Source organism: Pelophylax lessonae, assembly GCF_965119305.1.
Source record: "Pelophylax lessonae genome assembly, chromosome: 3".
NCBI classification, from domain to species: Eukaryota; Metazoa; Chordata; class Amphibia; order Anura; family Ranidae; genus Pelophylax; species Pelophylax lessonae.
Window position 1 is genome coordinate 515,632,800 of NC_138770.1, and position 244,048 is coordinate 515,876,847.

General features: G+C 43.7%; 2 protein-coding genes across 2 annotated transcripts; both read left to right on the forward strand.

Moving 5' to 3' along the window:
• Positions 1-52,220: 52,220 nt before the first annotated feature.
• LOC309550609 (uncharacterized protein) lies at positions 52,221-218,651 on the forward strand (the record flags this gene model as incomplete). The annotated part of the gene is made up of 3 exons (XM_082250952.1): positions 52,221-52,400; positions 210,873-210,986; positions 217,794-218,651. 3 exons carry the CDS (start codon positions 52,221-52,223, stop codon positions 218,649-218,651), a joined length of 1,152 nt encoding a protein of 383 aa, XP_082107078.1.
• Positions 218,652-219,848: 1,197 nt separating this feature from the next.
• Positions 219,849-221,763, forward strand: LOC309550610 (uncharacterized protein; the record flags this gene model as incomplete). Its single annotated transcript, XM_082250953.1, has 2 exons — positions 219,849-220,212; positions 221,171-221,763. 2 exons carry the CDS (start codon positions 219,849-219,851, stop codon positions 221,761-221,763), a joined length of 957 nt encoding a protein of 318 aa, XP_082107079.1.
• Between the last annotated feature and the right edge of the window lie 22,285 nt (positions 221,764-244,048).

Genomic DNA, 244,048 nt, shown 5'->3' on the forward strand with positions numbered 1-244,048 from the left:
CCACAGAATTCTGCCTCTACCATAAAAGAGCTAGTTGGTTAGATTGCCCCCCCCCCCCCCGCCCCAGACCAAAAGTTCCCAGTCCTTCCCTGCTTATCCAGTATCCCCTCTCAAATCCTACACTTACCTGTCTCCACTTGTCATAGATCTTAACTGTGTATACAGTCACAAAACTGCAGGAGGGGAGGAAAAAGAATCCAAAATAGTGTGATTCCGTTTTAAGAACACGTGTAACACAGATTGACTGAGCGCGATTGCTGGTTGTGACCAGCCCATCATCTGGTGAGTCCATCTAGGAGGAAGACTAATGGTGTGACCCCCACGAGTGAACACTGAAGACACCTTTATATGTGACTTGCACTTTTCTTGCACTTGCACTTTCTTCACTTGGGACCTGATTAGTGATCATGGACTGCTTACATTTTTAATAAACATTTTTTCATCATCTTATTTTATCAAATCATCATTTTTTCTTATTCATCGCCCATATTTCACTTATAGCGTCATTTTTATAGTTTTTGCATTTTTTATAAAAATAATTTTTTTGAATTATTATATGGAATAATATCACACAGAGAATTCCCAGCATTTGCACTTTATTCACATTTTTTGGATCGCATTTTATATGAGCATTGTTTTTTTTTTGCACAATATACATATTTTTTTAAAAAATTGAATAATTTCCCAGCACGCTGGATATTTTTCACTAATTGTACTTTATTATAATTTTTGGATTGCATAATCATTTTTAGCACTACATCTTTACCATAGAGGTTTTGTCAACACTTCTCAGGGAAGTGAATGATTTATTTGTGTGTGCACTTTATATAGATTTCCCAGGAAGCCGATCATCTTTTTTCCCTTATTTATATACAATTGGTTAACATCGTTTTATAGCCTTGCTTCATATAGTTGGAGTCTTTATAATTTTTTACATAATTTTTTGTTTCTTATAAGATTTGAATTTCCACATTATTTTTCTTTGAAGATATATGGGCAGTTCGAATTGATATCAACTAGGGAATTCCTAGTATTGCGCTGATCATTTATCTACTCAATCAAGCACAGTGATACTATGATCATTAAACCAGGTATTGGTACTTTTGGCAGGTGCCAAGCCATGCTGGAAAATTAAATCAGCATCTCCATAAAGCTGGTCAGCAGAGGGAAGCATGAAGTGCTCTAGAACAGTGGTCCTCAACTCCGGTCCTCAGGGCCCACTAACAGGCCAGATTTTAAGTATTACCTTGGGGACATGCAGACTAAAGTACTGCAATCACGGAGCAGCAAATTATATCACCTGGGATGTATTTCAGTTATCTTGCAAACCTGGCCTGTTAGTGGGCCCTGAGGACCAGGGTTGAGGACCACTGCTCTAGAACAGTGGTCCTCAACTCCGGTCCTCAGGGCCCACTAACAGGCTAGATTTTAAGTATTACCTTGGGGAGATGCAGACTAGAGTACTGCAATCATTGAGCAGCAAATTATATCACCTGGGATGTATTTCAGTTATCTTGCAAACCTGGCCTGTTAGTGGGCCCTGAGGACCAGGGTTAAGGACCACTGCTCTAGAATGTCCTAGTAGAGGGCTGCGCTGACTTTGGACTTGATTAAAACACAGTAGCACCAGCAGATGACATGGCTCCCCAAATCATCACTAACTGTCGAAACTTCACACTGGACCTGCAACTTGACATCTGTGCCTCTCCACTCTTCTTGACTCTGTGACCTTGATTTCCATATGAAATGCAACATTTTCCACAGTCCAAGATGATTTGGGGAGCCAAATACCTGGTTTAATGGTTTAATGATCATGGTATCATGATCATGGACAAACACCACTTAGGACATTTCTATCCCAACATTGCGGGTCACGTAAAAAGCAAATATGAGAGGCATCCTTCTACAACTACATGCTTCTGTCAAGAGCCAGGGGACGCAACAAATTGAGGTGGTCTAAGCCTTTATCAAACCTAAAAAGGAACAAAACAAACAAAATCTCTCCCCTAACATATCCTCCTCCCTACTTATGGACAGAAACAAACTCCGCTCTCTTCTAATGGATCAATTTGATCTCAATCTGAAGAAATAGAAAGGGACCTACTACACTCTAGGGGACAAAGCAGGTTCTCTCTTAGCAAAATCAGCTAAACAGCAACGTCTCTAAAACCCCTGCGATTAACCCCTTAGATATTTCCAATGCTTTAAGCGACTTCTATCAATCTCTATACAATCTCAAAGATGATAAGTCCACTCCTCAACCATCCCCATCAGTAATGCAAATCTTATTAGAGTCAGTGAATCTCCCTACATTATCTATTCCCCAGATTCTATCCCTATCCAAACCCGTTTCCCCACTTGAAATTGAACAAGCTATTAAAACTCGTCCCGCTAACAAATCTCCTGGAGGAGATGGCTACACTAATGATTATTACAAAAATTTGCCTCTATCATTTCTCCACCTTTGTCCGACCTCTTCAATTATGCTGCGTGCTCTGGCTCCCTACCTAAAGAGATGTTACAATCTATCATAACAACAATACCTAAACCAGGCAAGGATCCCCAAGAGGTGCAAAACGATAGGCCTATATCTCTAACATGGATGTGAAACTGTATGCCAAAGTGATAGCTTGTATATTACTTACCCTTCTTCCCTCATTCATACAGCCCGACCAGGTGGGATTTATACTGGGCTGGCAATCCCCAGATGCCACTAGAAGACTACTCTCACTAATTCATTACCTGGAATCCCAGAAAAGTTTGACTAAGTACATTGGGGGTTCTTGCAGTTCTGCAAAAATTTGGTATTACAGAATGCCCTAATGTCGCTTTATTCATCTCCCTTAGCCAAAGTGTTAACAGATAGAGTATTATACAAACCATTTGACATCACCAATGGCACTAGACTGGGGTGTCCCCTATCTTCCATTATATTTTCACTCCTCATAGAAGCCCTAGCCGCCAGAATTAGAGAGAAGCCCCTAATCTCAGGCATCCCCTATCATGGGACTGAACATAAGATCAATCTCTTTGCGGGCGATATAATATTGATGATCACTAATCTTTTCCAATCCCTCCACTCAATCCACTCTATCCTAAACCAATATGCTAAAGTCTCTTACTATAGGCTTATTGAGACTAAATCCTCGATTTTTAACCTGCATACACCTCCAAAAACGCAAACCACTCCAGCCAAAACCTTCCCATTCACTTGGGCTACACACTTCATTCCCTACCTAGGCATTAACCTAACCCCCTCTTCTGCCCAACTTTTTGATTAGAACCATAAACCACTTCTACAATCCTTGCCTAAAGATTTATTATCAATCTGTTTCTTTGGCATGTCAAAATTAGGTCAAATCGCTGTATGTGTGAACCACCCCTCTCTTGTATCTGTTTAATAATTCAATAAAAAAAAAAATATATATATATATACTGTATATACAGTGCCTTGCGAAAGTATTCGGCCCCCTTGAACTTTGCGACCTTTTGCCACATTTCAGGCTTCAAACATAAAGATATAAAACTGTAATTTTTTGTGAAGAATCAACAACAAGTGGGACACAATCATGAAGTGGAACGAAATTTATTGGATATTTCAAACTTTTTTAACAAATAAAGAAATTATAAGAATAATATAAGTATAAAATAAGAAAAATTGGGCGTGCAAAATTATTCAGCCCCCTTAAGTTAATACTTTGTAGCGCCACCATTTGCTGTGATTACAGCTGTAAGTCGCTTGGGGCATGTCTCTATCAGTTTTGCACATCGAGAGACTGAAATTTTTGTCCATTCCTCCTTGCAAAACAGCTCGAGCGCAGTGAGGTTGGATGGAGAGTGTTTGTGAACAGCAGTTTTCAGTTCTTTCCACAGATTCTCGATTGGATTCAGGTCTGGACTTTGACTTGGCCATTCTAACACCTGGATATGTTTATTTGTGAACCATAACATTGTAGATTTTGCTTTATGTTTTGGATCATTGTCTTGTTGGAAGACAAATCTCCGTCCCAGTCTCAGGTCTGTTGCAGACTCCATCAGGTTTTCTTCCAGAATGGTCCTGTATTTGGCTCCATCCATCTTCCCATCAATTTTAACCATCTTCCCTGTCCCTGCTGAAGAAAAGCAGGCCCAAACAGGTCCACCACCATGTTTGACAGTGGGGATGGTGTGTTCAGGGTGATGAGCTGTGTTGCTTTTACGCCAAACATAACGTTTTGCATTGTTGCCAAAAAGTTCAATTTTGGTTTCATCTGACCAGAGCACCTTCTTCCACATGTTTGGTGTGTCTCCCAGGTGGCTTGTGGCAAACTTTAAACAACACTTTTTATGGATATCTTTAAGAAATGGATTTCTTCTTGCCACTCTTCCATAAAGGCCAGATTTGTGCAGTATACAACTGATTGTTGTCCTATGGACAGAGTCTCCCACCTCAGCTGTAGATCTCTGCAGTTCATCCAGAGTGATCATGGGCCTCTTGGCTGCATCTCTGATCAGTCTTCTCCTTGTATGAGCTGAAAGTTTAGAGGGACGGCCAGGTCTTCGTAGATTTGCAGTGGTCTGATACTCCTTCCATTTCAATATTATCGCTTGCACAGTGCTCCTTGGGATGTTTAAAGCTTGGGAAATCTTTTTGTATCCAAATCTGGCTTTAAACTTCTCCACAACAGTATCTCAGACCTGCCTGGTGTGTTCCTTGTTCTCTCTGCGCTTTAAACGGACCTCTGAGACTATCACAGTGCAGGTGCATTTATACGGAGACTTGATTACACACAGGTGGATTCTATTTATTATCATTAGTCATTTAGGTCAACATTGGATCATTCAGAGATCCTCACTGAACTTCTGGAGAGAGTTTGCTGCACTGAAAGTAAAGGGGCTGAATAATTTTGCACGCCCAATTTTTCAGTTTTTTATTTGTTAACAAAGTTTGAAATAGCCAATAAATTTCGTTCCACTTCATGATTGTGTCCCACTTGTTGTTGATTCTTCACAAAAAATTACAGTTTTATATCTTTATGTTTGAAGCCTGAAATGCTGCAAAAGGTCGCAAAGTTCAAGGGGGCCGAATACTTTTGCAAGGCACTGTATATATATATATATATATATATATATATATATATATACATACAGTATATATATATATATGTATACTGTGTGGCTTGCTGGCAGGGGGCAACACATTTTCCTCAAGAATTTGACAGTAGTTTGCCCTTTCCATTTTTGGCTTCACTGTGCTTCTAGACATTGATAAAGCCTTTGACTTTTTTTGTATCTATCTCCTGACTTGTGTCTGTCCACAACATTTATCATGGAGATCCCAGTGACAGTTGATTATTTGCTTCAGTTGCACTATCAGGGACTGAAATGCTCCAGGAAAGCTCTTTCATGCTGAGCTAATCAAAAATGACCACAGCTGATCACAGTCAAAAGTAAAATGGCTTTTTGTGCCATTGAGAAGGTGATTGGCTACACCTGATTGAGTTTAAAAGTCAATTTTAGGAGTGGGGGTGATCGTTTTTCCAACTCAGTGATTCTGTTTTTTTATTTTTTTTTCTGCCATGTTGGTGTTAAATCTTTCACTTGGATGTTATAAAGTCACACTGAGTAAAAATAAAATGTGCCTGTCTTCATCTCAGGCAAAGCAACAAAATGTGATTATTTTAAGGGGGGGTGACTTTTTTTTACACACTGTATATATATATATATATATATGTATATACATACTATATTACCAAAGGATTTGGGACGCCTGTCTTTACACTCACATGAACTAAGAAGCCAAGACCAACCCCTGAAAAACAACCCCACACCATAATCTCCTCTCCACCAAATGATTTGGACAAAGCAAGGTCCATAAAGACATGGATGAGCAAGTCCTGACCTCAACCCAATAAAACACTTTTGGGATAAATTAGAGTGGAGACTGCGAGCCAGGTCTTCTTGTCCACCATCAGCAAGTGTGTTGGAGCTGGAGAAAGTACAGAGAAGGGCAACTAAACTAATTAGGGGATTGGAGGACCTTGATTATGAAGAGCGTCTGCAATAGCTTGATTTATTCTCCCTGGAGAAGAGACGCCTGAGGGGGGACATGATAGCAATTTTTAAATATCTCAATGGGGATCTCAGCTTAGAAAAAAAGCTGTTTAGTCGAAGGGATTGCATGAGGACTTGGGGGCATACAATGCGATTAGAGGAGAAGCGTTTTAACCTCAGGCAACGTGGGGGGTTCTTTACTGTTAGGGCTACAAGATTGTGGAATTCTCTACCACAAGCGGTGGTTTCTGCGGGTAGTATGGTGGCTTTCAAAAGACTATTGGACGTGCATCTCAAGGATCAGAACATTCAGGGGTATGTGAGATGATTACAGCCACACACACCTACACAGGTTGAACTGGATGGACTATTGTCTTTATTCAACCTCACCTACTATGTAACTATGTAACTATATCAATGCCTGACCTCACAAATGTGCTTCTGGAAGAATTGTCAAACATTCCTATAGACACACTCCTAAACCTTGTGGACAGCCTTCCCAGAAGAGTTAAAGCTGTTATAGCTGCAAAGGGTGGGCCAACTCAATATTAACTACATCCCATCCGCGCTACAGCCTATATACGGCTGCAGCGCGGACTCGAATTTTCGGGAGGCCGTTTTTAAACGGCCTCCCAGAAGCAGGCTCCCCGCGCGCTCCCGCGAGCGCGCATCGGGGAGAATCTGTGTCGGCCGTGTCCCTTGGACACGGCCGATCACAGATCGTGGTGAATGGCCAATCACAGCGCCCATTCACCACGTGATCGGACCATCCAATGAGAGATGATCTCATATGTAAACATATGAGATCATCTCTCATCGCCGGCGCTCCTTCCTCACACGGAGCCTGCAGTGTGAGGAAGGAGGGGGAGCCTCACAGCGCTGGGGACACAGAGACATGTAATCAGGGCACCGATCACCAGTGCCCTGATTACTGCAAGGTAAAAAAACATACACACATTGCCCCCAACAGTGCCCACAGTGCCCGCCATCAGTGTCCCCCATCAGTGCCCACAATCAGTGCCCATAGTGCTGCCAGTCAGTGCCCATCAGTGCCTGCTCATCTAGGCACTGATGAGCACTGACTGGCAGCACTATGGGCACTGAGTGTGGGCACTGATGGTGCTGCCCACCAGTGCTTATCAGTGCTCATCAGTGCCACCCGTCAGTGTCCATCAGTGCCATCCGCCAGTGCCCATCAGTGCCGCATCTCAGTGCCCATCAGTGACACCCGTCAGTGGCGCCTCTCAGTGCCCAGCATTGCCGCCTCTCAGTGCCCAGCGTGCCACCTCTCAGTGCCACCTCTCAGTGCCCAGCAGTACCGCCTATCAGTGCTCATCAGTGCCGCCTATCAGTGCCGCCTATCAGTACTCATCAGTGCGGCATATTAGTACCTCCTCATCAGTGCCCATAAGTGCCACCTCATCAGTGCCCATAAGTGCCACCTCATCAGTGCCCATCAGTGCCACCTCATCAGTGCCCATCAGTGCCCAGTGCCGCCTCATCAGCGCACATCAGTGAAGGAGAAAAATTTATTTTCAAAATTTACTCGCAGAAAATAAGAAAAACTTTTTTTTTTTTTCAAAATTTTTTGTCTTTATTCTTTTTTTTTGTAAAAAATAAAAAACCCAGAGATGATTAAATACCACCAAAAGAAAGCTCTATTTGTGTGAAAAAAATGATAAAAATGTCATATGGGTACAGTGTAGCATGACCGCGCAATTGTCAGTCAAAGTGTGACAGCGCTGAAAGCTGAAAATTGGCCTGGATGGGAAGGGTGTTTAAGTGCACAGAAGGCAAGTGGTTAAACCCTACAGACTAATGCCTCGTACACACGGTCAGATAATCGTACGAAAAAACTCGCTTTCGACCTGGTTGCACGATAATCTGATCGTTAGTACACAGCTTTCGACAGCCGATCACAACAGTTCGTCCAACAAAATCCGAAGGGACAAACAGGAAAACTTCTGTCGTACGATAGCCCCGCGAACGACAATCGTGTAATTAGTACACTATGCGTCCGCTAAAAATCGTTCGACAAACACCGCGCATGATCGGAAATAGCGAAATAACTATAAGCTTCCAAGACGTGGCTACGCATTCTGGTTGCTTTCACACAATCGTACGGCAGAAATCATATGGTTAGTACACATGGTTGCATTCGACATTTTGTAGCATGCTACTTTACTCGAACGATATGTCGTACGATTATCTGACCGTGTGTACGAGGCATTAGACTGGGAAACCATTAAAGTTCATGTGCGTGTAAAGGCAGGTGTCCCAATACTTTTGGTAATATAATGAATATAAACAACATTGTTTAAAAGTTAAAATTCAGAACAACTAACTGACATATAAAACATACAGTATAGTTAAATGCATACAAAATACATAACCCCTTAACAGGAGGTGAAGTTCCCTCTGAAAAGTCAAGACCTTGGTCTTAAATCAAATCTAAACCTTAAAACAAACAATGAATATATTGAAGCTTACCAGTTCTTAGATGTGGTGGCTACACATTTTCAGCAAGTACAGAGAATACCTATTGATCTTGCTAGAAATGTAGTGGATTTCCCCTGGAGGGGCTGAGGGAAATAAATTGGGCCCCTCTTACCTGTTCAGAGGTTGCCAGCCCTGATTCCAGTCCCAGAAGCACGCTGACAAACTCGGCTCAGTCTAGGGGTGTCTTTCGAAGATTTATTTCAGATGTTAAACAAATGCAGGGAGAATGATTTAGGGTTGCAGGATTCTCAAGGCACAAAATCTTGGAGGATTGGGGAAAACAGTATTTTAAGCAGCAAAAACATAGGACAAACACGATTTATATCATCCAATTAGGGTTTAGATCTACGATATATTGTCAAAACTATTAGGACGCCTGCCTTCACAGGCACATGAACATTAATGGCATCCCAGACAATAATGAGTTGGCCCACCCTTTACAGCTATAACAGCTTCAACTCACACACACAAGGAAAGGTCTATAAAGACATAGATGAACGATTTTGGGGTGGAGGAACTTGTCTGGCTTTTACAGAGTCCTGACCTCAACATGATAGAACCCCTTTGGGGTGAATTATAGCAGAGACTGCTAGCCAGGCCTTCTCATCCACCATAAATGCCTGACCTCACAAATGTGCTTTTGGTCAAACATTCCCATAGACACACTCCTAAACCTTGTGGACAGCCTTCCCAGAAGTGTCGAAGCTGTTATAGCTGCAAAGGGTCAACTGAATATTGAACCTCAATGTTGAACAAAGTGGCTGCTGCAAAAATACATAGGTTTTGTTTGTATATCTCTTGAAGTTTGGCTGTTATTAACTATTTCATTGCACCCTGTACACAATACTGAATTAGTGGTTGGTTTGTACATTTTGTTTTTTAGGCTGTTCATTGTGTTGCAAACATGCCAAACAGTTGCCTTATGACCAGATAAGTAAAGACAGCTTATTACATAGGGAAGACTTTTGTCTCCAGCTACAGGATGTTTTTTGTTAGCCTGATATGGCAATTATTTTTTATTTTTTTTTTTTAGACAGATAAACCCTTTTTTTTTTTTTTTTGAATTGTTACTGGTAATATAGAGAATCCTCATTGCGTGATTATCTACAACTACAAGAGCTTGAAATGTGCAGGGTTGGAATTTATCTAGAACTTTGATCTGTGTTTGTTGTTATGCCTTTTAATCTTAATCATTTAGGCTTAATTATATATCAGTGTTTTTAATTCTATGTGCAACATTCAGAAGCATAATTAAAAGCCACAGGGCCCTGGATCAAAATGTATGGGGCCCCCTGATATCTATGCAAGTTTTTTGACTATGCACTTTAAACATGGAGTGCTAATTAAAAGGGCAACATTTTTGTATTTTTATTCTTTGTAGACTTTTGACATGAGTGCAGTCAATATCAGAACAAAAAAATAATTATTGAAGGAAAGATAAATCCTGTTTTACTTCATACAGAACGTAAATAGTGATTTCACAGATTATAAATACTATGGGCAATCCTGGCCCCTTGACCTTGTGGGCATAGAAGCAGCTGCCCCATATTCCTGTCCTGTAGTTAAACCCTGTGACCCCTCATTTCTAGTTCTATATCAGGTTGTTAAGTTCAGTATTTTTTTTTTTTTAATATGTGTTTTAGTTGAGGCTGCATAAAAAGTTTTATGTATAAATGTCTGACTGTTATCTTCTTTATAGATGTACATGGTTACATAGTTAGTGAGGTTGAAAAAAGACATCAGTCCATCCAGTTCAACCTATGATGTGTGTGTGTGTGTTTGCTTTTAACCGTACATTGTATGTTGTGGTCTTTAAGGTGTCCATCTAATAGTTTTTTGAAACTATCAATGCTCCCTGCTGATACGACTGCTTGTGGAAGAGAATTCCACATCCTTACCGCTCTTACAGTGAAGAACCCCTTACGCACTTTAAGGTTAAACCGCCTTTCCTCAAGTTTTAGTGAGTGGCCACGTGTCTTATTGTATCTCCTTACTCTGAATAGTTTGTTCCTTATGCTCGGGTCGCCAGTACAGTATTTGTACATTGATATCATATCCCCCCTCAATCTTCTCTTCTCCAGAGAGAATAGGTTCAATGCCTGTAGTCTTTCCTCATAGCTGATGTCCTCCATTCCCCTAATTATTTTTGTTGCCCTTCTCTGGACTTTCTCCAATTCCAGCACATCCTTCCTGAGGACCGGTGCCCAGAACTGGACAGCATACTCCAGATGTGGCAGGACCAGAGTCTTGTAGAGTGGGAGAATAATCTCTTTATTTCTGGAGTGAATCCCCTTTTTTATACATCCCAGTATTCTGTTGGCTTTGCTTGCGGCGGCTTGGCATTGCATGCCACTGCCAAGCCTGTTGTCTACCAGTACCCCCAAGTCCTTTTCCATCCTAGACTCACCCAGAGGTTCCCCCCCTAGTGAGTAGCTTGCTTTCTGGTTTCTGGCCCCCAAGTGCATTACTTTACATTTTTCAACATTAAATCTCATCTGCCATATAGTTGCTCATCCCGTTATTTTGTTCAGGTCCGCTTGCAAGGTTTCCACATCCTGCATAGAAGATATTGGCAAGCCTAATTTAGTATCATCTGCAAATACTGAGATTGTACTCGATATCCCCTCCTCTAGATCATTTATGAATAAATTAAACAGGATTGGTCCCAGGACAGAACCCTGGGGGACCCCACTTTCCACACCCGCCCAATCCGAGTACTCCCCATTAATCACCACCCTCTGTACTCTCCCCTGGAGCCAGTTCTCTATCCAGGTACTCACCTTATGGTCCATACCTACCTTCCTTAGTTTGTACAGTAAGCGTTTGTGGGGAACGGTGTCAAAGGCCTTTGCAAAGTCCAGATACACCACATCCACAGGCTTACCTTTATCTAGGTGGCAGCTCACTTCATTGTAGAAGGTTAATAGATTGGTTTGGCACGAACGATTTTTCATGAATCCATGCTGATTACTACTTATAATACCGTTTTCATTACTAAAGTCTTGTATGTGGTCCCTTATCATCCCCTCCAAAATTTTGCAGACTACTGATGTTAGGCTGACCGGCCTATAGTTACCCGGGATATATCTCGGCCCCTTTTTAAATATTGGTACCACGTTGGCTTTTTTCCAATCAGCTGGCACCATACCCGTCTGTAAACTATCCTTAAAGATCAAGAATAATGGTCTGGCAATCACCTGGCTGAGCTCATAAGGCAAGAACCCTCGGGTGCAAGCCATCCGGTCCCGGGGATTTATTTATGTTAAGTTTCTCTAGTTTAGCTCTAAGTCTATCCTCTGTTAGCCATGGCGGCACTTCCTGAGGTGTATTATTTAGTTCGGCCTTACAAGCAAGGTTCGTGTAGCCCCCCGATTCCTTTGTGAAGACTGAAGAAAATAAATTATTTAACACTTCCGCCTTTTCTCTGTCCTCTGTGGCCATTTTTCCTTTATCATCTTTTATGGGGCCAATGTGCTCTGGCCTCGCTTTCCTACTGTTTATATACTTAAAGAACTTCTTGGGGTTCTTTTTACTCTCCTCCGCTATATGTCTCTCGTGTTCTATTTTAGCCGCCCTGATTTCGTCTTTACATTTCTAATTACACTCTTTGTAGTGCTTAAATGCTGCCAATGACCCCTCAGTCTTGTATTTTTTGAAGGCCTTTTCTTTAGCTCTAATATACATTTTTATGTTGGAGTTTAGCCACCCAGGGTTTAGTTTTGCTCTTTTAAATTTATTTCCCTGTGGAATGCACTGGCCCACCTCCTTGTTAAGTATGCTCTTGAAGCACTCCCATTTTTCCTCCGTGTTCTTTGTTCCCAGGGTTCTATCCCATTTGATATTTTCTAGCAGCGAGCGCAGTTTAGGGAAATTGGCTCTTTTGAAATTAGGTGTCCTTATATTACCCTTGTGTTTCCTATTACTGTAATTAATACTGAAACCAATTGACCTATGGTCACTGTTCCCTAAGTTGTCCCGTATTTCTATATCCGTGAGCAGGTCTGTATTGTTGGTAATCAGTAGGTCAAGTACCGCATTGTTTCTTGTCGGTGCATTCACCATCTGACCCATGAAATTGTCCTGCAAAACATTTAGGAACTGCCGAGCCTTGGCTGAGTGCGCAGTTCCTTCTGCCCAGTCTATATCCGGATAATTAAAGTCCCCCATTATAATGACATTTCCCATCCTTGCTGCCAATCCTATCTGTAACATGAGGACCGCCTCACCCTCCTCCCTCTGGTTGGGGGGCCTATAGCATACGCCCAATATTACCTTCCCCACCGTGCCTTCCCTTTGAAGCTCTACCCATAGGGATTCTGCCTCGTCCATAGCTCCATTATTAATATCATCCCTCATATTTACCTGTATACTGTTCTTAATATACAGACATACCCCACCCCCTTTTTTACCCTCTCTATCCCTGCGATAAAGGGAATACCCCTGAATGATCGCCATCCAGTCATGAGAGCTGTCAAACCAAGTCTCAGTTATCCCCACAAAATCTAAGTCCTCCTCAAACATCAGCAGCTCCAGCTCTCCCATATTGTTGGCCAGGCTTCTGGCATTGGTATACAAGCCTCGTGATTTTGATCGGTTACATTTATCCTCATTTGATGTTTTTAGGCTGCTCTCTTGATTTTTCCCCGTACCCACCCTGGGTTTAGGAGCTCCGAACACCCTACCGCTAATGCCCCCATTTCTGCCCTCTGAAACTTGCTTTCCACTGGCTAATTCTACATCTGTACTGTACGGCTGCACCCACCCCATTTAGGTGCAATCCGTCCCTACCAAAGAGCCGGTGACCGACTGAGAAGACGGCCCAGTTCTCCAGGAACCCGAAACCCTCCTTACTACACCAGCTCCTCAGCCACTCGTTAACTTCCCTAATCTCCCGCTGCCTCTCTGGTGTGGCTCGAGGTACAGGTAGTATTTCTGAAAATTCTACCTTGGAGGTCCTAGTCCTCAACTTAGCGCCTAAGTCCCTGAAATCGTTTAGGACTCTCCATCTTCCTCTGCCTATGTCATTGGTACCCACGTGTACCATGACAGCTGGGTCTTCCCCAGCCCCACCCAATAATCTGTTCACCCGATCCGCGATGTGCCGAACCCGAGCGCCCGGCAAACAACAGACTGTTCGGCACACACGGTCTTTGTCACAGATTACACTATCTGTCCTTCTAATAATTGAGTCCCCTACCACCAGCACCTGTCTTTCCTTTCCCTTTCTCCCGGCCTCACTGGAGGAGTTCTTCCCCTGGCAGCTAGGGGCGTCACTCTGCTCCAGCAATGCTGGTCCCTGACTGGTTTCCCCAACATCACACAACGGGGCGTATCTATTGGGGTGCTCCAGCCCAGGATCAGCCTCCTTGCCTTGTCCCCTTCTACCCCTCCTAACTGTCACCCCTCTACTCTGCTCTGATGCCTGCACCTCCAATACTCCGCCCACCTCTGTGCAGACCCCTGTCTGCACCTGACTGGTACGATCTTGGCTCTCCTCCGGTATGGACATTCGTCTCAGTGTTGCCAGCTGCTTCCTTAGATTCAGGACCTGAGCTTCCAGGGAAGCAACGTGCTTACATTTTGCGCATTTGTATTCGCCCTCGATCACATGTCTGAGGAACGCATACATATCACAAGATGTACACCGAGTCGCATCTCCACACCCGCCGGGCATTGTACCTACTAATCTAATCTAATGGGGATTCAACGATTCAAGTCTATCCTATGTGGCTATTTCCTGGCTTCCTAATGCTACCTTCTCACCCTCTGGTATTCCGCTCCACTCACTTGACACTCAGTTGCACAACACTCACAATTTTACAGCCCGGTCAGTCGCACAACACTCACAGCCGCACAGCCCGGTCAGTCGCACAACACTCACAATCTCACAGCCCGGTCAGTCGCACAACACTCCCAGCCGCACAGCCCGGTCAGTCGCGCAACACTCCCAGCCGCACAGCCCGGTCAGTCGCACAACACTCCCAGCCGCACAGCCCGGTCAGTCGCACAACACTCCCAGCCGCACAGCCCGGTCAGTCGCACAACACTCACAGCCGCACAGCCCGGTCAGTCGCACAACACTCACAGCCGCACAGCCTGGTCAGACGCACAACACTCAGTCGCACAGCCCGGTCAGATGCACAGCACTCAGTTGCACAGCCCGGTCAGACGCACAGCACTCAGTCGCACAGCCCGGTCAGACGCACAACACTAAGTCGCACAGCCCGGTCAGACGCACAACACTCAGCTGCACAGCCCGGTCAGACGCACAACACTCAGTCGCACAGCCCGGTCAGACGCACAACACTCAGTCGCACAGCCCGGTCAGACGCACAAGACTCAGTCGCACAGCCTGGTCAGACGCACAACACTACGTCGCACAGCCCGGTCAGACGCACAACACTACGTCGCACAGCCCAGTCAGACGCACAACACTACGTCGCACAGCCCGGTCAGACGCACAACACTACGTCGCACAGCCCGGTCAGACGCACAACACTACGTCGCACAGTCCGGTCAGACGCACAACACTACGTCGCACAGCCCGGTCAGACGCACAACACTCAGTCGCACAGCCCGGTCAGACGCACAACACTCAGTCGCACAGCCCGGTCAGACGCACAACACTCAGTCGCACAGCCCGGTCAGACGCACAACACTGAGTCGCACAGCCCGGTCAGACGCACAACACTGAGTCGCACAGCCCTGTCAGACGCACAACACTGAGTCGCACAGCCCGGTCAGACGCACAACACTGAGTCGCACAGCCCGGTCAGACGCACAACACTCAGTCGCACAGCCCGGTCAGACGCACACACTGAGTCGCACAGCCCGGTCAGACGCACAACACTGAGTCGCACAGCCCGGTCAGACGCACCCACTCACAGTACACTCAGGTAGCACTAGGTACTCACAGATACTCAGGTACTACACTACCCCCTCAGTCACTGTTCAATCTAAGTCACCAGTCTTACTTACCTAGTGTGTGTCCCTTTAAGCCTGTCACTAGCAGTTCCTGACGGTGAGTCAGTCAGTCTCCTCTCAGCACCCCGCCTCCCTCGGTCAATCCCTGTCAGCTAGTCTCCTCTGCTCCTCTCTGTGGGGAGGGGGGGGGGGTTCCTGCACGCCGCCCGCAACAGGGGGGGGTCTTAGCACCGGACGCCGCCGCCGCACAAGGGAGGGGGGGGTATCGGTCCGCTCGCCGCCCGCTTCCTTACAGGGGGGGGTTCTAGCCCGGACGCCGCCGCCGCCGCTCTTGTGAGGGGTGGGGGGTACTCAGTCCTTTAGTCCCTCTTAGTCCTCCTCTGCCGCTGCTGCCGCCACTCAGATGATCCTCCCCTTCAGTCACCGGACCCCTTGGTTCCCCGAGATCTCCCACACCGGCTCCCCCGCAGCACCTTCTCCTCCTCCTCTCTCTGCACGCACGCACACACACAGTCCTGCTTCCGGTTTCAGCAATCTCCTTCCTGCTGGCGCTCTCTCTCCTTCAGCTGAGCCGGGACTACAATATATATATAAATATATACACTAAGGTTTACCGTTATTATAGATGTTGCCAGAGTGCCCCTTTAAGGCTGTTTCCAATGGAGGATCGGCTTCTACTGGAAATGGAGACTAGATTATGGGAGATGTAGTCTAGGACTGAAGGCAGACTGTTGTTGGAATTGCCGGAGGAACTATACTCCCAGGGAGCCACGGGAGAGTGAATGATCATGGGAGAGTGGATATATCTATCTGCCTCACAGAGCACGCTCTCTCTTGATTCCGGAAATCAGCGAGGGGAGGTGAGCCTGAGAGGTGTGTCAAGACATTGTTGGTGACGGAGGCACAATGCGTGCGGCCTAGAGAGAGAGCCCATCCTCAGCAGTGCGGATGCTGGTAATCACACAGCAGTGATAGATCCAGTGGAGCTGAGTAGATAGCTGGTGAAGCTGAACTGACTGACTGGGACAGCTGAGTACCAATCACTCCCAGTGATGCAGGAGCGTGGGAGAGCACATCGCCCGGGTTACAGGATAATCACAAGTGGGCATTATCAGACGGAAGAGTGCCTGGTGAAATCCTAATCGCAAGTATAAATCTTCATCTATGACACACTGACTGCAGATAGGATCATACATACACTATTACCTTGGGATTACAAATATCACGCTGAATAGTGATAAGAGCTCCAACTGCTGGCAAAGACTTAGCAAGGCCTTGCTAGGAGAGGGATTTCAGCACCTGCTGTCTTAAAGGGGACCGGTTATAATAATATTGTACTATTAATAGTGAGGATTTAGATATTATATATGATGATTCTGAAACAGGGGGCCCCTGCGTTATTACTAAAATGAGGACAGAAGAATAGGGAACGGCGTAAAAAACAGATGTGGGATAGCTGCAGCTAAGTTTCAGCCTTTCTCAAATAACTGAATGATATGGTAAATAGTAAAATAATGAAGCCGCGCTTATCCTTAGTAGATAAAAAACAGATAGTGCAAGTACAGTCACTCCTAAACTGTAAACAAAGTGAAATCAAGTCTAAAGTGCTGGTAGTGCAACACAGTGCAAAAATGAGACTGCGCATAGACAAGAAGATCCAATCGAAGTGACTTCTGTGCTGTGAACAAAGTAGTATTAAGGTGCTCAGAGTGCAACTAAGGTGCATAGAAGATAAACTGAGGCTTGGGTCTCAGTTAAGACGATGCCAGTGATGGCAGAGATATAAAGTATATATATAATAATAAATGAAAGATATTAAAGCATATTTAGGTGTACCATAAGGTGATACAATGTGCAAGGTTCCCGTGTGGCAGCTGGATCAAATCAAGTAAGTAAGCAATAGCTAGAACTATAAAGAAATCTAGTCATAAAAAGTCCATAAATCAAGTGAATTATAAAAAACAACAAAAAATCTTCATAAGGTGGGGTGATGTGCACTCAAGTGATGAGGTCAGATGGGTGATTATAACACCAGGTAGTGGACGGTGAAAATAGCCAGCAAATAGTTCTTCTGGGTGTGCTACAATCTTACCTTACTGCTGTGATCATCCCAGGCAGGAGGGGAGGGTGGATGTGTCAGTAGTATCCTTGTAGCTGCCACAGGTCAGCTGGAAATCAGGATTCTGTGTACTCTTTCAGTCTTCCAGGAGGATGGGGAACACCACAGTTCCTATACACTCGTGAGTAAGGGTGGATAAACAGAGAACTCCTTCTGGTGTAGTATTTTTGACACTTTATTCGATTCTCCTGAAGAAGTCACGTGACAATGACGATACACGTAGAGACGTTAGGCTGAATCAGGAAGTGTATCATCGCGGACCGCTCGGGACTCACAGCCCCACTGCTTGCCATGGAAAACTGTACTGTAAGTTACTATATATTTTTTTCTAATAAAGTGTCAATAATACTACACCAGAAGGAGTTTTCCGTTTATCCACCCTTTATGACTAGATTCCTTTATAGTTCTAGCTATTGCTTACTTATTTGATTTGATCCAGCTGCCACGTGGGAACCTTGCACATTGTATCACCTTATGTTACACGTAAATATGCTTTAATATCTTTCATTTATTATTATATATATATATATACACTTTATATCTCTCCCATCACTGGCATCGTCTTAACTGAGACCGAAGCCTCAGTTTATCTTCTATGCACCTTAGTTGCACTCTAAGCACCTTAATACTACTTTGTTCACAGCACAGAAGTCACTTCGATTGGATCTTCTTGTCTATGCGCAGTTTCATTTTTGCACTGTGTTGCACTACCAGCACTTTAGACTATCACTTTGTTTACAGTTTAGGAGTAACATATTTATTGACTATACTTGCACTATCTGTTTTTTTATCTACTAAGGATAAGCGCAGCTTCATTATTTGACTATTTAATATATATGATGCCTATATATGATGCCATACATTGACAGTTAAAGCTGATGCTATAGTAGAGTTGCTATATCCATGTGATTCCTTATCCTTTCTTTTGCTATATATTCCCATCCCTGGTGTCAGTCCATTGAGCCTTCTTGTGTTAAGTGGGGTTCAGCTGACTGATACTGCTACACTTCATTATTCTTAAGTCATATTTTGTTATTGTTAAGTTATACTAATTAATCTTTCAAGTAAAATAACTAAATGGTATTCCAATTGTGTCAGTGTGTTCTTGAAGATTATATCTGAAATGACGGAACCTAAAGTGTCCAGTGGGTTGGATGATTCTCAGGGTCAGGTGAGTGCAGAGGCACATCCGTTAACCAGCAGCCCCCAGGAGGGCAGTGCTACATAAAAAAGCCCCAATGTCAGGCAAAACTCCTCTGCTATAGGTTGCAAGCTTTAGAGAAGGACCAATGCTTTCTGAATAAGACTGAATCCCCTCACTGAGCAAAGCTAGAGCTCTGTAATCAGCAGGGAACATTACCTTTGCTGTCAACCTAGCTCTAGCTGTTAGCAGGAGGCGATGACCTAATATAGTAGAGCTGCCCCCCTATTTTTTTTTTCTTTTATTAACTAGCACCAACAGTTTATGCAGCGCTTTACATTCCGGTCAGTTCCTGCCCTCAAGGAGCTTACAATCTAAGGTCCCTATTTCAGATGCATACATACATGCACACACATACAAGATCCAATTTAGACAAGAGACATTTAGCCTACCAGCATGTAGTAGCCAGTTTATTGCTACCACTTGTATGAAGTAATTGTCTTATAAAGTGTTTATAATGGTTTGTCTTACCAGAAACACGTGCATCGGGTTGGCATCTGATTCTGGAAAGTTGAAATCACCAATAGCAAGGACTGTTTCTTTTGCTGCTTTATTTTACTTTGCAGCAGTATCTGTTTTTTTTTTTTTTTCAATGTAAGTTAATTTGGCAAACCCCAATAGGTATAAATACAGATACAGTATCTTCATTCACAGCTGATCTACAGAAAGCCTTTACAATAAAAAAAAACAATTTTGCAATTGCAATTGGACAGGGCCTTAATTGAAACAATTGGGGCCCATACAGGTTACTATACAGAGCCCACACCCTCTGATTGTCCAACAACTTTTCTTTCTGTCTTCCTTCTTTATTTGTAGAGTACTTTGTAGGAAATTCATTATTTTGTTCAGCGAACCATTCAAACCCTTCAAGTGAACCTATGCCCTGACCATGCCATGACCAAGCAATAAAAGCACTTTAAAGCAAGCCCTTATTTACTTCCGTAGCTTGAGGCATTGTAGAGAAATCCATCTTCAATTTTCACAATAGAGGCACTGAAACCACAGCTTGGTTCCCTTAGGATCCTTTCACACGGTCTTTCCGCCCGGTGGACTCCATTTTCCTTAGCTGAGCAGGCGGATGACAGCTCCGTCTCCGCTTACTTTGCAGAGACGGAGCTGTCAGATCCCTGCTCTCCTCTATGAGAGATTGGATGAAAAAGGACCACCTGTCCATTTTCATCTGATCCTATCCGATCTGATTCTCCAGACAGATTGAAAATACCACATCGGATTGGATAGCAGCGGGTGTCAGCGGATACGTCACTGCTGACATCCCATGCTCCATAGGGATGCATGGAGCATCCGATCAGGTCCTCCTGGAAAACTGACAGGCGGACCTGATGGGAAAGCCCGTGTGAAAGGGGGCCTTACTTTCTTTAGAGAGAAAAAATTTTTGCAACCTGACAGCCCTCTAATATAAACAAACAGAAGGTGCTGTAAGCTGTTAGAACTAATTAAAACCTAGCTTTAAAGTCTTTGCTGTAATATTTGAGGCCCTCTAAATTTACTTTACAGTACAAGCAGCTAGGGTCAGGAATGGTGTGTTTGTATAGCTCCTTTTTACTGCTTGTCAAGAATTTATAAATACTTTAATGTCCATTGTCTGGGCACAGGTGCATGTTAATGCTTGATAGCCTGCTAGATTTTTCTCTTTGAGGTAGAATTTACAATTATTAGGGCCATCCATCATCTAAAATGGCAGGAATCAAGCATGCAGCTAGTTAATTACAGACACACCTGTGATTATTGTGAAACATCGGATTAATATAGTGTGCTTGAGTGGATGAAAGGAAATCCTTTAAGGAAAATATGACCCTAAAAATAATGCTTGCTTAATAGAATTTGAAAATTGTGTCAATCTTCTGACATAATTTTGTTTGAGGGGAAAAAGGTGCTTAAATTGATGGCTCTGTTAAGACAATATATGTGATTTCTAGACCAAACCATTGCCCGAGGTGCTCCTGCAATGTGGATGACTTGATTATGTCTACTTGGTAATATCAAAATGCACAGAAGTAGCAAATTGAATTTAATACCTGTATGTTAAAATTAAAACATGGAGTATATCCAGGAAGATACTTGAAAGTTTGGTAAAAAGACCACATAGAAGAGGTTTTTTTGTAGAAATTAACCACTTTACGAGTGCTCACTGTGCCTCTACTGCAGCACAGTGGCTCATTATCGTCCAGCGACGTAGTACTACGTCGCTGGACTCCTCCCCTTGTGGGCAGCACTCGCGCGCCACCAGAGGCTCACTCCCGCTGTATTCATTCACAGCGGGAGTCGGGCCAGGGGAGGAGCAGCGGCGTCGCACGACCGCGCAATTGTCATTTAAAGTCGCACAGTGCCGAATCGCAAAAAGTGGCCTGGACGTAAGACAGCAAAATCCTCCGGTGGTAAAGTGGTTAATATTATAAGAAAGATGGTTGAATTCACAAAAGGCAGAAGCTTCAAACAAATTGGCTTTCTTTTTATGAGGAAGCAAGCAGAAATATAGACAAAGGAGTGGCTGTGGATATATTGTAGTATGCCTGGACTTTACAAATGTGTTTTGACACAGTTCTCCACACATGGTTAATGCATAAGGTAAAATCTATAAGCTTAGAAAATCCCATTTGTAAATGGATAGAAAACAGGCTAAAAAAAACATATTCAGAGAGTAATGATAAATGATTCATACTCTGAATGGTCAAAGGTTGTTAGTGGTGTACCCCAAGGTTCAGTGTTGAGACCCTTACTTTTTAACCCTGTTTATAAATGGGATAGAGACTGGGATTAAAAGTACCATTTCAGTGTTTGTAGATGACATTAAGCTATGCAGTGGTCTAACGTCCTTATAGGAGGTCTCCAATTTTTAAGCCTACCACAATGCACTACTTAGTTAGGCAACTATGTGGCAAATGAGGGTTCATGTTGATAAATGTTAAATTATGCAGTTGGGGCAAAAAACATGCATGGATCATACATTCCAGGAGGAGAACAACTGGGAGAATTAATGGTTGTGAAGAATCTAGGTTCTGGTAGGCTTAGTAATAAAGGGGAACTGGAGAAAGTGCAGAAGAAAGGCAACCAAACTGATGGCATGGAGGAGCTCAGCTTTGAGGAAAGATTAGCTGAACTGAATTTATTCTCTCTTATGAAGCAATTAATAAGTGGTCCATATAATGAAGTTGGTGTTAAATTCTTTACTTTCAGGTCATCACAACGGACAAGGGAGCCCTCTTTATGTCTGGAGGAAAAGAGATGTAACCTTCATATATGGAAAGGCTTGACGCCCAGACAAAGCTATGCATTATCTATGCGAAACATGTTGACGTCATTAGCACACAGAGACTGATGGGCGGAGACCGGCAACAGCACGAGGAAGCACAAGCACAGGCGGACCCATAGGCAGCGGCGCACTGTCTCCTCCGCTTTTGCATCCCATCCCAGGATCCCAGTGATCCCACGGACACCACAGAGAACCCCACCCGGACCCCCAGAACCCCAGGAATTAACGCACTCAAAGAAGAGACTCAAGAAGGCTCAGGAAGGACCGACAGCAGCGGAGCAGCAGCGTAGAGCGGTGACTCATCCATCCCCTCGCTTCAGAGAGAGACGAACTACACAGAAGTAACAGGAATCAGGCGGGTTGTGCACCCAGGACTAAGGTACTGTCAATTGACCCCCTTACACAAGGGCTTACCTATTACCCCTACAGGATTAAATAAGCACACCCCCCATCCTCTTCATTACCTCATTATACTTACTGGAGTATCCTGCTCTACCTTGCTCTGCCAGCAACATCTCCCATACTCCCCCCCCCCCTTTTGTTTTTCTCCACATTTCACACCTGGAGCCTGGCCCCATCCCAGGAACTCCTGTCAGAAAACGGCCCTCGATTGGCCAACCTGTGGGACACCTACATCCCCTGGGGCACTACACTGTTTCCTGGACAATCAATGTAACCCTGCCAGATCCCTGGCACCTTTAACCCACAAATACCGGCCCAAGTTTGGCCAACCTGTGGGACACTCACACACACCTCCCCTGTGATACTACACTGCTCTTTGGAAATCCAGTGTATCTTTGCCAACCTCTGGCTCTTCCAGCCTGTGCATGCCATAGTCCCGTCATTGACACTGGTTATCTATGTTCCCTCCTCATACCAATTATCCACACGGTTTATTCTAGGCACCAAGCCTGAAGGATCTCTCTACCAGTGCCATCCCCCCCAACAGACGTCCGATTGATTCATTGCAATCTATATGTAACTTAGGTTGGCCATACATGATACAATTTTCTTACAATTTTCTGTACATTTTTCTTGAAATTTACCTTCAAGTATGTGGTACGTAGGCCTGCCCAATTGGATACAAGTGAAAGTGTTGTTTAGCTTTGATCTCACATTATGTGGTTTGTGGTAGATCTAACCGAAAATTGTACAACAAAAGTTGAACATGTTTGGCCAGCCTTAAGCATCTTATTGTACTGTACTGTTTGATTCATTGCAATCTATATGTAAACTTATACATCTCACACTGTATCGTATTGTTAATCACATGACTCGATCATTTTTACCACCTCTCACTACATTGGTTACACCACAAGTGTTATTCTATATGCACCCTTATTTGCACTATCCACACCTCTGTACTCCTCTGTTTGAACCATAGTCTAAAACTGTGTATTATTTACACCAATAAAACACATTCTATTTGACCAACTCGTGACCCTGTTCATTATCCATCCTCAAAAGGCTCTCTTTTTGTCTACTGGTCCCTTCCAGTATAGCTTTTTTTCTGCCCACCATACTTGCGGTGTCACCAGGGATATCACACCCAACTATTTCAGCTAGACCATTTCCCCACTTTTTTTGTATGACTTCATATATGGAAAGGCTTCTTTGCATTAAGAGCTGTGAAAATGTGGTATAGACTCCCTCAAAAATGTGTCTGGCCAGCTCAATAGACTATTTAAAAAAAAAACAAAAAAAAAAAACTACTGTACATGCACTCCTAAATACACAAAATATAACTGGATATGAACATTTTAGGTTATAACACCAGAAGTTGTTGATCCAGGGAATATCAGATTACCTTTGGGAGATCAAGAAATTATTTTTTCCCCTACTGGAGCAAATTCAAATATGTTTTATAGGGTTTTTTGCCTTCCTCTGGATCACCTGTGGGTATTGGTTTGTGTATATGGAAGTTTTCTATTTACTACCTGACTAACTATGTAACTATGTAAAGCCTTGTGTTGATTATGAAGAGTGAAGCAATGCTCTTTAATGCTCCTATGACATTTATGGTGTGTTTATTACGTATTTTCATTGTGTGTCTGAAGCACTGAAAACACTTCAAGAATACATGATAAATGCCCATAGAAGCATTGCTTTTCTAGGGGGGAGTGCTTAAGTGATGTAGAGCAGTGTTTCCCAACCTGTGTGCCGTGGCACACAGGTGTGCCGTGAGGAGTCCCCAGGTGTGCCGCGACAAAATGACCCAAATGTGCATTAATCCTAAAGAAATGTTTTCCTTGCAGTAATATTAGCAGACAAACCGTTCTACATTCCGATTGTGGCAGAAGGGATGGCTAAATTCTGTTCCGCTGCCACTTGCGATCCGGAAGCTGCGCCGGCCTCCCGACAGCGTCTATGCCAACCGATGACGTCATCGGTTGATATGCGAGGATCGGCAAGTGCTTGCTGGGAGGTGAGAGCCACGGTCCCGGAAGCTGCTGCTGGCGCGCTTTTCAAGACAAGTTCCAGCAGAGAAGAAGAACAGGAGTGGCTTCAGTGGCTCTGTGAGTTAATTAATAATTATAACATCAGAATATTATAATGTATGGACTGTCACTATCTTAACTTTACCTGTTCTTGCTTTCACCATTTCACCAAGTAATATAAATATACATGGGTTTTAAATGCTGTATTATTGTTCATAGAAACTGCATTTTTTTTTTATGTTGTATTCCGCTTGCACATGTGCTTCTGTTTGCAACAACATTAAAAAAGAAGTGGAGTTTCCATTAACAATAATACAACATTTAAAAACCCCATATCTTATCTATGTATATTTATTTTACATAAAGAGTAAAAAATTGGTAATTACATTTAAAAGAAAAAAAAAAAGCAATCATCTGTTTTATTGTTAATGGAAACTGCGCGTCTTTTTTTTATGTTGTATTCCGCTTGCACATCTGCTTCAGTTTGGCCGCAGCGCAGGTGTACTGCAGAATACCCGCTGTTTTCATGTGCGTTACCTGTGGCTTCTCATAAACTTTTACTATGTCCTACATTTTTGGTGCATTTTCTGAAAGCACACCAAAAATGAGGGACATAATAGAAGTAGCAAGCCACAGGAAACGCACATGAAAACTGCAGGTATCCTGCACTGCGGCCAAACAGAAGCAGATGTGCAAGCGGAATACAACATTAAAAAAGAAGTGCAGTTTCCATTAACAATAATACAGCATTTAAAACCCCCATATCTTATCTATGTATATTTATTTTACATAAAAAAGAGTAAAAAGTTGGTGATTACATTTAAAAGCAAAAAAAAAAAAGCAATCATTTGTATTATTGTTAATGGAAACTGCATGTCTTTTTTTTATGTTGTATTCTGCTTGCACATCTGCTTCTGTTTGGCCGCAGCGCAGGTCAAGCGCAGAATACCCGCTGTTTTCATGTGCGTTACCTGTGGCTTCTCATAAATATAATTTTATCGACATTTATGGTTGGTGTGCCTCGGGATTCTGCCAGATTGTAAAGGGTGCCTTGGTTGAAAAAAGGTTGAAAAACACTGATGTAGAGGAATTTTGTTAGGTTGTGGTGTGAGAGCAGACATTTTTGTGAATTCTATGCAAGATGAATTTGTATACTTTGATCTCTTTGATACTTGGCTTGGTCCAACTCAGCTTTGCCAAAACAATAAGCTTTGCCCCTGGCAATAATACTCAATGCTTCTGCTCCTGCCTGGCACTGCCAGTATTGCTGGTTTGATGCTTTTACCTGCACCCCAAAGCAAATGGTGTTACCACACAGCTGCTCTGTACAAAAAGGAAGTGACTGGAGCTGTTTTGTCCTAGTTCTATATTATTTCCCAGTGCATTCTGGGATACCGGAGCCTCCACTGTCTCTCCTCCAATGCCCAGCTAACACTTCATAAATGCTTCCCTAACACACCATAAATGCTCTAAGTGTTGTTAAGGTGCATTATATATATTCAGTTTGTTGCAGGCTGGCTGGTTTGACATGCATCGCCCTTCCATGTGCTCCTTGCTGCTAGGGCCAGTTATAGGTTGGGGCAGGTGCTGTTTGTTTGTACTGTTGGGTATTTGGCCAGGGGGAGCACTAGACACCTTTGCTGCCATTGTGCTATGTTCTGGGTGTCCAGTGCGCCCCTGTGCCTTTAAGGAGGAGTGGGCTTCCTCCAGGCATACCTGCCCTCAATCTATCTATTACTATATATGTTCTCCTACTATGGAGGCTCTCAAAATTTAGAGAGTTAGAACTGCAGATAATACTGGGGTGCCTTGTCTTGGCCTCTGCAGCTTACACATGTTACATAGTTACATTGTTACATAGTTAGTCAGGTTGAAAAAAGACACAAGACCATCTGGCTCAACCAATAAAAAACAATAAAGAAAACCCAACCACACAATCCCATATACACAATCCTATACCCACATGTATTTGCAAATGTGTGCAAACTACACTCCTGTTTTGAACACAAACTGTTGAACAGGTAATTCGGTTGGTTGCAGGCTGACTGGCAAGTTGCGCTGGGAATTTTCTTTGGTTTTGTTTTTGAAGCCCGCTGTCAGCTGTCACAGAGCTGATCCAGGCTGGGGCAAAAATACTACAATAAATTCAGGATCCTTCCAAAACCCTAGAACACCACCTGGCTCAGTCTCTCAGTGTTCCTGGCCCCCACAGCCCAGCACTCCAGTGAGCGTTTGGGGGTTAGAGCAGACATCAATGTCTGACAGTCACCAGCTCTCTGCGCACGGAGCTCAGAGAACCTCAGCAGTCTTTGATCGCTCGGTTCTCAGTATTGGAGCTGGCGGGGGACAGATGCAGCATCAGAACAATGCTGCGTCCACCTAGGTATGTACTGTATGTTTTTGAAAAGAGAAAAAAAAACTGAATTTCTCTTTTCCATCAAGGCATGGTGTAATAAACATTGCTTTAACTTCTTCAATACAGGGCACTTTCACCCCTGTTTATAATGTGCACTGTTAGACAGGACAACTTCATTTGTTGCAGGCTGGCTGGTAAGTTGAGCTGGGAAATTTTCTTTGTTTTTGTTTGACATGCATGTGCTCCTTGCTATTATGGCAAGTTATAGGTTGGGGCAGTTGCTGTTGTCTGTGCATTATATACAGTAGCACCCTATATATAAGGTTATTTAGCATTACCACTGAAATTAATGGAAGCAGTTGATAAGTTTCAATGTCTCATTAAAGCAACATGCTGCCTAATTTTTGAGATGACTTGACACAACACAATGCTACCACTACTGTGAGAACAGCACTGTGTGGTAACATTGTAATATTGATTGCAGGCGTTGATGGGTGGTTGTGAGGCATTAGAAATGCTGAATAAATGCCACGTAAACACATGGTATTGACGCAACTGTGAATGAGCCTTAAGAGGCTCCAATCATATCTGGAAATTGCTACACGGTTGCCAGTAGTTGTCACTGCTATTCAATAAAAGCAACATAAACAATAGTAAATGTTGTTGGTATTGTTACAATATGTACTGTATATTATTAGGCATGATCATTGTGACACTTTGCATCTATGTATTTTTTTATTTTTGATGTTTGTGAGGCTGATAAAAGTAAAGTGTCCAACACTGAGCGGGAGGGTGACTTATTTATTGCTCTCTGAAGGAAATCTATGTTCATTTACCTTCCCAGACTTTTATTTTTAAAGCAGAACTCCACCCAAAAGGGGAAGTTCTCCTTTAAGGACTCGTCCCCTGCTCCTCTTGCACAATTGGCACTTTTGAGGAGGGAGGAGTGGGGCAGGTACCCGATTTTGACAGGTACCTGCTTCCCATTTTCTCAGCAATGAAAGTTCTCCTTACTCCCTCCCTCCCTCCCCTTGCAGTCTTTTGGGACTGCATCCACCATTCACAATGCGCAGCGAGACTCACGCATGTGCAGTGAGCACCTGGCTGTGAAGCCGCGAGCTATCACAGCTGGGTGCCCATAGTTAAGATGCCGGCACCATGGAGGGAGGACAGAGGATGAAGATGGCTGGGCTGAGTACACCGCTGAACTGTGGGACAGGTGAGTGGCTGTTTTAAAAGTCAGCAGGTACACTTTTTGTAGCTGCTGACTTTTTTTTTTCGACAGGGGGCTGGAACTCCTCTTTAAGTAATTAGAGAGTAAAGAAAAAACCTGCAAATATTTATTAACTGTATAGTTATCGCTGCTTTCGTCTGTTGGGTAAAAAAAAAAAAAAATAAGAAAATCTCTTACCTCCCAACCAATTGGCTTATAACAGAATGTCTGATTGTAAGTGACTTAACAGGAGGACATTACAATGCATTACTTGTAGCAGATTAATATAACATCAAATAATCTGTGATCTTCCCAGGGTGCTTCTTGTTTAATGAAATACCAAATAGCCTATTGCAAGGCATTCATTATGTCTTCTGATTCTTTATCTAATCTACACATGAGAAAATACATTTTCTGAAAAAAAATTCTGCGCCTTATTATGCCTTTCTTTATTATTTATATCTAGGTAAGCTTTTCTCAACCTTTTCAACACAGAGGAACCCTTGAAATAAATTTCTGGTCTCGGGAACCTTTGCTAAAAATGAAAAATCTACAACTCATGATACATTAGTGTGACAGTCAGTGGGAAGAATGCTCCTTACTCTTGTCATCATTGGGAAGAATTACCCTCTTAAAGACAGCTAAAAGGAACAATGGTGTCATTGGAAACTTATCTGAGAGGCAGAAATTGCCCATTTCTCAAGGAACCCCTAGAAACCTCAAGAGGAACCCTAGGGCTCCACGAAACCCTGGTTGAGAAACCCTGATTTAGGTAGACAATGACAAGACTCTCTAAAGAAACCCTGCCACAAATTAACACCTATATAAAGTCCAATAAAAGCACCAAACAGTCTGAGAGTCCTAAAAATGTTTAATATTAATATTGGTTTACAAATAACAACACAGAGGGACACTCTATTTTTGTTGAAAATGGCCTCACCAGAGCCATTATGACTTGTCGCAATCTGAAAGTTCTTTTAATAATTGGAATCCAGAATCCAGTGTATGATGAAAAAGGTGTGGAGGTTACTGTCAGTGGAAACTACACGTCAAAATCAGCATAACATACAGAAATATATTCTGCTAAATGTGTTTCACTGATATTTAAAACCTGAGATCTTGCATATGCTTTAACCACTTTACAACCGGAGGATTTTGCTGTCTTCCGTCCAGGCCACTTTTTGCGATTCGGCGCTGTGCGACTTCAACTGACAATTGCGCGGTCGTGCGACGCCGTACCCAAACGAAATTTACGTCCTTTTTCTCCCACAAACAGAGCTTTCTTTTGGTGGTATTTGATCACCTGTGCGATTTTTACTTTTTGCGCTATAAACAAAAAAAGAGCGTTTATTTTGAAAAAATAACAATATTTTTCACATTTTTTTATATGAAATTCCCCCCAAAAAAGATGTAAAAACCAATTTTTTTAAAAGTTTTTGGCCAATTTGTTTTATGCTACATATGTTTGGTAAAAAAAATCGCAATAAGCGTATTTTGATTGGTTTGCGCAAAAGTTATTGCGTTTACTAACAAAGGGAAAGATTTCTGTCATTTTTGGTGTTTTTTTTTTAACGCGTAATGGCGGCGATCTGCGATTTTTTTTGCGGGACTGCGACATTGCGGCGGACAGACCGGACCCCTGACTGACATTTTTGACACTTTTGGGGGTACCAGTGACATTACTGCAGTAATCAGTGCTATACATATGCACTGTTACTGTAAAAATGACACTGGCAGGGAAGGGGTTAATTTTATTGGAGAGGGAGGGGTTAATGTATGCCTGGTGCTTACTGACGTGTAGGGGGGGAGGTGACTATGTGATTCATGGACAGATCGGATGTCCAGCTATGCTGAACAGTCCGATCTGTCACTCCCTGTCACTATGGAGATCCGCCCGCTGTGTTTACACACAGCGGGCGGATCTCCAGACTCGATCCCCGACGATCGGGTAAGAGCAGCGGCGATCGCCGCTGCTCCTCCCCTGGCCCGACTCCCGCTGTGAATGAAAACAGCGGGAGCGAGCCTCCGGCGGCGCGCAAGCGCCGCCCAGAAGGGGAGGAGTCCAGTCACGTTAATACTACGTGACTGGACGGGAACGAGCCACTCTGCCGCAGTACTATTACCGTGAGCGGTAGTAGAGTGGTTAATACGCAATCAAGCTAAAAAAAAAGGTAAAGTTTTTTGTTTTTTTTTCAAATGGTTCATTTTCTTTCTATCCTCTACCCATGTTTTTATACTTTCTTTATAGGATTCATTTTATTTTTTGTTCAAATATTGTAAAAACTGTAGTCTTATAATATAATAATATAATATAATTCCATGTCAGGTAGAAGTGTCTACTGTTACAGAGTACCTATACTAAACGTTTACATTGAGCGTGTTTAGCGTGTTGAGATGTGACCGTTTTGAATCTATACACAATTCAAAATACAGTACAACACTGTAAGGTTCACCTTACATGAAACACGTGTGATTAGTTACTTGTAGAAAGATCTAATAAAAGACTTAAAAAAAAAGTTTTGGTAATGGTAATAATTATAGCAATAAACATTTTTTTTTTTTAATTATTTGAAGGTAAAGCAATAAGTCAGTAAATGAAAATACGGAGTAGTTTGAAAATAACAAAATTAATGTTTCATTTTCTCATATATTAATAGTATTGTCAAAAAAAGAAAAAATATTCTAAAATAATTTAACGGTTAAGCAACAGGTGGGTCTATGAAAAGAAGGAGCAATCCACACAAATAAGGTTTGAAAATAACAAAATGAAAGTTTCATTTTCTTATACATTAATAGTACTGTCAAAAAAAAAAACAAAAAAATATTCTAAAATAATTTAACGGTTAAGCAACAGGTGGGTCTATGAAAAGAAGGAGCAATCCACACAAATAAGGTTTGAAAATAACAAAATGAAAGTTTCATTTTCTTATACATTAATAGTACTGTCAAAAAAAAACAAAAAAATATTCTAAAATAATTTAACGGTTAAGCAACAGGTGGGTCTATGAAAATAAGGAGTAATCCACACAAGTGTGGTTTGAAAATAACAAAATGAAAGTTTCATTTTCTTGTACAGTATGTATTTTACAAAATGCAGGAATTGATGGAAACCTCTAGAGGAGATTTATCTTAAACTAGAACTTCTCAGCTGCATTTTTATTTAAGGATTCAAAGTGAGAGCACCAGGTTGAGGCAATTTAAAAATAGCTCACACAGGAGCTAACTTATCTGGATTTAAAAATTCCTATTTCAGACTGTCAAAAACATCGAGAGCTCAGACTTTTATCATCAGCTTGGAGGAACTCTTAAATTTACGCAATCACCTACATGCTACTGAACCTGACTTCCACAACAGCAGTGAATTATAACTAAGGTGACCTTCAAAAAGGATCTGTATAGTATTCCAGCAACTGGCAGGGAAATATGCTGAGTAAACAGCAGAAGAGTATTGCTCAGTAGAAAATGAAGAAGACAAGGAGCAGACACTATGAATCATGGAATAGTGAATGGACAGCAAGATTCTTTTGAAGGTCAAATTATGTTTCTTACTACTGTGTACTTCCTTTACCTTGGCTGCCATGTTTCCAGTTTTACTGCACCACTTAATATTGATCTAGATGACATACCGTATAATGTTACATTGCACTACGGACTGCACCGGCAGTATATAAATGCACTGTGTGCCACACTGTGTAATGGTAAAACTATATTAGAGTGAATCTTCTGGTGGAAAAAGCATAAAGAGCACAATTTCAGACTTTTCTATTTAAAAAGTGCTTAATACGATGTTCTAGACCATAATGTAATGTGAACATAAAAAGCCTTTTAGTACTGAGCTTCTTCCGCATTGTGGGTATAGCGATGTATTGTGTAGAAATTAGTGAAGTGTTTTTTGTAAATTTGAAAGGTTGCTTTTTTTCCTAATTTAATTATTGATTTGTTCGTTTGTGAATTTTGGGGAAACTCAATTTATGCTCACTAAGTTGCTGAACTGAAATTTGCTTGGAAAAAAAAAAAAAAAAAAAAGATCAGTTCTCCCCTCATATTTAGAGTGTTTTTATTTATTTATTGATTTATTTATTTTTTATTTTATTTGTATTTTTTTTTTGGGGGGGGGGGTGATAGGTAGTGTATTTTGTTTTATTTAGATTTATTGGTATTGGTATCTGATACCTTTTTTGTGTGCATCTAGTTGTTACTTGCATACTGCTGCTTTAAATGTTCTATTAAACTTTTTTTTTTTTTTTTGAAAAAATTTAAAATAGTGAGGCAATTTTATTGGCACAAGAACAGATCCAGAATGTTATAAAGGAGCTTCTGTAACCACCATGAGCCATTTAAAGCTAACTGCATGCCTAAAACATTCAAACCACCTTAAAGCCTGATTCTGGACTCACCCTATCTACCCCATACTTTACCCCCAAGTCACTAGTGTGATGGCATCAGTGCTTCTTTCTTTGCATAATTGTATGTACTGTATATGCATGAAAGAAGGCAGCCATGGTGTGGAAGGAGAAAGAAGGTTTTGTTTGTGGGGGGGGGGGGTTGTTTTTGTTAGTTGATAGGATGGGGGGGGGGAGTTTTGCTGGGCAGGGTGGAGGGAAGATGAGATATTTGGTGGGGAGGGATAGGAAATGATAGTGAGATGTATTTATTGTTTGTTGTCCATCTGCTTATGACCAGCATTGCCATTTATTACCCGCATATTTTAATGATTGCTTGTTAGTTGCCTGCATATTGTCCAAATTGCTTGTTTGTGGCCCACAGATTGTCATGATTGCCTATTTGTTGCCCACATACTGTCACATTACCTGTTTTCTGCCTGCTTTTGGTAATGATTGCCAATTTGATGACTGCGTAGTATTTTTTTGACAGTTTGTTACCTGTGTACTGTATACAATTGCCCATTTGTGGCCCGTATTTTGTTAGTATTGACATTTTTTGTCTCGGATTATCACTATATTGTCAAAATTATTGGGACGCCTGCCTTTACGCACACATGAACTTTAATGGTTCCCAGTCTTAGTCCGTAGGGTTCAATATTGAGTTGACCCACCCTTTGCAGCTATGACAGCTTTACACTCTTCTGGGAAGGATGTTCACAAGGGTGTGTCTACGGGAATGTTTGACCATTTTTCCAGAAGCTTATTTGTGAGGTTAGGCACTGATGTTGGAGAGGAGGCCTGGCTTGCAGTCTGTGCTCAAATTCATCCTAAAGGTGTTTTTTCAGGTTAAAGGTTAGGACTCTGTGCAGGCCAGTCAATTTCCTCCACCCCAAAGTCGCTCATCCATGTCTTTATGGGCCTTGCTTTGTGCATTGGTGCGCAGTCATGTTGGAACAGGAAGGGGCCATCCCCAATCTGTTCCCAAAAAGTTGGGAGCATGAAATTGTCCAAAATGTCTTGGTATGCTGACGCCTTAAGAGTTCCCTTCACTGGAACTAAGGGGCCAAGGCCAACTCCTGAAAAACATCCCCAACCATAATCCCCCCTCACCAAATTATTTGGACCAGTGCACAAAGCAAGGCCTATAAAGACATGGATGAGCGAGTTTGGGGTGGAGAAACTTTATTGGCCTGACCTAAACACCTTTTTGTTGAATTAGAGTGGAAACTGCGAACCAGTCCTTTTCGTCCACCATCAGTGCCTGACCTCACAAATGCGTTTCTGGAAGAATGGTCAAACATTGCCATAGACACACTCCTATACATTGTGGACAGCCTTCCCAGAAGAGTTGAAGCTGTATAGCTGCAAAGGGTGGGCCAACTATGGAACCCTGCTGACTAGGATTCTGATAAAGTTAATGTGCGTGTAAAGGCAGGTGTCCCAATACTTTTGACAATATAGTGTATATCCTAATCAGAGAAAAAAAATGTTGTCTTTTTCCTGTATTTTTTTGTTTCCTGCCAATACTATTACCTAATTTCATGCATATTACTAGAAATATTTTTGACATATAGAGGAGTGTGATGTGTGTGTTATTGTATTAGAAATAAAAGTAAATCCTCCCTGGGTATCTGATCCTAAGGACTCCCTAGAAATACACTACAAAGCTGTCAAAGTTTAAAAAAAAAGGATTATAGGTTCACTCTGCTCAAAGTCTGACCTTCATTAAAGAGACAGTAAAAAGCCTTCTATGATTGCAGTCATATTATATCCTATTAGTTAATTACTATAATTTTGAGTCACAGGGAGTGCACTGGATGGCTCATTCACAATTTACAGTACATGTTTTGACCTTTCCAATTTACCAGTGTAGCCAGGTTCTGGGCTACAGAAATATGGCGATGGAGATATTGCCCTTTATTCTTCTCTCCCTCTACTGAGATACTGATGTTATGCTGCACCATCCTCCTCCTCCTCCGGCCCCCAGAGGAGCTGAATCCAAACAAGCCCAAAGACTTCTATACAGAGTGCTGAGAATGCTGGAAGTGGTAGTTTGTGATGGCAGACATATAATGGCTACACTATAATGGTTACACTACTGATCCCAATACGCACTGTGCAGTAGGAGTGGAGAGAGGATGTTTATTAAACTGCCTGGGAAAGTTCTTCCTCTTAGCCCTGAGAGATTTAGAGGGAGAGCACCTCTGTCTGGATATTTACCTGCTAGCTGGAGTCCATCTGTCCCTGAGACTGGGAGTGAGGACACCAGCCACATTGCAGCACCTGCACCGCTGCAGCAGGTAGACTGGAGCATCCACTCACCCTTTGGTTCCCACCGCTGATCAAGCTTTTAGGGAGGGATCAAGGGGGCCCCCTTCCACAGCCAGAGGTCACCGCAGCACAGCAGACTGGTGACAGGGCTATTTGCCAATTGCTGATACTGCTAGCAGGGTCTAAGCCACTGAGAGCAGGACACCATTTTTTTTTTTTTTTTTTTTTAAAGCCCATGGTGTGTGAAACACACTCAAAAGACTTAACACCCGGTGCATAAAAAAGTGCACACACGCAAACGTGAGACACACAAAAAGTGCACAAGGCGTACACATGGCCCTCCTCCGAAGAGGAAGGGCCCTGACCCTGATCCCCGGGGCGCGAAGCTCCTGACAGGGACTGAGGTACTCACTTAGGTCCACCCAGCCGAAACCGGGCAGACCCCATTCTTCAGGGGGACTGCCAAAACAGCCCACCCCAAGTACTAGGTGGGGCTCCCCCGAAGGGAGACCCCATGGGAGAGGGCGAACTAAGCCAGAAGGCCATATCCACCCCCTCCCAAGACTTTCAGGGCAGGCCCGAGGACCTACGCCGTACTAATCGTGCAAGTGATCAACCAAAAGGGACAAACGTGACACACGACAAAGAAAAACAGAGTGGGGAAAAGGGAAGTGGAGAAGTGCTGGGTAGTGCCAAAGTGCAAGACCTTGGCAAGCCCCCCGGCCAGGAATAAAAAATTCCTCTGGTGCTGGCCAAAAGGCCCACCCCAAGAGGCAGGTGCTGAAAAAGTGTGATGGTGCAGTGACCAAGGTGCCACAAAAACTCAGGTGAGCTGCCCCTCACCAGTGAAATTGAGGCACCCCTGGGCTGCCACCCCAGGGGCACGTACACCACGGGCTTTTTCGGTCTCAGCCCCTGGCCAGACCCAGTGTAGCCCTTGCCTACCAGGAGGCTTGGAACGTGAACAGCATTAGGGAGAGCTTACCTTCAACTGGGGACTCCACCCAAAGGCCCAGTTCAACCCAGGAGGAAGAAGCCCCCCCCGCCGCCATCCCTATTCCTTACCAATTACATCCAGGAGCAGTACTAACCGGTATGTAACTGAAACCGGCTTTGCCGCTCCCTTCAAACTGATAGGGGCGGACCCATTCAAATCAAGAAGGCAATGGAACCATCCGGCTTTCTCTGGTGTGGCTTACTTCCCGGTCCTCCGGTAGTTCCAGAGCGCCCCGGTTCATTTCGGCCCCCACCGATACTAACCATCAGGTTCCATACCAACTGATAAGAACAGATACTACACTTGATCTTAGCCAAAAGGCCGAGAAGCGGGACACCAAGTGTACACAATCCATGCCACACTTATACTGCACTCTATACTGCAATTATTCCAAACCTAGACTGCACCTATACCAACCTTATACCACATTATACTGAAACTTTACTGCATCTGAATAACATCTTCCCCTGTGCTGAAACTATACTGTACCTGTACTGTACCTATACTGAATGCAGTTTAACTGTCACAAACTTAAAGATGCTCTTTAAGGGCCCCAAGGATAGCCAGCAGAAGAACATCTCAAAGGACTGCCTTTTACCATTTTCTGCAAGGCCCCTTTTTCCTTAAACCCCTCAGCTACTATCCTCCTTTTCTTTTGGACAGTGCATACCCAGTCGATCTAGGACTAGCATTGCTGCCATAAATGTGCACTGGCAGTAAAGTTCCAGCACTCGGTAGATTAAACTTTACTACTGCTCACTGCCGCACTTGAGGTGGCCTTGCTACTGTTTATGCTAATCTATCTTCCAGATGTCATCTTATGCCTATCCCTACTGTTAATAATGTTGTATGCTAAATTGTGTTATTACCATTGGTAATCCATGTTATGCTTGCCTAGTTACCAACCATATTGGGAGTCAATATATTATGTTTGCCTTGCTACCTGGTTTGGTGCCTGTTTTCCTTGATACAGCACTACTATTGGGTACTAAGTATTACTTTCAGTGATTTTCTGTGATAGTGTATGTTTGTATGCTTAACTTGAGAAGGTCAAGGCAAAAAAACAAGAGCCGATCCTTCTACAAGGGCAGTGCTACACTAGGTTGGCTCTGCTTATCATTGGATTGCAGCAGAATTGCATAGGTCTTTCCAGTGGTTGTTAATATCATCATGGCTTTGTACTTACCTTGAAAATTGTTTGCATTTGAAGTACAGTGATCAAATAACACTGCTTAGTCAGGATGTGATTAAACGTGATCCTTAGCTAATATGGTACAGGGCATTATACCTATTGCATGCAGTAGCCTGTTATTGTTCTGATTAGGTTTCATGCATCTAAATTTACTAAAAGTTGTTCTAATATCTAAATGTTTTTTGCTTTAATACCTTCTCTGCATTAAGGTAAAAACAAAACACCCCACTACTTGTACAGATGTGCTAGGAGCAAAATATTGTAATCTATTTTAAACTATCACAATATAGTTTACTGAGCTCAGAACTGTAAAAGATGGATGTTGATTGATTGCTTTGGGCCCTGCAGCTAGCACTGTGCCCCATTAACTTTTTTTTTTTTTAATATGCCCTACACTATTGTCCTAGAGGATATGTCTTTTTGACTCTCAAGAGCGCTTTCCATCCTGATGAAACAAAATCCATGTAAATACACAATTAATCTTCCCCTTTTTAAAGGTTAAAATTACTCCAACTTAGTATTCATCATTCATACCTTTAGAAGTTCTCTTGCATATTCTTGCTCCTAGAAGGAAGGAACCTGTCACAGTATCACTCTTCTCTGCATACAACTGAAGAGCAAGAATTATAAATCCTTACTGTGATCAATTAATATGATTCAAATGTGTAAAGGCAGTAGTCATTATAGTCGACATTGATTGACAAGTAGAATTTAGCTTAACCTGTTGCCCTCTGTTTAAAATGACTGTCAGTATTGAGATTTTGTCCCATGACCAGTGGCGTCGGCAGGGGGGGGCTGACAGGGGCTATAGCCCCGAGTGTCCCTTTGAAAAGCCCCGAGTCTCCTCTTCAAGTTAGAAAACTGTTAGCCCCGAGCCTCCTCCACCCCCTCACCTGGCTGGCTGGCTGACTGCCGCTGTGTACTCCTTCGCTGCCTTCGGCCGTTCTTCCTTCCTTTTCGCCTGCAAGCCGCGGAGCCGCTGACACACTGGTTGCTAGCCTGCCGCTTAGCATCTAGCAACCAGTGACGTCAGTACAGGAGCGTCAGGTCACGTGACAGCAGCAGCAGAGCGCGCGGCGGCTCCGAGAATTCCGCCTCCGCGCCATGAACTGACTCCACTCACCGGCCACCTCCCTCTTCTGGCACTGGTGCCGTTTCCAGTCAGAGAGGGAGAAGAGAGGACATTTGGTGACCACCAGCCAGGACCAGGTAGGCGGCAGGGCGGGCAGGCGAAAGCTTGCCAGAAGCCGGCGATCGTTGGGGAAGAGAAGAGGATTCTTTTGTGAGGGACCAGGTGATGGCTTAGCGTAGAAATTATAGTAGGAGACCCAGTAACATACATGTGCATTAATTTACCACTGTTGGAACTTGGCAGGACTTTCTTTAATGGCTGGTGTGTGTGTCACTGGGACAGGAAGATGGGAGAAATCTCTGTAAAGGACGCACGGGGAGCAAAGAAAGCTTGCCAAAGGTTCTATGCTTCTTTACTTGAGTAGAAAAAAAATGTTACTAGTAGTACTTAACAGCTGAGCTCATACAGAACTGGGCCTTGTTGAAATATATATATTGAATATTTCAACAAGGCCCAGTTCTGTATGAGCTCAGCTGTTAAGTACTACTAGTAACATTTTTTTTCTACTCAAGTAAAGAAGCATAGAACCTTTGGCAAGCTTTCTTTGCTCCCCGTGCGTCCTTTACAGAGATTTCTCCCATCTTCCTGTCCCAGTGACACACACACCAGCCATTAAAGAAAGTCCTGCCAAGTTCCAACCAAAATACTGTCAGCAATACAAACCTAAAATTAAAAGAAAATGTTTGGCTGCTGAAATTCCACAGTGCCGGTTCACACTTGTGCGACGCGGGAAGGCTGCGAATATGCAGCGTGTTCCCGCATCGCATTCGTACATCTGGCAGTTCACACTGCCATATGCGATATGCAGGGGGTGTCAATTAAAAGTTAACGACACCCCCAGTTGCGATCGCATATCGCAGTGCGTTCTGGAAGTTCGCACAGAATCGGATCGCACAAGTGTGAACCACTGTGCGATCCGATTCTGAGGCGGCTCAAAAAATGCCTCATGTGCAAGTTTGCTGTGGATGCGCTGCGAATTCAGCCATACAAAGTGTATGGCTGAACTCGCATCCGCACAGGAGATCGCATGTAATGAAGGAGCAGTGCGCTCCGAATTACATGCGATGAGCGCATCCGCAGAAGTGTGAACCGGCACTTAATATTGCCTATATATATATATTATTTATATTTTCCATCTCCTGTCTGTACCCTATCTTCTACTTGACTACAAATACCTTCTGGCAGCGCACAGGCCTCTCTTTTCTGCTTTTATACTTGCATGTTAGGTCCCTTTCACACGGTCCGCATTCCGTTGTGGACCGTGCTCTGCTCAGCGGGGATCGATCCGCCGATCCCCGCTGAGCCGGCGGATGACAGCTCCGTCTCGGCACTGTGTGCGGAGAGGGAGGTGTCAGAGCCCCGCTGCTCTCTATGGGGAATCGGATGACAGCGGACCACCTGTCCGCTCTCATCCGATCCCCAGGACGGATGGAAAATAGGGTTTCCATCCGTCTGGATTTCACGGACAGGATCGGATGCGGATGGCAGCTGGTGTCAGCGGACATGTCTCCACTGACATCCGCTGCTCCATAGGGCTGAATGGGGCATCCGATCAGATCCACCTAAAAAACTGACAGCAATACCCACCAACATTACCCAGCAGCAGTAACCGCCAGCACTACCCACCAGCAGTAATCACCAGCAGTACCCGCCAGCACTACCTGCCAGCAGTAACCCCCAGCACTACCCACCAGCGGTAATCACCAGCAGTAACCGCCAGCACTACCCACCAGCTTTACCCACCAGCTTTACCCATCAGCGGTAACCACCAGCATTACCTGCTAGCATTACCCGCCAGCACTAACTACCAGCACTACCCACCAGCTTTACCCACCAGCAGTAACCACCAGCACTACCTGCCAGCAGTAACCGCCAGCACTATCCACCAGCGGTAACCACCAGCATTACCTGCTAGCATTACCTGCCAGCACTAACTACCAGCACTACCCACCAGCTTTACCCACCAGCAGTAACCACCAGCACTACCTGCCAGCACTATCCACCAGCGGTAACCACCAGCAGTACCCGCCAGCATTACCCGCCAGCACTAACGGCCAGCACTACCCACCAGCATTACTCACCAGCAGTACCCACCAGCAGTAACCGCCAGGACTACCTGCCAGCAGTAACCCCCAGCACTACCCACCAGCGGTAACCACCAGCAGTACCCGCCAGCACTCCATGTCTGACCCTCTCTTCTCCTCCTCTCTCCTCTTCTCCTCTCCATGTCTGACCATCTCCTCTCTTCTCTTCTCCTCTCCATGTCTGACCCTCTCCTCTCTTCTTCTCTCCATGTCTGACCCTCTCCTCTCTTCTCCTCTACTCTCCATGTCTGACCCTCTCCTCCATTTCTGACCCTCTCCTCTCCATGTCTGACCCTCTCTTCTCCTCCTCTCTCCTCTTCTCCTCTCCATGTCTGACCCACTCCTCCATGTCTGACCCTCTCCTCTCCATGTCTGACCCTCTTTCTCCTCCTCTCCTCTCCATGTCTGATCCTCTCCTCTCCATGTCTGACCCTCTTTCTCCTCCTCTCCTCTCCATGTCTGACCCTCTCCTCTCCATGGCTGACCCTCTCCTCTCTTCTCCTCTCCTCTCCATGTCTGACCCTCTCCTCCATGTCTGACCCTCTCCTCTTCATGTCTGACCCTCTCCTCTTCATGTCTGACCCTCTCCTCTTCATGTCTGACCCTCTCCTCTTCATGTCTGACCCTCTCCTCTCCATGTCTGACCCTCTCCTCTCCATGTCTGACCCTCTCCTCTCCATGTCTGACCCTCTCCTCTCCATGTCTGACCCTCTCTTCTCCTCTCCATGTCTGACCCTCTCATCTCCTCTCCATGTCTGACCCTCTCATGTCCTCTCCATGTCTGACCCTCTCCTCTCCATGTCTGATCCTCTCCTCTCTTCTCCTCTCCTCTCCATGTCTGACCCTCGCCTCTCCATGTCTGAGCCTCTCCTCTCTTCTCCTCTCCATGTCTGACCCTCTCCTCCTCTCCTCTCCATGTCTGACCCTCTCCTCTCTTCTCCTCTCCTCCATGTCTGACCCTCTCCTCTCCATGTCTGACCCTCTCCTCTCCATGTCTGACCCTCTCCTCTCCATGTCTGACCCTCTCCTCTCCAATTCTGACCCTCTCCTCTCCAATTCTGACCCTCTCCTCTCCAATTCTGACCCTCTCCATGTCTGACCCTCTCCTCTCCATGTCTGACCCTCTCCTCTCCATGTCTGACCCTCTCCTCTCCATGTCTGACCCTCTCCTCTCCATGTCTGACCCTCTCCTCTCCTTGTCTGACCCTCTCTTCTCCATGTCTGACCCTCTCCTCTTTTCTCCTCTCCTCCATGTCTGACCCTCTCCCCTCCATGTCTGACCCTCTCCTCTCTTCTCCTCTCCATGTCTGATCCTCTCCTCTCCATGTCTGACCCTCTCCTCTCCATGTCTGATCCTCTCCTCTCCATGTCTGATCCTCTCCTCTCCATGTCTGACACTCTCCTCTCCATGTCTGACCCTCTCCTCTCCAATTCTGACCCTCTCCTCTCCAATTCTGACCCTCTCCTCTCCAATTCTGACCCTCTCCTCTCCATGTCTGACCCTCTCCATGTCTGACCCTCTCCTCTCCATGTCTGACCCTCTCCTCTCCATGTCTGACCCTCTCCTCTCCATGTCTGACCCTCTCCTCTCCTTGTCTGACCCTCTCCTCTCCTTGTCTGACCCTCTCCTCTCCATGTCTGACCCTCTCCTCTCTTCTCCTCTCCTCCATGTCTGACCCTCTCCTCTCCATGTCTGACCTTCTCCTCTCCATGTCTGACCCTCTCCTCTCCATGTCTGACCCTCTCCTCTCCATGTCTGACCCTCTCCTCTCCATGTCTGACCCTCTCCTCTCCATGTCTGACCCTCTCCTCTCCATGTCTGACCCTCTCCTCTCCTTGTCTGACCCTCTCCTCTCCTTGTCTGACCCTCTCCTCTCCATGTCTGACCCTCTCCTCTCCTCTCCATGTCTGACCATCTCCTCTCCATGTCTGACCCTCTCCTCTCCATGTCTGACCCTCTCCTCTCCATGTCTGACCCTCTCCTCTCTTCTCCATGTCTGACCCTCTCCTCTCTTCTCCATGTCTGACCCTCTCCTCTCTTCTCCATGTCTGACCCTCTCCTCTCTTCTCCATGTCTGACCCTTTCCTCTCTTCTCCATGTCTGACCCTCTCCTCTCCATGTCTGACCCTCTCCTCCATGTCTGACCCTCTCCTCCATGTCTGACCCTCTCCTCCATGTCTGACCCTCTCCTCCATGTCTGACCCTCTCCTCCATGTCTGACCCTCTCCTCCATGTCTGACCCTCTCCTCTCTTCTCCTCTCCATGTCTGATCCTCTCCTCTCCATGTCTGATCCTCTTCTCTCCATGTCTGACCCTCTCCTCTACATGTCTGATCCTCTCCTCTCCATGTCTGACCCTCTCCTCTACATGTCTGACCCTCTCCTCTCCTTGTCTGACCCTCTCTTCTCCATGTCTGACCCTCTCCTCTCTTCTCCTCTCCTCCATGTCTGACCCTCTCCTCTCCATGTCTGACCTTCTCCTCTCCATGTCTGACCCTCTCCTCTCCTTGTCTGACCCTCTCCTCTCCTTGTCTGACCCTCTCCTCTCCTTGTCTGACCCTCTCCTCTCCTTGTCTGACCCTCTCCTCTCCTTGTCTGACCATCTCCTCTCCATGTCTGACCCTCTCCTCTCTTCTCCATGTCTGACCCTCTCCTCTCTTCTCCATGTCTGACCCTCTCCTCTCTTCTCCATGTCTGACCCTCTCCTCTCTTCTCCATGTCTGACCCTCTCCTCTCTTCTCCAAGTCTGACCCTCTCCTCCATGTCTGACCCTCTCCTCCATGTCTGACCCTCTCCTCCATGTCTGACCCTCTCCTCTCTTCTCCTCTCCATGTCTGATCCTCTCCTCTCCATGTCTGATCCTCTTCTCTCCATGTCTGACCCTCTCCTCTCCATGTCTGACCCTCTCCTCTACATGTCTGATCCTCTCCTCTCCATGTCTGACCCTCTCCTCTCCATGTCTGACCCTCTCTTCTCCTCTCTTCTCCTCTCCTCCATGTCTGACCCTCTCTTCTCTTCTCTTCTCCTCTCCTCCATGTCTGACCCTCTCTTCTCCTCTCTTCTCCTCAACTCCATGTCTGACCCTCTCTTCTCCTCTCCATGTCTGACCCTCTCTTCTCTCCTCTCTTCTCCTCTCCATGTCTGACCTTCTCCTCTCCATGTCTGACCCTCTCCATCCCACCCCATGTCTGACCCCCTGTACTCCTCTCCATACCACCCCTTGACTGACCCTTGACTGAGGGGGGGCATTGGGTGGAGCTTGGGCGGTACTTTTAAATGTGGGAGGAGCTTGGGCGGGACTTCCTTTAAAATGTGGGAGGGGTTATCAAATTTACCTTCGGGCTGAAGCCCCTGGTCTTTTTCCCACCTAGCAACGCCCCTGCCCATGACCCATGCTGGTCAAGGGTCATTGACTAGGAGAACGGGGTGGGAGGAAAACCTTGGTGACCATAGAGAGTGGTCAAAGTCACTCACCTATTTGTAAAGCCAAACATTTGTCTGATAATACCGCCTTGATGTCTTGCAATCTAGTGAAAGTCCCCCTTTTATAAAACAATTGCTTCTTTTTTTTTTTTCAAGAAAGAGATTTTTCTTCTGAACAAGCATTTTTCTCATCAACAAAAGCACCCACTGACAATGGCTATGCTCAAAGGAGGCAGACAAATATAAAATGTGCATGATTAGGGCTGATGCGTGAAAAGTAGAGAAAAGGAAATGAGAACAAAATTGGAGTCATTACAAATAACAACTAATCACTTAGATTTTACCTTTTTGAAAAATCAAAAAAGAATTCTAATTTGCCATCATGCAGAGTGCTCATTTTCTTTTCCACAGTTTATTATATCAACCTCACTGGCTGTTACCTTTGCAGAACATATAATATAGTATTGATTTATCGTTATTGTAATTATATTGATTTATCGTTACTGTAATTATATATATATATATATATATATATATATATATATATATATATATATATACAGTGTGTGTATATATATATATATATATATATATATATATATATATATCCAGTCAGGTCCATAAATATTGGGACATCAACACAATTTTAATCTTTTTGGCTCTATACACCTCCACAATGGATTTGAAATGAAACTAACAAGATGTGCTTTAACTGCAGACTTTCAGCTTTAATTTTAGGGTATTTATATCCAAATCAGGTGAACGGTATAGGAATTACAATAGTTTGTATATGTGCTTCCCACTTTTTAAGGGACCAAAAGTAATGGGACAGATTAAGAATCATAAATTAAACTTTCACTTTTTAATACTTGGTTGCAAATCCTTTGCAGTCAATTACAGCCTGAAGTCTGAAAGGCATAGACATCACCAGACGCTGGGTTTCATCCCTGGTGATGCTCTGCCAGGCCTCTACTGCAACTGTCTTCAGTACCTGCTTCTTCTTGGGGCATTTTCCCTTCAGTTTTGTCTTCAGCAAGTGAAATGCATGCTCAATCGGATTCAGGTCAGGTGATTGACTTGGCCATTGCATAACATTCCACTTCTTTCCCTTAAAAAACTCTTTGGTTGCTTTCGCAGTATGCTTCGGGTCATTGTCCTTCTGCACTATGAAGCGCCGTCCAATCAGTTCTGAAGTATTTGGCTGAAAATGAGCAGATAATATTGCCCGAAACACTTCAGAATTCATCCTGCTGCTTTTGTCAGCAATCACATCATCAATAAATACAAGAGAACCAGTTCCATTGGCAGCCATACATGCCCACGCCATGATACTACCACCACCATGCTTCACTGATGAGGTGGTAGGCTTTGGATCATGAGCAGTTCCTTTCCTTCTCCATACTCTTCTCAACCCATCACTCTGGTACAAGTTGATCTTGGTCTCATCTGTCCATAGGATGTTGTTCCAGAACTGTGAAGGCTTTTTTAGATGTTGTTTGGCAAACTCTAATCTGGCCTTCCTGTTTTTGAGGCTCACCAATGGTTTACATCTTGTGGTGAACCCTCTGTATTCACTCTGGTGAAGTCTTCTCTTGATTGTTGACTTTGACACACATACACCTACCTCCTGGATAGTGTTCTTGATCTGGCCAACTGTTGTGAAGGGTGTTTTCTTCACCAGGAAAATAATTCTTCAGTCACCCACCACAGTTGTTCTCCATGGTCTTTCGGGTCTTTTGGTGTTGCTAAGCTCACCGGTGCGTTCTTTCTTTTTAAGGATGTTCCAAACTGTTGATTTGGCCACACCTAATGTTTTTGCTATCTCTCTGATGGGTTTGTTTTGTTTTTTTCAGCCTAATGATGGCTTGCTTCACTGATAGTGACAGCTCTTTGGATCTCATATTGAGAGTTGACAGCAACAGATTCCAAATGCAAATAGCACACTTGAAATTAACTCTGGACCTTTATCTTCTCCTTGTAAATGGGATAATGAGGGAATAACACACACCTGGCCATGGAACAGCTTGAGCAGCCAATTGTCCATTACTTATGGCCCCTTAAAAAGTGGGAGGTACATATACAAACTGTTGTAATTCCTACACCTTTCACCTGATTTGGATGTAAACACCCTCAAATTAAAGCTGAAAGTCTGCAGTTAAAGCACATCTTGTTTGTTTCATATCAAATCCATTGTGGTGGTGTATAGAGCCAAAAAGATTTGATTTGTGTTGATGTCCCAATATTTATGGACCTGACTGTATATATATATATATATATATATATATATATATACATATATTGTATATTTCATCCTGATTGCATTCAGGACTTGATAATTAATATTTTTTGCCAGGTAAATATTATATTCTGCACATGAACTCTTCCTGCCCAGCCCTGGCATCCCTTAAATAAGGTCTGTATGACTGGTGGGAGGGAAGGGTTAGCCAAGCTCATGACCACTGTGATTGGCTTTCACAATGGTCACACGATCAAGAGCCTGCTGACTCCCTGTGCTCATGCAGTGAGCGATTTCTCCGCAGGAAGCTCTGCCGTCCATGGACACATATGTGTGACATATCAGCTTAACGCGCACTGTAACGGATCAACCGGCACCCTGACTGGGTACCTCCATTGACGGATGCTCCTAGTGCTTCCCGAGAGCTCCAAGCACTCCACCAGACACCATAACCACCTTAGACCTCACAAACAACTGCAGCTTGGTTGGGGTCTCGCCATCTCCTACCCACCCTGGACCTACGACAAGGCTCCAGGTCCCCGTGGGTAAACCTCTCTTTCCCCAGAGAGTGAAGCAGGAACAAGCTCTTACAAGTGCTTATTGATTATTCAAGGGAGTATGAAGAGCGTAGCAATCCCCTGTAGCATATTCCCCCAAACATGAGGCGAGACTTCATGAAGGGATAAAAACAGACTGTTTATTCAAACACATGCACAAAGAGATATACACTGTGGGACAATCCCCCTCCCCCTTAGCAGCCAATCCACATACACATATACATCCCATAATAAGTTTATCTCAAGGCAGACAGACACAATGGAATACAGGCACTTACCAATAACAAATCCCACTCCATCTCACTGTCTAGCAATGGTCTACAACAGTCTAAGTCTTCATATTTCTATATGAAGATATTGCTGACAAATATTACTGTCCCATCTGAAGCAATTCAAACCATTAATTATCTGTCTTTCACTCCCAGTGACAGTGAACACCGTCACATGCACCCTCTTTGTCATCGCACATATGCGTTACATGGACAGCAAGAGGTTAATATTTTTTCCATTTACTGTCCATAGGTGAAAGGTTCAAGCAGAGTTAGGTTTCTACATGCTGAAAAACCCGAGCTGTTGTGAAATACACTAGAACAGAAGAAAAAATCAGATGAAAGAGTCTGCAGAATGACTCAAGAGTGGGACATACTTCTACTCTCCAAATTACAGGAAAGAGTTGTGTGTAGGATGATATATATATCATGAGGTGTCATGCTGTCCCCCTAATAAATTGTGCAACAAGGAATACTTTTAATACAGTATGCACGCAGAGAAAGGTATATAAAAGTCAAAAAGTTTGTTGTATATACATAAAAAAATATATAAAACACAAACAATAAGCCTAGGTGTGAAACCAGGCCTGTTTAAAAATACAGATAGATATACAGAACAGAGTTCAATCATCTGTGCCGTGACACATTTTACCAAATTCACTAATCGGCATACAATAAGCCAGTAGACAGTGATTCAGAATAAGATGTTCCCGACATGTTTCGAAATGTGTTGTTGATTTCTTCAGGGGAAGTAGCACAGAAATGTCTGTTATTAAAGATATTTTATATAATTAGATCAGCAATGAATTAAAGTATTAAGTGCATAAATAAGTCATCCAACAATTTAAAAATATACCACAGAGTAACTACAAGTGTTACAGTCAAGAATTTTAATTGTCTGCGCATGTGTAAAATGAACCAGGCGTTTAAGAACAAGCAATGCCTGTGTAATCTTGAGGTCTATGGACCTCAAGTTGCATCAAAGTCAGGCCAAAGAAGTGCAGGGACTACTTTGAAGTAGCCGAGACTTTAAGTCTAACAGATATGAATGGTACTCATTGGGAATATAGGGGTACAACTTGTAATGCGACTTTGCAGTCCCAAGTCACCGGACAAGTCGTACAAGTGGGAAAGGGGCCTTACAAAGAAGCTTTCTATACAGGGTACATTCCTTACACACCAAGTGCAAAGCATTCTGGGTTTTTTTTAGAGTGCATGCCCATCGGTAGCCTGTTTATAATTCAGTAAGCCAGGTGGTTCAGTCTCTGCTAGGAGAGTAGAAGTATGCAACAAGGAAAACTTGGTCCCAAGATGGGGTTTAATACAGTATGCATGCAGAGAAAGGTATATAAAAGTCAAAATGTATAAAACACAAACAATAAGGCTAGGTGTGAAACCAGGCCTGTTTAAAAATACAGATAAATATACAGAACAGACAGAGTTCAATCATCTGTGCCATGACACATTTTACCAAATTCACTAATCGGCATACAATAAGCCAGTAGACAGTGATTCGGAATAAGTTGTTCCTGACATGTTTCGAAATGTGTTGTTGAATTCTTCTTCAGGGGAAGTAGCACAGAAATGTCTGTTATTAAAGATATTTGATATAATTAGATCAGCAATGAATTAAAGTATTAAGTGCATAAATAAGTCATCCAACAATGTAAAAATATACCACAGAGTAACTACAAGTAATACAGTCAAGAATTTTAATTGTCTGCGCATGTGTAAAATGAACCAGGTGCTCAAGAAGAACACCTACATGCGTATATGTATACATATAAGTTTTTTTACCCTGAGTATGTCTGTAAACAGTTAGGGCAAGGCCAGCATAGTATCAATCATGGGGTTACAAACAATCCTCACTTGGTATCTTCAATAGGCCTATGTGAAAATCACAGCAAGGTCTATATGATGGTACAGGAGTCCAGAGGAAAGCCTCCCATCCAAAAAGGTATAAGGATAGAATCGTAAGACAAAAGGAGGAGGTGGATCCTCAAAATAGGATGTTTTGTGTAACGCCACAAAGAAGGGGTCTGTAAAGGTCTGAGTCCCCCCAGGGAATCATCTCACAAGGATCATGCAGATGGAACCAATCAGGAGACTGCTAAAAAACATATTAAAGTAGAGAAATGTCAGGTACTGCGAAAACCCCCCATAAATGTATAAATATATCAAAAAGAGGGGGAATGGGGGGGGGGGCTGCATAAAAGGCATATCCCATCCAAAAATTACCTAAATCCCGCAGTTCCATAGAAATTCAGCAAGGAGCAAGATGAGAAATCCTCTTAACCTCAGCAGATCAAATGATAGCCAGGAAGAGGAGGCAAAACTACTCACCTATTTATAATCCTTACTAAATTGGCTCACCTGCATCCACAGGTAATGGGCGGTAGGAGGTGCTGGGTTAACCCTTAATGTTCAACCAAAAAATGGCAGAACGCAGAGGTGCCCAGTGAAATATCCGTCCTGTCCTCTCTCCTAATGGAGGGGGCCCTATAATGCACCCTATCCAAAGGGAGAAAGAACTCCAATGGCCCCTATTGATCCCCCGGCTCGGCGGCGTCCGGCGCCACTGCGCATGAGAAAGTGCGGCGACGTCAGACGCAGACGAGCCGTCGACACACAAGATGCGGTCCCGCCCCATCTCCAACTAGGGTGGAACGCAAACCAGAGGTGACGTGGCCAAACATCACCTCCGGATGGAGGAAGAGTCGGGGACCGCAATGAAAGGCCGAGCCGGGCAGAAGTGCCGGAACGGCCTTTGTGTGCAGGGGGGACAAACCTCAAGTGGGAGAAGAAAGGTCACAAATGGAACCCTAACAAACGCATCATAAACAGGGGAAGACAAATAGAGGCCACAAAATTACCCATGAAACTGAAACAGTTACAATATTCTGAGCCTCATATCAGGTTCTTCGAGGATTTTTCCACCTATTCAAAAAGGGGAAAAGGATCAAATCATAAACGCACCAAGCTCAATACACATGCGCAGACATTACAAAGATTATATTAAGTGGTTCATTCAGATTGATCATTATCAGACATGATATACTCCAATGGATATAACCAATCCATTTCAGCAGACATGTTAGAATATCATGGAAAACATATGAAGAGCATTGTTTAATGAAAAGTAGTCACTACGTGTGTATCATTTATCATAATTAACGGTTGTTAACCGTGACTACATGCATTTCTATATGTGAGAGAAGAAAAGCAATAGGTGAAGGGAGGAGAAAGAGACAGAGAGAGAGAGAGAGGAGCCCAAAAAGGAAAAAGCAAACAACACATATTAAGGTCTAAAGAAGTTCCCATCACCCATGTTTATAATGGATTATGGTGACCAATCACAAAGGTTAGGTGTTTCATATATATTTTAAAGGTCCCTATCAAATCCTCCTGATGAGAAACCCTGGAGGTAGGGTTTGAAATGACATGCCTCATTCAGGCTCAGGGGTGATGTGGCCTCCAGATTTGAAATCCATCGGAGTTCACTCTGAAATTAAAAAACATTTGGAGCAATATAATAAAGAAATCTTATCTAAAAAAGAACATAACATTTTGAGGGACAGACAGGCCTTTCTGGAGGATAGGGCTTATAAATAGCAGCAGGGGTTACAGACACACCGAAATCCACAACATTCTGGACAAGTTAACTACAACAACAAAAAGGTATATTCTTATGCTTCAGATAACTCCTCTGCTTCTTCTAACACCTCTCTCTCTACCTCTAAACAGCCCAGAAGGACACGGCGACCAAAAATACGTCATAAGGGAGTGGAATCCCCAACTAACACCCCTAAAAAAAGGGCCACTGAACCCTCGAAATCCACCCCTTCATCAACAATTGGACCGGGTGAAGTATCCAAATCCGTACAGGATGATGTTTCTCATATACACACTAACGAAACACTCCCTGAAGGATTAACTGCCTTTGAACACCCCCCTAAAATTCCATCTATTTTTTTAGGGAGAAAAATAGGGACCCTACCGCCACTAATGTAGTAGAAACACAAATGCACAAAGTAACATCCTCTTATCTTTATATCATTAATCTCTCTTCACACACCCTTTCAGTAGATGAAGCTGAGGTCCTATCCAAAGGCTTCACCTTCTGTCCCACACACACCCTAAATAAGTTTGACACCATCAAAGATTTACACCTGTATGCAAGGAAACTCTTCCCAAAAAGCACGTTTTCCAAAGATATACATCACGATATTCACACTCTAAGTGAGCAGCAGGCACTTGAAAACCTTACTGCACTCTTGGAGGAAAGTGAACTTACTAATATTACTGACGAGCAGGATTTGGAAGAAAGTGAATCCACTAATATTATTGATGAGCTGGATTTGGAGGTGTTACTTGATTTGGACGCATCACTTTCTCCCCCTCCTCCAGTCACTTCACTTTCTAAGTTTAAAAAACCATCCACGTTAAATCCCTCTCCGAGCTCCAATCAAGCCGTAGCTACCTTTTTGAAATTGGCTTGTAAGGATATTGGAAACTTAAGACTCAATTTAGGCACCAATAGTAATCTCACCTTATCACAAAAAAATGCACTACAATCCCTAGCTGAGAACAATTCACTCACCATTAAGTTGGCAGATAAGGGAGGTAATATCGTTCTTATGGATAATGACCTATATGAGGGAATGTGTTTAAAGTTGCTCCAAAATTCTGAATGGTACAAACGCATTGACCAATCTTTCATTAATACATCTTATTTGGAATTCTATACCTTATTGGATCTGGTCTATTATGGAAATGTGATTTCTAAGCAACTATGGGAATTTGTATGTACTGCATATCCTAAAATGCCTACCTTCTGCGCTTCCGAAGGTGCACAAAAATGTCCAAAACCACCCCGGGAGGCCCATTGTCTCCGGAATGGTTCTATTTTTGAAAATCTTAGTCGAGTCATCGACGAACATTTGAGACCTTTCGTCACATCCCTGCCTTCTTATGTGCGGGACACAGCCTATCTTCTCCAAATGTTAGAGGGTGTCCACGTTACACCCAACACTATACTTACCACTGTGGATGTTGAGGCTTTGTACAGCTTGATTCCCCATGATTTGGGTGTAGCAACCATAAGACATATATTGTCACAAAATCATAGGAAGGAAAAACCCTTTGATGAATTCATTATATCATCATTAGAATATGTACTTCGTCACAACATGTTCTCGTTCGCAGGGTCCCACTACCTCCAGGTACAGGGCGTGGCAATGGGCACGTGTTGTGCCACGGCCTACGATAACCTGTACCTGGGGGAGTGGGAACGCATTTTATTTGGAGAGGAGGGTTTCTCTTTGTACTCGGACCATGTACTTGCATGGTACTGGGACATAGATGATGTCCTGTTATAATGGGATGGCACGGAGACCCTTTTGCACAGTTTTCTACAAACTTTGAACAAAAACATATTTAATCTTAAATTTACCATGGAACATGATGCACATAGCATCATGTTCCCCGCAAACCGACTGCGGGTAATAACATCCTTTACGCCTAAAGCTCCCATCCCAAGGAGTTAATCACTCCCATTCCTTACTCCCAATATCTTAGGGCCAAACATATTTGTACCTCCCCAGAATCTTTTGCATTGGAAATGGATATTCTAAAGAGGAGATTTTTAGAGAGAGGATACAGTAGAAAGTCTCTTAAAAGAGCCTACAACAGAGTTCAAAAACTAGACAGACATGACTTAGTGTTTCCAAAACCAAAACCAAAACCAAAAGAAGATAACACCACTAGGATAATCACCACATTCTCTAAAGAGAACAACAAAGTAAGGTATATCCTTAAAAATACTGGCACCTCTTAACATCGGACCCTAAAATTGGTCCACTGGTGCCAGAGGCACCACCAATCACTTTTAGAAGGACACCATCCTTGAAGGACTGCATCACTTGCAGTGAATTTGCAGGACACACACGGGGAGACCCCTGCAAAATCAGGGGTACCTTCCCATGTGGGTCCTGTGGCTATTGTCAATATATTCATCACAGAAAAAATATCTGTTTACCAAATCGTAATATATTTACAGCAAAGAATTTCGCAAACTGCCAAACCATGGCGGTGGTGTATATGTGGCAATGCGAGTGTGGATGCTATATAGCTAAAACTATGCAGAAACTATGGCAACGGATCTACCGCCATGTGCTCTGCATGAAGCAAAAAAAACTCCCTTTGGGACGCCATGTGGTACTAGTACATGGCGGCCAGCTCCCATGTTTTTCCTTCATGGTTTTGGACCATATCCATCCTAGGTCACGCGGTGGGGACACTAACAAGTCCCTACTTCAGCGTGAACTCTGATGGATTTCAAATCTGGAGGCCACATCACCCCCGGGCCTGAATGAGGCATGTCATTTCAAACCCTTCCTCCAGGGTTTCTCATCGGGAGGATTTGATAGGGACCTTTAAAATATATATGAACCACCTAACCTTTGTGATTGGTCACCATAATCCATTATAAACATGGGTGATGGGAACTTCTTTAAACCTTCATATGTGTTGTTTGCTTTTTCCTTTTGGGCTCCTCTCTCTCTCCTCCCTTCTCCTTTTGCTTTTCTTCTCTCACATATAGAAATGCATGTAGTCACGGTTAACAACCCTTAATTTTGATAAATGATGCACATGTAGTGACTACTTCTCATTAAACCATCCTCATCAGATGTTTTCCATGTTATTCTAACATGTCTGCTGAAGTGGATTGGTTCTGTCCATTGGAGTATATCATTTCAGATAATGATAATGATCAATCTGAATGAACCACTTAATATAATCTTTGTAATGTCTGCGCATGTGTATTGAGCTTGGTGCGTTTATGATTTGATCCTTTTCCCCTTATTGAATAGGTGGAAAAATCCACGAAGACCTTGATATGAGGCTCAGAATCTTGGAACTGTTTCAGTTTCATGGGTAATTTTGTGGCCTCCATTTGTCTTCCCTTGTTTATGATGTGTTTTTTAGGGTTCCGTTTGTGACCTTTCTTCCCCCCCTTGGGGTTTGTCCCCCCCCCCCGGCACACAAAGGCTGTTCCGGCGCTTCTGCCCAGCTCGACCTTTCATTGCGGTCCTCGCCTCTTCCTCCATCCGGAGGTGACGTGTTGCCACGTCACCTCTGGTTTGCGTTCCACCTTGGTTGACCGCGTCTTGTGTGTTGGCGGCTCGCCTGCATCTCATGTTGCTGTGCATGCTCATGCGCAGCTGCGCCGGACGCCGCCGAGCCGGGGGATCAATAGGGGCCATTGGAGTTCTTTCACCCTTTTGATAGGGTACCATATAGGGCCCCCTCCATTAGAATTGGGGACAGGAAGGATATTTCACTGGGCACCTCTGCGTTCTGCCATTTTTTGGTTGAACATTAAGGGTTAACCCAGCACCTCCTACCGCCAATTACCTCTGGATAGAGGTGAGCCAATTTAGTAAGGATTATAAATAGGTGAGTAGTTTTGCCTCCTCTTCCTGGCTACCATTTGATATGCTGAGGTTAAGAGGATTACTCATCTGGCTCCTTGCTGAAATTCTATGGAACTGCGGGATTTAGGTAATTTTTGGATGGGATATGCCTTTTATGCAGGTCCCCCCACACCCCCCCCATTCCCCCTCTTTTTGATATATTTATACATTTATGGGGGGTTTTCGCATTACCTGACATTTCTCTATTTTAATATGTTTTTAGCCTCCCGGGCGGTCTCCCGATTGGTACCATCTGCATGATCCTTGTGGAATGATTCCCTGGGGGAATCAGTCCTTTACAGACCCCTTCTTTGTGGCATTACACAAAACATCCTATTTTGAGGATCCACCCCCTCCTTTTGTCTTACGATACTATCCTTATACCTTTTTGGACGGAAGGCTTCCCTCTGGACTCCTGTACCATCATATAGACCTTGCTGTGATTTTCACATAGGCCTATTGAAGATACCAAGTGAGGATTGTTTGTAACCCCATGATTGATACTATGCTGGCCTTGCCCTAACTGTTTACAGACATACTCAGGGTAAAAAAACTTATATGTATACATATACGCATGTAGGTGTTCTTCTTGAGCACCTGGTTCATTTTACACATGCGCAGACAATTAAAATTCTTGACTGTATTACTTGTAGTTACTCTGTGGTATATTTTTACATTGTTGGATGACTTATTTATGCACTTAATACTTTAATTCATTGCTGATCTAATTATATCAAATATATTTAATAACAGACATTTCTGTGCTACTTCCCCTGAAGAAGAATTCAACAACACATTTCGAAACATGTCAGGAACAACTTATTCCGAATCACTGTCTACTGGCTTATTGTATGCCGATTAGTGAATTTGGTAAAATGTGTCATGGCACAGATGATTGAACTCTGTCTGTTCTGTATATTTATCTGTATTTTTAAACAGGCCTGGTTTCACACCTAGCCTTATTGTTTGTGTTTTATACATTTTGACTTTTATATACCTTTCTCTGCATGCATACTGTATTAAACCCCATCTTGGGACCAAGTTTTCCTTGTTGCATACTTCTACTCTCCTAGCAGAGACTGAACCACCTGGCTTACTGAATTATAAACAGGCTACCGATGGGCATGCACTCTAAAAAAAACCCAGAATGCTTTGCACTTGGTGTGTAAGGAATGTACCCTGTATAGAAAGCTTTTTTGTAAGGCCCCTTTCCCACTTGTACGACTTGTCCGGTGACTTGGGACTGCAAAGTCGCATTACAAGTTGTACCCCTATATTCCCAATGAGTACCATTCATATCTGTTAGACTTAAAGTCTCGGCTACTTCAAAGTAGTCCCTGCACTTCTTTGCCCTGACTTTGATGCAACTTGAGGTCCATAGACCTCAAGATTACACAGGCATTGCTTCAAGTTGCGTCAAAGTTGCGTGGCAAAGTCGCACGACTTTCAGATTTTACAGTGTGAAAAGGGCCTAAAACAAACATTTTATCAAAATAATTTAAAACAACATGTAAACTTTCAAAAATTACCTTTTTTGACCAAAAATGACTTCCCCTCTAAGGAACAATTTGCACTTGAAAAATTATAAAAAAAATACTGCACTATTATTTGCTTAAAGATGAGCAGCTGCAGGCACTACAATTTGAGAGAATATTGTGTAACACTCAAAAAAGAAAAACAAGTGCTGCACTAAAATTATTCAACACGAAATACAAACTGCAAAGTGACTGTGCAGAATACATAAAACTATGGCTGAAACAACTAATCGACTAAATCGATAATTATCGATAATGAAAATTGTTGTCAACGACTTTCATTATCGATTAGTTGCTCCGCCGATTAGTTGGTCTGCGTACAGGACTTTCCTCCCTGCCTGTCAGTGCCGTCCCCTCTGTACAAGTTGCTGTGTGCATACACTCACCGTGTTTCAGAGAGTCGCTCAGCACCCACGTGACCACCCCCTCTCTCCTCTTTTCCTCTCTGCCTTCTTGCTGACGTCAGTGAGGGATTCTTAGCCCTGCAGTCAATTATATTGAGGGAGGAGAGAGGGGAGAGCGAGGAGAGAAGCAGCAGCTGATCACGTGAGTCCCAAGCTGCACTAGACTATACTAGACTATACAGTGTTGTCGGGGGGAACAGTGCCCCATCATTGGTGTTGCCGGGGGGAACAGTGCACCATCATTGGTGTTGCCAGGGGGAACAGTGCCCCATCATTGGTGTTGCCAGGGGGAACAGTGCCCCATCATTGGTGTTGCCAGGGGGAACAGTGACCCATCATTGGTGTTGCCAGGGGGAGCAGTGCCCCATCATTGGGGTTGCCAGGGGGAACAGTGCCCCATCATTGGTGTTGCCAGGAAGAACAGTGCCCCATCATTGGTGTTTTCGGGGGGAACAGTGCCCCATCATTGGTGTTCCCGGGAGGAACAGTGCCCCATCATTGGTGTTGCCGGGGGAAAAAACGTCATATTGAGTTTTTTCATGATTTTATCAGGTTAATTGATTAATCGAAACAATAATCGGCCAACTAATCGATTATGAAAATAATCGTTAGTTGCAGCCCTACATATAACAAATCTCAAAACATAACTGAATACATATATTTACTGAAAAAGTGCTAAGTGCTTATAATGTGCATATATACAATTGTAAAATGTGCAAAAAAGGAAGTCCATAAATATATAGTAGAAGCCACTGGTGTTCAACTTAGTTGTTGGTAAGGGAAACCACATAGGTCCTTTCAAGAGATCACCACAGTGTGCACATCCACCACCCAAGGAAGGGTTAGGTAAGCTTACTGAAATTTATAGCTATACGTACCTAACCCTTCCTTATAGGGTTGGATGTGCACACCACGGGGATCTCTTGAAAGGACTTATGTGGCAGAGAGCACCGAGATCTTTCACCTGGAATCCTTATTAGACAAATACAGATAGAGGGTGATTCCAATTCCTCTACTAAAATCTTGAGAATAATCTGTTTGTCTGTATCACATTACTCTGAGCACAAAAATGGAAAATTGTATACCCACCTTTCCGTAATTTTCTTTACCGCTGCATCTTCATTGCAGCATACAATGGGTTGTGGCTCCACCCCCACAACCTGATAGGACTGGTTAACTATAAATCAAAGACATACCCGGCTCGCAGCATTCTCTGTAACTCTCACCATTTGGGTGGGAATCTTTATGCTGCCATGAAGATGCACTAGGAAAGGAAAATTACGGAAAGTTGAGTATACAGTTTTCTGTTTTCCTGGTGCATTATGGCAGCATACAAACAACTGGGAACTAACTCACCATACAGGAGGGTGCAAGAAAAATGTTGTAATGATCAGTAGCGTAAGTATGCGCCTGCCTTTCCTGAGCTGAGCCGGTTCACCTAATAAAGCGTAATGAAGGTGTTCTGGAGGATCATATTGCTGACTTGCAAATAGCCTCAGGAGACTGCACTGTCCACAGAGCTGATGCTGCCCTGGTTGAATGTGCTCTTACATCTTCCAGAACAGGAAGGTTTTGTGAAAAATAGGCTCTTTTAATTGTCTTAACAATTCTCAAATGTACGAGAGACAGACACCAGAGTCTCTTCAGCCAAAATTGTATAATTTAAATTATCAATCCTGGAAGTTTCACTGGCAGCCTAAGAATTCAAAGGAGAGAATGTCAAAAGGGCTTTAAACGCTACTCCTAGTTCAAGAACATTCAATACTATGCCTCATAGGCTACACATCCCATGATCTTGAGCAGCCTACTCTTTGAAATGCATCCCCCAACCTTTCTGGCTTGGGTCTGACGTGATAATGTTCTATTCGAAAACAACAATTGGTCAATTAGGAAGAACCATATGTGTATCCAAAAATGCCCCCAAGAACCTCATTCTTTGGGCTGGCCAGAAGAAGCCCTTCTTCCAATTAATTAGGTATCAGAATTTTTGTAGATTGTGTAGAAGAGCATCTCAATGCTGGATAAGCAGCTCCTTATTGCTGGCTAGAAGAAAGATGCCTTGCAAGTAGCAGTGTGTTCTCATCTCCCTTGCTATTGCAGACAGTAGGACCTTTGTGAATGTTTTGGGGGTAGACAGACCAAAGGGGAGGCACTGAAACTGGTAGTGGAACTGAAATGCAGGATGAATGGGGACAAGTATGCAGGTGTCTGATAAACCAACACAGAGCATCCAGTCTTTCAGATTACTCAATAATAGAATGGATTAGAAGTTCTCTATCTTTCACGACTCCAACTTTCTGTGCTTGTTGAGTTTTTTCAAATGTATCACTGGGCACAGATTGCCTGATTTTTACTAGCAACAGACATGAACTGAATCCTCATATCCTCTGGGCACTTGGAACCTTCATGATTGCTTGTTTTTTTATTTAATTCGGCTACATACTGGACCAGATTTTTTTGCTTTTCCATTAAATCCGGTAGCCTGGCTGGCTGGAAGTGATCAGAGGGTGGACATCCCTTAAACTTCCACCAATACCACACTGATATAGCTGATATGGCCCACTGATCCTGAATATTTTCCTTCCGTCAGTGTGCAAAGCTTTATCTGGCTCCCACATGCACCCCCTGAATGAGTGCACCCTTAAAAGGACTTACGCTGTTCTCCTAAAACAGGTGTCTTAGATTTTTCAGGCTTTAACAATGAAGAATGAATGCTTCTCCTGTTCCCTTTGTAATCTTTTTCCAGTTCATAGGATTTAGAGCTTCAGGCTCAGGTGAGTTTGAGGCAAACCCAAGCTGTTCACTTTTCATGGGCCTAGCGAACTAATGTAGCAATTCTCCCACCTTCATTGATTGGTCTTAGTATAAAGGGAGCAGTCAGGATCGGTATGTTATATAGTTCAGCGTACATAGTGTATAAAGTGAAGGGCTCGGAAGTATGTAAGGCACAGAGTGCAGGGTTCAAGGGTGCAAAACGTACAGATCAAAGGGTCAGGAGTATGTAAGGTACAGAGTGCAGGGTCAGGGCTGTGCAACACACGTAGCTCAGGGGTCAGGACTGCATTGGATAGAATGCAGAGCTCAGAGTCCACAACATATAGAGCAGAGGGTCCAGGAGGGCATAACACAGAGACTGCATGGCTCAGGAGGGCATAAAACACAGAGCACATGATTCAGGAGTACATAATACACACAGTGTAAGATTTTGAAGTATGTACCACACAGAGCACAAGGGGCCAGGAGTGTGTAACCCAGAGAAAAGGGGGTCAGGACTACATAACACAGAGCAAAGCGGTCAGGAGTGCATAAAGCAAACTGCAGGGGTCAAGGATGCATAAGTCGCGAAGGGCGAAGGGCAGAAGTATGTCATGCACAGAGTGCAAGGATTGCGCTCGATGTAATACAAAAGTGCAGGGGTCAGGACAGTACAAGGATCAGAAGTTTGTGACACAAAGAACAGGGGTCAGAAGTGTTCAGTGATGTAAATCTATTGTCAGTCATGACAGTCAAGTATCCAATGATGTTTTCCCTCTGCAACAATAACTTGGCACCCGACAATGCTTCCCTGCCTCATTTCCATCGCTAAATTACTGATCCCTAGCACTGCAGTAATGTAAACACAAGGTCGGGGGATTCAGTACAACATCATAGATCATTTTAACATTGGATAACATTATAATTTATTATAAAGGGTACTTTTTGATTTCTTTAAATGTCCCCCTCGATCACCCCAACATTTTTTTGGGGGGGCCGATGTGCCTCAACATTAGCCTTAAAACTAAACACAACATTTTCCCCATAGACTTAATGAAGTTTGGCACTAAATTTGAATATTTTTGGAGTTCACTATGGTTTTCTCTGTATTCCTTGCCTGCTTTCAGATACATACTTGAATTGCTCAGGAACATGATCCTGCTTCTGTGTGACTCAACGCAGTTCGACTTTCATCCCATTCATTTAAATAGGCTGAAATCATACTGGATCAAACCAAAAGTAGTGCATACACTACTTTTTAAAATGCACTGCAACTGAATAGCATGGTACTGCAGTACCATGTGATCCAGGACAGGCAAACAAACTAGATTTGCAATCTGCATTTAGTGTGACATTGGGAATACATTGGCACCCAGCGCAGATCGCATACCCAGTGCATTTTGAACACAATATGGGAAATGCGCATGGAATGCAGGTTTCCCGCACCACATTCTGGTGTGAATGAATGTGATGTAAGTATGTGTGTGTATGCATCTGGATGGAGAAAAATTAGTAAACACAGTTTTGACTGCCAAGCAAATATTCACATAGGCCTATAACCAACATAAGAAAAGATAAAACACACTTTATAAATATTGAATTTGTATTTGTTTTAAATAATCCCTAATTTTTCTTTAGTACGTACTTTAAATATATCTTTTTATGTTTAACAAGTTGGAGATTTTGAGATCAAATTTATGTTAACTTTTCCTTCACTCGACTCAATAAAGAAAATAAAGTATTTTGTAAATCATGTTTGATGGATCCAAAAGAGGTTTTTCTTTTCTTACTGAATCAAATGCTTTGCAATTCTACAGCTGTGTCTAATTTTTGTCAAATAAAAGCCACGCTTACTAGTTCCATCAGCAGAATAACAATTACAAATGTAAAAAGGCAATAACAGACTGCTGTTTTTACTACACAGATGTGGCTGCTTCGCTAAAATATGAGCTATAGCTTTAAAGCTAAACTTCAGGCAAACAGCTAAATAATAATAATAAATAGATAGATAGAAATACATATCAGCATTTTTCTTTCTCTGCAGCAAAACTGGCCTCCAGTGTGACATCTACTTCCATCAGGCTAATACCAATCAATATTAAAATACTTACATGGTTTGCATTTAAAAAAATACATGTAAATAGAAATACAAAAATGTGATTCTTATGGATATACGAATATGAAAACTCTGTGCAAAAATGTATTTTACCTTCCGTGGAATGCTTGTGCACAAAAAGTCTGCCCATATACAATTGTAGCACCCTCCTAGGTAGGATCTAGAGAGAGAGAGTATAGTTTTGGATCCTTTCTGCTTATCAGAAGAACTGCCAGGTAAATCTATATTGTTCTCTGCCTACCAGAGAGCAGGATCTGCTAGTGAGGTCTGCTCATTGTGCTCAGGTGCTACTCAGTTTGTCTGAAGTGTTTCACTCTGATCCAATAGGGAAGCATATTGGACAGTGGTAGGAAATCTGACAAATGAGTTCACAGGCATTTAGTACAGCCCTGGTGATTACCAGAGGAAAGGGCCTCGGTGCATGCTGGGATACTGTATAAATCCCAAGAGCACATATGCTCGGTGTCTTTCAGCTGGAGAGCGGAGGGAGGGGTGGCTGCCTCCTCCTCTGTAGAAGTTGTCATGCATCAATGCAGCCTCGGGCGGTGGACCTGAGGGCCTAAAGAGATAGAGAGGAACTGAACCCAGAGGTCCTGTAGAACGGACTGGAAGGGAGAAACTGGAAGGATCTGATTCTGCAAATAGTAAATACAGATCTGTGTCGAGGGGGCTGACCTGAGGGGAGCCATCTCTGCAGCTAGAATCCTGTATCCTGAAGGTAATATGAATGAAGAGTATCCTGAGGGTAATGTAGTTTATCAAGTCCATTGCTGGAGAAAGAGCAAGGAGACCTAACCATTTCCATACATGTGGCAGTATGGTTAAAGCAGTGTGACTGCTTCCACAAGTAACCTGGTGAGGTCAAGTGAGAGTTGTCCTTATCCACTGTAAATAGTTCCAGTTGGAGTATCCAACTATGCCCTTTTCCTATCCAAGTTCCACAATAAATACCAAAAACCAACACCCCTGGACCATTTATTGAATAACCAGCCATTAGAAGAAATTATGAATATTGTGAAATGTACCCTAAATTACTGTGTGCTGGTAATCAGAGGAGGCCCAACAAGTCATCATACAGCAAGCCCTATGGGGACAGTGCTACACAATGTATCACTCCTTCTTTTCTAAATTAATTTAAATCCTTTTTTTCGCACAGGCTCACCAAAATTGGACAACAGAAGATTGGAAAAACATTGCATCTGAGGAGTCTCAATTTTAGCTGCGACATTCAAATGGTAGGGTCACCATTTGTAGTAAACAACATGAAAGCATGGATCCATCCTGCCTTGTATCTACGGTTGAGGCTGGTGGTGGTGTAACAATGAGTTTAATGTACTCCAATGGACTCCACAGTCACCAGATCTCAATCCAATAGAGCACCTCTGGGATGGGAGAACGGGAGATTTGCATCATGGATGTGCAGCCGAGAAATCTGCAACAACTGCGTGATGCTATCATGTCAATATGGACCAAAATCTCTGAGGAATGTTTCCAACACCTTGTTAAATCAATACCATGAAGAATTGGGGCAGTTAAGAAGGCAAAAGGGAGTCCAACTCGGTACTAGCAAGGTGTACTTAATAAGGGGGCCAGTGAGTATATACAGTGCCTTGCGAAAGTATTCGGCCCCCTTGAACTTTGCGACCTTTTGCCACATTTCAGGCTTCCAACATAAAGATATAAAACTGTAATTTTTTGTGAAGAATCAACAACAAGTGGGACACAATCATGAAGTGGAATGAAATTTATTGGATATTTCAAACTTTGCTAACAAATAAAAAACTGAAAAATTGGGCGTGCAAAATTATTCAGCCCCCTTAAGTTAATACTTTGTAGCACCACCTTTTGCTGCAATTACAGCTGTAAGTCGCTTGGGGTATGTCTCTATCAGTTTTGCACATCGAGAGACTGACATTTTTGCCCATTCCTCCTTGCAAAACAGCTCAAGCTCAGTGAGGTTAGATGGAGAGCGTTTGTGAACAGCAGTTTTCGGTTTTTTCCACAGATTCTCGATTGGATTCAGGTCTGGACTTTGACTTGGCCATTCTAACACCTGGATATGTTTATTTGTGAACCATTCCATTGAAGATTTTGCTTTATGTTTTTGATCATTGTCTTGTTGGAAGACAAATCTCCGTCCCAGTCTCAGGTCTTTTGCAGACTCCATCAGGTTTTCTTCCAGAATGGTCCTGTATTTGGCTCCATCCATCTTTCCATCAATTTGAACCATCTTCCCTGTCCCTGCTGAAGAAAAGCACCCTCCTAGGAAAACACTAAGATGTAGCACCCTCCTAGGAAAACACATTTGGTGGCTCTGTTCTGCTTATCAGGAGAGCCAGATCTGTTAGTTTAGCCTGTCCCATGTTTCCAGGTGTGATTTATTGGGTCTAAGGGAGTCTCCCCACTGTATCCAATAAGGGAGCTTGTTGGACAGTGGAGAAAACCTAACCAATAGTGCACCAAAGTTTATGGCTGTCCCAGTAGGTGGGCATTGCTGCAATGCATCCTGGGATTTGTTATAAATCTAGAGGGAGCATGTGACAGGGTGTCTTTTGGCAGGAGCAAAGTCCCAGGAGGAGGTGCATGGCTGTCACTCTTACTGCTGATGTGAGGAAGGTGGTTCAGGCACTCGGCCTATGGAACCAGGTGTGGAGCTGGGCTGCAGAGGATCCAGTGTGCTGACCAGTGGAGCTATTGGGCAGAAAACTTTGGGAAAACCAGTATTGTGAGTACTAAGGGATCTGCTCAAGGGTCTGCCTAGGAAAGGAGACCACTCCAGAGAAGTCACGGGATCAAGGAGCCAGCTCACATAGATTGTTACAGGAAAGGGGGTGCCAAGTAGTTAACCAGTTGTTCAGCAGTACAGTTTACCTCAGTATACAGTTTACCTCAGGAAGCTTTATCAATTCATTCACAGCCAAGGGCAAAGTGAAGCAGTGGCCTAGCCTTGACTAGCTATATTCAGCATTACTCAGCATCATACAGCGTTACTCACCGCTATTCAGCTCTATTCAAGTTGTCCCAGCCTATAGTTCTTTAAGTTGGAGTATCTCACTCACTTCCTTCTCCTATTCAAGTTCCAAATAAAACCTAAAAACTAAAGAAATTGGACTGCTTCTTGTCTGAGGTAAAACACTTGGAAAAATTCCAGACTGATCTGTTGTGGCTAATGGTAACCCAGGGGAACACACACACAGTAGCTCCCATGGGAGTAGTGATATATATATATATATATATATATATAAATATAAATATATATATATATATATATATATATATATATATATATATATATATATACACATACATATATATATACATACACACACTCCAGAATGAATGAGGGCTAGGATAAAGTTGGGGACCACATTTTATACAATGTAGATGGACCTTGCCGAGGCATTGTGGCTTTCACATGTATCTGGTTATCAATCTAAAGCAGAACAGAACTCTCTCAAATCTTCTTTGTCCCTAAGGGTAAAACAAATCTAAATCCCTAAGCACAATTTTGCAACTTTGACATGTGTTAGTAAAACCGTAAAGTTTAAGAAATTTTTCTAAAAAAATAAAGCTCTACTAGAACATATTCTTTTTTGCACACAGAATATAAGCAGCAGTCAGGAGCATGCAACATACAACATATCATAATGCATGAAGTGTGAGAAGTATGTTTGGAATATGCACTGGGCAGACGGATTAATGTAGTGCACCTCCATGTTAGTAACCAGTCTAGTGTCCCTTATATTGGTGTCAGAGGCGAATCGTCGGAAGCGCCCCTATAAAATAAGTGTCATTTGTGTAGTTTCCATTATATTGGTGAGAGTGGGGATCTGCCAACATTATGTTGCTCTTGGTGATTTGCTGGCTCTGCTACAGCCAAATGGTTCCTATGCTATGGATGCTGGGGAAAGTTCTCCAGGTTTTCAAACCCCAGCAAGCACTCTGATGGCGCTGTGCCTTATCTGCATACTTAATGGGTCAGGGAATCAGAAAGCATGAAAATCAGATGATCAGAATTATAGCCAGGTATATATCATTTTCAGAAAGAAATTAGCAAGACTAGTATATGTATTTCTCTAATCACATATTTTCTTGAAAAATACTATAATATGTTATGGAAGTACATGGTAGCTTTAATAGCAGCTGTCAGGAAAAAGATTAACTATTCTGTAAGTCAATATAAGTTATATCTAGGAAATCGGTCATCGATCTATGCTCATCCAAATAAGTCTAAGTAATATCACAATCATTCATTGCACACTGGTAAAGTGCTTATGCCACCAAATATTGCCACAGGAGACAAGAAGAAAAAGCCGTCACAGAAAATTGCTCAGTCACTTAGTATCGCTGGTAAATGGAAATTGCAAAACGACCAGGTACTGATGTTATTCATCCATTAATTTTTTTGAAAGCTTAATGGCCAACATTAATAATGAAATGCATGGCCTAATATAGTTTTATAGTGCAAAACTCTTACAATATGTCTTCTTGCATTTTTTCACAGCCCGTAGAAGTTTCCTTGGTCTTCCTAAGCTCTTAATATCATGTGTGTGTTTTTTTTTTTTTTTTTCAAAGATTGTTCTCTTTGTAGATATACTGTATCTTAAAGTCATATAAAGACAATTTTTAAAAAGAAAATGAAACAAACATATTATACTTACCTGCTCTGTGCAGTGGTTTTGCACAGAGCAGCCCCGATCCTCCTCTTCTCAGGTCCCCCTCCGGCACTCTTGGCCCCTCCCTCCTGCTAAGTGCCCCCAGGGCAAGCAGCTTGCAATGGGGGAACCCAAACAGGCTCGCTCCTGAGCCACTGCTCTGCATGTCCATTCACACAAAGAGCCATGGCTCGGCTCAACCCCTTCTCTCTCCTTATTGGCTAACTGGCTGTGATAGACAGCAGAGGGAGCCATTGGCTCAAGTAAATATTGGGGGGCTGCTGCACACAGAAGGTTTTTTTACCTTCATGCATAAAATACAACCACTTTAACATTGTAAACCATTGTGCATCTATTTGACTGAGAAGAGGAGAATGCCCGAAAGCTTGTCCTGAAAATGTGCAATATTGGTTGGTGCAATATTGGTTACTAAGGATAGTATTAAATTCTTAGAAACCCTGAACACTTTCTAAGATGCTGGCACATTCACCACTATTTGGGCTTAGGCCCATTGTATATTTGTGTCACGCACCCTCGGAGGTTTCCCCTGTGCTCTGCACTCTCAGTTTTTTGGGAGGCCTATACATCTGTGGCAATTTCCGCCTCCTCCCGCCTCCTCCCCCCCTCTTTCTGTCATCATATCGGAGTGCCTGCCTGGCCGGATGGGAGGTTGTGACTGGAGCACATGCAACTCTGCGGTCACTTACGGTCTTGGATTGCATGCGTTCCAGACACTCCATTACTAAATATTCGAATCCATTGCCCATATACCATATTTCCTTCTTACTTGGGGCACTGGAGAGGACCCATTGCTATGTGAACTAAACCCACATAAAGCTGAGTTTGCAATACGGTATTGATGTACACATGACACACATATGCCTTTATATAACTATATATTTTTTTACAAACGTTTTTATACATCTATTAATAATCCTATTGATACTATATAAACTCACAGGGCAGAGTTTTGGTGCACACATGCATTTGGGGTGCAAGAGACATTTCGCTTTTTTTAAGCTGAATTTATCTTTATTTGTCACCATTGGTACATTATTCATATGGTTATTTAGATTTTTTTATATATTTGCCTATTTTTATTTGCATGTATAGTGATCACAGATCAACAGGTATATAGTATGTTGCATATGTCCATTTTTTTTCTGGAGCACCCCTCTAGCTACAAGCATTGGTTCCATTAGTATTATCATTGGGTGTTGCCAGTTGTCCATTAGAGAGGTCATCACCCCCACCCATTGGTGGGAAGAGCCTCTACCACATCATGTGATTTGACTCATTTGTTATATCAAGACTGTCAATGTAACATCTCAGATCTTCCTTCGAAACACGTCAGCCATCTGGAGGTCCTCTGGCTTATTGGGACTAGTCTCGGTGACCAGATTGCTTTGTTCATACTTTGGCTTTTTATATGCTTTTACCATTGAGTTGTTTGTGAGTATATTTCCTTTTATTATAGTAATAGAAATACAACTTAGATAATGCGCAAGGCTGGTGCGCCCTCTCTTCTTTGTTTTGCGGCACATGAGAGGGGCTCTAACTTTTTCCCTACTCTATCCAAAACTAAAAAAAAAAAATATGCTGTGGCTATACATATACTTTAATTCCTTCCACAGGTGCAGATTCTTATAGTAGAATATTTTTGAGTTTTCCTTTTACATGCTTATTTTATGTTTTGTATGGAGATCTCCTATAACATCTGTGATATCATTTGTTTACGACACAATACCAGCACCAAAATTATCATAAAAACAGTACAGCTCACTTCATTTACATAAACACAATATCAAATTGGTTCACAAAATAATGATATCTTTAAACACATATCATTTATTGTACTAGCATACAGACCTTTTGTATTTATTCTTGCTAAATGTTGTCATTTGCTTTTGTGAAATTTCTGGATAATGAGACAAACTGATGTACCAGCTGTACTTACAGACATGCAAATGTTGTTTAGAGCTGATTTCCACTGTGTAATGACAGGCATACTTGAGCAGATCTTTTGTACAGTATAATAAAGAGTGCCATATTTGGCTGTTCTCCAAATGACAACAGAGCTCCAGATATGCTCGTTGGTAGTGTTGAGCGAACACGGACTGTATTATTCGTGTTCGTACCGAATAATTGGATTTTTTGTACCCGAACACGGACACGGACACTTTACTGTATGTTCGGGTAAAAATCCGTGTTCGGTCGTTTTATTTCCGGGTTTTGCATGCTTTGGCGCTCTTTTCATGGCGGGCTTTCAACAGCCAATCAACAATCGTTTAACTGGTGTGCCTTAAGCCATCCCAGCCATGCCTGCAAATGTCTCAGTAGCTGTGATTGGCCGTCTGAAGCATGTGACCAAGTCTTTATAAGTTCGAGGCAGCCGCAGCGGCGTCATTATGCTGCTTAGATTCAGGGACAGAGCACACATCAACGTGCTGGCTGCTGATTAGGGAAAGATAGGCAGGAAAAAACCATTTGTGTCCGGATAGAATTGAGGGACAGGTCGGAGTGTTTAGGCAGGGCGAGTTGTAGGCATTTTAGGGATAGAGTCTGCTGAATTATATAGGGTCAGTGTCTTCTACAAACTACAATCGATATTGCTGTGTGGGGGGTGGGGTCTGCACTCAATCCTGATCTACGATCTCTTCTCAATCCTGTTAGGGACAGAGTCTGCTGAATTTTAGGGAAACTGTGTTCTACAAACTACAATCGATATTGCTGTGTGGTGTGGGATTGGAGATAGGCAGGTGTCAGTGATCCACATCCATTTTTCTGTGTGTGAGCTGCAGTGAACACAATCTTTTTGGGCTGCAGTGAACACAATCTTTTTGGGCTGCAGTGAACACAATCTTTTTGGGCTGCAGTGAACACAATCTTTTTGGGCTGCAGTGAACACAATCTTTTTGGGGTGCAGTGAACAAAATCTTTTTGGGGTGCAGTGAACACAATCTTTGTGGGGTGCAGTGAACAAAATCCTTTGTGGGGTGCAGTGAACACAATCTTTTTGGGGTGCAGTGAACAAAATCCTTTTTGGGGTGCAGTGAACAACATCCTTTTTGGGGTGCAGTGAACACAATCTTTTTGGGGTGCAGTGAACAAAATCCTTTGTGGGGTGCAGTGAACACAATCTTTTTGGGGTGCAGTGAACACAATCTTTTTGGGGTGGAGTGAACAACATCCTTTTTGGGGTGCAGTGAACAAAATCCTTTTTGGGGTGCAGTGAACAAAATCATTTTTGGGGTGCAGTGAACACAATCTTTTTGGGGTGCAGTGAACACAATCTTTGTGGGGTGCAGTGAACACAATCTTTTTGGGGTGGAGTGAACAACATCCTTTTTGGGGTGGAGTGAACAACATCCTTTTTGGGGTGCAGTGAACACAATCTTTTTGGGGTGCAGTGAACACAATCTTTGTGGGGTACAGTGAACAGAATCTTTGTGGGGTGCAGTGAACACAATCTTTGGGGGGTACAGTGAACACAATCTTTGTGAGGTGCAGTGAACACAATCTTTGTGGGGTGCAGTGAACACAATCATTGTGGGGTGCAGTGAACTCAATCTTTGTGGGGTACAGTGAACACAATCTCATACTGAAGGTTTGAGGGTGCTGCCTGTTCCATACTCCCCCTACTCCTCATCTAGCCTTTTAGGGGTACAAACAATAGTAATTGGGGCCTAGTGTGGTTGTGTACGTGTGATATACATACACTTTTTTGGGATCATATTTTCTATTCCGCTATTTAATCAAAAACCTTTGGGGATCAGTTAAATTGGGGGATAGTCTGTGTTGGTACGTGTGAGAGAGATCCACCTTTCCAAGTTGTTGGGGTTCATCTCATACTTCTGAAGGTTTGAGGGTGCTGCCTGTTCCATACTCCCCCTACTCCTAGCCTTTTAGGGGTACAAACAATAGTAATTGGGGCCTAGTGTGGTTGTGTACGTGTGATATACATACACTTTTTTGGGATCATATTTTCTATTCCGCTATTTAATCAAAAACCTTTGGGGATCAGTTAAATTGGGGGATAGTCTGTGTTGGTACGTGTGAGAGAGATCCACCTTTCCAAGTTGTTGAGGTTCATCTCATACTTCTGAAGGTTTGAGGGTGCTGCCTGTTCCATACTCCCCCTACTCCTAGCCTTTTAGGGGTACAAACAATAGTAATTGGGGCCTAGTGTGGTTGTGTACGTGTGATATACATACACTTTTTTGGGATCATATTTTCTATTCCGCTATTTAATCAAAAACCTCTGGGGATCAGTTAAATTGGGGGATAGTCTGTGTTGGTACGTGTGAGAGAGATCCACCTTTCCAAGTTGTTGGGGTTCATCTCATACTTCTGAAGGTTTGAGGGTGCTGCCTGTTCCATACCCCCCCTACTCCTCATCTAGCCTTTTAGGGGTACAAACAATAGTAATTGGGGCCTAGTGTGGTTGTGTACGTGTGATATACATACACTTTTTTTGGATCATATTTTCTATTCCGCTATTTAATCAAAAACCTTTGGGGATCAGTTAAATTGGGGGATAGTCTGTGTCGGTACGTGTGAGAGAGATCCACCTTTCCAAGTTGTTGGGGTTCATCTCATACTTCTGAAGGTTTGAGGGTGCTGCCTGTTCCATACTCCCCCTACTCCTCATCTAGCCTTTTAGGGGTACAAACAATAGTAATTGGGGCCTAGTGTGGTTGTGTACGTGTGATATACATACACTTTTTTTGGATCATATTTTCTATTCCGCTATTTAATCAAAAACCTTTGGGGATCAGTTAAATTGGGGGATAGTCTGTGTTGGTACGTGTGAGAGAGATCCACCTTTCCAAGTTGTTGGGGTTCATCTCATACTTCTGAAGGTTTGAGGGTGCTGCCTGTTCCATACTCCCCCTACTCCTCATCTAGCCTTTTAGGGGTACAAACAATAGTAATTGGGGCCCAGTGTGGTTGTGTACGTGTGATATACATACACTTTTTTGGGATCATATTTTCTATTCCGCTATTTAATCAAAAACCTTTGGGGATCAGTTAAATTGGGGGATAGTCTGTGTCGGTACGTGTGAGAGAGATCCACCTTTCCAAGTTGTTGGGGTTCATCTCATACTTCTGAAGGTTTGAGGGTGCTGCCTGTTCCATACCCCCCCTACTCCTCATCTAGCCTTTTAGGGGTACAAACAATAGTAATTGGGGCCTAGTGTGGTTGTGTACGTGCGAGATACATACACTTTTTTTGATCATATTTCCTACTCCGCTATTCAATAAAAACCTTTGAGGATCAATTGAATTGCGGGATAGTCTGTGTCGGTACGTGTGAGAGAGATCCACCTTTCCAAGTTGTTGGGGTTCATCTCATACTTCTGAAGGTTTGAGGGTGCTGCCTGTTCCATACTCCCCCTACTCCTCATCTAGCCTTTTAGGGGTACAAACAATAGTAATTGGGGCCCAGTGTGGTTGTGTACGTGTGATATACATACACTTTTTTGGGATCATATTTTCTATTCCGCTATTTAATCAAAAACCTTTGGGGATCAGTTAAATTGGGGGATAGTCTGTGTTGGTACGTGTGAGAGAGATCCACCTTTCCAAGTTGTTGAGGTTCATCTCATACTTCTGAAGGTTTGAGGGTGCTGCCTGTTCCATACTCCCCCTACTCCTAGCCTTTTAGGGGTACAAACAATAGTAATTGGGGCCTAGTGTGGTTGTGTACGTGTGATATACATACACTTTTTTGGGATCATATTTTCTATTCCGCTATTTAATCAAAAACCTCTGGGGATCAGTTAAATTGGGGGATAGTCTGTGTTGGTACGTGTGAGAGAGATCCACCTTTCCAAGTTGTTGGGGTTCATCTCATACTTCTGAAGGTTTGAGGGTGCTGCCTGTTCCATACTCCCCCTACTCCTCATCTAGCCTTTTAGGGGTACAAACAATAGTAATTGGGGCCCAGTGTGGTTGTGTACGTGTGATATACATACACTTTTTTGGGATCATATTTTCTATTCCTCTATTTAATCAAAAACCTTTGGGGATCAGTTAAATTGGGGGATAGTCTGTGTTGGTACGTGTGAGAGAGATCCACCTTTCCAAGTTGTTGGGGTTCATCTCATACTTCTGAAGGTTTGAGGGTGCTGCCTGTTCCATACTCCCCCTACTCCTAGCCTTTTAGGGGTACAAACAATAGTAATTGGGGCCTAGTGTGGTTGTGTACGTGTGATATACATACACTTTTTTTGGATCATATTTTCTATTCCGCTATTTAATCAAAAACCTTTGGGGATCAGTTAAATTGGGGGATAGTCTGTGTTGGTACGTGTGAGAGAGATCCACCTTTCCAAGTTGTTGGGGTTCATCTCATACTTCTGAAGGTTTGAGGGTGCTGCCTGTTCCATACTCCCCCTACTCCTAGCCTTTTAGGGGTACAAACAATAGTAATTGGGGCCTAGTGTGGTTGTGTACGTGTGATATACATACACTTTTTTTGGATCATATTTTCTATTCCGCTATTTAATCAAAAACCTTTGGGGATCAGTTAAATTGGGGGATAGTCTGTGTCGGTACGTGTGAGAGAGATCCACCTTTCCAAGTTGTTGGGGTTCATCTCATACTTCTGAAGGTTTGAGGGTGCTGCCTGTTCCATACTCCCCCTACTCCTCATCTAGCCTTTTAGGGGTACAAACAATAGTAATTGGGGCCTAGTGTGGTTGTGTACGTGTGATATACATACACTTTTTTTGGATCATATTTTCTATTCCGCTATTTAATCAAAAACCTTTGGGGATCAGTTAAATTGGGGGATAGTCTGTGTTGGTACGTGTGAGAGAGATCCACCTTTCCAAGTTGTTGGGGTTCATCTCATACTTCTGAAGGTTTGAGGGTGCTGCCTGTTCCATACTCCCCCTACTCCTCATCTAGCCTTTTAGGGGTACAAACAATAGTAATTGGGGCCCAGTGTGGTTGTGTACGTGTGATATACATACACTTTTTTGGGATCATATTTTCTATTCCGCTATTTAATCAAAAACCTTTGGGGATCAGTTAAATTGGGGGATAGTCTGTGTCGGTACGTGTGAGAGAGATCCACCTTTCCAAGTTGTTGGGGTTCATCTCATACTTCTGAAGGTTTGAGGGTGCTGCCTGTTCCATACCCCCCCTACTCCTCATCTAGCCTTTTAGGGGTACAAACAATAGTAATTGGGGCCTAGTGTGGTTGTGTACGTGCGAGATACATACACTTTTTTTGATCATATTTCCTACTCCGCTATTCAATAAAAACCTTTGAGGATCAATTGAATTGCGGGATAGTCTGTGTCGGTACGTGTGAGAGAGATCCACCTTTCCAAGTTGTTGGGGTTCATCTCATACTTCTGAAGGTTTGAGGGTGCTGCCTGTTCCATACTCCCCCTACTCCTCATCTAGCCTTTTAGGGGTACAAACAATAGTAATTGGGGCCCAGTGTGGTTGTGTACGTGTGATATACATACACTTTTTTGGGATCATATTTTCTATTCCGCTATTTAATCAAAAACCTTTGGGGATCAGTTAAATTGGGGGATAGTCTGTGTTGGTACGTGTGAGAGAGATCCACCTTTCCAAGTTGTTGAGGTTCATCTCATACTTCTGAAGGTTTGAGGGTGCTGCCTGTTCCATACTCCCCCTACTCCTAGCCTTTTAGGGGTACAAACAATAGTAATTGGGGCCTAGTGTGGTTGTGTACGTGTGATATACATACACTTTTTTGGGATCATATTTTCTATTCCGCTATTTAATCAAAAACCTCTGGGGATCAGTTAAATTGGGGGATAGTCTGTGTTGGTACGTGTGAGAGAGATCCACCTTTCCAAGTTGTTGGGGTTCATCTCATACTTCTGAAGGTTTGAGGGTGCTGCCTGTTCCATACTCCCCCTACTCCTCATCTAGCCTTTTAGGGGTACAAACAATAGTAATTGGGGCCCAGTGTGGTTGTGTACGTGTGATATACATACACTTTTTTGGGATCATATTTTCTATTCCGCTATTTAATCAAAAACCTTTGGGGATCAGTTAAATTGGGGGATAGTCTGTGTTGGTACGTGTGAGAGAGATCCACCTTTCCAAGTTGTTGGGGTTCATCTCATACTTCTGAAGGTTTGAGGGTGCTGCCTGTTCCATACTCCCCCTACTCCTAGCCTTTTAGGGGTACAAACAATAGTAATTGGGGCCTAGTGTGGTTGTGTACGTGTGATATACATACACTTTTTTTGGATCATATTTTCTATTCCGCTATTTAATCAAAAACCTTTGGGGATCAGTTAAATTGGGGGATAGTCTGTGTTGGTACGTGTGAGAGAGATCCACCTTTCCAAGTTGTTGGGGTTCATCTCATACTTCTGAAGGTTTGAGGGTGCTGCCTGTTCCATACTCCCCCTACTCCTAGCCTTTTAGGGGTACAAACAATAGTAATTGGGGCCTAGTGTGGTTGTGTACGTGTGATATACATACACTTTTTTGGGATCATATTTTCTATTCCGCTATTTAATCAAAAACCTTTGGGGATCAGTTAAATTGGGGGATAGTCTGTGTTGGTACGTGTGAGAGAGATCCACCTTTCCAAGTTGTTGAGGTTCATCTCATACTTCTGAAGGTTTGAGGGTGCTGCCTGTTCCATACTCCCCCTACTCCTAGCCTTTTAGGGGTACAAACAATAGTAATTGGGGCCTAGTGTGGTTGTGTACGTGTGATATACATACACTTTTTTGGGATCATATTTTCTATTCCGCTATTTAATCAAAAACCTCTGGGGATCAGTTAAATTGGGGGATAGTCTGTGTTGGTACGTGTGAGAGAGATCCACCTTTCCAAGTTGTTGGGGTTCATCTCATACTTCTGAAGGTTTGAGGGTGCTGCCTGTTCCATACTCCCCCTACTCCTCATCTAGCCTTTTAGGGGTACAAACAATAGTAATTGGGGCCCAGTGTGGTTGTGTACGTGTGATATACATACACTTTTTTGGGATCATATTTTCTATTCCGCTATTTAATCAAAAACCTTTGGGGATCAGTTAAATTGGGGGATAGTCTGTGTTGGTACGTGTGAGAGAGATCCACCTTTCCAAGTTGTTGGGGTTCATCTCATACTTCTGAAGGTTTGAGGGTGCTGCCTGTTCCATACCCCCCCTACTCCTCATCTAGCCTTTTAGGGGTACAAACAATAGTAATTGGGGCCTAGTGTGGTTGTGTACGTGCGAGATACATACACTTTTTTTGATCATATTTCCTACTCCGCTATTCAATAAAAACCTTTGAGGATCAATTGAATTGCGGGATAGTCTGTGTCGGTACGTGTGAGAGAGATCCACCTTTCCAAGTTGTTGGGGTTCATCTCATACTTCTGAAGGTTTGAGGGTGCTGCCTGTTCCATACTCCCCCTACTCCTCATCTAGCCTTTTAGGGGTACAAACAATAGTAATTGGGGCCCAGTGTGGTTGTGTACGTGTGATATACATACACTTTTTTTGGATCATATTTTCTATTCCGCTATTTAATTTAACTGGGCCTCCATGCGAGACCTGTGTGCCTTGTTGCGCTGTTTTGAGTACTCCACCAACATGGCCAGTGGCAATGACGCCGTTCTCAGCTTAACTATCCCACTTCCATGCCTCCTTGAAAAAACAATTCGGGCGATGATGGAAGAGGATGTGGCACAGGATGAGGAGGAGGAGGAGGATGAAGAGGTAACATTTCCAAGGCTTTCAGGGCAGTCATTCGCAAGGGGCTCCGAGGGTGGGTTCCTGCACACGCAAACGCCAGGGACGCAATTGTCCAGCAGGGGCACAGTTCTGGAGGATGAGGAGGATGAGGAGGAGGAGGAGCTGGAGGAGGAGATGGAACCATGTTCACAGCAGGGTGGCACCCAGGCCAGCTCATGGCCATCACTGGTGCGTGGCTGGGGGGATACAGAGGACACGGACGATACACCTCCCACAGAGGACAGCCTTTCGTTGCCTCTGGGCAGCCTGGCACACATGAGCGATTACATGCTGCAGTGTCTCCACAACGACCGCCGAGTTGCCCACATTCTAACTTGTGCTGATTACTGGGTGGCCACGCTGCTGGATCCCCGTTACAAGGACAACGTACCGTCCTTAATTCACTCACTGGAGCGCGATCGCAAGATGCGCGAGTACAAGCGCACGCTGGTAGACGCCATGCTGCTGGCATTCCCATCTGACAGCGGGGCCACAGTGGAAGCACAAGGCAGAGGAGGAGGAGGAGGAGGTCGCCAACGCAACCAGGGCACCGCCAGCACCTCAGAAGGCAGGGTTAGCATGGCCGAAATGTGGAAAAGCTTTGTCAGCACGCCACAACAAACAGCAGCACCAGCAGCTCAGATGGAACGTCTTAGCAGGAGGCAGCATTTTACCAACATGGTGGAGCAGTATGTGTGCACACGCCTACATGTAGTGAATGACGGGTCTGCCCCCTTCAACTTCTGGGTCTCCAAATTGGGCACATGGCTTGAGCTTGCCCTTTACGCCTTGGAGGTGCTGGCGTGCCCTGCAGCCAGTGTATTATCTGAACGGGTATTTAGCACGGCTGGGGGCGTTATAACAGACAAGCGCAGCCGCCTGTCCAGAGACAATGTGGACAAGCTCACGTTCATTAAAATGAACCAGGCATGGATCCCACGGGACTTTTCCGTACCTTATGCAGAATAGCAATGGATACCGACCTTACCCACCCATTGTTCCATTTTTGCTCTTTCTCACTCTTTTGGGGTGTACCCTCATTTAAAATTTTTGAAAAGAAGCAGTGTTGGCTACCTCGTCCTCCTCCTCAGGGCCAGATTAATGTAGGGGCTATTGGAGCTGCAGCTCCAGGCCCCTACCTTTTATATAGGCCCCGGGTTGGCCATATTCACTGTTACCGCTCTTCTGTCACTTGTAAACACAGAAGTCTGGCTTCTATGCTCGCTTCCCCAGGCAGCACCCTCAGAACCTCCCCACACAGCGTGAAGGCCGGACAAGGAGGGACAGTTGGCGATGCATGGATGTGTTTATGGGCTTCAGAGACAGCATCCCATGTTGAATTAGGCATGCATGGCTGCACCCTTCCTCCTCTGGGTGCATGGCAAGGCACGGCCCTTAAGGCCCTTCAAAATCCTCAGCACCAAGCCCATGATGCTGTTAATCCGGCCCTGGTCCTCCTCCACCGCCGCTTCCACCTACACCGCCCATAGGTGTGCGCAGCCTATTGCATTAAGGTGTGCACCCCAAAGTTGAAATACACATGCATGTGTTTGCCAGCAGGGAGAGTAATGTATCGGGGCCATGTACCTGTAGGCAAGGAGAAATAGAGCAGAGCAGGTCCCAGGGAGATCTTTCCCATCTCCTCACTGGCAATGCTATGTGCCCTAGGTGATTAGGGTGTGCCCAGGCACACCCAGCACACCCTGTGCGCACGCCTATGTCACCGCTAGGCTTGTGACGGTATCAGATTTTCATGCTGCGATTAATTGATTAAGGTTTTGCCACGGTATACGGTATTATCACGGTATTCTATTATTAAATTTAAATTATTAAATTTCCACCTCACTTCAATTTCATTGCTGAATTTAGGGGCTTTGGTTCACTTATGCACATTATTATATAGTCAGTCAGTACAGACTCTGTGAACCAGGCCTAAAATAGGTCATCAAGCAGTGTCTGGCCTAACTGGTGATAACTGGTTCTGGCGCTCGGCTCCGATCCGATGGCCTGGTCATTAAGAGGGCAAATCCTTGTGGTCAAGAAGTGGTTAAACCTGAAGGAGGTGTTGTTTATAAATTACTTTACTATTGCTTTAGGCCTGGTTCACATGTATGCGGGTTGGTGGTTCACATTTGCACAGGCATAGCAGCCCATTGATTTGAATGGGCTGCTATGCCCTCATTTTCCGCAGAAAAAAGGTGCATGCAGCATTTTTTTAAAATTCAGTGGCCTTGAAATCCATCCTGCTTTTGCACCATGCGACTAACCTGCAGTTCCTGCTCTGGCAAGCTTTCTGCATTTTTTGTATACGTGGGCACGGCATTTAAAAATAAACAGTTTGCGTGTGCAGCAACGGCAGGTAAGTCGCATGGTGCAAAAGAAGGATGGATTTCATGGCCACTGCATTTTTTTAAATTCTGCATGCACCTTTTTTCAGCTGAAAACGCAGGCATAGCAGCTCAAGCCCATTCACATCAATGGGCTGCTATGCCTGTGCAAATGTGGGCCCCCAACCCGCATACATGTGAACCAGGCCTAAAGCAATAGTAAAGTCATTAATTGGTTAAACCTGCAGGAGGACCGGTGTTTTTATCTATTAATGACTTTACTATTGCTTTAGGCCTGGTTCACATGTATGCGGGTTGGGGGCCCACATTTGCACAGGCATAGCAGCCCATTGATGTGAATGGGCTTGAGCTGCTATGCCTGCGTTTTCAGCTGAAAAAAGGTGCATGCAGAATTTAAAAAAATGCAGTGGCCATGAAATCCATCCTTCTTTTGCACCATGCGACTTACCTGCCGTTGCTGCACACGCAAACTGTTTATTTTTAAATGCCGTGCCCACGTATACAAAAAATGCAGAAAGCTTGCCAGAGCAGGAACTGCAGGTTAGTCGCATGGTGCAAAAGCAGGATGGATTTCAAGGCCACTGAATTTAAAAAAAATGCTGCATGCACCTTTTTTCTGCGGAAAATGAGGGCATAGCAGCCCGTTCAAATCAATGGGCTGCTATGCCTGTGCAAATGTGGGCCGCCAACCCGCATACATGTGAACCGCCAACCCGCATACATGTGAACCACCAACCCGCATACATGTGAACCAGGCCTAAAGCAATAGTAAAGTCATTAATAGATAAAAACACCGGTCCTCCTGCAGGTTTAACCACTTCTGGATCGCAAGGATTTGCCCCTTTAAAGACCAGGCCATCGGATCAGAGCGCCAGGACCAGTCATCACCAGGTAGGCCAGACACTGCTTGATGGCTATATAATAATGTAATGTGGGCTGCTAGGCGTGTGTGTGTGTATATATATATTTATTAGAGCTGCACGATTCTGGCCAAAATGAGAATCACGATTTTTTAGCTTGGAATAAAGATCACGATTCTCTCACGATTCTCTGTGTAACAAAAAAAAAAAAAATTGGGATAACTTTACTGTTACGTTTTTTTTTTTTTTTTTATTCATTAAAGTCTAATCATTGCGTTTGAAAGACTGCTGCGCAAATACAGTGTGACATAAAATATTACAACAATCGCCATTTTATTCTGTAGGGTCTCTGCTAAAAAAATATATAAAATGTTTGGGGGTTCTAAGTACTTTTCTAGCAAAAAAAAAACTGATTTTAACTTGCAAACAGCAAGTGTCAGAAAAAGATCCAGTCTTTAAGAGGTTAAACTTCCTTTCTCCCTGGCAGAGGGAAGGAAAAGATACAAATGTAATCATTTTTGTTTATAGTTAGGAGACTTAAAGAGGTTGTAAACCGAGAAAAAATTTTTTTCTCTTCTTTACATCCTGAAAGAGAAACACATAATGAGCTAGTATGCATCGCATAGTAGCTCATTATGAAATACTTACCTTAGAACGAGCCCCCGCCGTGCCGTCCGCTTACCTGTATGACGGGCGACATGTATAGTCGCCCGTCTTCCGGGATCGCGGCATCCGGCCATCTGATTGGCCGGAGCCGCGGTGACGTCAGTCCCGCGCACGCGCGCGGGAGCCGACGGTCACGGCACGGGGCTCTGAAGGAACGGCACGATCTGCCGTTCCTTCAGAGCGCATGCGCCAGTGACGTCACTGGCTGCATTAAAGGTAAATATCTCCTAAACGGTGCATGTTTAGGAGATATTTACAGTACCTATAGGTAAGCCTTAATATAGGCTTACCTATAGGTACAACTTCCTGAGGAGGGTTTACTTCCTCTTTAATGCTGAAAGGTGTTAGCTGAGTGAGTGAATGAGTCATCCAGCTCACTGAAATGTATCAATTCACAAGTCAGGCAGACTTGACAGAGAAACTCGGTATTTTAAAAATGCCACAATAACAATACCGTGGCTATGCAATACCGCGATATATCGAATTACCGAAAACCGGCATATGTCTAGTCACCGCCACATCCACCACCACCTCAACCTCCCTCCTACTCCATATGGGCCTCGTCCTTCAGAGATGAAGAAGAACATTGTTTTATTTTTCTGTTTTTTTTTGTTGTTTTAAGTTATTTCCCTATCCACATTTGTTTGCAGAGCACTTGCCATGCTCTTAATTACGTTTTGCTGCCATTTGCAGCACTCTAGCCCTTTCCTTTGGTGTTTTAGAGCCATTTTAGTGCCTTAAAGTTCGGGTCCCCATTGACTTCAATGGGGTTCGGTGTCCGGGAAAAGTTCGGTAAAAGTCCGGGACACGGACCCGGACTTTTTTTTAAAGTTCGGCCGAACCCGTCGAACACGGACATCTAGGTGTTCGCTCAACCCTACTCGTTGGCAAATTCTGCAAATCATTACTAGAAACAGCAATGATATGCAATATATGAAAAAACCTAACAACCACTCAGGTTTCAATTTATTGTTTTCAAATCTGTGGAAGATAAGTTATGAATGATTTATGTTTACTATTTATTTACTCTGATATATATATATATATATATATATATATATATATATATATATATATATATATATATATATATATATATATATATATATATATATATATATACAGTATATATCCGTTACAATCAATGAAGGTCAGAAAACATGTTCACCTCTATAATTCTACTCAGGACAAGCTGGGTAATATCCCATCTTACCTTTTGGAAAAAACCACCCCCAAAATATAAAAGAGCTAGGTCACAAAAGCCATACTGACAATGTGTTTTACTGTCAAAGGCAAAGCATACTGAGTACTACTGACTAAACTGCATTGGAAGAGATTAGTATAGCGCTTGTAGGCCCTGTCAGGTCAGTTCAAGTAGATTTAACCCTAATATTTTTATGCGCTAGGTGCAATAGGAAAATGCAGAATTCAATCCTTCCTGATACAAGGAATTACAATTAATATTTAAGATAAAAAGGTGTGCAAAGTCCTATTATACTATACTCACAAACTCCTATATTACTGTACCCACAACATCTTACTTGTCCCCTGAAGACATCTACTTGTTGACAAAACGAACATTGGGCTGGGTCGGCTTCCAGTGACAACGACGAGGTAATAATTGTTTTCTGTACCTTGTGATTTCTGTGAGTATAATTTAGTGCCGGTTCACACTGCCGCGCCCACTAAAGTCGCGTCGCTTCCAGCGCGACTTTGGCGCGACTTTGCGTTACTTTGGTGCAACTTTGCGTGACTTTGGCGCGACTTCAGCTCGAGGCGACTTTTTATTTGGCCAATCACAATATGATGTTTTGAAAAAAAAAAAAGAAAAAAAAAAAAAGAAAAAGACAGCTGGAAAGACAGTGCGTTAGTTTTCTACTAAAAATTATAAGAAAAATGCTGTTTTTTAGGGGTTCTGGACATGCTACAGAGCTGAAACTTGACAGGTACATTTTTTAGACCCCCCAGACACTAAATACAAAAAATGACATGCCTGCCTAAAAAAATGCCCGATAAATGCCTGCAAGAAAAAAAGCCAGCCGCAGAGAAGCCGTATTACTGAAATTATAAGAAAAATGCTGTTTTTTTAGGGGTTCTGGACATGCTACAGAGCTGAAACTTGACAGGTACATTTTTTAGACCCCCCAGACACTAAATACAAAAAATGACATGCCTGCCTAAAAAAATGCCTGCCTAAAAAAATGCCCGATAAATGCCTGCAAGAAAAAAAGCCAGTCACAGAGAAGCCGTATTACTGAAATTATAAGAAAAATGCTGTTTTTTAGGGGTTCTGGACATGCTACAGAGCTGAAACTCGACAGGTACACTTTTTAGACCCCACAGACACTAAATACAAAAAATTACATGCCTGACTAAAAAAATGCCCGATAAATGCCTGCAAGAAAAACGGCCAGGTTGACAGAAGACATATTCATGTTTTAATAAAAATTATGCTCTTTTCTTGTTCAATACCATTTTTTTGCAAAGTCGGATGACAAGTCGGATCACAAGTCGCTTCAATTGAGATAAGGAGGCGACTTCCATTGAAGTATATGGGACCGGTCGGATCACTGGTCGCCTCAAAGTAGTACCGGTCCCTTTTCTGAAGTCGGAGCGACTTCAGTAGTGGCAATTAAGACGGCACTGATTGAATTACATTGCTTTGGTTATGTCAAGCGACCTGGGGCGACCTGGGGCGACACAAGTCGCCTCGTGAGTCGCCCTAGTGTGAATGGGCACTTATAGATAATAAATGGCAAGGTTTTAGTGATACTACTTTATGGTCTACTATTGTTCTCTGCTTACTATTCCTGAGGAAAAGCTGGGGATTCCTGCACATTTTGGATTAATTGGACGTGTTTTGAAAGTGGCAGTGGAGCCTGGGAGCGATCCTACACAGAGTAGTAACTATTGGGATTGCAGGAGGTCGCAATTGTGACCCAGCCCCATGCCTCAGGGGGCCTGCGGTTCCCTTGTCATATTTGATTCTAATGTACTGTCCTAGCTGAGCTCTCCTAGGCATTGCAATAGCAGTCACACAGAGCCAATTTCAGCTGTAGCCGACAGTAACATGAGCAGATGCAGCTGAAAGATCCATCCTGTGTGATCCCCACTGCACTGCTTAGATGAGGGCTCTAAAATTCCGAACATCTCCCTTCCTACCACCAGTCCCTGGTTGCTAGGACTGTTGGTGTTCAAACAACCAATGACATCACCTGTTTGCCACACCCCCAGCTCCCAAAGAGCACAGCACTTTCTTATTCACCCTTGCTCCACCTCCCAGCTCCCGTGCTTCTACAGCCATGCTGCTTAGGGTAGGAAGGCACACTGATGAAGGGGGGGGCACACTGATTCAAGGGGGGCACACTGCTGCAAGGGGCACAAGGGGGGCACACTGATGTAAAAGGGGGGGCACACTGATGTAAGGAGGTGGGTGGCACACTGATGTGAGAAGGGGGCACACTGATTTAAGTAGGAGGGGAGATCACTGATGTAAGTAGGGGGGAACACTGATGTAAGGAGGGGGCACATTGATGTAAGGGGGCACACTGATCTAAGGAAGAGGGGCACACTGATGTAAGGAAGCACACTGATGTAAGGGGGTGACACTAATTTAAGGAGGGGGCAAACTGATGTAAGGAGGAGGGGGATGCTGATGTATGGCAGGGGACACACTAATGTGAGGGGGGAAACATTCATGTAGGGAGGAGGGCACCGTGATGCCATTTTTTAAGTGTAAGTGCAATTTTTTTGTTCATTAAACCTCTTCTTGGAATTACTGCACCATAAGCGCCTTAATTTTCTGCATCCCGGTGAGGCTTGATTGGTGCGTATAATATACAGTTGCACAATAGAAGACCTGCATTGTGTCATGAGATTTGCCTACTATTGATCATAAGGATTACACCATCCATTCATCCGAGAGGATCGTCCAGTGGAGCTGGGTTTGGAGCACAAAGCCTGGATTTTGGATTACACACATGCGCTTATTTGTGTGTTTAAGGTAAGCGGCCACTACACACTATACAATACTGAGATTGGATCGATAATTTTGTATCTGCACTTCACCAATCATCGATTGTTTGAAAACTGGTTCACGCATATGGGACTTTTGTTTTTAGCACAGCCATTTTGAGCATTTATTTCACCGTGTATCTGCATACTTTATGGACTGATTTGGGTTATTTATTTACAGCAACATTGTTCCACGTTTTCTTGGATATTGAGCATATTGTATTTATTCACAGCACTAGTGTTTTGACACATTATCACTACATTGTGTTGCAGTCTAACACTGATTTATTTTATATTTACACTTGATTTTGAATTAGCGCCGATCTTGTTCACTATACACAAGGACCATATATATGAGACACTGGGGATTAGTAAAACAAAATCAAAAATTTTAACTAAATGTAATCTTTCAAAAATGTATTGATACAAAGGTAAAAAAAAAAAAAAATATTGTAATACAAAAACAGGAACCACCCACCATCACCCAAAAAAAAATCAGTGCTCCAGACGCCATACACACATCAATCATGCATCCCACTCAACCCAATAAATAGATGGGCAGAGCTAGTTGGGAGATACCTCCAAAAATAGCATCAGTTGCAGGACTGGAGTAAAGGGCCAGTGTAACACCAGTCACCTTACAAAATCAATTTACAGTCCAATAACTGTTGCAGAACTACAAGTCCCAAGTACAAACCGATTCCAAAAAAGTTAGGACACTGTACAAATTGTAAATAAAAACAAAATGCAATGATGTGGAAGTTTTAAATTTCAATATGTTATTCAGAATACAACATAGATGACATATCACATGTTTAAACTGAGAAAATGTATCATTTTAAGGGAAAAATAAGTTGATTTTAAATGTTATGACATCAATACATCTCAAAAAAGTTGGGACAAATCCATGTTTACCACTGTGTGGCATCCCCTCTTCATTTTATAACAGTCTGCAAACGTCTGGGGACTGAGGAGACAAGTAGCCCAAGTTTAGGAATAGGAATGTTGTCCCATTCTTGTATAATACAGGCTTCTAGTTGCTCAACTGTCTTAGGTCTTCTTTGTCGCATCTTCCTCTTTATGATGCGCCAAATGTTTTCTATGGGTGAAAGATCTGGACTGCAGGCTGGCCATTTCAGGACCCGTATCCTTCTTCTATGCAGCCATGATGTTGTAATTGATGCAGTATGTGGTCTGGCATTGTCATGTTGGAAAATGCAAGGTCTTCCCTGAAAGAGACGACATCTGGATGGGAGCATATGTTGTTCTAGAACTTGGATATACCTTTCAGCATTGATGGTGTCTTTCCAGATGTGTAAGCTGCCCATGCTACACGCACTCATGCAACCCCATACCATCAGAGATGCAGGCTTCTAAACTGAGCGCTGATTACAACTTGGGTTGTCCTTGTCCCCTTTATTCCGGATGACATGGCGTCCCAGTTTTCCAAAAAGAACTTCAAATTTTGATTCGTCTGACCACAGAACATTTTTCCACTTTGCCACAGTCCATTTTAAATGAGCCTTGGCCCAGAGAAAACGCCTGCGCTTCTGGATCATGTTTAGATATGGCTTCTTTTTTGGCCTATCGAGTTTTAGACGGCAACAGCGAATGGCACGGTGGATTGTATTCACCGACAATGTTTTCTGGAAGTATTCCTGAGCCCATGTTGTGATTTCCATTACAGTAGCACTAGCATTCCTGTATGTGATGCAGTGCCGTCTAAGGGCCTGAAGATCACGGGCATCCAGTATGGTTTTCTGGCCTTGACCCTTACGCACAGAGATTGTTCCAGATTCTCTGCATCTTTGGATGATATTAGGTACTGTAGATGATGATAACTCCAAACTCTTTCAAATTTTTCTCTGAGAAACTCCTTTCTGATATTGCTCCACTATTTTTCACCACAGCATTGGGGGAATTGGGGATCCTCTGCCCATCTTGACTTCTGAGAGACACTGCCACTCTGAGAGGCTCTTTTTTTACCCAATCATGTTGACAATTGACCTAATAAGTTGCAAATTGGTCCTCCAGCTGTTCCTTATATGTACATTTAATTTGTCTGGCCTCTTATTGCTACCTGTCCCAACTTTTTTGGAATGTGTAGCTCTCATGAAATCCAAAATGTGCCAATATATGGCATTACATTTCAAAATGTCTCACTTTCAACATTTGATATGTTATCTATATTATATTGTGAATAAAATATAAGTTTATCAGATTTGTAAATTAGTCCATTACTTTTTTACTCACAATTTGTACAGTGTCACAACTTTTTTGGATTTGGGTTTGTAGATCAATTGCCAATTAGCGGAACTAACATGGGTAGGCTACCAAAACTGTCAATGTGCAATTGAAGCAAAAAATTTGCAATATCAGATGGTATACTGATTCCACTTAAAGTATGATGCAGCAGACACAGACATTGGCACCTAGATGGAATCAGACAGCTGAGCTGTGGAAAGGATGGTGGGAGATAACAGCTCCACAATGTGATGGAATAGGGTGGCTGCTCTCTATTCTTCCATGATGGCTGCCTCTTTGGGTTTGTTACTCATCCTCACTTTCCTCCTCTGCTCTATCTGGTACCCAAGTCACGTCAGTGACCTCATCATCATTATCTCCTCCATCCTCATTACCATTGGAGACAACTTGGCAATAGGCTGCGGCTGGGCGATCATGATTGCCAATTTGTGTACCAGTGATCTCCCCTCTCTGTAGGCTTATGTTCCTACCTTTCTCAACCTCAGAACCAACATCTGAATCAAGTAATGGCTGCGCATCGTCAAGGAGCAAGTGGCTGATGCTGTGTTCAATAACTCAGCTGACTCCTTCATGCCGGATGCCGGGGCTATGGCAGGAATAGCTGTGGACATGGAGGCAGATTTAGCAAGCTGCAGTGGACTGTGCACCAGTCTTTGCTTGGGTGACAGAGAATGAGGATAATTAGTATGGTTTAGTAAGCCAGTCCACCACCTCCTTTGAATGCTGTGGCTGGATAGCACGGGCAACATCACTAAACAGAGGAAATGATGCCCTGCCTGAGGACTGACCACGTCCACCTTATCCTTGTTGACACATATGCTGCTGCCCCCCTCACAGTGCCATGAGAACGTCTGCCTCTCCGTGTTGGCCTCCCAGAAATGATGGGAAGGTGCTTATTAACAAAATGTAATAAAGATGTGGTAATGTATACATGGATGCACTTCAATCAATGGAAAGTGGTGTTTGGTGCACTTTAACTCACTACACAGACACACTCCACCGACACACTACAATATACTGCAGTACAACTGCACTAATGCACAGAAATAAACTGTGTTAAACATATACTAACGCACAGAAATATATTGCGTTAAATGTGCAGTAATGCACAAAAATATACTGCGTTAAACGGCATGTAATGCACTGAAATATACCTCGTTAAACGAGCACTAATGCACTGAAATGTACTGCGGTAAAGGTCACGTAAAGCACTGAAATATACTGCGTCAAACGTGCAATAATGCACAAAAATATACTGTGTTAAACGTGCACTAACACACAGAAATGTACTGTGTTAAACATGCAGTAATGCACTGAAATGTACTGCATTAAATATGCACTAATGTACAGAAATATACTGCATTAAACGTGCACTAACGCACAAAAATATACTGCGTTAAACATGCAGCAACCTACAGAAATATACTGCGTTAAACATGCAGTAACCCACTGAAATATACTGCGTTAAACGTGCACTAATGTACAGAAATATACTGCGTTAAACGTGCAGTAACGCACTGAATTATACTGCATTAAATGTGCACTAACGCACATAAATATACTGCGCTAAATATGCAGTAATGTACTGAAATATACTGCGTTAAATGTGCAGTAATGCACAGAAGTGTACTGCGTTACATGTCACGTAATGTACAGAAATATACTGTATTTAATGTGCACTAATGCACTGAAATATACTGTGGTAAATAGCACATAATGCACTGAAATATACTGCGTTAAATGTGCAATAACACACAGAAATATACTGCATTAAACGTGCAGTAACGTACTAAAATATACTGAATTAAACATGCACTAACCCACAGAAATATACTGCGTTTAACGTGCAGTAATGCACAGAAATATATTGCGTAAAATGTGCACACTGAACACACTGAACTATAATACAGTAAACCTGCCCTGACAAAATAAACTGACACTAAAGTAAAAATGAATGGTCAGGTCACTACACTCACACTAAATGAACTATCACTAGCTTCACACTAAAGTGACACTAAAGTAAAAATGAATGGTCGCACTACACACACACAATGACTGAACTATCACTAGATTCACAATAAAGTGATATGCTACATTGACAATAGAATCAGAATAGCACACTAGAGCACACTAACTCTCTAGTAGCACAGACCAGAGCCCTGTTCTATCTCTCTCCACGCCGATATCACACTACAAAACGCCTCTGATGATGTCAAGTGTATGACGATACGCGTAAGGCGGACCGGGCACACTGATGTGCAGCACACTTCCTTTATACCGCAGTTTATATTTCAGATGCCTTTTTAATCAACTTTCATGTAAGTGCAATACTTTCTCAATAAAGTCGCCTGTTTGTACATATTACACTATTGGCCTGCTTTTATCCTTCTGAGGTGGTGTCATACCTGTTGGAGCTTCAGAGGGGTTTAGGCTTGGGTTTCATCTACACTGTCCAGGGATTCAAGAGTCTAAGGCTGGCCATACACTATACAATTTTCTTGTTCAACTTTGCTTTAGATTTACCAAAACCATGTGATATAGGGTCAAACCTAAACACTTTCAATTTGTATGTAATCAGACAGGCCCTTGCGCTACATAGTTTAAGGTAAATCTAAAGGAAATTGAATAAGAAAATTGTATAGTGTATGGCCAGCCTAAGAGTCATTACTAGCTGGAGGAACTGAGAGGGATCTTTTATGTAAAGTGCTTCCTGATTGTTCTGGGGTTGTTTGACCGCTCTGTAACAGGAGGGTCAGACTCTCGGGTAAGCAGTTTTGGCTGTCACTACTGGGTGATATCATGCTTTTCTACTGCGCACATTGGTGACTGGACGATCTGGATTGGCTTCCTCCCTTTCTTCATCTTTTTGAGGACTTTGGGACATTTGTGTATACCATTTTTCTTTATTTGCATATGTACGTATTTATATGTACCTAGTATTGGCGCTGCTTTCACTTTATCATTGCTTTTTATGGGATTGTAATCTACCTATAGAGCTGGCTGCCTATGTTGCCACAACGTTTTGATTGCTGTGTGTTTATTTTGATTCTAAGCGCAGATATCTCTCCATCTTTTTTTGCTATCACACTACAAATAGCCGCTATTGAAAGAATACTTTTTTAGAGTCGGGTGAAACTAAAAGCAATGAGCCATGATTGGATAGAGTCATCATTACTTTCCCCAACCATGGCTCTGACAGTGCTAGGTGTCCTGATTGGATAAAGCTTTCATTGCTTCAGCCAATCAGTGCTTCCAATGCAATGTGCGGCAGCGCAGTGCATTGTGGTCATTCGGCGGGCTGAACAAAGGGTCGAACGGCCCGATAATTTGGGTATTCGTCGAATGAGCGAACAGCTAATGTTCGGCCCGAACTCATGCTCAGGCTAAACTGTTCTCCAATCCCTAATAGTAATATAGGTGCATGAGAAGTTCATATAAACCCTTACTGAATGTCATGTAGGTAGCAAAATGCTGCTCATCCTATAGAACTGCGCGTGTGACCGGCAGACCCGATGTCCACCGCTCACTCATCGATCGTCGGGGGAGAGGGAGAAAGGCAGGCAGCTTGTGTAAACAAGCTGCCTGTCATTCTCCCCTGTGTAGGAACCATGATCATACGGTTCTACTATGTAGGACCGTTGATCATTGGTCCTACAGCTCTAGCCACAGCCAATCACAGTTAGAATCACGCCCCTAGGGACACACACAGCCCCTCCCTCTCAAATAAAGTTAACCCCTTCACTTCCAGTGTATTTTTATAGTAACAGTGCATATGTATAGCACTGATTACTGTAGAAATGTCACTGGTAACCCCAAAAGTGTCAAAAATGTCAGTCAAGGGTCCGATCTGTCCGCCGCAATGTCGCAGTACCGCAAAAAAAATTGCGGATCGCCGCCATTACGCGTTAAAAAAAAAAACAACAAAAATGACAAAAATCTTTCCCTTTGTTAGTAAACGCGATAACTTTTGCGCAAACCAATCAAAATATGCTTTTTGCGATTTTTTTTTACCAAACATATGTAGCATAAAACAAATTGGCCGAAAATGTTAAAAAATTTTGATTTTTACATTTTTTTTTGGGGAATTTCATATAAAAAAAATTTGAAAAATATTGTTATTTTTGCAAAATTGACGCTCTTTTTTTGTTTATAGCGCAAAAAGTAAAAATCGCACAGGTGATCAAATACCACCAAAAGAAAGCTCTGTGTCACGTACCTGGTCCTGAAGCCGAAATGCCGAGAGGGCTCTCCTTGCGGCTGAGTGCTTGGTGTCCCTGAAGGTGGTAACAGAAAGCACGAAGCCCAAAGTAGCAGGGATTGCCAGCTGTGCCCCAGATGAGGGTTGATGGTAGGAATATATCTCTGCAGGTGAACACCAGAGGAGGTGAGCACTAGGACCCAGGAGTGCTGTGGTAGTTGCAGACTGCACACGGCTGGAAGTAGTTTGTAATGGAGAGTGCAGCTGGCAGGATCAACAGGTAAGTACTGGAAGCAGGTTCTGCAGGCTGGGTACAGCAGGTGGGCACCAAGGCAGATCACAGCAGACAAGGCACAGCCAAAGGCGTAGTCGGGGACAGAAGCAGAGGTCAGTAAGCCAGAGGTCAGCAGATCAGATAGCAGAGTCGTGGTTAGGCAAGCCGGGGTCATACACAGGGCAGATGACAAGAGAAGATCCGTGAACAATCCGAGGTCAGAGCTGGGAGCGAGACAAGAGGAATCCAAGAACAAGCCGGGTTGTCAACAGGTGATCAGAAGCAGCAACAAACACAGGAAGCAGGAAACAGGAAACAGGAAGCTGAAGACCAGTCAGCAATGTTCATGTGCCACAGATATCCTTTTAAAGGCCAGAGGGTGCTGGGATTGGACATCCACTTTGTGGGCCAGCACGCACACGTCTTCGCCCTAGCGGACGTGCGTTTGCAATACGTGCGTGCGTATTCATGCGGCTAGTTCCCTGACAGTGCCCCCCCCTTATGGGCAGCCTCCGGATGCCCAAACGTGACACCTTCTCAGGGTTTCTGTTGAAGAATTCTTGCAGTAACCTGGGGGCATGAATATTTACCTCAGGCTCCCATGAATTTTCTTCAGGTGGATATCCCTTCCACTTAACAAGATACTGAATATGTCTTCCTCGCTTTCTGCAATCCAGTATTGCTTCCACCTCAAATTCAGTTTCCTCGCCAATAGTAATTGGAGGTGGCGGTGGGTTCTCCCTTCCTGGGAAACGATCTGGAACAGCAGGTTTAAGAAGAGACACATGGAAGACTGGGTGAATTTTGTAAGATTGCGGAAGAGAAAGTTTGAAAGCCACAGGATTGATGATTCTTTTAATTCCGAAAGGTCCGATGAACCTTGGTCCCAGCTTACGAGAAGGACAGGGGAGTTTTAGGTTGGCCGTAGACAGCCACACTCTGTCACCAACCTTGAAGGCCGGGTTCTCCCTTCTCTTCTTATCATAATTCCTTTTATAGTCATCCTGGGCCTTTTGTATTGCCTCCTGCAGGGTCTGGTAATTCGTAAAGATGGAGGTTAATCTATCTTGTACTGCGGGCACATCAGTTTCTGGCAGAGAATCTGGAAAAAAGCATGGATGAAAGCCATAGTTAGCCCAGAATGGGGTTTGGTTGGTGGCCGCGTGCACTGAGTTATTGTAGGCAAATTCAGCACAGGGGAGCAGAGATACCCAGTTGTCCTGTGAAAAGGTGGAGAAACACCGAAGATACTGCTCTAAGGTCTGGTTGGTCCTCTCTGTCTGACCATTGCTTTGTGGGTGGTAGGCTGAGGACAAGCAGACATCAATATTTAAAGCTTTGCAAAGGGTTCTCCAGAATTTGGAGGTAAATTGCACACCTCTGTCTGATACAATGCTTTTGGGCAAGCCGTGAAGTCTCACTACTTCTTTAATAAAAGCCTGAGCCGTGTCTGTGGCTGAAGGTGTGCCCACCATAGGCACAAAATGCGACATCTTAGATAATCGATCAATGACTACATAGATGGATGTGAATCCCTCAGCCGGAGGCAAGTCCACTATAAAGTCCATTGACAACATCTTCCAGGGCAAATCAGGAATTGGTAACGGCCTTAGCAGGCCCCAGGCTCTGGTGTTACTTCCCTTATTACGAAGGCACGTAGTACAGGAGCCAACATAATCCTTACAGTCCTGACTCAGGCCTGGCCACCAAAAAGATCGTTGAATGAGCTCAATGGTCTTGTGTACCCCGAAATGACCCGCTAATTGATGGTCATGACATGCCTTCAGGACTAGGGTCCTTGCTTCTTGTGGAACGAAGATCTTGTTATTTTGCCAGAAAAAATTGTCTTGTTTTTTCAAGGAACGAACTTCATACTCTGGACACTGAGTGGAAGCTTGCTGGATGGCTGATTTTAAATCAGGTTGCAACAACAAAAAGTTTTGTGGTGAAAGGATGGTACTGGAGGAGGCTATTTCAGGGGTCTCTGGAAACATTCGTGAAAGTGCATCGGCCTTGCCGTTTTTTGACCCTGGCCTGTAGGTGATATGAAAATTAAATCGGGAGAAGAACAAAGCCCACCGTGCTTGCCGAGGCCTAAGGCGTTTAGCAGTCCTAAGATATTCCAGATTCTTGTGATCTGTAAATATCATCACTGGATGGGCAGCTCCTTCCAAAAGATATCGCCATTCTTCTAAGGCTGTTTTGATAGCCAGTAGCTCCCGATCACCGACATCATAATTCCTTTCTGCTTGACTCAGCTTCCGAGAAAAAAAAGCTACCGGATGGAGCAAGGCTTTAGGCCCCATACGTTGTGACAAGATTGCCCCAGTGGCGACCTCGGAGGCATCAACCTCCAAGACATAAGGCAGAGCAGGGTCTGGGTGCCAAAGTATTGGAGCGGAGGTGAAAAGAGCTTTCAGTTTATTGAAGGCCGCCTGGGCTTCCTGGGACCACTGAAATCGGGAATGTTGACGTGTGAGCTGGGTAATGGGAGCAATAATGGATGAGAACCCTTTAATAAATCTCCTGTAAAAGTTGGCGAACCCCACAAATCTTTGGATTCCTTTTTTATCCACTGGGGCAGGCCATTCCAGGATGGAAGACACCTTTTGGGGGTCCATAGCGATACCATCAGTGGATATGATCAATCCTAGGAACTGGATGGTTTGTCTCTCAAATTCGCATTTCTCTGCCTTGGCGTAGAGTCCATGTTTCCTGAGGGTAGACAAGACTTTCTTTACGTGCACACGATGCAATTCAAGAGATGCAGAGAAAATGAGAATATCATCAAGATAGACTATAAGGAAGTAATCCAGAAATTCTCTAAAGATGTCATTTACAAGGTGTTGGAAAGTGGCTGGGGCATTGCAAAGTCCAAAAGGCATCACAAGGTATTCAAAATGTCCAAAACGGGTTCGGAAGGCCGTTTTCCACTCGTCGCCTTCTCTAATTCGGACTAAATTGTATGCACCTCGTAGATCCAGTTTAGTGAAAACTCGAGCAGCTCGAAATCGTTGAAACAGTTCTGGTATGAGAGGTAGCGGGTAGCGGTTCTTGACCGTAATTTTATTCAATTCCCTGTAATCTACACAAGGTCTGAGTGTATGATCCTTCTTTTGAACAAAGAAGATTCCTGCTCCTGCAGGGGAAGAGGATGGACGGATAAATCCCTTTTCCAGATTCTCGTTTATGTAGAGTCGTAGAGCCTCCAGCTCTATTTCTGATAATGGAAAAATCCGACCAAAAGGAATTTCTGCACCTGGAAGTAGTTCAATAGGACAGTCATAAGAGCGATGAGGTGGCAACACATCAGCTTTCTTCTTATCGAACACATCCAGGAAGTCATGATAGCTAGTAGGCACATACTGACCGATATCTGAGACTGCCTGAACGGTCAGGCAGCTGGGAGAGTCCAATGGTTCAGGAGCGAAACAATGCTGCTGGCAGTAGGCTGAAGGGAACATGATCTCCCCTTTAGACCAGTCAATCTTGGGATTATGGGCCCTCAACCAGGGAAGGCCGAGTATTACCGGAAACAAGGGGGAGTAGAGGACATCGAAACATAGGAACTCTTGATGTCCAGAGTCAGTAATCGTTAGAATTGGTTCAGTCTCTTGGGTAATGGGCCCCGACTTGGGAATGGTGCCGTCTGCCAGGTGAACAGTAAGACTCAGTCTTTTAGGTCTAAGTGGAATCTGTAATTTCTTAGCTAATGTAAGATCCAGAAAACAACTGCAGGCGCCTGAATCAACAATGGCTCGGAATTTGACTTCCCCTTCTGCCACTTGCAGTGAGACAGGCAAGATGATATGAGCGGGGGAGGATCCAGCGACCGAGGCATATGTGGGACGAGAGGACAGGAACTTACTGGGTCTCACAGGGCAGTTTAGAAGGAAATGTCCCGTACCGCCACAGTATAGACAAAGGTTGGCTTGCCGCCGGCGGATCCTCTCTTCAGGGGTCAGGGAAGGCCGCAACAGGCCGAATTGCATGGGTGTAGTGGTGGTTACTGGAGGTTTGTAAGATTGAGTCCGTTCAAAGCGCCGCTCCCGTAATCGGCGGTCAAGCTGTATAGCCAACTGTATAAGGCGTTCAAGGGTAGTGGGAGCTTCCACCCGGGCCAGTTCATCTTTGAGCGCCTCGGACAGACCAAGCCGGAACTGGTACTTGAGTGCGGCTTCATTCCAGTCTGTATCTGCTGACCATTTGCGGAATTCAACCGTATAGTCCTCTACAGGCCGATTCCCTTGCTGGAGTGTGTGCAGGGCCGCTTCGGCCGAAGCCATTCGCTGGGGGTCATCATACAGCTGTGTCATGGCTTCAAAAAAGGCTGAAACTGAGTCTAGGACTGGGTTACTTTGTTCCATAAGATGATGGGCCCAGGATTGAGGTTCTTCTGTCAGCAAGGAGATGATGAAACCGACTTTGACAGTTTCAAGGGAGAAAGTCCGTGGCTGCAGAGCTAGGTATAACTGACAAGCATTTTTAAACGCTCTGAATTTTCTTCGGTCCCCAGAGAAACGTTCGGGTATGGGGACCCTTGGTTCAGGTGGAGGTACCACTACTGTGGGTATGACAGCGGTGCGTTCAAAAACAGCAGAGGCTGGAGCAGAGACCTCATGTGCGGTATTCTGGCAAGCAGAAAAGGACGTAGAGGGTATGCTGTGCAGGCGACCTTCTAGTTGCATATAGCCTTCTTGTAAATTCTGTACGGCTTGTGTGAGGGCTGTAACTTGTTGGCACAAAGCCTCTAGCGGAGACGCACCTCTGTCGGCTTCAGACATTTTATGGCTGACTGGTACTGTCACGTACCTGGTCCTGAAGCCGAAATGCCGAGAGGGCTCTCCTTGCGGCTGAGTGCTTGGTGTCCCTGAAGGTGGTAACAGGAAGCACGAAGCCCAAAGTAGCAGGGATTGCCAGCTGTGCCCCAGATGAGGGTTGATGGTAGGAATATATCTCTGCAGGTGAACACCAGAGGAGGTGAGCACTAGGACCCAGGAGTGCTGTGGTAGTTGCAGACTGCACACGGCTGGAAGTAGTTTGTAATGGAGAGTGCAGCTGGCAGGATCAACAGGTAAGTACTGGAAGCAGGTTCTGCAGGCTGGGTACAGCAGGTGGGCACCAAGGCAGATCACAGCAGACAAGGCACAGCCAAAGGCGTAGTCGGGGACAGAAGCAGAGGTCAGTAAGCCAGAGGTCAGCAGATCAGATAGCAGAGTCGTGGTTAGGCAAGCCGGGGTCATACACAGGGCAGATGACAAGAGAAGATCCGTGAACAATCCGAGGTCAGAGCTGGGAGCGAGACAAGAGGAATCCAAGAACAAGCCGGGTTGTCAACAGGTGATCAGAAGCAGCAACAAACACAGGAAGCAGGAAACAGGAAACAGGAAGCTGAAGACCAGTCAGCAATGTTCATGTGCCACAGATATCCTTTTAAAGGCCAGAGGGTGCTGGGATTGGACATCCACTTTGTGGGCCAGCACGCACACGTCTTCGCCCTAGCGGACGTGCGTTTGCAATACGTACGTGCGTATTCATGCGGCTAGTTCCCTGACACTCTGTTTGTGGGAAAAAAAGGACGTCAAATTAGTTTAGGTACAGCGTCGCACGACCGCGCAATTGTCCGTTAAAGTCACGCAGTGCCGAATCGCAAAATACCCCCTGGTCTTTCAGCAGCCAAATCCTCCGGGGCTTAAGTGTTTAATGGTGACAACAATGGAATATGCCTGAGCAATGTGAAGACTGTGAGAAGACAGAAGTGCCTCCACTGACCAGTGGGAACTCCTGTAAAGCTCCTGTGGTCTCATTAAAAAAAATAGCAGAGTTTATTCCTGCTTCAAAGCAAACCTACCAGTAAATAAAAAATATTACGTGTAAATAAAATGTATTCCTATTCACCTTCCTATTAAGCCTATTCAGCTTTAATTAACGACTTTATCACCTTCTTTCTAAGCTGTGTTTTTTTTCTGCAGATTTTTTGTTTGTTTGTTATTGCCTTTTTTTAACAATTATTATTTTAACATTTTCCTGACATTTTAGGGTCATTATAAAGGGGACAAATTACCCACTTGAGCTCCAGAAGGTTTTACCCCCTTCATGACCATTTTTTGCTATTCGGCACTGTGCTACATTAACTGGCAATTGCATGGTCATGCAACGCTGTGCCCAAACTAAATTTGTAATTTTTTTTTTTTTACACAAACAGAGCTTTCTTTTGGTGGTATGTGATCATTATTGGATATTTTTATTTTTTTTTGCAATATACAAAAAAAAAATAATGATAATTAAAAAAAAAATTTCCTACTTTCTGCTATAAAACATATCCAGTAAAAAAAAAAATAAAAAATGTATTTTCTTAATAAGTTTTGGCCAAAATGTATTCTGCTACAAAAAAAAAAAAAAAGCCCCAATAAGTGTATATTGATTGGTTTGTGTGAAGGTTATAGCTTCTACAATCTATGGTATATATACATTGGAATTTTTATTTATTTATTTATTTTTTATTCTAGTAATGGCTGTGATCAGCAACTTGTAGTGGGACTGTGCACTGACACTTTGTAGGCACTGACTAACTGGTGACATCACCAAAGATACTAATACAGTTATCAGTGCTAATAAAATACACTGTTACTGTACTAATGATACTGGCTGGGAAGTGGTTAACATTTAGAACTAGAGGTTAAATGTTTGCCTAACAATGTTACCTGTGTGCACTTTGTTCTGTTTGTACTAAGCAATGTGCCAATTTTTGCAGGGAGAAAAAAATGGCACATCACTGCTGTCTGTAGAGAGCTCTGTGTTGTTTATCAATACAAGGCTCCCTTCTGTCATTTGCTCAGCTGATTGGCGGGTTCTGGCTATAAATTATTGTCCAGAACCCCCTGATCAACTTACGCTGCAGAGGATGACAGCTCAGATTTGCAGGTGTGTGCGCTCATGCGCGGGCTGACCTGGAAGAAAGTCCCAACTTACAGGTACATTACGGTGCCTGTACGAGCTGCCCTGCTGTAGAATATGTACTGCAGCGGGTCAGCAAGTAGTTACAGAATACAATTTATACTGTGTACACATGGGCACCCGTAGAACTTTTTTCAGGGGGGGGGGCATCATTTTAAGGTCACCCATGCTCCGCCCCTTTTCACCCCCATAGATCCTCTTTAGAGCAGGCCAGGTTCCCCCATAGATTCCCTTTAGAGCTGGCCAGGGTCCCCACAGATCCCCCTTTATAGCAGGCCAGGCCAGGGTCCCCCATAGATCCCCTTTAGAGCAGGGTCCCCATATATCCCCCTTTAGAGCAGGCCAGGCCAGGGTCCCCAATAGATCGCCCTTTAGAGCAGGTTCTCCATAGATTCCCCTCTTAGAGCAGGTCAGGAAATTTCCGGGGGGGGCAGTTGACCCCCTTGCCCCCCCTTGCGGACGCCCATGTGTGTACAAGTTAAAGTAGAAAAAAATATATTTTTTAATTATTTCTTTTTATTTTTTGTTACATCTTTTTGTATTAAAACTATAAAGAAAAATTGTTTAGCAGGAAAAAAATTATAGGTATATTTGTTACTTTGTTAATTTAGTGATACAAATGTGGCACTTGGTCCCTTTCAGATTGGTATTCACTGGTCTAGTCCTTCCGTTCTTTGCCATTATACAAATATTGCTTTCTAGATTTGCCCACTTGCTTGGTATTTTAGAAAATTAGGAGGGAGTGGAGATAGCTAAAGAGGAACTTCACTAGACTTAAAGCAAAACGTTACCCATAACAACTTGATAAACAAAATAATGTTCTTTATCATGGAACAAAAATTCCACATTAATAATTATGCTACCAAAATTAGTGTGTGCTGTAAATTGCCTCCAGCATTGCTCCTGTTTCTTCTTGTTGGAGGGCTGCCATTTTGCTGAAGCCCAGAGCCACTGAACAGCACTAAATCATAAAACGGAACTAAACCCATTGATTTAATGGTTTAAAAAAACAGGTACATTCCTGGAATACCGGGATTACTAACTGTCACATTTGCTGATGTCCTCAACCACCCTGTCAAACCATCAAATGGCTGGTGTCATAACTGATCATATGTGCAGCCCCATGGCAGTTGCAGTTCAAACAGTAGCAGGTTCCTTGGCTGTAAAGGATAGGAATGTTGAATTTCGCTTTAAGACTCTCAGCAGATCAGGCCTCTACAAATTTGGCAGCGCCTAAAAATGGAGAGCAACTGAGCATACACAGAGAAGGGTGGTGAGAACAGTGTAGGCACTTATTTTTAATGTTTTACATATTTATACCTGCAAAGGGTCCCAGCCTGAAGTGATCTAGCAGAACTGAGCTTTCTGACTAAAGTCCCACTTTAAAAGCACAGTGGATCCAGTGTTGTCCTCCTCTACTCTAACACAACTGTTTTTCTACAGATTCCATCCCACACAGCCATCTTCCTCTGGTATGCCATCAGAGAGCCGCCGGCTGTCTCTTGTGTGTTTTTCCAATCAGCCTGTTGAATAAGAGCCGAGGCACATGCGCATCTGTTGCAGATTGTCCGAAAGCCTCCTGGGATGGGTGACAAGGATCTTCCAAGAGGCTGTAGGCAGCTGGGGCTACATCATTCTGCCCGGTACAAGAAAGGTGGAAGTGTCAGCTGTATACAAAAATGGTATTTGTAAAAAAAAATTAGCATTTGGGTTATTTAAGGTAAAATAAAAAAGAAGAGTGAAGGAGTGAAGGTCGGCTTTAAGGACAATAGTTTTTTTGAACTGCCAAAATAGTGTTTTTCAGAGCCATTGTTTTTTACAGTTGGCCTTGTTCTTGGCTAAAACACATACTCAAGGTCCCTGTATAAGGACATTTCTCTTCAATGATTCTCTGCCGCATCGGACATCCTTCTATCCTTCCTCATTGCTCCAGGCAAATTCACTTCCTATAGAAATTAGAATAACACATTTGCATCCAAACTGAGTACATAACATAGAAAATAAATAATAAAAATGCATACTTACATGGTATATAAATTCCTGCCATAACAAAGCTGTCAATGGCTACAAAAGGCATAGAACAGAATGCCTTCTGTAAACTCCCAGCATTCTTAAGCAGGATAGGGTAGCGCAACAAATTATTGTGGTATTATTATTTATTGGGACCTCTATTTCCACAAATGATAAATACTGTATATTCTTTGTGGTACTACTTTGTCAGTGTATACTGTGTACACTGTATATATTGGACACCAAGTCCAACTATATTCTGTTCCCCATCCAAAATCCAGTCTCTTTCTATTCTCCACAATCTGTTCTTCAACTGAAGTGCTGCAGAACAGTGGCTAAATGGTTAGCGCTTCCGCCCAGTAGCACTGGGGTCGTTGCTTCCAATCCCAACCAGGACCTTACCTTCTTGGGTTTGCATGTTCTCCCTGTGCCTACGTGAGTTTCCTCCCACCCTCCAAAGACATGCTGTTAGTTTTTTTGGATTCTGTCTAAACTGGCCTTTGTATATGTATGAATGTGAGTTAGGGACCTTAGATTTTATGATCCTTGAGGGCATAGACTGGTTCAAATGTACAATATGTAAAAGCGCTGCATAAGTTGGCAGTGTTTTATAAGTACCTGCAATAGATAAATACACCTTCTGATTTGTTGCTGCTTGCACCCCAAAAGTAGCAGGATTACCAAAGAACAACTCAGCTTTATGTAATGGGCTATACTTTCAAGCGGGCCTGAATGCTGTGAAATCTTGACTGCTAGCAAGGAAGCAGGAAAAGAGCAATATCACTCTTGTCTAGCTAGTGAGGGAACCACGCCACTAAAAAAAGTTGGTGGACTTTTGGCTATTCTGTTGCTGGTGATTTGTTCCCATAAACAAATTTGCTAATGTAACATGGCCCTTAGGGGTTGATTTACTGCTTGAGGTCATTGTAGCCGTATTAGTGCTCTTGCAACAGAGACAAATGAGTACTGTCCGTGATACTTTTTGATTTGCACTAACATACAATTTTTCAGGACAAGCTTTCGGGGTATGTCCCCTTCTTCAAGATCCAAGCAGTACTGGTTGATTTACTAAAACTGTAGAGTGCAAAATCTGGTGCAGCTCTGCATAGAAACCAATCAGCTTCAATATTTTATTGACAAAGATAAATTACTGATTGGTTACCATGCACAGCTACACCAAATTTTTCACTCGCCAGTTTTATTAAATTAACCCCACAGTGTCTCCTTTCACCCCTCCTTCACTATCTAGTTTTAATGCATTCTCTCTACTCTCCATAGTCCTCTTCTGCTGCATCATTCCCCCTTTCACTATCCAATGATTCTATTTCTGTTTTTGTCCCACGTCAAAATATGTTCCGGCTGCCTTTTCTCTACCCCCTTTTACAATACCATCTCACTGCCCCACTACTCTTTCATCCTGATCTTATTTACTCCTTTCTTTTTATGACAAAATAGGAATCAAAATAAGGAAAAGTAAAAGGTTTTAGAAAAATACTGTATAAATTTCCATAAGGAACTTGACAAAAGGGACTTACTGCTCTAGCAAACCTGTGCTCTACAGGAACATGGTTAAGACGATCTTAGCCACTAGAAAACCTATTCTAACCCTCTTTTCTTTGGTTCTTTTTATACCTGAAAAAAGGAATATTTGTTAGGATAAATGCCAAGCTTATGTGGCCACAACACCAATATTTGACCGGAAAATACAGCCACAAAAAAATCCTAGACACCAGGGAGTATGGGAACAAAAACACCAGATTTCAACAAAAAGAAAAGCAAGAAAACTATATGTATTAGGAGTATATGACTGGACATCCAAAAACTAGTGAGGCTGGGGAATTCTCCTCTCTGCCATTGGAGGCAAAACAGGAGACCAAACAACATGGCATTCAGTTATAGGTGACACCTGTAGATTGATTGGAGATACCTATCACTCAGACTCGAGTATTGTAACTGAACATATTATTCAATTGCATATGTTATTCACCTTTTGTACTTGATACATTATACTTTGCTAAAGTACAACGTATTACTATTTTTGAATTTTATTATAGATGTCTAGTATAATGTGCAAAAAGCTAACACCACCGGACCTCTACGTCAATAGTGACTCCTTTAGCCAGATTTAGCAACTTGGTCCCCACCACAAGACTATATGTTCTGGTCTCTGCTCCGTCAAACACTCCCTAGCAATGATGTACATTAGATGCAAAAAAGGAGAGGTCTCATAGCGCAAAATGTACAAACTCAGGTTTTAATAAAATATCCTCCAATTTACAAACATAGTAAGATTCAAACGGGGTTTTAAAATCATAGGGCGGCCTCAGGACACTTTGGCATGACTATATGTGATGACGTCACAGCCTTAACTCCCCCCAATGTGTTTCCCCGTAACAGGGGATCTCCAATCCCAGAGGATGCCTGTTATGGGGAAACGTGTTAGGCGAAATTAGGGCAGTGATGTTATCACATATGGGCGTGCCGGATTGTCCCACGGCCTCTTTATGGTTTTAACACCTTGCTCTGGTGGTTTGAGCATCAGCTCTTTAACCCTGAGCAATTTTAAAGCGCTATTGATCTCTGTGTCTTGGAGATCAATGTGGTCTGGTAAGAGGCTTTGCTTTTTTGAGGAAACACTTACAAGCACTGGAAGCACATTTTAAGCGTAAGAGCGCCTTGCGCTTGTTAAGAGCACTTGGATGGACTGTATTAAGAACCATTAATTTATTATGATAATTTACTATTGCTCATTTTGCAAATTTGTATGATATATTTCACTGTACTGTATACTGAAGATCCCTCATTTTTGCATTTTTTGCATACTAATATTTTGAATAGGTTTGCAAAATGGCAGGATGTATTTTACTTTTTTGATATTGCTCAGTTTGCCCATATTTGCTTTTTGCACAGTATATTTAATCGTTTTTCATTGTGAGGCTACTGCTTATCTCACACATTATCACTTTAGGTATTGCATAGCAATTCTAATACTCTGAGAGTCATTTACACTATTGGTCAGGCATTGGTTTTGGGAAAGTAAGCTTAAAAAAGGGACAGAGCACTTTTTTTGTTTTTTGCCTTTTCATTTTTTTGGAATCTATTATTTCTAAAGTACAGCAGTCTGGTAATAATTATCGTCTAACGCAAGATTGTCTTTAATATATCTCTTGATTATGCCATAAAACTAACAATCTCTTTTCCTGTTGCCATTTGCTAATAAGCCTTGAACGTATTGTACCCCTCCATTTACTGTACAGGTCCCCTCTTAAAAGGGTTTGGTTTTCAGTGAAATCATTTGTCATCTACCCTATACTTGATTCATAAAATAGAGAATCCAGTATGAGATGCTAAACCACAGTCGGATTTTCAGGAAGGGTTTCTGCATTAAAGCACCTACATTTTACAAGAAGCTGGCCACTAACTATACCTGCAAATAAGTTTGGTGTTATCTCTATTATGACAGCTGGTCACAATGAAACCTCAATGGAGGTAACCCTAAATCCTCATATCCCACAATAACAAAATCAACAGGATCAAATTTACTCCATATGTAGCATATTTCCTACCAAGAGCTAAAAGGATAGATCATAGAAACACTCATATTTGTGACTGTTTAAGAGAGTTTCTTAATATTTTGCAGCTTACCAGTCCTTAGATGTGGTGGTGACATTCATTTTCTTTTTTTCAAGCTTTATTTATTTTACATTCACCTAGTGATCCAGCCAGTTACACATTTCCTATCCTAGGGTGACAACACACACTTACAGGACTATATCTATAGAAGAGCAGTGCTGTCACCCTAGGAGATGGAATGAGCTAAGCTACAGTACAATTTCCCCTCTCCTCTTTTCAGTAATATAGATGAGAGGAGTTCCGTAGTAGACACAGGCCAGCACTGGTTTTCTGGAATGATATTCTGCTGTATTCGGTCGTTTTTTATTTTTCTTATGTTTTTTTAAGTGCATAGAAACTCTGCTCTTTTTGCTTCTTTCTCTAAATATTATTATTATCATAGAGGATTAAAATCAGTATAATAAAATGTTGTTACGCAAATCGTTGTTACGTCATATTTGATACACTGTGAGCATTTAAATGAACTGATACATTTTCACATTTGTTCCTAGTATTCAACAATTACTTTTGATTACTTTACAGCTAAATATGTACCATGAAACATAAAATATATTTTAATAGCTTCAAATTCTTTATGTGCCTTCACAAGATGAAGTAAATGGGATTTTATTGTTGAAGTTTGTAAAGTAAGAACTCACACCATTTTATTTATTTTGTTCCTATTTTTTATATACTCATGATAGACGTTGGTCCTGATAGTCAGCATCATGCTGCTATAACACACACTGCAAATTTTTGCATTTGAAAAAATGGCATTTTAAACATCATTTATCAGCTTTTTAATTCTGCTTGATGTATCAAATGTTTCACACTGAAATGTTTCCCTTGTGCATTAACATGCGATTTACAAAGCTTTTTCGCTCATTGACGGAAGTGGAAACCAGTGGGATGCAACACTGCAGTCTGTGCCCACCAGTCCCTCTCATTGTCATCATGGAGCTGGAATCATCTAAAATGTAGGATAACCTTACCGCTGGATAACCAATTGGAAGGGTCTTCATCACCCTGGCAGTAATGTGGACACAGGAAAAAGAACTCTATTACTCTGCAGTCTAAAAGATAGAATATTTAGATCCCAGTATGTCATTTGACCATGGATTTAGGAAAGTAAAAAGGAGTTTTTAGCTTATTTTTTTTTTTATACTGTTGCAGCAATTAGTTATTGGGAGTAGGGAATAGTGATGTTTTTTGGGATAGCAGGTGGGCCTGGCGGGAGCAGAGCCACTGATTTTTATTTATTTATTACAGATATTTATGTTGTACTGACAGTTTACTCAGCACTTTACATATTGTATACTCACTTCAGTCCCTGCCCTCATAGAGCTTACATTCTAAGGACCCTATCTCACATACATACACATACCAGGGCTAATTTAGACTGGAGCCAAATACCTACTAGCATGTCTTTGGAGTGTGGGAAAATAGAGTACCCGAAGGAAACCAACACAAGTACAGAACATGCAAACTCTAGATCATGGATGTCCAACCTTTTGGCTTCTCTGGGCCACATTGAGTGTAGAGAAATGTTCTCAGAACACATATAAAATATATACTATAGTTAAGGTATATAAGTAATAAAACGCCACCACACCCTTCCTGTGACACCACCCCCCGCAATAATTTAGCACTAGAGGATGATCAAATGTAATGGAATCAGTACACAGAGGTTTACTTCTTCTGAGAGATATTAACTGAACAATCTAACCACCATGACCATTTCAGTCATGGTGGTAGGAGTCAGAAACACTGCACATGCTGGGATATTTACAGTTATGTGCTGGGGGCTATTTGCGCCCCTAGCACATATGACTTAGGCAGCCAGAAAATGTCATGTCCTTATTCATACATGTTTGAACAAGGACATGACATATTATAACAAAACACAACTAGTTATTAAAAAACATATTGCAACAATTTACACACACTAATCCACATACCTTTTCTACTTATTTTGCATACTGCTGGCGGGTACTGCTGGTGCAATTACTGCTGGCGGGTACTGCTGGCAGTTACTGCAGGTGGGTAATGCTGGCGGTTATTGCTGGCGGGTACTGCTGGTGGTTACTGCCGGTGGTTACTGCTGGTGGGTAATACTGGCAGTTACTGCTGGCGATTACTTCTGGCGGTTACTGATGGCGGGTAAAGCTGGTGGGTAATGCTCGCTGGTAGTGTTGGTGGGTACTGCTGGCGGGTAGTGTTGGTGGGTAATACTGGCGGTTACTGCTGGCAGGTACTGCTGGTGGCTACTGCTGGTGTGTACTTCTGGTGCTTACTGCTGGTGGGAAATTCTGGTGGTTACTGCTGGCCGGTAATGCTGGTGGGTAATACTGGTGGTTACTGCTGGCGGGTAATGCTGGTGGGTAATGCTGGCACTGCTGGCAGGTAATGCTGGTCATGCGGGTACTGCTGGTCATGACATTGGGTACTGCTGGAGGAAGCAGCAGCCACAGTAGAGAGCAGATCTGCTGCTTCCTGTATGACTCCTGTAACAGGCGGAGTGCATTTCATATCACTCCACCTGTGACAGAGCTGGAACTATACAGGAAGTAGAGGGCTCTGTCTCTGACTGCAGACATCCTAAGTCTCACGCAGCAGCCGGGAGATTGCAAGACACATGCGGGTGTCTGTGAACCGCCGTCCAAAGGCGGGAGACTGTCTGGAGTTTTGCGGATGGTGGGCTGCATTGCCCGCAGTTCCGGGCCGCGGGTTGGACATGCCTGCTCTAGATAGGGCCATGGTTTTTTTTTTTTTTTTCACCAAATACAAGCAAGTGAAAAGTTTATTGTACACTTGTAACAAGGCAAGGGGTTGCATGCACGCCATTCAACTGACCATGGGGAAACCAGCCTGTATGTTATGTGTGTTGATATCTTGGCAGGGAAAAAAGCTAATTGAAAAATAAAAAAGAACTAGTGCTCCTTCATCACTAATCAAATCAGTACTTTGGAAACAATGCAATACTGTAGGTATTAGGCAATAAAAGACAAACACGGTTCTTCAAAGCTATAACATACAGTATATGTGTCTGTCTACTGTATGTGAGGTTGCAAGGTAGTGTATCTCTATTTGTACAAACATGCGCACACACAAAATATGGTGCCAGATACCCTTTAGGAACATTTGATGTGCATTTTGCAGTGGGATAAGTTATACAGAAATGGCTTGCAAAGAAGTGTATATTTTCATCATAAATAATTCCAGCAGGCAATGAAAGAATCAAACGCCTTTGGAACAAGTCTTCGTCATCTTACAAGAGTTTTGCCAGAAGAAGTCGGGAAAACATCTGTTCTATCCATTTACATTTCAAGCCAAAACACCATCTACAAAGCAATATTCATTGTCAGCCTTTGAGCCAATGAACTGTCCAAAAAGTATATGTAAAAATCTGAGCACACACTTCCAAGTTAGTATAAATCTGCCAAAGTCAGGGCTGCCAAGATGGGCAGTTGTCTGACAGAGAGAAATAAACATTGGGACAGCTTCCCATCATTGATTGTATAGTGGAATTACTATAACTCATGTGATCTACTCTATGGTTCGGCTGACAAATGGATGTGGCATACATGGAGATTGCAGCTATGTAAAAATGTGCCACCCCAGAACAACCAGTCAGAAACCATAGCTTCAACTATTTAGCTACAATAAAGTGAAATGATGGGATGCTTTGGTTTACTTCTTTTTTGTACATTGTTACTCTTTGCATTTCATTGCTGAAAAAATCTTCTAAAGAACCATCGTTGTCATGGTCTGATAGAAGACAAATATTAAGGAATTTAACTAAATTACCTGGAAATTAAGAAAACACTTGTGAGTATTGTCCAAATGTTATGGTTTAAGCTGAACTCCAGGCACAGAAAATTTTTTTTTTTGTTAAATTCTTTTTATTGAGAATTTTTTATTGGTACACACAAAGTAGCAGTACAAAATAACAAAAAAAAGCCAGAATAAATAAAAATGACAACCTTTGCCATTAAAAATGAAACAATATCTGCCATATGGCAAGAATATTCAGTACAAGAGGAAATTGACCCGTGACCAGTTCAGTGCAATCCTTATTCAGAGCAGAACCTTGCCACCCTCCCCAACCCATCTGTGCATAAAGATGATAAATGACTTAGGAAAGGCAACATTTGCTATCATTTTTCGGAGAACACTATACATCAGGTAAGCATCTGGGGACCCCACTAACAACCCAACATCCCAATATATAGAGACACAAGAACAAGTGGGATAAATCATACAATGGTATTTCAAGGAATTAATGAATATGCTTTCTCTAAATCTGAGACAGTAGAAGTGGAAGAGAGGAGAGCCAACCACCCCACATTTTAAAATTTGCTAAATGCCCCTCTATTTCAGTAGGTGGCCTTGTACAAGGGGACGCTTTATTCACCAGTGACTACCAGGCAGCTAATGTAGGTACTGACATTTTCTTCCATGACAAGACAACCTGGCATAGCAGTTTGATAAGGGTTTGTATGGGGGAATGGGAATAGTAGTAACCAAGGTGATACAATTCAGAACCTCCCACCAGTACTGTTGGATATCAGGGCATTCCCAAAATATGCGCATAAAGTTAGCGTGGGGCTATAGAACAGCACCATCAAGAGGAGGACTGAATCCATTAAATCCTGGCTAATCTGGCTGGAGTTAAATAACCCTATGTAGGAATTTATAGTGTATTAGGTAGTCTCTGGCAGATAGTAATCAAGTGAAGGTAACCTCCTAAATATCATCCCACTTATCCCTATCTAATCCTGGAGCAGCAGCGTCCTAAACAGACATGCATGGTCTTAACAGTGTAGAGGTTTCTGGAAATAAGCTATTATAAATTGTAGAGAACACTTTAATCATCATGTTACAGTAGTTCCATGACACTAGATTGCAAAGTAATTGCAAGTATCTAAATCAGGGATCTTCAAACTACGGCCCTCCAGCTGTTGCAGAACTACACGTCTCATGAGGCATTGTAAAACTCTGACATTTACAGACATGGCTAGGCATGATGGGAATTGTAGTTCCTGAACAACTGGAGGGCCATAGTTTGAAGACCCTTGATCTAAATAAATGAGTGTTGAGCAGGTGGTAAAGTGATTACAGTTCAGCAAAGGTCATGAGAGAACCAAGTTCAATTACTTGCTGCAGTGTTTTAATACCAAACTTTGTCCAAACAGGATACGAGTAGAAGTGTACCAAAGTATCAGGCATATGGGCAGGGGGGGGGGGCGGAGGGTGTTTGAGCACCTGCCCCTTTGTCCCTTGATGCCCAAAAGTCCCTTTTGTCAAGGCAGACATCCCTCACGTTTGGGCTGCGACTCCCTGACACCCGCAAGTGCCGCGCGATGTCCCGGCTGCTCAGCTGTCAGCAAATTCCTGAGTCAGAATGGAGCCAATGCTTCCTGTATAGTTTCGCCTCTGTCCTGTCACAGAGGGAGTGATATCAAATGCATTCCACCTGTGAGAGGAGAGATACAGGAAGCATCAGCCATGCATGCTTCCTCCAACACCACTCCTCATACTCTGGCGTTGATGTATCTCAAAGAATCCAGCATTTCCCAACTGCAGTACCAGCCAGCAGTACCAGCCAGCAGTACCCACAAGCAGTACTAGCCAGCAGTACCTGCCAGCAGTGTCAGCCAGCAGTACCAGCCAGCAGTACCTGCCATCAGTACCCACCAACAGTACCAGCCAGCAGTACCCACCAGCAGTATCAGCCAGCAGTACACACCAGCAGTACCCGCCAGCAGTACCCACCAGCAGTACCCACACCTGCAGTACCAGCCAGCAGTACCTGCCATCAGTACCCACCAACAGTACCCACCAGCAGTACCAGCCAGCAGTACCCACCAGCAGTACCAGCCAGCAGTACCTGCCATCAGTACCCACCAGCAGTACCAGCCAGCAGTACCCACCAACAGTACCTACCAGCAGTACCTGCCAGCAGTACCCACCAGCAATACCAGCCAGCAGTGCCCGCCAGCAGTACCCACCAGCAGTACCAGCCAGCAGTACCCACCATCAGTACCTTCTTTATTATTCTGTATAACAGAGAAAAAAAAGTCTTCGGGTTGGCACAACTTAACAACCTGCCGACCCCCCCCCCCCCCACGCAGATTTACTGTGGCAGGATGGCTCGGATGCGCATAATTATGTAGATCTAGATGTGATTAGACACAGCGGGAACCAGACCGCGGGAGGAGCAGGCGCGATCGCCGCCGGCCTCCCCCAATCTCCTATGTAAACAAGGCAGGCGGCTCTCCTGTCAGACAGGCACAGTGAGATTGTGTGTCTCAGGTAAGGTGAAACACCGATCTCTATGTGCCTGTTACAGAGCCTCCCCCCCCCCCCCCACAGTTAGTAAGTACAATTTAGGAGCACACTTAACCACTTGATCACCCCCAGTATTAACCCCTTTCCTGCCAGTGTCATTTATACAGTAACAGTGCATATTATTTAGCACTGACCACTGTATTGGTGTCACTGGTCCCCAAAAAATGTCACTTAGTGTCAGATTTGCTACAATGTCGCAGTCCCGCTAAAAAAATCGCTGATCGCCGCTATTACTAATAAAAACAACAAAAAAATAAAAAAAAATCTATCCTATAGTTTGTAAACGCTATAACTTTTGCGCAAACCAATTAATATACGCTTTTTGGGATTTTTTTACCAAAAATATGTAGCAGAATACAAATTGGCCTAAACTGATAAAAAAAAATTCGATTTTTTAATTTTTTTATTGGGAATGGTTTATAGCAGAATGTAAAAAATATTGTTTTTTTCAAAATTGTCTCTCTTTTTTGTTTATAGAGCAAAATCTAAAAAACGCAGAGGTGATCAAATACCACCAAAAGAAAGCTCTATTTGTGGGAAAAAAGGACATCGGGTACAGCGTCGCATGACCACGCAATTGTTAGTTAAAGCAACGCAGTTCCGAATCGCAAAAAATGGCCTGGTCATTAAAGAGGGTAAAACCTTCCGGGGCTAAAGTGGTTAAGACACAAAATATTTTTTAACTTTTAAACTTAAAATAGTCTTTTTTGTTCTGTTTCTTTTCCAAAGCTGCATCACAGCATTTTTCTGCCCTATCCATACAGAATCATCTGTATTGATACACGTATCAGGAAGGAATGTGTCACGATACATTGCTGTATTGATATTTTGAGCACAGCCCTATTTAAAGCCCTGTTCCATGAGCCCCTTTTATACTTTGAGCACCTGCCCCTCCAAAGGTCTCTGCACAGCCCTGCAAAGTAGGGCTTTTCCATAACGGGATATAGGGGAACAGCGAGAGAGGTATGTTAGGACTTCGCCTATGGACAGTACCCCAAGCCTTAAAGACTGAGCACATGGAGCAGGTTAAGCTATAGGGCGATTTTGGACCCCTGTACAGCAGATGAGTCAGTGCCTCATAAGATCCCAAAACAGCCGCCTCCAAGAACACAGCAGCATCATCCTGTGGGATAGTTAACCAACGAAGAGCGAACACTAGTCACCCACCCGGGAAGTATTTATAAAAACTAGGCAGTTCTCCCTCCTGCCATCGCTGTTGTGAAATTGCTAATTTATTGCAAGGATTCTCACCCTTCCACAGAAAGAAGGACAAGAGTCTGTCTATGGACTTAACCACTTGCTTACTAGGCACATATACCCCCTTCCTGCCCAGGCCAATTTTAAGCTTTTAGCGCTGTCACTATTTGAATGACAATTGCGCGGTCATGCTACACTGTACCCATATGCAATTTTTATGATTTTCTTCACACGAAGAGAGCTTTTCTTTTGGTGGTATTTAACCACATAACGACCGCCCACCGCTAATATACTGCGGCAGGCAGCCGCTGCTGGGCAAAGTGACGTAGGGGTACGTCACTCGCTCAGCCACCTGTGGGGGGCGATTGCATGCCACCAGCGGCACGCTCCCACCCCCCCTCAGTCCCTGGGGAGCTAGCGCGAGTGACTGGCGGCTCCGATGGCCGCCGGTCACTCACGATCTCCTGCTGCAGAGGGAGAAAGACAGACGGCTGATGTAAACACAGTCGTCTGTCATTCTCCCTGATGTACAGTGGGTACGGAAAGTATTCAGACCCCCTTAAATTTTTCACTCTTTGTTATATTGCAGCCATTTGCTAAAATCATTTAGGTTCATTCTTCTTCCTCATGAATGTACACATAGCACCCCATACTGACAGAAAAACACAGAATTGTTGACATTGTTGCAGATTTATTAAAAAAGAAAAACTAAAATATCACATGGTCCTAAGTATTCAGACCCGTTGCTGTGACACTCATATTTAACTCAGGTGCTTTCCATTTCTTCTGATCATCCTTGAGATGGTTCTACACCTTCATTTTAGTCCAGCTGTGTTTGATTATACTGATTGGACTTGATTAGGAAAGCCACACACCTGTCTATATAAGACCTTCCAGATCACAATGCATGTCAGAGCAAATGAGAATCATGAGGTAAAAGGAACTGCCTGAAGAGCTCAGAGACAGAATTGTGGCAAGGCACAGATCTGGCCAAGGTTACAAAAAGATTTCTGCTGCACTTAAGGTTCCTAAGAGCACAGTGGCCTCCATAATCCTCAAATGGAAGACGTTTGGGATGACCAGAACCCTTCCTAGAGCTGGCCGTCCTGCCAAACTGAGCTATCGTGGGAGAAGAGCCTTGGTGAGAGAGGTAAAGATGAACCCAAAGATCACTGTGGCTGAGCTCCAGAGATGCAGTCAGGAGATGGGAGAAAGTTGTAGAAAGTCAACCATCACTGCAGCCCTCCACCAGTCGGGGCTTTATGGCAGAGTGGCCCGACGGAAGCCTCTCCTCAGTGTAAGACACATGAAAGCCCGCATGGAGTTTGCTAAAAAACACCTGAAGGACTCCAAGATGGTGAGAAATAAGATTCTCTGGTCTGATGAGACCAAAATAGAACTTTTTGGCCTTAATTCTAAGCTGTATGTGTGGAGAAAACCAGGCACTGCTCATCACCTGTCCAATACAGTCCCAACAGTGAAGCATGGTGGTGGCAGCATCATGCTGTGGGGGTGTTTTTCAGCTGCAGGGACAGGACGACTGGTTGCAATTGAGGGAAAGATGAATGCGGCCAAGTACAGGGATATCCTGGACAAAAACCTTCTCCAGAGTGCTCTGGACCTCAGACTGGGTCGAAGGTTTACCTTCCAACAAGACAATGACCCTAAGCACACAGCTAAAATAACGAAGGAGTGGCTTCACAACTCCGTGACTGTTCTTGAATGGACCAGCCAGAGCCCTGACTTAAACCCAATTGAGCATCTCTGGAGAGACCTAAAAATGGCTGTCCACCAACGTTTACCATCCAACCTGACAGAACTGGAGAGGATCTGCAAGGAGGAATGGCAGAGGATCCCCAAATCCAGGTGTGAAAGACTTGTTGCATCTTTCCCCAAAAGACTCCTGGCTGTATTAGATCAAAAGGGGGCTTCTACTAAATATTGAGCAAAGGGTCTGAATACTTAGGACCATGTGATATTTCAGTTTTTCTTTTTTAATAAATCTGCAACAATGTCAGCAATTCTGTGTTTTTCTGTCAGTATGGGGTGCTATGTGTACATTCATGAGGAAGAAGAATGAACTTAAATGATTTTAGCAAATGGCTGCAATGTAAAAAAGAGTGAAAAATTTAAGGGGGTCTGAATACTTTCCGTACCCACTGTAAGCACAGAGGCTATGCGATCCTGCTATGTAGGATCGTATATCTCTGTGATTACATCACAAGCCACGCCCCCCCACAGTTAGAATCATGCCCCTAGGGACACACTTAACCCCTTGATCACCAATAAAGTTAACCCCTTCCCTGCCAGTGTCATTTTGACAGTAACAGTGCATATTTATAGCACTGCTTACTGTAGTAATGTCACTGGTACTCCCAAAAGAGTCAGAAATGTCAATCAGGGATCCGATCTGCCTGCCGCAATGTTGCAGTCCCGCAAAAAATCGCAGATCGCCGCCATTACTAGCAAACCAATAAAAATACGCTTATTGCCATTTTTTTTTAACAAAAATGTGCAGCAGAAAACAAATTGGCCTAAAATGTTAAAAAATTTTGATTTTTACATTTTTTTTGAGAGTTTCACATAAAAAATGTGAAAAATATTGTTATTTTTTCGAAATCGTCGCTCTTTTTTTGTTTATAGCGCAAAAAATAAAAATCGCACAGGTGATCAAATACCACCAAAAGAAAACTCTGTTCGTGGGAAAAAAAAGGACATCAATTTCATTTGGGTACAGCGACACGACCAAGCAATTGTCCGGTAAAATCACCCAGTGCCGAATCGCAAAATAGGGCCTGGTCTTTGAGCAGCGTTAATCACCACTGGGTCAAAAAAAGACTGAACATTTTGAAAAAAAAAAAAAAAACAGACTTCATAGTTTGTAATAAAATATTGCAATTAGGTAATTTTCCCCTTTATTGATGGGCACTGAGAGGCTGCGCTAATAGGCACAGATAAGGCGGCACTGATGGGCACTGATTGGTGGCAGTGATGGGCACTGGTAGGTGGCACTGATGGGCACTGATGAGACAGCACTGGTGGGCACTGATCAGGAGGCACTGGTGAGGCTGCACTGATAGGTGGCACTGAGGGGCCTTTATAGGTGGCACTGATAGGTGGCCCTGATGGGCACTGATAAGTGGCACTGATGGGCACTGAGAGGCAATAGTTGGTGGCACTGATAGGCAGCACTGATAGGTGGCACTGATGATGAAGCACTGATGGGTACTGATTGGCAGCACTGATGGGCACTGTTAGGTGGCACTGGTAGGTGGCACTGATGGGCACTGGTTAGCAATACTGATGGGTACTGGTAGATGTCACTGGTGGGCACTGGTTAGGAGCACTGGCCATCACCGTGTGAGACCGATGTCATTTTTTTCAGAAGCTGGTAATCGGCTTATTATTTTCTCCTTACGCTGTTAGCATGGGGGGGAAAAAAAAGCTAATTACCGTCTTCTGTTTAAATCATTACACCATGCGCGAGCATGGGAGGACGTCCATGTATGGCCACCTGGCAATTTAATTCCACAATGTAGCCGTCTTTTGGCTATAGCGCGAGTACCAAGTGGTTAAAAAATAATTTGAAGATCCACACTGGAGAGTTCCGAAAAATATAAAGAAACGTGGAGAATTTTCATTTTTACCAAGTTTATTTTTTCAATTAACGAAAGCAGGAGAGGCACAGAAAAAAAATATATATATACAGTATATATAACCCAGATATTACTTTGTAAAAGCAGATAGAAGAGCTGTTGGAGGAGCCCAGCAGGCTCCACCCACTACATATTGCCTGCAGAAAAATACCGGGGCGGATAAAAGACCAATCACTCTGAGAGAGAGCAGCAGTGACTGGTCTTTATTATAGAAAGCTCCTGCACAGAGACAACGTTTCACGCTGGATTACTGCACAGATCTGGGAGAAATACACAACGCACACTAAGATTCAAGTAAGAATACATGTCTCTGGTATTTTTTACAATATTTTCTTATCTTGGAGTTCAGTTTTAAGTTATTGTCAGTCATTTTCATGTATTCTAACAGCTTTGGTGTGCGTTTATTACACTGAGGAATTTTATCTCAGTTCAGTTTTACGCAGTTCTCAGAGGAAAATTTTCCCCTCTGCAGCCCCTTTATGAAGCCAAGAACTTCTGTTTTCAGAGGGAGAACAGAGGAGAAAATGATTAAGATTTATGTAGAAGGGGGGGGCTGCCTGTGATCTTGTGAGATATTGTGAGATTACAGTGCAGCCGGGTTTAACCGCTTGCTGACCATATACTGTATATATATACAGCTGCAAGGCGGTTCTCCTGGGCAGGATCACGTATATCTGTACATGATCCTGCACTTCTGGGTCTGGGGCGCGCATGTCCGCTGCTGGTGATTTGCTGTGATTGGACACAGCAGGAGCCAATCAACGGGTCTGGCGGGCGCAATGTCCGTGAGTACCCGTCAATCGTTTGGTAAAAATAGCAGAATGGCAGTCTGCCTATGTAAACAAGGCAGATCACCGTTCTGTGAGAAGGGACGGTTGTGATCCTATGTTCCTGCAAGCAGGAACAAAGATTTCTGCTTTCCTATAGTACAAAAACCTCACACAGTGTTCACAAACACAGGTTGGGCACACAGTTAACCCCTTGATAACCCCTTACCAGCCAGTGTCATTAGTACAGTGACAGTGCATATTTTTGGTTCTAATCACTGTATTAGTGTCACTGGTCCCCAAAAAGTCTCACTTAGTGTCCGTTTTGTCCGCCGTAATTATAATAATAATATGTAATAATAATATAAGTCACTGATCACCGCCATTAGTAGTAAAAAATAAATAAAAATTCCATAAATCAATCCCATCCACCTGTCCCATTTGTAGATGCTATAACTTTTGCACAAACCAATTAATATATGATTATTGGAATTTTTTTTTACCAAAAATATGTAGCAGAATACATATAAGCCTAAATTGATGAAGAAATTGTATTTTTTACATTTTTTATTGGATATGTTTTATAGCAGAAAGTTAAAAATATATATATTTTTTCTTCAAAATTATCTGTCTTATTTTGTTTATAGCGCAAAAAAGGAAACCGCAGAGGGGATCAAATACCACCAAAGGAAAGCTCTATTTGTGGGGAAAAAAGGACATACATTTTATTTGGGTACAGCATCGCACGACTGCTCAATTGTCAGTTAAATTAATGCAGTGCAGGCCAGTCAAGTTCTTCCACCCCAAACTCGCTCATCCATGTCTTTATGGATCTTGCTTTGTATACTGGTATGCAGTCATGTTGGAATAGGAAGGGGCCATCCCCAAACTGTTCCCACAAATTTGGGAGCATTAAATTGTCCAAAATGTTTTAGTATGCTGACCCCTTAAGAGTTCCCTTCACTGTAACTAAGGGGCCAAGCCCAACCCGTGAAAAACCACCCCACACCATAATCCCCCCTCCAACAAATGATTTGGACCAGTGCACAAAGCAAAATCCATAAAGACATGGTTGAGCGGGTTTGGGGTGGAGGAACTTGACTGGCCTGCACAGAGCCCCGACCTCAACCAGATAGAACACCTTTGGAATGAATTAGAACGCAGACTGCGAGCCAGGCCTTTTCTCCAACATCAGTGCCTGACCTCACAAATGCTCTTCTGGAAGAATGGTCGAACATTCCCATAGACACACTCCTAAACCTTGTGGACAGCCTTCCCAGAAGAGTTGAAGCTGTTATAGCTGCAAAGGGTGGGCTAACTAAATATTAAACCCTACGGACTAAGACTGGAATGCCATTAAATCTCATGTGGGTATAAAAGCAGGTGCCCCAATACTTTTGGTAATATAGCATAAACTATATATATATATATAAATATATATATATATATATATATATATATATATATATGCTGTATATATACACACACATGCTTATACATTTATTGTTTATTTATATTAATTTTTAAAACACTGATATACACTGATAGAAAGAAGTCTTCTTCCTCTATTCGCACCATCTTCTCTCCCAGCTTCTCCACCTCTGAGCTGGTGAATCCAGGAGGGAGATATTTCACAGTAACGGCCAGGGAGATCTTCAGATCTCACTTTCATAAGATGGCCATTTATGACAGAACAGTTGTATGCTGTGATAAGAAACCGAGAACAAGTTCTCTGCTCCTCATTAGGGATGATCGAACGGTTCGGGTCGACCATCGGTTCGGCCTGAACATTGGGTGTTCAAGGTTCGGCCGAATTTAGAACTTTTTGCCCAAAAAGTTTGGAATTCGGCAACCAGAACTGACCAAAATGCAATGCTTCAGGAAATGGGCTTTAAAAGCCCATGATTGGACCATAACCATTAGCAAAAGCCAATTGAGGGGGCAGGAGAATGCTAGGAATGTGATTGGAGTGACTAGGGGGTCCCTAGACCAATCATTAGTGAATACGCGTATATTAAAAAAGAATAGCGCGCAAATGCAAAAGAAATAACTAGCAAATCTGAAGACAATCCATAAATAAAAATGGGGGTTTGGTCCCACCATATGGCCATATCGTGCTCAATTTTTAATATACATGTCTTTTGGTTCATAGCTGCAGCAGCTTTAGAAATACATGGGTATGCTCCCCCAAATTTTTTGCCTGTTTATTATGTATTCGGTCTGACCAGACTATCGAGGTTGAGCAACCCTCCCCACCCCCCCACATACACCTGTACTCAATCAGTGTCCACCATCAAGTGGATATAGGAGGAGTCCCCTGTAGTGCATTTGCACATCCTTCCCAGCAAGGAGTATTATCTCCAAGGGTTAGAAAGGCTGGATTCATCTCTTTTTCATGGATAGTGTAGGACCCACTGATAATGGGGTACTTTGACGCAGTAGTGGGCTTGAGCACGATATGGCCATATGGTGGGACCAAACCCCCATTTTTATTTATGGATTGTCTTCAGATTTGGTAGTTATTTCTTTTGCATTTGCGCGCTATTCTTTTTTAATATACATGTCTTTTGGTTCATAGCTGCAGCAGCTTTAGAAATACATGGGTATGCTCCCCCAAATTTTTTGCCTGTTTATTATGTATTCGGTCTGACCAGACTATCGAGGTTGAGCAACCCTCCCCACCCCCCCACATACACCTGTACTCAATCAGTGTCCACCATCAAGTGGATATAGGAGGAGTCCCCTGTAGTGCATTTGCACATCCTTCCCAGCAAGGAGTATTATCTCCAAGGGTTAGAAGGGCTGGATCCATCTCTTTTTCATGGATAGTGTAGGACCCACTGATAATGGGGTACTTTGACGCAGTAGTGGGCTTGAGCACGATATGGCCATATGGTGGGACCAAACCCCCATTTTTATTTATGGATTGTCTTCAGATTTGGTAGTTATTTCTTTTGCATTTGCGCGCTATTCTTTTTTAATATACATGTCTTTTGGTTCATAGCTGCAGCAGCTTTAGAAATACATGGGTATGCTCCCCCAAATTTTTTGCCTGTTTATTATGTATTCGGTCTGACTAGACTATCGAGGTTGAGCAACCCTCCCCACCCCCCCACATACACCTGTACTCAATCAGTGTCCACCATCAAGTGGTATATATACACACATAATTATATGTATATTGACACATAGCCATATATAGGTGTGATAGTAGCAGAAATATATTACTGTAAATGATTTCATTAGCGCAAGCATATATTTCTGCTACTATCACACCTATATATGTCTAGGTGTGTATATAAATATATGGATGTGTGTATATACACCACTATACACAAGTTAGATGTTTTGCCTGCCTCCAAAACCCCCCAAAAAATGCCAAAAAAAACGCTAGCGTCAAAAAAAAATGCCCAGGTGTGTTTTTGCTGGCATTTTTTGGGGGTTTTTGGAGGCAGGCAAAACATCAGAACTTGTGCACAGTACCACTATACACAAGTTCAGATGTTTTTCCTGACTGCAAAGAACCCAAAAAAATGCCTTCTATTAAACCGGCAGGGTGTTACAGCAGCGAAGCCAACCCCCTGAGCTGAAAGTTTTCTAATACAAACAATCTTTTTTTTCTGGTTCTGGACATGCTACAGAGCTGAAACTTCACATGTACACTTTTTAGACCAGATACTAAATCCAAAGTAAAAATCAAAAAATCTCTTTTTTTTGTTTTTTTTTTGAATTTTTCAATAATTGGCTTTTTTTATCAAAAATGACAATTTTTAAGAACTTTTTTTGTGTGATTTTGTCTCTGGGGGGTCTAAAAGGTGTACCTGTGAAGTTTCAGCTCTGTAGCATGTCCAGAACCAGAAAAAAAGATCATATAGGTGTTAAAGGAGGGTCCCACATCCCTGTTCTACTGAAAAAGTATCTTTTTTTTTTTCATGGTTCTGGACATGCTACAGAGCTGAAACTTCACATGTACACTTTTTAGACCCCCCAGATACTAAATCAAAAAATCTCTCTTTTTTTTTTTTTCAATAATTGGCATTTTTATCGAAAATTACAATTTTTAAGAACTTTTTTTGTGTGATTAATAGTTAATGGGGCATGACCCAGAACCCTAGGCACTTTTTAGGGGCATTTATTGGGTTTTAGGGCTTAAAAATGGTGTTTTTTTGATTACCGAAGTTCGGGTCCCATTGATTTCAATGGGGTTCTGAAATCCGGGCCGAACTTTAGGGAAGTTCGGATGTTCTGGCCGAACCGAACTTTTCAAAAGTTCGATCATCCCTACTCCTCATCTCAGATACATACTCCTGTACACATGAGAGCTCAGCCATGATCCAGAGGATCCTCACTTTTAGCTCTCATAAACAGATACCTTAATGTGAGTTTTTAATGAGTATACAGTATATAGTCACAGTCCTCAGCCAATCAATATTTCTAAGAATATTTACTAACAACCACTGTTCGTTACACTAGAACAAATTCCTAAAACAATGAAACAACAAAGGACTGAAAATGCTTGCAAATCAGAAAGTCGTTCTCTACTTACTGACCTCTTGGCCATTCTTGATACTATTATCAGGGTGGAGAAATCTCCGCTAACAGCCCTGTGCAGTCATAACATCCCAGATGTCTTTCTCACAGCTGTTCTTGGAAGAAACTGCTCTCTGGGATCAATTCCCCTCTAACAGGATCTATGTGTAATCACTGTTTAATGCATACATGCTTACATTAGTGCTTTGCTTACAAAGTTCCAACCTATTAAAGTGACACTAAATGATATTCTTGTTGTCCAAAAATGATTACATAGTTACACAGTTGGTAAGGTTGAATAAATACAACAGTCCATCCAGTTCAACCACTGTGGGTGGGTTTACGTTAAAACCATTTCCCATATCCCTGTAGATGCCATTCATTAAGATGGCTATGTATGAGTTTTTTTTAAATGATCAACACTTCCTGCTGACACCACTGGTTGTGGAAGGGAGTTCCAAATCTTTTCCTGTTCTGACAGTAAAGAACTTACACAGTTTAAAGTGGTTCTAAAGGCAGAAGGTTTCTTTACTTGACCACTTAACGCAAACTGACGTAGACCTACGTCAGCTGACTTTAAGTGGTTGTACCGAGATGATGCCTCTAGCTAGAGGCATCATCATGGTACCTTTGTTTAGAGCCGGCGGTTGGCTTTCAGACAGTAAGAACCAATGCGGCAGCCGCTAGATCGTTACCCCGTCGAGCGGGAGGGGATGTCCCCCCCTCCCGCCACCTTCCTCGGCTCTGCCCCGGTCTCCACCGGCTGGATGGAGTCCTGATCTAAGCCGGATGCGGCTTCGATCGGGTCTCCGATGACGTAACCCGGAGGTGGCATCCATGACGTCACATCCGGGTTACTCAGCTGCTAAAGGCGGCAGATTCAAAAAGTGACAGTATTCAAAATGCAGTTTTCTGCGTTTTGAATACATGGAAGGGCAGTGGAGGGGTCTAGACCCCGATCCCTCCATAAAGAGTACCTGTCACTGCATATTGCTGTCTCAAGGGATGTTTACATTGCTTGTGACAGCAATAAAAGTGATCAGATTTTTCTTTTTTTAAAAAACCTGTGTTAAAATTAAAAAAATAAATAAATAAATAGGGAAAAAAAAAAAATGTTAGCCGCCCCCATCGCCGTGAGCTCGCACATGAAAAAAACGTAAATGGAAGTCGCGCCGCAAATAAAATAGCTGTTCAAACCACACATGTGAGGTATCGCCGTGATCGCCAGAGCGTGAGCAATAATGTAAAAAAAAGAGCTACACTATAACTCTAAAATGGTAACCATTAAAACTTTTTTTAGCATCACCTACAGAGATTTTAATTGACCGTAGTTTGTCGCCATTCCACGGGTGTGCGTAACATATTGGGTATCTATTTACCCGGCGTGACATCTTTCACAATATACAAAAAAATGGGCTAACTTTACTGTTTCATTTTTTTAAATGCAGTGAAATGTGATTTTTCATAATTTTCCAAACAAAATGGCGTTTGAAAGACCGCTGCACAAATACCGCCTGACAAAAAATATTACAATGACCGCCATTTTATTCTCCAGAGTCTGTGCTAAAAAAATATAGATAATGTTTGTGGGTTCTAAGTAGTTTTCCAGCAAACAATACTGATTTTACCTTGTGAACAAAAAGTGTCAAAAATAGGCCCGCTCTTGAAGTGGTTAATGCATTCTATGCAATAGGGCAGAGGCGTAACTAGAACCTTCAGGGCCTGATGCAAGAAACCATGAAGGGCCCCCCAGACCCCTGGCCGGGGCCCTTACCTTCAAGCCCAGGGCTCTTCCCACTAATCCTGGGGCTCTTTACACTCGTTGCATGGCCTTTTATTACGGTCCCGCAGCAGGATTCTTTCATAAGTTCTGCAGTGGGCCCCCTTCCTGCAATCTTGTGGGCCCACTGCCTGCAATCTTGGGGCCTCCCCACAGTGGTGCAATGCCAGGGTCCGGTCGCAAGTGTGACCTTTGCGATCCTGGAAGTTCACCCACTGGTTTGCTACCGGGCCCCATGGAGCATGGGGCCCGGTAGCGATTGCAACCCCTGCAACCCCTGTAGTTACGCCCCTGCAATAGGGTTAAAAGCCTTAAGCATGCAGCTCCCCCAGCCCCTCTAAATACTTACCTGAGCCTGATCTTGATCCAGCGATGTGCACGAGAGCAGTGACTCTCTCAGCTCTCTCTCCTCATTGGACAGATAGGTAGAAGCAGCAGCTATTGGTTTCCACTGCTGTCAATCATAGCCAGTGATGAGAGAGTGGGGATGGAGTCAAGCCGAGCAGTGCACTGTTTCTTAATGGACACACAGAGCCGGCTTGGGAGTGAGCACACACAGTAGCAATCCACTTTCTTATGAGGGGAACTTGACAGAGGGGAGGGGCCAGGATACCCCAGATAAGGAGGATTGGGGCTGCTCTGTAAAAAATGATTGCACAGAGCAGGTGAGAATAACATGTTTCTTATTTTTTTTTTTTTAAATGTTGCCTTTATATTCACTCAAAGGTTAAACCACTTCCCCTCTAACTTTGTTCAGTGGCCGCATGTCTTTTATCTCATAGTTTCCTCCCTATGCTAGAATGACCATTGAGAAATCTGTACATCGCTATCATATCTCCTCTTAAGCTTCACTTCTCCAGGGTGAATACAGTAAGATTAATGCTTGTGTGGTTCCTCATAACCCTAGGTCCCCCAGTCCCCTTATTAGCTTTGTTTCCCTTCTCTGGACTTTTCCCCAAGTTCTAGCACATCCTTCCTGAGTATTGGTGACTAGAGCTGGACAGCAACTGGGAATAGGGCAACTGTGTTGACACCATAAAACATACGGACTTTAAAGGCACATGAGTGGATAGGCAGAAAATGGTTTAAAACATAAACATTTTATTAATGAATTTAAAAAGACAGAAACTGTACATACATGTAATATCACATTAAAAACAACCTATAGGGGAACAAAGCCTCCATATAGATTCATAGTGGATATAAAGACAAAGTGCAATATATGATGGTTTAGGAAGGTAAATGCGTTACTTGTCTGGAATGGTCAACGCGTTTCGCATTACGCTTCTTCAGGACCACAGACAGTTGTACACTCTCTTAACAAAACAAACATAATAGAGAAAATATAATTAATCAACAATACAAAAAATGATCCAATTACATTTGTATATCTTGCAATATCACAATACATAGTAAATACTGGCAAGTGAACCAACCTCCTAAGGTGCACAGATATTGTGTCAGCCACACCGATATAGTGGCCGATGGGGGGAGGGGAACCACCTATATTGTAGGATAATAGAAAATATATAAAGTCTAAGGGTGCTCTAACCTCAAATGGTATTAAAGGTAATATGTTATATCATGATTACCTATGAGTATATATTGGTCTCAAAGGAGATGGCTGGACGGCAGATGGAAAGGCACACCAGTATATACATTCCAAAAACAAAAAAGAATATGTGTGACCGCAGTAAAAGATACAATTAATTGAAGCCTCCAGAAGTGTTAGAGCTTGGGTGAGAAAAGAAGAGATGAGATAAAGATAACCTGAGAAATAGAAAAGAGGAGAAAGACACCAGGAAGTTTGGATAATTAGGAGGGGGAAAAAAAAGGGAAACTTTGGGAAAGGAATATATCCATGTAGTTTATTGTATATCTTGTGGACTGTATGGGTAAAGATAGGCCAGAAGAGCTGTCTAAACCTCCATAATCTCTAGGTACAGATTCGTTTTAGTCTCTTAGGGTGGGAATACCCACCACACCAGGCATCAAACCTATAAAAAGAATGATGCCATTATAAACCCTAGAAAGATATATCTAGGAATTCTTTCATTTGTAGAAATATTGTATTTAGGAGTACTTACAGGTCATATAGGGTAGATAGTGACCGCAGATAAGGCCCAGCGAGTATTAGCTATTGGAGGAATAGTCAGACAGTTCCACCAAAAGGGAGGCAATCCTCCACATGTATTGAGTAACCAGAAGAAAATGGCCGAATATCCAGTAGGGTAGTACTAAGGACTAGAAACAAAAATATTTAGGACCAAGTTTCAGGGTGTAGGAATGGGGCTGTAAGATTCTGGTACCTTCGGTACCCTTCCAGCCCATTTCTTCCGCATTGCGTCCCACCTTTTCAGCTAGAAGACCTTCTCCTCAATATGCTATTGGGGATCTCGTTTGGCTATCTACGAAAAACTTAAGGTTAAAGATCCCCAGTAAAAAGCTTGGGCCTTTGTTTCTAGGACCTTTCCCAATTGAGAAGCTCATTGGGAGAGCTGCAGTTCAACTCACCTTACTGGCAGATCTTAAAATACACCCCATCTTTCACGTGTCGCTACTGAAACCACATGTTCCCAACCAAGGAATAAGACCTACCATCTCGCCTCCACCTCCAGTACAAGTTGAGGGCGGAGAAGAATTTGAGATTAAGGAGATTTTGGATTCTCGTATCCACAGAGGGAAACTCCAATATCTCATAAGATGGAAAAACTATGGACCCAAGACGACACCTGGTTGGATACTTCTGACGTTCACGCTCCCAGGCTTATACGAAGGTTCCACTCCAAATACCCGGAGAGACCAGTGCTATAGGCCTTCCGTAGCCGGCCTTAAGGGGGGGGATACTGTAAGATTCTGGTACCTTCGGTACCCTTCCAGCCCATTTCTTCCGCATTGCGTCCCACCTTTTCAGCTAGGTGGAACGCATATACCTGCCTATCTCTTTAAGCCGCATGACGTCATCACTAGGCGCCGCTCTGAGCGGCTATTTCAATCACCGGCTTTCACTCACAAGGTGTTCGTGCAAACCGCTTGTTATACAGCCTTGTCTGACGCTGCCGAAGCCTCCAGCTATTTCCCCAGTATCTGGATAGACCGGAGTCTCGCTACTTGATCCTGTATCTCGCTACTGATCCTGTATCTCGCTACCTGATCCTTATCTCATTACTGGACCCCTCATCTCTCTAAACCAACTAGTGATAAGTACCCCACAGGGGATTCCTTCCTATCAACTTACACTATCTACTCTTGCATACTAAAGACTGTTGCTATCTATGCATTACTATTTCTATCATCTGCACTGTTACATAGATTGCTAGCTCTTGAGTCTACTACCATCTATATCCTTGCACTGAGTTAGCAATTCCTGTACACTTCATCTGCTGTCCCCTACCACCTGTTATTTGTACATGATTGCTAACCTATCTGCATATTATCTATCACCATCTGCTAACACTCCTGAACATTACTATTGAGTGCCTATCATTGCTATCACTACTCACGCCTGTCCTTTCAGCACATCACCTCTATACTATCGTATACAACCTATCACTCCAGGAACATCTTATCTGAGTGTCTTTATATTTGCATGCTGAGGCAGGCTGGGCCACAATGATGAGTCTGGAGAGTTGGATATGGTGATTCAACACATCTCTACACGACTACTGAGTGGAAATTCTGCAGCTGCAAATCCAGTTCACTAAACAAACGCCGGAGCGTTACAGGGGCATAAGTGTATTTGAATCGATAGAAAAGTTGTGTTTGGGGCTATTTAGGGCACTATACCACTACCGATCATAATGGAACGGCAACATTTGACGGCTCATCACACCAGAGTAAGTTTTTACCTCTTGGAACTACTTCCTAGAACTTTTCTATGGTACTGTTAACCACTCTGTTCTGCCACATTCCAGCCTATCATTCCTGCAAGTCACCCTTCAAAGTTTTTAACCTCTACTACAAAAAGGAGAAAATGCAAAGTTATCTGCTGATATTGTATTGTTTGCATTTTATTTGTTGTTTTTACTAAGAGAACATTTCACAGTCTGTGTGTTTATCTACTTTTTATTTGGGAATGAGTACTATATTACCCCATAGTCATTCCCCCTTGTCCCCCCTCTAACCACCACATTCTTTTTGGGAACAGGATGTGGGGATGAGGCCCTTGTCCCTCAAATTAGGGACATGGTGCCTTGCAAGGAGTAGGGGCTTAGGTTGTATGCCTGGATAAGGGTTTGGTTTGAATGTTAAGGGGAATCCCATGCTGTTTATTTCATGTTACTTTTCAATACTACATCGTACTGTTCCATAACTTACATTACATTACATGCAGCTGTAAGGCATTCCCAAGCATGCATTTTTTTCTTAGGATTTGTATACTGTATATACACTATATTACCAAAGTATTGGGATGCTTGCCTTCACTCACACATTAACTTTAATGACATTCCCATCTTAGTCCATAGGGTTCAATATTGAGTTGGCCCACCTTTTGCAGCTTCAACTCTTTTGGGAAGGCTGTCAACAAAGTTCAGGAGTGTGTCTATGAGAACGTTTGACCATTCTTCCAGAAGCGCATTTCTGAGGTCAGGCACTGATTTTGGAGAGAAGGCCTGGCTTGCAGTCTGCACTCTAGTTTATCCCAAAGGTCTTCTATCTGGTTGAGGTCAGGAAATTCCTCCACCCCAAACTCACTCATCCATGTATTTATGAACCTTGCTTTGTGCACTGGTCAAATCATTTGTTGGAGGGGGGATTATGGTGCCGGGCTGTTTTTCAGGAGTTGGGCTTGGCCCCTTAGTTCCAGTGAAGGATACTCTTAGGGCGTCAGCATACCAAGACATTTTGGACATTATCATGCTCCCAACCCATCCATTGGGGGCGCAGGGGCGCCACCCCCCCATCCATGCATCTGGCCTCCTAATCTACATGCAGGGCGCAAGGTGCATGGATTCCAATAGTTTTTTTTTTTTTTCTAAGCACCTGATTAGAATCAAAGGCTCTAATAGGCTTCAAAAAAGTGTGGGCTCAGGGCGCAGAGCAATGCGCCCTGAGCCCATTCAGTTGTATGACAATAGAGAATGAACATTCGCTATTATCACACTGATTCTCCTCCCAGAAAGTGGGTCGTGAGTCCCCTTTCCCGATTGGCTAAAAAGAGAAGCGAATTTACTGGCCATTGGCCAGGAAGAGGGAAAAGACGCACACAGCCAGAGACTCATAGCCACTCGGGGAAGAAGGAGGTAAGGATGCTGGCAGTCCGGCTGGCCAGCCATCCTTCTGTCCCGGGGGTGGTGGTGGATTTGACTGCCAGCTGACTTGGATTTGACCAAATTATCATGCACCAGCCGCCACTGCTCCCAACTCTGTTGGCCCTTCTTGTTCCAACATGACTGCGCACCAGTGCACAAAGCAAGGTTCATAAAAACATGGATGAGTGAGTTTGGGGTGGAGGAACTTGACTGGCCTGCAGAGTCCTGATCTCAACCCAATAGAATGCCTTTGGGATGAAGTAGAGCGCAGACTGCAAGCTAGGCCTTCTCTCCAACATCAATATCTGACCTCACATATGTGTTTATGGAAGAATGGTCAAACATTTCCATAGGCACACTCCTAAACCTTGTGGACAGCCTTCCCAGAAGAGTTGAAGCTTGTACAGTTGCAGGGGAAGGGGGGGGGGGCAACTCAATATTGAACCCTACGGACTAGGACGAGGATACCAATTAAAGTTGATGTAAGTGTAAAGCCAGGCATCCTAACACTTTTGGTAATATAGTTATAGTTATATATATATAGTATGTACATGCACCTGACGAAGATTGGGAATGATTGAAATGATGTGCAAATGTATGTGAGTTTAAAAAAAAAAAAACTTCATACATTGAGCAAAAACTTTGTTGGAGTGTGGTACCTCGCTTGCATTGGCCATATTTGGATTGTGTGGGACATGCTGATTACCGTGTGTAGCACCCTCCTAGTTAAGTGCTAGGTAGAGAGTGTAGTTTTGGCTCTCTCTGCTTACCAGAAGAGCAGCAGGCAAAATCTTTGTGCACTTTGCTTAGCAGGGAGCAGAATTTGTAGTTAGGTCTACTCAGTGTGCCCACTGTGTGATTCATCTGGTCTCAGGGAGTGTCCCCAGCTGATCCAATGGGGAGGCACTTTGGATGCTGGAGGAAACCTGACCAATGACACACAGGCTTTTGGTACTGTGCCAGGGGTTGGCACAGACAGTTGTGCATTATGGGACAGGGTATAAAAAGCCATGGGCACATGTGATAGAGGCCTTTGGGCAGAAAGTCTGGTCCCAGAAGAAGGGGGGCGGCTGCCTCCTCTTCTGCAGCAGTTGGTGGTGGTCACAGGCAGTCGGCCTGGTGTACTGGTGGTGTGAGGCTGAACCCCGAGGTCCAGGAGAAATGACTACAGGAGTTGGGGCATTGGAGAATCTGGAAGAACAGAGTTGTGAGTACAGAGGAACTTGCCCAGGGGTCTGCCCAGGAAGGGGACCACTCTGGAGTGTACAGTCAGTGGACAGGTGTGAGCTGGCACAGAGAGAAAGGGGGTACTATGGGAGTATCCTGAAGAGAAATACTATAGGAACACTTTCCTCATCTTCATTCAAGTGGCAGGATGAAGTAGCGGCCTTGCCACATCTTAAGTTAGAAGTCCTCAGCATTGTGAATAGTTAACAGTTGGAGTATCCCACTCATCCCTTCTCCCATCCCAATTTAAATAAAACCACAAAACAGCAACCCCTGGACTAATCCTTGACTGAGCCAAGAACTTAAAGTGTCAAGTTTTCTTCAAACAGTTGCTACGGGTAACCCAAGGGAATCCCTAAAATGTAATATCCAGCAGTCATCTAGGGGGCAGTACTACACTTGTATCCAGGATAGGTAAAATGTGCATCTCCCCCTGTTGTTTTACATACAGTATTTACAGTGGGTACGGAAAGTATTCAGACCCCCTTACATTTTTCACTCTTTGTTATTTTGCAGCCATTTGCTAAAATCATTTAAGTTCATTCTTCTTCCTCATGAATGTACACATAGCACCCCATACTGACAGAAAAACACAGAATTGTTGACATTGTTGCAGATTTATTAAAAAAGAAAAACTGAAATATCACATGGTCCTAAGTATTCAGACCCTTTGCTCAGTATTTAGTAGAAGCCCCCTTTTGATCTAATACAGCCAGGAGTCTTTTTGGGAAAGATGCAACAAGTCTTTCACACCTGGATTTGGGGATCCTCTGCCATTGCTCCTTGCAGATCCTCTCCAGTTCTGTCAGGTTGGATGGTAAACGTTGGTGGACAGCCATTTTTAGGTCTCTCCAGAGATGCTCAATTGGGTTTAAGTCAGGGCTCTGGCTGGGCCATTCAAGAACAGTCACGGAGTTGTTATGAAGCCACTCCTTCGTTATTTTAGCTGTGTGCTTAGGGTCATTGTCTTGTTGGAAGGTAAACTTTCGGCCCAGTCTGAGGTCCAGAGCACTCTGGAGAAGGTTTTTGTCCAGGATATCCCTGCACTTGGCTGCATTCATCTTTCCCTCGATTGCAACCAGTCGTCCTGTCCCTGCAGCTGAAAAACACCCCCACAGCATGATGCTGCCACCACCATGCTTCACTGTTGGGACTGTATTGGACAGGTGATGAGCAGTGCCTGGTTTTCTCCACACATACCGCTTAGAATTAAGGCCAAAAAGTTCTATTTTGGTCTCATCAGACCAGAGAATCTTATTTCTCACCATCTTGGAGTCCTTCAGGTGTTTTTTAGCAAACTCCATGCGGGCATTCATGTGTCTTACACTGAGGAGAGGCTTCCGTCGGGCCACTCTGCCATAAAGCCCCCATTGGTGGAGGGCTGCAGTGATGGTTGACTTTCTACAACTTTCTCCCATCTCCTGACTGCATCTCTGGAGCTCAGCCACAGTGATCTTTGGGTTCTTCTTTACCTCTCTCACCAAGGCTCTTCTCCCCCGATAGCTCAGTTTGGCCAGACGGCCAGCTCTAGGAAGGGTTCTGGTCGTCCCAAACGTCTTCCATTTGAGGATTATGGAGGTCACTGTGCTCTTAGGAACCTTAAGTGCAGCAGAAATCTTTTTGTAACCTTGGCCAGATCTGTGCCTTGCCACAATTCTGTCTCTGAGCTCTTCAGGCAGTTCCTTTGACCTCATGATTCTCATTTGCTCTGACATGCATTGTGATCTGGAAGGTCTTATATAGACAGGTGTGTGGCTTTCCTAATCAAGTCCAATCAGTATAATCAAACACAGCTGGACTCAAATGAAGGTGTAGAACCATCTCAAGGATGATCAGAAGAAATGGAAAGCACCTGAGTTAAATATATGAGTGTCACAGCAAAGGGTCTGAATACTTAGGACCATGTGATATTTCAGTTTTTCTTTTTTAATAAATCTGCAACAATGTCAACAATTCTGTGTTTTTCTGTCAGTATGGGGTACTATGTGTACATTCATGAGGAAGAAGAATGAACTTAAATGATTTTAGCAAATGGCTGCAATATAACAAAGAGTGAAAAATTTAAGGGGGTCTGAATACTTTCCGTACCCACTGTATATGAGTGACTGTCATTTTAGAGCACATTAGGATTATTATTTCAGATGGCACATTTCTATTTTACAGTCTGATTACATTAAAACACAACTGGGTGTGTGTTTATCCAAAAAAGGATTTATGATGTCATACAAGGATACTTGCAGAGAAAATGTAATTTTTTTTAACATTGGTAGATGACCTTTTCTATTGTTGTTTGATAAACCTAGTGGTCACTTGGTAGAACATTAATAGTGAGCTTCATCAGCAAAGCTATGTAAAGAACAATGATGATAATCATCATCTTGTAACCCACAGCAACCAACCAGACAATTGATTGAAATAAAATAAGTCCAACATTAATTCTAATGCGTACTTAGCGTTACTGAATTTAGATAATTTTTCTTTGCTTATTTAGTTGCAATCTGTGCTCCAATGGACTTCAGTGACTATTGTTTGGAAAATAGGACACATAAAAGATATTGTAAAAGCTCCTTTCCTTTCCCATGAAAAGTGTGGCTTCAACAATGGAGATGACTTAATGTGGATATTTGGTGGTTTCAAAAGCTAGAGTTTTTCAAAACCAGTACTGAATGTTCTCCCCATGTTCAGTAGGTGTAGAGTGAATGTTTCAGAAACAACGACTTAAAAACACAACAGATTTGCAGCTGCTAAGCTTGTTCCTTGGGTCGTTATCGTTATTTTCAAAATCATCAGATAACATATGTCTGATGTAAGCTTCCTGACAGGAAGACAACATACTATGGGCTAAATAAAGGTCTCGTAAACTTGGCTTCTTCCTCAGCGGATTCCTGTTTTTGAATATTCAAGATCAATAATACTGATATCACATTCAACATTTACTTATAAAAAAATTGTCATTTTTCCAAATGTTTAAGTGTTTTCATTGCTGTCCTTGGAGAGTTTAACCTCACTTCTTCATCAACTTACAGGATGTCAGTGATGGGGTATCTCCGTGATGGGCACAGAAACATCAACAAAGTACAATTATTTAGAAGAGTAGGCAGCAGTAAGAACATTTTAGGTTTGTATTGCTTACTGTGTCTTGGTGACATCCTCTCCCCCTAATTTGGTGTCGACGGGGCAGGAAATCTCGCCATTGAGGACAGATGGACAGAAGTTCTGATGCTTACCAATTCTGATAAAAGCCAAAAAAAAAGAATTGGCTGGAGTTGGGTTGCAGTAAAACTGAGAAGAGGGTTTGTTGGGTGGCAGCCTGGAGATTTTTCTTTTTTTTGCTGTTAACATGCACAACAAAATACTGTTCTCAGCATGTTAAGCATTCATGCTGTCATCTTACTGCTCAGTCCTTGTAGATATTTAGGATGTTAAATATTCTTAAACTGGAATATTCATCTGCCGGATATTCCTGCTTTCTGAAGATACTTTTAGCAAAGCTGTAAAACTACGTGTTGCCTGAATGAGCTGTTAAATGTTAGTGCCAAGCCAGTCAGACTCTTTAACAATTTAGTTGTTTGTAAAGCAGAAGTGGGAAGGTCATTCTACTCAAGCCAGAGTATTCTCAGTGACTCATGCAAGGGAATAGTAAGCTGTGTCTCTAAAAAGTGTAATGTCAAAAATAGGTCAGCTGACCATTTTGGATAAGTGTTCAGCCTAGATGTTGGCTAAATCAGCATTGAGGAATCTTTTGCCCTATGTTTTGCTTAGATTGACCTACAGGTCACCTTATAATTGCATTTCCAGGTGTATCATGGCAGCATATAATTGGGTTGTGGCTCTGCCCCCACAACCTGATAGGACTGGTTAACTATAAATCAAAGACAGACCCGGCTCTCAGCATTCTCCTTTTTGTCCTCACCTGATAAGGACTGGAGTGGGGACGCATCCCTTACCGTTTGTTGACCCAGCCAGGTTTAGCTTTTCCTGGGTGGAAGTCCTTCCTGTACAGTCCCTACATGAGCTATATGCCTGAAGCCCCATTCTGGTGGTCTGGGGGGCATAGTTCAGCCTCTCCTGGGTGGAAATTCTTCCTGTACAGCCTCTACACAAGCTATATGGTTGGAGCCCCATTCTGGCAGAGCAGGCCTGTCAAAGAAAGGTTTAAACAAGCTTTGACATAAGTGACAGTGTTTTCCCCTTTGCTTTCCATATGCTTTTCACCTCTTTTCTCTTTTTTCTGGGCGTTTGCCATTTCAAAGATGGCTGCAGCAGTGCAAGTATACTCTGAGCATGAAAGACAGGAAATGATGCGCCTCCTGTGGCCTGCTTCCTGGCTAGCCCTTTTCCAAGATGGCGATCTGAGCACGCTCAGGCACTGATATCATCACTAATGGCAAAATGTGATAGTTTTAAATGGTTTTATGGAATTTTTGGGCAACACATGGCGGAGCTCTCTACTCATGCATGTTGGATGCAGGGGAGGACTGGCAGCCTTGGGCCTGGGGGGCAAGTCCAGTCAAGTGGCCCTTTGAACCACCGAGCTCACCATCTATGCCCACCTGGTTTATAATTGATGTTATAAAGCAAGACAAATATAATACAATGTGGTAACATAATTTGATGTTAATAGCAACAAAGGAGGTTTAACAAAAATAATGCATCAATGCAGCCTCACCAGTGCCCATTAATGCAGCCTCACCAGTGCCCATCAGTCCAGCCTCATCAGTGCCCATTAATGCAGCCTCACCAGTGCCCATCAGTCCAGCCTCATCAGTGCCCATTAATGCAGCCTCACCTGTGCCCATCAAGGCATCCTGATCATTGCCCATCAATGCAACCTGACCAGTGCCCATCAATGCAGCCTGATCAGTGCCCATCAATTCAGCCTCACCAGTGCCCATCAATGCAACCTCACCAGTGTCCATCAATGCAGCCTCTCCAGTGCCCATAAATTCAGCCTCACCAGTGCAGCCTTATCAGTCCCCATCAATGCAGCCTGATCAGTGCCCATCAATGCAGCCTCACCAGTGCCCATCAATGCAACCTGATCAGTGTCCATCAGCTCAGCCTCATCAGTGAAAGAAGATTATTGGTGAACCCAACAAAAACTGCGCAAAATGAATGTGATGTATAAATAAATAAACACTACTCATATCCATAAATGTGTTTAGGGTGAAATTGCTTCCACTCTGCGAGCTGTAAAATCAACGTGAATAACGTGACAAATGAAAAAGTGAAAAAATGTGACGCTTAACAGTTTGATAAAACACAAAATAAATTATTCCAATGTGAAAACGTTCGTGCAAAAAAACAGTCTCTAGTGTCCAAAAAAAAAAAATGGGTGTAGCACCACCCCCGCAGGAGCTGCTGATTAGATTATTGGGTCTACGTCCTGCCTAACAACCCACAGAATTGGCTCGAACCCTCCCTAGGCACAACTGACCCAGAATAGGACTGGAATACCAAATGGCTACACAGATTGGAATATAACACTTCAATAAATAATAATGACCTGTTACCTCTCTCCAGCTGCAGTCCTTCTGGGTAATACAAGGTGACCACACACAAGCTTGCTTTTAAACAGGAAAGTTATTTACTGTGAATCAAATAAACAGTTTCGATACAGTAAAATATGACTTTGTAAAAGGGTATACTAATTAATCAAAGATAAGATAAATACTGTGATATCACTCCTCAAGGGCACATTAATTGTTTCAGGAAATGTCTCAGAGCCTATAGGACCGCCATCTTAATCACTATTATACTTTTGGATATAAGGCTCAGCATTCAGTTAGACACAGTATCAGAATGTCAGACCTATCTGAGTCCGCTGTTTCTTCTCTATATCTTCGCTAGCAACGTTGGTGCACTCGCAATTTGTAATCCACATTGAGGATGGGTGATCAATAGAGAGAATGGCAGCAAACAGTTAGTAATCACCGCGGGGTGTCTGTGCAGGATTGCCGGTAAAACTTCTGTGAGAGATGTACTGGGCCACCTGGTATATTGCCTTCTACTACTCTAAGGCTAATCCTGACTAAAGTTACTTCTTTGATAGATAGAGTCAGTTTTTGGGCAGGTGCCCTCTCACCAACAGGACTGTCTCCCAGGAAGCCTCCGCTGCTGTCTCAGTCTCCGGCCTCTGTCACCAGCCGCGCTAGGTATTTGGGGTGGATGAGTCTGGTCTCTGTAGAACATCGATGGGACCTCCAGGAGGGATCCTCTACTGGAGATGAAACACTGCAACTTAGTCACTTAAGGCCCAGGAGTTTCGGCCTAGCATACAGCATCAGCCCACAGCACTGGCATCCTGCTTGTCTCACTGTGTCTTTCCCAAGAGAGTGAGCCTGGCTCCTCCCTTCCTTTATAAAGCTTCCCCCAGAAGGCTGTGCGGTGCAGCAGTGCACCCTGGTATTCTCAAAGCACTATGGGCGATGAAGACTGCTCAACTTCCTGAAAGGAAAATAACATCAAAAGACATTCCATAGCCGCTGCAATGTGTCCTTTTGGCCACTAGATGGAGCCGAGTTCCTCTCAAATGTCAAGCAGCAGTCTTTTAGAACTTGTATAATGGAAGACCCCGCTACACACTCCCCCCACTTGAGAAACTTTGGTCCCCAAAGAGGACAACAGCATGTACTCCAGTGCATATGTTGGCAGTACACAAAAAAAAAACATTAACATATGCATAACAGGGAATCATCTTCCTTTTCATAAGCAGAGTTCAAACTTAACAACTGCATATTACAACACAGGTTCGACATAGGAACCTCCCACCAATTGTCAGGGGAGGGAAGGTAATTCTGTTCACAGACCCCTGACACTTGAGTGGCTTGTACAGATGTGCCTGGGGGTGAGCTAGGGTTGTCCTCCACCAAATCTGCGGTGGAAGGACTAGGCTGATCAAGAGTTCGTTTGGAAGTAAAGATAGCCTCTTCTGAGCATTCACCCAATTGGTCATAGGTCAGTCTTTTGGGCGGGTGAATGACTCTTCTTTCCCTCTGTTCTTTGGGATGCACGATCTCAGAGGTACTAGGACCAGCCACTTCTGGGGATTCTTCAATGTCCTCCTCCTCATGTTCCAACACACAGGAATCTGATGCTTCAAGAGCGGTCAGTTCTTCTTCAGAGGAAGGTGCAACCTCCTCCTCAGGATCTTCATCATCAACTACTTCTTCTGGAAGCATGTGGAAAGGTATGAATTCGGGGGCTTCCGCCCGAAGGGTTCCTCTGTCAGCCAATTCGGATGAAGACAGGGAGGCAGGTGTGGGTTCTGGTAACTGAGACGACCACATCCAGTCAGGTACCTCCTCTTCATCTTCCAGATCTTCAGATGGAGAATTTCCCTCCCTCACATCTGGGAGTGTCGACTGAGATCTGGTGACTGGTCTGGACAGGCGAGAGGTCGAAGGGGTCTCTGGCGAATCTACGACAGGAGGCATGCGAACTGCTTCAGAGAGAGGCAGTAAATGGTTCCTATGCCAAGTCTTCAATGGACCCACACTTCCTTCAGGCCGAATTTGATACACAGGGAGGTTTGGTAGTTGCTTGCAGATAACATAAGGTTGGGACTTCCAGCGGTCTGCCAACTTGTGTTTTCCCGGGACACCCAAGTTCCTCAACAATACCCTGTCCCCTGGTTGCAAGTCTTGGATCCGAACTTTTAAGTCGAAATTCCTTTTATTCCTCAGTCCACGTTGATCAGATGTGGCCTGAGCTTTATCATAGGCCGATTTCAGACTCTTCCGCAGTCGGTCCACATATCCCTTGTGCGATGCTGAAGAGGTGTGATCGGGCGAGATGCCAAAGGCCAAATCCACTGGCAATCGAGCCTCTCGTCCAAACATTAGACGATAAGGGGAATATCCAGTAGCATCACTGACAGTACTGTTGTAGGCATGCACAATGGCAGCTACATGTTTGCCCCAATGCTGTTTCTTCTCTGAGCTTAAAGTCCCCAACATGTCCAAAAGAGTCCTGTTAAATCTTTCCGGCTGGGCATCCCCTTGTGGATGGTAGGGAGTAGTTCTAGTCTTTTGGATGCCTAACAGATCTAACAGTCTCTTGATCAGTCTGCTTTCAAAGTCTCTTCCCTGATCTGAATGGAGGCGTTGTGGTAACCCATAGTGTACAAAGAACTTTTCTACAAGAACTTTGGCTACTGTAGAGGCCTTCTGATCCCTTGTTGGGAATGCTTGGGCGTATCTGGTAAAATGGTCTGTTACCACAAGGACATTCCCTTGGCCACTCAGATCAGGCTCTAGGCAAAGGAAATCAATGCACACCAGTTCCATGGGTCCCTGGCTTTGCAGATGGCCCATTGGGGCTGCTTGACGTGGCAGAGTCTTCCTTTGTATACATCGGACACAAGAATGACAGTATCCTTCAACTTCGGCCCTCATACAGGGCCAGTAGAACCTGTCTCTGACAAGCTGAAAAGTTCTTTCAGGTCCCAGATGGCCATGATTATCATGAAGAGCAGCCAGAACTCTCTCCCTGTATTTAGCTGGTAAGAACAGTTGCCACTTCTCCTCCAGATCTTCAGATGGGCCTCTTCGGTAGGCCACCCCTTCTCGGATCTGTAACCGGGTCCACTCTCTATGCAACAGACGGGCCCCCTGAGGAGAGTCGGTGAGAAGCAACTCAGGGCGCTGGATCTCCAAGGCTTCCAAAAGAAGTTTTCCCAGAGGGTCTTCCAGCTGCTCCTTCCTCAAGTCCCTTTTGGACAGCCGGGGTAAATCTTCCCCTTCAACCTGGGTCACCCTGCAATAGTATTTGGGTACTCCGACAGCCGAAACCCCAATCTCTTCGGCTCTTGATCCTCCTCTGGATCGAAGTTCAGTTCCCTGATATAGGGCACGCACCCCTTCTGGAGCCAAATGGGTCCATTCTTCATCAGGTTCGTGTGGTGCATGCAACCTTCTGGATAGGGCATCTGCATCCCTGTTCCCGATTCCTGGCCGATACTTCAGGCTGAAGTTGAAGCTAGAGAGGGCAGCCAACCATCTGTGTCCTGTTGCATCCAGCTTAGCTGTAGTCAACAGATAGGTAAGGGGATTATTATCCGTCTTGACAATGAATTCAGCTCCGTACAGGTAATCTTTCAGTTTGTCGACCACTGCCCACTTTAAGGCCAGGAATTCAAGTTTGTGGGTAGGATAATTCCTTTCAGCAGGTAGTAGACTCCTGCTCACGTAGGCTACGGGTCGCAGGTGACCCCCATGTTCCTGGTAGAGTACCCCACCCAGCCCATCTCGGCTGGCATCGACATGTAGTTCATATGGTTTCGTGGGGTCTGCGTAGGCCAACACAGGGGCAGTGGTTAGATTCTTTTTCAACTGAATGAAAGCCCCTTCACATTCTGGGGTCCACTGATCCTGGATGGACTCCTTGGCCTTCCGGGGTCCCATGGTGGACTTCATTGGCTTGACCAGTTCAGGAACGTCATCTTCTTCGTTCTTTAGTAACTCATTGAGGGGTCGGGCAATCTTGGCGAACCCCTCTACAAACCTCCTGTAATAGGAGCAAAAACCCAGGAACGACCGAAGTTCGGTCACATTTGTAGGTCTCGGCCAGGAGGCGACAGCATCCAGCTTGTCCGGGTCGGTGGCCACCCCTTCTTCAGACACGATGTGGCCCAGGTAATGGACCGAGGACTGATAGAATTGGCACTTCTCAGGAGAAAGTTTCAGGCCTTCTTCATGTAGCCTCTTCAGGACCTTTTCCAACCTCTCCTCGTGTTCTTCCAAAGTTCTGCCAAACACGATAACATCATCCAAGTATACCAGTACCTCTATCAAATTCATATCTCCAACGGTCCTTTCCATCAGCCTTTGGAAGGTAGCAGGGGCCCCTGACAATCCCTGAGGCATGCGATTGAACTCAAAGAACCCCACAGGGGTGATGAAGGCTGTCTTCTCCCGATCTTCAGGGTGCATGGGGATCTGATAATACCCACTCTTTAAGTCCATCACACTGAACCACTTCGCCCCTGACAGGCTCTGTAGGGCGTCTTCGATTCGAGGAGTGGTATACTGGTCTGGGATGGTTCTTCTGTTCAGTGTTCGGTAGTCGATACAAAGCCTCAGAGATCCGTTTTTCTTCCGGACTACCACTATCGGAGAAGCATATGGGCTCCTGGATTCTCGAATAACCCCAGTCTTCTTGAGTTCCGCCAGCTGCTGACGTAGATCTTCTAAGTCACCTAAGGGAACTCGCCGGACTCTTTCTCGGAAAGGTTTGTCCTCACTCAGGCGGATCTTATGAGTGGCACTCCTGGCGCATCCCACGTCGAACTCAGCCCTAGAAAATATTCCTCGCCATCCAGCAAGTTGTGCCTTGGCCCTCTTCACCCATTCTGGTGGGAGGGCAGCGTTTCCAGAGCAGAGCTCTTCTATAACATCTTCACCCCTTCCCTTATCTTTAAGATCAGATGGGACAACTGGGGTAGCCGGGTTAACTTGGCCCAACAGCACTCTGGCCGGTACCTTCACCGGTGTAGTAGAGGTGTTTCTGACACTCACTAAAACCCTTCCATGGTTTTTCTGTAACACCTTCAAAGGGATCACTTCAGGGATTACTTCTATCCCTCTCTCCTCTTCCTGTGGACCTGATTCAAAGATGATAAAAGGGCCCGGCTGTTTCCATGTGAGTTTAACGGAAGCTTTCAGACAAGCCACCTCTCCTGGCTGCAAGACCTTTTCCGTTCTGTCCAACTTCCAGAGTCTTCCAACTCCTTCTGCAGGAGTCTCTTGCTCCAATACTAATCGTTGATAGGCCTGCCGTAGCATGGGGTGAATCCTTGGCGCTGGAGCATCCTGTCCCTGGACCAGTTGTGTCAGGAGGCGCCTTACTAGGTCAGTGTTGGTCCCTACGATGAGAGAGCTTTTGTTGGCCCCTGGCGGACGAGGACAGACCACCGCTAGGGTGTCGAAGGTTTCAGCTTCACCAGCCACTGATGGGTCAAAGGTCAACTTGATTGGCAGATACCCGTCATAGGGAAAACTTTGAGTCCCGATACCCCATATCTCCAGATCTTCCAACTTCTGCAGAGGTAGATGGGTAAGGTGTTTATCATAGAAGTCTCTATACAGAAGAGTCACTTGGGCCCCAGTGTCAAGGAGGGCTCTTGTGTAAATTCCTTCTACCTGGACAGAGACTACAGGGGAAGGCCCGACCAAGTTAGTTGGGAATTCTCTTGAAGTGGCCTTGTTGTCTGATTCAGTTCTCTGCACCCAGGCTCTTTTCTTTTTTTTTCTTCTGGACTTCAGTCCCCTCTGGGCCCGGTGTGCATTGATTTTCCTTCTCTCAGTAGCCTGGAGTATAGAACTAGGGGCGTTGTACCTGGATCTGACTCCCTGACTCAGATTCCCTGAATCATTGAGTCTCTTGGATTCCCTTGAAACTGGCGGGCACCCTTTCGACTCCTTCACGGGTGCCCTCTGAAGTTTTTCCGCTGGCTTGCGAGGTTCTGAGGCGACATTTCCTGGGCTGGGACATACTCCTCTAACATGTCCTACTCCCCCACAGTTGAAACAAGTTAGCGATCTCCTAGGTCTCGGTTCCGGGTCTACTCTAAGGTTAGAAGGTTTATCCGGCTTCTCTGACACGTTCCCATCAGGTAGAGTAGATGCCTGACTAGTCAGGATGGACACCATTTCTATCAACTGGGACACCTGGGTCTTTAGGAGTTCAACTTGCGAGTCACTTTCTTTTGCACTTATCACTCTGACACGAGCAGTTGAGTCAAACTGCCGACTCTTCCTTTTGTTGTCTAACATGACCTCTTCTTCTCTGACCATTCGGATCAGGTCAGGGTATTCCAGAATGCCACCATCTTGGCGAGTTCGCAACAGTATGGCAATGGGATCTAAGGGTTGAGCCCCTCTCAGCACCTGCCGTGCACGAGTCTCATCTACCTTCCGGGGGTCTATCCCTTTCTTTATCAAGATCTGGTGGATGATCTTATCTAGGCGTCTAATAAATTCGGACAACTTCTCTTCCTCTTCTTGGTAACAGTGGTCTAACTGGTAAAGAAGTTCAGCCACGTTCTCCGTCCGACCAAATACATCTTGTAGAATGTCTAGATAATCCTGTGCAGTACAGTTCTTTTTGCTTAGCTTGAGATTACGTACGGCCTCTAGTGCAGGTCCCTTTAAACTTTCTGTGATTCTCTGTTTCTTGTGCTGTTCTGGTACCTCCCACTCTTCCAAAGCCTGAGTGGCGGTATCTAACCACTCTTCAAACCCATCTTCTGTCGAAGGCACAGGCTGTTTCCCAGAGAATGTCCTGAGCTTCCTATATTCAGTCATCAGATAGTTTGGGGAGTCCTTACTACATTTTGCTACGATTTCCCCGAGAACAGCACACAGTTCTGAGCTAAAGGTAGACAAAGGTGGTGACTCTGGACTCCCTTCTTGGACACCTTTTTCTTTGCTGGATCCCCCAGGAGTGGTGGATGAGGGACCTTCAGTAAGGACTTCTGGATGTATTAAGAAAAGTTCTGTTTGGTCAGTAGTCTTTACACTGGTTCCCTTAAAGTAATCAGGGACCCCCTTCCTCCACTCACACAATGCATACGTGTGTGGAACGGTGGTGTCTGTCTTTATGTCAGTCACCCAGAATTTCCTGTCTGTGGACAGTGCCCTTAAAACTGGGAGGAGTTTTTCCTCAGTCCAGACCTCTCCCTTGATTTCAACCACCAGGCCATTTTCCACTACGACATTCTCTTCCCTGCACCACTCGGCTGCAGCGGTAGGATCCATTTCTGCGTTGAGGGGGATTCTGTGGCTGAGAGGGTTGTGTTGCAGGACTGTAGATGATCCCGGACGAGCCCCCACGTGTAGCACCACCCCCGCAGGAGCTGCTGATTAGATTATTGGGTCTACGTCCTGCCTAACAACCCACAGAATTGGCTCGAACCCTCCCTAGGCACAACTGACCCAGAATAGGACTGGAATACCAAATGGCTACACAGATTGGAATATAACACTTCAATAAATAATAATGACCTGTTACCTCTCTCCAGCTGCAGTCCTTCTGGGTAATACAAGGTGACCACACACAAGCTTGCTTTTAAACAGGAAAGTTATTTACTGTGAATCAAATAAACAGTTTCGATACAGTAAAATATGACTTTGTAAAAGGGTATACTAATTAATTAATCAAAGATAAGATAAATACTGTGATATCACTCCTCAAGGGCACATTAATTGTTTCAGGAAATGTCTCAGAGCCTATAGGACCGCCATCTTAATCACTATTATACTTTTGGATATAAGGCTCAGCATTCAGTTAGACACAGTATCAGAATGTCAGACCTATCTGAGTCCGCTGTTTCTTCTCTATATCTTCGCTAGCAACGTTGGTGCACTCGCAATTTGTAATCCACATTGAGGATGGGTGATCAATAGAGAGAATGGCAGCAAACAGTTAGTAATCACCGCGGGGTGTCTGTGCAGGATTGCCGGTAAAACTTCTGTGAGAGATGTACTGGGCCACCTGGTATATTGCCTTCTACTACTCTAAGGCTAATCCTGACTAAAGTTACTTCTTTGATAGATAGAGTCAGTTTTTGGGCAGGTGCCCTCTCACCAACAGGACTGTCTCCCAGGAAGCCTCCGCTGCTGTCTCAGTCTCCGGCCTCTGTCACCAGCCGCGCTAGGTATTTGGGGTGGATGAGTCTGGTCTCTGTAGAACATCGATGGGACCTCCAGGAGGGATCCTCTACTGGAGATGAAACACTGCAACTTAGTCACTTAAGGCCCAGGAGTTTCGGCCTAGCATACAGCATCAGCCCACAGCACTGGCATCCTGCTTGTCTCACTGTGTCTTTCCCAAGAGAGTGAGCCTGGCTCCTCCCTTCCTTTATAAAGCTTCCCCCAGAAGGCTGTGCGGTGCAGCAGTGCACCCTGGTATTCTCAAAGCACTATGGGCGATGAAGACTGCTCAACTTCCTGAAAGGAAAATAACATCAAAAGACATTCCATAGCCGCTGCAATGTGTCCTTTTGGCCACTAGATGGAGCCGAGTTCCTCTCAAATGTCAAGCAGCAGTCTTTTAGAACTTGTATAATGGAAGACCCCGCTACATGGGTAAAGCAAACAGCCAATGATGGAAACACAGACTTGATAGGAGTGAATCTCAAAAAAGCCTCCACCTCCACACGATCACCCAGTGAAATGTATAGGTACCGCTTACCAAACACTGGACCCCTTAGTTATAGGGGGTCAAACACGCTTATTGATCCACATCAGATCTGACCTTGCACATCCCCCTCTCACACAGGTGAGAGTGTGTAGCCAAATCGATGGAGTATTAAAGAACCGAGTCATAGATGGAGAGAAATGACAAACAGGCTCTCATGGTGCAGTATTACTCATCAAAGGATCATTTATTGATATAAAATGCACTTACTACAATCTGAACAATGAAAAGCCTTAAGATCAGTTTCAGTTTGCTGGGGATAGGAGACGCCGCTCGACGCCTGCGTTCCTTAGACCCGGAAGTTTACGGTCTCACGTTCCCAATCTAAGGGTCTCAGGAACGCAGGCGTGGAGCGGCGTCTCCTATCTCGCCTGTGTGAGAGGGGGATGTGCAAGGTCGGATCTGATGTGGATCAATAAGCATGTTTGACCCCCTATAACTAAGGGGTCCAGTGTTTGGTAAGCGGTACCTATACATTTCACTGGGTGATCGTGTGGAGGTGGAGGCTTTTTTGAGATTCACTCCTATCAAGTCTGTGTTTCCATTATTGGCTGTTTGCTTAACCCTTTTTTTTTTGGACACTAGAGACTGTTTTTTTGCACGAATGTTTGCACATTGGAATAATTTACTTTGTGTTTTATCAAGCTGTTGAGCGCCACATTTTTTCACTTTTTCAGCCTCATCAGTGTCCACCAGTGCAGCCTCATCAGTTTCCATCAATGCAGCCTCATCAGTCCCCATCAACGCAGCACCACCAGTGTCCATCAGTGCAACCTCATCAATGCAGCCTGATCATTGCCCATCAATGCAGCCTCACCAGTGCATTCAAGCTCAGCCTCATCAGTGCAGCTTGATCAGTGCCACCTATCAGTGTCCATCAGTGCCACCTACTAGTGCTGCATATCAATCCAGCTTACTCATTGCTCCTGATCAGTGCTTACCATTGCCGCCACATTCTCTGCCCTGCTGACCCCGTCCTATGTCCCATTGACCCCCATCCTCTGCCCTCATGTCCCAGGGTCTGATAAGGAAGCCGCAGCCATTCATTGTGAACAGTATACTGTGGCTGGGGTGGTATACATTTAGATGGGGGGTGCCGATTTAAATCTTGCCTAGGGTAGCACAAAAATAAAATACACCACTGGACACTGATGCATAGTGACTAGTGGCAGTCATTAACCCCTTTGTGCTGCATTAGTTGTACCAGTGTCAGTGTTTATTAGCCATTTCATGCTGCACAATACAGGGGTTAATTAACACTGACACTTGTGCCACTGTCACTAATGCAGCACAAAGGGGTTAATTAACTGCCACTGCTCACTAATGCATCAGTGGCAGTACATTAACCCCCTCCATGCTGCATTTTACAAACAGCATTGTAAATTAACCCCTCCCCTCAATGAGTTAAACACTTCAGCCAGTTCACACAAGGTGTATTATCAGCCTCTGAAACTCACTTGCACAAGGCTTCACTATCCTCGTGAGTATAGGGAGAGAACCTGAGGGAGAGGCAGGGATAGCAGTGCAATGGGGTGGAGAGATGTGAGGCTGCTGCAGCTGTGCCATGAGGGGATCTAGGCTGCAGAGGGATTGCTGCTATGCTGAGAGAGGACCACGCGGACTTCAGATAATAGGGCAGGCTTGAGAGGGAAGACCTGAAATGTGGTGCGATCTCTCACCTTGCCTTTTAGGAACGGAATGTTGACCTAAGGTCATCTACATAGCTTCCTCGCAGTTCTCAGCAGAAGCACTCTCCTCTGTCCTTTCTTCCCGCCTCCTGACCTCTGGATGACATCACACTCTGCCGGGACTAGAAAGCATCTGTCGGGTGGAGATCACTCCGCCTGACAGGGAAGTGACTGGACTCACCAGTCAAAAAGGCCACTCGCTCCGCACCGATTCCACCCTGCAGACAGGCATGACACCCGCCGGCCGCCGCTACATTGTATTACAGTATACTTGCAGAGCTGCAGCAGAGCAGTGAAGCTCCGACCGCAAGTATAACACAATGTAGCGGCGGCCGGCGGGTGTCCTGCCTGTCTGCAGGGGTGGAAGCGGTGCGGAGCGAGTGGCCCTTTTAGGAAGCATCAGAGCGGCCTGGAGGGCAATTGCCTCCTTGCCTCCCGGCCCAGTCCGCCCCTGGTTGGATGCATATGTGGTCATTGTTTGCAGGTATGTTTTCCCTTTTTATGGCATTCCCCTGAGCTTTTCCTACCCCCTTCTCAGTGTTGCTCTGGGATCACTGTGCTTTTTATGGCATTCACCTGGGCTTCTGCTTTCTCCTTCCCAGTGTTGCTCTAGAATCACTGTGGTATTTATAGCATTTCACCTTGGCTCTTCCTATCCCCTTCTCAATGCTTGCTCTGGGATCACTGTGTCATGCTGTTTTTCATTTTAGTCTTTAGCTTTGCTCTGTTTCTATGGTGAACGCTGCCCAGTCAGACAACCCATTGCTTTTAAGGTATAGTGGTTAGGTAAGTAGTGAAGATTGAGAAAAAAAAAGCCAATATCTACAGCCCTGTAAGGACCTCAAGATGGAGGGAGCCCTCTAAAGGTCAAGACAAGTCGACATCTAAAAAGAGCAGACATCCAGGAAATGCTGATCAAGGTCATCTGCCCTAATAGTTGCTGTGTATTTGTGGTGGAGAGTCATTGCCTGCCAAGCTAATATGTCAAGTCTGCCTGGAACAAGCAGGATACAGCCCTGCAAGGACTTTAGGATGGAGGGAGCTTTCTAAAAGCCCGGACATTTACTATTTAACCACTTAAGCCCCGGAAGATTTTACCCCCTTCCTGACCAGGGCCTATTTTGCGATTCGGCACTGCGTGAATTTAACGGACAATTGCGCGGTCGTGCAATGCTGTACCTAAACGAATTTGACGTCCTTTTTTTCCCACAAACAGAGCTTTCTTTTGGTGGTATTTGATCACCTGTGAGATTTTTTGATCATGCGCTATAAACAAAAAAAGAGCGTCAATTTTGCAAAAATAACAATATTTTTCACATTTTTTTATATGAAATTCCCCCCCAAAAAAATGTAAAAATCAAAATTTTTTAACATTTTAGGCCAATTTGTTTTATGCTACATATGTTTGGTTAAAAAAATCGCAAAAAGCGTATTTTAATTGGTTTGCGCAAAAGTTATCGCGTTTACTAACAAAGGGAGATTTTTGTTGTTTTTTTTTTAACGCGTAATGGCAGCGATCTGCGATTTATTTTTTTGCGACATTGCGGCGGACAGATCAGACCCTTGACTGATATTTTTGACACTTTTGGGGTTACCAGTGACATTACTACAGTAATCAGTGCTATATATATGCACTGTTATTGTAAAATTACACTGGCAGTGAAGGGGTTAACTTTTTTTGAGAGGGAGGGGTTATGTGTGTCCCTAGGGGCGTGATTCTAACTGTGATTGGCTGTGGCTTGAGGTGTAGGAACAGTGATCAACGGTCCTACATAGTAGAACCGTATGATCACTATTCTTACACAGGGGAGAATGACAGGCGGCTTGTTTACATTAGCCGCCTGCCTTTCTCCCTCTCCACCCGACGATCGCGAGTGACTGGCGCACATCGGGTCCACCGGTCACACGCGCGGGAGCGAAAGCGCGCCTCCGGCGGCGTGCGGGAGCTCCCTAGACCCTCACAGGCTCGCGTAGCCCTACGTCGCTCTGCCTGTGAGGGGCTGACCGCCAACGTAAATAGTCGTGCAGCGGTCGGCAAGTGGTTAAGCACAGACATCCAGGCAAACTTGATTGTCTTGCCCTTCATTATTATTGATCCCCGTTTACAAACACTCCAGGTATCAGCCCTAATGGTTGCAGCATTTGTGGTGGAAAGTCATTGTCTGACAAGCTAGTATGTCAAGTCCGCTTGGAAGAAGTGACAACTGACAAAGAAGGGGATGTCTGGAAAGTAGCCGCCTGGAATAAAGAATCAGCCAATGAATTGATACATGAAGCCTGTACTTCCTAGTTGGTGGCTGAATTGCCTAGTACTTCCAACCAGAGCCAGTAGGTGGTGTCCAAATTGGAAAGCTTGTTGGAAGAAGAAGACAGGCATTAAAGGACAGGATTGGACGATTGCCCAATAGAGCCTCTTGTAAGAGCAGTTAAACAGGTTCACAATCTCATTTTCTCCCTTTTTTTTTCTTTTGGGCTGTGGAGAGTTCTTTTCTGGTCCACCACTTCTACACATGCCATTTTCCCCATATTTTTTGTTATTTTAGACATTTAGTAGTTTTTTGCTTCCTCACAGCAACAAAGCCGCAACCCACCTTTTTTTTATCATTCTGCACTTTGTTTTTATGGTGATGTGTGTGGTGTGTTGTGTGGGACTGAGGGGATTACCATCACAGCTCCCAAGGGAGGCACATGCGATGCCCTGCGCCCACAGAACCGCACTTTGTTGATGACTGTCATCTTGTAAGTAATCAAAGGATTGGATAACCCTTTCCTCCCTCTTCATTTTCATGTATGCGATTTTAGTCGATCAACAGATTATTGTTACATTTATACTTTTTCACAGAGTTTTTGGCATCCGCTCCGGAAGAGTAGTATTTAGCCATGAAACGCGTAGAGATAAAAGGATATCATCAATTTTTCTACTATACAGAATTCAATCGCGATTCAATCAATTTTTAACGGTTACTTACCTTTTGAACGTATATTGCAATTTTGTGTAATTCAATACACGATATATATTAGGTCCATGACTGCTGCAGCAAGTTATTGATTCAACATTCATTACCATGTTGCACCCTGCAGACCGTTTACAGTATAGCAACAATGTATCAACTTTGGACTATGTGGCCAATACGAGGTGCCATAGTCCTTATACTCTTTATGCATATTTTGTGTTCCTGCACATGCATCAGACTGACCCAAATGTTTGTAATATGCTGTTTATACATGAATTGCTATTTTATATGTTGTACATTGTCAATTGTTGGTGTACAGTAAAAAAAGGTTATTACCCATGTCTCCTAGCGTTCTGGTCACCTCATTCAAAGTCCCAAACCTTTTCCTTTATTCATGTAACCAGAGATGGGGGCAATTCGGTGCTCAATTTAAAGTCCCAACTTCATGCCTTTTTCTAGCTTGACTGCAGATTGAATAGAAAAGTGGAGTTGCCCTTTAAAGAAGTCCTTCTGGTGGAAGTGAAGAGAGACAAGGTAGTAAAAGCTGAAATTGGCGGGAGACTCTGCGGCGGATGTGTCAATAGACGTCAATTGATGTTTTTCAAGAGCGGTGTTCCCCGTGTTCAAGACAAGGAGGGCATTATGGCAGAAGCCATGGTTGGCAGATCCCACCTTAAAAAAAAAAACTGGTGCAAGATACCAGGCAAGGGATCCAATCTATTTGGGAGTAGACAATATACAGCCATCTCATGCTATTACTTGGTTACAATAATGATTATTAGCTTGGTTACAAATATAACATGTTATGCTAAAATTTCAGGTTACAAATATAACATGCTATGCTAAAATTCAGTAGAACTTCCACAAGGGAAGACCTGTTCTCTGATAGAGAAAGCCAAAGGTGATTTGGGAGCGAAGTCTCTTCCAGCAGAACAGTGCCTGAGTATCCTTGGTTCTTATACAGCCATCTCAGGGGTGACCACTAGCAGGTCAGGGTGAATATCATCTGAAAAAAAACACAAAAAAATCAGAAATGGTCCAGCATACAGGCGGCAACTCCCAAGTAGATACAAGGAGCATACGGACCGGGAAAAAGATTATTAAAAGGATTGGAGAAGTACCCAATCTTCATTGTTGAAGCCTTAAAAATCGAAGGCCCCTGTCTTAGAACAGCAGAAGTCCTTTTAACCACTTAAGCCCCAGAGGATTTGGCTGCTCAAAGACCAGGCCCTATTTTGCAATTCGGCGCTGCGTGACTTTAACGGACAATTGCGCGGTCGTGCGACGCTGTACCCAAATTAAATTGGCGTCCTTTTTTTCCCACAAACAGACTTTTCTTTTGGTGGTATTTGATCACCTGTGCGATTTTTATTTTTTGCGCTATAAACAAAAAAAAGAGCGACAATTTTGAAAAAAATAACAATATTTTTCAAATTTTTTTATATGAAACTCTCAAAAAAAATGTAAAAATCTAAATTTTTTAACATTTTAGGCCAATTTGTTTTCTGCTACATATTTTTGGTAAAAAAATCGTAATAAGCGTATTTTGATTGGTTTGCGCAAAAGTTATTGCGTTTACTAACTACGGGAAAGATTTATGTAATTTTTATTGTTTTTTTTAACTAGTAATGGCGGCGAACTGCGATTTTTTTTTTTTTTTTTTGGGACTGCGACATTGCGGTGGACAGATTGGAACCCTAACTGACATTTTTGACACTTTTAGGGGTACCAGTGACATTACTACAGTAATCAGTGCTATAAATATGCACTGTTACTGTAAAAATGACACTGGTAGGGAAGGGGGTTAACGTTATTGGTGATCAGTGGGTTAAATGTATCCCTAGGGGCGTGATTCTAACCGTGGGGGGGGGCATGGCTTTGTATGTAACCCCAGAGACATACGATCCTACATAGCAGGATCGCATAGCCTCAGTGCTTACATCAGGGAGAATGACAGACGGCTGTGTTTACATCAGCTGTCCGTCCTTCTCCCTCTCCTGTGGAAAATCGCGATTGGCCGGTGGACATTGGAGCCGCCGGTCCCACGCGCGGGGAAGGCAGGAAACAAGCAGGGGCGGGAGAGCACCTCCGGCGACGTGCGCTCGCCCCCTGCAGGCTCCTGGGCGAGCGACATAGGTCTACATCGCTTTGCCCAGGAGCGGCTGACTGCCGCAGTAAATAGTCGTGCGGCGGTCGGCAAGTGGTTAAGGGTGAACTCATCCAGGGGGTGTCTGTGTAAAGCTGCACAAACACACCTGGATGGAAAATATTGAGGATCAGTGGGCCACATCAGATATATTGGTGTGGCATTGGTTAATGTTGTCCACCTTCCGATCTCTGCCAGCCAGGCTACCAAAATTAATGGAAAAGTGTAAAATTCTGGTCCAGTTTGTAGCTGGATGAAATTAAAAATGAGCAATTGTGAAGGTTCTAAGTGCCCAGGGGAGATAAGGATTAGGTTCTCCTCTGTTTCTAGCAAAAAAAAAAAAAAAAAATCGAAATCAGGTTATTTGTGTCCGGTGCTAAATTTGAAAAAAACTGCACAAGCACAGAAAGTTGGAGTCGTGTAAGATAGAGAACCTCCAATCAATTCTATAATTGGTAAATCTGGGAGACTGGATGCTCTGTAGGTTTATCAGACACTTACCTACTTGTCCCAATCTATCCTAAATTCCTCTACTCATTTCAGTGCTTCCCCCTCGGTCTGTACACCTCTCCCAGGGCATTCACAAAGGTCTTACTATCAGCAATAGTGATGGAAAAAAATTCAGTAGAACTTCCACAAGGGAAGATCTGTCCTCTGATAGAGAAAGTCAAAGGTGATTTGGGAGTGAAGTCTCTTCCATCAGAACAGTGCCTGAGTATCCTTGGTTCTTTGTATCGAATCAATTGTTGTTTTCGAATGGAACATTATCATATCATACCCCAGCCAGAAAGGTTGGGGGGATGCATTTCAAAGAGCAGACTGCTCAAGATCATGGGATGTTCAGCTTATGAGGCAAAGTATGCTCTCAAACTGAGCGTAGTGTTCAAAGTACTTCTGTCAGTTACTCCTTTTACGAGAGAAGCAAGAGTTGTACTGTGCCTATACAGCAGTGGAACGGTAGAATACCTCGGCTGTTAGTGGAACTTCCTGTATCAATAATTGCAATTACACCATTTTGTCTTAGGAGGTTCTAGTGCAGGGGTGAGGAACCGCACGATCGTTACATCCGCCCCCCCCCCCCCGTGCCACTGTGTCAGAAGGAGCCGATGGCTCCGTCCTGACACTGTGAGTCTCCGAAAAGGGTAAACCCGAGGCGCAGAGCCCGCCCATTTGTGTGACAATAGCGAATGAAAATTTGCTATTGTCTCACAGATCCTCCTCATCCTTGGCCAATGCCATTGCCCGAAAAGGAGGCGGGACGTGGGAGGACTCGAAGAGACGCGGGGACTGAAGAGAGTCAAGTGCACTGGTCTGGGGGGCTTGGCACGCTGTTCACTCTGCATTGTAAGGTGGCACAATGATCTCTGCATTGTGGTCAGTCTGCATTGAAGGGGGCATGCTTTGGTCAGTCTGCGTTGTAAAGGGGCACGCTGTGGTCAGTCTGCATTGTAAGGGGGCACGCTGTGGTCAGTCTGCATTGTAAGGGGGCACGTTGTGGTCAGTCTGCATTAAAAGGGGGCACGCTGTGGTCAGTCTGCATTGTAAGGGTGCACGCTGTGGCAGTATGCATTGTAAGGGGGCACGCTGTGGTCAGTCTGCATTGTAAGGGGGCACGCTGTGGTCAGTCTGCATTGTAAGGGGGCACGCTGTGGTCAGTCTGCATTGTAAGGGGGCATGCTGTGGTCAGTCTGCATTGAAAGGGGGCATGCTGTGGTCTCTCTGCATTGAAAGGGGACACGCTGTGGTCACTCTGCATTGAAAGGGGGCACGCTGTGGTCAAATATAACAGGCTAATTTTAAAGTTGATCATTTTGTACGGCCCCCGAATGATGTTACAAAAAGGTTCCCCACCCCTGCTCTAGTGTCTCTCTCCTACAATTGAGCACTAAGTCACCACTGCTTCTGCCAGTTAAGGCGGATCTGCTCTCTCATGGCCAGTATTGCCATCCAGCTCCAAGAGACTACTTTTAATGGCATGGAAATTGAGAGGCGGAGGCTACCAAGTCAAGGGTACTCAGTGCAGGTAGTGGCTACCTTGTGTCAAGTCAGAGAGGTCTACATGAATACTACTTAACAGATAATATGGGTAAATTATGCAGATCTTATCTTACCTTTATCACCTAAACCATCCAAGGGTCTGCAGTTGTTATAACTGGGACTGAACAGGGGCTTAAGTTCAAATATGGTAAAAGTTTAGCCTTGTCTGCACTTACAAGGGTTTAGGGATTCCTTAACCCTTTAGTGATGCAATTCTTAAAAGGCTTGCATGACGTTATAGATCTGCCTGGAAACCATTGTTCCCTATGTGACACTTTCCTATGGTCCTCAGCTCTATCAAGGCCTCATTTCTGTCCTACAGAATTGACTACTCTGTAGTTTAACCCTGAAGACCACATTTCTGGTTGCTACAACCTCTGTGAAAAGGGTGTCAGAGCTGCAAGCTCTGTACTCAGGAGCCTCACCTAACGTTCTACCCGAACCGAACAGTCCTAACTGCTTTTTTTCCATGGGTTACCTTTCTCTTTCCACTGTAACTAAGAAATCAATTTACCATCTTTCTTAGTTAAGTGAGAGAACCACATCCCCCAGATGTTGATCTAACTCTGATGATCTGCTTGGCAGCTACTATTTCATTCAGGAAAGCTGAAATCTGTGCTTGGTTCCATCATGGCTTAAGGCAGGGTCAGTCAGCATCAACACTTACAGTCATCTCCTAGATTGTTAAGACAATTAAAAGAGCCTACTCTTCTCAAAACCCTCCTGTTTCAGAGGACTTAAGAGCACATTCGACTAGGGCAGTGCCAGCATTGTGGACAGAGCAGTATCGAGTATCTCCTGAGGCTATTTGCAAGTCAGCAATATGTTCCTCCTAGGACATTTTCATTACACTATTATGTGAAACCGGCTCACGACAGTAACATTTGGAAAATGCATACTTACTCTACTGACCATTACAACATTTTTCTTGCACCCACCCGTATGGCGGGTTAGTTCCCAAGTGCATGCTGCCCTGATGAGCCAGGAAAACGGAAAATTGCATACTCACCTTTCTGTAATTTTCCTTTCCTGGTGCATCTTCATGGCAGCATACAGATTCCCACCCAAATGGTGAGAGTTAGAGAGAATGCTGCGAGCCGGGTCTGTCTTTGATTTATAGTTAATCAGTCTTATCAGGTTGTGGGGGCGGAGCCACAACCCAAGTGTATGCTACCATGAAGATGCACCAGGAAAGGAAACTTACGGAAAGGTGAGTATACAATTTTCCATTTTCAATGCATGCAAATTGAAAAAAATCTGTCTACAATAGACTAGTCAAAACAAAATCAGTCCAGATACATTTCAAGCAATAATAAAACAAAACAAAAAAAAAAAACATAATATATTGCATCTTACCAATCCTTAATGTGGTGGTTGCATTTGTTTTCTTTTTTAAGCTTAATTTTTTTTTTTTTTTTTACCTGGCAATCCCTCCAGCAACACCCTTTCTGATCTAGGGTGTCTCCACTCTAGATTGGAAATGCTGCTGTCCAAGGGTGTCTCCATTGTTCCTCAATCATAGGAAAGGATAGTGTTAGATATACTAGAAGATTTAGATGGATTTGACTAATAAACTAAAGGTTATCTCCTGAAAAAACACTTTTAAGTAGTTACAGCAACATTTTGTTTCACATAAATTAAAAAAAAAAAACTGACCATTGCAAGAACCCCTGTCAGTGTTAAATGGTTTAACTCAAGCCGCTAACTGGCACTTTTGCTGAACAACTTAAATGATTAAAGGAAGTTGAGAGTAACAGATTTACTGGGCAAATCACCAGGTGAAAATAAAGGGAAAAAAAGCCTTAAAAAGAAAAAAAAAATGCAGCCATGAATGACACCTTTACACAGTCTTTTACTGATTGCTTATTTCAGTGATCATCATTATAATGAGCAATCACAGTGTAAAAAAAATAATTCTGATTAACATTAAGAGTAGTACAGCATCACTATAGTAACACTGCACTGCTCTGGTGACAGTATGTAAATAAAAAAATGTAAAATAAATTGCAAAAATATACTATATATACACTGCTCAAAAAAATTAAAGGAACCCTTTTTAATCAGAGTATAGCATCAAGTCAATTAAACTCCTGGGATATTGATTTGGTCAGTTAAGTAGCAGAGGGGTTATAAATCAGTTTCAGCTGCTTTGGTGTTAATGAATTTAAAAACAGGTGCACTAGATGGGCAACGATGAGACAACCTCCTAAACAGGATTGGTTTTACAGGTGGAGGCAAATTTATATATTTTTTTCCTACTCATCTTTTCTGACAGTTTTTCACTAGTTTTGCATTTTGATAGGGTCAGTGTCACTACTGGAAGCATGAGGTGATACCTTGACCCTATAGAGGTCGCACAGGCAATTCAACTCCTCCAGGATGGCACATCAATACGTGCCATTGTCAGAAGGTTTACTGTGTCTCCCAGTACAGTCTCAAGAGCATGGAGGAGATTCCAGGATAGAGGCAGTTATTCTAGGAGAGCCGGACAGGGTCGTAGAAGGTCCTTAACCCATCAGCAGGACCGGTATCTGCTCCTTTGTGCAAGGAGGAACAGGATAAGCACTGCCAGAGCCCTACAATATTACAGCATATATACAGCAGGTCACTGGTGTGATGGTCCCTGACCAAACAATCAGAAACAGATTTCATGAGGGTGGCCTGAGGGCCCGACATCCTCTAGTGGTTCCTGTGCTCACTGCCTGGCTCTATGGAGCTCGATTGGCATTTGCCATTGAACACCAGAATTAGCAGGTCCGCCACTGGAGCACTGTGCTTTTCACAGATGAGAGCAGGTTCACCCTGAGCACATGTGACTGACGTAAAAAGGCCTGGAGAAGCCGTGGAGAATGTAATGCTGCCTAAAACATTGTTCAGCATGACCGGTTTGGTGGTGGGTCAGGGATGGTCTGGGGGAGCATATCCATGGATGCACAGACCTCTACAGGCTAGACAATGGCCCCCTGGCTATCATTTGGTATCAGGATGAAATCCTTGGAACCATTGTCAGATTCTACGCTGGTGCAATGGGTCCTGGATTCCTCCTAGTACACGACAATGACCGGCCTCATGTGGCGAGAGTATGCAGCCAGTTCCTGGAGGATGAAGGAATTGATACTGATGAATGGCCCCCATGTGGCCTGACCTAAATACAATTGAACACCTCTGGGACGTTATCTTTCGGTCCATCTGACACTGCAGAGGTTGCTCAGTGATGCCCTGGTCCAGATTTGGGAGAAAATTCCCGAGGACGCCATCCGTAGTCTCATTGGGAGCATGCCCCGATGTTGCATACATACAAGCATGCATACAAGCATGCATACAAGCACGGGGGGACCATACAAACTACTTAATACCATTTTTGGGGTCTTTTTGAATTCAGCCCTCTGTAGGTTGATCCTTTTCTTTTCCATCAAATGATGTGGCATCTTTTCCTTCCTAACACATTACCCAGTCCATATCAGTATAGATACACAGCATGATATTTTTCCCCATTGAGATCTGATGTGTTTTAAAAGCGTTCCTTTAATTTTTTGAGCAGGATAGATACACAGATTTGGATTGTCTTTTCCAAAGAAATGTAGCAGAATACATTCTGGCCTACATATATGAAGAAAGGTTATTTATTTGCAAAATGTTTTAACATAAATTTAAAAAAAAGGCTTTTTTTAAATTTTGGGAATTTTTAATATAATAAAAAAAAAAAACTATTGAGCATTTCAGGAAAAGTGTTGCATGCCTGAGTAATTGTCATTCAAAGTGTGACAGCGCTGAAAGCTAAAAATTGACCTGGACTAGAAGGGGGTGAAAGTTTCCAGACTTTTCCAGCAGTGATAAAAAAGCATCACATTACAAAAATTTGTCGCTTCACCCCCGCTCCTGTGAATGACAGATCATGTAGTTCAAGGGGGCGTATGTACAGTATTTACTCACATATTGCTCCCCTACCTCCTCTGGATTACCCAGGACTGGCTGCTCCTTGACTAATAAGAAGGAGTCAGGTGGTGCCTTCTTGGATTTCCGATTGGTCGGTACTTGTGAGGGGGCGTGGCCAGCCAGCGGGGGGTTCGCGCTGCCCTGTTGTCAGCCTGGAGATTGCCAGGGGGAGTGTAGAGATGGGAGGAGAGTCCAGTGAGGTCATAACTCCCCCCTCCCGAATTCCGGCATGCAGACACGGCCACTGATTCCAAGTCCTGCGATTTGCTTTTAACCACTTAAGCCCCGGAGGATTTGGCTGCTAAAGGACCAGGGTTTTTTTTGCGATTTTTTACTGCGTGACTTTAACGGACAATTGCGCGGTCGTGCGACGCTGTACCTAAACGAATTTGACGTCCTTTTTTTCCCACAAACAGAGCTTTCTTTTGGTGGTATTTGATCACCTGTGCGATTTTTTGATCACGCGCTATAAACAAAAAAAGAGCGTAAATTTTGCAAAAATAACAATATTTTTCACATTTTTTTATATGAAATTCCCCCAAAAAAAAAGTAAAAATCAAAATTTTTTAACATTTTTCGGCCAATTTGTTTTATGCTACCTATGTTTGGTAAAAAAAATCGCAAAAAGCGTATTTTGATTGGTTTGCGCAAAAGTTATCGCGTTTACTAACAAAGGGAAAGATTTTTGTCATTTTTGGTGTTTTTTTTTTTTTTTAACGCGTAATGGCGGCGATCTGCGATTTTTTTTCGGTACTGCGACATTGCGGCGGACAGATCGGACCCTTGACTGACATTTTTGACACTTTTGGGGTTACCAGTGACATTACTGCAGTAATCAGTGCTATACATATGCACTGTTACTGCAAAAATGACACTGGCAGGGAAGGGGTTAACTTTATTGGACAGGGAGGGGTTAAGTGTGTCCTAGGGGCGTGCTTCTAACTGTGTAGGGACATTCCTATTGGTGTAAAAGCAAAGATCCACCGTTCTACATAGTAGAACGGTCAGATCTTCACTTTTACACAGGGAGAACTGACAAGCAGCTTGTTTACACAAGCTGCTCTGTCTTTCTCCCTTCACAGGAGCGATCGCAGTGTGACTGGCGGACATCGAGTCCGCCGGTCACACGCACTGACTTGCCTGTGAACGAGCCGCGGCGGGCGCGCGCCTCGGCGGGCGCGCGCCCGCCCGCGATAGGCTCGCAAGTCAGTGACAGGCGAGTGACGTACCGATACGTCACTCTGCCTGGCCGGTGTTGTAAAATTTTGTCGGACCCGTGAAAAAATCGGACCTCGTCACTTCCGGTGATAGAGCATCACAAAACAGCGGATGGGAGTCGTCCGTGCGCATGCGCAGAAGACATTTTTCGAGGTTTGGCAAAATTATAACAGAGAGCGGACAGCTGATTCAGAGGAGGCGGGGCTGAGGTGCGACGGAGGACGGAGGACACATCTGCAGAGCTGGTGGAGGAGGCGGGACGGAGGTGCGGCCGTGTAATAAATGCAGGACTTTAGCGACTCCTTGTTTTATTATATTTAGCAATTATCGTATTATTTATCCTTAGGATTTCATTACATTTAGTATTTCTTATTTTGTATTATATAAATAGTAAATGTAATGAAATCCTAAGGATAAATAATACGATAATTGCTAAATATAATAAAACAAGGAGTCGCTAAAGTCCTGCATTTATTACACGGCCGCACCTCCGTCCCGCCTCCTCCACCAGCTCTGCATATGACGCGGCGGTGTCTTCCGTCCCACCTCAGCCCCGCCTCCTCTCATTCAGCTGCCCGCTATGTGTTATAAGTTTACCAAACCAAGATAATGTCTTATGCGCATGCGCACTTGAGACTCCTATAACCGGAAGTGACGAGGTCCGATTTTTTCACGGGTCCGAGAAAATTTTAGAACACCGGGGCTGACCGCCGCAGTATATAGTCGTGCGGCGGTCGGCAACCGGTTAAAATGTGGAAACAATAATATGGTACATGTCTTTTATGTTGCTTACGCTTGAGGTTTACAACCACTTTAGGTTACAATTATTACAAGCAAACATGATTATTACTGGGCACTGCACTCATGCTAAGACACACACATTTCTCACAATTATTATTATAGAAGCAAAAACTTTCTAAGTAATAACTGTATGGGATGTAAGAAATGATTTGTTTTTAAATTATCTTATATATAGACAGGAACAAGAAGCACCCACGCTCCTGGAAAATATTTTATTTATGTTTCTGGGTGGCACAACTATTTATAATGTTATATGGGGGAGTTTAGCCATTAGAGTTAAACATTTGCCCTCCCCTTGAAATCTGAAGATTAAAGGGAAGCAACAATAATGTTTAACATGCTGTAAATACTCCCAATACATTAAACAGAGCTCAGTATTTTTCTCTTTTTTGTGGTTTTGAAGTTGAAGCTAACAAGCTTACTGAATTTTTTTTTTTACAAATCAAAATGTAATCCTGTTTTTCCATCACTACAGAGTAAGTCTAAGAAATCTGAGTCAATGATCTAGAGCATGGGTGTCCAACCTTTTGGCTTCTCTGGGCCACATTGAGTGTAGAGAAATTTTCTCGGGCCGCATTATAAAATATATACTATAGTTAAGGTATATAAGTAATAAAATGCCGCTGCGCCCTTCCCGTGCTGCCGCATCAATACCCCCCCCTCCCCCAGCACTAATTTAACACAAATAGTGGATGATCCCCTCCGAGGCAGCCTCTGCCTACAGTTAGTTGGAAGCTGCTGTGGCCGTGCCCCCGACTCGACTTCCTTCCTCCCCAGCAAAAAATAAACAATTGTCAGGGGGCAGTGGGCTGCATTGCCTGTGGTTCCGGGCCGCAGGTTGGACATGCCTGATCTAGAGAAAGAGAGCTTCCCGGAGCTTTCCCAATGCAGCATTTTCTGACATGTAGAGTTCTGTCCTGATTGCCAGATATGCGATGTGCAAAAAGTACTGTACAAATTGTTGGAGTAAAAGGTTTGGTGAGCATATACAAAAGTATGGATACAACTTCAGTAGGCAGTTAATTCATTTGTAGCTAGTTTTAGGCTAACTGGTTTTGTTTAGCCACAGGTTAACAGAATCCTCCATCCATACAAATTAATTGGATGGAGGAATTCTCCCGCTGAGTTGTTCTGACAGCAGCACCTGCTATATGTTGGAAACATTTTCCAATGTGTCTATTTGACACAAGTCAATCAACTGAGTGGTGACTGCCACACGCCGATCAAAATTTGCCCTGAGCAGGCCACATTTCATTCAGTGTATGGGAAGCTTTTACAGCAGCGGTTGTTTCCCAAAATTGCAGATTCAGCTGTGAATATACCACCAAACTATTTAAAAACAAACTTCAGACTTCTTATAGCATAGGGAGGTTTTAAAACAAGTAGGCGCTAACCCTTCTATACAAATACACTGCCTGGCCCAAAAAAAAAGTCGCCACCTGGAATTAACTAAGCAGCTAACTAAACTAAGCATGCAGTAACTATCCTATTGGATACTGCATGTGCCCAAAAATGAGGTCAGCTGACTTGCAGAATATACTGAATGACCAGGTTATTCCATCAATGGATTTTTTCTTCCCTGAAGGCACAGGCATATTCCCGGATTCATGGCGCTCAAATTGTGAAAGAGTGGTTTAGGGAGCATGAGACATCATTTTCACATGTGGATTGGCCACCACAGAGTCCAAAAAACGTAACCCCATTGAGAATATTTGGGATGTCCTGGAGAAGGCTTTGCCCAGTGGTCCCACTCTCCCATCATCAATACAAGATTTTGGTGAAAATTTAATGCAGCACTGGATGGAAATAAATCTTGTGACATTGCAGAAGCTTATCGAAACAATGCCACGGCGAAAAAGTGCCGTAATCAAAGCCAACAAAATATTAGAGTGTGTGACCTTTTTTTTTGGTGGTGACTATTTTTTTACCCAGGCAGTGTAATAAACAATACCCTGTGATTTAATAAATCAAAACATCCTTAAATATAATATAAAGTCCAACGATAATAAATAAAGAAAAGTTCCTGATCACTGTGATCTTGTGAAATCAAATGTAAAGTGACAGTTTCTCCTTTGTGTTTAGAAAGTGCTCTTCCACATGCATGCTCAGGTGAAATTCACACTCACCAGATGGTTGCAGCCGACAAGGCAGCCAACAAGCCTTGTTTGTTTATTCCTGTACACAGCGTTTCAGGTGTTCTACATGGGAATCCAAAGGCCACTATTATAAATTTGCATTCACTCAATATGAGTAAACAAAAAAGCCCAGAAAGAGAAGCTTCCTGAGGCTGAGCTGCTGACATCATATCCAGTCCTTCTCTCACGTCACATCAGGTCTCTTGGAACGCACGCTGGCTCTGAGACTATGAGCAGAGGAGAGGGGAAAAGGAGTATCAGAGTTGGTTGTGTTGGTGACCTACTGGCACCTGCTGAATGTGAGTGCAATTTAAATGTTTGTTGTTTCAATATTTTAATAAAACCTACTACACTATGAAATTCTCCCCGGCCTCTGTCTGGCCTTTCTTATTTACTTATATTGAGTAAATGAGAATTTATAATAGTGACAGCCATAGGATGGCTGGCCTTTGGATTCCCATGTAGAAGATCTGAAATTTTGTGTACAGAATTTAACACACAAGGCTTCTGGTGAGTGTGAATTTCCCCTTAGCATGTGGAAGAGCACTTTCTATACATAAAGAATACATTTTCATTTTACATTTGATTTTACAAGATCATGGTGATCAGGGACTTTCCTTTTGTTTGTTTTTTATATTGTAAGTGTTTTTTTACATTTAAAGGGGCAGCTGCTCCCATTTACAATTCATTCACTAACTTATTTATTATTTTTACTATTTTTAAAGGATGGCACCCTCCTATTGTTATTAGCTGTTTATGTTCATGTTGGGGAGATTTCAGGACCATCACTTTCTGTTTGCTATCAGAAATGAAGATGAAGTAAATCTCCCCAATGGGTACGTATTTACGATTGATGGTAAAGAGGAAATTTGCTGGAGAGGGAAGGCCCAAAAAATTCAAATGGAGGACCAAGTATGTGTCACCAGTATTTCCTGCAGGCTCTTTGCAACCAATCTTTCTCCCCAAGACCTAAATACCATGCCTTGCTCAGCATGTTTTCTGTGTGATGTAGTCATATCGGACCCACCTTCCTGATGATTGATGATTTAATGAATTTATGAATGGCAAACTAATGACAGGTGGTAGAAATGGTTAGTAGGTAGTACCAGTTCCACAGAAAGCATCAGCTCAGTTAGGGTGAGGATGGAAGGTGTCAATAGGCAGTAGGATAGTTAGAGAAATTAAATCTTTGTACTACAAGTTTTCGAGTATAGCTTCTTCAAGTAGGTCTTCAGAACAGCAGTGAGCAATAGCAACATCACTAACTGTCATGACAGTGCTCAGGAAGACACTCCAAGAGGTTTATTTACTAAAGGTAAATTGTCTGTTAACTTAGGAAGGAAAATTGCACCTTGCAAGGGAATTTTACCCATAGATAGTGAAGGCGGTGAAATTTCACTTTGAAAAAAAATACCCAATCATCTGCACAAATATTTAACAAATGGCATTTGATTGGAATTGAAGTCAGCAGAGCTTCAGCACATTCAATAAGCACGGCAAAGCAACTAGCCTTTTTGCCTTTAATAAATCAACCCCAAGAGCTCAGAAAAGGTCCTTTGAGACAGTAGTGGGAGGGATGTGACTTTGATGATTTCGCACTGCAGATATGCTGCTATGAGTCTACAAGAACTGAGTACCTAGACATAGACACATGGCAAAAAAGTGCCCTGCAACTTCTCATAGGCAAGGCAAGAAAATTGGTACAAATGTCAATGCATTGCTTAGCCACTATTACCTTACTAGAATAGGTCCAATTTAATGAAACTCTGTGGGTGATATAGCCATGTTTAGCTGAACATGGTTGGTCTTAAAAGTAAGTTATAATAGATAATTATTTATTCTTGCCACAATATAAAAAAACATTGCATTGTGTAGTTCTGTCACTAGTGTTTTCTGAACATGTGCAATAATGGGTGTGATATGGGAGTAAGTCTATAGGGCATATCCTGAATTTACCTCAGAGGCCCTGTAAACAGAAGACAGGCAGGAAAACGATGTCACGTGATGCACATCTGTATGCAGAAGAATGAAAGATACTAAAATGTGTATGTTTGTGCTACAAGGAAACAGGAACTTTTCTATACAATGTCTACAGTAAAGATTATTGTAGTTGCTTCACTTTGTTTTAAATGGAACTACACCTAAGTAAAAGTATTAATTAGATCTTATCAGTCACGGCACAGCTGTTTTTATTCTTTTTGTAGCCATACAAGTACTGCTCAACACAACGTAAATAACTACGTTTTAATTACTTTTTTATTCTGCAACAAGGGGAAAGTGTATCCCCAGTCCACCAGGACCGGGCTGTCTTCCCTCCCCTCACACTGCAGTTTTCATTCCCCTCTCTCCAACTTTAAGTGACGTGTGTGGAACAACTTTATAGTCCAAGAGGGGGAAAGAGAGGGACACAAGCACTATAAAAGGTGTGCAGTTGCAGCCCCAGCTGCCGGAGGAGAGCGTGCCTACTGCTCAGGACATTGAGGACACCATGATTGGCTGCAGTGCCTAAGGGCTGCTAAGAGGAGTAAAGAGGAGCAAAGAATTGTGGGAGAGGTAGTGAGAGAGACTTGACTTAGTGTTGTGGATCTGTGTGGGACTACAATGCCCCTGTGGGCTAGAGAGCAGAGGAAAAAGAAGCAGCAAACAGGGGCTTGGGGCAGTCTCAGGGGGAAAGTGGGAGTTGAACCTCAGAGTGGGCTGCTGTAGTGTAAAACCGCTTGCTAAAGTGTACATGGCATTGTTGGAGAGGGGGGAGTGACTCTTCTGCCACATCTGACAGCTGTGAGAAATTGCCACTGCCAAAGCAAAATCATTTCCTCAAACACCACTCAAGTGCCTTTGTCTACATATCTCCTATTGACAACCCATTCTTAGATGCTCTTTTCAAAAACATGGGATTTATTTAAGACCTATGATTGTATGCCCTCCAAAATATATACCCTTACCATCACACAAAATGTATTTTCGAATGTTGTCTCACTGCTTGATAAAGAAGCCCAACTGTGACTGGGAATTAAGTTTTGCCATCCCTGCTGAGTACTGTCCGTGATAGTTTTTTTATTTGCACTAACACACATTTTTTCTGGACAAGCTTTCTGTGTATGTCCCCTTCCTCAAGGTCCCAACAGTACTAATTCACAAAAGTTTTAGCAGAATGTAAAAAAAAGAGAGGTAAAGGAAAAAAACAAACAAACACACGAACAAATGTACACAGTAATTTTATTAAAACTAGCATAGTTAGTGAGATAAGACAGAGGGAGAGCTATAGACTGGGGGGTGGATGACAGTCACAAAGGGGGTCATACAACTGTTGTATAATGAGTAAGAAAACACATATCTAAATTAAGGCTGTTATCTTTTGTTTCAAAAATAATTATCATTCTTAGTTCAAAGGTTTTCCTTTCCTGAATAGTTTTAAAATTCCCTTTAATAACTAAGACATTGAGGTCTTCCATAGTGTGGTCTGGTTGTGAGAAATGGTGTCCCAAAGAAGTACAGAAACTATCTTCTTTCTGTTCCTTGATGGTATTACTGTGCGAATTCATGCTTGTTCGCAACATCTGCCCTGTTTCGCTACGGTTTCACTTTGCTACATCTTTTGCATTGGATGAGGTACACAACATTACTAAAGGTACGGCTGTATGATCCTTGGATATTGAAGGCCCCTTTTGTGTGCGTGGCACACACTAAAGGGATCGGTTTGGTTGCACAATTGGTGGTGATGGTTTTGTCTTTGTAACCTTTTTTATGGAAGGAATCTTCTAGTTTGTTCTGAGATGTTTATCTCTGTTGTCTGGGTTTGAACATATTCAGTGGTATCTGATGGCCTGGCTGTGTTAGGCCGCTTAGGCACATTAAGCGGTACATCGTGGTACTTATCAGTGATTTGCCCGGATTGTCATTGGGACCTTGAAGTTACCTCTCCATTGGGAAAATATACCAAGTGTTATCGAGCATTTTTCTTGTGGTCTGGTAAGAGGCTTTATGCGCTCTTGGGTGGCTTGCTGATATTGGTGCATGTGGATTCAATGTTCTGCTGGCTTTTCATTTCCATCTGGTAAGAGGCCTTATGTCTGGTGGTCGTTCACCTTTTCTATACTTGGATAGAACACATCTATAAAGATCTATCTGGTAAGAGGCTCTACGTCTGGTGGCGGTCCTTTTCTTTTGTTTTAATTACATGCCTTTTCACTAGTCATTTGGTAAGCGGCTGCACAATTGGTGAAGGATTCACAGTATTTGTAGTCCTACACAGTTATATTATTGACAATTTTTTACGGTATCACGCTATGGATTATTATTTTTCCTTCACATGATACACGACCACATTATTGGGAGTTCCTTGCGCTAGAATTCCATTGGATCACCTGGGCTCGTGAACTCATCACATCACATGAATTCTGCAATTTAAAATTGCCGTTCTGGTAAGCACAATTCCTACGGGATCTTTTGGAAGCAGCACAAGATTTCATACATCACCAGTCACTTTATGTTATTTGGGACTGTAAACAGTTGGACATTTATTTGTTTATTTTCAATTTAGCGCGACTTATACAATATATATGTGTATGATGGCGTGTTTAGTGTGTTGGGGGTGAAAACTGGAACTATGGCGATTGTTGCATCGGTCAGTAGGTTTCTTGTATATCGAAGTGTGAAGCTTGACATTCCTGATGTATACTGTGGTGCCCAGGAAGTTGACATGTGTGTTTGATGAATACATTTTTAGTTTAATTGATGGGAGAAAAGTGTTGATCAATGCGTAAAAGTGTTTTAGATTTTCTTTAACTTCTGTCCAGATGAAACTATCATCAATATAGCAAAAATATTTGTATAACTTTTGTTGTATGCTGTTCGGGAATTTGTCCTCCAGGTCAGCCATAAATAAGTTGACATACTGGAGTGCCATTTGGTGAGAAGTAGTTGTGTGTAATCATTTCAGTGAGCTGTGTAACCTGCTCAGCAGTGTATTTGTGGTTTGGTTAGGATGATAAGAATCTGTGGCATGCAGCCAACCCAGGTGTATCCCCGCTGACAGCTGAATGTAAAAAAAAAAGAATTGCTAGCACTGAAAAATTAAGAAAACAAACCATTTGGGTCAAATATGGATTTTGAGGGGTACCCCCATGGCAAAAAATGTTTTAAAAATGGTGTGGGGTCCCCCAAAAATCTATATCAGACCCTTATCTGAGCATGCAGCAGTACAGGTCAGTAAAGGGGGGGGATGAGCGAGCCCCCCCTCCTGAACTATACCCGGCCACATGCCCTAAACATAGAGCGGTGCTTGGGGAAGGTGGGACAAGGGCCTCTTCTCTGTGGGCGAATGGCTTATAGTAATCTGGAACAAGGGGGCCCCCAGATCCCACCCCCCCCCCCCATGTAAATGAGTACACCTACTCATTCGCCAAAAGAAAGTGTAGTGTAAAAAACACAGGAGGGAATTTTTGACAAGTCCTTTTAAAAAAAAAAAACACAAAATAAAAAAAATGCCCCCCAGTGTAGATCCATTGTCAATCATGATGCCTGACTCCCAAAAAAAAAAAAAAAAAAAAAAAAGCTCCTGGTGACTGACAGCTCCACATCCTCCCTATGCCACACATCTCCGGAGTCTTCGTAGGCATTTATTTTTCTTTCATCTGGAGGAGGGGATTTTTCCAGCTAAGCACACCCTCCTGCCTGCCTTAGCTAAGGGCAGATGGCAGAAAAAAAAGCTACATGAATCTTCTACCATTATTTAAGATGGCTGTGGCTAGAAATGCTAGGGGGTAGTTTTTTCAAGTAATTTCTCAACAAAATAAAGCATGGAGACGTGTATGAATGAGTGAATTTGCTATGAATATTACAAATAAGTTAAATAAGATTTTCAGTTTGTGATGCTCGAAAACAATTGAGTTCTGCTTTAAAGTGGGCAGACTGCATAAAATGCATTGTAGAAGGCGTGAACTTTATGTCTAAAACTTTAAATAACTAATCCAATCACTTCACATAATACATTAACAACAAATGTAATTAACAAATTGTGAAACAGGACAACAAAAATGACAAATTTTTAAACAAAAAAGTGAATGGTTCTATAAATAGATTAATTTATTCAAGGAAATTGTGAAACTCCCAAATGGGCTCATAAAAAAAACACTATTACTTTTGCTTCAACAAAGGCTTATAATTTGTCTTTGACCTTTAGAAGGGCATTGGGGCACAATGGTAAAATTGGTCTGTTGAGGTGATGATTCATTTATTCTTTTTGGCTTTTACTAAGCACAATCTGGGAAGTGTGCTCATTGTAATAAAACATAGTGAGCTGTAATTCTGTTACGCAAATGTCACCTGGGTGACCCATGAAAAGCAGAACAATTCCTGCTGCCGTAAAGCTGAACTGTGAAGTTGCCTCCTAACAATGACGTTGTGATGGACCCCACAAGACACACTCGTTGGGTGAGATTACAACACAATGCATGAATCACCCATTACTTGTTATAAAGGAAATTAGCAATGGTCTGAGCAGTTTTGTTCTGTTGTCCTGGTATGACATGACCACCTAAACCGCTTGTCATTTTGTCACGCTGTGATGACTGTGTTGATGTGCGCAAAGTATTTTTCACCAAGCAGGAAACAGGATGTTATGTTTACAGTGGAATCAATGCTAATATTTCCTGCAAAGTTCATCATCGAGAGTTTGTCACATAATTATTTTGGTGATAATCGTTTTCAATATATATGGTCATAGCTCCATATTTTAAAATATGACTTTGAAGGTTGTTAATAAAATTGGAGGAGGGGTGATCCTCTATGATGTGAAAGCTATTTGTTCTGTATCTGTACTTCTGCAAAACTTTATCAATATTCATTTTTTTCAGGGTTTTAATATGTCAATTATTAAAGAAAACCATCTTAGGCTGGGCATTGATGGTTCTAAACTCAGCCTGTTCAGCAGGAACCGGCCCAGATTTAAACCATGTATGGGCAAACTGAATGTACCAAGTTGATCTATCGATCAATTTGATCTATCGATTATCTTGGGTACAAACAGCCTGACAGATTTTGCTTGTGATTATCACTAGGGGCTGGTATAGTCGCTAGCAATAATCACTGTAGCCCATCCTTTCTACCACTGTCTTCTCCCGACGTAGACTGCTTCCCCGCCTCCCACCAAGAGAATACAGGGATTCCCCTTTAAACACTGTCTGCAGTTGCAGTAAAGAAATTCGCTCCATGTATGGTCTGCTTTAGCTGTAGATGGTCTTCTCATAATATTTTGTAACTTTAAGCAGCCCATAAACCATGCAAATTTCTTTCCGGCAAGCATGGAGAGAAAATTTGCTTGATTTCACCATCAACACAGACAGTGTTGGAAGGGGAATCCCTCTCGCCAAGCCATCGTATTCACACGTCCACCTCCACAGCTATAAGGATGTCATTCATCACAAAAAAAAACTGAAAAAACGCCTTAGTGTAAAATCGTAACGATTTAATATAAGGAATAAAAGATTGCAGTTACATAAGTAAAAAGATATATCACATATAGAACATAAAGCCGGACGGCCTACTGTCCAAACATGCCGTCCTTCCAGGATACTGTATGCGGTGTTGTCAGCACGTTGTGAGCCAACGCGTTCCATCACAGATGACGTCGTCCTGGGGCCTCAGGTCCTTTAGTTTTGGTAAGGGTCCAATTGATCTTTGTGGAGGAATTTAACTTCTGGTGTTCCCACAATTTGTGGGAAGCAATACATGGAAATCTTCACTTCACTAGTGTTTGACTTTGCTGAATTTATGGACAATTTTTGTCACTTATAATACATATTTAGTTTTATATTTTGCTTTTGGTATTATTTTTAGCGCAACTTTTTTGATTTATATAGTTTATTATGCTTGTCTCACTTATTGTTGCTGCTATTATTTTATGTAAGCGTAGATATTTTTTCTGATAGATCGTGTCTGAATACAGGCGGTCCCCGGGTTGTAAACCTCTGACTTAGAAACGACTCCTACTTACAAACGGAGAGAGACAACAGGAAGTGAGGCAAAATCTACCCATAGGAAGGGAAATTCACTCCTGTAAGAGTTCTCATGGGAAAAAGGTGTCTCCACTGAAGTTTTATCACCAATCCTTGTTTCCACAACAACCCAAAATTTTCAAAATCCAGTTGTCACAGGGACAGAAAGTGAGGTGAAATCTTCTGAACAGGGTTACAGACAGCAAAACAAATGGTATCTAAAAATTATTATTTTGGCTGGATTTAAACTTAAAAAATGTACCTGTTCTGACTTACAAACAAATTTGACTTAAGAACGAACCTAAAGTCCCTATCTTGTTTGTAACCCGCGGACCACCTGTATAGGGCTAATTGTAAAGGATCTTCATAGTAAGATGAACTCTTCTGTTGGGATTTAAGCAGACTGGGGAGGACCTGCTTGGTCATGTATTGCACTATTGCCATTTGGTATACTCTGATGGTTCTTTTTTTGCATCAGAACATGTCAGCACTGGTTGTGCTCAGTCTTGTATTAGTCGGGTAAACTCTCACTGGTGGCACAAAAATTAAGGCATATTAGGGGATACAAGGGCTGTGGCATATACAGTATATGCCATGAATACAGCAAGTAGACTTAGGCTTTCTTTAACATGCCCTTTAAAAATCATTCCACTGTTACACTGCAATTTAACTACACCCACCATTTGGCCCTGCTTCACAACTATCCTCTAGGGTACGGGGGAGGGTGATATCTGTACGATTTTCTGACCAAAAAAAAAGCCCTGTAAGTAAATAACCTGCTTTTGCTGCATAATATAGTTTTCATTGATAAATAATGGGATCTTGCAGTCTGGTAAGTTCTTGTAGGATGATATAATGTACTGTTTTGGTGTGATAAAATTTGCTGTCATTGCAGGTCGATGTAATTATGTGATATATTTTTTAGACCATTTCTGTGATGGCATGTTGCTCGGTGAAATAATTTTCTGGTGAAGTATCCTGTAAAATATTTTTTTGGATTGATACTGAATATTAGGTTAAACAAACTCAGACAGATGATTCATTTTAATTCCATTTGTTTTCTTTATCTTATACTAATTTTCTCCTAATTCATTCAAAAATATATGCTAATGTTTAGGCATGCAATATTTTTCCATTAAATGTCCATTAACTGAGGAAGGCATTATTTTCTCATAAATCATTATTTTATCTCACAAAAACACTCGGTTCACTATGAAATAATGCATGTCATAATTGTCATTAAAGGAATTCTATAATCACAGTGTACACTTTCATATTTTAACATCAGCATTGTAATAGCAATACAAACAATAGGTATGTTTGAAAATGCAATATAAACCCTTTCATGCTGTGAGTCCTGCCTGTGTGCTGGCCATCTCTTTCCACAACCTTTTTGCAGCTTCTCCTCTGCTTTAAACTCTCAACTTCAAATGACTACATATCCCATGGTACCTTGCTGCCTGCAAGCAGTGATTCCTGTACTGACTCCTCCTCCTGAAACTCCTCCTCTGAGCACCCCTGTAGTTCAGAAGGCAGGCATGACACAGCGGTGAACAGGAGTATGGGACTGCTACAGGACATAATGAATATGTGCTACATAATTCATTGAGGAGATCTTCACAAAGTAAATGTATAAACTGCAAGATAGTTCAGAGTAATAGTAGTAGACTAGATAAGTCCACCCTAACACTAAAACCCCTGCATCTATAGATCTCCACAATATAACACTAACCTATCTAGCCCTGTAAAGAAGAAATCAGTATACTTACCTTTTTTGAAGCCGTCCCGACCCGATCCCACGCTGAGCTGTCAGCTGCGGCCTCGCTGTGGAGGCGGGTGCAGAGGATACAACTGACAAAGCCCCATAGTAAGTCTATGGGTGATGTCACATCCCATTCACTTCACAGCCGTTGTCGGCTGTTTCCTCTGCAGAGCTTCCGCCGCTAGAGATCGGGTCAGATCGGCTTCAAAAAAGGTAAATATACTGATTTCTTCTTTACGTGGCTAGATAGGTTGGTGTTTGAACGTGGAGATCTATAGATGCAAGGTTTTTAGATTTAGGGTGGACTTATCCTAAGTAGAACTATAAGCAAAACTTTTTTTTTCATTTTGAATAGAACAAGGGAGGGTTATAACCCCTGTCAGAATTTTTTCTGGAAATGAAAGAAAATCCCTGCAAACAAAGGGAATTCCTTGGGGACCCCAAGTCACCAAAACTAGTGTCCCCATTGATGATTTCCCCTCTATTACTTTTCTGTGGACAACCCAAAATATGTGTTTTCTTTTACTTTCACTTTCAATAATAATGGTAAACAGGATAAATAGAGAGGATGAATCTCCTTAACAGGGGCACAGACAGCAGTAAAAACTGAAAACTAAAAAAAAAAAGTTTTGACCTTAGTTATACTTTAAAATATAATGTAGACATTAATTCATTGTACATTTTGACAAAAGAGTGGATTTAATATGGTTATTTTAGTCATGTGAAATTTTTTTTTAGCCCTCGGTGCTTAAAATAACAACCACTATGGCAAATCAAAATCATTATAGCTTAGTGAGGATCAAGCATCGTTTCTGCAGAGGACCCCTTGTTCACTTTGTCCATTACAGGCATATTGCATTGATCAGGTAGAAATCAGACATTTTAGATGGCAACAACAACAACCAATTCTGTCTTTAACCGCTTGCCGACCGCCGCAAGTACATATACTGCGGCGGTCAGCACCGGCCAGGCAAAGTGAGGTATGGGTACGTCACTAGCCTGTAAGCCAATAGCGGACAGGCGCGCGCCCCCGGAGGCGTGCTCCCACCCCGGCTCGTTCCCTAACAAGTCCGCGCGTGTGACCCGATGTCCGCCGGTCACTCGCGATCGTCCGCTGTGAAGGGAGAAAGGCAGGCGGCTAATGTAAACAAAGCCGTCTGTCATTCTTCCCTGTGTAACAGCAGAGATCTAACGGTCCTTCTATGTAGGACCGTTGATCTCTGCTGTTACATGTAAAGCCACATCCCTGCACAGTTAGAAACACGCCCCTAGGGATACACTTAACCCCTCCTTCCCCAATAAAGTTAACCCCTTCCCTGCCAGTGTCATTTTTACAGTAACAGTGCATATGTATAGCACTGATTACTGTAGTAATGTCACTGGTACCCCCAAAAGTGTCAAAAATGTCAGTCAAGGGTCCGATCTGTCCGCCGCAATGTCGCAGTCCCGCAAAAAAAATTGCAGATCGCCGCCATTACTCGTTAAAAAAAAACAACAAAAATGACAAAAATCTTTCCCTTAGTTAGTAAACGCAATAACTTTTGTGCAAACCAATCAAAATACGCTTATTGTGATTTTTTTTTTACCAAAAATATGTAGCAGAAAACAAATTGGCCAAAAATGTTAAAAAATTTTGATTTTTACATTTTTTTGGGGGGGAATTTCATATAAAAAAATGTGAAAAATATTGTTATTTTTGCAAAATTGACACTTTTTTTGTTTATAGCGCATGATCAAAAATTATCGCACAGGTGATCAAATACCACCAAAAGAAAGCTCTATTTGTGGGAAAAAAAGGACGTCAAATTAGTTTAGGTACAGCGTGGTACGACCGTTGTCTGTTAAAATCACAAAGTGCCGAATCGCAAAATAGGGCCTGGTCAGGAAGGGGGTAAAATCTTCCGGGGCTTAAGTGGTTAAGAAATGCTTTTTAATGGCCACAGTGATTTTTTTTTTTTATATGTTGGAATATTACAGTAAAACAGAGCTAAATGAAATAGGTGATTGCTTGTGCACCACTTCTGTCCTTTAGCCAACTTCAAGAGTAGTGGGTACCAGTGTGTTTGGGGAGTTCTGTCCCTCTATGCGTATTTAGGGGCCTCAAGGGACAGACCAACTGTATTTTCTTTTTAGTAATTTCCAAACTTGTTTTAGGTCCCCGTAGGTACTGATTCTACAATACATTTTACTTTGTCTGAGAAGTTCAGTCACTTGAATAATCTTTTTGGCTGGGTTTTCATCTCTTGCTGAGAAAAAAATGCAGAAAAATCTGCATTAAAATTGCTGGCAAAGTAGGACATCATAAAACAGTATTTGTATAAGGAAGCAAAGGAAGCTTTAAAATTATTCATACAATTCTTTACAGTGGTGCTGGAACACATTTTCAATTTAAACAAAAGAAGGCTTTTGTTGAACCATTTCTAAAGCCAATATGCATATATGAGCAAAATGTATTTTAGATATAAAAAAATGTAACCCATACACTTACAAAGGGTATGTTTACCTTTCCCAATATGCAAAACATTTGTGAAATATATGAAATGTGAAAACCATTTCCCCTTAAATATACTGTAGGTATTCCACCTGGTTTAAAATGAACTCATGAGGACATAAATATTGTAGCTGCGGTTGCTGGCTTGTCATCCTCATCCTGTTTTCCATATTTAACAAGTCCCTGACCTGGCAAAAGCTTGCAGAATAAGAGTTCAGATTTTTTTTAGACTTCACTGAATACATGCTTGTTACAAGTTTGTGACTCATAAGGTAGTAAAGCAAAGATCAGGATTAAAGACGGGAGCCTCAACCCCTATAAAACAAGTCAGCAATAGCAGTTACAATTTCTATCCCCACAGACTTCCATGTCTCATTTATAGTTCTCAGTATAGTTGTTATACTGTATATATGACATATAAAAAAGATATAAAAGTGTTTCACCCCAAATCTGCTAAATTTGTCTTTGTGTATATGTGAATGGAAATAAGTCCAAAGTGCAAAGTTTTTAGATTACGATTTAGCTTTCACAGCAACCGATTGGTTACAGTAAGAAAGCTCCTTTTAGTAAAGACCTCCAAAGCTACTTCTATTGCTTGTGCATGAATTTGGTGAATAAAATCAGTAGGTGTTAAAGCAGAGTTCCACCCACATTTCCATGTTTACACCATCCGCTTCATAGAAGCAAGTTAAAACCACATTGGACTGCTTTTTTTTTTGGCTTGATTTACTTTGTTTCCATGGGGTAATCTGTTGTCTTCCTGTTTAGCACTGCTACAGCGAGCTACATCATTTCCGCGATCGGATCGGTTAAAAAAGGACATGCGGTCCGTTCTCATCCAATCTCCCATAGAGGAAAGTGGTGATCTGACAGCTCCGCCTCCGCACAGTGAGCAGAGACGGAGCTGTCATCCGCCTACTCAGTGGGGATCGGCGGATCGCTGAGCAAAAAACGGAGACCGTCCGTGTGAAAGGACCCTAAGAGTGCGGATGACCTCGGTAATTTTGGGGTCTACAACTTCTGGTAAGAGGCTTGATTTCTCTTGGTGGTGTAGTGTCAACATGAGATGAGATAATAATATATTTTGGAGACCATTATTCATTCCATTTTCACCTTTTGATGGAACATTTGGATTTTATTATATCACTGTTATGGATTGTGGAAAGTTGTACATTTATTATGTAATTGTGTGCTTTTTAGGTATATGATTTAAAGGGATAGTGTTGCATATTCCTGAGTAAATCAGGTCTTCTTCCTTTTATTATAGGAGTGTGTGTGGTGTATCAAGGTATAAGGGGTCTGTAAATCTTTCACCTAGATGGACAAAAAAACAAATTCTTTGGCAGGTAATACAGCTCATATACACAAATATCTTTATTTTATGTTGTATACAGTACATTAAACTTATTTTTTATTAGCATATGTCCCCATCCAAACCCTTTTCTTTTATCACATTCGGCATTTGTTTTACAGATAGAAAAGGTCTTTGTTATGAGACTCTGTTTGGCACCTGTAACATGCATCAAATCCTCTAACGGTTTGCCACTCTTATCTCCATTTTACGCTTGAATGCTTTGACTCAATTTGTTACAGATTGGTTGCCCTCAGAGACATTTCCCAGCTGCAGCATTACTAACTCCTGACTAACGCTCCCATTCTTTTTTCTCAAACTCTGACTGGCTGTAGGCTCAACAGAGTGCGCATCTATTCTTACGATTCTATTATGTTAGGCCATGGAACAACAAAGAAATGCAGAGAACAAAAGGTTAAAAGAAGACCAACTAAAAGCAGAGTCATGCAAGTAAAGAATAATGAATTGTTGCAGATAACCACTTTAGAAGCTGAATCATCATTAATGAAATATTCAAAGACAGGGCAGCTGGCCTGGAATGTCAATTAAAACCCATACATAATATTAATGAACAGGATTTCTGCAGCTTATGGATTTGGAAACAATGCCGCACCATATGCTTATCACCGTAAAAGGAGACTCCAAAACAAAAGGCACAATGGAGTAATGTAAACAGATGTTATAATTTGTGGTGGTCCTTCCGACACAATCAATAATATGCCAAAAAGGCACATTTCAAAAAAAATTTGAATATCAAAAAGTTAATTAATTTCAGTAGATCAATTCAAAAAGTGAAACTCATTTATTATACAGATTTATTACACACAGAGTGATATATTTCAAGCATTTACTTCTTTTCATTTTGATGAATATGGCTTACAGCTAGTGAAGACCCAAAATTCAGTATCTCAGAAAATTAGAATAATATATAAGACCAATAAAAATAGATTTTTAATATAGAAATGTTGGCTTACTGAAAAGTATGTTCATGTACAGAATATGCACTCATAATGCACTCAATATTTGACGGGGCTCCTGTTGCATGAAATACTGTGCTAATGCAGAGTGGCATGGAGGCGATCAGCCTGTGGCACTGCTGAAGTGTTATATAAGCCCAGTTGCTTTAATAGCGGCCTTCAGCTTGTCTGCATAGTTCGGTCTGGTGCCTCTCATCTTGCTCTTGAAAATACCCCACAGATTCTCTATAGGGTTTAGGTCAGGCGAGTTTTCTGGTTTGCTGGAAGTGCTCTAGAATTTGCAAAGTGGCATAGAGGACTTCCTTTATGCCACTTTGAAACCTGTATCTCAAAGCACAATGAAGCTTTCAGTTTAAATCAGCTGAATACATTTCAGGTGCATCAAATCAAAAGACATGCAAAGTCTTACAGTTTGTTTACCTTAAAAAAACAGGCACCTCCTGAGTAGGAAAGCCCAGCCTGCATGCTGTTGACAATGACCCTTGCTCTCTGTGTGGAAACAGTGGTCTCTCTGCAGAGGACCAACACACCCCATTCTGAGTCACATCTATAGCTCTTTAATCATCAAACCTCCTGCTCATCAAAGCTCAGATGGCAAACAGTTATTTCTTTAGAGCAACAAAAGTGTTTGAGCATCCTGACCCATCCCAGGATGTTGTTTGAAAGGCCAGTGTCTCTACTGCCTAGAAGCTGCGATCAGAAGCCAGAATGTAAGAGCGAACTGGGTGACTGAGCTAGAGGTCAGGCTAAGGACGCCTATCCTCTGTGACAGGCAGGAGTACCCATAGTATCTTCCGATATCAATATTAGTAACGCGGCTGCAATTGATGCCTCATCATATCCATTAAGGCCCATATTGACCGCCTTAATCAGGGTCATAACCATTGGGTAAGCCCCCAACTTTATTGCACATAGTGGGGTGATCTTTTCGTTCGGTGCTTTTCTTGATAACCTTTACACTCTACATTCTGGTGATATCCCAACGTATGTATAGACTGTGGCTCTCTATTGTCCATCAGCTATTTGCAACTACCTTTTAACACTTACCAAAAGGCCTTTTTTTTTGGTCTATTTTTGTGATTAGTGTTGTATATGTATATTTTTTATTGATTACTGCTTTAGGTTTTTTTTGTAGAGATTTTGATATCAGATGAATTTTTCACTTTATCACTTTTCCATTTGTATGCACCATGTACCTCATTACACATCATTTGTAGCGCTGCACGTTTTTACTATATTTATGATATACTTCACCAAAGTATGATGCTAGCAGCTCTTTTTGGATTAAGGCCAAAGCGGAAAGATATTTTTCTTTTGTTTAGTATCAAAGCTCCTGTTCCCTGCCACATGGGGAGCTCTAGCAGAAGGTGTGCTGGACCTTTGTAGAGAGGAGACATACTGCTTCAGCAAAGAGAGCAGGTTCCCTTCTCTAGTTTTTTCATGTACCTGGCTAATTTAAACTGAACAGTCAGATGGGCTTTATGGCTGACATGTGATAAGTCCCCCCCCCCCCCCCCCGTAAAAAAGAAATGTTCTTTCTGTGGTTCTGCAATCAACCAATTCTTATTGAAAAGTGAAATCTGATTAGCTACCTTAGGTCGCTTTGTTTTTCTTGTACACAATTGTACATAAATAATGAGTGGAAAAGAACAAGAGCAAGGAAAATAGAGCAAACAATGCTCAAATATCACTACATGCAATATACTGTACAACATGTGCATTCATTATACATGGATTAGTATAAAAGTAACAATCACACATCTTAAACGCAATCATATATATGGCACTTTTCCACTGATAGTACCGGCTCGGCTCCACTCGGCCCTGCTTGGCCCTGCTTGGCTCGGTTTGGTTTTCCACTGCATGGTACCGCATGGTACGGTGTTGGAACGGTTCGGTATGGTTTGCTTTTCCATTAAAGTAGTAAGTGGGTGGGATAACAACGATTCTCTGACCAATCAGTGGCTAGTAGTGACAAAAAGTCAAGGCTGCATGCAAAGGATTGTGGGATATGGTACCGGTACGGCCCTCTTGGAACCACAACTGAGGTGGTACTGTTTAAGCAGTGGAAAAGCGCAAAAGCGAGCCGAACCGTTCGGTTCCATGCAGTGGAAAAGCACCTATAGAGAAGTCAAAGTGTCAAAACATTGGTGTACAGGGATACATTTAGTCAAAAAAGTGAGGAAGAATCCACAATAGATCCACATCCCTGGCTAATAACTAAGATAGCAGGTGGTATAGTGCAATCTAAACTCGCCCATTGGTCCCAGATTTTATTGAATTTACAAGGGCAACCTCTGGCCTCATACCTTAACCTGTATAATGGAAGTGCTTGGTTAATGAGAGTAAGCCAAAAAGTAATGGTGGGGGGTCGATGACTTCCATTGCATATTTATTGATTTTTTAGCATAGAACAGAACTAGATGTAGAAAAAGCTGCATGTTTTTGGAAAGGGATTCATTATCAATATAACCCAAAAGGCACCTTAAGGGGTTGCATACATTAGGTATTTGGGTAATAGAACTAATCAAAGTGGTGACACCCGACCAGAACATTCTGACCGGTGGACACTCCTACATCATATGATAGGTCACTTTGTTTAATTGGCCTTTGCACAATAATAAAGAAAATCCATTTTTTGATATACAGCGTATGTACAGTATCTCACAAAAGTGAGTACACCCCTCACATTTTTGTAAATATTTTATTATATCTTTTCATGTTACAACACTGAAGAAATTACACTTTGCTATAATGTAAAGTAGTGAGTGTACAAAGACCATAGGTGTGCGCAGCCTGTTAAATTAGGGTGTGCACCCCTAAGCTCAAACACACGTGTTTGTGTGTGTCTACATATATATAACCCCAGCACATTTATCTCCCTGCCGGCACATTGAAAGGGAAATGCGTAAAGATTTCTCTTATGGCAGAGCCAGTAAGATAGAGATTTTTCCCATCTTCCTGCCAGCACAAAAAGTGATAAAGTTAATGTACATGGGGTGATTAGGGTGTGCCCAGGCACACCTGGCACACCCTGTGCGCACACCTATGACAAAGACGAGTGTGTCTTGCCTACAGTCAAGCATGGTGGTGGGAGTGTCATGGTCTGGGGCTGCATGAGTGCTTCCGGAACTGGAGAGCTACAGTTCATTACAGGAACCATGAAGACCAACATGTACTGTGACATACTGAAGCAGAGCATGATCCCCTCTCTTCAGAGACTGGGCCGCAGGACAGTATTCCAATATAACGACCCCAAAAACACTTTCAAAATGACCACTGCCTTGCTAAAGAAGCTGAGCATAAAGGTGATGGACTGGCCAAGCATGTCTCCAGACCTAAACCCTATTGACCATCTGTGGGGAATCCTCAAATGGAAGGTGGAGGAGCGCAAGGTCTCTAGGTCTCTAACATTCACCAGCTCCGTGATGTCGTCATGGAGGAGTAAAAGAGGACTCCAGTGGCAACCTGTGAAGCTCTGGTGAACTCCATGCCCAAGAGGGTTAAAGCAGTGCTAGAAAATAATGATGGCCACACAAAATATTTATACTTTGGGCCACAGTTGGACATTTTCACTTAAGGGTGTACTCACCTTTGTTGCCAGTGGTATAGACATTAATGGCTGTGTGTTGAGTTATTTTGAGGGGACAGCAAATTTACACTGCAAAGTGTACTTTCTTCAGTGTTGTCACATAAAAAGATATAATAAAATATTTACAAAAATGTGAGGGGAGTACTCACTTTTGTGAGACACTGTATGTGGTAAAGGGTGTAAACCAGCAACAACCCTGAACCCCATATTCAGCGAAGCCTCTTTTAGTAACGATTGGTCTTATGCCCTATGGGCTTCACAAAGTAGTGAATGGTGCCAAAAATACACATTTTGCTAACGTCATAGCCATCAGACATGCTGTCGTGTTTAGTTCTAAACCGTTCTTTTTTTTTAATTAGCAGCACTTTAAATAAATCAGGAAGGAGTTGACATGCCTGCATGCTCCCTGGGAAACATAAATAGATGACTGGTAATATCTGGCTGTAGTAAAGACAGATCATAATGAAGCATGAGGCTTCTATACTCATTTGAAAAATAGATTCACATTTCAAGTGTCTTGATCCGCTTTCATTTGTTGACAAAATCTAAAGAACAAAGAGGAAACAACTCCCATGGGGAGCCATGGTTAAACAATATAGCAAGTGTTGTGGTTACAGAAAACAAACTTTAATCACAAGACATTCCTAATATCTACCGCATCTCAGTAGGATGTGTTTAATATTGCAGAATCAGTGAGACATAATAAGGGGTCTTGTTATAGCATAGCAAAATTCTTAGCAAAAATGATCATCCTTATATCAATTAATACTGATATTTCCTAACTTTCTTTCTTAGATCAGTGCCAATTTGTATTTATCCAAGACTAGAGTCCCACATTGTCCATCTTTGTATAATAACCTAGGTTAACCACCACTTTACCACCGGAGGATTTTGCTGTCTTACGTCCAGGCCACTTTTTGCGATTCTGCACTGTGCGACTTTACCTGACAATTGTGTGGTCATGCAATGCTGTACCCAACCGAAATTTACGTCCTTTCGGTGGTATTTGATCACCTGTGCGATTTTTACTTTTTGCGCTATAAACAAAAAAAGAGCGTAAATTTTGAAAAAATAACAATATTTTTCACATTTTTTTATATGAAATTCCCCCCCCCCCCCCCAAAAAAAAATTTAAAAATCAACATTTTTTTAAATTTTTGGCCAATTTGTTTTCTGCTACCTATGTTTGGTAAAAAAAAAATCACAATAAGGGTATTTTGATTGGTTTGCGCAAAAGTTATTGCATTTACTAACTAAGGGAAAGATTTCTGTCATTTTTGGTGTTTTTTTTTTTAACGAGTAATGGCGGCGATCTGCATTTTTTTTTTTTTTTTTGCGGGACTGCGACATTGTGGCAGACAGATCAGACCCTTAACTGACATTTTTGACACTTTTGGGGGTACCAGTGACATTACTACAGTAATCAGTGCTATAAATATGTACTGTTACTGTAAAAATGACACTGGCAGGGAAGGGGTTAATTTTATTGGAGAGGGAGGGGTTAATGTATGCCTGGTGCTTACTGACGTGTGTGGGGGGAGGTGACTGAGTGACACAGGGACAGATCGCAGGTTCAGCTACGCTGAACCCTGCAATCCGACCCTGTCTGTCACTTAGGAGATCCGCCCGCTTTGTTTACACAAGCGGGCGGATCTCCAGACTCGATTCCCTGACGATCGGAGAAGAGCGGCGGTTATCACCGCCGCTCCTCCCCTGGCCCAACTCCCGCTGTGACTGAATACAGCGGGAGCGAGCCTCCGGCGGAGGGGAGGAGTCCAGCGACGTAGGTCTGCGTCGCTGGACGGGAACGAGCCACTTTGCCGCAGTACAGTCAACGTGACTGGTCGGCAAGTGGTTAATATTCACTGTGATCCTGGCACAATATTTGCAAGTGACATTCATTGCATGTGATAATCAGGTAATCAGGTAACATAGTTTTATCTCCTCCTGGGGTAAAGAAATTATTCCTAAAACTCCAGCTAACACTTCTTAGCAGCAACAGGTTGTTTTTTTTTTTTTTTTTTTGCATTTCTCTATTATTTTTATTTATCCTCTGTAGATCCTGTCAAAACAGATCCATATATCTTCTACTCTCTGTAACCGATGGCTCGAATGTAAAAAGATTGCTGGCATTAAAAACTTTTTAAAAAAACTGTGTGGGTGTCCCCCGTCAATCCATACCAGGCCCTTCAGGTTTTTAAGTTATGGATTTTAAGGGGAACCTCATGCCAATTTTCTTTAAAAAGATGGCATGGGGTCTTCCCCAAAATCCATACCAGACCCTTATCTGAGCATGTAGCTCGGCTGGCCAGGAAAGGGGGGGAGCGAGTGGCCCCCTCTCCTGGGATAGAGAAATTATCCCTAAACTCCGGCTAACACTTTTTAAGCAGCAACAGGTTTTTTTTGTTTTTTTTTATTCATTTTAATTTATCTCCTGTTGATCCTGTCAGAGTACATTCATAGATTTTCTACTTCCTCTAACAGGGTGACAACACTGTTTGTTCTGCATTATAATCATGCAGATGTGTTGTTACCTGATGGACATAGTAGTCTAGGGCTAGGGTCACATCTATGCATTTTTTTGTGTGTTTTGCATTTGGTAGAAATGCACTACAGTCTATTTAACATGGTTTCCTATAGGACACGTTCACATCTATGCATTTTTCAGCCGCTGCATTTTTGGAATGGGTCAGGGACTTTTTTCCCTGCAATAGATTGTGTTTTGTGTCAAACAGACTTCAATAGACCTGCATCAAAAATGCAACTGTTGCGTTTGTGATGCGTTTTTGCATGCAATTTGCATTTTTTTTTCTTTTTTCTAATAGGAAAGGCTCCTTAACATACTGTTAATAGCCTGTTGTTAAGGAGCGGGCGGCCGCTGCATCCTTAATAACTAATGGCTTGAGTGTCAAAAGAATGCTGGCATTAAAAACTTTTAAAAAACTGTGTGGCTGTCCCCCCAATCCTTACCAGGCCCTTCAGGTGTTTAAGGGAAATCATGCCCAAATTTGTTTTAAAATATGGTGTGGAGTCTCCCCCAAAATTCCTACCAGACTTTTACCCAGGCCCAGAAAGGGGGGGGGGTGAGCATGTGACCCCCCTCCTGGGGTAAAGAAATGATTCCTAAACTCCAGCTAACACTTTTTAAACAGCAACAGGTTTTTTTATTTTTTTTAAAAGGTTTAAACCATAGGAATGACTATTATAATCACCCCTTTCATTGTTATATGATTTGTCTCAACCCTTGCAACTGCAACTTTTGCTCGATAGCTTTGTCTACCAAATTAAGTGTTAAATAAAAGAATCTACTGTCAGGATCAACAGGTAATAAGATGATATTACATTGGGTAAAGACAAAAACTGTTGGGTTAATTCTAGGGACAGGCTGCATCATATACTGTATGTAGTTTTTGAATTTTCCCAAAGTTAAATTTTAAATTCACCGTCACTATCCTAAACTTTTCCATCAATTCATACAGTGCATCCAGAAAGTATTCACATCGCTTCACTTTTTCCACATTTTGGTATGTTACACACTTATTTAAAAATAGAATAAACTCATTATTTTCCTCAAAATTCTTCAAACATTACCCCATAATGACAACATAAAAAAAATTTGAAATCTATGTACATAAGTATTCATAGCTTTTGCCATGAAACTCAAAATTGAGCTGAAGTGCTTCCCACTTCCACTGATCATACTTGAGATGTTTCTACAACTTGATTGGAGTCCACCTGTGGGGTAAATTCAGTTGGTTGGACATGATTTGGAAAGGCACACACCTGTCTATATAAGGTCCCACAAGTAACAGTGCATGTCAGAACACAAACCAAGCCATGAAGTCCAAGGAATTGTCTGTAGAGTAGACCTCCAACACAGAATTGTATTGAGGCACAGTTCTGGGGAAGGGTACAGAACATTTCTGCAGCATTAAAGGTCCCAATGAGCACAGTGGCCTTCATCATTCGTAAATGGAAGACTTTTAGAACCACCAGGACTCTTCCTAGAGTGGGCCGCCCGGCCAAACTGAGCAATCGGGGGAGAAGGGCCTTAGTTAGGGAGGTGACAAAGAACCAATGGTCACTCTGACAGAGCTCCAGCATTTCTCTGTGGAGAGAGGAGAACCTTCCAGAAGAACAACCATCTCTGCAGCACTCCACCAATCAGGCCTGTATGTTAGAGTGCCAGACAGAAGCCACTCCTCAATAAAAGGCACATGACAGCCTGCCTGGAGTTCACCAAAATGCACCGGAAGGACTATCAGACCATGAGAAACCAAATTCTCTGGTCTGATGAAACAAAGATTGAAATCTTTGGCCTGAAAGACAAGCATCATGTCTGGAGGAAATCAGGCACCACTCATCACCTGGCCAATACCATCTCTACAGTGAAGCATGGTGGTGGCAGCATCGTGCTGTGGGGATGTTTTGAGGCTGTAATTGGTGTCAAGAGTGCATCAACAAAGTATTGAACAAAGGCTGTGAATACTTATGTACATGTGATTTTTTTTTCGTTTTTTATTTTTAATACATTTGCATAGATTGCAAACAAACTTCTTTCACGTTGTCATTATGGGGTATTGTTTGTAGAATTTTGATGAAAAAAATTAATTTAATCCATTTTGGAAAAAGGTTGCATCATAACAAAATGTGGAAAAAGTGAATCGCTGTGAATACTTCCCGGATTCACTGTACATGTAAAAGAGTAATGCATATGCATTCTTTAACAATATTTTATTTATTATGCTGTTTATTCCAACACATATACTATAAAATACTTCTTAATGCAAAACTAACCAGATCCTAAAATACCAAACTAAACACAACATCACATAATCAAAACATTACACATTCTAATCTATCCCATCCCTCTGACCCATGCAAAATATTACTCCAATATTGACAAGCTTCCATCCTTCATATTCTAACCAATTTGTAACCGAACCGGTTATCTGTAGCTCTTTCTCTCAAATCATTTTAAAGTTTTTATCTCTCCCCTGGGCTAAAAAGTCAGCCACTCTAATTTAAAATTCAAATTGACAGGTAATATCCATATCCATTCTCCCAATGTCAGTGTATAAGGCAAAATTCCCGTTTGTGCAAGCAATTTTCCAGCAAGATACAATGTTCTACTTAGCCTAAATCTCAAAGTAACGTGTTTTCTTGAACATCTAGATACCCTTAAAATGCACATAACTGTATATGGATTGCATCCAACATTTGTTTGAAAAATAGTGTTAAATTAAGTAACAACCTTTTTCCAATGCCTTACCAACTTAGGACATCTTCAAATAAGATTTGCAAAATCTCCTGTGCACATCTAGTAAAATTCTAACTATCCCAAAGGTTTACTCTATAAAGTGAATAGGGGGATTTATCTGTCCTCTTTGAGCGTTTTGATATCAAGACACAGGGAATTGTCCTTAATATCTCCACCATGACCATAGGACCATTCATCCTCTTTAATACTACCTATGTCAGGAGACCAGTGATTTCTGTATATCAGAGGATATTTCATCAGATATTGATAGATTAATATGTTGTATACAGAGGAAACATTACCCCTTGTACAATCAGTCATCACTTCATCCTCTTTTACTGGACTCTTTAATATCATATGGGTGTTACCTATTGCATGATACATTTTTAAATACTAATAAAAATGTGTTAGGTATAGAGAACTTTTCCTATAGGTGCTGAAATTATTGTAAAGGAATAATTACAAAACAATTGCTCAAATCTTAAATACCCTTATTGTTTCGAGAAGGCAAATCCTTGTAGTTAGCAAAGAGAGGTCTAAAAACAAGTAAACTCCTTTATCCTTTGTAGTTCCTTAACCAATATACAAATTGTATTTGACAACTGGAAAATAGGGGCACTACATGGTGAATAAAAGTTCCCTTTTTTAGCACTCTTACAGGTCTACCTCTCCTACACACTCAATAATGTATATTCTTACCTCTCCTGCCACCTGTACTGCTGAACTCTGCTCCATTTGTGAGGAATAGTCCTTGGAAGTCCGCTGGGAACAAACACTTCTGGAAGAGTCAGTCTCCTATGTTCTCCACAGTTCACAGTGGCTACTCCTATAGACCTCCATCCCAATACTGTCTCCTGCAGTGATGTGGAGGTTAAAGCGGAAGTAAACCCTCCTATCGATTTCAGCCAAGGAAGCTACCATCTTGGCCTCTGTTTTATCTTCAACTGCCATAATGCTGCACATATGATCAGTTATGACACCAGCTATTGGATGGTTTGGCAGTTTGGTGGAGAGCATGACCAATGTGACAGTTAGCATTTCCGGCATGCCGGGAACATTACTGTTTTTTTGAAATGTTAAATCGATGGGTTTACTTCCACTTTAATAGGACGAACCAGTAAAAGTAGGGGGGAACCAAGGAAATTGACACCCCTTAAAGTGTTGGTTTCCCCGCAGACATTGGCAGACTGTTCCTCCTGAGTGGATCAGTATTTGAGTAGTGAGGGTGGCAGCAGGATAGATAAGTGGCATGAACCATCAATGAAGTGGCTGTATATAAGGGCAACTTTGGCATCAGTCCCAAATTAACATGAAAAAAATACCACACGGACCTGGGTTGTGTCCCCATGCTTCTGCAGAGGGATATTCTGTATATTTGGAGGACCTTTAGCTAGACTCTGATAGATCCAGCTATATCGGTGATAGCTTTCAGGTACCTGTGTACTTGGTTAGCCTACAGACACCCAAGAATTCCTAATTCCTAATTCCCTAATTCTAATAAACCTGATTACCCTTTTTTCATACTCACATTATTGTTGTTTTTTTTTCTTTTTTTTTCTGGTATTTTCACTTATCAGGAATACACACCTAAACCAACTGGGTTGACTCTTTACGTCCCTTGTTTTTGGGACACAGTGCTTTGGATGCAGGGCATTTCCATCCTTTATGTGGACCTCCAAAATGTTTTCAGTCTGTATGATCTTGTAAATGCTCACCTTTCAGTGCATGGCTTGCAATATGGAGTGTACACTGGACTGTATATACATTACTTATATATGTAGGTTTTCTATTGATTCTTCTGTCATGTTATTAGCAGATAAAAAGGCCTTGACCTCTACCCACCCTGCACTGACCTGTCGTTTCCGTGGCAACATCTGGCTCCTCTCTCCGCTCACGGACCCGAAGCACTGTAATCCATCGGCGCTGCCGGCAACGTGTCTCTTGGAGGACGCCGTGTTGATCTCCATACGGACTTGCAGGATGTCACTCTCTACATGCCCATGAACTTTTACCAGTTTGTAAGTGCAACTTAATAAAGTGTACTTTTTATGCTTATAATCTACACTTAGATTGGTGCTGCTCTTTTTATCTGCTTCTTCCATACAGAGCCCTTCCTACTCTAACAAGCTGGCTGCCTCTTATAAACAGACTCTGTTTCACTACTATTACTGGATTGTTTTTAACTATTTATAACACTGAACCCTCCATATGGGTTTTCCTAACAGCCCCCTTCCCCAGTATTATTATCACCCCTACCACAGTGCTTATGCCACACCAGACCTGTACAGTGCTTGTCAACCTACTTCTGTCATGTTAATACTTACCATCCCCCCCTGAGGAAGACTGATTAAGTCAAAACACGTCGGGGCTCTGGATGTGCCATCAGGATCTTATCATTTTACACTTGGCAATCCACTACCAGTTACCTTTTTCTACCACTTTATTATATGTGTTTTTTTTATGCTATTATGTGTCATGTTCTTATGTTCTTTAATTTTCTACCAAGAGGTTTACTTGAGTTATTTTAATGTTTATCTCAAAAATATTTGAATTTTATTCACATTATTGTTGAACAGTTTCTGGGCACCACTAAAGTCTTCCTTCTCTCCCCTCTTTTGCCCGTGTGGTATTTTTATTTCAGGATAGATAAGTGTATTCATTCTTTTACAGCCCTGGTGTCCAACTTGCTGCTTGGGGGCAGCATGAATCCTGTTGGCGCATTTGTGCAGACCACAGTGCCCCTGAAGAAATAAATCTATGTTTCTCTATTGCCCTGTTGTAGCAGTGATTTCTAACAGTCTCATATAGACACTGAATTTTATGTGCAACCCTTTGGTGATGTTGAGGGTCGCAATTCAGGTCCTCTTACATCAAGAAGGTTTACCACCACTGTTCTACAGGGTATGCTTTGTTGGAAAAGTTTCCTATAACAACAGTATCACTTTACGTCCATTTTGAATGCTGTTCCCTTTTCTATTAGGCAATATAACAAATGTTTAGGCAGTCACACAGATTTTTCAGTATGTTGAACAGTGGCGGCCGGTGCATAGGGGGCGCCAGGGCGCCGCCCCCCCTGAAAAAAGGAAGAAAAAAAAAAAGATAAAAAAAAAAAAAAAAAGATTGCAAAACGAGCAATAAAGTTTGAAAAAAAAAAAAATTGCGTTCGCCGCCGCCGCCGCCAGCCGATGTGGAGGGGATGGGGGGGTGGGGTTACCACCCAGAAGAGGCGCCGATTGGCTGCCTTCTGGGGGGCGTGGGGGGCGTAACCTGGGCGCAAGGCAGATTCCTTGGAAACCCCCACTTCGTGGATTCCTGGCTGTGATTGGTCCAGCCTCCAGCCTGGACCAATCACAGCATCCAGGACATCCAACGCTGACCCCGCTGACGTCACTCGCAGCAGTGGACCGGACCGCGGGCGATGGAGTCGGACTCGGGTGGACACCGGACGGGAGTGACGGCGGCACCGGAGAGGAGACCAGACCACCGGAGGTCATCTGCTGGAAGAAGACATCACCACCGGTGAGTCCTCGTGGTCCTCCTGTCCTGTCAGTCCTCCATGACCATCCATCCAGCTTTTCCACCGCCATCCCCCTATGCTCTGCCTCATCCCATGAGTCATGGGATGAGGCAGAGCAGAGGGGGATGGCGGTGGAAAGGCTGGATGGATGGTCATCATGGGCCATGACCATCCATCCATCCATCCATCCATCCATCCATCCATCCAGCCTTTCCACCGCCATCCCCCTCTGCTCTGCCTCATCCCATGACCATCCCTCCCACCGCCATCCCTTTGCCTGATCCCATCTCTCCCACTGCCATACCTCTGCAGGGGGCATGTATGCTGGTCACTACATTGAAAGGGGGCATGTACGCTGGTCACTACATTGAAAGGGGGCATGTATGCTGGTCACTACATTGAAAGGGGGCATGTACGCTGGTCACTACATTGAAAGGGGGCATGTACGCTGGTCACTACATTGAAAGGGGGCATGTACGCTGGTCACTACATTGAAAGGGGGCATGTACGCTGGTCACTGCATTGAAAGGGGGCATGTACGCTGGTCACTACATTGAAAGGGGGCATGTACGCTGGTCACTACATTGAAGGGGGCATGTACGCTGGTCACTACATTGAAAGGGGGCATGTACGCTGGTCACTACATTGAAGGGGGCATGTACGCTGGTCACTGTATTGAAAGGGGGCATGTATGCTGGTCACTACATTGAAAGGGGGCATGTACGCTGGTCACTGTATTGAAAGGGGGCATGTATGCTGGTCACTACATTGAAAGGGGGCATGTACGCTGGTCACTGCATTGAAAGGGGGCATGTACGCTGGTCACTGTATTGAAAGGGGGCATGTACGCTGGTCACTGTATTGAAAGGGGGCATGTACGCTGGTCACTGTATTGAAAGGGGGCATGTACGCTGGTCACTACATTGAAAGGGGGCATGTACGCTGGTCACTGCATTGAAAGGGGGCATGTACGCTGGTCACTGCATTGAAAGGGGGCATGTACGCTGGTCACTGTATTGAAAGGGGGCATGTACGCTGGTCACTACATTGAAAGGGGGCATGTACGCTGGTCACTGCATTGAAAGGGGGCATGTACGCTGGTCACTGCATTGAAAGGGGGCATGTACGCTGGTCACTGTATTGAAAGGGGGCATGTACGCTGGTCACTGCATTGAAAGGGGGCATGTACGCTGGTCACTGCATTGAAAGGGGGCATGTACGCTGGTCACTACATTGAAAGGGGGCATGTACGCTGGTCACTGTATTGAAAGGGGGCATGTACGCTGGTCACTGCATTGAAAGGGGGCATGTACGCTGGTCACTACATTGAAAGGGGGCATGTACGCTGGTCACTGTATTGAAAGGGGGCATGTACGCTGGTCACTGCATTGAAAGGGGGCATGTACGCTGGTCACTGCATTGAAAGGGGGCATGTACGCTGGTCACTACATTGAAAGGGGGCATGTACGCTGGTCACTGTATTGAAAGGGGGCATGTACGCTGGTCACTACATTGAAAGGGGGCATGTACGCTGGTCACTGTATTGAAAGGGGGCATGTACGCTGGTCACTGCATTGAAAGGGGGCATGTACGCTGGTCACTGCATTGAAAGGGGACATGTACGCTGGTCACTGTATTGAAAGGGGGCATGTACGCTGGTCACTACATTGAAAGGGGGCATGTACGCTGGTCACTGCATTGAAAGGGGGCATGTACGCTGGTCACTGTATTGAAAGGGGGCATGTACGCTGGTCACTGCATTGAAAGGGGGCATGTACGCTGGTCACTGCATTGAAAGGGGGCATGTACGCTGGTCACTACATTGAAAGGGGGCATGTACGCTGGTCACTGCATTGAAAGGGGGCCTGTACGCTGGTCACTACATTGAAAGGGGGCATGTACGCTGGTCACTACATTGAAAGGGGGCATGTACGCTGGTCACTGCATTGAAAGGGGGCCTGTACGCTGGTCACTGCATTGAAAGGGGGCATGTACGCTGGTCACTACATTGAAAGGGGGCATGTACGCTGGTCACTGCATTGAAAGGGGGCATGTACTGTGTGGTCTGTGCTAGGGGGTCTGTACTGTGGGGTTTGTACAAGGGGCCTGTACTGTGGGGTTTGTGCCACTCTGTCAGTGTATCCCATAATAGGGCCCCTGCTCCCTATTATGGGATATACTAGTACTGATGGAGCCCTTAATATGTGATATATTGGGAGAATTGGTTCACGCAAGCAAAATACAGGGGACAAAATGGGTGGGGTCTATAAGGGGTGTGGCTTCTGAGAAATGGGAGGGGCCAAAATAGAAGGGCGGGGTCTTGCGCCCCCCCATCTTAAAACTTCACCAGCCGCCACTGATGTTGAAAAACCTCCACAAAGAAATACATGCGTGCATTTGTAAGTGCTTGCTTGCTAACTGATGAGGAAATTGCATATTACATATTTCCTCATTTAAAGTTGTATAATTTGCACATATCGAATACAACTCCAAAAAGGTAAACTATCACATGACTGTAATACAACACTAACTACTTGAAATTATTACCACATCAGTTACTGTTTACATTGTTAGGTTGCAAAGGGACATTTGTCCATTGAGTTTATATAACGTTTGAAAATCTCATTGTTTGAAAACTAAAGACTGTGGCCTTCTGTAGTTTCAATCTCACCTTTCAGATTCGGACATGATAGTTCAACAATCTTCTTTCCAGCTGCTTCCTTTCTAAAGACCGTCTAAGATGTTTTTAAATTAACTTTTCTTTCCAGTTTCTTTCTGGGGGAAATCACTTCACTGTGAACTTTTGTGCCAAGTGGGCAGAGTACATGAAAATAGCAAAGATAAAAAGATTTATAGGTTTCCTCATAGAAAAACGCGTGATAATTAAGTTCTGCAAAAAAAAAAAAAGAAAAGAAAAACATTGTCAATCTAGTTATTTTCCAAAGCAGTCTATTTCTTGTCCACACCTCATCAGGGTTTCAAGCTTAACCAGCCATTTTTTTTTTTTAAATTTAGATTGAATAGGAAAAAGTTAAATTGTCTGGTATTTATTTCTGCCCTTGACCTTATTTGCAAGATTTTCCCCCACTTCCTCATCAAGAAATGTTCTGCTTTTTACACGGCAAAGGCTGGACAGCAATGACAGCATTGTCAGAAGTTCTAATTCTTCCCCACTTTTTTTTTTTTTTGTTTTTTGTTCCTGTGCTGAGAGGAAGTGAGGGGAAATCTCCCTAGTGGGGACACAAACAGCAATAAAAACTTAACACATTCCTTGCTCTATTTAAAGAGAATTCTTTTGGCTGAAGTTGGGATTTGGTGTAATATTGTTGTAACTGACCTCAATATTTTAGATACAGTTCCCAATATTGTTAACCTGCAGCTATAGGATATATGGATTTAATGGGTAGAGTGATGTAGGTGATCATTGGTCATGGGGAACTATGGGGGAGCAGCAGAATGGTAAAGGCAGGCATTATAGGCAGACTAAAAGAGAAGTAGAAGAAGATGGATAACAGCAGTAATAAGGGAGGTGAGTGGCGCTGGAGAGAACAAAAGGAGCACTGCAGTGGAGGTGGACACTGGAGGTGAACAAGAATGCTCTTCTCTGTTATACTGCACTGTAAGAAAATTTTTCTGGAGTCTGCTACTGACTCTGTTTGTTCTGCTCCCTCCCCTACATCTTCATTGGAAGAGAGAAGAGAGCCAATCAGCAGCAATCATCAAAGCATTCTGGGGCATGTAGAAAAACGGCTCCATAGCCTTCTATAAGAAGAGAACTACACACCCCAGGATTCTCTGACAAGAGGAGGAGAAGAGGCATCCATCCATCTTGTCTGCTAAGCAGTTGAGTCCACCACCAGGCAGGGAAAGAGACAGGATGTACGAGAGAGGTGCTATCTTCCCAGTCAGCCCACCGCTGTGTTCCAGACATCCAGTCTGAGAGAGGGGGATCCCAGGTGCATATCCAGGCGTACCTGCATCGGCTGTGTGAAGCACTCCAGGGTGAGGTGATTAGTCAGGTTACCCGAAGAGCCTGTCTGTTTCAGGATGTTCGCTTGGGCCTTGACTGCAAGATTGGTTAGAGGGCACCTGCCCAATCCTCCCTAAGCCAGAACACTGAACTGCTGTTGTTGCTCTGCCTCACTTGATTAGGAGAATTTGTGATGATGTTGCACTCTGCTGGTCAGTGATAGCACCTGTCTGATTTAACTGAAGATGACCAACATCTTGAAGGACAGTCAGTGCAATCTGCCACAAAGACCGTGTGAGCCGAACAGCCTGTTGTTACCGGGCGCTCGGGTTCGGCACATCGCGGATCGGGTGGACAGATTATTGGGTGGGGCATGGGAAGACCCAGCTGTCATGGTACACGTGGGTACCAATGACATAGGCAGAGGAAGATGGAGAGTCCTAAATTATTTCAGGGACTTAGGAGCTAAGTTGAGGACTAGGACCTCCAAGGTAGTATTTTCAGAAATACTACCTGTACCTCGAGCCACACCAGAGAGGCAGCGGGAGATTAGGGAAGTTAACAAGTGGCTGAGGAGCTGTGTAGTAAGGAGGGTTTCGGGTTCCTGGAGAACTGGGCCGACTTCTCAGTTGGCCACCGGCTCTTTGGTAGGGACGGATTGCACCTAAATGGGGAGGGTGCAACCGTACTGGGTGAGAAGATGGCCGAAAAGTTAGAGGGGCTTTTAAACTAGGTGATGGGGGGGAGGGTACAGATGTAGAATTAGCCAGTGGAAAGCAAGATTCAGAGGGCAGAAATGGGGGCATTAGCGGTAGGGTGTCTGGAGGTCCTAAACCCAGGGGGGGTATGGGGACAAATCAAGAAAGCAGCCTAAAAACATCAAAAGAGGATATATGTAACCTGTCAAAATTACGTGGCTTGTATACCAATGCCAGAAGCCTGGCTAACAAGATGGGAGAGCTGGAGCTGCTGATGTTTGAGGAGGACTTAGATTTTGTGGGGATAACTGAGACTTGGTTTGACAGCTCTCATGACTGGATGGCGACCATTCAGGGGTATTACCTTTATCGCAGAGATAGAGAAGGTAAAAAAGGGGGAGGGGTATGTCTGTATATTAAAAACAGTATACAGGTAAATATGAGGGATGATATTAATAATGAAGCTATGGACGAGGCAGAATCCCTATGGGTAGAACTTCAAAGGGAAGGCACTGTGGGGAAGGTAATATTGGGCGTATGCTATAGGCCCCCCAACCTGAGGGAGGAGGGGGAGGGGGAAGCGGACCTCCTTTTACAGATAGGATTGGCAGCAAGGATGGGAAATGTTATTATAATGGGGGACTTTAATTATCCAGATATAGACTAGGCAGAAGGAACTGCGCATTCAGCCAAGGCTCGGCAGTTCCTAAATGTTTTTCAGGACAATTTCATGGGTCAGATGGTGAATGCACCGACAAGAAACAATGCGGTACTTGACCTACTGATTACCAACAATACAGACCTGCTCACGGATATAGAAATATGGGACAACTTAGGAAACAGTGACCATAGGTCAATTCGTTTCAGTATTAATTATAGTAATAGTAAACACAAGAGCAATATAAGGACACTGAATTTCAAAAGAGCAATTTTCCCAAAACTGCGCTCTCTGCTAGAAAATATCAAATGGGTTATAACCTTTGGAACAAAGAACACAGAGGAAAAATGGGAGTGCTTCAAAAGCATACTTAACAAAGGGATTGACCAGTGTATTCCAAAGGGAAATAAATTTAAAAGAGCAAAACTAAACCCTGGGTGGCTAAACTCAAACATAAAAATGCATATTAATGCTAAAGGAAAGGCCTTCAAAAAATACAAGACTGAGGGGTCATTGGCAGCATTCAAGTATTACAAAGAGTGTAATAAGAAATGTAAAGACGAAATCAGGGCGGCTAAAATAGAACACGAGAGACATATAGCGGAAGAGAGTAAAAAGAACCCCAAGAAATTATTTAAGTATATAAACAGTAAGAAAGCGAGGCCAGAACACATTGGCCCCATAAAAGACGATAAGGGAGTTTTGGCCACAGAGGACAGGGAAAAGGCGGTAGTGTTAAATAATTTCTTCTCTTCAGTCTTCACAAAAGAATTGGGGGGCTACACTAACCCAGCTTGTAAGGCCAAACTAAACAACACACCTCAGGAAATACCGCCATGGCTAACAGAAGATAGACTTAGAACTAAACTAGAGAAACTTAACATAAATAAATCACCGGGACCAGATGGCTTGCATCCGAGGGTTCTTAAAGAGCTCAGCCAGGTGATTGCCAGACCATTATTCTTGATCTTTAAGGATAGTTTACAGACGGGTATGGTGCCAGCTTATTGGAAAAAAGCCAACGTGGTACCAATATTTAAAAAGGGGCCGAGATATATCCCGGGTAACTATAGGCCGGTCAGCCTAACATCAGTAGTCTGCAAGATTTTGGAGGGGATGTTAAGGGACCACATACAAGACTTTAGTAATGAAAACGGTATTATTAGTAGTAATCAGCATGGATTCATGAAAAATCGTTCTTGCCAAACCAATCTATTAACCTTCTATGATGAAGTGAGCTGCCACCTAGATAAAGGTAAGCCTGTGGATGTGGTGTACCTGGAATTTGCAAAGGCCTTTGACACTGTTCCCCACAAACGCTTACTGTTCAAACTAAGGAAGGTAGGTATGGACTATAAGGTGAGTACCTGGATAGAGAACTGGCTCCAGGGGAGGTTGCAAAGCGTGGTGATTAATGGGGAGTACTCAGATTGGGCGGGTGTGGAAAGCGGGGTCACCCAGGGTTCTGTCCTGAGGCCAATCCTGTTTAATTTATTCATAAATGATCTAGAGGAGGGGATATTGAGTAAAATCTCAGTATTTGCGGATGATACTAAACTAAGCAGGCCAATATCTTCTGGGCAGGATGTGGAAACCTTACAAGCGGACCTGAACAAAATTATGGGGTGGGCAACTACATGGCAGATGAGGTTTAATGTTGAAAAATGTAAATTAATGCACCTGGGTGCCAGAAACCCGAAAGCAAGCTACTCACTGGGGGGGGGGGGGGGAACCTCTGGGTGAGTCTAGGATGGAAAAAGACCTGGGGGTACTGGTAGACAACAGGCTTGGCAGTGGCATGCAATGCCAAGCCGCTGCAAGCAAAGCCAACAGAATACTGGGATGTATAAAAAAGGGGATTCACTCCAGAAATTAAGAGATTATTCTCCCACTCTACAAGACTCTGGTCCGGCCACATCTGGAGTATGCTGTCCAGTTCTGGGCACCGGTCCTCAGGAAGGATGTGCTGGAACTGGGGAAAGTCCAGAGAAGGGCAACAAAAATAATTAGGGGAATGGAGGACATCAGCTATGAGGAAAGACTACAAGCACTGAACTTATTCTCTCTGGAGAAGAGACAATTGAGGGGGGATATGATATCAATGTACAAATATTGTACTGGCAACCCTAGCATATGGAAAAACCTATTCAGAGAAAGGGAATACAATAAGACACGTGGCCACTCACTAAAACTAGAGGAAAGGCGGTTTAACCTTGAAATACGCAGGGGGTTCTTCACTGTGAGAGCGGTAAGGATGTGGAATTCTCTTCCGCAAACAGTGGTATCAGCAGGGAGCATTGATAGTTTCAAAAAACTATTAGATGGGCACCTTAAAGACCACAACATAGAGGGGTATACAATGTACGGTTAACAGCAAACACACACACACACATCATAGGTTGAACTGGATGGACTGGTGTCTATTTTCAACTTCACTAACTATGTAACTATGTAACACCATTTGAGTCCCTTCCAACTACCAAGTCCTCTTTCGATGTTCTCCGTTCCAAAACCAGCAAGTGCACTACCATAAAGTTGTCTAAAGCCTGAAGGGCCCTGTCTACACTTGGGACTCTAGTCATTACATGAGTGGGTTTAAGTTGTCAATTCAGTGCACTGAATCGGGTACTGTGTTCAAGCTGGTCATCTGGGACTATGATGCTGGGGTGGAGAAGGGAGAGAACTGACATAGAAAGCAAAGTCATTCCTCTGCCCTCCTCCTGCCTGTACTCATATAGCCCAATCTAAGTAGAAATGGCAGTTAATTTACTGAATTGATATTCACCATTTAATTTGTTGTTTATGTGTGTTTACCTCTGCTCTCTGGGTTATTCACTTAAAGGGGTCCCCTGAGAGCAGACAGAATTGATTTTTGAGGTTTTCTTTAATAGCCTTAATTTATTTGATTCACCCCTACATATATGGGTACCATTTAATATTATTATTACTATTGCTTCTTTTTCACCTTAAGCAAGTTCACAATAAAGATAATTTCTGTGTTCACTAAAACCTGTGTCCATTTTCTTCTGTAATTACACTAACATTTTGTCAGGTGCGCCAGTGGGATTTGAGTCTGTTCTTGGGGTTAAAAAGGCAGAGTAAAGAACCAACAATATTCAAGCAGTTCCTTGGGGGGTAACGCTACCTTCATTATTTTCAGGACACTCTTTATCATCTCCTTGACTGACACCCATCCACTTACTCTTCCACAGAAGGGGTGGCACTCTCAGAACAGGCCCCACGACACAGATCTGTACTCATTGTAGGCAGAATAAGATTCTCTCCAGTGTTTCCCTTCTAGTCAGCTTCGCAGGACATCTGGGTTTAGCTCCTCTTCAACTCTCTGGCCCTCAGGTCGACCAGAGTACAGAGGAGGGGACCCCAGCTCTCCAGCTGAAAGACCCCGAGCACATGTGCCCTCTGCATTTATACAGTATCCCAGCATGTGCTGAGGCACCTTCCTCTGCCAACCATCAGGGCTGTACTAAATGGCTGTGCACTCATTTGTCAGGTTTCCTCCCACTGTCCAATACGCCTCCCTATTGGACCAGTGTGAAACATTTAACACAAACTGAGCTCCACCTGAGCACCATGAGCAGACCTCACTAGCAGATCCTGTTCTCTGGTAGGCAGAGAGTAATATAAATTTACCTGGCAATCTCTCTGGTAAGCAAAAAGACCCAAAAACTATACTTTCTCTTCTAGCACCTACCTAGGACTACACTATTATTTGGTAAACATTTTTTATTTTTCCTAGGCATATTCAGGTATACATATTATCATGAACTGAAAAATAATTCACTTCAAATATTATGTTTTCTGGCTTTTAGATCATTGATGGTACATTTGATGATAAGTCTTGGGCTTTGGCAATGAAAACTCACAAAAACTAAAGTGTGTACAACATTGTTGATAATGTATCCCTAGTCTTTAGCCTAACCCTGACACCGATCTTTAATCATCACCCCAACAAGTTGCACTTAAAGAAGAACTGAACAGTGGAAGCTGTACTACAAAATGAAGGCAGAAGGCAAAGAAGTAGTCACTGGTTTTATCTTTTGCAGCTGGATTTCATCCCTCTACTCATACCACCGTGCCTTATTGTGCACTGTGCCCTTGCAGAGTCTGATGTCATGGCTGCCCCCCCCCCCCCCCTCCATGACTGGCAGAGGAAAAATCAAGCAGCAGGAGTGGTTCAGGTTAACCTTCATATTAAAGTGAGTAAAAATACATAGGGTGCCTTTGGGAATCTCTCTTTGACTAGTCGCCCAGCTGTCATGCTATTTTAAGGGCTTCAATTAGGGTCTCTTTACTAAAATATGAGAATGTTCACTTTGCCTTGTCACCCAGGGAGAGGGATTGTCTGTGGATAAACTTTGCTGGTATGATTTAGTTGAAAACAGAAAATGCTAGCAGTTCTTCGTTGGCTAGCTTGTGTATTTGTTCTTTGGTCAGGTACAGTCCTTGTGATCTTATCCTGATCAATATGAAAACTTCCCTTTGAACTCAAGTACTAACAATTTACAGCTGTCTTCCTTCTTTAACCTTCTGAACAGAATACCATTTTCATGTTGTCAGATTGTGCCACAGGCAAGTTTTTTTTTTTTTTTCTTGTATAAGCATTCCTATGTTTTGGGCATAGAAATTCCCGTACATTTCTTTCCTTTGGAATTTTGGTATGATGGTGGGTTCAGGTTGCTTTCTGTCTTGTACTGTTGGCCATATACACAGCAATTTGTAAGCATTTCTACAGCTTTAAATCATAAAAACAATCTAATGGATCAAGAGCATACAACCAAGGTAGTTAATGTGATCAAAAGCTGGTTAAATGTTAGAAATCTGTCCTGTGTATGGTCAGCATAAAAGATGAACATTAGATCAAAATAACTATTGCTACACTGCACTTCTTCTTTGGCAGTTTAATTTCTAGTATGCTTTATGTGTATTTGTATTTTATGTGTATTTGATGCGTGGGTATCCCATTATATTTATGAGGCAGATTTTGGAATCTCAATAAGCTACCCAGAGTCCAACAAGGGGCAGGCAAGAAAAAAAAAATTGTTCACACTGGTCGAATTCAGACATACATCAGAATGCCACAGGGCAGGCAGAGTTCAAATTAGGCATTATGTAGGGTATAAAATAGCTAACACAGAGGGAGTATATATTTTAAGGAAAAAAGTACTGATGCTCCCTGTGCAGAAGCAGTGGCCTTCCCGCAGTAGGGTTGCCACTTTTTCTTCAAACCTTTTTTTTTTAGTATACACTATAGGATAACAGACCTGGGACACTTTTGGACGCTCTAAAGAGAATAGTAATGCGGCGCACATAGTGCCCCCTCACCCTCCTGTCAGGTCCTGTTCCGATCTACATTAATCTCTGAATAATGTGTCCGGGTTTCAGGGGGACTAAAACCCACGGTTCAAAACCTGGACTGTCCAGGTGAATCCTGGACAGGTGGCAACCCTATCCCGCAGAGGTTTAAAACATTACCAGTTGAGTCAGAGCTCTACGAGAGTTAGAGCTCTGCAATTGGCAGGGAGTATGATTTTTGCTGATTGCATAACTATATGCCTGACACATCAGGGGGCTTGTCAGACCTTGGCAGAAACACCACTACTTCAACACAGAGAGTGAGGATCCTCCTCTATGCTGGAATAGGAAAGTATTTTCTACTAAGGCTGTGGATGCTTCCTAAAGAAAACAAACTATAAGACTTTGTATACATTTTGTTTATGTATATGGAATATACTGTATTTAGCGGATTTAAACTTAAAATTCAATTGGGCATTGGCTGTGGCATCAGTATGGATTAGCTTAGCATATTACACAGCGGCAACCTAAGACAGCCTGCAGAACAATTTTACCTTCATAAAATTGCTTTTTTTTGTTGACTGTGGGATGTTTGGTGCAGGAGCAGTGGGTATGTACAGTATATTAAAATGAACCTTTTTTTTTATAAGATCTCCTGCTGTATGGGACAATATCTAGAGCAAAAGCCTTGATAGGTAGAAAACAGAAAAGAAATGGGAAACCTATGCTTTGGCTCCAATTTGTTATTAGCTTTTATTGGGTGAGAGTGAGCTGCCTATGAAGTGGCAAGGTTCTGAGCATCTGTATCATAGGCATGCACCCCAGCTGTGTAGGGTGTACCTGGGCACACCATAATCACCTGGTTCACTTTAGCATTATCACTATCTGTGCAGGCGAGGAGATGGGAAACATCTCCCTCTTACAGGCTCTGCCATAAGACAAGTGTGTATGCTCTTCTCTTTCACTGTGCTGGCAGGGATATCAATGTTCCATGGCAATATATATGTAGAGACAAGGAGACAAGATATACCTGTGCTCCTAATGTGAACCTAGTGGCTCTCCCCATCTTGTGTCTGAATGCCCCATGGTGGCATTGTGTCCACTGTAGCATTTGCATTGGCAGAGCAGTGTAGGCCTGGCCGTAAGAGGAATTACTTTGACGCAGTTGGCCAGCTTAAACATGTATTGCAATATGTGTGAAACTAAGAATCCCTGTTTCTAATTGCATAGTTTGATGGGAAGGGTGTATAGCAGTGTGCAGAGGGTTCATCCAGAATTTGTCATATGTATTTAGATTCAGATTCAGATACTGCAGAGGAGTGTGTTCAGGAGGGGTGATAGCCAATTTCTGTATCCAGGGATGAATAGCATCCTAAAAGGGTTGCAAGAGAGGGCAATCCCACCATATGTGAAGAAACGTACCCTCCTGGCAGCAGCCCCTCCAGCAGCGTGAGTCAGAGCCCGGAAACATCCGTGACAATTTAGAGGGTGTTCTATACCAACGAGCTAGAAATTTGTAGGAAGATTCCTGTATTCTGGTACTGAAGGAGGAGACATGGGCTAGGCGGAAGATCTTAGTGAGCTGCGGGGGGGGAGGGAGGCAGAGATGTATAGTAACTAAGTAGAACTACTTCACTACTGTACTTAAGTACCGAAAAGGCGGTATCTGTACTTTCCTAGAGAAGAATTTTTTTCTCCTACTTCTACTTTTACTTCACTACATTTTTTCGATGATTTCAATACTTCTACTCTGAGATTTTTTTTTTTGTGCTGCATAGTTACTCGTTACTATTATAAAAATTGCCACTGCAAGAACAGTAGATGGCAGGTTTCATGAAGCTCAAAACGTGTATTATCAGCGCATACGAAAACAAATGCTACTGTATGTATAAATAAAAGCTGCATTTGAAATAATAAAAAACAATATGATGTTCAAACTTTTGACTTCTTTCTTTAATAACTACATAATACAGTACTCGTACTTTTACTTTCAGTACTTGAGTAGCAATTTTTTTTCAAAACTACTGGTACTTTTACTTTGAGTACTTGAGTAGCAACATTTGTAAAAAATCTACTTGCAATACTTAAGTACAAAAAATGTTGAATACTTTAGTACTTCTACTCAAGTCACTTTTTGATTGAGCACTTCCACTTCTACTCAAGTCACTTTTTGATCAATCACTTGTACTTTTACTCAAGTATGGGTTTCGAGTACTTTATACAACTCTGGAGGGGGGAGAGTTCCACCCCCAACTCTTTCACCCACTCCCGTACATAGTAGGGAGCCGTGCGAGAAACTGTGCCTAGGACCAATTTATACCTATGGGAAAGTAAATGACAGGACACCGGGGGTTGACAAACCACTTCTCCAGTGCGGAAAGGTGTTCTATCGAGCGGGGCGCATCAGGGAGTATGCCAGTCGGACATAGAAACGTTCCCGAAGCGTTCTCGCATGGCCTTCAATGACAATAGTTTGCCTGAAAGCACAAACTTGCCACAATAAGTTTTCCCATCCGCACCCCATGTTCGAAAAAAACAGGCGTCCTCTCCAGGAGAGAACCAAGGAAACCCTCCTTGGGCACCCAGGGGGATATCCCAGAGGAAAAATCTGCGTTCATGTTAAGGCCATCCCATATACGGAGCGTCATCCTCGTCAGCGGGAAAGTCCATTCAGATAGCCCCCTATCACTCCCTGGGATCCACGGAGCACCCGACAAGTTCCTACCCGCCAGCGTTTTCTCCAGTGGGACCCAGGGTTTAGTCGTAGTGTCATGTGCCCAATTTAGCATACGAACCAAGGCCATCACTTTGTAATACAGTGAGACATCAGGCAACCCCACCCCACCATCCGATTTCAGTCTCCTAAGAATGGCATAAGCTAGGCAAGGACATTTGTTGCGCCATACAAACTTCAGAAAGGAACAACGTAAATGTTTAAAAAAAAGTGAGGAAGTTGTATGAGAAACGTATTAAGCAAGTAAATAAGTCTGGGGGAGGATAGTCATTTTAAGAACGTTGATGCGCCCGAACCATGTCAAGGAATGCGACGCCCAGGAGTCCAGATCAAGATGAATGCGCGCCAATAGGTCACCAAAGTTCCTATCGTGCAGCGTTTTCAGGTCAGAAGAAATGTGTACACCCAAGTATGGAAGGGAACCCTCCCGCCACTTAAAGCCAAAGGACCGTCTAAACGTCTCCGCCATTCCTGGGGGGATACAAAGGGGTAATAGCTCAGATTTATCATAATTGATCTTAAAATTTGAGAGCCTACCGAACAAGCCCAATTCACACACGACCACAGGGAGAGAGAGCTGGGGTCAGGACACATAAAACAACAGGTCATCAGCATAAGCCGACAATTTGTGTTCAATGGAACTCACCGTGATTCCGGCAATATCAGGCGCATCTCTCACCTTCCGCAAAAAGGGTTCCAGGGCCAGGGCAAAAAGAAGGGGCGATAGAGGGCACCCCTGTCGGGGTACCGTTAAAGATAGGGAAGGGATCCGATAGTAAGCCATTCACCCTAACCCTGGCACCAAGACCCGCAGTATAACGCCAGGATCCAACCCAACATGTGGGTCCCAAGACCCAGAGATTGGAGAACCTCCGACAGGTACAGCCAGTCCACCCTGTCAAAGGCCTTCTCCGCATCTAATGAGAGGACCAGACTCGGGCTCGCGTCCAGGCCATGTTGAGCCCAGTGTAGAATATGCAGGGCCCTAATGGTAGTGTCGCGGGCCTCCCTAAGGGGCATAAAGCCCGCCTGGTCGGGATGGATCAAATCGGCCACATGGTCTTGTAGGCGTAACGCCAGTATCTTGGCCAAGATCTTGGTGTCGGTGTTGAGGAGAGAGATGGGTCTGTAACTAACACAATAAAGGGGATCTTTACCCGGTTTAGGTAACACCATGATATGGGCCAGCAATGCCTCCGGGGAAGAGGGTTTTCTTGGGAGATCACATTAAAGTACGTACGCATCTGAGATCCCAAGGCAGGGGACAGGGCTTTATAATATTGATTCGTGAACTTGTCCGGCCCTGGGCTCTTGCCCGAGGGCAGGCCAGCGACCACTCTGCTCACCTCATCCTCAGTGATGGGAGCCTCCAATTCCTCCAAAACCCCATCCGGTAGCTGAGGAAGGCCAGAGTCCCTCATATAGGATTGAATGCTGTTCAATCTATCCCCCACAGTGGAGGGAAAGTGGTACAGGGATTCGTAGAACTGCTTAAAGGATTTGGCGATCTGGGAGGAGCTAACCACTCGCCCCTCTGAGGTCTCCAAGGCGTGGACAAAGCATGCAGACCAGGAGGCGACGGCACTTATTACCATGTTCGTAGAAGCGGTGAGCCCAGAAACGCAGCTTGTCCCGGGCCCTCCACTCCAAACACTGTGTCAGTGTTCCCCGAAGGGATTCCAGAGATTGGGCATCTTCCTGGGCCAAGGCTCGTTTGTGTTTTAATTCCAGCACGTGGATCTGCTCTAGGATATCAAAGATCTCCTGTTGTCACTGCCGCTTCAATCTGGAGCCCTGGGAGATTAAAACCCCCTGATCACTGCCTCGTGGCCCTCCCACACCGCGGACCGTGAGACCTCCGAAGAGGAGTTGAGCTCAAAATAGGAGCACAGCTCCTCTGCAACCAGTCCCGATATGGTGGGATCGTCTAAAAGATTCTCATTAGGGCGCCACGTCCGGGTCATGCGGTGAGTTCCGGGGGGCACAAAGGTCAGGGAGACCGGGGAGTGATCAGAGAGGGTTATCGATCCTATCGAAGCGGAACAAACAGAGTCCAAATGGAACTGGTCAACCAGAAGGAGATCCAGTCTAGAGTACATATCATGAACCTTGGAATAATAGCTGTAGTCCTTGGCCCCAGGGTTTAAGCGCGCCAGCAGTCCACCAAATGTAGTGTCCTGAACAGCCTCCTAAGGTGTTTTTGAGCCCTGAAGGAGAGGGGAGAGTGACCCGAGAAGGAGTCCATGTTCGGGTCAAGGACCACATTGAAGTCACCCCCAAGTAGAACCATGCCCTCCCTAAAACTCTTCAGTCTGTTGAGGGTAGAGGACAGAAAGGAGGCCATTCTAGCATTGGGGACATATAAATTAGCAAAAGTATACATTTGGCCAAAAATAGTACCCTTTAAAAAAAGGAATCTACCCTCCGGGTCCAATAAGATGTCAGTCACCACCAATGGACAGTGCTTGTGGCTAGCAATGGCCACCCCCCTGGCTTTTAGAGATCGGGGACACACTGTGTAACCACTGAGAGTACATCTGAGTAGGCAAGCGTGGGGTGGATTGCAGTGAAGTGCGTCTCCTGAAGGTAAAGAACATCAGGGCGTAAATGACGCAGTTCCTGGCACATCCTGCCCCGCTTGTTGGGAGAGCATAATCCTTGCACATTATACGAGGTCACACGTAGAACATCAGCCATAGAAAAGCAGGAAATGATGCAGTGGCATACTCATATGGTGCATCTCTACTTCTGACAAGTTTTCCTGACACCAAGAGAAAAAAAGGTGGCAGGGAAGCTCCAGCTGATTGACAATTTAAGCTCTGTGTGCTGTGTGAAGGGGGTGTGTCCCTTCCCTGCCCCCTTTTTTCTGACAGTTCAAACAAGCTTTAAAAATTCTGGACTTTGAATGGATGTACAGAAGAAAAAACTTGGCAACAACTTCAGGGACATCTTTCCTATACACAGTCTATATACAGTCTATATACAGCCCCTCAACATCCCTCCAGCACTTCACTTGCTTGCAGTTGCAGCTGAAACACTGTTTGTAGATCTGACAGGCATAATCAGATTTTTAGCAATGGCCCTTTACGGGCAGGAACTCTTAGCCCCTTGTTGTGTAGCACTTTACAGTGATCAGCTTGCATTACTTCCCCTGTGGCTACTGGTCCCAGCACCACCTCTTTAGGCACTGCCAACCCACCTGGCTTCAGCTGCCCCTTACACCAGCCTTCCAGGCTAACTTTCCTCCACAATCCTCCAGCCTGTCTCACACCAGCCCACTCGGCTGACTCTTCACCAGCCAACCCGGCTGACTCTCAGGAGATCTCCAAGGGGTGGACTGAACACTTAGCACAGTGCAGTCTTCAGGAAGAACTGGCTACATGTGGCAGTCTCCCTTCTTGTAAGTCCCCAGTAGTGCTGCTGTACTCACATTGTCCTCACACTTGCTCCCTTGCCTCCAAGAAGAGCTTCCTCCATGTGGTATGGCAAAATCCTTCCAGCACCGAGCCCGGCCCAAAGTCACCTCCCCTCCCCCAGACAAGGGGGCACCCCAGAGGGCCACCGACAGCTTCCACAGCACTATCTCTTCATCTTCCACTTGACTGCCCCTGCATGCATCGCTCATGCTTATTTATGAGGTAAGCCTTGCCCTGTTAGCCCTTTACTGGGGATTGGCTAAGGCCCTCATAAATATTCCAAACAGCCCCTCTTCACCTCCACAGCTCTAGAAGTTTCTACACCCTTCTATACCAGGGGGAGGCATCAGAGGAGCTATCATCCAGCCCTGAAAAACTGAACCCTGACCCAGATTCAGCCTGAGCTGAACTAAATTTCCCTACACTAACAAAAAACCTTACAAAAAATCCTACATCTAGCACATACTAGAGGGTGCTACAGGTGCATACTGTCCTGAACATTAATAGCACTCCAGTCCTGTCCAGCTGCAGCAGCTTTCAGCCTCTCATTGAGTTCTACAGGCTCCCAGCAGGAGGGCTGGAGGTTCCTTGGTGCTTTCTGCCCACATGTAAACGCCAGAGACCCATGCCTTATCGAGGATTTGTTGAAATTAAATAGAGGGCATTTATCACTGTGGGAGAACAGGGCTTAACTGACTAAACAAAAATACAGTATATCAAACACACAAACTGTGTTGGCACAGCACAGAATTATTCTAAATATTATTCAATTGACAAAGGGCGAAACTCACATGTGCTCTGTGTGTTACAGACTCTATACCTGCTACAATCTGACTGTACAATAAACTTCAGACGTAGTGATATCCAGCTCAAAGTGCTCATGCTAAACATGTCTAGGATGGATGCCACCTAAGGCTGCCATTTTTAAAAATCATAATTGCAGGCTCAGAATCAGTAAATCTATGCTAGCAGTGTCGTGTTCCATTACCTTAAACCTGCACTGTCAACTCGGCCACTTTGCCTACCTTTGGCCAGGCAGGGTACTCAGTAATGCAGAGCCTGTGGTTTTACCAGGCTCAGCGTTACTAAACTGTGCTGAGGATAGAGTATCTGATATGGACACTGGAGCCTTGGTGCCACCACCCCCCGCCATGCCTCGATGAGTGCCATCAAAAGCAGCCACTTCAATTGGCCTCAAGACAAGAAGTTCCTACCAGCAGCAAGTAACTAAGTTCTTCTTCTCACTTACAGTGCTACAAATGATTTTGGGCAACATGTCTTCTCTTTCGGGACTCTTTTTCATGAGCATATGGGTATTTTCTGCACAGAACACAGACTCTTGTTGGCAGAGCTAGCAGAAGATTCTGTGTAAGTTACGCACCTAAAGTACTCCTGTTTAGATGTGTACTGCGTTTAGATGCGTACAATTCTTCAAATGACTTTACAAGTGTGCGTATATACGCATCTACAGTACATGCATTCACACTTATTTACACGCGTACATGTATAAAATCTAAAGATTTGTACAGGCCTGGGTACAGCTTTTTGCTTCTTGTTTTGTACGCCACTAAACGGGACACACATTTTTATTTATATACATGCAGGTGTGTGTTTAGCCTCATTGTTCCCTGTAATGCTGCTTTTAGTTGTACACTAAACTATAAGTTGTACACACATCTAAATGTATCATTTTAGATGCCCGTGTGAATAGTGACTTTACAGCCCGCCCATAAGAATAATCAATCTATAATTTGCAAGTTGATTAATAAAATAAATTGATTTTAATTGATCATAAGTTATCAATCACATCTCTGTAAGTCCCATCTGTGTCCCATTGCCGAGATTTCCCTTCACTTCCTGTCCTATAGTCAAACAGGAAGTGAGAGGAAATCCCTGCAAATTAAGGGAATTCCTCGGGGACGCCAAGGTCTCCAGAACTAGTGTCTCCATTGGAAGATTTTCCCTCTATTACTTTTCTGGGGACAACCCAAAATGTGGGATTTTCTTTTACTTTTACTTTCACCTTTAATGAGAATAGTAAACAGGACAAATAGAGAAGTTGAATCTTATTAAATGGGACACAGACAGCAAAACAAACCTGTCAAGCATTCTAATCCACCTTCTCTCTATCCAAAACTAAAAAAAAAAAAAAAAAAAAAAAGTTTTGCCTTTAGTTATACTTTATAATCTGATCAATCAAAAAAAAAAAAAAATGATTGTATCATGCTGCCAATTGATGCAAAGCGATCAATACTTTTTTGCCCTGGCCAATTGACTTAGTTTGATTGAATCCGATCTATATTGAGTCTAAAAAGGAAGGAATGTTATGGCTATTTAATTTAGGGATCTACCGATATATTGAGGGCCGATCTGCACTTTCCCCGATATATCGGAATTGGCCCCAGAGGTTACAGATATTGCTGATATTTAGGGAAAGTGCATGTACTGGAGTGATGCCTGCAGCTAGAGGCATCACCCCGGTACCGGAGTCCATAGTCGACGGTCGGTCGTCTTGTAATGACAACCGATGTGGCTGAGAAGCCGCTCGGCTGTCATTACAAGGAGCGGGAGGGGACGTCCTTCCCCTGCCGCCCCCTTCCGCGGCTTGTCCGGGTCTCCCGTCCCACCGGGAGACCCGGGCATCCTACCTGCACAGCCGCCGAAGACCCAATCAAAGCCGCATTCGGCTCTGATGGGGTCTCCATGTAAAAACCCGGAAGTGATGTCATGACATCACTTCCGGGTACTCACCGCCAGTTTCAAAAAATTACAGCATTCAAAACAGCCAAACTTGGCTGTTTGGAATGCTTTTAAGTGCAGAGGAGGGGTTTGGTGTCTTTTAGACCCCCAGATCCCTCCATAACAGTACCTGTCAAAAATAAAAAAAATAAAAAATTTTTAAATGTACAAAAATATCGGCCAATATCAGGCCGATATCGATATTCAATGGCCAGAATATCGGTATTTGCAACGAAAATCCGATATCAGTCGATCACTAATTTAATTGTTTTGCAGATTCTATCATTTTGATTGAAACACACATTGGATAATAAAATTGAATGATGTATGATCACCATCAGATGAAATTTTAGTTCAAATGTGTAATTATTGGAGTATAACAGGATTTTATTTGTAAGGGTGCCTATACTTTACATAACTGACATTTTTCAGCACAATTAGACTACACAAATAACTACAACGGAAGTATAAATTACTAAAGGTTTTATTTACTATGTTAGATAAGTTTTGGACAATGACAAATATGGAGAAGGAAATTACATGACATTATTATGTCTACAGGGACAAAGGTTTAGAAGGTGGTGTGTTGAGAAATTATGACTAGACATCTATCAACAGTAGGTTGTTTCAGATGTATTATTAAAAAAAGGTTTTATTAATATTTAGGACATGTCATTACATGCCGAATGTCTAAATAATATTGCAATCAGTCAATACATAACAGCATTTTTTGTTGGAATAATAAATGATGACATTTAGGGGAATATGAAACAGGTGTGGGCCTATAAAAAAATTTAGCGTCATCTAATTGCATTAGAAATGTTCTGCTTGCTACAGCTTTGATGCGGTTTTCAGCAAGGCAAGAGTTTAGGCTTGTGTCGATGACATCACTTTCAGATGCCTCTGAGATCATTCAGAATTAATTGACAAATGCATTTGATCTGTAGTTGATATCCTGACCTGCATTTGCACTGCTTCAATCATATAGCAATGCAAAAGCCCTTAGATGCAGGTCCTTACTTAGCAACCTTAAAGGGATTGTAAAGGTATTTATTTTATTTTTTTAATAACAAACATGTCATACTTACCTGCTCTGTGCAGTGGTTTTGCACAAAGCAGCCCCAATCCTCCTCTTCTCAGGTCCCCCACTGGTGCTCCTGGCCTTACCCTCCAGCCAAGTGCCCCCACTGCAAACAACTTGCTATGGGGGCACCCAAGCAGGCTTGCTCCCGTGCCACTGCTCTGTGTGTCCATTCACACAAAGCCGCAGCTCAGCCCCACCCCACCCCCCAATCTCTGCTCATTGTCTCACCACCTGTGGTTGACAGTAGTGGGAACCAATGGCTTCTGCTGCTGTCTCAGCCAATAAGGAGAGAGAGACCAGGGACAGCCGAGGCTATCATGCACATCGTAGAATTGAGAACCATCTGCCAAACCAGAGGTGCAATGAACAAGTTGTGAGGGCCAAGCAGTGGTCACAAGGTGCATTGGTTGTGGTCGGAGCAACAAACAGTCCAGCTGTTAAAGAAGCGGGTCAATGGGCCAAGAAGTTGAAGTCCTCCAGTTTTTTCCAGTGAAGGTGAGGCAGGGCCATTGATGTGACACGACCTAGTTTCCAGTATCGTTATGGATCCCTGGAAGATGGAATAGATGACTGGGAATCAGCAATGGAGGCTGAGTGGGACTGGGGAACTGAAGGAAGAAGAAGTCCTGCAAGTTCCAGTTCACTTAGTGAAGAAAGAGAGGCAGTGGTCGCTCGGATGAAGTGTGCACATAATATGGGGTTCTGTGAGGCCTATGCCACTAGGGTCCCAGACCTATCCCCACCCCGCACCTATGCCCAGGCTCAGGTGCAGAACAACGCCTACTCCAAGCTGATTGTGAAAGTAGAGACCCCCCACACTCCCTCTGGGAGAGGAGACAGGCAGAAACGTCCCAGGTTCTCACGTTTTCAACGACTTGCCAAAGGAAGGTGGCCATGGAGTACAGATACGATTATCCATATGCTCCCCGGGAGATAATGGAAAAAATCGAGAGCAAGAGGGTGGCTTGGTGTGAAGAGGCTGTCTGGCACTCTACATGGGTTCTACATGTCCCCAAGAACCAATTTAGGCCTCAGTTGTGGGACACCTTCCTGTCTATTAGGACAAACTGGAATCTGGGGTGGTCCATATACACTGACCGAGTGGAAGACAACTACCCAGATGGAAAAGGCAAAGCCTGGGCCATCAGTATCCTGAGTCCTGAAGGCAAGATCATCTGATACCTCATCCTGACCACTACTACTGAGGTGTGCTGAGATTCTGAATTACAAAGGGGCTAGTGCGCCCGAAGAGTTCCTTTGTTACAATCTTGCTGTTAGGACTAGCAGCCCTGTTTCCAGATCCCCTTTCCCTTCTATCCTAGCAAAAGAAGATGGGGATCATCAAAACTGCCACAGTTTCATCGCCTAGAAGAAAGAACTTCTGCCACAGAGGACCTCTCCTGTTAAAGTCAGGGGGTGCTACCTAGAGAGGGTAAACCCCTTGTTCACAGAGACACCTTGCTACAGGACACGTTGTGAAGATCTTTTGGGCCATGGGCCATTACTGTTGCTAAAAGAAGTATTGAGGAAGGACACTTTGCGAAGATACTTTATTTAAAGGTCACTTTGCGAAGATTTATTTGGGCCAGTGGGACAGAGTAATGTTGGAAGAAACTTTGTGCGAGTTGATACCTTGTGAGAGAAGGGTAGTGGCTCATTGTCTCTTCAGAGAAGGGGGTGCCAGAGTGAAGGATCCTTTGAAAAGTTCTTACATACACTCACAAGTAGACAAGCTTTGTTCAGGCTCCAGCAATAATAGCCTGCCGCCAGAGGAAGATGTGTTGCCTCAGTGTTACAGAGAGAAAGACACTGTGAACACCAGTCGGGTGGACTCTGTGCTTCTTCATCCTAACTTGTGGGTCTGACTAGGATAGGAAATCGCCAGTGCCCTGGTGATTGAGAGGCACTGTGCCTATTTCTAGTCATATGGTTCCCAGATGGAACAAGTACAGAAATGTTCAGTTAGTTAGATTGGTAGTTTGTTCTGTTTGTATATTACAGGTACACAACAGGACGATGAGTCAAGTGTGCCCTTAGGGGGCCAGATGCACCAGAAGTCTCTATGGGAACGTTAGTGTTAGAGATTTTGCAGGTAAGAAGGTCGCCTCTGCAGAGAGGGCAGTCTCACCATGAGTATATACAGTAGGATGTAGAGTTACTACATGCTCACCCTTTTCCTTAACAGGCTTGTAGAGGATCTTCATGCCTTTGAAAGTTTGCCTATTGTCTATCTTATGTACTGTATATATGTACAAATGTTTTTTGTAGCATGGTTTGTCAGGATGTCTAACCTCTTCCTGTCAGACAGATTTTTGTTTGGCGGGGGATGACTTAATATAATGCACTTGGGGAAACTTTGTGTAAATTTGTAAATTTTGTACAATAGATGTCTATATTTTTTCACGTAACTTATTGTTATTGTTATCTACTAGACACATATGGGGTATTCCACATGGCTCTGTACATATGTTATTTCCCTTTTCAAGTTTGTTGGATTCTCCTTGTAAATTTTTGTACAGGTATTTTTGTATAAGTGGATACCCAGACTATAAAAACTGCATGGTGGTGATGAGTTCAGGGGTGGGGGCCAGAAAATAGTCAAATTAAGGAACATGGTTAAATAGTGGCAGGCCTTTGTGGAAAAGGGGGGATGTTGGGGTCCTTGGTTCAAATCCTGGCCCGAACACTATCTGTATGGAGTTGGCATGCTTTCCTTGTGTTTGCATGGATTTCGTCCAGGTACTCCAGTTTTCTGCTACATTCCAAAAATATGCTGGTAGACTAAGTGTCTCCTGTCTAAGTGAGGTCTGAAGCTCATCCCTTACACACTACAGTAAATAGGCTCACACGCTCACAACATGCCACTTAAAGGAGAAGTATAGCCAAAACTGTTTTGGCTGTACTTCTCCTGTGGAGCACAGGAGTGCAGTTCTTTCTGTACTCCTGTGATCCGCCTTCAGCGGACAGGGGGCTGAAGCCCGTTGTCGGCTGATGTCACACAGACCAGGTCTAGGCTCTGAAACGAAATGGTCAGGATCCGCCCTAGAAGCTTGGACCAACAGCTGCCTGAGCCTCTCAGCGATCTACTTAGAGCCTGAGCCAGCTCCTCCTACCTCTCCACAGCCCAGCGCTCCAGTGAGCTCTGAAGGGGCAAAACAGAGAGCCAGAGTGTTACAGACCCCAACTCTCTGCTCACAGAATACTGCAGTCTTTGATCGCTCTGTTCTCAATGCAGAGCCAGAGGGGGACAGATGCAGCCTCAGGTCGAATAATTTAAATACCATACTTCTCTTTTAAAGGAGACTTGTGCTGAGAGTATGGAAAATGCATTTACAACACGTGCACGGTAGAGAACATATACCTTGAGTCTTTTAATATTTATCTATTTATACTTCCAGGTGGTCCCCTGTAGATTTAAGTTACACCATGCAAAATGCAACATCCCTTACAAGGTGAACAGCCTATTTGCCTTAGCAAAACAAACTCCAGTCTTTTCTAAGGCAGCTAGAGATCCGATCTGGCTCCTAGTAGGTTGTACTCTCTACATTGAAAAGATATGAGGTATAATATAGTTAGTTGTGTTCTTTATAGGTCTCAGAAAACAAGTAAGCAAAAAGCAGGTTACATTTTTTTTCTAATCATGAAAACATGATGACTCTGCAGAACATAGAACATCTCTTTAACCATATTAGACTAAACTCTGCCACCTTGTGGTATAATATAGAAGTGACAAATAAAGGGTATACATATAACAGTTATTGGTTGTAGACCATTTTGCTGTAATATCAAATCACCTTTTTACTAACCTTTAAGAATAATGTTTTTATCCACAGCAGGAATATCAAATCCGTGTCTAAAATAAAGATAAAAAATGGTTAAGCAGATATTGAAGAAGTAATGGAGAAGTGGAGTGTAGATGGAAGGAAAGAAAACAAGAGCAAAATAATCAACAATACCCGGACTGCTAGTAAAGCTTTGCAATTCAAAGAGACCACATCTTGTCAATGTACTGGTATCACAAGCTATGTTTAGTCATTCTGAGCACCCAGTATTTCATTCATATTTCATAAATTATTTTAGTGCCTAGAAATATAAAATGCCACGATCTCAAAGTTCATGTGACTTTTTCAGGTGTGCTTCATTAGCCAATTTTGAGAGACTAATTTTGCTAAATGAAATATGTGAGATGCGTAACACTCACATTGGTACAGTATATGGTCTGTAGTAACATTATACGACCTGTAATCAATATTATGGCTGGTAGGCAGTATACAGCCTGTTGTCACATTATATGGCTTGTAGCCACAATATTATTCCCTGTAATTAGTAATATATCATATAGGCAGTATATGGTAATGGCACTATATTGCATACAAGAATGTGGGAAAATATTGGCAAAGGCATACTGCAACCCATTCAGGAGGGCCTTGCTGAAGTGAATGAGACCCACCATTTCTTTTCATGATACAGTGGTGGACGCCATTTTGCGGAAACAGGAAGATGCAAAAGCAACTGTGACAGTGATAAAAAGGTTCCACCTGAAAGAGGAGACCTTGGCTCCTTTACCTCTGTCAGCTATACACAGCACTGAGGGAGCTTGCCTGGACATGGCCTCCCTACAAAAATAAATGTCCTCAATCAAATGGAATTTGGCCCCTCCCTCTATAAGTGAGAATCCATTACAGAGGGACCTGGAGGAGGGCTATAAGTGCTTGTGTGGACGCTTTGGCCATATAGCCAAGAACTGTGGCTGGCCTGAATCCAAAAGAGCACACTGGCCACCGTTAAACTAGTGGCTCCCAGGGCAGAGGAACAACCCTCAGGACAGTCACCATAAGGTCCCAGCCAAACAGAGTCCATTGTTGAGCCCAGTCCAGTGGTGACCGCCCCTGTTAATGGACAGGAGATCACATGCCTGACTGATACAGGTTCCGAGGTCACTGTTATGGAGTATGACTTTTACTCTCAGTGGTTCTGGATGCAGGACCAGATGGACCCCTCATGGCTATCCCTTAAAGCAGCTAATGACCTGCCTATCTTGGAAGAAGGTGTCACCTGGGTGAAGATCCAGATTGATGACCAGGTAGGGGATAGAGTAGGGGTAGTGGTGACTCGCGGACAAATAAGTCAAGTGATACCTTTTGTTCTAGGCATTAACGTATTAAAAAACTTGGAATTATGCCACTTACAGGTCAATTTGAGCATTCCAGAACTTCAGAGCTGTGGTCTGTGAGCTGTGTTTATCAAAGTGATACGGGCCTATTAGGCAACGAACCAGCCCGAACATTGAGGATTGTGCGCACAGCTCCCAAGCAAAAATTACTCCAGGAGGTAGTCTGGTCTCTTCCCAGCAGGGCTCACAAGCCACTTTAAGGGGTTTACAGTAATGGTGGAACCCTGCAAGGACTTGGTGGCACCAGGGGAGTGGCTGGTTGCTCATACTTTAACCAAGATTTTAAAAGGAAAGGTCCTGGTGCAGTTTATCAATGTGGGGACAACCTCAATCTTACTCCCCCACCATGTCATCCTAGCAGACCTGTACATAATGCCCTGTCACTGTATTTTTTCGGAGGCTCAACTCAGGGTAGAAGCCACGTGTGCTCTTCTACAAGCAGCCATGGCCTCGATAGATGACTCGCAATACAAGCTGCTACTAGAACAGCTGGACATTACTTTCTGGGTCTTTCTTCTACCATACCAACAGCTGCTGGAACAACTGCCTGAAAAGTACCTACTAGTCTTTGCTACCAGCCTGGAAGACTTCGGTTTACAGAGGCCATCGATCACCCAATCTACATGGAGGACACACCACCTATTAAGGATCAATACCATCACATTTCCTCAGCTCTATGCCAGGAAGGCAAGGACTTGTTCTTCCACAACATGCTGCAAGCGGGATAGTTCAGGGGAGTCAAAGCCCTTAGGCTGTTCCTGAGGTCCTGGTGCGAAAGAAGGATGGAAGCCTGCAATTCTCTGTGAATCACTGCAAGCTAAATGCATGCACCCACAGGGATGCTTACCTGTTGCCCCGGGTAGAGGAATCACTTATGGCGCTGGGCCAAGCCAAGTACTTCTCCACCCTTGACTTGGCAAGCGGTTACTGGCAAGTCCTGGTGAGAGATCAGGATCATGAGAAGACTGCCTTCATTACACCCTTGGGACTGTTCGAATCTAACCACATGACCTTTGGGCTGAGTAGTAACATTTCAGCGCTTAATGGAGAGGTGTCTTTGAGATTTCAACTTTAAGACTGTGCTAGTATGATTGGAAAATATCATCTTCTTGAAGACCTTCGAGGTCCATATTAAGCATCTGGACTGGGTGTTGGTGAAAAATACCAAAAATGAGCCCAAGTGGGAGCATACTCCCTATTGAATTGAACAATAGCCCTTTCCTCCAAATCCAGTTATGACGTAATTTCAGAAGGACCCAATCCTGTGAAGCAGACATGGGAGTAAGTCACACATGTGCAAGTCACAAGCAAGTCTCAAGTCTTAACCTTCAAGTCTCAAGCAAGTCCCAAGTTACTGTGGTGAAAAGCAAGCAAGTCAAGTCGAGTCTCTGCTAGAAGTCAAGCAAGTCAAGTCAAGTCATTTATTTTGGTCAAGTCACAAATCAAGTCAAAATACTGATCTACCCCAATTTTCACCTTTAAATAAGTTAAAAGTCAGTGGTCAGGAAAGGTTTTGTTTTATTTTCAACATTAACAAAACTGCTTAGTGCTTTTTTCTTGGCATATTAACCTCCCTGGCGGTATGATTCTTTCCGATTTTAGGTGCTGAAAGCGGTACAATTATTTTACATGCAATTCTTAAGAATGAGCAGCCCAAACCAACTATTTACATATGATTTTTTTTTTTACTGTGCGTTCTTCTTTATAACATCTCGGGTATGATAAAGTTTGAAATCACGAAATCATAAATTATAATATAATAAATAACTATAAATAAGTTAAAGTATGCATGTATGTATGTATACATATATATATATATATATATATATATATATATATATATATATACTTATATATAAATATACACACGTATACATATATTATATATATATATATATATATATATATATATGTGTGTGTGTGTATACATATAGATATACGTGTGTGTGTGTGTATATATATATGTATGTGTATATATATACAGTGCCTTGCGAAAGTATTCGGCCCCCTTGAACTTTGAAACCTTTTGCCACATTTCAGGCTTCAAACATAAAGATATAAAACTGTAATTTTTTGTGAAGAATCAACAACAAGTGGGACACAATCATGAAGTGGAACGAAATTTATTGGATATTTCAAACTTTGTCAACAAATAAAAAACTTAATAAAGCAAACTCTCTCCAGAAGTTCAGTGAGGATATCTGAATGATCCAATGTTGACCTAAATGACTAATGATGATAAATAGAATCCACCTGTGTGTAATCAAGTCTCAGTATAAATGCACCTGCACTGTCATTGTCTCAGAGGTCCGTTTAAAGAGCAGAGAGCATCATGAAGAACAAGGAACACACCAGGCAGGTCCGAGATACTGTTGTGGAGAAATTTAAAGCCGGATTTGGATACAAAAAGATTTCCCAAGCTTTAAACATCCCAAGGAGCATTGTGCAAGCGATAATATTGAAATGGAAGGAGTATCAGACCACTGCAAATCTACGAAGACCTGGCCGTCCCTCTAAACTTTCAGCTCATACAAGGAGAAGACTGATCAGAGATGCAGCCAAGAGGCCCATGATCACTCTGGATGAACTGCAGAGATCTACAGCTGAGGTGGGAGACTCTGTCCATAGGACAACAATCAGTCGTATACTGCACAAATCTGGCCTTTATGGAAGAGTGGCAAGAAGAAAGCCATTTCTTAAAGATATACATAAAAAGTGTCGTTTAAAGTTTGCCACAAGCCACCTGGGAGACACACCAAACATGTGGAAGAAGGTGCTCTGGTCAGATGAAATCAAAATCAAACTTTTTGGCAACAATGAAAAACGTTATGTTTGGCGTAAAAGCAACACAGCTCATCACCCTGAACACACCATCCCCACTGTCAAACATTGTGGTGGCAGCATCATGGTTTGGGCCTGCTTTTCTTCAGCAGGGACAGGGAATGGGCAAAAATTTCAGTCTCTCGATGTGCAAAACTGATAGAGACATACCCCAAGCGACTTACAGCTGTAATTACAGCAAAAGGTGGCGCTACAAAGTATTAACTTAAGGGGGCTGAATAATTTTGCACGCCCAATTTTTCTGTTTTTTATTTGTTAAAAAAGTTTGAAATATCCAATAAATTTCATTCCACTTCATGATTGTGTCCCACTTGTTGTTGATTCTTCACAAAAAATTACAGTTTTATATCTTTATGTTTGAAGCCTGAAATGTGGCAAAAGGTTGCAAAGTTCAAGGGGGCCGAATACTTTCGCAAGGCACCGTATATATATATATATATATATATATATATATATATATATATATATATATATATACATAAAAGTACAGTAAAACTGCAGGAAAGGGCACTGGGGGGCAAACTAATGTGAATTTATTTTATTTTGCAATGTATCAGTGTGTTTGGTGTGTTTTACTATTTGAATTCGCCACCGGTTTCACCCCCCTGCGAGCGTCACGTCGCAGGAGACGGAAGCCGGGGCTCACAAGCATCAGAAGGAAGATCCGCCGCCGCACACTGCCAGGATACATCGCTGGATCCCGGGGACAAGGTGAGTACCCTCTCTTACAGGATCCAGCGATCTCCCTAGCAGTACCCCGAGTGTGGCTCGGGGTTACCGCTTTTGGCACTGAAATTTAACCCCGAGCCACACTCGGGAATACCGCTAGTAAGGTTAAAGAAACACTTTGAATGCCCAGACAGCTCACAACCCTTCGTCCGGTCGTGTTTCAACACACAGTCAATAAAAACATGTTAAGTATTTCCATTGTTAAACAGCCAGTGTCCTAAAAATCAGAACACACTGAGGGGTTTTAAGTGACTGTGGTATCAGAAACATAACAGGCACATTAATTTTGCTTTAACACATCTTGAGAAAATGCAAATATTTAATAACTTAAAAAAGTAAAGTAATTTCGAGTCATATGTCTCAAGTCAAAGTCAAGTCTCAAGTCATGAATATCAAGTCAAAGTCAAGTCGAGTCTTTTATTAATTTTAGTCAAGCAAATCTCAAGTCCTCAAACTGGTGACTTAAGTCTGACTTAAGTCAAGTCATGTGACTCAAGTCCCCCACCTCTGCTGTGAAGTAACTTCTCCACTGCAACCTGCTAAGGCCCTGTGTGCTAAGTGGCGAAGTCCCACCAGTGTAGGAGGCTCCCATTAATGGTACTCAAAAGCAGGAAGCCCCAGTGCAGCTACTATAGACAGTCCTGAAAGAAATCGGTGTTAGGGACGCACTGGCCATAGTGCAATTGAAGCTGCAAGGCGCACACAACTGCGCAGGCATAGGCCTGCGGGTGCCTGTCTTGTGGTGCACAGGTGCGCGTATATGTGCAGGCGTGCGTGCATTCACCAATGAAACTGGCACCAAGTGGCTTATATAAGTGCATCAGCTGCACTAGTTGGTTGTTGTCTAATCTGCAATTCTTCCTGTGTTTCTGTTCCTGTTCTTGATTCCTTTGATTGACCCAGCTCGTCCTGGGCTCGCTTGAATGCTACCTGCCCTGACCTCGGCCTGTCTTTGGATTCTGCTTGCTTCTTGCTCATCTGCCTGCTCCAGTGTTGCTGACCTCTACCTGTACCCTGACTATTCTTCTTTCTGCTGTCCATGCCTGTATATGACTGTGTATTGCTGACCTGGCTTGTCTACCTACGCATCCTGTTACCTATCTGCTCAGCTCAGCTGACTATGCCTGGCACGTGTTACCAGTCTTTCCAGGGAGGCCCGGAGCAGGAGCGGAGAGATAGCATAGGGCCAGCATGACTAAGTGGACAGGGGAATGTAGGGGTTAAGTCAGGAACAAAAGTTAGCAGTGGTCATGGGGGGAGCCTAGGCTGTTTAGCTAGCTCAGGGGGAGGTGGGGCTGGCAGGCAGGAAGAGGTGGGATCTGCCGGGGGGCGCCAAAATCCCCTCACTCGGCAGTAGAAGCGTCCAGGGTGAGGTTGTGTCCCCCTTGCCTCCCTCCGTGCCTGGGGCCCTCCGGCTGTCTGCCTCTGCAGTGCCTGGCTGTCCGTCCCTTTCACTAGGCTGCTCTCGGGCTGTCTCTCCCCCTCCCCCCTTCATATCCGGCGCTGCGCTGCCAGTCTCCCCTCTCCTCTCCTCTAACTCCTTCCTCCCCCCCTTCCCCCATGTGGGAGCTCCGTTTAGTGCTAGGTAACTAGTGGACTCGGTCTTCCGCTCCCCCCCCCCCGGCTAACCCGGCGCCCGCTCTTCAGACGCGTGGGCAGCTCCTTTCTGCTTACGAGCAGTGGTGCACGCTGACTCCAGCCCCCCCCCTACCTCGCAGGCTATACCCGCGCCAGCACTCCCTCCACGTGTGGGGCTCCCGGGCTTCCTATCGTGCGGCTGTGCACGCGCCCCCCCCCCCCCCCCCGGGCTTCCCTCCCGGCCGGCCAGCTTCCTCCTCCGGTCACTTCAGTCCTCAGTGCGGCGGGGTAGGCAGTCCGGCCCCCCCCTTGCAGGCTCACTACCCGGCTGCATGGCTCCTCTCCCTCCTGCTGTGTCCCTCTGCCATCCAGACAGCCCCCGCAGCTTCACCCCCCCCCCATCTGCTTTCAGCTGGCCTACTCCTCTGCCTGCCTGCTGTCCCCTGCTTCTCCCCTCTAGAATGGCCGAGCTGGAGGGATTACTCTCCCGCCTCCGCACCGCGGCCACGGTGCATGGGGCGGCCTGGGTCCAGGCTAAGGTCGCGGCGGTCCTGGGCGAACAGAGCCCGGCCGTGGCGGCGGGGGGGCGGGACTCCACTCGCGCTCGGAGAACCAGGCCTCCGGAGCGTTTCTCCCCGGCTTCTCCCCCCCCCCCCCGTGCTGTGAAATCACTTAGGAGCCCCAACAGGGACCCTCCAGGCCCGCTGGCTAAGCGTGCCACTGCTTCGGCCGGCGGCGCGGCTGGGAGGAATCCTCAGCAGCAGCGGAGCTCGAGGGGTGGGAGGGGTAGGCGTGCCTCAGTTTCCCCTCCCCCTCCCCCTGAGCGGCAGTCGGGCAGAACTGCGGACTCCTCCCCTGAGGTTATTGGCGTTGGGGAGGAGTCTCGGCGGGGGAGGAGCAGTGATGCGGCTGCCGGGCCCTCCGGTGCCTTGGCCGGCAGCCCCCATAGGTTCCAGAGACCCTCTAGGCCCAGGGCTTCAGATCGGCGGGGAGGCACGGGTCGTGCCACAGCGGGCGCTCCAGGCTCGGGGCGTGCTGCCGGAACATCAGCTGGAGGCGGGACCGGTGTGCGAGGAGCCGAAGGACGACAGCACGGTTCGCGGGCATCCGGGGGCAGGCCCCCCGCACGGCCCTCCGATGAGGCTTCCCCACCTGCGATGGATCGGTCAGAAGGCGAGCTGTCGGTTTCGGACGAGGAGGCGACTGTGAGCGGCCCAGCTGAGAGGGCTTCCGGAGCAGCGGCTGGCGGGACCACCCCTGGGCAGCCCGGTGAGTGTGAGAATTCTGTGTCTGTCTGTGATTCTTTACGCGAACTGTTGGGTTTAGGTGGGGGCGGCGCGTTGGGGTCGCGGTTGCCTGCTAGGGGGGGGGTTAGCTGCCCAGTTGGCGGGTGGTACGCCTGCCGCTGGGGGGCCGGATGGGGCGTTGGTTTCCTTGCTGTCGGGTCTGCGGGAGCTGGTCGGGCGATTCGACACGCAGGGGGGTGCTAGCCCCTCGCCTGCGGCGGCGTGGGTCCCGCCCGCTTCTGGGTGGGTGACGGAGGGGCTTGCGCCAGCGCCTGGGGCTCAGGGGGCGGTGGGTGTGCAGGCCGTGGCGGTTGAGCCGTCACCTGCGGCCGCTTCCTCATCGGTGGGGGACGCCGCTGGGGGGTCGGAAAAGGGGGCTGTAGTTGGGGACGGTGCTAAGAAGGGGGACACGGTCCGGTTGGACGACTCGGCGAGGTGCGAAGTCTACGTTTGCTTCGAGGGACCGTTGGGTGCACATCTGAAGGCGGAGGTCAGGGAGAAGATTGTCAAAGGTGAGTACGTGGAAATCTTTACTCTTTTGCCGCTGGAGAAATTTAACTTGGATAGGCTCAAGCCGGAGGAGAACAAGAAGGAGGATGAGGAGAAGCGGCGGTATAGATTAATCCCCCGCACTTTCGCTAACTGGTTGCAGGCGTTCGCGATTCTGGCTAGTGTGATTGGGGAAAAGAACCCCGAACATTGTTCGGCTCTCTTCTGTTACTTGGATGCTATTGGTGAGGCTTACAGGGTGTATGGGGGTACGGCGTGGCTGCGGTATGATGAACAGTTCCGTCAGCGGAAGGCCATTCGGCAGTCGCTGCGTTGGGACCACAAAGACATTAGCCTCTGGATGCGGCTTATGTCGTCGGCACGGGCCCCCCAGCAGTTTTTTCCAGGGGGGGGCGGCGGTCCTTCTTCCCCTGGGCAGTCGGTCACAAAGCGGCGGGGTTGCTGTTGGCAATTCAACGAGGGTTCCTGTAAGTTCGGGGGGTCCTGTCGCTTCAAGCACGAATGCTCGGGTTGCGGGGGTGCCCATCCGTTGTCCCGCTGTTTCAAACGGGGTAAGGGACGCTCCGGGGAGCCTGGTCAAAAAAGGGACGACGCCGGTGATATTGGAAAAGATGCTGCCTTTTCTAAGTAGATACCCTGATAGGACAGCGGCCCAACTTTTGGAGGCCGGTTTTTCGGAGGGTTTTCGTATTCCCTGCTCCATGACTACCATTCCCCCTCATGCGCAGAATTTGCGGTCCGCACTGCAGCATACTGCGGTGGTGTCCGACAAGCTGGCGAAGGAGGTGGCGTTGGGTCGGATGGGTGGCCCCTTTCCCGATCCTCCGTTGCCGAATTTGGTGGTTTCTCCGCTGGGGGTGGTGCCCAAAAAGGAGGTCAATAAGTTTCGTCTCATTCACCATCTCTCTTTCCCGAAGGGGGGGTCGGTGAATGATGCGATTGATTCGGCAGCCTGCGCAGTGGCTTATACGCCTTTCGATGCGGCAGTGTTTTGGGTTCGGCGCTACGGGCGGGGGGCGCTCATGGCGAAGGCGGATGTTGAAGCCGCCTTTAGGCTGCTTCCGGTTCACCCTGATAGTTTTCATCTGTTGGGTTGCCGGTGGCAGGGGGCTTATTATGTAGACCGTTGCCTCCCTATGGGTTGTTCCATTTCTTGCGCGTTGTTTGAGAAGTTCAGCTCTTTTGTGGAGTGGGTGGTTCGGGATGTGCCCGGGACGAATTCCCTCATTCATTATTTGGATGATTTCATTTGCGTGGGTCCGCCTTCCTCCAACGTGTGTGCCGTGCTTCTTGCTACGTTGCAGCACATTGCGGTGCAGTTTGGGATCCCGCTGGCGCCGGAAAAATGGAGGGCCCGACCACGATGCTGAGCTTCTTGGGCATTGTGGTAGATTCCGACGCTATGGAATGTCGCTTGCCGGAGGACAAGCTTTCGGCTCTCAAGTCGGAGATTCGGGCTGTCTTAGGCCTTCACAAGATCCAACTTCGCTGCTTGCAGTCGTTGCTGGGCAAGCTGAACTTTGCGTGCCGGATTTTGCCGATGGGTCGGGTTTTTTGTAGGAGGCTGTCGGCGGCCACGGCGGGAGTAACATCGCCCGCGCACTTTATCCGCCTCAACAGGGACCATAGGGAGGACCTGCGGCTGTGGCACAGTTTCTTGGTCGACTACAATGGGAGGGCTTTGTGGATGGCTGGGCCGGTCAGCAATTTTGACCTGGAGCTGTACACGGACGCGGCGGGTTCCACTGGGTATGGGGCTTTCTATCGGGGGCGGTGGAGCGCGGCGCCTTGGCCTTCGTCATGGTCGGAGGCTGGTCTCCTTCGGAACATGGTACTTTTGGAACTGTTTCCGGTGGTGATCGCCATGGAGATTTGGGGGGACGCATTCCGGGATTTGAGGATTCGTCTGCACTGCGATAACATGGCAGTGGTACAGGTGATTAACCGCTCCTCGGCTTCCTCGCAGCCGGTGGTTCGGCTGCTGCGGCAATTGGTGTTGCGTTGCCTTAACTTGAACATTTTTCTTTATGCTGTGCACATTCCGGGGGTGGTCAACACGGTGGCTGACGCCTTGTCTCGCTTTCAGTGGGAACGGTTTCGGGAGCTGGCGCCGGAGGCGGAGCAACAAGGGGTCCAGTGTCCCGATTGGCTGTGGAAGATTGCCTTGGGGTCCTCGCCGGCTGGATTCAACGGTCTGTGAGTGAGGCTACGTGGTCAGCATATTCCAAAGTATGGCTCGAGTGGTGGGAGGTGCTGCGTTTGGCGGAGCTGGACAGCGGGGATCCGGCGGTTCGGTGGGTGGTTCTTTACTTTCTGGCGCGACAGTTTGAGAAGGGTGGGTCAGCGTCTGCCGTGGCTCGCAAGTTGGCCGGCCTGGCCTTCTTGTTTAAGTTGCAGGGTAGTCACGATTTCACAAAGGACTTCGTTGTTCGGCAAGCTCTGAAGGGGTATGGACGGGCCCATCGCCGTAAGGACGGTAGGCGCCCTGTATCCTTTCCCCTCCTGCTGGATATTTCAGCCACATTGGGGGCGCTGTGTTTTTCTGATTATGAAGTCCTCCTTTTTCGGGCAGCGTTCTGCCTGGCGTTTTTTGGGGCCTTTCGGATTGGGGAATTGGTGAGCCCCTCTAAGGGAGTGTCGGGGGGCCTGTTGGCGCAGGATGTATCCTGCCGGGGGGAGGAAGTTCACATTTTGCTCCGTCGGTCAAAAACGGATCAGTTGGGTAGGGGCGTGCGGGTCCGTTTGTTTGCAATGCCGGCATCGCCTTTGTGCCCTGTTAGCGCTGCGCGTGCTTTTTTGGCCATACGGCCACAGGTGGGGGGCTCGCTGTTGGTGCATGCTGATGGAGCTTCCTTGTCCCGATATCAGTTCATCGGGGTGTTCCGTAAGTGTTTGCGTGTCCTGGGTTTGGATGTGAAATGCTATGCCTCACACTCCTTCCGCATTGGGGCGGCCACGGAGGCCGCCCGATGGGGGTTGGATGAGGATGCGGTGAAGCGCATTGGCAGGTGGGATTCGAAGAGGTTTTCGTTGTATGTTCGTCCTGATCTGTTGTGATTGTCGTTGGGGATTTTTTATGTGCGTCTGTGTTCGTACGAGGAACCTGCGAGGGGTTTGCTGTTATTTTGCCTTTTGTTTTGTTTCTTTCAGGTGAACCGTGCCTCATCTGGATATTGGGACACTCCTATGTGTTTTGGGGTGCCAGGCGAGCAGATGTCCGTCCCGGTGGTAGACAGCTGGGTTTTACCAGACAGGAAGCCTGCGTCCGCTGGCTGGGGGTGCCGGGTATGATATGGAGCAGAGTGGTGCCGGAGGTTTATAAATTTGCTCGGTGGGACAGGCATCCGGATGTGCTGGTGCTTCATGTGGGGGGTAATGATCTGGCGGTTAGGTCCATGCGGGAACTTATACGGGACATAAAAGTGGATTTCCTGCGTCTCCGTGTGTCCTTCCTGGACCTGATCATCGTCTGGTCTGACATAGTCGCCCGTACTTCCTGGCGTTTGGCCAGGTCGGTGGAGCGTGTCAACAGGGCCCGCATTAAGGTTAACAAGGCGGTGGGGAAATTTGTCTGTCGCAATGGGGGCGTGGTCGTTAGGCACCTGGAGTTGGAGGTTGAGACCTGGAGGTACTTGCGGGGCGATGGGGTGCACCTAAATGCTGTGGGGACTGACTTGTGGGCTCTGGGGTTGCAGGACGGTATTCAGAGGGCATTGGGGGTGTGGAGGGGCACTCAAGGGTAAGGCTTCACCCTTGGCGTGCGGTGGCGTCTTTTTGTTGGTCTTTGCTGGCAGGTGCAAGAACCTTTAAGGCAAGATAATGGTTCGGGACCCACTGGTGGTAGGTTCCCTCTGGTGCGTTCCAGTTGAGGTCAGTTGACTGGAAGGAAACATGGGTACACTGCGGGTAGAGTGTTGTCTCAGAGCTGGAGTTTTGCGGCTGGAGGCCTATTATGTTTAAGTGGGCCCGCAGTGTAGTATTTATCTGAACATTAAAATGGAGGGCCTCAAAGACCAACAAAAGCTTTAACTGTTTTTGACGTTTCTATTTTAAGGAATGGTTTTTCCTTTATGTTAATTTATGTTAATTTAATTTGAAATTGGTTAATAAAAGGGCTGCTATGGCCAATTTTATTCCACTTACGGTGTCGTCTCGATTATTGGGATAAGGTAAAGGGAAAAGGGTGCAAGCGGGTGGTGGGTTGGCCAGTTCAGCCAGGTTTTATAAGGACATCTGTTCTACGCTAGTCATGCATCTGTGACCGGTCATCTGTCTGCCAATCCACTGCCAGCCTGCTGTCTGACAAACCTTGGGTCTGCTGCTCCTGCTGACATTCGCTGTGTTGACCACATGATTCCATTCTTGGCGACGCACCTGCTCTTCATTTGTGTGGTCTGCTGGACAATTTACAGGCGCTTGTACCTCATCATGTTCTAGAGGCCACTGTCTCACTACCAGTGGTCCCTGTAAGAAAAGCCTTCCTCTGCACGTTACTCTCCTTTAGGTACGTGACAATCAGTCTTGGGCTCGGACAAAGGGGCTATGAAGGACCCAGTCAACCCCCATTAACCTGTGGCCCTGGAGTAACAACCAGAAAATGATTACTTGTGACATGACTCCACAGAGGACTGCCAGCCTTTGCAGTCGAACTGTGGGCAGCTCCTTGCAAAGTACTCTGATTTTGTTGTTTGAACTTTTTCCTGTTGTGCCTTAACCATGTTCATTGCATTTCTCATGTTCTTTATTGTGTTGCGATCCTGAGGACAGCATCTGTCAAGGGGGGGGGGGGGGTGTAGGCAGGTGCAGTCTATTTTCTCCACTGTGGGTGGCGCTCACTGTATTTTGCAGTTGGAGGGGAAGTCAAGAGAAACCTGGTTTCTCTATGGTTTCCTGGGTCACTGGGGAAGCTATCCGACTGAATGATGCCACCCCATATGACTCTGGCAGCCATCTTGGGTCAGGCAAAGCCTATTTAGGGCCCTGGCTCCCAGGCCTGGCGTGCATTTGGTATGTGGGTAGTGTAGGGACAGACCAGCCATCTGACCGGGACAATATTAGCTGTAGGGAGAAGTTCCAGGCCAGTAGAGAAAGAGAAAGGACACGCTATCCTTTCTGGAAGCCTCCCATTTGGGCGCAGACTGACCAAGACACATTCTTGTCGGAATATCTGAGACCTGCTGCTACTCTGATATCTGCATCATTCTGTGAGTGCACCTGGTCTGATTTTTTCCCTGCCAGGTAGTTATGTTTGCTTAGACTTTTACTATAATAAAATTCTGTTATTGCAACTGCCGTGACGCCTCATCACACTGCCCCTCCCCACAATTAGGCCATTGCTGGCAGACAAACTTGTTTCCAAAAGGCTGCCATGTAAGAGCATATCAGATAGTTTAGCAGAATTTTTTTTTCTTATTTTTAGGGGAATGTACAGTATCTGTTAATGAAGTATAGTTACTGTAGATCATCTGGTAGCTGATGACTGCTACATTTTTTGTCTTTTCCTGAACACTATTCCAAAACTCCTGCAGCATGTGGTATGCCTTGTTCACATGGGCATACTATGTAGCATGCGCTTGCACAGACACATCCGCTACTCCCTATTTGTGAGCCATGTGGGTGCAGGTGCACAGCCCATGGGACTGACTGCATGGTGATGCACAGAACACCTGTGCATCCCTGTATGGGCAAACATGGCCTGTGAATGGGCGAATGCTATAGTACACCCATGTGAGCGAGGCCTAAGACTAAAAGATATGACTGAACAATTCCTCAAGTGCTTGATTTGTGTGTGTTGGAGGTAGTGGATGCAGGGGAGTTTCTGTGCGCTTTTTACAGTTCTTTATTGAGTAGGATTATGGTCCACTTATAGCTAAGCTGATTTACCTGACAAAGGTTTTGTAGTTCTGGCCACCCACTTTTGACTTTTGTACTTCAGTATCATTTACAGGTCTCCTCCCTGAGAGAGACTGGACGGTGAAATAGTACACAAATGAGCTCATCTCTCTGTCACTCTCCTCTCTTCTTCTATTAGCATGCCCCATGCACTACAAAACATCTGGCTGGCTCCTTGTGCTGCTTCTTGTTTTACCTCTGTGAGGTAGACTGCAAGAGGCTGATAGCAAGCAAAAATCAATTTCTTTGAGAATGCCCTGTGCCTAGTGCAAAACATGCCAGACTAGAACTTGTTCCTACTGCCTATTTTAATAAAGCAAGAATATTATTTTGGATTTTGCGCCATTCCTATTGCTGGTACAGTCATAGAAAAAGTACTTTTTTTCACACAAAGAGCTTTATTTTGGTGGTATTGAATTACCACTGGGTTTTCGGGGTCCTGTATGCGGCTAGACAGACAAAAAGTCTCACACATGGGGTATCCCTACTCAGGAGTAGCAGCATAATGTATTGTTGGGTGTCATTTCACATATAGCCATGGCATGTTTGAACAATATATCATTTAAGTGACAACTTTGTGTAAAAAAACAAAACATTTTTGTCATTTTCCTGAAACTTGTGGCAAAATAGAAAATATTCCATGAACTCAACATGCCTCTCAGCAAAAAGCTTGGAGTGTCTACTTTCCAAAATGGGGTCACTTGGGGGGTTTGTGCTATCTTGACATTTCAGGGCCGCCGAAACTGGGATAGGTAGTGAGGAGTGAAATCAACAATTTACGCCCTTAGAAAACCTGAAGGCGGTGATTGGATTTTGGGGTCCCGTACACAGCTAGGCTCCCAAAAAGTCTCACACATGTGGTATCCCTGTACTCAGGAGAAGCAGCAGAATGTATTTTGGGGTGTCATACCACATATACCCATGACATGTGTGAGTAATATATCATTTTGTGACAACTTTGTGTAAAAAAAAAAAAAAAAAAAATTTAATTTTCCCAAAACTTTTAGCAAAATATAAAATATCCCATGGACTCAACATGCCTCTCAGAAAATAGCTTGGGGTGTCTACTTTCCAAAAAGGGGTCTTTAGGGGGGTTTGAACTATCCCAGCATTTTATGCCCAATATTAGAAGCTTGTGCCACACATCACACACTTCTCTCACCACCTGATCACCAAGCCTTCTCTGACACTTTTGTGTACATGAAAAAACTATTATCTTTTTACTAGAAAATTATTTTGAACCCCCAAACATTATATATATATATTTTTTTTTAAAGCAGAGGCCCTACAGAACAAAATGGTGGGTGTTTCAATTTTTTTTGTCACACGGTATTTGCCCAAACATTTTTCAAACGCAATTTATTGGGAAAAAAACACTTTATTTGCGTTTAATGCACAAATACACTGTATATTGCCAAATTGCTTGGTAAAATATAAAATCTGATATTATGTCAAGTACATAGATACCAAACATGACATGCTTTAAAATTGCAGATGGTTGTGCAGCGGCAACAAACTACGTACATTTTTGAAAAACATTGAAAAGTCTTTACAGGTTACAACTTTAGATTTGCAGAGGAGGTATACTGCAAGAATTACTGCCCTCAATCTGATGTTCCTGGTGATACCTCACATGCATACTGCAATTGCCATTTACATATGACACCAGACCGATGCTTGCGTTCGCCTTTGTGTGCAAACACAGGGGGACAGGGGTGGTTGAATTTTTTTTTTTTATTATTTATTTTTACATAGTTACATAGTTACATAGTTAGTGAGGTTGAAAAAAGACACAAGTCCATCCAGTTCAACCCATGATGCGTGTGTGTGTTTGCTTTTAACCGTACATTGTGTACCCCTGTATGTTGTGGTCTTTAAGGTGTACATCTAATAGTTTTTTGAAACTATCTATGCTCCCCGCTGATACGACTGCTTGTGGAAGAGAATTCCACATCCTTACCGCTCTTACAGTGAAGAACCCCTTACGCACTTTAAGGTTAAACCGCCTTTCCTCAAGTTTTAGTGAGTGGCCACGTGTCTTATTGTATTCCCTTTCTCTGAATAGTTTGTTCCTTATGCTAGGGTCGCCAGTACAGTATTTGTACATTGATATCATATCCCCCCTCAATCGTCTCTTCTCCAGAGAGAATAGGTTCAGTGCTTGTAGTCTTTCCTCATAGCCGATGTCCTCCATTCCCCTAATTATTTTTGTTGCCCTCCTCTGGACTTTCTCCAGTTCCAGCACATCCTTCCTGCGGACCGGTGCCCAGAACTGGACAGCATACTCCAGATGTGGCCGGACCAGAGTCTTGTAGAGCGGGAGAATAATCTCTTTATTTCTGGAGTGAATCCCCTTTTTTATACATCCCAGTATTCTGTTGGCTTTGCTTGCGGCGGCTTGGCATTGCATGCCACTGCCAAGCCTGTTGTCTACCAGTACCCCCAAGTCCTTTTCCATCCTAGACTCACCCAGAGGTTCACCCCCTAGTGAATAGCTTGCTTTCTGGTTTCTGGCACCCAAGTGCATTACTTTACATTTTTCTACATTAAACCTCATCTGCCATGTGGTTGCCCACCCCGTTATTTTGTTCAGGTCTGCTTGCAAGATTTCCACATCCTGCATAGAAGATATTGGCATGCCTAATTTAGTATCATCTGCAAATACTGAGATTGTACTAGATATCCCCTCCTCTAGATCATTTATGAATAAATTAAACAGGATTGGTCCCAGGACAGAACCCTGGGGGACCCCACTTTCCACACCCGCCCAATCCGAGTACTCCCCATTAATCACCACCCTCTGTACTCTCCCCTGGAGCCAGGTCTCTATCCAGGTACTCACCTTATGATCCATACCTACCTTCCTTAGTTTGTACAGTAAGCGTTTGTGAGGAACGGTGTCAAAGGCCTTTGCGAAGTCCAGATACACCACATCCACAGGCTTACCTTTATCTAGGTGGCAGCTCACTTCATCGTAGAAGGTTAACAGATTGGTTTGGCACGAACGATTTTTCATGAATCCATGCTGATTTCTACTTATAATACCATTTTCATTACTAAAGTCTTGTATGTGGTCCCTTATCATCCCCTCCAAAATTTTGCAGACTACTGATGTTAGGCTGACCGGCCTATAGTTACCCGGGATATATCTCGGCCCCTTTTTAAATATTGGTACCACGTTGGCTTTTTTCCAATCAGCTGGCACCATACCCGTCTGTAAACTATCCTTAAAGATCAAGAATAATGGTCTGGCAATCACCTGGCTGAGCTCATTAAGAACCCTCGGGTGCAAGCCACCCGGTCCCGGGGATTTATTTATGTTAAGTTTCTCTAGTTTAGCTCTAAGTCTATCCTCTGTTAGCCATGGCGGCACTTCCTGAGGTGTATTATTTAGTTCGGCCTTACAAGCGGGTTTCGTGTAGCCCCCCGATTCCTTTGTGAAGACTGAAGAAAAGAAATTATTTAACACTTCCGCCTTTTCTCTGTCCTCAGTGGCCATTTTTCCTTTATCATCTTTTATGGGGCCAATGTGCTCTGGCCTGGCTTTCTTACTGTTTATATACTTAAAGAACTTCTTGGGGTTCTTTTTGCTCTCCTCCGCTATATGTCTCTCGTGTTCTATTTTAGCCGCCCTGATTTCATCTTTACATTTCTTATTACACTCTTTGTAGTGCTTAAATGCTGCCAATGACCCCTCAGTCTTGTATTTTTTGAAGGCCTTTTCTTTAGCTCTAATATACATTTTAATGTTGGAGTTTAGCCACCCAGGGTTTAGTTTTGCTCTTTTAAATTTATTTCCCTGTGGAATGCACTGGCCCACTCCCTTGTTAAGTATGCTCTTGAAGCACTCCCATTTTTCCTCCGTGTTCTTTGTTCCCAGGGTTCTATCCCATTTGATATTTTCTAGCAGCGAGCGCAGTTTAGGGAAATTGGCTCTTGTGAAATTCAGCGTCCTTATATTACCCTTGTGTTTCCTATTACTGTAATTAATACTGAAACCAATTGACCTATGGTCACTGTTCCCTAAGTTGTCCCGTATTTCTATATCCGTGATCAGGTCTGTATTGTTGGTAATCAGTAGGTCAAGTACCGCATTGCTTCTTGTCGGTGCATTCACCATCTGACCCATGAAATTGTCCTGCAAAACATTTAGGAACTGCCGAGCCTTGGCTGAGTGTGCGGTTCCTTCTGCCCAGTCTATATCTGGATAATTAAAGTCCCCCATTATAATGACATTTCCCATCCTTGCTGCCAATCCTATCTGTAACATGAGGTCCGCCTCACCCTCCTCCCTCTGGTTGGGGGGCCTATAGCATACGCCCAATATTACCTTCCCCGCCGTGCCTTCCCTTTGAAGCTCTACCCATAGGGATTCTGCCTCGTCCATAGCTCCATTATTAATATCATCCCTCATATTTACCTGTATACTATTTTGGTTTTTTATTTTATTTTGACACCTTCCCTTTCATTTTTTTTTTTGTATAATTTCTATTGTTATCACAGGGAATTCAAATATCCCCTATGATAGCAATAAGTAGAGACAGGTACACTTTTAAAAAAAAACAATTGGGGTCTATTAGACTCTAGATCTCTCCTCTGCCCTTAAAGCATCTGACCACACCAAGATTGGTGTAAAAAGATGCTTTCCCAATTTCCCAATGGCTCTGTTTATATCTGGCGAAACCAAAGTCATGAAATGCTCATAGCTTCTGGTATCTTAGGCCATAGAGATGTTTGGAACCATTCTGTGTCCAATCAGCTCTATGGTCAGCTGACGGAACCACTGGCTGCAGTCTCGGGTTACCCAGTGGGACAGGAGAGCCTGAGAAAACCGTGGAATGCAGCAGGAGGTGGGGGGGGGGGTAATTACCTGCTAGGATTGCTTTTACATGAAAGTCGACCACTGGCTGTAAAAAACTATACCAAAATGATGCCTAAATCTGCAGGCATCATCCTGGTAGGACCATCCAAAGTCCAACGATGTACTAGTACGTTGGTGGTCCTTATTGGGCATATATTGTAAGGTTCTTTTTTTTATGCAGCCTGAGGACAGAATGAAAAAGAAAACCTAACAAATTCCTCCATTAACATCGATCAATGTGGATGAAGAAATCTCTGCAGGAAAGTGTGTGGTATGTCCACCATTAGACCTCCCGCCCATGGGCTGAAGGAAAAAAAGAACATAGCAGATTCCTCCTTTCACATAGATCGATGTGGATGAAGAAATCTCTGCCAAGAAAAGTGTTAAAAAAATATATGGCGAAACATAGGGGAGATCCGCCCTGTGTGTACACCCAATCCCCTATGCTTCGCCATATATGCTCTTTTTTAACTGCGCTGCAATCATTGATTTACATATATGCTGAGAGCAAAGGCTGTTGCTGTCAGAATAAACAAATCAGTGCTGCAGCTAATGGGCGTACTTGCAAAGCAAACAATGATTAACAATAAAACACAGTAACAATAAAACATTACAATATAATAGTATACAGTGCAGTAAAACAGCAGAATGGTGGTATCTGCAAAGAAAACTATGGTTAACAATGAAAAACACAGCAACAATAAAACATTACATTATAATAGCATACAGTACAGTAGAATGGTGGTATCTGCAAAGCAAACTATGATTAACAATGAAAAACATTGCAGTATAGCAGTATAATATAAAGTACAGTAAAAGAGTAGGAACAGAAAATGAACTCAATAAAACGACAACTATTTTTGGCTTTCTAATTTTTCTTTAAATTTTTTAAGTGTTTTAAAACTTTAAACATTCCAGGCTAGGGTCTCTTAAAATGCGATAGCAATCTAAAATCTTTCGAGACCCTGTGTGAAAGTGTGTCCTAGACTGTGCAGTGCTGTACCCTATACTAATATTCTATTAGTGTGTGGTAGCGACGGAAACAGTCCCTGATGCAGAGACCAGCTTGGCCAGGACAAGAGGGACATAAAAAGTGAGTGTCACGCCTATATCCGTGTTTTCTACAGACACGACATCTTCTTTGGGAAGGGGTACTAGGGAGGACATCTGTAAAATACCTCTTATGCAGCCGGCTCACTGCATCTGGATTGTGAATTTAGGCCACAGCACCTTCTGGATAAAGAAGGGCTGTGATGATCTCTTCCTGGAATTTTTGCAAGGATCCACTTCTTCCTGACGCTTTGTATAGCACAAAAGCGTTCAGCAGAGCCAATTGGAATAAGTATACAGACACTTTCTTGTACCAGCTTCTGGCCTTGCAGGCAATTAAGTACGGCACCATCATCTGGTCGTTGAAGTCCACCCCTCCCATGGTAAGGTTGTATTCGTGGACATAGAGGGGCTTCTCAACAACACCAGTCGTCATTGCAATTTGGACTGCCTGAATAGAGGACAGAACGAAAACATTCCAAGCAATTTAGTACATTTCAAGCAGGCTCTCCCCCCTGCCTAAGTCGGGAATCTACAAGCCATTGGGGGAAGCCCCGGTGATTAGGTCGCACGGTGCCACATGCGCCAATTCCAGAATCAAAAAGGTGACTAAAAAGTGTCACGCTTGTGTAATAATTGTCCATGTCTAAATGGTACCCACATTGCTATCTTTTCCCTCGTAAAACCTGGAAACTATATGTATAGCCTGTGGCCCTGTCACAGAGCTTATACATCTGGACCCCATATCTGGCGCGCTTGCTGGGGAGAAACTGTTTGAAAGCAAGGCGGCCAGAAAATTTAATCAGGGATTCATCAGACAGCTTGTTTGGGCGTATACAAGGCTGCAAACCTTTGGTTGAAGTGATTTATGAGGGGCCAAATTTTGTGGATTTGGTCATATCCAGGGTCACCTCGAGGACGACAGAGTTCATTGTCACTAAAGTGCATGAACTGCAAGATTTGCTCGCATCTAGTCCTAGCCATGGCAGCAGAGAACACGGGCATATGGTGAATTGGGTCAGTGGACCAATATGACCGCAACTCACTCTTTTTTTAGTAATGCCCATGAGGATGGATAGACCCAGCAAGGTTTTAAATTTGGAAACAGTGATACGTTTCCATGCAATTTCTCTGGCAAGGGTCAAATTAAAATTTGGGGCGATTAATTGATCGGCATATATTATATTGCTTTGGTCCACATTAGATCTGTACAGATTTTCTGTGAAAAACAGCTTGTAAAAACCATGTGGAGTAAAATTGGCTGTTTCCACCTGAATTCCGGGTTTGCCAGTGAATGGGGGAAGTACGAGCACTGCAGAAGTTATGGGCTGACAATCAGGATTTACAAGCGCATCAGGAAGGACACTATGGGCTCTATGGGCCTGTCTTCGAAATATTGGTGGCTGCAGGACACTACTTGTGCTAGCCACCGCACCAGCTTGAACTGCATTTATGGGACTCGCCACATCACCAAGTGTTACTGCAGTGCTGTTTTGACTATGACCAGGATGTACTGGGCCGCTGGTGCTTGCCAGTTCACCAGAAGGTTGAGCGGCACTTAGTACTGACACTCAGCTGCATGCGAGAACCCTGCGATTGTTGCACCTCAGCAACAGAAGTACGGGGTCGGGTACGCTTGACCTGTCGCCAGAGCTATCTGTCAGGGTGCCGCTGCTCTCTACAGGCTCAAATACTGAGCCTGATTTTGACAGTGAGGCTTCCCCATCGCTCTCATCTGTCATGTTCAGCATCGTGTAGGTCTCTTCACTAGTGTAGCTCTGTTTGGACATTTTGGTCAATAATTTTTTCTGTACTTCGTGTGACTCACAGGTAAAAAAGCACCTGGTTGTCAAGTACTGTTTGAACCGCTACCAAAAAATGTAATTGCTAGTGCTAGCAGACATCAGGCCTGACTCTGCTAACGCTGTGGTTTAGTGTGCTGTGTATTGGAAGTGACAGTAATCTGCTGATACTGCACTTCTTGGGGGATGGGTGGAGGGGCTAAACGCAGGTGCTGGCAGGTGTCGGGGCTGATCCTGCTAACGCTGTGTTTTGGGAACACTATACTAAACTATTTGGGATGCTAGTATAGTTCTGATCTGATCAAAGATATTGATCCATTCAGACTTATACTATTAATGGAGGTGTTTAGGGTGTGTGTGTCACTGGCAATCAAAGGGTTAAAATGTATTAATAAATATGCAGCGGGCAATCTGACGCTGTCCTGGCTTGACGATGACTAATGTTAACGCTAACTGATGTCACTTATGACACTAATACAGCGATCAGAAAAAAAATATCTGTACACTATAATAGTAACACTGTGACATGGCAATGAAGGGGTTAACTTGGGGTGATCAGGAGGTTAAATCTTTATTAAGGGATGTATGGTGGGTACCCTAAACCTATCTGGGACTGCTGCTAACTACCACTAACTGCCTCTCAAACTAAATGAAGTCACACGTGACTAATACAGTGATCAGTAAGTTATCTGTATACTGTATATACAGTAGTGACACTGTGACAGGGAGTGAAAGGGTTAACTGGGGGTTGATCGGGGGTTAAATATGTGCCTATGTGTACTGGTGTGAGCGTAGTGCTTGTATACTCACTGTCTGATGCTTTCTTCTCTCATGCTGGAACCGAAAAGGGCTCCAGGAGAGAAGATTGCATAATTTCCTGTGCCTGTGTTTATATTACACAGGCACAGGACGTTTTGCAATTGGTCAGAACTGATCACCAGGTCCAGGCCAAAAATCATTTGACTGATTGGTTCTGAACCGAATCAGGAGATTATCGGGATGGCAGGCGCGCCCACACCTCCCTAGCCCTGAGTGCGACCTACATACAGTTATATTGGTTTGCTCCACCTTGCCGCAGTAAAACCGCGGCGGGTGGTCGGCAACTGGTTAAAATATAACTGCACTGTGCACTGTCTGAGCATACATTCATGTCTGAGTAATTTATGCAACCTTCTGAGCATAACTGTTTACAGCTGCATCTTCTAATGTACCGCAATTGGCAGCTGTCCGTGGCAACTGTGAATTGCAGGAGAGTCATTCGAAAACTACTAGAGGGGTTGGACACGAGACCAATCACCCAACAAAAAGAGAAAGAGCAGCAGTATCAGGACTTTATTACAGGAAGCTCTTGCACAGAAACAATGTTTCACATTGGAATTTACTGCACAGATCTGGAAGAAATACACAAAGCACACCAAGACTCAAGTAAGAATGCACCTGACTCTTGTATTAAGATATTTGCCTATCCTGGCCTTCAGCTTTAACTACTAAGTCAGTAGCACAGTCCAATTAAGTCCCTGACCTGTACACAGTGTAAGATCTGTAGTCAGAATATGCAGCCTGTAGTCACAGTATGTGTTATACTTGTAGTAACATTATAGGTATGACCAGAAATTAGTATTTTGGCCTGTAGACAGTATACAGCCTGTGATCACAGTACACAACCTGTAGTCACGGTATGTCGTCTGTAGACAGTATTATACTTGCAGTGACATTATTTGGCCAGAAATTAGTATTTTGACCTGTAGACAGTATACAGCCTATGGCCACAGTGCTAGGGTTACCACCTCATCCCTTTAAAACAGAACACACATTAATTACACAGGTTCTGTGGCTGATTAAGGTAGTAATTAAACTCACTTAGTGCCTTATGTGAATTTTATCAGCCTCAGAAACTGAGTAATTCATATGTGACCTGGTTTAACCACTTTACCACCGGAGGATTTTGCTGTCTTACGTCCAGGCCACTTTTTGCGATTCGGCACTGTGCGACTTTAACTGACAATTGCGCGGACGAGCGATGCCGTACCCAAATGAAATGTACGTCCTTTTTTTTCCCCACAAACAGAGCTTTCTTTTGGTGGTTTTTGATCACCTGTGCGATTTTTAATTTTTGTGCTATAAACAAAAAAAGAGCGTAAATTTTGAAAAAATAACAATATTTTTCACGTTTCTTTATATGAAATTCCCCCCCAAAAAAATGTCAAAATCAAATTTTTTTTTAATTTTTGGCCAATTTGTTTTCTGCTACCTATGTTTGGTAAAAAAAAATTGCAATAAGCATATTTTTATTGGTTTGCACAAAAGTTATTGCGTTTACTAACTAAGGGAAAGATTTCTGTAATTTTTGGTGTTTTTTTTTTTAACGAGTAATGGCGGCGATCTGCGATTTTTTTGCAGGACTGCGACATTGCGGCAGACAGATCGGACCCTTGACTGACATTTTTAACACTTTTGGGGGTACCAGTGACATTACTACAGTAATCAGTGCTATAAATATGCATTGTTACTGTAAAAATTACACTGGCAGGGAAGGGGTTAATTTTATTGGAGAGGGAGGGGTTAATGTATGCCTGGTGCTTACTGACATGTGTGGGGGGAGGTGACTGAGTGACAAAGGGACAGATCGCAGGTTCAGCTATGGTGAACCCTGCAATCTGACCCTGCCTGTCACTTAGGAGATCCGCCCGCTCTGTTTACAAAAGCGGGCGGATCTCCAGACTCGATTCCCCGACGACCGGGGAAGAGCAGCGGCGATCGCCGCTGCTCCTCCCCTGTCCCGACTCCCGCTGTGACTGAACACAGCGGGAGCAGCCTCCGGCGGCGCGCGCGCACCGTCCACAAGGGGAGGAGTCCAGCGACGTAGGTCTATGTCGCTGGACGATAACAAGCCACATTGCTGCAGTAGCAGCAATGTGAGCAGACGGCAAGTGGTTAAAGGGATGAGGTGGCAACCCTACTCAGTAAACAACCTGTAGTCATAGTATATGGCCTGTAGACAGTATTTGGCCTGTGGATTGTGTTATTGACCTGTGTGTACATACAGTGGGTACGGAAAGTATTCAGACCCCCTTAAATTTTTCACTCTTTGTTATATTGCAGCCATTTGCTAAAATCATTTAAGTTCATTCTTCTTCCTCATGAATGTACACATAGCTCCCCATACTGACAGAAAAACACAGAATTGTTGACATTGTTGCAGATTTATTAAAAAAGAAAAACTGAAATATCACATGGTCCTAAGTATTCAGACCCTTTGCTGTGACACTCATATATTTAACTCAGGTGCTTTCCATTTCTTCTGATCATCCTTGAGATGGTTCTACACCATCATTTGAGTCCAGCTGTGTTTGATTATACTGATTGGACTTGATTAGGAAAGCCACACACCTGTCTATATAAGACCTTCCAGATCACAATGCATGTCAGAGCAAATGAGAATCATGAGGTCAAAGGAACTGCCTGAAGAGCTCAGTGACAGAATTGTGGCAAGGCACAGATCTGGCCAAGGTTACAAAAAGATTTCTGCTGCACTTAAGGTTCCTAAGAGCACAGTGGCCTCCATAATCCTCAAATGGAAGACGTTTGGGACGACCAGAACCCTTCCTAGAGCTGGCCGTCCGGCCAAACTGAGCTATCTGGGGAGAAGAGCCTTGGTGAGAGAGGTAAAGAAGAACCCAAAGATCACTGTGGCTGAGCTCCAGAGATGCAGTCAGGAGATGGGAGAAAGTTGTAGAAAGTCAACCATCACTGCAGCCCTCCACCAGTCGGGGCTTTATGGCAGAGTGGCCCGAAGGAAGCCTCTCCTCAGTGTAAGACACATAAAAGCCCGCATGGAGTTTGCTAAAAAAACACCTGATGAGACCAAAATAGAACTTTTTGGCCTTAATTCTAAGCGGTATGTGTGGAGAAAACCAGGCACTGCTCATCACCTGTCCAATACAGTCCCAACAGTGAAGCATGGTGGTGGCAGCATCATGCTATGGGGGTGTTTTTCAGCTGCAGGGACAGGACGCCTGGTTGCAATCGAGGGAAAGATGAATGCGGCCAAGTACAGGGATATCCTGGACAAAAACCTTCTCCAGAGTGCTCTGGACCTCAGACTGGGCCGAAGGTTTACCTTCCAACAAGACAATGACCCTAAGCACACAGCTAAAATAACGAAGGAGTGGCTTCACAACAACTCCGTGACTGTTCTTGAATGGCCCAGCCAGAGCCCTGACTTAAACCCAATTGAGCATCTCTGGAGAGACCTAAAAATGGCTGTCCACCAACGTTTACCATCCAACCTGACAGAACTGGAGAGGATCTGCAAGGAGGAATGGCAGAGGATCCCCAAATCCAGGTGTGAAAGACTTGTTGCATCTTTCCCAAAAAGACTCCTGGCTGTATTAAATCAAAAGGGGGCTTCTACTAAATACTGAGCAAAGGGTCTGAATACTTAGGACCATGTGATATTTCAGTTTTTCTTTTTTAATAAATCTGCAACAATGTCAACAATTCTGTGTTTTTCTGTCAGTATGTGGTGCTATGTGTACATTCATGAGGAAGAAGAATGAACTTAAATGATTTTAGCAAATGGCTGCAATATAACAAAGAGTGAAAAATTTAAGGGGGTCTGAATACTTTCCGTACCCACTGTATATGGCATTGTGGCCTGTAGAGAGTATATAGCCACAGTATATGTGACATTGACATAGTGACAGTATATATCATATCACACAGCCTGCAGTTACTGTATTATTCCCTGTAGTCAGTAATATGGCATGTACACAGTATATTGCCACATACTGGATACTGGATTGTGGGGAAACATTGGTAAACCCAAGATATATTCCAAGCAGGTACCAGCTACATAGATAACATCCACCCTCCCGCCCTCTATAATAGTCCCACTGCTAGGAGAAAAAAAAACAAGAACCCCAGGCAGTGGCAGACATAGTTACTAAAGTCTTCTTTGTTTGTGGGTAATTAAAGGATAACTCCACTTTTGTGGGGGAGAAAAATAGCAAATAAAGAAAAAAATAATATTTCGTATACAATTGTGACACAGTGTAATTGAATGTTCTAAAAAATTACCTTTATTTTCAAACTGCAGCTCTGTAATTTTCTGTATTATGCAATGCAATATTGCTACATGGAGGTGTTCTGTACACAGAATGTGTGCAGAAAGCCCCCCAGAAACATAATTTCCTGCTTGTGTGATTGGCTCTACAATTTTCCCAGAAGTCTGCACTAAGATACAAGTAAGACTTCAGGCATCCCCTGCAACAGATATTTTTGGTGAGCTACTTCCAATAGAAAATCACGTCTAAAGGGATGCAGGCCCTGCAATTTTCCTTTTTAGAGCCCTGCAGGTGCAGCAGCTGATTGATAATTATGAAACTACTGTACTCCCATGTGACACACTTTCCTACATGGATACAGACAAACACACAGGGACTTCTTCAGAATAACATGCAGAATGTGCATAGATCACCCAGAGGGGAATGTTTTGTTTCTCAACAAAAGTGGAGTTACGCTTTAACCCAAACATCTGTTTATAGTTAGTAAATGGCCACAATTTATTTATTTGTGTTTTGCTGGCAAATCACCTTGTACTCCCTCATTAGGAAAAAATATCTATCTTTGAGGCTGCAGATATGATACATAGAAATTAAAGGCTAAGTTCACCTTTTTTTTTTCTAAATTCCAGCTCACCTATGTAGCTTTAATGTATGTCTGTTGCAAAAAATAAAAACGCTTTACATTTATTCTACACACGCTTACCTCACTGTCCTCATTTCTGTTTGAAAACACTGCTCCATTACTTCTGCCTTACTTCCTGGACAGACTTTAGGTCATGACACAGGAAGGAGTTGACCAGCTGACCTCATTAGCCCATACCCTGCACCATCTACCCTTAGCTGGTCCACTCCTTCCTGTGCCATGACCTAAAGTCTGCCCAGGAAGTAAGGCAGAAGTAATGGAGCAGTGTTTTCAAACAGCCATGAGGACAGTGAGGTAAGCATGTGTAGAATAAATGAAAAACCTTTTTTTATTTTTGCAAAAGAAGTACAATAATGCTATATTGTTACATGGAGGAGCTGGAATTTAGAAAGAAAAAGGTGAACTTGGCCTTTAAAGACCCATATAAGTATAGAGCAACTAAAGAGCAAGGCTTAAATGTCTCTATCCCTGAACACCCTGAATTAAGCCTAAAATTATGGTATTGTCTCCCAATAAATAGGAATAAAAATGTTAAAAGAAATATTTATCATGAATCGATACTTGGAACAATGAAACAATGTTTTATCACTGCATTAAATGCTGACTTTTTCCATTGTAACCAGTAGATGGCTCCCCAAAACAGTTAATTATATAGAGCAATAACCTGTACAATAATTTTTGTGAACTGACTTTTACAGTCACAATAAATCTTGTGCTGTAAATTCTTCTAATTAGTACAGTAATGTCACTACCAATAAAAATAGACAAAGATAAAAAGCAAATAAATTTTGGCAACTGCTTAATTTATATATACAGTGGGTACGGAAAGTATTCAGACCCCCTTAAATTTTTCACTCTTTGTTATATTGCAGCCATTTGCTAAAATCATTTAGGTTCATTCTTCTTCCTCATGAATGTACACATAGCACCCCATACTGACAGAAAAACACAGAATTGTTGACATTGTTGCAGATTTATTAAAAAAGAAAAACTGAAATATCACATGGTCCTATGTATTCAGACCCTTTGCTGTGACACTCATATATTTAACCACTTGCCGACCGCCGCACGACTATCTACGGCGGCGGTCAGCCCCTCACAGGCAAAGTGACGTAGGTCTACGTCGCTCGCCTGTGAGGGTTTAGGGAGCGAGCGCGCGCCGGCCACTCTGCGATCGGCGGGGGAGAGGGAGAAAGTCAGGCAGCTTGTGTAAACAAGCTGCCTGTCATTCTCCTCTCTGTATGAGGGATGATCACATGGATCTACTATGTAGATCCATTGATCACTCTGCATACAGTTGAAGCCACAGCCAATCACAGTTAGAATCACGCCCCTAGGGACACACACAGCCCCTCCCTCTCAAATAAAGTTAACCCCTTCACTACCAGTGTATTTTTACAGTAACAGTGCATATATATAGCACTGATTACTGTAGAAATGTCACTGGTAACCCCAAAAGTGTCAAAAATGTCAGTCAAGGGTCCGATCTGTCCGCCGCAATGTCGCAGTACCGCAAAAAAAATCGCAGATCGCCGCCATTACGCGTTAAAAAAAAAAACAACAAAAATGACAAAAATCTTTCCCTTTGTTAGTAAACGCAATAACTTTTGCGCAAACCAATCAAAATACGCTTTTTGCAATTTTTTTTACCAAACATAGGTAGCATAAAACAAATTGGCCGAAAATATTAAAAAATTTTAATTTTTATATTTTTTTTGGGGGGAATTTCATATAAAAAAAAGGGAAAAATATTGCTATTTTTGCAAACTTTACGCTCTTTTTTTGTTTATAGCGCGTGATCAAAAAATCGCACAGGTGATCAAATACCGCCAAAAGAAAGCTCTGTTTGTGGGAAAAAAAGGACGCCAAATTCGTTTAGGTACAGCGTCGCACGACCGCGCAATTGTCCGTTAAAGTCACGCAGTGCCGAATCGCAAAATACCCTCTGGTCGTTTAGCAGCCAAATCCTCCGGGGCTTAAGTGGTTAACTCAGGTGCTTTCCATTTCCTCTGATCATCCTTGAGATGGTTCTACACCTTCATTTGAGTCCAGCTGTGTTTGATTATACTGATTGGACTTGATTAGGAAAGCCACACACCTGTCTATATAAGACCTTCCAGATCACAATGCATGTCAGAGCAAATGAGAATCATGAGGTCAAAGGAACTGCCTGAAGAGCTCAGAGACAGAATTGTGGCAAGGCACAGATCTGGCCAAGGTTACAAAAAGCTTTCTGCTGCACTTAAGGTTCCTAAGAGCACAGTGGCCTCCATAATCCTCAAATGGAAGACGTTTGGGACAACCAGAACCCTTCCTAGAGCTGGCCGTCCGGCCAAACTGAGCTATCGGAGGAGAAGAGCCTTGGTGAGAGAGGTAAAGAAAAACCCAAAGATCACTGTGGCTGAGCTCCAGAGATGCAGTCAGGAGATGGGAGAAAGTTGTAGAAAGTCAACCATCACTGCAGCCCTCCACCAGTCGGGGCTTTATGGCAGAGTGGCCCGACGGAAGCCTCTCCTCAGTGTAAGACACATGAAAGCCCGCATGGAGTTTGCTAAAAAAACACCTGAAGGACTCCAAGATGGTGAGAAATAAGATTCTCTGGCCTGATGAGACCAAAATAGAACTTTTTGGCCTTAATTCTAAGCGGTATGTGTGGAGAAAACCAGGCACTGCTCATCACCTGTCCAATACAGTCCCAACAGTGAAGCATGGTGGTGGCAGCATCATGCTGTGGGGGTGTTTTTCAGCCGCAGGGACAGGACGACTGGTTGCAATCGAGGGAAAGATGAATGCGGCCAAGTACAGGGATATCCTGGACAAAAACCTTCTCCAGAGTGCTCTGGACCTCAGACTGGGCCAAAAGTTTACCTTCCAACAAGACAATGACCCTAAGCACACAGCTAAAATAACGAAGGAGTGGCTTCACAACAACTCCGTGACTGTTCTTGAATGGCCCAGCCAGAGCCCTGACTTAAACCCAATTGAGCATCTCTGGAGAGACCTAAAAATGGCTGTCCACCAACGTTTACCATCCAACCTGACAGAACTGGAGAGGATCTGCAAGGAGGAATGGCAGAGGATCCCCAAATCCAGGTGTGAAAGACTTGTTGCATCTTTCCCAAAAAGACTCCTGGCTGTATTAGATCAAACGGGGGCTTCTACTAAATACTGAGCAAAGGGTCTGAATACTTAGGACCATGTGATATTTCATTTTTTCTTTTTTAATAAATCTGCAACAATGTCAACAATTCTGTGTTTTTCTGTCAGTATGGGGTGCTATGTGTACATTCATGAGGAAGAAGAATGAACCTAAATGATTTTAGCAAATGGCTGCAATATAACAAAGAGTGAAAAATTTAAGGGGGTCTGAATACTTTCCGTACCCACTGTATATATATTTTTTCTTTTTTGGCCTAGAAGTTGGTTGCTATACCAACATGTCAGTCTACCTATTGCCCTGTGAAGTGAAGATTACAAGTAGAAAGTGTGATGTGGTCAATTGTATGAACAGTATTACCACTGGGATCCTCCTATTTTGTGGCTGTTTTCTCCTTTATGTTGAATGGGATTCTTCAGGTGCGGAAGCTGGTTAGTAGAAACAAGAATAGAATGCATGGTTTGCCTCGGTCAGATGTGCAATCAGATGAATATATCCCCATCGTATTCAGTTAGGAGGGGTCCGATGGAGGAATTGTTTAGCATGAATCCAGCAACAATTTGCACAATGCACTGCTTGCATCAGATTCCGATGGTGTAAGAGTAAGTGTAGGCTTTTTTTTTTTTTTTTTTTTGCACAGTGATGGGTCAGTGCAATTTTTACCATTAATTACAGCACTTGGGCAAGAACAGTCATATTTTTTAACCGCTTTACCACTGCTCACTGTGCTGCTACTGCAGCACAGTGGCTCGTTATCGTCTGGCGACGTAGACCTACGTCACCAGACATTCCCCTCTCTCTGTGGCGCGCGCGCGCCGCCGGAGGCTCGCTCCCACTGTTTTCAGTCACAGCAGGAGTCGGGCTAGGGGAGGAGTGGCGGCGATCGCCGCTGCTCTTCCCCGATCGTCGGGGAATCTAGTTTGGAGATCCGCCAGCCTGTGTAAACAGAGCGGGCGGATCTCCTAAGTGACAGGCAGGGTAAGATTTCAGGGTTCAGCATAGCTGAACCCTCGATCTGTCTTTGTGTCACTCAGGCACCTCCCCCCCCCCCACACACATTAGTAAGCACCAGGCATACATTAACCCCTCCCTCTCCAATGAAATTAACCCCTTCCCTGCCAGTGCCATTTTTACAGTAACAGTGCATATATATATCACTGATTACTGTAGTAATGTCACTGGTACCCCCCAAAAGTGTCAAATGTCAGTCAAGGGTCGGATCTGTCCGCCGCAATGTCGCAGTCCCACAAAAAAATCGCAGATCGCCGGCCGCCATTACGCGTTAAAAAAAAAAACATCAAAAATGACAGAAATCTTTCCCTTTGTTAGTAAACGCAATAACTTTTGTGCAAACCAATCAAAATACCCTTATTGTGATTTTTTTTTACCAAACATAGGTAGCAGAAAACAAATTGGCCAAAATTTTTTAAAAAATTAGATTTTTACATTTTTTTGGGGGGGAATTTCATATAAAAAAATGTTAAAAATATTGTTATTTTTTCAAAATAAACGCTTTTTTTGTTTATAGCGCAAAAAGTAAAAATCGCACAGGTGATCAAATACCACCAAAAGAAAGCTCTGTTTGTGGGGAAAAAAGGACGTAAATTTTGTTTGGGTACGGCGTCGCACGACCGCGCAATTGTTAGTTAAAGTCGCACAGCGCCGAATCGCAAAAAGTGGCCCAGACGTAAGACAGCAAAATCCACCAGTGGTAAAGTGGTTAAAACTTGCATTATTTCAGGGTAGAGGCCTTTACAGAGGCAGCAAGAATGAGTTTGAGTCCTGAGGTGGTCTGGAGAATAGTAAATAGTTAGAAGCCAAGACTGTGATAGTTGTTGGTTTGAGTTGTTCTTTGTTCAGTAACACTGCAAAGGCATATGTTAATCTTGAGCAACTTTGTTTGGGACAATGTAGGTCCAAGTGAGACAGGGGTTGCCACCTCATCCCTTTAAAACCGAACACATATTAATTACACAGGTCCTAATTTAATTCAGGTAAGGCACTGAGTGAATTTAATTACCACCTTATTCAGCCACTGAACCTGTATAATTAATACGTGTTTGGTTGTAAAGGGGTGAGGTGGCAACCCTAGAGACTGGAAGGAAGACAATTCGGGATTCCACAAAATGAGTTAGTACTGAGGAGGCTCAATGCAAGATGTGTGATGTGGACACCAGCCAGCTATTAGTATTATTCACAGGTGAATATGCTCTCTGATATTTTAGTCCTGCATGTGGGGGGTAATGACATTGAAGTATGACACTCAGGGGAGATTGTTCTGAACATTAATTAACCTACTGTGACTTTGAATGGAATTATCAGGTGTGGGTACATTATGATTTAGACCTGGTGACCAGCAAGCATAAGGCCCCTTTCACACATACAGTCCGTTCAGTTCATCAGTTCAGTCACGTCAAATGTATCAGTTTTTCATCCGTTTTTCATCCGTTTTTCATCCGTTTTTCATCCGTTTTTCATCAGTTTTTCATCAGTTTTTCATCCGTTTTTCGTCAGTTGTCATCAGTTTTTCATCCGTTTTTCATCAGTTGTTATCCGTTTTTCATCCGTTTTTCATCCGTTGTCGTCCGTTTTTCATCCGTTGTCATCAGTTGACATCAGTTTTTCATCCGTTGTCATCAGTTGACATCTGTTTTTCATCCGTTGTCATCCGTTTTTCATCCGTTGTCATCCGTTTTTCGTCCGATCCGTTTTTTTGACGGATGAAAAATAGGGCATTCATCCGTTCAAAAAAAGGACATTGACGGAAGTGGATGAAAACGGATGTTAACTGATGATCATCAGTTGTCATCCGTTTTTACATAGAGATGCATTGATGTCCGTTTTTCATCCGTCAACGGATGGATGAAAAACGGACAAACGGACAGCATGTGTGAAAGGGGCCTTAGTGAACTTGGTGAACAAGGCTGCCTGGATAAAGGTTAATTGTCTGATAAGATACTTGGTGCTTGCAGATCAGGCTATTCATTTCTAGAGGGATGATGAAAAGCTTAAGAAGGTGGACACAGATTTACAGTATTCCAGTTTTCAAGGGTTTTAAAGGGAGTCTTTGAATTTTTCAAAAACAACAAAACCAGGTAGCTTTAATGATGGTGTTTTTCAGGGTGGATTTGATTTAAATCAAGTTGATTTAAATCACAATTTTCATAATGATTTAAATCACTAGTAAAAATACTTGATTTAAATCAACTAGATTTAAAGCATCATTTTTAAAGAGCAACTGTCATTTCTGTCCAGCAGCGGCTCCTCCTTTGACACGCTGTTGACTCACCGATCATCCCATTCACTTTAATGGGACGGCTGGTGATGCAACAAGGTGAGGGATGTGGCGGCAGCAAGTAAGTGGATGTCTGCTAACAGGCGCTGCCATGATGGATCTGAAATGACAGGTGCTCTTTAAATGTAAGGACTTATTCTTGCTGGTAGTTAGAATCTTTAATATTTGCAAACAAAATGAAGGTTTCCTATTTAGAATAACAAGCTGTCAGGTTAGTAAAACAGCAATATCAGAATCGCTTCAATCATACAGTTTGTAGTGT